Genomic DNA, 288358 nt, shown 5'->3' on the forward strand with positions numbered 1-288358 from the left:
TTGCACTGATTCATTATATTGAGAGTTGCTGGTAGCAAAAGGCCATGGGGTTATATAGCAGGTGACAATTAGTGTTCAAAAGGTCAGCCTATCAGAACCTTTGGTTCTGAAAGAGGACTAAGCCATCATGCATGGCATATCTTGGAGTTATTGCCTTTTGAATGAATTGGCTGTTTCTTGTTGTAAACTTCTTATACAATTACAGATTACATGATATCTCCCCATTATCATGTATCTTCATGTAGTTTATATATGTAATCTCATGATTACATCTTAATATTATGGGCACAAATACCTGTGGGTGGTCAGGAAGGTGCCTTTTTCATTTAGCTGTACAATTTTGATATGTAGAAAATATACTAGGATATGCTTCATATTCAGATCCATTTTCCCATGAGACTGAAGACACTTAAATCCTGCTTTGTTCCTTTTGCTCAGACTAACACAGAATATAATAATCTCTCCTCAGTCTAACACAAACTGCACACATTTAGTTTATTTTTACCTCAGAGCAAGTTCAAACTAGACTAAAGGCCTTTGTATATAGATCATAAGTTTACAACTTTACAGTTATGCATAAGGTCAGAGTCGCAGGTGTCTACCAAGGTTACTAACACAAAACACCCTAAGAAAAACATGCCAATTCTTCACTTGTCAAGTATGCTGATAAAAAGCTATGTCTCAGAGTTTGTCGCACTGGGCACTGTGCTTCCTCCCTCTGGTCCTGAGACCTTGAAACCTTACGTTACCATGGTAATGCTCTGCTCCTTACTGTCTATTCTAGGGATGTGCTATGACCTTGAGGATTTTGAAACTTTTCTCAGGATTGCGAGGACTCTCCTGTTAGAAATTTATGGATAGTCAGGCAAGAGAGGAGCTAAGAATGAGAGCTGAAAAGAACTGCAGATTTAGCAAAGCAGTAGAACAAAGAGAACAACAAAGAGATCAGAAAGCTTACTTAGAACAATCAAGTTATGGAATGAAAGAGCATGGAATGCATAGATTTATTTTTACTCTCAGATAAGTAGTTTTCCTAACTGGTTGTAGTTTCTTCTGTGGACTCTGGGAGAAAGCTCTTTGGGGCAGGCACCCAAAAATCTTTTGTTATTACTACACCATGCTTTTCTCATCCAGATGGACTTAAACTCTCTAAAATGACGTGACAAAACCATCCTTTCTTTGTCAAAGGTGTTTGTCACATGATTTAAAGAACTAATACAGTATCAGAGAACAGACAAAATTTCATAGTAAATTTCCTCATCTCTTTCTATCCTTGCCACCAATGAAAGAAGAATTCTACTGTACAGATATTATTCAAAATAAATAATCATCAGGGTTTGTTCTGAGGCTTACACAATCTTAAAACCAAATATTGGCATGTCACATACACTTTTTCATTTATAGCAGTGTTTCTGAAACAGAAAATTCCTGTGTATATATTTATACCAAATTGTAAATGATGATGTAGAAACATATTCCAATGCAGTGGTTTAACTAAAGCAGTGCTCACTTACATAAAGTAGGTGTGACTGGACCATCAATGACCTTCTTCAAGTGCTGTAGGACTACATTAGTAACTAGAAGAGCTTAAGGGAATTACAGACTCAAGTGGACTCAAAAAACTTTAAATGGATAGCATAATTATATTTATTTAATAACTCTAGACACTCAAAATGATGCTTTTTAAAAAGATGTATATTATAAATCAAATAAACATATACACATAAACAATATTTACATCAATATATAAATATAAAATAAACACTGGAGATTACTAATAATGTAACAGAACAATAAAACATAAACACACAGAAATAAACACTGAAGATAATAGAATAGTATAATTTATAATATAACATAATATAATAAAACACAAAATAAACACATGTTTTTTCTTGAAACAATTAGTAGAGAAGGGCAGATTTCCTCCTCAGCTGTCCTGTTGTGGATTGATGGTCAGAGAAGGTGTCAGGCAATCGTGGCAGGGTTGTCCTAGTTCCAAGATGAGAATAAGCTATTTTAAAATGCACAGTGCTCTCTTATGCTTTACAAAACTATATGGACTACTCTGTAAGGAGCTAGTTGGAGCATTCATAAAATGCCACTATATATAAAATGTAGTGTGTGTAATAAAGATGTTTTATATGATCCATCTTTCATCCATCATGAACATTCTGTTTAATAATTATATATCCCCATAGTGCACCATGATAACAGCTGTGAACCTTAATACTAATACCTAACTCTTACCTTAGATCCACTCTAACTATATATTCTGAAGCTTAATATTTTTTTTCTGGTTTTTTTTGAGACAGGGTTTCTCTGTGTAGCTTTGCGCCTTTCCTGGAACTCACTTGGTAGCCCAGACTGGCCTCGAACTTACAGAGATCCGCCTGCCTCTGCCTCCCGAGTGCTGGGATTAAAGGCGTGCGCCACCACTGCCCGGCTTTTTTTTTCTTTTTTCTTTTCTTATTTTTTTTTTTTTGAAGCCTAATATTAATACTAAACCTAGCCTTAAACTCCAAACTGGATCCTAACTCTAGTTCTTGATAACAATGAGGAAAACATGGATGGAGTTTAGGAATAACTTTCTCCTTATGAATGAAAGCTTTGTACTATAAACTCATTAATATTTTCATTAAATTTACAACACCTTTCTATTCCTTTTCTGAAGAATATATTCTCTCACCTTCCAACATACATGCTGCTCCATTTTCCTTCATTTACTTCCTGTGTTTGAAACTGCTCATATTCTTTATCCCACATCTTTCTCCTGCCTTGTTTCCTAATATTCCTGAACTGTTGCAATGTGACCCAAAACATACACACACATCTATAACCATATATCCATATGTATGTATATGTATATCTATCTGTCTGTCTGTCTATCTTTCTGTCCATCTGTCTATATCTCTCTCTATGACAGTCTTGCTTTAGCCTGTTGACTCGTGAGATAAACATTACATTGATAGTTAACTCTTTTTATCCATCATGGCGTTTATCCATATTTATCCATATTTCTGAGCAAAAAGACTGAGTGCATGTTTTAGATAAACATGCTTTCTAATGTCCTTTAAAATAAAATATAACTCAGCTTCCTTTCTCTATGTTTTCTCTTCTATTTCTTGTCATGGAGGGAAGAGTTATGGTTTATAGTACAACCTGCACAATAACATGCTCTTATAGAAATTGTTATAGAGATTTATACATGCTCTGAAAGAGATTGTATAAAATAAGGAGTTTATAGAATGAAAATCCAAACAATATTATGAAAGATTTAAACCATTCCATCCAACTGAAAAATACAACTATGAGTTATTGTATATTTTAAGTATATTTCCAAGTTTAGGATAAATTACAATATTACTAGAATAGAGGCCCCCAAGGGCCCAGCCTACTAGGACTCCTTCACTAAGTGAGGGACTCTGGCTTCTAGGCTCAGGGTTACCTCTACTGTCCCTGAAACTCTAGAACCACATAAGAGATCCTGACTTCCCCTTGTGGCCACATAAGAACACTGTGAATTTTGTCTTGGGGCCTGACCTGGATGGTCTCCTACACCAACATGAGGCCCAAGGATTTTCCTTCAGGATCCCAGGCAGCATGACCTCCTGCACCAAGTGAGAGGCCCTGCTTTCTAGAGATTAGCCCCACCGATGATACTTGGCAACCTCCAGAACCAGGTGAGACACTCTCATTCCCCTGATTAGACCTGTTTATACTGCTTGAACCATTCCTCCAGGTGGCTAGGTTTCACCTGTGAGGCACCACCTGTATTGATACAGGAACCCTGTTCTCGGCATTAGACAGATGCTGGTGCTCGAGCTTGTGGTCCTCAATATCAGTGACAGAGAGGGAATATCGCATCTCAGCCCTATCAAGTTTTAGTACCTCCAGATCACTTTAGATGCCTCCACTGGAACATAAAAAGTGACTTGAAAGAAAGAAAAAGGGGAAGAAAAATCTGACTAACAAATTAAAACATTTTCTCCAAAAATTACTGATCATGTAATAGAGACCTCCAAAGAGAATGACATGCATGAACTTCAGGACAAAGGATTCAAAAGAATGATTGTAACTATACTGAAGCCATTCTAACTAAGCTCATCAAAATCAGGGATGAAACTAATAAAATAGAATCCAAAAATTTCCAAAAAAATTAATGAAATTAAAAATTGATTCTTTGCAAAGATAAATAAGATTGAAAAAATCCTTATCCAAATGAGAGAGAAAACACAAATTAGTAAAGTAAGAAATGAAGGAGCCATTAAAACAAATTACAATGAAATTCAGAAATCACAAAACACATTCTTTAAAAATCTCCATTCCATGTAATTGTAAAATCTCTAAGAAATGGATGTATTTCTACATTCATTCTATATAACAAAAATTAAGTTAAGATGAAAGAGGTGATTTAAGTATGTCTATAACCACTTTCAAAATTGAAAAAGTAACAAAATGTTTATCAACTACAAAATGCCCAGGACCAGATGAATTAGTTACAGAATGCTACAGAACCCCAAAGAGGAATTTACACCCTTGTTACTCTGATTATTTCATGAAATAGAAAAAGAAAGATCATCTTCTAAATTCTTTTTATGAATCTGGTATTACCTTGATACCCAAACTAGATAAAGACACCACACAAAAAGAAAAGAAAACCACAGATCAATTTCTATGATTAACACTGATGCAAAACTTCTAAATGAGATATTGACAAACTGGGGCTGGAGAAATGACTCAGCATTTATGAGCTCTGACCACTCTTGCAGTGGACTTAGGTTCAATTCCCAGCATCTGCATCACAGTTCATAATTGTCTGTAACTCTATTTCCAGGGAATCTGATGCTCTCTTCTGGCCTCTGAGTATACCAGGCACACATGTGATGCACAAAATACATGCAGACAAAACATACATATAAAAATTAAAATAAAAAAAGATACTGGTAAAGTGGATTTAAGAACACATAAAGATTACTCATCACAAAAAAAAAAAAAAAAAAAAAAAGATTACTCATCATGACCAACTCTACTTCATCCCAGAATGCAGGGAGAAATCAAAGTATGTAAATCAATAGATATTACCTATCACATAAATAGAATGAAAGAAACCACATGATCATCTCAATATGTGCAGGAAAGACACAAAATTTGAACATTTGAACCTTAATAATAAAAGTTGTGGAGAGGTTAGATGTGGATAGAGAATATATCAAAAATTATACAAGCTATATACAACAAGTCTATGACCTACATTTTGGTAAATAGAGGAAAAAATAAAAACATTTGCACTAAGATGAAAAACAAGACAAAGATTGTTCACTCTCTCCATATATATTCAATAAAGAGCTGAAGTCCTGGCTAGAGCATTAAGACAAGAAGAAAATTAAAGGACACAGTCAAAGAACTCAAAATGTCTGAACTTACAGATGGTAGGATTTTAACATCTGTAAAGACTGTGAAGACTCCACACACACACACAAAAAAAAAACTTACAGATGATAAATACTTTAGCAGATTAGCAGCCTACAAAATGAACATTGAAATCAATAATGAATATCTGAATAAAAAAGAAATCAAGCAAAGAATCCCATTCACAAGCCCTAGGATATATAATCAATCTAGATATCCATCAGCAGATGAATAGATAAGGACAATGTGATATATATGAAATGGAATATTACTGAGCTGTAATTAAAAATGAAATAATAAAAATTACAAGTAAATTAATGAAACTAGAAAAAGTTTTACTCACTGAGGCCAGCCAGGATCAGAAAAACAAATTTCATATGTTGTCCTCATGTGCGCATCCTAGACTCTTGTACGTTTAACTTGGATGACATGAGGAAGCCACATAATTAGATGTGGCGTATTATGGATTGATATGGAGATAGTAAAATACAGGTAAAATCAAACCAGAGAAGGGGCATACTGGGTGTTGATAGTTTCAATCATGGAAGGGTGGAGGATGGGGGAGAGGAAATGCTTAATAAAAATGAAGGGCTAAGAAAAAGCTATATAGAAACCACTGACCATGAAAATTAAATAAATATTTAGAAGAGCAGCAGGACACGGCTGACAGGAAGCAACACTGGGAGCCTATGCTGGGCTAAAGGTTCAAGGGTGAGAGAGTAAGTGGGAGCACGGAGTGAGGTGTAACTGAACATAAACCGAGGCTGTAGGAAGCCTTGTGGAAGCTACTAGTTTGCAAACTACTTTAAAATATGTTTAAACAAACTAAAAAGGGTTTGTTGAGAGGTACCTGGAATGTGTTGACCTCCCTCAGGAGTCATGTGTTTTTTTGTTTTTTTGTTTTTTTTTTTTCTGGTGAAATTCCAAGAACCAAGGGCAGGATACCTCCTTATGAGAACACACATTATTGCTACAGATTGTTGTTTTTCATAACTAATGATAAGACTCCCTTGCTGAAGATAGCACACAGTCTGGTTACAGGCCATTCAGAAATCAATCCCTAACTAACAAGAAAACTCTGGCTTTCACAGCAATAGAAGGTGTGCTTCAGACCCTGGGTGGTGAAATGTATCAATGGACTTATCCAGTCCTGGACCTTTCACATAACAACACCGGCTGGCTAGGCAAGCTGTCTACAATGGTTGCATGGCGGTTATGTGAAAAACCAGCCACATTCTGACTGAATGTGAGGCCTGCTGCACAGGATGGCTTTAATGTCTGGTGCTGTAAACCTTGTCAAAAGTTTTTGCCTGGGAAAGTCAGAGGCTGCATGAGGAGAATCTATTAGTATTATTACTTAGGTTTATACCCATAGGTTTGTTCTGTTCTCAACCTTAGTCAGAGGATTCTTTTTGCAGAGGACATGGTTAATGCAGAGACTCTTAACTATTTAACATGATAAGAATAAGCCACTGTGAGTGCTCATCTGCAGAAGGATCATTTATTTTAACCTCTCACTACCGAAAGTTCAGGAAACATTGAGGAAGAATGATCAGAAAAAAATGTAAAAGTCTGAATTTAGAGAGAAGTACTTTGAAATCTTCCTTTGGGGACATGACGTAGCTGATGTGCAGATCAACTCAAAGCAGCTACGTGTCTTACAGTAGACTTGCACAAGATCAAGGCAGTCAAGATTCCAGCATGAATGAGGAAGAGCCTCCGGAGGCCCCAACTGATGGTTGTGAAAGGAGGAGACTAATTTATCTGTGGGCTTGTGGCTGCTGGCAGGTTGCTCGTGTCCCAGCAGGTGTCTTCACACATGCACAGATGCTCAGCCCTAATTGGACTCAGCAGGCTATTAATAATATTTTTTAAAAAGACATTAAGCCCAGAAGAAGATTGATGAGTATCAGGATTATTTGGAGGGAGTCAGTGGTGTATGAAGGTCTCAAAGACTAAATAAAAGTGTTATCTAAAACAACATTTCCTTTTGATGTATTAATTTTAAAAGTGATATTAAATTTAACCTTATTTGGCCTATGGAACATTATTGTGGAAACAGCATAAAGTGTGTAATTTAAATTTAAAGATTTACTCACAAATGACCGCTTAGTTTTTCCACCACTGTGCTGTTTCTGCTCTTCTTCTGAGGTCTGCTTTTGGTCTTCCATGACAGTTTCTGTTGACAGGTGCATAGAGCTTGTCACTAAGCTAACTACAACGAGCTTTTAGATAAAAAGCTGTTCATTGTTATAATGCATAAAAATTTATTCTCGTTTTCCCAAGTAATAATTTGTAAACTATACACTTTGTCGCATACTACATGTCAGAATGTTCTATATGCACCAACATGTGAAAGGTAAAGGGGTGTTGCTTTTCCTGTGGTTGGCCTAGGATAGCCCAGGTAGAGAAAGGGCTCACTATGCAGTGTTGGGAAGGACTCGGGTTATGTAAGTCTAATGTGTAATTTCTACATGCTTGGACCTTCGCGTTTACAATTACAGTGCAAGCAGATCGTTCTACATGTCGCTGAAGACTGAATGTGGCACAGGTAAGTTAGGGAAATGGTTTAAGAGAAGGTAAGACTAGAGAGTGATGTGTTTCAGGACTGAATTAAGGGGCTATTCAGGAATACTGAATATATAAAATGATCGCAGTCCAGAACCCGAAACAGAACGTCAATAACCTACAAATCTGAAGCCGTGCAGAACTGGACTCTCATTATCCCTTGATGTTAGGTGTGAATGGCCCACATGAACTATTTTATGGTGTTTGTGTTACATTGTCTTTTTCTGTTGCACATTTTGCTATGGTGAAAAAACTCGTTAGGTGCTTTGTGATGTGTTGTGTAACTAAAAAAGAAAATCCCTAAACAGAAATATTAACAATAATAAGAAAAATTAACAAAAATAAAACAAAGTATAAACATTTACAAATAAAGAAACGAGAGCATACAAGTTGTATGGATCTGAGAACTTTGCATTTAGAGCTTGCAAGAATTGCTCTAGAGGAGTTTAGGAAAAGGTTCTTAAAATATGTTAATTGTGCACGATAAGGACAAAAGAAAGCATGTATTAATGTTATATTGTGTATTTGTAGCTACAGACCTGAATCAATGACTGATCAACAGCACTGAACTAACTGATATGTACATTGCAACACACACAGATGCAGACAAGCACCAGCCTGAAGCATTTACAAAAAGTGCACCCTAATTTACTCTGATATCATTTTCCTAACAAAACAGAATAAGCTAATTCAAAACAATCCTGTTCTGGAGAGCTGGCCCTGCCTGCCCCTTCGTGTCTGCTATGTGGTAGGTGGCATGTAAGAGGGAAAGATGCCTTCTCCCCTCCCCCATTACCATCCGCAGCAGGTGAAAGAGCTGGCCCTGAGGTCACAAAAGTGGGAGAGCTAGCCCTGACCCTCCATGGCTGTAGCACACAAGAGAGCAGGCTCTGTACCCTGTCTGGGCAGCACACTAGAGCTGACTGACCTGGTGTGGGGATGCAAGTGAGCCAGCCCTGAGAGTGTGAGAGCAACCGAGCTGACCCCGCCCCCACCCCATCATTTCCCATGCATGTGGTCATGGGTGAGGGAAAGAAGCCCTCTCCCTATGTATGCCCTTTGTTACCTGTGGCAGGCAAGGGCTGGCCCCAGAGTCATCAGAGTGAGAAAATGAGCCCTGCACCTCACCAGGACAGCACACTAGAGCTGGCCCTGTTGTCAGGGTCACAGGTGAGCCGGCACTGAGGGCTTGAGGGCAGGAGAGCTGACATACCCCCCACCCGCACCCCTCCCCCCATCCCGCCTCATATGCCCCACTAGAGCAATCGGGAGAGAGGGCCTTGCACCTTGCCTGGGCCAAACAGTAGAGCTGGTTCTGGTGATGTGAGTGAGTGGGACCCGGATCTGAGGGCCCAAGAGCAGGAGAATGATGCCTGCTCCTTGTCATGTGCTGCATTAGGTGAGCCAGCTCACCTAATTAGTCGAGGCAGTGCTGGAGAGCTCATCTGGGCAGTGACGATGAGGGAAAGTTAGCAAGCTGACCAACCAGCTTACCCCAGGCCCACATCCAGGCCCAGAACCAGGGCTATGGGTTGGCCCACCCCAACATCCATCCCATTTATGAACTGTCGGAGCATATGAAGAGGACAAACCTACAGATCCAAAACAGCATGAGCTTCACGACACAGGACCACAGGAGTCCTCTGGCAGGAATCTCAGTGAGAGTCCATTATTGGTGGTATGGCAGAAACCAGAGGCCTTGAGCCAGACCAGTGACTCCTGGCAATGAACATTTGCAAGTAAAGATGAATGGACTAAAGAGTAAACTCTCAACCAGCCACGCTGCAGCTTCCACAAGAGTCTTCTTTTCTTTCCTTTTTTTGTTTTGTTTTTATGTTTATTTTTGTTTTGTTTGGTTTTCAGTATTTCTTTAAATTTTTTTTTTTTTTTTGTGGGGGAGGTTGCAAGGGCAGAGGGTGGATGTGAGGAGACAGGGAGATAAGTGGGATCAGAATGCGTGATGTGAAATCCACAAAGAATCAATAAAAGTAAAAACAAAACAAAACAGCAATCCTGTTCTTATATATTCATATTTATTTCATATATTCCTGAAGATAATGCAAATTGCATATGGACACCTGAGAGGTATGGGAGGGAGGACTCCTTTATTGGCTATCTAAAGTTACCTGTTACTCAGATTTGATAACATGTATTATTACCATTTTATTCGTTCTTTTGCTTACTATATTTAATTGGTAATTTTTTTGTCTACTTATAACAGGTAGGTTTCTGTTCTACACAAACATTCTATATAACAAGTATCTTTTTAAATGTACTACTTACCTGGAAGTATAAGCAAAATAAACCCTTTCCTTTCCAAAAAAAAATGTACTACTTACTTTTCTCTAGATGCCTTACTACATTTTCTTCTGCATCATTGTTCATATTGGATGAATGCGGAGCTTCCATGGAAGTTTCTTGCTGTCCATTAGCACCAGACACACTCTGTCAAATGAGTATTGTTACATGTTTCAGAAAGGTCTTATGTGATTTCTAAGAACATGTCTGAATTCCTAATTTTACAAAAATTGTACTTTAAAATCTATGAAGTACATACTGCAGACAAAGATATTTTAATGGGAAATCTAATATATACACTGAAGCTTAAATCTATCTTTCATTTTTCATGGCACCTCATTATGGAAGAGGAATACAGAAGAAAGGCACCTCATTCACAGAGTAGGACCTGATGCACAATGTAAACAAAAGTAATTACTTTCAGATTAAGAATGCTTAATACTAATTTTTATTCACAAATGAATTTGGAGGATATTTATAAAACAAATAAATGCCTATACTATAAACAGGAGATTTTCTTTAAACAGTATTGATTTCTATTTTCCTATTTGTCTCCCTTTAATTTTCTTCTCTTTACTTATTGCTCCAGCTAATACTTGGAACACAATTATTAAAAAGGAGTGAGCCCTGTTTCATTTATGACTTCAGTGGGATTGCTTCAGTTTTCCTCTATTTAGGATGATGTTGGTTTCTCATATAGAGTTTTTATTGTGTTGAGGTATGTTCCTTCTTGTCCTACTCTATGGGACTATTATCATGAAGGTCTATTGGATTTTGGCAAAGGCCTTATCTGCATCTATTGAGATCATATGATTTTTGTCTCTAAGTCCATTTATGTAATTTATTTCATTTATTGACTTGTGTATTTTGAACCATCTCTGCATCTCTGAGATAAAAAACAACTTGGTCATGGTGGATCATCTTTTTGGGATGTGTCTGTTTTTAGTTTGCCAGTTATTTTTTTTCTTTTATTTTATTTATTTTTTTTTATTTTACAATACTATTCAGTTCTATATAACAGCCACAGATTCCCTTGTTCTCCCCCTTCCTGCCCCCTCCCCTTCCCCCCAGCCCACCCCCCATTCCCACCACCTCCAGATCAAGGCCACCCCCGAGGACTGAGATCGACCTGATAGACTCAGTCCAGGCAGGTCCAGTCCCCTCCTCCCAGACTGAGCCAAGCATCCCTGTATAAGTCCCAGGTTTCAAACAGCTATCTCATGCAGCGAGCCCAGGACCTGGTACCACTGCCTAGATGCCTCCCAAACTGATCAAGCCAATCAACTGTCTCACCTATTCAGAGGGCCTGATCCAGTTGGGGGCCCCTCAGCCTTTGGTTCATAGTTCATGTGTTTCCATTCGTTTGGCTATTTGTCCCTGTGCTTTATCCAACCTTGGTTTCAACAATTCTCGCTCATATAAACCCTCCTCTTTCTCGCTAATTAGACTCCTAGCGCTCCACCTGGGGCCTAGCTGTGGATGTCTGCATCCAGATTCCTCAGTCCTTGGATGGGGTTTCTGGCACAACTATTAGGGTGTTTGGCCATCCCATCACCAGAGTAGGTCAGTCCCGGCTGTCTCTCGACCATTGCCAGCAGTCTTTTGTGGGAGTGTCTTTGTGGATTTCTGTGGGCCTCTTTAGCACTTTGTTTCTTCCTTTTCTCATGTGGTCTTCATTTACCATGGTCTCCTATTCCTTGTTCTCCCTCTCTGTTCTTGATCCAGGTGGGATCTCCCGCTCTCTTTTCCTCGACCCTCGCCGTTCATTGCTCCCACTCATGTCCAGGCTGTTCATGTAGATCTCATCCATTTCTCCGTCATTGGGTGATCCCTGTGTCTTTCTTGGCATCCTGTTTTACAGGTAGCCTCACTGGTGATGTGAGTAGCAGTCCAGTCATCCTTGTTCCACATCTAGTATCCTCCTATGAGTGAGTACATACCATATTTGTCTTTCTGAGTCTGGATTACCTCACTCAGGATGATTTTTTTCTAGATCCATCCATTTGCCTGCAAACCTCATGATGTCATTGTTTTTCTCTGCTGAGTAGTATTCCATTGTGTATATGTGCCACAATTTATTTATCCAATCTTCAGTTGAAGGGCATCTAGGTTGTTTCCAGGTTTTGGCTATTACAAACAATGCTGATATAAACATAGCTGAGCAAGTGCTCTTGTGGTATGATTGAGCATTTCTTGGGTATATGCCCAAGAGTGGTATAGGTGGATCTTGGGGGAGATTGATTCCCAATTTTCTAAGAAAGCACCATATTGATTTTCAAAGTGGTTGTACAAGCTTGCATTCCCACCAGCAGTGGAGGAGAGTTCCCTGAGTTCCACATCATCTTGCAAGTTATTTTATTGAGCATTTTTGAATCTCGGTTCACATGCTATCATGTTGCTATTGGTTGCACTCCACAACCTTATGGGTTGCTCTCCATTGTTGTGGAAATATTTTCTCTAAATTTGCCAGTAAAATGGACTGGATATTATAACCATAATTCTTACTTGACAACTGTTTTTGTTATATATAGTTTTACTATGTTAAAGTTAAAACCTTCATTTTTTAATTAGACAGAAAGGGGGAAATTCCGTGGAACAATCTTTTTGTACACTGTAAATATGTATTACTCTCACTGGTTAATAAAGAGCTGACAGTCCAACAGCTAGGCAGGATTTGGGGGGCAGAGAGAAAGCTGGGAAGAAGAAAGGCAGAGTCTTAAGAGTTGAGAGGAGTTGCCAGCCAGATGGAGAAGCAGCAGCATAGAAAGTACATGGATGAGGTAAATGAGCCTTGGGGCAGCACATAAATTAATAGAAATGTTCTAATTTAAGTTGTAAGAGCTAGTTAGTAACAAGCATAATCTATTGACCAAGCATTTATAATTAATAATAAGTCTCTGTGTGGTTATTTGGGAGCAATGGCCAGGACACAGAAATACTCTGACTATGCTCCACAATGTTATGGTAAGGGCTTGTTGCAGAAGACAACACTTATGTTTTCCAACATGAATAGTTGGGCCAGTGCCTACGTAGAAGCTTCCCCCAACCTGCCTGTAATCATGTAAATGAATGGAACCAGAAAAGATCATATTGAATGAGGTATCCCAGACCCAGAAGGATAAATGTTGCATGTTCTCTCTCATGCAATAACAATTAATGAAAAAACAAGGCTGTGAAGGAGAGCAGGCAGGGGTATATGGGAGGTTATAGATGAAGGAAAGAAAAGGGGGAAATGGAAATAGATAAGATCTCCATGAGTAAACATGGGACAATGGGGGGAAATGGAGGGGAGGGGATGAGGGATGAGAGTATGAGGAAACAGGATAGTCAAGCTGGGTAAGGGATGGAGTAGGAGAGCAATGAAAAGGGAGAAATGTTCTAATTATAATTTCTATTATATTATAATCCCAAAATTTGAAAGACAAATTATGGAGAGTGAAGTAGACATAGTACACATGTATGAAGTTTTCAAAAATTAAAATTTTATTAAAATAAATTAATAAATAAAACTAAATAATGAAATTTGTTTTTCACTGTTTCCTCTGTCCAGTAATGACATCTTATTTGATATTCAATGAGTGAGCACATGCTCATTCCCAGTTCAGTATCTTAAGCCTCAAACTCAGAAAGATCTCTCACCACAAAATATTATTCTCACTCTCGTCCTGTATGCGCTACAACTTTCCCTAAATTTCTCCACACTGACACCTTACAGTTTCTTTTCATCCGATTTGAATGCCTACTTCTTCCTTGATTTATGTTCCATCATTGTAGCATATGCCCTTTCCTATAAATTCAGGGCTTGACATCTCAGCATAGAACAGATATTCACTAAAGGAAATTTATATAGGTTCAAAACATCTTAAAAATGCCTTCACCATGTCCTGAGCACATTACTGTATGTTGTTTTCTCTGAAAAGATTGTGTAAAATGGAAATATATGGTGCTTTGCATCTATGTGAACTCTTTTCATTACTCAATTCCTCAAAATGTACTCACTAAGGACAGTGGATAATCATTGGGAAATAATTCTCATTTAAATGAGCAAAAGAATTTCTTTGTTGTACATTAATGACAAAGCCTCTATTCTAAAAGTGAACATTCTCTTAATAGGCAATTAATTGGACTATATGATCAAATACTTTCTTTAAATAAAGAATTTGAAATCATTCTGTGACCCTGAGGAAAAATATGAACTTTCAACCCCACTGTGACTGACTGCAAATATGGAACCACAGTTTGTTTCTTTTTTTTTCCACTGAGAATTACAACTTTTCTAATGAATCCAACTCAGAGGTTAGCACTTTCACATCATTCATTACAGAAATAGACTCAATGACGCAAAGCACGTGATCATGTCATTAGGTGCAGAAAGAGCCTTTGACAATATCCATCATCACTTCATGATAAAGTCTAAGAGGAAAGGCAGCATATTTTCAGCATAATAAAAGCAATAAACAGAAAACACACAGCCAACATTTCAACAAAGGAAACTCAAAACATTTCTACTAAAATCAGGAACAAGACAAGGATGACCATTCTTCCTCTTCCTGTACAGTATGGTACTTGAATACTTAACTAGAAGAGTAAGACAAGAGGAGATAAAGGTCATACCAAAAGGGAAGGGAGAATTGAAAGTATTCTTTATTTGTAGGTGGTGCGATTCTATAAAAGAAGACTCTAAAAAACTCCACCAGAAAACTCTGACAGCTGATAACATCTTTAGCAAAGTAACAGGATATAAAATCTAAACACAACAATTAGTAGCCTACCTGTATACAGACAACAGACATACTGAGAAAGAAATCAAGAAAACAATGCCATTCAAAACAGCGCCAAAGTATAATAAATTGGAGTAAATCTTACCAAAAAAGTGAAAGACCTGCACAAAGACCTTACACAAAGGTGTAAGACAGTGAAAATAAGAAATTGAAAAAGTTACCAGACATGGAAATACCTCCTATGATCACATAGTCATAAGGTTAAAGTTGGGAAAATGGACATCCTAACAAAAGCAATCTACATACTCAACACAAGCCTCATAAAAATTCCAATGCTCCCACAAATTGTGTCACCATTTTCCCAATACATGTTGCAGGCAGGATAAATTGTAAGCTGAAGCTTTTGTGACTGAGTTGGTGTCCCAGTCCCACCACTGGAAGCCTTGCCTGGTTACAGAAGATGGCTGGTTCAAGATCTGTATTCCCCTTTCCTAGGAGTCTTCACTAGTGTCACCCTTGTAGATTCCAGGGAGTTTCCACTGCACTAGGTTTCCATTTCTCTCCCAAGTGTCCTCCAACTCCAGTCCTCTTTCCCTGTGCCAGGGGTGTTGGGCTGGGGGACCGAGAAAAGTCAAGGGAGGGGAAACTGCAATTGGGATGTAATGTATGAGAGAAGAATGAATTTTAAAAATAAGATGACCTATGGAAAAAAAGTTTCCAGTGCTTGTTCACAGAAAACAAAAAAGAAAAGTTAAATTCCATATAGAAACACAAAAGACCAAGAGTAGTCAAACAACAAAACAAAAAATGAAAGCAAAACTGATGGCGGCATCATCATCATCACAGCTTCAAGTTACAATTCACAGTGATAGCAATAAAAACAGCATGGCAGTGGCCCCCAAACAATGACATTGATCAGTAGAAGATAATTGAAGAGCTACATATAAGCCCACTTGATTTTTGTAAAAGAGGCCAACGATGTGAAAAACAAATGGTGTTGGTCACACTGGATATAGATAGATGAATGAAACCAGATCCCTATCTCTCACCTTACACAAAACTCAATTTCACATGGACCAGGTATCTCAAAATAAGGCTTGATACATCAAATCTGATAGAGGAGGAAGTACAGGATAATCTTTAATTCAAGGGCACAGCAAAAGACTTTCTGAACGGGACACTGGTAGCATAAACGCTAAGACCAACATAATAAATGAGACCACATGAAACTAAAAATCTTCTGTACAGCAAAAAACACCATCATTTTATTGACAAGGTGGCCGGGCTTACAGAGTGATAAAAAGTCTTTACCAGTTGTACACACAACAGAAGGTATCTAGAATATACAAAGAACCCATTCATTACTTCAAACGATGAATCATGGTGCTCACATTTGACCTTATCTTTACCCATGTGAGTAAATATGTCAAAAATGAAGCAATTACAATCACCAGATACTTACTTACTACACATTAAAGGAAACTATTTAGCTATGTAACAGGATTCGAAGACTATTCTGTAATTAGTAATAGATCAAATGCTTTCACTTTAATAGTAAATTATTAATCTGTTGACTGTGTAAAGTAGTTTAAAATGTAGCATGTTGGATATGCCAACATCATTAAAGCAAACAATATTAAATAAGAAGTTTAAATTTAAATTTTTACATACAAATTCTTGATTTTCTGCACTCTTATCAAAATTTCTCTCATTTTCCAGTTTAGATTTTGGTATTTCTTCTTTTAGTTCTTCATACAAATCTATATTTTTTATGTAAAAAATATGAACAATTATACAAAATAATATTCTATAAAAATAGAGTAATTTAAAGTTAGATGTTATTTTTAAAATGTTATTTCAGTTAACCACGTAGTATTTGTGTATATTTATATCCTTAGAAAAATTGTTATGGTAAAAAAAAAAAACACTTTATTTGAATAGATACAACATATTGACTAGTTTTGAGTCATACATGCCTTTATAGGATTTGTCTGGAAATTCATAAATGACATATATACCTGTCTACAGTTTCCATATTTGAAGGCACTGTGGGAGAACACGTTCACTGATTACTTCATCAAAATTATCCTTAGTTTATCACACATTTATCTGTAAACAGGACAACATACTTATGCTCTATACCAATGGTTCTCAACCTTCCTAATGCTGCGACCCTTTAGTTCAGTTCCTCAAGTTGTGGTGACCCCCAATTATAAAATTATTTTGGCTGTGATTTCATAACTGTAATTTTGCTGCTATTATGAATCATGTTGTAAATATCTGTGTTTTCAAATGGTCTTTGGTGACCCTTGTGAAAGGTTCGTTTGACCCCTAAAGGGTCATGATTCACAGGTTGAGAACCATTTTGTTCTGTACTGACAAACTGCCTTTTTATGACTCACTCTGGAGTATACAACTTTTTTCAGAGAAAAATGGGTGTCGCTTTCTTTGTGGCTACCCTAGTCCATTATTACTGTACAAACTTTCCCACTTCAGCTAAAACCCACTTTACAGGTATATCTGTTTCTCTCCTTGACATGTATGAACTATATTTGGGGTCGTCCTTAGATCAGCAGATCTCATTTGTTTTTCTTTTTCTTTTTTTTCTGTAATTATTTTGTGTTTCTGATAGGTGTTAACACTGGATTTTGAAAGTAAGGATGACATTCCAGACAGGGCTTCTCTACTGATAATGCCTGTGCTGACACACATACATCGAGTTTCAGGCAAGAGAGTGCAGAGAAATGAAAAGATGCAAAAGCAAACAAGAGATGTAGATAAGTAAGTAACAGGATTTTCAGTGACTGCTTCACCAAATGATAGTGTATTCTGCTTTATTGAAACAGATTATAGACATGCTTTATAAATAGCACTCATTTTCCTTGTAAATCAAATACAGTGCAACACACATGAAGGGAATCGGTGCACTATAAGTGCTAGAACAACACAAACATGGTTTTTCTTATTCTGAAGATGTGGTGTATTGCTGTTTTTCCAGGACAGAACAGAATCTCTGAGCTCAGATATGTCTTTGCTTTGGTCTTTCAGGCAGCTTTGACTATATGTGTACATTCTGAGACCCAGGACTACATAAATCATGTTCAAACTTTGGAGAAGTCTCATTAGTCTCATGATGGACTTTTGTAAGTTACTAGAAAACAGAAGGATTACACACTGGAAAAGTTAAGGCAATGGAACATGAGTATTAAACATTGAAGTTGAGCTTACATGTATAAAAACTTTATATTGTGCTTGTGAATATATTTTAAAGCATGCACACCACTAATGGGATGGCATTGCTCATGTCAAACCCTACCATCCCTGTCATCAAGAACTAAGTGGCATCACTGGGAACATTTGAAATGTATTAACATGCATGGAACAGAAAAAAATGACTTGGGAAATTTACCTGGTTCAGATTGCTGTGGTTCAGACTTGGGTTTGGAGATTGGATGAGAATAATCCCTAAGCTGAATAGATTTTGAAATGAGATGTTTAATCAGTGTTTTGGACTTCAACCAATATTTAATTATTCAATATAAATATTAAAATGCAGTTACCTCTGGGTGTGGACATTTGTCAGCCCACACTGAAAGAGAAAGGATAAATAAAATCAATTCCATGCACAATGACAACTTCAAAACTACCTTTATGAAGGCTTCGGGTGCAATGACTTCTCGTTCCCTTCTTTCAGCATAAATACTTGTTAATTTACTGGTTAGGACAGCAGCTAACAGAAATATATTGAAATATACCAACGCAATCTACAGACTCATGTAATCCCCATTGAAATTCCAACATAATTTGTTGCAGATACTGAAAAAGAAACTTTCAGCTTCATATAGAAACACAAAAAACTCAAGATAGCTAACACAATCCTGAACAATAAAAAAAGCTGGAGGCATTATCATCCCCGATTTCATGTTTTATTACAGAGCTATAGTAATAAAACAGCATGGTATTAATGTAAGAATAGACATGTGTCCAATTAAATCAAGTTGAAGACTCAAACATAAGTTCACACACCTATGGACACTTGATTTTTGATAAAGAAGCCAGAAATACACACTGTATAAAAGACAATATCTTCCATAAATGGTGCTGACCAAACTCGGTGGCTGCACAAAGAATAATACATATCGACCTGTGTTTATTAACCTGAACAAAACTCAACTCCAAATGGATCCAGGACCTCAACATAAGACCAGATACCCAGGATAAGACAAAAGAGAGCATGAGGAATAGGCTTGAACTCCCCGGGACAGGAAAAGACTTTCTGACGAGACACTGGCAACACAGGTACCAAGACCTACGTTTGATAAATGGGACCTCATGAAGCGGAAAGCTTCCGTATGGCAAAGCATCAATTGGCCAAAGCATCAGGCTACAGAATGGGAAAGGAACTTGAACATTTAAAAATCTAATATGCAGTTAGTATCTAAAATATATAAAGAAGTAAAAACTGGATTCCCAGAAATCAAATAACCCAACTAAAAATGGCGTTCAGAAATAAAAGGAGAATTTTCAAGAAATGAAACACAAACAGCTGAAAAACCCTTCAGCATCCTTATTCACCAGGGAAATGCAAATCAAAACTAATTCGAGATTTATCCCCGTCAGAATGGCTAAGACAAAACAAAAGAGAGCTCATGCTTGCGAGGATATGGTGCAAATGAAACACTTATTCGTTTCTGGTGAGAATGCAAACTTGTACAGCCACCATGGAAAGCAGTGTGGTGTTTTCTCAGGGAGCTGGGAATTGATCCACCTCAAAATCCATCTACACATCTCACTGGCATACACCCAAAGGACTCCATATCCTACTACAGATATACCTGCTCATCCATGTTCATTGTTGTTCTATTTACAATAGCCAGAAATGAGAAACAGACTAAATGTCCTTTAACTAATGAACAGATAATGAAATGTGACACATTTACACAATGGAGTATTTTGCTTCTGTTAAAAATGGAAATTATGAAACTTAGAGGTAAATGCATGGAGCTAGAAGAAATCATCCTGAGTGAGGTAATCCAGATCCAAAAGACAATATTATATGGTTTCCCTTAAATGTGGATGTTAGCTTTTAAGCTGTAGCCATCTATGCTAAAATCCATGTGACCACAGAGATTCTGCATCAAGTAAGGGACTGCTGGAAAGGATCACTCAAGTAAAGGGAAATATAATATAATCTATAGTTATAGAAAGACAGTGGAAAGATGAAATGGGAAGGGCAATGGAAAAGAGGGCAGGGTGGGACTATGGAGAGGGACAATTCACTAAAGACCATTTGAAAAGCCACATGGAAGCCTACCACTGCAGAAGCCTTCTAAAATATATATGTATATGAAATAAATTCAAGTAACAGGGGAGACAATGCCCCAATTAGACACTTTTGCCACCGTGTGACACCTTCAGTTACACCTAGTTGAGTGAATGGCCAAAGTGGCCCCATGAAAACTCAATATTTTAGGTATCAGAGAACTCATAGATCTTTCTGTGACTATCTCCATTTTGCACATTACTCAAATTTGGTAACATATGGGTCTTATTACTGTTTGGTTGTCTTTTATCGTACTAATTTATTCAATTATTTCTTTGGATGGTATAATATATCAGAGTTTGTCTTACATAATATCTCCTCATAATGGCTCTTACCTTGGTTTATTTCATTTTTTTCTGTATCATTTCCAATGCTGGATGAATGGGTAGCTTTTCGGGAAGCTTCCTGCAGTGGATAAGGGTCAAAGACACTCTGTCAAATGGTATTAGTAATATGTATCAGAAAGGTCTTATTTTTCTTTCTATGAATATACCTTGATTTCTGACTTAAGAAAAGTGTACTTGAGAATATATGCAGTATATATTGAAGACCATGATATCTGAATGGGGAATCTTATATATACACTCAAGTTTAAGTTCATCTTTCATTTCTCATGGCAGGCTATTATGTACAAGGAATTTAGAACAGAGGAATCACATTTATAGACAAAGTAATACCTGATGTTCATATATCAATAAAAACAAATATTTTTATATTATAATACTTCAAACTAATATGTACTTCCTAGTAAAGTTGGAGTATGTTTATGAAATAAATGTTCACATTCTTAGTAGGGCCATTTCTTTAATGCAAGATTAAACACGAAGTGTTGTAACAATGACACTATGTGGTTAGTCATAATTGAAGATCTGAATCATGTTAATGTATTTATATTATATCATGTTAAGTGTGAAGGGAACGAGGCAAAAGTTGCTTAATTTCAGTAAAAATGAGCTAACAGAACTGACATATTTTGTTTATTTCTTATAGATTAAAAAAACTGGAACAAAATGATAAGACCAAAATGTTTTTCTATGTTATTCTTTCAACAATATTATTGGAATACTAAGTAGGCATAGTATGCAAATGTTTCTCAGTGAACAGAAATTTCCCCCAAACACATCATTTCCACATTTTTATTCTATATGTTTACAAGAATAACCAAATCTTGCTTTCTCATCATTCAAGAACTTTGCCAGTTATGAGAAGATGTTGTCCACTATTCTATATGTTCAGTAATGCCATCCTAATTGATATTTACTGAGTGGACACACATTCATCTTCTAAGACATCTTGGCTTTCATGCTTAGATCTCTGATGACAAAATACCATTCTCACTCCTATCCTGTACTAACTACAATTTTCCCTAAATCACCCCCATTGTCATATGTTTTCTTTACACCAAAATGCACCCATCTGACCCAAAACAGTTGCTTTTTACTTGTTTTGTGTCTTATCACCTCAACATAGGCTTCTATCTGAGTCAGTTCTTAATTTCTCAGCATATAGTAGATATTCACTATAAAGATTTATGCAAGCTTAAAATGTTAAAAATATCTTCAGAATGTCCTCATACTACACTAAGTATGTTACTGTATGTTGTGTCTCTAAAAAGATCATGGAAAAGGGAAAGCCATAGTGTCTTGAATCTATGTGAATTCTCTACATTAACTCAATTCCTAATATATATATATATATATATATATATATATATATATATATATATAGAGAGAGAGAGAGAGAGAGAGAGAGAGAGAGAGAGAGACTGGACTAGAATTAGGAAATGAGTGATTTTCTTCGTTGAAATGAGCAAAATATTTTTAGTTGTTCCTTCAAAATTAGGGCTCCATTGTGGAAGCAAACATTCTTTTAATAAGCAATTTAATTAATTAATTAATTAATATAATTAGTTGATTATATGACCATATTATCTCCTCAAATGAGGACCCTGAAATAATCCAACGACCATAAAGAAAAAAATTGCTCCTTAATGTGACTGAGTGTAATTATTATACCACAAATTTAGTTTCTGCAGAAAGAATCACCTTTATGAAATGAATTCAATTCTGAAATCATTAATTTTATATCACCTACTATTTCAAATGGACAGACATGAGACTCTTCAGTTATATAAAGAGCTTAGCATGAAACACAGATAATAACCACATATTATTTACTGAACAACAAAAGAAAATGATTAACTCTGTGACTAGATTCTAAGAATACCATGTGATTTGCAATAGATAAGTCTTTCATTTTAATATTAAATTATCATCTATTGACTGCATACAGTAGCCTGGAATGTAGTTTACTTTCGCCTGTGGCAATATCATTAAACCAAATAGTGTTATGCAAAAAATTTTGTTTAAACAGTTACATACCAATTTTTGATAGCCTTCATTCTTATTATAAACATTGTCATTTTCCAGCTCTAAATCCGGTATTGTTTCTAATTCTAGTTCTTCTGACAAATCCACACAGTTTATCAAAAAATATAAAAAAGCAGTTAGATAAATAATGCTCTCTGACAATAGATTGAAATAAATTAGAATTTAGAAATTTTTTTACTGAAATGTTTCAATTAAATATACTCTATAGATGAATATTTAGATCCTTATGTAAATGTTCTAATTATAGAAATATCAGTATATCACTTGTATGGACACTCCATGTTGCCAAGTTCAAGATATAAAAATATTTTACCAATTCATCAGAAATTAATAAACCTCACATAAATGACCAAGCATTCTAAAATCTGCATTTTAAGGTGTCATAGAATTGAACATATTCATTGTGTACTCGCATGTATGCATACACACACACACACACACACACACACACGCGCGCGCGCGCGCGCGCGCGCGCGCGCGCGGCACTGGACAAGAATTGGGTAATAAATAATTGGTTTTCTTTATTGAAATGAGCAAAATATTTTTAGTTATAAGACTGTGTTGCTGAAGATGGCACACACTTCAGACCCAGGATTTAGAGGATTTGATCTGGAACTGACTTGAAAATCTGCTCTCATAGTACTGTGCAAAGTGTCAGGGAAGATAAGCCATCAAAGGTCCCACAAGCAGAAAAAGGTACCCAAGATATTCCCAATGATGTGGTAGCAGTACTTTTATTTTTGGAGTAACCAACAGCTGTCTTATTGGTCTTAAGGCCAATTCAACAAGCAATTCATGCCTGGTACTGTAAACCTAGTTAACTACCCATAACTGGAGAAATCATCAATCCTAGGGGTCATCTACTTACTATCATTTTCATATATCAATATAGTTGCTGTTTTCTAAATATGATTCTTATAGTCACAGTTATATTGACAGATAAATATAGCTCTTATTTCTCATCAAAGAAGCCCCTTTATGCAGCAGATAGAGGTATTACTAAGATCTCCAATTTGTCAAACTGCAAGGAGTGACCATAAGGTGCCCAGCCCCCATTTATACAGCTCTAAATCTAAGGCTCAGAGAAAATAGCTAAAGTAAGTGCTTATAAATTGTCAAATCAGAGGTCCAGTGCTTTTGCTGCTACATGGCATCTTCTATGCATGATTTGGATGTTGCTACCATGAAATTCAAGAGTTTGCTTTCTTAAAGAACACATGCAGGAAATCTCATAAGGCAAAAAGATGAAGAGCTGTAGGCAACCAGGTGCTGACAGAAGACAAATTAGTTGTTTTTTCCAGAGATGAACTCTGTAATAGGTTATGGAATTCCAGTAGTTAGTCCTAAAGACATGTACATATAAGCAGCACTAAACACACACACACACACACACACACACACACACACATACATACACACACACACAAATGTGTCTGTAAAAACAGTATAGACACAGAAGTCAGAAATTTGAGATGTAGTTGAGGCACAGGAAGGTTTGGAGGAATGATGGGAAGGATGAAGATGATCTAAATACAGTACACAGGTATGAAATTCTCAAAAACATACACATACACACACACACAGAGGCAACTCTTTTACTGACATTCCTATTTCAGCTTTTAGTGAAAGTTGTTCTGGTCTAGCATTGCTATTTCACTTCTGTTTTAATTATTATGAATTTCATGAGTTCTTTTATTTGGCTAGGTACCTGTGATCATATTTTAAGCAAACCTCTGTCAAACGATCTCACAAGTTAAGTGTATTACCTTCTTGTGTTTCTAGATTTTCATATTGTTCGGAAGCTATTGGTAAGTCATCTGCATCATTTTCTGGAATATTCTCAGGAATACCATACTAAATTGATAACAATAATAAGATATCATAATGAGAACAAAGCTGAATTTCCTATTTTAAATTCAGTTAAACTTAAAAATAAGAGAATAATTAAACATCAGTGTATTTTCAGTTGGGCATGGTGGCACATGCCTTTAATCCCAGCACTCAGGAGGAAGAGGAAGGCAGATCTTTGTGAGGCCAGCCTGGTCTACATAGTGAGTTCCAGGCCAGCTAAGACTGTTACACAGATAAAAACCTGACCCAAACACCCTCACCCCCCCAAAAAAATAATATATTTTCATAGAAAACCCTTTTCATGCTCTTGAGATCAATTCATCTGTTCTCCTCATGCAGTCACATATTGCTAAAAAACAAGCCTGGAAGTGGAATTAAAAAATGCTCACCTGCAGAATTCACCAAGGAACTAAGCTCATGATACAAAACTTAATTCCTCATCAAAACTGAAATATAGTCTAAAAAGCACATATTGTATGTGATAATCCTATTCTTGCTGTACAAAAGCATTTGATTTTTAAAAAACAATTCTATTGAGAAAATCAGTTTAGTACTAAAATAAGACACTTGGCTTGGCAAGGGAATTCAGACTATGCCATGTGGAGAAAAATTAAAATATTTTAGAATCAGCTTTGTTTAGAAAAAAGGATGTACAAAGCATAAATACTATTGTGAAAAATTTAAAGATAGAGAAAATAGTTTCACAGAGTTAAAAACACAGTAAGTTAATCTTTCATGTTTACATAAAGTATGCAAATATTCAATGAAATATGAAGCACAGTGAAGAAAGGATGTCATTAGAACAGAAAGCATTAATATGAAGGGAAGCATCAGAACATTCGAAGGGAAGCATCAGAACATTCATTTGATGTCTAATGTTCTAGGTACTTACTTATTCTTGGCAATAGTAGAGGAGATGTCCTTGTGCACTTACACACTCAGCATTTTTAATGTACCAGGGTAAAGTAGGAAAAACAATTTAAAATTCACATAGACCCCTACTTTCTAAATAGCATAGCAATAATAGTTGTCACTTCATATTTAAGTCACATGAACTGGGTAGCCTTAATTCAGAAAGCCTCTATGATGTAACAGCAATGTCATTATTCCAGTTGAAGATTTGTAAGTCTTAAACTACTATTGAAATACATGTCAATCTGGCCCCAGCATTCATAAAATATATGAAGAAAAGAGTAAAAGAGTAAAAAAAAAAAAAAGGCTAATTGACTGTATCTTGAATTCCAAGTTTAAAGAATTTATGTATAGATTTTAACAAGAAGACTAGAAGGACTGGGTGCATGGCTGAATGGCAGAGAACTTGCCTTAAGTCTAGAGTTGACTTACTAATTGAAAAACCAAAAAGGAAAACTACAAAACTCTAACCACAAGTGATCTAGGGTGCCAGGAGACAGGAAGCCGAACTTCCTGGATGTCAGAGTAAGGCTGGAGATTTAAATGTACACAGAAATAACCATGTAGACATTCTGGAAAATTTGAAGTGTTATATATGATGCAAAGAATTTGAGTTGACTTGGGGGAGGGTAGAAAAGGAGGTAGGGAAAGGGAACAGGAAGAGAGGAAGGAGGGGAAACTGTGGTTGGTATGTAAAATAAATTTTAAGAATTGAAAAATAAAAAAAATATTTTGAGTGCAAAAATAAGATGAAATCAAAGTTTTGCTGTTGTCATTGGTTTCTAAGGGCCTCAATCTAGAACTGGCTATAATTGGGGCAAAGCATATATTTCTCAATTACATGAAGAGCTTTTTCTTCCCTTTTTTATTTAAAAACTTTACATGAAAAATATCTTTTGATCACGTTTTTCCCTCCCCACTGCCTCCTAGACCTTCTCCATCTCCCTTACCCACCCAAGTTTATAATCTTTCTCTCTCAAATCTCCCCAAACCCATACAAAATGAAGATACAAACAAACAACCAGTAATATAAAAAAGCCCCAACCCAACACACACACACACACACACACACACACGCACGCACGCACGCACGCACGCACACAGGTACGCACACAATCCCACAGAATTTGCTTTACGTTGATCAATTATTCCTGCCATAGGGTCTGCCCTGGGATGTCACTGATATACCCAGTGATACTCCAAGCAGAGAACTGATTTTCCTTTTACCAGCAGGTATCAATTTCAAATAGTATCCTGGTTAGGGATAGCCTGTGTCTGGAGTCAAAGTTTTCTCCAGTCCTGCTTGGCCCCGTGGTCCCACAGCTACTTACAAAATAATCATACAGAGACTTACATTATTTACAAACTATATGGCCTATGGCAGGCTTCTTGCTAGCTAGCTTTTATGTCTTAAATTAACCCATTTCTATTAATCTATGTTTTACCATGTGTTCTGTGGCTTACTGGTCTGCTGGCATGTTGTTCCTTGGGTGGTAGGCTGGCATCTCCCCAGACTCTGCCTTTCTTTTTCCTGTCTCTCTCCTTGGATTTCCTGCCTGCCTCTAAGTTGCCTTGCCATAGGCCAATGCAGCTTTATTTATTAACCAATCAGAGCAACATATATTCACAGCATACTGAAAGACATCCCACAGCACTTTCCCTTTTCTGTCTAATCAAAAAAGGAAGGTTGCAATCTCTTTCTAAAAAAGAAAAGGGGATAGTATGGATATGATAGGATAAAAAGGTAGATTACTGAATCTACTTTTAAAGAGCAACAACTTGTTTAAAATGTTTTACATTGCTATAGATTTTAGCTTGATACAAATTTAAAGTTAATTTTGGTATACTATTTCTACTCTTGTTTAAAGTATTTAATGCAGCTCATTTAAAATTGTAATATATAATTAATAAATACAGATTAATAGTCATCTAGGATAATCAAACTTAGAGTCATGTTAGATAAGTTTTTTTTGATATACAAAAATATATTTCAATTAGGTAGGTAATCTTCAAACACTTCAAAGACTTAACAGAATATGACATTTAAAATGTTTTAAAAACTTAAGACTTTCTGGACAGTGAGACACATCTGCTCCTGGAAGCACCAATTACTTCAAAGAGGATGATGGGCATCAAAGAAACTCATTATAGAATTTGCTTTCTTTATGGCAAAAGTTAGCCACTGGGAAAAAAATGCTCTTGCCTAGACTGTTTGAAAGTATGTAATATAGACTGTACATGCAGAATCCATGGGAAGATGACCACTGAACTTTACAATTTGAGATGATCCTTCAGGTTCCTGCTTCTCAGAAGAAACGGCCAGACATTCAACAGAACACTGGAAGAAGTGATTGATGAACTTCGCCAGAATGGGCGGAACAATTCTTCAAATTTCCTGCTTCATTGAAAAGTCTGCCAGAGATTCTATACCTATGGGCTGAAGATGGATGCCCCAGTATTGCAGAGGAACTTTGGGTGACGTTCTAGGCAGCCAGATGTCTCTGTCATTCTAGACTTTTGGAAGTTGCTTACAATGCACTTCCTGTTTACTTAGGTAATATTATATCCTTCTTGGGTCTTTGATGGAGTTGAAGACTAGATAGTTATAGTTTTCTTTAGTTGTAATAAAAGATAAATTAGATATAGAATTTTAGACTCACCAAGATAAGATAGATAATTATTTTCGCTAATTTTGTCAAATGCAATTGGATTGGCTATACTGTAATTCTTACTTAACTGTTTTTGTTTTACTATATTAAGCTTAAAACCTTCCTTTTTGATTAGACAGAAAGGGGGAAGTGCTGTGGTATGTCTTTCTGTATGCTGTGAATATATGTTGCCCTGATTGGTTGATAAATAAGGCTGCATTGGCCTATGGCAAGGCAGCTTAGAGGCAGGCAGGAAATCCAAGGAGAGAGACAGGAAAAAGAAAGGCAGAGTCTGGGGAGATGCCAGCCTGCCACACAAGGAACAACATGCCAGCAGACCAGTAAGCCACAGAACACATGGTAAAACATAGATCAATAGAATTGGGTCAATTTAAGATATAAAGGCTAGTTAATAAGAAGCCTACCATAGGTATAGGCCATACAGTTTGTAAATAATATAAGCCTCTATGTGTTTATGTGTGTCCGAGTGGCTGCGGAACACTGTTTCCTTGGACTTATCCATAACCACTGGCTCTTAAAATCATTCTGCCTCCTCTTTTACATAGACCTTGAACTTTAGGGGGAAGATTTGATGAAGACATCCCATTTGTGATGGACTGCTCCAAAGTATCTAACTCTCTGCATATTGTCCAGGTGCTGATTCCCATATATTGCAAGAAGAAACTTCTCTGATTGGACAAGGCACTGATCTATGGGTATAGCAATATGTCTTTAGGACTCTTCCCCGCCCCCCCCCCATATTCCTTGAACGGTTTAGTCACATGTTCTTGGACCTTTTAGCAGTGTCAAGTATGTATTCCATCTCATCTAGTGCCTATATCGAATCAAAAGTGGTTGGTTATTTGTGCTACCATGGGACCAATATATGTTGTAGGCAGGTCATTGTTGTAGGTCACCGCACTTGTAGCTGGTGATATTGATCGTCACATTTCTCTTTTGGCAGCATGAAGTATACCACCCATCCAGCACTATGAATATTAGTCAACAGGAGTAAAGCTTCAGGACTGGCACCAGCCCAACTCCTCTATGTTTGATGACATATATAAGTGTTGTCTTCAGCAAGAGGACCTTCCTATTAGGTTGTGGAGTGTGACCAGTAGCCTTGGCCATAGCCTATGGTGTTGAAGAATTCTGTGTCACCACAGTATCCTCAACAAATGGTTCAGATCAAACTAGATGGCTGTGTGTAGAAGAATTAAATAGATCCCTATCTATCATCCTGCAAACATCTCAACTCCAAATGAATCAAGGACCTCAGCTTAAGACCAGGAACCCTGACTCTGATAGAAGAAAAAGTCCAAAATAGTATTGAATTCCTTGTCACAGGCAAGGGATTTTTGAACCAGATATCAATAGTACAGGCATTAAGACCAACAGTTAATAAATGGGACCTCATGAAGTTGAGAAGCCTATGCAAAGCAAAGGACAGCATCATTTAAACCAAGTGGTAGCATGCAGAATGGAGTAGGCTTTTGCCAATTATACATCTGATAGAGGATTAGCATCTAAAACATACAAAGAACTAAAACTGTGTGGTGATATTTTATCTGTGTACCCCAATAAAGTTTATCAGAGGATCAGAGGGAAAAGCCAGCCACTATAGTAAACATAGAAGTCAGGCAATGGTAGCGCATGCCTTTAATCCTATCACTCGGAAGGCAGAGATCTGTCTGGATCTCTGTGAATTCAAGGCCACAGTGGGAACAGAGCCAGGCATGGTGGTATATACCTTTAATCCCAGCATTAACCATAAAGGTCTGGAGGTCTGTACAGACAGAAGTAACAGAACTGGGCAGGAAGAGGAAGTGAAGTAGCTGGGCGGAGAGAAAAAATGAGATGGCAGAACAGAAAGGCATATAGGTGTGAGTATACAGGAAGCAGGTCTGTTTGGAGACTGAGGTATTGGTGAGGTAAGGTCAGCTGTGGCTTTTCCTGTTCCTCTGATCTCTCAATTCTTCACCTCATTATCTGGCCCTCGGGTTTTTATTAATAAGACTGTTTAGCAATTCATCTTACAAAACTGAATGTCAAGAAAACAAATAACCCATTTAAAAAATTGGGTGCAGAACTAAGCAGAGAGTTTTCAAAAGATGAAACAAATGATTGAGAAACACTTCAAGAAATGCTCAATGTGCTGGGCGGTGGTGGCGCACGCCTTTAATCCCAGCACTCGGGAGGCAGAGCCAGGTGGATCTCTGTGAGTTCGAGGTCAGCCTGGACTACCAAGTGAGTTCCAGGAAAGGCGCAAAGCTACACAGAGAAACCCTGTCTCGAAAAAAACAAACAAACAAACAAAAAGAAAAAAAAAGAAAGAAAGAAATGCTCAATATCCTTAGTTATCAGGGAAATGTAAATCAAAGCCACTTTGAATTTTTATTTTACCTAAGTCAAAATGGTCAAGACAATAAAACAAATGAGAGCGCATGCTGGTGAGGATGTGGGGAAAAGGGGACACTTATTCAGGGCTGAAGGAAGTACAAATTTGTACAACTACATGAAGAGCCTTAAAAATATTCATTTTGTATCTCATTATACATTCTTTGCTGGGCAAGATGGAACTCATTATAACCAGGCTGGCCTTGAACTCATGGAGAGTTCCACCTGCCTCTGTTTCCCAAGTTTTGGGATTAAGAGTGTGTGCCATGATGCCTGGCTTCAACATATTATTAGAATAAAGTAATTCAAATCTATTATTATACTAATTTTATGAGAAAGATTTTGAATTTCTAAGTTTTTATGACTTTAAATAATATTTTTCTAAATAGAGTAATAAGACATAAAAAGTTCTTTTAAAAACTTACATCATAAGTAAAAGACTTTTAAAAACTAATTCTAAATTCTATACTCTAGGATACATTGTTTTGAAATGTAAGCTATTGGTTAGATACCTTGATTAACATAAATAATAGGCTAGTCTATATATTTAGAGAAGCATGAAAATTATGAAAGTCATACTATTCGGAATAAAAAAAACATATGAGGTTTACTTATCCAAATAATCCTGAATTTCAAATTTCCTCTGTAGTAAAACTATAACTTCCCTGTGATTACTTATTTTTTTTACCTCATTTTTGGCTTTCATGACATTAAAATAATTACCATGTTTTAGTATTTTCTCAGTAAAGACATTAAAATTGTCATAATTTAATAAAAAAGTTTTTTATCTAGTCAACTGTCTAACTAAAATTATGACATTTTGACAACTGCCATATTTTAACAGTTCAAACACCACAAAGAACAAATTCAGCCCAGGAATTTTCTCAAAAAGGCTCTGATTACCTGAGTTTCAAAATTAGCTTCTCCAGTCCTTGAACACACAGAAATCAACGACTCCGACTTGAAGTCATATCTTTCAAGCAAAGACACACAACAGAACAGGTGAGTAGTAGTCTATAAAATATTCTGAAGGTTTAGTTATTTGAATAGCAAATGGTTTTTCTTTTTATTGTTATTAAATGTTTGGTTTATAAAATTATTTCAGTTGTTACTCTCTGCTTCCACTTTTCCCAATCTCTGCACTTGCTAATTCATACATAGTTCCACATTAAATACTACCAGTCAATAATTTGGTGGAACCTGAAAATCATTTGTCTTGAAAATTGTCTGTCCTGATGATTGCACTCAAATTACTATCAATTGTTCACATAAACTTTCAACATAAATTTAAGTAAAATGATAGACTCAAAGAAGGTAGAAGGATATAGTGTCTCTATTCTATTCTCTATTCATAAAACACCAAACTGTATAAATGGTAGCCTTCATTCTTCAGAATGAAAAAAAAAGACATTGAAAGGAAACCATCACATTCATTCATCCAAATAGCTAATAAAGTAATAAAAAAAAACCTTTTAAAATGCTTGAATACTAAATTTATAAATGAATATATAAATGTGTAATTACTGTTAGGAATGCTCTTCTCAGGGAGGGTCAAACATTACAATGTAAATTACTCAGTTATGCTTCTTAATTGGCTCAGGCTTATTCAACCACCACCAAACACTTAAAAACCTTCATGTGCCCAGTCGATGTCAGAGACTTCTGGAAAAGCAGATCCCTTGTGCTTTTGCCTCTGTTTCCCTCTACATTCTCTAGGTGTCTTCCTTCTATAGGATACCACTCCTTGCTCCCTCTTCTGCAGTCTTCAGTGATGCTCTCCAGTCTTTAAATATCCATCCCAGCAAGGTGAAGATTCCTGAAAGTATGGGCTCAAAGAACCTGAGTAGCAGCTAGCTCCCTGCTTCAGGCAAATAAGGTAAATGGAGGGTGAGCAATACCAGCCCCAAGCCTGTACATGTTACTACTTTCTATGAAGATGTTGTGCATTTGAATCTGAAAAGGATAGATATGACTTGGGAAAAGATACACAAGAAAGGAAGCAGTTGCCCTGGGTCACAGACAAATTTCATTGTTCCTTCCGATTCTTGGTACTGAACATTCACTAGCCTATCCTCTGTGACACATTTCTGTTTTCTATAAAGACTTCACTGTGACTCAAGTAATTTCAACAGAATCCTGGAATTTGTCATTTCTTACAATTAACCACAAAAGGCAACATATTTTACAAATTACTTTCAGCCCTATTTTAACATCTAGTTATAGAAGATCAATATCCTGTGTCCTTACAAATAGCTTTACTGTCTTTCATTGTAAGCCCAAACTCTTAGTCCTGTTGACCATCTTGGTGCTCCTTTAAGATTGCCCTTCCCCTGTTAAAGCCATTCTAATCTTCTACCACTGGGCTCACTTGGTGATGTCTTTCTTGTTCTCTTCCACTTGGGACACTTGACTCACTGCCCTATTCTCCTACTGAAGCACTCAACACTGGTGAGCAGGGAAGATACCCAGTCCTCTAGTTAACGAACATGTGCATGCAAATTGGGCCTTTTATATTTTCATCTCCACAGAACACTGTCTTTTAGCTTTGGGTGTTTCATCAGAACCACCATTACCTAGGATGTTGAATCCAGTTTGCTGTGCCTGGGATATTTTTTTTTTTAAACTCAAAATTTTTAGAATTTGAGATTCATGAGTTAAAAACAAGAAGCGATATTTGGCTAACAAAAATTCTAAACTACATGTAAAGAAACTTGAAGAAAAGTAAACTGTACATTAAAAATTCAAGAAGCCTGATGTCATAGGGAAACAAAAACTTGATAAAAAAAAAAGAAAGAAATCCTTCCTTTACTTGGGAAGTTTGAAGAGAAAACAAAACTGGGAATAAATTAATAATGCTCTTTAAATAGTTGCTAAATATGATACACATATCATGGTGTATGTGCACATGCAGTACAATTCTAATAAAATAAATCCAAGACTTCTCTCATCTTGTTCATTTCAAACCTATGACACTGTGCACACAGTTAAGTGAGGTTTTTCCCTCCCATTTTTTATGGTAGTCTGATGTATCAATGTGCTGAGTAACAGCAACTGCCAAAAGACTCAGATAAACTATTGAGCTATAGCTAGGTTTCTCAGGAAAACTCTAACCTAGAGGTGGCACATAACAAAAACTGGCTTTCTATATGGGACCATCTCAGTGTAGTTAGAGGAGCAAGGAAATGCACAGGCTGACCTTTAATTCATGAATTGGCCACTTGGAATTAATCAAACTCTTTAGGTGACAGTTGCTAAACTAGTAAGACACTTAATTACAATGATATAAATGCTTAAAAACATATGATTATACTAATACATAAAGTACATTAAGTGAATCACATGGAATACAGTCAAGAATACATCCAGTAGACACTAGCTTCTTTCCCCTGGTTCAAATTATAACTTAACATTCATTCTTAAACACTCCAAAATCCTACCCTGATTGAGAGATGTCTCCGAGCTGATTTCCTGTGATTGAAGCAATAGTAAGACATATTTCAGTAGATGATATTACTCTACAAAAAGTATAATACTTATACTTGAAGAAGCTTCTAGGGTAAATAATAACTCTGCTATTGGCAAATGATCAAGAATCTTCACTTTCTTTGAATTTATTGAATAAAAGAATGAAAGAAATTATCAGCATTTGATACCTAAAAGTAAGTGACCATGTACAGTGACCATAATCTCGAATGAATTATCAGACTGATGGAAGAGTACCATTGCCAGAATTGGTACTGACCATAACTAACCAGCAAAGAGAGTAGTTTGTCTTAAATGATGACACTAGGATCTATTTGAAGACAGAATATCACACACACACACACACACACACACACACACACACACACACACACACACACACCCCAAACCTTCTCCAAGTATACAACTGCATTTGTTCAGGTAAGGATGAAACAACCTATTAGAGAGAACCTGAGTCAATAAGCATTGTACCTTTTAATCCCCCATAAGATGATGGAAACCATTCAGGACAATGTTTCTCATAAAGACTTGTAAGGAATCAGGAAAGAGGAAAGGCAAAATCAATGCTCCTCACCTCCCTGATCGCCTCTGGGGTTAGATGGTCATGAGCTCTTTCATATATGGCTGTAATTCTCATTCTTACTTATGATGTAATAAGGTAGAAACTCAATTGCTATTGTTGCTACCTTTGGAAATAACCATGGGTGAGTTCACCTCCTTCAGTACACATCCACTCTGCACGCTGCTCATATGCAAAAGTTTAAAAGTATTCACTTGGAAGACAAGGTTAGAGAAAATTGCTATGGAAGATGGATTGTTATGAAATTATAGGTGCATACCTAGGTATGTGCATACATTTCACTTAATAAATCACTAAAGTTCTTTCTATTGGGTTAGAAAAGTAGTTTTCCTTTTATATAAAACACAAAAGACAATGCACAGTGATATCCTATTGGCATTACTCTTGAGAAAGTATCTTCCCGGTGCTGGCTGATTTTCTGTGCCAACTTGATACAAGCTAGAGTCATTAGAGAGAAAGGAGCCTCAGTTGAGGAAAAGCCTCTATGAGATCCAGCTATAAAGCATTTTCTCACCTAGTGATCAATGGGGAAGGACCCAGCCCATTGTGAGTGTGGCCACTCTTGTACTGGTGGTCCTGTTTTCTTTAACAAAGCAGCCTGAGCAAGCCATGTGAAGCAAGCCAGTAAGCAGCTCCCCTCCATGTCCTCTGCATCAGCTCCAGCTGACGGACTATGATCTGGAAGTGTAAGCCATCAAACCCTTTCCTCCCCAACTTGCTTCTTGGTCATGGTGTTTCATCACAGCAATAGAAACTTTAACTAAGACAGTAACCTTTGTTGGGTAAGTCTCCTCTATTTCCCATCCCACTCCCTGCTTCTTCTATCTCCAAACCCACATGCCTTGTTTTAGATCTGCAGGAGGCATGACATCTATGTTTCCTAGTTATCTTTGCTGGGGAAGTTGCTTCTCAACTTTCTCTGCAAACTCATAAGTCTATTCTAGAACTGAGGCTGTGAACCCTCTGTTTGTGAGTCACCTTTGCTGGGTAAGTCACTTCTTCCCCTTCCCATATCCAACCGTTTCCCATTGGGACCATCTGCATACCCAAAGGTCTAGCTCAAGATCAATGTCTAAAATAAAGATAGAATTTGAAAATTTCAATATCCAATTATAAAGCACAGAGGAAAGCCTTACCAATATAAGAAATCAGACAAAAAGATAGAATATCAGGAAAGGAAGATAAAGGAGACGATCTAGACAAAATGAACAAATAATATGAAAAAATAAAAAGCACAGCAAAGGCCTATACAGGAATCAAATCTTTGAATTATAGGCATAGATGGGGGAGAATAATTCTAGGTCAATAGCATAGACCAGATTTTTAACAAGATCACAGGAGAAAACTTTACTCAAGTAAGGAAAGATGCACACATAAAGATATAAGAAGCAATCAGAACCCCAACTAGACAAGACCTGAAAAGAAACACCACAAAGCACATGGTAGTGATATAGTATACTAAATATGCAGGAAAGGGAAAATATTGAAACTTGCAAGAGAAGGAAACACATAAGTCACTTAGAAATGAAAAATCATCAGAATAACAGCTGATTTCTGAGTGTGGAGCAATACACTTCACATACTAGAAGACTGTGCATGTCAACCAATACTCCTGTGTCCAGCAAATCTGTCTGCATAGTTGAAAGAGAAAGTCTTTACATAAAACAATCTAAAATATGATATCAAGCAAAAACTCTAAGCAGAATACTGAATGAAATACTTTTAACTGAAGAGAAGAATAAATGTAACTAGAGACTTTCAGAATGAAAACAAAGCTATAATTCAATGAAATACAAAAAACAGCTAACAACACAAAATAGCCAAAAAAAAAAAAGACTGCAATCTACACACAACTTTCAATAACAATTCCAAATAGTAGTCACCTCAACACTCCAAGCAAAGGCTACCTATATGGATTAGGAAACAAAATTCAACAATCTATTGCCTAAAAAAAATCATCTTAATATGGTGATATTTTATTTGTACTAAAATGCTACTTGTATGTTAATAAATAAAGTTGCCCGGGGGTCAGAACTATTAGCAAGCCATAGGAAAGCAGGGCAGTGGTGGCATATGCTTGTAATCCCAGCACTTAGTAGGCAGAGCTAGGTAAGTCTCTGTGTGTTCAGGGATACAGCCAGCATTGGAGACACACACCTTTAATCTCAATACCAACCATAGAAGACCTGGAGGTCTATACAGACAGGCCGTGACGAGGCGGTCATGTGGTTGGGTTTACAACCAATGAGAAGGCAGAAAAGAAACTCTATATAAAGACTTTAACACAGGAAGTAGCTCTGGTTTGAGAGGTAGGACCACCGCAGGAGGAAGGGTAAAGTTTTAGCTCTTAGCTCTGACCTCTTGGCTTTCTTCTTTGCATTGGTTCTGTGTTTCCTATTTAATAAGACGGTTGGTTACATCTACATCTTAATTTTAATTTTAGGCACTATCTTACAATGAAAAGATGGAAAAAGTATTCTAAGCAAATAGAATCAGGAAGAAAACAGGTATTGCCATCCTAATATCTGACTAAATAGATTTCAAACTAAAATGAATCAGAAGAGACAAAGAAAGGCACTTCATACTACTCAAAGTATTAATTAATCAAGAAAATATTACACTACTTCACATATATGCACCAAACTCTGGTGCATCTAACTTCATAAGAGTAAACTTGATAGAATTAAAGGCACAGATGAACATAAACCCAATAAAAGGAGGTGATTTCAAAACCACAATGTTCCTAATAGGTAGGTCATATGGCCAAAAAAACAAAAAAGAGCCACAGAATTAAATGTCATTAAATATACCTAACAGATATTTATATTATTCCACCTAAATGCCCAAGAAGATACATTCTACTCAGAAGCACGCAGAAGCTCCCCTAAAGTAGAGTGTATGCTGGTACACAAAGAAAACCTTAAGAAATACAGAAAGTTGAAATAATGCCATGTATCCTATCTGACTATTGTATAATAAAACTTAAAATTGAAGGCAAATAAAACTGTAGTATGCATATAAACTCATGGAGATTAAACAACTCTTTATTGAGTGGATCAAAGAGGAAATCAAGAAAGAAAAACAATCCTCAACTGAATGAAAATAGAAACACAACACAACAAAACTTCTGTGACAGTTCTAAGAGGGCAGTTCATAGACCTAAGTGCCTACATTGAAAAGGCACGATGAAAAATAAATGACTTAATGATGCCATTCAAGAATTTGGAAAAACAGCTACCAAACCTCAAGCAGTAGATGGCAAGAAATAATAAATAAAAGTTAAAGCAGAGATGAATGAACTAGAAATAAAGAAACACTGTAGAGAATCAATGAATACAGAGAATCTAAGAGATGATTTTAAAGACAAACATGATCAACAGATCCTCTCATCTCATCATCTCTTTATAGCAAACAGAGACCATCACCACAATCTACAAGAAGACACAAAGCAGAGATCAACAGAAATCATGGAGTTCCATCCTAATGGATTCATCTACATCACAACTCCAGCATCTATGGCTCAGGGAACATCACAGAAGAGGCAGTTAGAAAGATTAAGAGTCTGGAAGTCTGCTGTGAAACAATCTCTCATAGAAATGGTTGTGTAAACAAGATCTGAACAAAGGCAATCTCAAAAGACATGCTAACAAAGAAGAGGTGAGGGGCTTTCAGAGGATCATTTTCCTGGGTAAGGAACTGTAGGAAACTAATGACTGCTAAGACAGGGAGAGTTAGTATCGCTCAGGGATGAGCCCCCTAATTGGTTGTCCAATGAAACTGTAGTCAGTACTGAAACCATATAAACACAACAATAAAACTGAACTCAGTAGGTTGTAGTTATACATACATACATAAACATGCATGTGCGTGCATGCCAGTTTTTTAACAATAATTATAAGGGGAAAAGAGACTATCAATTTGAGACTGGGGAGGACATGGAAGAAGCTGGAGTGTGGAGATGCTGGAGGGAAGAAAGGGAAAAGGGAAAGCGACCTAATTATACTTTGATTAAAATGTATAAAAATGAAAAAAATCATTTAAATTATATACTTAGGAAAGGAAATCAGAAAATGAGTAAATATTGGGTTTTGTTCTACTGATACAAATCATGCTTTCAGTGACATCTCTAAAAAAGCAATCATGGTCACTTATTGCAATGCGTTCATTATTAATGTGAAGTAAAAGTGCATTTTTCATTATTCATTATTAATATGAAGTAAAAGTGCATTTTTAACAGAAGTATAATATGTAGGGATGGCTGAAAAGAAGTTAAGAGCACTTGTTGCTCTTGGAGAGGACCTGGGTTCAGTTCCCAGAACGTATGTGGTGTTTTACAGTCATCTATAACTCCATCTTCTCATTCCCACAAGCACCAGACGTGCACATGGTATACATACATACATGCAAAGCAAAACACTCACACATAAAACAGAATAAATTAGAAAAATAAGGAATTTTAATACAGTGTAGGGTGATGACTATTAAGGAAATATACAACATGTTAACATTTTCTGAAAGAAAAGCTTATTCAGAACACTAACTGTTCTGGGGGCTAGACAAAGGCAGAAGGCTTGTCATCTCAACATGCTCATTTAAAAATATTTTTAGATCCAAGTATACATTTCTGGTGCAAAACTGATACACTTTAGACAACTTAGTTTTACCTAACTAATTTCTTAAATAATTTTTACTTCAATAGACACTTGGATTTTAAAACTGTTGAGGCGAGGGGCTAGAGAAAGGAAAGGATAGGGGGAAGTGATGTGATTATATTTCAATTAAAATGTATTTAAGAAATTAAAACTCCTCTTTGAGGATGTAGGGTAAGGGGAACCCTCATCCACTGGTGGTGGGAGTGGAAACTTGTACAGCCACTAGGGAACGCAGTGCGGCAGTTCTTCCGGAACCTGAGAATAGATGTACCCTAAAATCCCGCTATACCACTCATGGGCATGTTCCCAAATGATACTCTCTTACAGAAAATCAGAACATTCTTACTCCAATCTTTCTAAGGAAGGACTATGGAGAATGAAACTGAAGAGGACTTACCTACGAAGACACTGTGTTGACTTGAGAATAGTGAGTCCTCATACTCCAAAATTATACTCCTTCTGCCATGTACAGAAATGGTGGTAATAAAGTTATTATTTTAATATTGATAGGAAAACATTGATCAATATATTAAATTCTTGAGTATTAAAAAGTGTCAGAGATTTTGCCAGAACATATTGCTATGCCTTTCAAGTTCATAAGCTCTAAACATTTTCATAGTTTCTCACTGAAGAAGGAAAGGATAAAGGGAAATGTCCAGTCAATGGCAACACAGTTTAAACCATCCAGATTATCTTGACAGGATAGAAGGTACCCTGATAGTAGAAGGATTCCTACATCTCCCTGTTCTGAGACAGTGTTTCTCTTGGGCTCCAAATCTCAGAACTTACTACTTGAGTACACCAGGTTGCTATGAAAATTTCACCACCTAAAAATACGCACAGAGGTAGTAAATCAGTATATAATTTTCTTCTCAATCTTGAACTGGTTAGAATCCCAAATGCAACCCACTGTGCATCTCATCAATGGGCCTATTTTCAAATGCTACAAATCTAAGATATTGTTATTAGTGAAGCAAAGAGTTAGCCTCAGGTAAGAACACTAATGAATGCCAAGACATTGTTTGGTCTATTGCTGTTCTTCCATTACTCAACAATGAAGTACTAAGGTAGCTGAGTTTTGTCATATTGATCCTGAGTCTCTATGCTAATCCTCAACTGACACAGAAGACAGAATCATTTTTCATACATGCATAAGCGTACTAATGAGATGTCATGGGACTTAGCTATTAAATATGGTTAATAGAATTTAGATTCAGAGAATCGTACTCAGTTTCTTCCTTCTGGGGCAAATTTGGAAAATATTCTGATTTCTTGAGGCACAGACTCAAAAGTGTCTTGAGAAATGATCCTCAATATGGAAAAGGCACTTGGTAGACTAATCATGTCCTGTCACCTTCCCTGAGAAAGGTGACAGAGATCTGACACAACCACAGTTTGTGCTACAGAGGATAATGCAAAGGAACCTTTGCATACAGATTACTACAAACATAGAAAAAAAGCATCTCTGGATTATTTCTGCAAATGTTTGGATACATGTAATAACTTAGTATATCCACAAACCCATTTCATGGCAGACAAGAGACTTCTCCAAAGTCTCTTACTGTGATGATCTTCTACGATACTGGAATGCTTCGAATACATGGTCAAATTCAGTTGCCTAGCAATGATTGTAGGGAAATTTTAGAGTCTGGGCTGTCAGAGTACAGTACTATTGTAATGGGAAAATTTTGAATTTACAAACACATGGGCATATGCACTAGCTCTCAAGACTCCATGACCATTATGATAAAGACTCAGATGACAATCAAGAGGTATAGTCTGATAGTCAAAGTTAATCAGCACCAGACTGAAGGACAGGCTTCATCACATCAAATTCCCATGAACAAATGATTGCTAGGTTCATCATGTCTGCCACGTCTATCTGACATCCATAAGAGATTTGACTTCCTAGGACTTAGGGAACTTGTTACATTGCTGGGCACTCAGGGAGTATGATGGACAAAATATTTCCCAGGGGAAAGCAATAGGATTTTCTGTTAAACTACAAACTTTGAGACTCAAAGAAATAATTCAAAAAATAAAACTCTATACCATGCATGACTGTTATACTGGAATGAAATGGAGGATGCTGGGATCTTCAAAGGTAAAGATCTTAAAGCTATAGAAAAAGAGGCTGGGGTGGCACTCAATAGTAGAACATATGCCCAGTACAATCAGGTCCCTGGGTGTGAATCCCACCATCACCATGACATAAATCAGCCCTGAGATAAAAATCTGCTGCACTCATTGCTACTTCTGACTAATCTATCCTTTTGCTTGCTTCATGGCAGATGGACTTGACTAAAATACCTCCATTCCAAAAGTATTTAAATAATGAAGTCTCGCCTGGTGGAAAATACGTTTGTAAATAATTTGTGCCTAAATTCAGGGCTCATTAGTATCTTAATGTGTATACTTACACTTTGCGCTTTCCTGCTGTGGCATACTGCAGTGCGTTCCATCCAAAGATATCCTTTAAGGAGTAATCAATATCTTTCTTCAGTAAAATCTCAACAATATCTTCAGAATCCCATTTAACTGCATACATGAGCGTTGTTCTAGAATGACAGAGACCATTAAATTACTTAAACAGTGAATTTAATATATTTTGCTAATTAAATGTATGGCCTATGTGTGTAGCATTGACCATTTACTAACCATACTTAAGCATCTTGAATGCTCAGAGTTCAGATTTTTAAGTATTATTCAAAGAAAGAAACTTAAAGCAAAGAGTCATCTAACCTATGGTTTAATTTTTATACATTCTAGAAGAAATTAAAATATAAAGCTACTAAGAATTTCATGATGAATCAGTAATTGAATTAATAGTGTTCAATTAGTGTATTTCAAAAACACTAATATGAAATCTATCAGCTAATATAAGATTATATGACAGACAAAATAAGATTCTAAGTAAGAAAAAAACTTTCATTGTCATAGGGAATATGAACCTGACTATATATTGTTCTTTGCTATAATCATTTCATAAAAAGGATGTTTTTATTATAACTGATGTTTTGTTGATATATCTAGTATATTCCCATAATATTTTTTATCTGGGTGATTTTTGCTATTCTAGACCACAAGTAGTGTTTTAAAAAGTTGAACACAGTACCTTCGAAAATCATCACATGCATAAACATTTGCACCATGAGCTATTAAATGTTCTGACATGAGGAGTTTCCTTTCTCGGAGTGCTAGCAGCAGAGGGGTGAATCCATCCTGTAATGATATCAGTGAATGATTCACAATACTGAATATTCCATAACTGGACTGAAAACAATATAGCTAGCCCTTGTGAACATAATGTTTACCATAGACTAGAGACCAGTAGTCTTCTCTCCTCAGCCCACTGTGCCTTCTCATGTTTCCAAAGCTCCAACCCTGCCTACAGCTGTCACAAGGCTTCTAGTCCTCTCCAAAACTCATGAGGAACACTTTTGTCTCATGAACCACTGGTTTCTGTCACAGCATTTATCACAGTATTTTGGAGTCCTGTTACTGTTCCCATCAAATGAACGTTTCCTGAAAGTATCTCAAGAGACTCAAATGAAAACACAGTAGCAAAGGTTTGTCAATCCTTTGTTTACATGGATGAGCTAAATTTTCTTCACTATGCATTTCAAAAGACACGTGGCAGATGCACCATTTCCCAACAGAGGAATTTGATTAAGAAGTATGACACCAATGCAGCCACAAACTCTTTGACTTACAATCTGTCCTGCCTACAAGATGCGCTGGGGCAGTGGTGGCAGAGAACATGTGGGAGTGGCCAACCAATGACAGGTAAAATTTGAGACCCAAGCTATAAGAGGGAGCCCATTTCTGACATGGCCTAGATGACCAGAAACCAGAGGCTGAATAGCTCAGACACCTAGGGTAGACCCAAACACAACTGACCCCCTCTACCCGCCCCCCACACACAATCAATGAAATGATTCCTAATTCTGCGATACTCAGAGATCAGTGCCTAGCCCAGACATCATCAGAGAGGTTATCTTGGCAGCTGATCAGAGAGGATATCAAAACCCACAGCCAAACCTTAGGCAGATAGCCCGTGGTGGAGGTCTCTATTGGGCCCTTCCGCTGGAGCTTGGGGAACCCTACAGAAGAGGGGGAGGAGGAATTATGGGAGACTAGAAGAGTTGAGGATACAGGGAGAGCAAGGCCCAAGGAAATCAATTAAGCAGGGCTCATGGGGGCTCACAGAGACTGAAGCAGCAATCACAGAGCCTGCATGGGTCTGCGCTAGGTCCGGTGCATACATGGTATGGTTGTTGGCTTTGTGTTTTGGGCGGATTTCTGACAGTGGGAGTGGGTGGGTGGGTGTGTGTGACTCTTTTGCATGTTCTTAGAACACTTGCTTCTATTGGGTTGCCTCTCCCAATCTTGATGTGAGGTTTTGTGCCTGGTCTTATTGTATTTTTTGTGCTGTGTTTGGTTGATGTCCTTGAGAGACCTGTTCTTTTCTGGAGACAGACTGGTGGGACAATAGGGTGGTGGCCGGGGTGGCGGCAGTGGTTGGTGGGTGTGGATCTGGTGGAGAGGGCAGGGGAAGGGGGAACTTGGAGGTGTAGAGGGAAAAGAAGTTGTGGTTGGGATGTATTGTATAAAAAGAATAAATAAAAATTAAAAATAAGAATTATGACAAAATTGTGGAATTGTCCAGGATTTGAAAAATGTTTTCTGAAATAATGTTTGGCAAATCTTCTGTGGGGCAAACATTAGCAACAGCAGACATTGTTTAAGAGACACAATCGTCAGAGCCTAGTGATGACATGAAAGTTTCCTGAGGATGCAGGGGAAGCTCTGCCTGATTCTGTGTTGAGGAAACAATGTCATGCTCCTGCTCCAAATAGGTCACTGAGAAAATGGACTCAAAATAAGTGAGAACTCAGAGAAACTTTGATTGCTTACCTTGAAATGGATTCTGTCTTTTTATAAAATGAAAACTGCCTTATAGTTTAGAAAGCCTAAAACATGATTTTTAAAAATGTGTTTAGTTTAAATTGTTTGGTAAGTTCCTACATGAGTACTTACATAATTTCTACCCCATCATTTCTCTAATTCCTCCTGTTTCCCCTCATGCTCTCAAATTCATGACCTTTTCTTTATTACTGTACATATGTGTGTATGTACAACCTACTAATTCCATTTAATGTTGGTAATTTCTCTGTCTCTGTATCTGTCTCTCTCTTTCTCATTCACTGTGTGTGTGTGTTTATGTCTAGACATTGGGGTTATTTTCTCTGAATTTGTCAAATGTTAATGGACTAGACATTGTTGATGTAATCATTGCCTATATATTTGTATATAGTTATTGTACTTATTGTATATAGTTTTCCTATGTTAGTTAAAGCCTCTTTTTATTTTTTTTAAGATTTATTTATTTATTTATTTATTTATTTATTTATTTATTTATTTATTATACATACAGTGTTCTGTCTATATGTGTCCTTGCAGGCCAGAAGAGGGCACCAGATCTCATTATAGATGGTTGTGAGCCACCATGTGTTTGCTGGGAATTGAACTCAGGACCTCTGGAAGAGCAGTCAGTGCTCTTAACCTCTGAGCCATCTCTCCAGCCCGCCTCTTTTTATTTTAGACAAAAAGAGGAAATGCTGTGATATTTGGTTTGTGCTCTAACAAATAAAGCTTGCCTGAAGATCAGAGGGGGGAGCTAGCACTAGTTAACCATAGAGGTCTGGAGGTCTGTACAGACAGGAGACAGGAAGTGATATGGCTAGGAGGAGAGAGGAAGTGATAAGGCAGGGTGGAGACAGAAGCTTGGCCTTTTTTGGTCTAAAGAGTCAGAGAGGTAAGAGGTGGCTGTGACTTCTCCTTTGCTTCTCTGATCTTTCAGCTTTTACCCCCATATCTGACTCCGGGTTTTTATTAATAAGACAATTAAGATCATGCTTCAGTTGTGGCTAGGCTCCCATGGACATTTACTCTCTGAGTTTTGACCAGTAGTGGATTTCTGTTATACTCTCTACCTGCTGAATTCAATCAGCTTTGTGTCTAAGTTCACATTACTGAGTGGCTGTAGTATACTAAAGGTAGTGCATACAGATCCGTGTAACTGAGTGTTTAGTGTAATTCCATCAAGAGAATGAAGGGTGTTGCAGGAGGATCATGGCTTCTAGGTTAGTTTGAGTTAAATATTGAAATCCTGCTTAGTCTGGGCTAAATAGTGAGATTCTACTTAAGAACCTAAATACTCAAAGTCTATCATGGTTTTAGGATTATCATTATCAGTGAGATTAAAACCATATATTGTAGTATATATACAGTTATGCCACAAGGGGAGAAAAGGCTTTCCCCAAACCCATAACTAATGAAATAACCAGTGCCAGGCAAGGGGACCCTTTTCTGGAGTTATTGGGACTCCCAGAGATTTCCCAAACAATATAAGCTATTACCCCTGCTCTTGGTTGCCTCCTATCACTTGAATGTAGATCTTGTTGCTCAAGACACCTCCTATTTTAGACAAAGGACTGAAAGGAGTCAAGCTGGAACTAACCCAAGGATTCTAGATTCTTCTTCAAGGACTAGCTCTCATACAAAGTGAGAGGATGCTATGAGAGCTGACCAGGGAGTAAACTAATCTTCAGACATCCTGAATTTATATCAAAAGCACTAAGAAATAAGAGTAGTAGACTCAAACACTTGTATAGGCAAAGCAGGTGAAGTGAGGAGATGCTGCTGTGGTTTGTGAGTAAATAAAACACACTTGGATGGTAGATGGCGGAAGTGCCCCCTGCAGGAAACTGTTCAGTCTAGTGGCCTCAATGGAGATAGGATTTGATTTCTTTGGTTTTTTTTTTGTTTTGTTTTGTTTTGTTTTTTTGTTTTTTTGGTTTTTTGAGACAGGGTTTCTCTGTGTAGCTTTGCGCCTTTCCTGGAGCTCACTTGGTAGCCCAGGCTGGCCTCGAACTCACAGAGATCCGCCTGGCTCTGCCTCCCGAGTGCTGGGATTAAAGGCGTGCGCCACCAACGCCCGGCTAAGGATTTGATTTCTTAAGATCAGGAGAAAGTCAGGTTTTTTTTTTTTTTTTAATTTTCCTGGAGACTGGGTGTGCACTGGATTTGTGGAGGGTATATATATTTGTGGAGACAGACTTCACTGTCTCCCTAGCCCTTTATTTATTAAAATTTTAACCTTTGCTTCATGCACACATGTCCATCGGTATGTGTGCAACACCAACATTGGTAGTGCAATCTACCATATTGTAACAGACTCTCAAATGTAGTAAAGTCATTGTGGTGGTGATTTTTAACTACCAACAACACCAACTTAGAGTGACCTAGAAAGAGGGTTTTAGTTGAGGGATTGTCTACATCAGTTTGACAAATGGATGTGGCTGTGGGAAATTATCTTGATGGTTAATTGATGAGGTGGACCCAATCCATTGTGCTTGGCACCATAGCCCAGTGTGGGAATAGAACTGTGTAAGATTTTGGAGGGCTAGATAAGTATTAAGCAAACAGGCAGCATGGATTCATTAATTTCTAGCCTTCTTGAGGCTACATAAGACATGAATAGCTGTCTTAAGATCCTGCCTCTGTGATTTTTCCAATAATATACAGTAATCTGAGACTATAAGTCCAATAAACGTCTTTACAAATATTTTCCATGGATGCATAAAACAATATTTCTCTAATATTTCAATAAGTCAACATTTATTTTCTTCCCCACTTAAAATCATTTTTGGAGAGCTCCATACAGTGTATTTTGATCACCTTCACCTGGTTTCCTCAACTACTTCCCAAATCCAACCCACTTCTTTACCCACCCATCTTTCTGTCCTCATTGATATAACCCTCTTCTCAAGTCTCAGAGGTCACTGCAGAAGGTCAGGGGAAAGTCTGCAAGAGCCAGAGGAACTGGATGACCACAAAGAAACAGTGCCTCTTGGCACAACAGAGCAGAGATACATATGAAGTCATAGTCATTGTGAAAACATTCTCAAGAACTGTGCAAGCTCAGGTGACACAAAATTCAGTATAGAGACAGGAATTTGATGAGGACATATTGACAACTGATAGCTGCTTGAAGGGGATAGTCATTTTTATTTAAAGGTGTGGCCCCTGGTAGGCTGATCATGCTCCAGTGGATGGTATTATAGTATATGGGCTGCACAAATGGGACCCAATGGGTTAGAAAACAAACAGTAATAAAGTATCAATATTCAAATGAATACCAGTCAAATTATTTCAAAGTGCCAGTCAAGAAATACTTGAGCTCCTAAACATGGAAAATTGGCCCTACATATGACATTGCTAAAGTACATAGTTTTCAAATACTCAGGAATTCAATCTGCAAAATCTTTCTTTACCTTTGTAGTTTCTTCAATATTTCCCCCAAATTTAAGAAGAATGGTGACAATATCAGGCCTGTCTACATATACTGCATGATGTAATGCTGTTTCTCCCTTGGAATCTTTAATATTGGGATTTGCTTCGTTATCAAGGAGGACAGAAACAATTTTTGTCTCCCAGCTTTGTACAGCCTGTGGATATTGTGAAAAGGAAAACATCATCAATTCAAAGAATTCAACATAAACGTCCCCCTAACTGCCCCCTTCACCATGATTTATATTTAAGTGACATTAATTTTGCTTTCATTCGAACCATTTATATAAAATTCATTCCTGAAATTGAAGACTTTGACCTACCTTCATTAGTGGTGTGGACTTTTGATCATCAAGTTCATTTACGTCGCATTCATTATGTAAGAGGAAATAAACCAGATGCAGGTGACCATAAAAACAGGCGAAGTGGAGTGCGGTTCTATGGACATGAGAGATATTTTTAGTGAAACTGTAGGGCATTATGCCAACATACACAGTCACTCATGTATTTGCAAATATTATATAATATTTAAGATCTCTGATCCATAAGCCAATCTTTAATTGTTTCTAAAATTATATGTTTGCTCTTATTATTTACTATATTAGAAAAATTTACTATACAGAGCTTTTGTGGTAGCATGAATAAAACCCGCAGCTCTTGCAGCTAGGTAGCCAAGAGCAGCCATTTTGAACAGAAAGAACATGACTATTGGATTGAACTGCTAATGAATTTGCATCCTGCCCTAGGCTCCATTACCAACCAACTACTTCTCAGCCTTTCTGTGTTGTGATTTCCTTGTCCATAAAGTGGGTCTTAAAAGGAGTACTACTTTCCTGTCAAATTAGGATGTATCAATAAGAACCTCTGCAATGACTCAGAAAATATTCTTGAACAACAGCTAAATATCTGCTAGACATTTAAATTATTAATGTTAACTCTGTAACAAATACATTCCAAGTCAATGTTAGTTCCATTGTATCTATTTTGCAAATATATTAAAAAACTATATATTTCACAGAGTCTAAGATAATATCTTCAAAACTTGAAACATGGTCTGGTTTAAATTTATGCTCCTGGTGCATCAGCCTCCAGGTAGCTGGGATTGTAAATGTGACTCAATACCCAGATTAAGATGCTGTTTTTCTCACATTTTAACTCATTCAAAATTGGAAAAATCATTTACAATTCATAATGTATAATTGTTGTCAATACTTAAAAGCAATTCTTAATACACCAAGTAGAATGTCATCGTGCAATTCATGGTGTCTTACACTGAGATGTGACATATACTCATGACATTTCTAGTCTTTTTTTTTTTTTTTTTTTTTTTTTGGTTTTTTGAGACAGGGTTTCTCTGTGTAGCTTTGCGCCTTTCCTGGAGCTCACTTGGTAGACCAGGCTGGCCTCGAACTCACAGAGATCCGCCTGCCTCTGCCTCCTGAGTGCTGGGATTAAAGGCGTGCACCACCACCGCCCGGCGACATTTCTAGTCTTTACACTGAAGTTTTTTAAAAAATGCTAGCTATGAAAGTACTATGGATAATTAGTAACAAAATCTAAATGCACAGGAAGCTTTGCTTTGATTTTAAGGAATTTAAGCCAAAGAAAACGTGGGGTTCAAATAAGTAAGAGTGGCTCATTCTTGACAATAGTTAAATTCATAGGATATATGAAAATCAGATTTTTGCTATGCCTAATGTCAATATCTAATAGCAATTTCACAAGTGAGATTTAGGACACCTTGAGTTGGGCCCACATTGGAAAAGCAAGATATTTGCTGCTCTGGAAGTTGTGAAACTCCCAGCAAGCTTTATTTGCCTCTACCAGGAGTAACTAAAGATGTTGAAAGTAACTTGCAGATAACCTGGAGCTTGTCAGAAAACGGTGCTATGGAAACTGTGGCTGATCAAGGCAGCATTGACTAACCTCTCAGAATGATATGAAGTACTGAGTGAAGCTTAAGACAAACAATATAAGAAATCTAAGGAGATGCGAGAATAACATCCCTAGAACACTAGTGAGAAATAACAAGAAAATGGGCACACAGCCATCTTTCAAGTTTAGATTTTTTTTTGTATTATTCATCAGTAAGGACTATAAACATTAGCACACGTTCATATAAAATTCACATTGAATTGTGCTTGCACAATTTTAGGCGAAAGAAAAGGTAAGCATTACAGCTCTATGGAAAGGTATCCTGGTAGTCAGGAGCCAAGAAATACTACAAAGTCGCATCATAAAACAAACCTCTCACAAGAGATTTATTGGGAGGGAAAAAAAACCCAGGAGGGTGGCTGCCTCTGCTTGGGCCAGAAACAGCGAAGAACTGAGCAGAAGGCAAGGCTTGTAGCGAGTTTCCTGGGGAGGGGCGGTGGCACTTTTCAGAGTGAAGCTTTCCAGGGTGGAGAAATGGTGGGCTTTGAAGTCCAGAGGTTGAACTTTTTACTCTAGGGAGGGGGCAGTAAGTGTTCTGTGGGTGGAGCCTGGCATTTGGAGGTCCTTAGGGGAGGTGCCTGGCCCCTCGTGTGTTTCAAGGGGCTTACAGGAGACACATTATGAGGAACATGACCTAAATTCTGCACTTTCTACAATTTATACAGCATTGTGTTTGTGTACATTGAAATTAAATCCCATTTCTTTATATTTTGTTACGTTTTTCTATTGCATATTCAAATGCTCTATAAGTGAGTTATGGGGAGACGGTAAACCTGGAGATTTGGTCTCATGCTTCTCCTGCTCCAGAAGATGACCTGGACACTGGACCTCTCTGTGATCACAGGTGCCACCCCTGTTGTCCTAGGAGCTAGGAAACAGGATTCTCCCATCACCCGATTTCCTCGTGGCCCTTCATCCTTAGTTTCCAAGTGTTCTCACCGTCCCCTTTTATCCTTGTCATTTATGTCAAACTTCTTCTTAGAAAGGAGCTTCAGCACCACTTTGATCCTTCCTTGACACACAGCTTCATGAAATTTATTTTCTGGGTCATAAGGCTGTTGGTACCTATCCTCGGTCCCACAGTCACAACAGCACAAGCTTCCCTTTCCGCTGCTCGGGCCATCACAAAACCCCAAGGGAGTTTTTGGCTCTTTCTTAAAGCAGAAGAACTTCCTCAGGGTGGAGAACATCACCGTGGCCTCCTTTTTGTCAGCTCAACACTAAAGAAGAAATATAAACTTTTAACCACTGGCCGTCTACCAACCAGAGCGTAACTCTGTGAGTCCCAGAAATGATAAGCTCCAGTTTGACCAGGCAAACAGAATCTGACAGTTAGGGAACAGCCGTTGCCAAGCAACACTGATAAACAAAAGCATGCAGGGTCTTCCTCGGGGACAACTGACAGCCCAGGAAGCAAATAGTGCTCACTGCGCATGTGCAATGTAAGCATGGCGGTCTCCTTACGCTTTAATCTATGTTTATCCTGCAAGGCCTTTGTCTCTTCTTTAAAGTTGAAGGATTCCTTTATTTCCAACAGTAACCTTGATTGGCAGTTGTTTTGTTTGGGGGGGGGTTGTAATTCTTCATTCTAAAATATTTTCTTGCCTTTTTTTTTCCACTGAGAGGTCATGGATGGGCTTGCTTTTGTAGGAAAGGGGAGCTTCTCGAAGCTTCTCTCTGGGTGCTTTTGGTTCTGTGGTTTTGGAATTTTCAATGCAGTGAAAAGCTTTAAGTTATACTTTTTGTGAGCCCAGGAGTGGTGGCAGGTGCTTTTAACATGATTAAAACACACTGAGGAGATGTTATGGCTGTTGTGGTTCTAAATGTCTTCTCTACAGTAGGGCCCATATATTTGCCTTGATATGGGGACCTTCTGCTCTTATTTCATAGAACATGTTTTCTGTGCCCTGAGTAGCTCCACAATATCTTCGATGTCAGATCTTTATATTTGGTCTCTGCAGTGCTTTTAGTGAGAATGTTCCACACAGGTTCAGGTATTTGAACACTTGGTCCCAGGTAGTAGTCCTGTGTGAGGTGGTTGCAGTAAGTTTGGGAGCTGGAGCCTTGATAGAGGACATCTATCCCTGGAGGTAGGCCTTGACTGTTGACCGTCTCTGCCCACTATGTTGGCTTTCTGATTCCTGCCTGTGGCTGAGATAGATTCTTCTTTTCTTACTCCTGTGTCTGTCACTAGCGAGTTAACTCTCCCCACCATGATAGACACTTCTGCCTTTGGAACTGGAAGTTCAAATACACTCTTCCTTCTGTAAGATGCTTCTGGCCATGGTGTTTTATCACAGAAACAGGAAGTTAACAAGCACAATATCTGAATAGCAGCATCCCAGAGATATTGAAAGATGCAGTTATTACTTTTAATTTGTTAGTGTCTAACTGTAATAACACACCCACTTTGATTTCAAACTCCGATGTTCCTCTGATGGATGTTCTGCTGCTGATGTTCTCTACAGAATTACTGTGCTTGGTGTATGGGGATTTCCATCTAAACTAATGCAATAGTTTTCACATTCTTTCTCCTGACTTTCACATGCAAATTGTATGTTCATTTTGTCATATATTTCGATGTTTATTCATGTCCCCATTGAAGTAATAGATATTTTATTTCTAATTACTTTAAATTTCCGTGCAGGTGCTTGAGGTGGCTTAAATAAGATGTCAGTTTCCCTGGAGCTGGAATAATAGGCAGTTGTGACCACTTGATGTGGGCTCTAGGAAGTGAACTTTTAATTCTAATGAAGAGCAAGAAACACTTTAACCACTACACACTCTCCCCAGTTCTGAAGTTACATATTTTTTAAACTGCATGTTATATGTTGATTAAAATAATAAACTATATCACTTCACCCTTCCCTTCCCTTCCTTGGTCCCCTCTAATGATTTCACCTTCCTAAGTATCCCAGTCCTCTCCATTACCTCTCAAACTGATAGCCTCTTTTTAAAATTATTATTGTTCTGTGCGCGTGTGCGCGCGCGCGCGCGCGCACACACACACACACACACACGCACACACACACACACACACACACACACATAAATAGATAAATGCAACCTGCTGAGTGATGTCATGTTGCATGTGTGTATGTGCTACATTTTCATTATCCATTCATCAGTTTAAGGACATTAAAATTGTTTCCATTCCTAGCTGTTGTGAATAGAGTAGCAGTGAACATGACTGAGAAAGCATGGATGAGAAAAAGGTCTGAATGGGGAAGTCATGAGAAATTCACTGTAGAGCCTAGAGAAGGAAATGGAATGTCTCCCTGTATAGAGTATGTGATTATTTTGTGTTGCAGAATCAGGGTGTTTGTCCATGGAAGAGACTAATTCTCCTTTCAGGAGTCGTTAGCCAACTATTGTTCTTTTTTTTAGAATTATATTTTACATCTTTAAAAAATTTATTCTTGGGGCTGGAGAGATGGCTCAGAGGTTAAGAGCACCGACTGCTCTTCCAGAGGTCCTGAGTTCAATTCCCAGCACCCACATGGTGGCTTACAACCATCTGTGATGAGATCTGGTGCCCTCTTCTGCATACATAATAAATAAATAAATCTTCAAAAAAAAAGAAAAAGCACTGACTGCTCTTCTGGAGGACCTGGGTTCAATTTCCATCACCCACATGGTAGCTCACAGCTGACACTCATGGCAAAACACAAATAAACATAAATTAAAAATAAATTTAATTAAAAAATTATTCTTAAGAATCATACTATTTTTGTTAACATTTACAACATTATTGGGTTTTTTTTTAATTTCATTTGATCCTTCTTTTTTCTTCCCCAAACTCATCATGGATCCTTCTCTCTACCTGACCTATCCAAGTTTATGTTTTTCCTTCTTGTTCTGTCTTTAAAAACATACCACAAAACTAATATCTAAACAACCAAAAAATAAGACAAAAATGCAAAATACAAAGTCCTCTTAACACACATACAAAAAACCCTGGGATTTATTTTGTGTTGGCCAACTACACTTGGACATGAGACTCAGATATACCCACTGCCACTCCATTAGAGAAAACAGGTTTTCCCTTTGATTTGGGGTATAAATTACTGCTAGCTTCTAGGTTAGGCATGGGAACCTGTGTCTACTTGCTTATGTAGCTTGAACCTGTGCATATTTTGTGTGTTCTGTCACAGTCTCTGTGAATTCATTTGTGCATCAGTCCTGTTGTGACTGGAAGACACCGTTTCTATGTTTTTCAATTCATGAAAGAATCTTTTGTATGTTAAAATTTTGTCATGAATGAATATATTCTTTTATATGCCAATATCATCTATTCTCATTGTATGATATTTAACATATGAATATGTTATATAGGAAGATTTTTTTCACTCTGTGGATGAGTAGTTACCACATTGGTCATATGCTGTTACATGATGGGTGAGGATATGAAACTGTTGTTTTCCTTGACTGAAGTTTGTGTATGATGCATTCTGCACCTATAATGAAGAGATTGTAGTGGAAAAGGCACACTTACCATTGCATTTCTAAATCTTATGGCATTATGGACAAGAAGCTAAATGAAGTGTAGGGAATCATGGAAGCCTTGTCTAGTTGCCTTGAGAGGCATAGGTCATTGGGATTTTTTTGTATTTTTTTTTTTTTTTAGTTTATAGTTTATGGTTCCTGGGCCACTGTGTGCATTTCAGTTCCTGAGAAACTGATGCACTCTCTCAGGCAGTGAAGCATTCAGGCTGCCTATGTTTCTCTGTGTTCCCTAGAAGTCATCAAAGCATATAGAACCTGTGCTGGACAACTAGTCTTAAACGTTATTCTTATGTATAGCTTGAATATATCATTGTATCCCGACAACTACCATTGTATTGATCCTGGCTACCACTATTGTATTATGATTCTGTAAGGGTATTAAAAGTCTGATTGCTTGCAATAAACTTGTCACAACCTCAGTCTTGTTGTGATCCCGTCAACATAACCTGGTTAAGCTGTATTTCTCATCAGCTATATCAGGTAATCCTGGCTCAGTAAGTAAGTGCTGGCACTTACAGTGAGGTACATAAGAAATTGAAAGAAACTTCCATTCAGTAGTTGAAGTGTTGTCTATGAGGCAGGGTTCATACAGTATATGTAGTTTCTATTTTTAAACACATACTCATTACTGTACAATATTAACCTACTTGCAATTCTATGCAAGATACATATCAGAGCATTTAAATTATGTTGCTGGGTGAGAATGTGGCTAATTCCTCCAATCCACACTGAAAGCATCAATATTTTTTCTACTCCAACAAGTTTATTTTATGAGCCCATATTTCCTTTTGCTCATTATGGACAAGTCCTTTGGTGCATTTCTGTAATTCCATTATACAGAAGTAAGAAAGTAAGAAATGTCCATTTAATTTGAGAAAATTGTATCTGAGGATCTTTTACAGGGAATAAAGATACCTATTTTTCAAGCTCATACTCCATATGTGATTATCAGCCAGATGCACTGTTACAAGAAGTCTTGGAGATGATTACGTAACAGAAGTTGTAAAGATGTGGCATTCTTTAGGTCCATGAGAGATTCTATGATGAATACTTCATCCAGAATCTATTTCGTAGGTAGATGTTTCCTATTTCTCATTATAGGTCTACATGCATTTTATTGTAAATTAGAGAATTTGTAAAATGCAGTTTTTAGAAAGGTGGATAAGAATGTGCATTTTGTCCCATTTCATTAGACAAGATTTTGTACGATGCATCAGCAACCTAGGAGAAACAGATTCCTCTTATGAATGCACATCCTTTTTTAGCCAATACAGCTCATTTTTGACCACTTGAGTTGGGGAGGAAAAGAATATGTTTCTGAAATGCAGTAACAGAGATGAAGGAAACTAGAGAAGAACTTTCTATTTCACAGGAGAAATGTTATGATTAATCTTTCACCTAGAAGAAGAAAAGTCCATCTTAAATACACATATAATTGATAGCTCTTCATAGGTCTGTACACACTGTGGTTTAAGGAGCTAGATAGAGCATTTATAAATGCAGCTGTAAATATTTACACCTTTACAAGACATCTACAACACAATTTCTACACCTACAGCTCAGGGAATGTCACCAGAAAAGAGGTGGAAAAGTTATGAATTAGAGTATGAAGAAGTCAACTAAAAGATTGTGTCTTCTATGTATGACAGATGCTACACCCATGAAATATCAACATTGTGACTGCTTCAAGAAGACCTGAACAATGAAACCATCAGTTGACATGCTAATGTGAATGGGAAAAATCTCATAGGGTTGCTCATTTCTAGATTAAAAGCTATAAGAAATTAATGACTACTAAAAGAATTCATCTCTCCCAGAGATGAGTGTCTTGACAGTTTATCTAGTACCATATATTTAGACCTAAAAACATATACATATAAGTAACACAAAACAGACTCAGCACATTGCATATATATATGTATGTATATATATATATAAATATAACAATCAATAAATAAAAGGAGGCCATGAATTTGAGAGAGTGCACCAAGGAGAGGGTTATTAGAGGGAGAAGTGTGAGGAAAATGATGTATTTATATTTCATTTAAGATATACATACATGTTAATATGTGGAGTTCTCCAAAAAGCCCTTGAGTGATCCATCTTTGATCTACCACAGACAGATCCTGTCTAATAACTAGGTTGTTTATTACTTGCTATTGGTGTATGTGCAGCCTTACAGCAAGCTTGAGCCTTAATCCTAACCTTTAAGTCTAACTCTGAAATGACTCTAATTTTAACTATCTAAACTTAGTCCTAAGCATAATACAAAACATAGCCTTAAATTCTAAACTGGGACTGTAATGCTTCACAAGAGTAAGAAAACCATAGAGATGAACCACACAAACATTTCAAGAGACTCAGAAAAAGCCTTTGACATAATCCAATATACCTTCATGATATAAGTCCTGGAGAAACCAGGGCTAGAAGGGACATAGTTAAATATAACAAAGGCTATTTATCGCAAGCTCACAGCCAACACCAAACTAAACAGAAACTTCAAAACATTTACACTAAACTCAGGAATAAGACAAGGATGTCCATTCTCTACATATTTATTCAATATAGTACTTAAAATCTTAGATAAAGTAATGTGAAAAATGAAGGAGATCCAAGGGGGTAGAAATGGGAAAGGAAGAAGTCCAAGTACCTTTGTTTGCAGATATGGTTATGCATTGATGACCCTAAAAACTCTACCAGGAAACTTCTACAGCTGATAAATACTTTCAGCAGAATAATAGAATATAAAATTAACACCTAAAACCAGTAGCCTGTCTAGATACAAATTAAAAAATGGACTGAGAAAGAAATCAGGGAAAGAATGCCTTTCCCAATAGCCCTGAAAATTTTCTTAGGGTAACTCTAGTCAAGCAAGGGAAAGACCTATATAATAAAATCCTTAAGACAGTGAGGAAATAAACTGAAGAAGGTATCAGAAGATAGAAAATATCCCATGCTCATGGATTAGTAGGATCAATATAGTGAAATTTGGCCATCTTAGCAAAAGTGATGTACAGATTCAATGTAATCGCCATCAAAATTCCAACACAATTCTTCATAATAATTGATAGGACAACTTTCAGCTTCAGATGAAAACATAAAACACCCAGGATGGCTATTACATTCTAAATGAAAAAAAGAAGTATGTGAGATAGCGTTATTCTTTATTTCAAGCTGTACTACAGAGCTATAGTAATAAAAACTGCATGGTATTGGCATAAAAGCAGACACATTGATCAATGGAATTAAATTGAAGACCCAAACATTAGTCCATACACCTATAGATACCTGATTTTTGATAAAGCAACCAGAAATACACACTGTAAAAGAGACCACATCTTCAACAAATGGTGCTGATGCTGATCAAATTGAATGGCCTCATGTAAAAGAATACAAAAGAACTAAATTTATAACCCTACAAAAAACTCAACTCCAAATTGATCAAGGACCTCTTGATTGTATAATCAAATGACTCTAGCTCCTACTGGAAGTATACTTGTTCATCCATGTTCATTGTGCTCTATTCATAATGGCCAGAAATCAGAAATGGCCTACTTGTCTGTCAATGGATGAATGGACAAAAAATATGTGATACATTTACATTAAGGAATATTACTCAGCTAGAAAAAAATAACAAAATTCATGGGTAGATGGATGGATCTAGGAAAAAAAATCACTGAGTAAGGTAACCCAGACCCTAAAAGATAAATATGATATGTATTTTCTTATCTGTGGATGTTAGCTTTTAAGCCCTCCAGAGGGATGCTACAATCCATATAACTACAGAGGTTAGGTATAGAAAAAGGGTAGAGTGTGGATGGAAGACACTCCTAAGGTAGAGGAAATAGAATATATGATTATGGAGATACAGACAGAGAAATTGGAATGGAATAATCAAAAAGAGAGGGGGTGGGGAGAGGGGTGTAATTTAAGGAATACTTGGAGGGACAGCTAACACTACTAAGTGCCATTTAATAGGTCATATGGAAAAGTACTACAATAGAAGCTTCTTAAAATTTATACATGTGTATGTAAGAAATCTAAAGGGAATTACCAAATAACAAGGAAGACAATGCCCAACTAGACTTTTCTCTCCACTAAATGTAGCCTCCAGTGACAAAAATAGTTTATAATTAATTGAATTGTTGTCTAAAGGGATCCATTATCAGGTTTAGTTTTGATTATTACATACCAAAGGGACTGTTTTTCTGATCTATTCTTGTATCTTCATAGGCATGTACTTATTTGGTGAGGGGAATTTTTTCCTCTGATTTTGTTGAAAATATTTTGTGTGCCTTTGATCAACATTTCTTCTCCATCCTCTATTCCTATTATTCATAGATTTGTTCTTTTCACAGTTTCCAAGATTTTCTGAATGTTTTATGCCAGGATTTTCTTTTATTTAACATTTACTTTGACTGTGATATCCATTTCTTCTTTTGTGCCTTCAGTTAATGGGATTCTCTTTTTCCATCTCTTGTATTATGTTGGTGAGGCTTGCCTCTGGGGTTCATGTTCAAGTCGCTAAATGTTTTGTTACCAGATTTCCCAGTTTGGATTTTCTGTATTGATTCTATTTGCACTTTCATGTCTTGAGCTATTTATTTATTTCCTTCCACTCCGTGATTTCATAAATTAAAGGGATTCATTCATCTCCTCCTTAAAGATCTCTATCACATTTATAAAGGTTATTTTAATGTCTTTTTCTTCTGCTTTATGTATGGCAGAACACTCAGGGCCTGTTGTGGTAGGGTTACTGGGCTCTACTAGAGACATAGTGTTTTGGTTGTTATTGATTGTGCTTTCACACTGTCTTCCAGGCATCTGGGATTGCAAAGATTGTAATTCTCAGTATGGATATCTGGTCTTGACTTTGTTAGTTGGGTGTTTTGTGCCATGGTTTTGGTTGTCCTCTCTGGTTCTCAGGGAAGAGTAATGACTGTGTGTTGTCTGGAAGGAGATTCTTCTGGAATCCTGATAGGTGTGACTCCTGGGGATTCCAGCTAATCTGTGTTTCTGGGTATTGGAAGCTGACACTTACAATGGGGATTGTCTGGAGGTCAGGGGAAGTCAGGAGGGAGGAGAGCAGGGTGTTCCACTAGGATTTGCTTAGTCTCTTGGGAATGAGGGAAAAGAGAAGAGAGACCATAGCAGAAGGTCTACTACAGGTCTGGTGTTGGGACTGTGATATTGAACTTGGAGGAATGGAGGGAGTGATAATGATCTGCAGTTAGTTTACTTGCTTCCCTAGTCATATTTCCTATGGGTTCCCAGGGAGTGCTTTCTGAAGTTAGGGCCTGGGACGATGCAATGAGTGTAGGGAAAGAAGACCGGGGGTCGAGGGGGGGGGGGAGGGGAGGAGATCTGTGTGATTCACTGGAAATGGGGCCAGCAGGGAAGGGTGCTCTGCTTCAGGTCTGGGGATGAGACTAGAAGATTAGATTTAGAGGAGCAGAGGGAGAGTTGCAGATCTACATGTAGCCTACCTACTTCCCTGGCCAGAGTGGCCTGTAGATTCTTGGAGTTGTGGGCTGGGTTAAACCAAGTAGGTTGAGGAAAGATTGGAAGGGAGGATCTTTGTGATCCACTGGAGATGAGGACAGCGGAGGGAGGTATCTGCAGCTGGTGCTTTGATGCAGAGCTTGGGATGAGAATGGAGGACTGGAGTTAGAGGAGCAGAGGTAGAGTTGAAACTCTGCAGTCAGCTTCCCTGCTTCCCTGGCCTGAGTGCTTTTATTTACATTTACACCTATAGGTTTGTCTGCTCATAACTTTGGTCAGAGATGTTTCTTTTGCCATAGGCAGTAGTTAATGTAGAGATTCATAACTACTTAAAATTATCAGAATAAGTTACTGCGATGCTCATCCGAAGATGGGTCATTTGTATCGATCTTCCACTACCAAAAGTTCAATAAACATTGAGGGAAAATGTTTAGGAGAAAAAAGTAAGAGTATGAATATGGAGAGAAGTACTGTGAAATGCCCTATTCAGGACAGAACACAGCTGATGCACAGATCAACTCACACAGCAACTGTGTGTCATACACTAGACTTGCACAAGATCAAACCAGTAAAAATTCCAACATGAATGAGGAGCAATTGGCAACTGATGGAGGGGATGAATTTGTCTTGGATTTATGGCTGCTGATAAGTTGGTTGACTATGTCCCGGTAGATGGCTTCACAAACATTCACACTTGGTCAATACTAATGGAACTCACTCTTGGTGGTAACAAACAGCTGTCTCATCAGATTAAGTCCCATTAAATAGGAGGAAAATCAAGCCTAGTACAGTAAATCCAGTCAACATTCATGGCTGGAAAGGTCCTAGATCCTGGAGCAAACCTACTACAGCCATTTTTCTAAGCCCATATAGTTTCTAACTATATTCTAAGTACTTATCCTTAGACACACAGTTATCCCCTCAGATAAGGGTAACTCTCATCAGAGAAGCTTCTTTCTGCAGTAGACACATCATAGAGATCCACAACTGTTCCAAATGAAAGGATAAGTAACTATTGGGTGTCCACCCCCAAGTGAGTCAGCCCTTACACCAAGACTTAGGAAAAATGGCAGGTGTGGGGGCCTAAAGATTGTAAGGCTCACAGTACCAGAATGCTTGCTGCTATAAAGTGTCTCCTAGACATGACAGAAATGTAGCACCCTTAAAATCTCAACAATATGGTTGTTTAAACAAGACCTATATAAAGACAACAGCAACTGAGATGTGTTGTGTATTTGTACACTCTGTGCAGATGTGTTGCTGTGATGGATATAACACAAAGATGAGTGGCCAATAGCTAGGCAGGAGAGGATAGGCAGGATTTCCAGAAAAAGAAAGGAAGAGGAGAAGGAATCTAGGCATGCAAGGGACATCAGGGAGACAACAATGAAGATGTCAGACTTACATCACAGAGTAGAAGTTATAGGAGGAGTGCAGCCAGTTAGCCTGATAAAACCACAGGTGCCCTGTTGTGGGTAGTGTGCTTAGGCATGTGTGCTAGCTACTTCACATTGAGCCAACTTGGGGTCTGCCACTGCACCTGGTGATTGGTGATGCTCAACCATCAGAATGCTGAGCCAATTAGAAAGAGACAAGACAGCTAAGAGAATCTCTGGCTGCCAATAGGAAATCTGGAGGGGATATATAGGTTCACCCATATCCGCAACAAATGAGTCCACTGCTTGCTGCTCACCTGACTCCCAGTGTCTGCATTGTTGACACAACACCTTCTCACTTCCTCCAAGGGGTGTCCAGATAGGGTGACCCACAACAAAAGGTAACCAAGCCACGTGACAGAATGTAGATTAATAAAAGCAGGTTAATTTAAGTTATAAGAACTAGTAGGACAAGGCTAAGCTAATGGACAAACTTCCATATTTAACAATAAGCCTCTGTATCATTATTTGTGAGCTGATCGTCCAAGAAAGTTGATGAGAAAGCTTGCTACAAGCATGGATGGTGGAAATCTCACAGGGCACAACCTCTAGATCAGTGGTTCTCAACATGTGGGCTGCGATCCCTTTAAAGGTTGCATATCAGATATTTACATTACAATTCATAACAGTAGCAAAATTACAGTTATATAGAAGCAGTGAAATAATTTTGTGGTGGTGGTGGGGTCCCCACAACCACAAGATGAGGAATTGTATTAAAAGGTTGCAGCATTAGGAAGGTTGAGAATCACTTCTCTAGAGAAAGAGCTACAACCAATTTATGGTTGTTGAGGGAGGGAGGATGAATCAGTGTTTACCAGGGATGAACTCCCTAAAAGGTTATCCAACCCCTTTGGCCAGCCCTAAATACATGTAGTGTACATATAAGCAACAGTAAATGGACTTCGTGTATCTGTGTAAATATAATAAGAGGTCATGAATTTGAGAGTGAGTAGGGGACATGGGGAGTCAGAAATGGGAAAAGGAGAGTCAAATAGCATAAATATAGTACTCATAAAGGAGTCTCCAAATATATATATATATATGTATATACACACACACACACACACACACACACACACACACACACACACACACATATATACATATATTTGGATGAAAGTTGTTCTGCTTGTTCCCCATTGCTGCTTGACTTCTTTTTTAGTTATTGTGCACTTAGCAGGCAATTTTATTTTGGCTGATGTATCTGTGACATGTTTTAATCAAATCTGTCTTGTAATGATATTGCAAATAAAGCATTCATATTACCCTCTTTTGTTCTATTTTCAACCGTATGTTTTGAGGCTGCAGGTAAATTAAAAGCACAATTTATCAAATATTCTCAGGAGCATCCTGCTACAATTTCTGGGAGGATTCTAGCTAACTGTATCAGGTATATCTATTATAGTATGAGATTTATGAAAGTTGTGTTAATAAAAATTTAAACACATACACACTAAGGTTCACTTATCCAAATAATCTTTCACCACGTTATATTTCTTCTATTGTGGGAAAACTATAAATACTGTAATTTCTTTAGCATTATATATTTGCATGTCATTTTTTAGCTCCTAGTAATTCAAACTTTTTGCTACTCTTTTGGTATTTTTCATGGTAAAGATATTGCAACTACACAAAATTTTATAATAATTTTTTTTCCTGCCAGCTGACCACATAAATGATGACAACCTGGAATAAAGAGTCTCCAAAACAAATCTAGCAGAAGAAATGTGTCTCAAAAGGTTCTGTTTACTTGAATGTGAGCTTAAAAATTAGAGTCCTGGAACTCACTTGGTAGTCCAGGATGGCCTCGAACTCACAGAGATCTGCCTGGCTCTGCCTCCCGAGTGCTGGGATTAAAGGCATGTGCCAATTTAAACAAAAGTGATAGCCCCAAATAAAGCGGATGATACAACTGAACACAGCAAAATCAGTGATGTGAATTTAATGGGATGTCTTTTTGTTGTTGTTGCTTGAATTTGTTTTTTTTTTTTTAATTTAAAAGTTTTACAGTATATTCTGATCATGGTTTTCTCTCTCTCAAAACTCCTCTCCAACTTCCCACTCCTCCAACATTAAATCTTATGTTGCTTTTTATAAAACAAATAGGCAAATAAAAAACAAATTAAAAAAAGAACAAATAAAAAGCAAAGAAAAACACAACAAAATAAAAAGACAAAAACGGAAAACATAATACGTAAACAAAGGATCAGTAAGATACACACACACACACACACACACACACACACACACACACACACACACACACACACACACACACCACAAAGCCCAAACACAGAAATATGAGACAAAAAAATCTACAAAAATACCATTGCATTTATTTTCTGTTGGCCATCTCCTGATAGGCATTGGGCATACACTTGAATGTAGTTTATTTATCCAGTGAGACTAAATTAGATCGAAACCATTTTCCTTTCCAATCCATTGTTGGAGATTCCTTCTTGGTTAGGTATGGAAGCTCATGTCCATTTCCCCTTTCAGAGCTGCTGACTCATCTTGTTTAGACTTGTGCAGACCCTGTATGTACTGCCATAGTTTCTGTGAGTTCATACGTGCTTCAGCAACAGGATGCCTTTTAAGAAAACAAAACACAAGAATAAAGGTGAGAGGTAACTACTAAAAATGTACACAGTGCTTGGTGTTTGAATAGTAAATGATATTTCTTTACATAGTTTTTGCTCTTGGGTTTATAAACATCTTTCAGTGGCTATTATCTGCCTCCACTTCTAATCACTACACTACTCATTGAAAATTCACACATAATTCCATATCAAAGAGTGTTAGCCAACTTATAGGAGGAGCCTGAGAATCACTGATCTTGGAAAATTATGTGTCCTGACGATTGTACCAAAATTACAGTTGATCTATTACATAACTTTTCAACACACTTTTTTTTGTTGTTGTTGTTTTGAGACAGGGTTTCTCTGTGTAGCTTTGAGCCTTTCCTGGAACTCACTTGGTAGTCCAGGCTGGCCTCGAACTCACAGAGGTCCGCCTGGCTCTGCCTCCCGAGTGCTGGGATTAAAGGCATTGTGCCAATTTAAACAAATGTGATAGCCGCAAATAAAGCAGATGATACAATGTCCCACTCTACTGTATATTCATGGAAAAACCAAACAGTAATTTATAAGTGGTAGCCCTCATTCTTCATCATGGAAAACAACTGTTGAAAGGAAAACATCATATAAGCAAATGAAGTCACAGAAAACCTTTTAAACCCTTGAAAGCTATATTTACAAGTCAGCATACAAATGTGTACACTGTGTCAGGAGTGCTCTTCTAGAGGGGTTCAAAGATTACAACCCAAGTAACTCACTTATGCTGTCTAATTGGTTCAGGCTTATTCAGAAACTACCAAGGACTTTAAAACCATGTATGCTCAGTCAATGGTAGAGACTTCTGGAACAGCAGATCCCTTCTACTTTGCCTCCATTTCCTTCTGTATTCTCTAGGTGTCTTCCTTCTATAGGATACCACTCCCTGCTCCCTCTCCTGCAGTGTTCAATGACTTTCTCCATCTTTACATATTCGTCCCAGGAAGGTGCAGTTTCCTGAAAGCATAGGTTCAAAGGACCCGACTAGCAAGCTAATTTCCTGCTTAAGGCAAGGTAAATGGAGGGTCAACAACACACACCCCGAGTCTAGACTTGTTACTGTTTTCTGTGAATGTGCTGTCCCATCTTTCACTCCAGAAAGGATTTATACAACTTGGGTAAAGGTGCACAGGAAAGGGGACGGCTGCCCCAAACCACAGGTATATTTCATTTGGTTCCTTCCAGTCCTTGGTACTGAACACTCTCTAGCCCACCCTCTGTGATACCACATTTCTGTGTGCTATTGAGAGTTCTCTGTGGCTCAAGGAAGTTCCAACAGAAACTGTCAGTTCTTATAATTAGCACAAAAGGCAATGCATTTTACAGCTTACTCTGAACTCTATTTTAACCTCCAGTTCTAGATGATTTCACTACCAGTGTGCTTTACTGTCTTTATAAAACTTGTCAGAAGGCCAATCCCTTAGTTTCCCAGAACCCCACATTGTCCCTGTTTGAAAATGCTCTTCTGAAAACTGGACTCTGGTCCTCCACCACTGGGCTCACTTTTTAATGTCATTCTTAGCCTCTTCCACTTGGAACAAGACATACTTCCTTTTTCTTTTATTAAATCACCTCTCTACACATGGTCAGCAACAGTGATAACTACTCCTCTATTTAAGACACACATTCGATGAACTAACTTGAATGATTTATATCTCCCTTTCTACCCTCTTGATACCCTCCCACCATAAATAAAAAGAACCTGCTGTGTCCATTTTCCTTGTGTGTATATGGCTTTTAGAATGACCATTTTGCACTGGACAACTGATAAGGGGGTTCAACCCTGGAAGAGGCAAATTCTCATCCTCCCAGCAATCAGCACTTGCCTGTAAATTCCTTGTCTAGGGATGAAGCACCATGAAAGTTTTCCATTTCTACATTAACAATTCCACTGATATGACTATATTCCAGTTGTTTATGCAGCCATTTCTAGGAGAGACTGATTCACAGATGACTTCCTGATCATTATGATTATTACAATCTTTCCATGTCCTCTTTCTCATTGTTTTATGAACCACAGAAGCAAGAGCTGTGATGTATATGTATAAGCTGAAAGTTTCTTGAGATCTTATCTCAAAGGAAGAAACCCCAAATACAGATACCAAAGGCTGTCAGTATTTTGTTGAATGGATGTGCTAAATTTTTTTTTCTGTAGGTCAGAATTTTTGCCTGCATTCTAAAAGATATTTTGGTGCCAGATGTACTATTTCCCTACCAATGTGAAATGGCTTTAAAAAAGAAATATGACAAAATTGTGAAATTATTTGGTTTCAAAAAACCAACATTGGTTCATTTGGTAAATTCCTGTTTGGCTCACCATGTATGGAGCAGACACTTCTGCAGAACTTGCTTCAGGGCACCCGAGACAGCAATGTCAGTATCTTGCTCCAAATAGGTAACAAAAGAAATAAACTGAAAGTGACCGAGCCCTCATATAAACTTGGTTCAGTATCATGTTAAATGGTAAAAATTGTCTTAGCCTGAGAAAGTTCTATAGCACGAATCTTAAAAGGTCTTATTAATAAAAACAAACCTGGAGCCAGGTATTGGGGTGAATGCTGAAAGATCAGAGAGACAGAACCAGCCACAGCTAACCTCACCTTGCCAATTCTTCAGCTGATCCTGTTTCCTCAGACTGGAAGCCTCTGAGTTCTCATCCAGAAAGATCTCAGCTGAACTGCTGCTCAAAAGCCTAAAAGCTTAACCAGGCTCTCGTTCTTGGTCCTCACACCTTATATACCTTTCTGCTTCCTGCCATCACTTCCTGGGATTAAAGGCTCTTGTTACCACGCCTAGCTGTTTCCAGGGTGTCTTTGAACTCACAGAGATCCAGACTGATCTCTGCCTCTGGAATGCTAGGATTAAAGGTGTGTGTGCTATCATTTTCTGGTCTCTATATTTAGTGGCTGTTCTGTTCTCTGACCGCAGATAAGTTTATTAGGGTGCACAATATTTTGGGGAACACAGTATCACGACAAGGTTCAATACATGCTTCTTTTTTTAATTTATTCAATTTAGTTTTTGATAATTTTATGTATCAGCATGATATTTACATCATTTCAACCTCTCCTATCTCTCTTTCTCAACTCCTCTCATGTCTTCCCTACTTCCTCTCAATTTGATGACCTCTTCTTTAACCATTATTCTTATATGCACAAAGATATCTATGTATATATGTATACCCTACAGAATCCATTTAGTTTTGTCATATTGCATGAGTATTAGGTACTGATCATTTGGGATTAGCTAATCTATCAGAGTTTATCTCTGGAGAAAACAGATTCTTCTCTCATCATCCATTTCCTTCTAGTGATGAGACCTTACAGGTTCCCAATCAATGTTGTTAAATCACCTGCTGTTCTCATTATGAGGGCCTTATATATGCAAAACCACTACTGACCATTATTAACACACTTAAGTGTAACTAATTGACTTTGGCCAATCAAATGAAAATGAGACAAGGTTTCCTCTTGAAGTAATAAAATAGCATATAGTTTGTTGTCTCTCATGCAATTAGTGGTCAGGGAACATGGAGGAGTGAGTGATACACGTGGGCATGAAAAAACTTTTAAATAAAGACATAAGAGGAAAAATAGTGTGCATGTGAACTAGATCCTAGAAATAGACCGTTTTTGGTTTTGTATTGTTTACCGTATTTGTGTGTATAGAGATTTTGCTCCAAAAATGGAACTGTTAATTGTTTCGACCCGTTTTCATTGTTGCTGTTCAATACTATTCTAAGGATCTGCTTCTATGTTATTTATGATTCTACATCTGTTAAATGATTGCCTGTACCATTCTGTTTCAGTATACCATTTTAAGCCTTCTGCTGTCTGAATATTGGGTGGTTTTCAGCCATTTCAAATGCTATAATTCATAAATGCCCCTTAACTGAAACTATATCCCTATATACAAATAATAGTCAATAGCTTTGTGGATGGAGTCATGGATGTATATAATTTTTGTTTTCTTATATTAAAGTTTTAAATAATGGTTGAGAAAGAACTTTTATACTAAATTTTATTTTCCTTTACAGTTTTTCCACTAAGTTATTTGTGTTGCTATAGTAATAAAATCAGTATCCCATTTAATCATTTGACATTGTGCAAAAACTATTGGAAGTTTATTTGCTTTGGCTAGAATAATGCTTAGAGTGTGTTCCTTTCAAGAAATGAAAGGAATGGGAAGATTCTTACATATAAAGAGAGGGTGGAAATGTTTTTACAATCTGATATTCAAAATTGTATGGATATAATTTTTCTTTTGATATTAACTACTTCTTTCTGTACTTAATAGTATGATTCCTCTGAATTTAGAGAAACTTCAACTGGGATTTCTTATAGCACTAGTGACTTTTTTTGTTTTGGATCAAGCCATTCTTTGTTGTCCTGTATTGTAAGTTTTATTATACCTGCTAGATTAGCTAGTCACAAACCTCCCACCATGGCATTCAGACAAGTCTGGGGAGCCGTGGTACAGATAGAGGCACTTCTGTTAATGCCTTCTGTCTGGTAATGGTAGGAAGCATTTGCAGCTCCATCTTCCCCAGTTCCTATAATTTGCTGTCTTTTTAACTTAACAGGTATTTGAAGTATCATTTTAAATTTTCATCTGAACCTTTTGGTTTTCCTTATAGCCATATAACACAAAAGGGGAATTTTCTAGGTTAGGAAATAAAAGTTGTTGGTAATTAAGTGGCAGGTCTAGGAATGGTGTTATTACTGATGTATCTGTATTTGAAGGTTTGTTATAGTTGTATCTTGTTTGTATGAAGAAACTAGAATAAGATTCTAATAGTTTTATGTTCCTACAAAAGAGTAATTTATTGTGTCTGTGTAGGATTTTATATACCCCTGTCATAGTCCAATCTACTTCTGTTATTGAACATTGTGGAACATACTGACTCTATATATTAGATAAATGGGGAGTTTCTTTTGATAGAATTCAGGATTTTTTGGTGGTCAGTCCCTGTCTTAAGGGTGCTGTGGTAGCTGTATAGTGACAACTTGAAAACTGACTTGTAGTTTGAGAAGTCTGCTCTTTGTACATTCATGATTTTAGAGTTAGGAGAGCTGTGGATTAGGAAAAAAAACCATATTCAACAGTGAGCATTCTTTATAAAACTGTAAAGAGTTGCCACATCCTTTCATTCTTGGGATACTTGTAATTTTGTAAAATATTTATAAAATATTACTTTGGAATATTACAGATAATTTGTTTTTAAAACTAATGACCTTTAGTACAGGAGGCTAAAAAATTTCCTCCTTTTGTATTACTTAGTAAAATCACAGACCAGAATTTAAATTGCTGGTAGAGTTTCAACTGTTTCCTATACTTAGGTTCTGAATTTAGATGCTTCTGATGTAATTGCTAGGGAAAAGTACATTTTTCTAATTAGGTCTACATATGTCTACATCTTTTCAGAATAACATGTGAAATATGATTATATTGCTCTTGTCAGTGTTATTTAAAATATTTTATTGGATTATGTTTTTAATGCACAGTTCATTATTTGATAAACCATCTTACATCATTGAGAGCTCTAGAATAAACCACTTTATAGAGCTCACATTAGCTAGCTGCTTCAGTATTTTAAAAACTGAGGTTAATAAAGCCAATGCTTATTTGAAGTTGAACCACTGTGGGTTGTTCTGTTAATTATTTGAACCTGAGAACCATATTAAAAAAATTAAAACATTTGCCTTTTTATTTTTGAAAACATTTATTTTTTGAGTAAAATGTTATTACTACTGTCAGAAGTTTGTTTCTGAAATATAATTGATTTCCAAAGAAGCTTTAAAAATATGTTGACCCCACCTCTCAGGCGGGAGTCGATCCAAGATGGCGGAGACAAGCAGACGCAGGTAGGCCTGTGGCAGCGGCCCGCGGAGGTGGATGGGCCCGGCGGCAACAGCCGACAGGGACATTTAGACCCGGTGGCAGCTGGCGGAGACATTCAGGCCCAGCAGCGGCCCACAGAGGTGGACAGGCCCTGTGGCAGAGATAATAGACGGAGGTCAACAGCCCGGCGCCGGCGGCCGACAGAGACATTCAGGCCCGGCGGCGCCGGCGGCCCACAGAAATAGACGGGCCGCGCGGGGGAGACGGGCGGACGCAGGTCGGCGGCCCGCGGAGGTGGACAGGCCCGGTGGCAGCGGCCGACAGGGACATACAGGCCCAGCAGCGACCGGTGGAGACATACAAACCCAGTGGCGGCCCGCAGAGGTGGATGGGCCCAGCAGCAGTGACAAGCAGAGGTGGGTAGGCCTGCAGCGGCAGCCGGCAGAGATATACAGGCCCGTTGGTGGCCCACAGAGGTGGACGGAGCCAGCGGCAGCTGACAGGGACATACAGGCCCAGCGGTGGAGACGGGCAGAGGCAGGTGGGCCTGTGGCGGCAGGCCACAGGGGTGGACAGGCCCGGGGACAGAGAGGGGCGGACGCAGCTTGGAACGGGGACGCCCCTAGCCCCAACACCTGGGGAAGAGGCTATCTCCGTGGGTCGGAACCAGGGCGAGTCTGGACACTCCGTCTGGGGACAACCCAGGGCCCAACTGCTGATCCTGTGAAACCCAACAACTTGGAGGTGTTGGTGAGACTACCCTGCTCAGCTGAAACCCATCTGGGAGAGGATTCAGATGCCTACAGTTTGAAGTCTGAAGAAACAAGATCAGCTGAGGAGTTGACAAATGAACAAAACTTGATCTGGGAACACAGAAGAAGGCGCTACCCAGCCACTAAACCAGATCACCAGAATCATAAGTATATACTTCACCGACTGAAATCAGCTGTCCCTGAAGAAACAGCCCAATAGCACCAATTTAACCAAGAACCCCTACTAAACCAAGACTAAAAATTAGAACAAGAGAGGCACTCTCAGACACAGACACCACCTGCACCGCACAGAGGAAAAGATGAGTAGACGCCAGTGCAAAAATACAGGCAACAACATAAAGACCTATATGGCAACATCAGAACCTAGTGATTCTATACCTGCAAGACCTAAACATACCATGACAGAAGAAACAGAAGAAATCAACCCTAAAAATGACTTTAAGAAGATGATAGAGGCCCTTAAAGAAGAAATAAAACATTCCCTCAATGAGGAAATAAAAACTTTCCTTAAAGAGGAAATGAAAAACTGCCTTAAAGAGGAAATAAAAACTTTCCTTAAAGAGGAAATGAAAAACTCTCTTAAAGAGGAAATAAAAACTTCCCTTAAAGAGGAAATGAAAAACTCTCTTAAAGAGGAAATAAAAAACTCCCTTAAAGAAATGGAAGAAAAAACGAACAAAAAATGGGAAGAAATCAAATCAAGCCAAGAAAAAGCAATTAAACGGATGAAAGAAACATTCCAAGACCTGAAAAATGAATTTGAGACAATAAAGAAAACACATGCTGAGGGAATGCTGGAAATAGAAATCCTGACTAAACGAACAGGAACTACAGAAACAAGCATAACCAACCGATTGCAAGAGATGGAACAGAGAATCTCTGACACTGAAGACATGATAGAGAAAATAGATTCGTCAGTCAAAGAAAATACTAAAGACAAAAAAGTCGTAACACAAAATGTCCAGGAAATTTGGGACACCATGAAAAGACCAAACCTAAGAATAATAGGGATAGAAGAAGGAGAAGAATGCCAACTCAAAGGCACAGAAAATATATTCAACACAATCATAGAAGAAAACTTTCCTAACCTAAAGAAAGAAATACCTATGAAGATACAAGAAGCTTATAGAACACCGAATAGGCGGGATCCAAAAAAAACGTCCCCTCGCCACATAATAATCAAAACACTAAACACACAGAACAAAGAAAAAATATTAAGAGCCGCAAAGGAAAAAGACCAAGTAACATATAAAGGTAAACCCATCAGAATAACACCAGACTACTCAATAGAGACTATGAAAGCTAGAAGATCATGGACAAATCTCATGCAGACACTAAGAGACCACGGATGCCAACCCAGACTATTATACCCAGCAAAACTCTTAATCATCATAGGTGGAATAAACAAAATATTCCAGGATAAAACCAAATTTAATCAATACCTCTCTACAAACCCAGCCCTACAGAAAGCACTAGAAGGGAAAATTCAACCCAAAGAAGCTCAACACATCCATGAAAAATCAAGCAATAGATAATCCCACACCAACATACACCACAGAAGGACAACACAACACAACCACAAAAAATAACAGGAATTAACAATCACTGGTCATTAATATCCATCAATATCAATAGTCTCAACTCACCTATACCTGGAGATCTCTGAGCAGGCTTCAGATTTTGACAGTTGATGAAAGATACGACAAGCATTAATGTGTGGGTGAAAAGCTTGGTGAAATTCTGAGTGAAGTTTTAGTTCAAGTTGGTTGAACTTGGGATTGACTGGGAGGCCAAAGATTTAAAAAGCAGAAGATTCTCTCAAGACACAAGTTGTGTGATAATAGTGTGTTTTGTGTGTGTGAATGACAATTTGTAAATGTTGAATTCTAGGCTTCGACAATCATTGTCAGTGCAGATCAAGCTGATGTTGAGAAAGATGCATCACAAGCACAGGCTGGAGGCTGGGGGCTAGATGGTTTTGAGGAAGAGGTCTTGGTGGACTCTTTCATGGAGCAAAGGGAAGCAATGCCTTCTGGGAAATGAGCTAAGTTTTAATCTAGTCTTTTTTTTTTTTTTTTTTTTGGTTTTTTGAGACAGGGTTTCTCTGTGTAGCTTTGCGCCTTTCCTGGAACTCACTTGGTAGCCCAGGCTGGCCTCGAACTCACAAAGATCCGCCTGCCTCTGCCTCCCGAGTGCTGGGATTAAAGGCGTGCGCCACCACCGCCCGGCTTTAATCTAGTCTTTAAGATTAGAAGTCGAAAACAAAAATATTAAGGAAAGGAAAACCTAATTGATCTTTGAAGTATTGTTATGTGGAATTGAGTGGGACTTTTGAGGCTTTTCTTCCAGAGAACAGGGACTTGGTTGTCAGGCCTATGTTAGGCCTAAACCTTGGTGCCATGTAGTTGTACTTAAATCATTTCAATGGAAAGTGTCTTAGTGATTGGAACTTCTAGTGCAGTTTGGAGTTCTTCCATTTGAAAAATGTGATATTTGCATGGGATTGTTTGAATTTTGTTTTCTAGTCCCTCCCCATCACCACCCTCATAGTCTGAAGGTAGATTTTTCTTTCGATAAAGGAACAAAAAAAGTGAACATCTTGTTTGTAAATGGGTATCTAGCAGCTAGTGGTAAACTTGAAATGGTAGAATTCTTTAAAGCCTAATTCTAGGTAGTCTTAAGAAAATGTATCTTAATTATTTTTGAACCTGTATTTACCTTGTTTTTTTCAAATATCTTAAGTTATATTTTCTTTTTCAGAGCTGCTTCTTATTTGGGGCTATTTTTTTTTAATTGAGGCGTAATCCATAAAAGGGTATATTGTTTTGATGAGATTCTCTACAACTGTGACTGGATGTCTTTCTTTAGTCTTCCAAGAAGGACCATTTTACTTTTTTAGAGTTACTTTTTAAAGTCATGAGATCAACAACTTGGACTACTATGCATGTAAGTGCTAATGCAAATTAAAGCCCAAGTTGACCTCCAGCAGCAGTTCATTCTATGTTGACAGTGAGAAAACACTTTGCCTGTTAGGATACTGTTACTCGTGGACTGAAATGCTGAAGAAACCCCTCCCCTTATTTTGTTTTTTGCAAAAATCAAGGTATATTCTAGGGTTTCCTGGTTGACCTCAACAGATAAACTGAGATGATAGTTTTAGTTCAGAATTGATCTGAATGTAGATTTACAGTCTACGTGTACAGCTGGCTAAGTGAGATCGCTTTCACAGTTCTGCATGTATCCCATCGGCTCCCCATTAGTCACTGAACTCTTAAAACTGGTATTGTAACATTACCACAATGTTTTGCGCCAATTTTATAAACTTTACAGTGCAATATGTGTTCCTTTTCTGAGGCAAACCAAAGGTATATTTCTCAAGGTTCTGCTTCTATCAGCAGCGTTGATGGAGGATTTTTTATACATTTGTAATAGATAGAAATAAACCAGAAAAAAAAAGAAGAAAAAAAAAAAGTGGTGGAGGAAAAGGTGAACACTGCAAGAATACTCAAAAGGGCTGAGAGTTGCAAACGCCAAGAATGGCTTTGCATAGTAAATGGAATAGAACAGCTCTGAACTATAGCTTACTTTTCCTGGTTTGGTCTGACAGAATGATTGAATGCTTTTTTACAAAAATCAGAGCCTTAAAAACAAGGCTTTGGTGAGATTGTAAAATGGTGTGCCACTTTGGCAAAACAGTTTGGTGGTTGGTCAAAATGCAAAACATTGTTACTCTGTTACTCAACAATTCTACCTTTAGGAATATATCCTCAAACTACTGAAAATGTGCACCTATGAAACATGTACATGAAGGTTTACAGCAGTGTGTTGCTAATAGTAAAAAAGTTAAAACAACTCAAATAGCTATCAAATACTGGAGAGAAATAAAATGTGGCTTATTCATACAATAGAATATTATTAAGACATAAAAATGAATGAGAAACTGACAGATTAAATGACTTTGGTGAACCTTCATAATTTCATTTGTAGATCTTTCCATTTCTAATTTATAAATACATTTGGGGTTATAAATTATAAATGTACTGCCTCCTGTCAACATTGTATACTTCTGTTTGATGATTTCTGTGTCAAACATTATATGGAAATGTTTCCAAGTATTTTCTGTATTAACTGTGAATGAATAGAACAAAATAAATTGCCTGTGATGGAAAAAAAAAATATGTTGACCTATTGATTCTAAGTATAGATTCATATTTATAGTTGTTAAAACTCTTGCCGTATTGACATCTATATGCCAGTGTTAAAACTGCAGCTACTAACTGGGCTTGCAGTTGTATGAAAAGGAACATAATTACAGTTACGTTGCTCGATTAGCTGATGTTCACGACACCGGATTCTAACAGCATCTGTTTTTCTCCCCTTCTGCCATTCCAACACCTCTCTTGCGAACTGTGAACTACAGTGGAAGACAAGCATTCCGGCGATGCCAGTAGTTTGCTCCCACAGAACATTTTGTCTCAGACAAGCAGACACAATGACAAAGACTACAGACTGCCAAGAGCAGAGACTCACAGTAGCTCTGTGGCAGTACAGCACCCCATCAAACCAGTGGTTCATCCAACCGCTACCCCCAGCACTGTTCCTTCTAGTCCATTTACGCTTCAATCTGATCACCAGCCAAAGAAATCATTTGATGCTAATGGAGCATCTGCTTTATCCAAACTGCCTACACCCACAGCTTCTGTCCCTGCACAGAAAACAGAGAGAAACGGTATGCCATAACTACTGGAACTGTAGGTTATATAATATTTGTTCCTTTGGCATAATAAGACCCTTAATAATAAATTCTTAGTCAGTCTCTTAGAGTGTCATTATACATAGGTCTAAAATTAATTGTTTAGAGTCTTCTTTTAATTTATAATTCTGAGGACTCAACATTTTGTTTTCGGTCTTTGACACTAAAACCAAGTATTTAGTTGGTAGCACTTAGCAGTCAATGGTTTTAATAACATGTCAAATTCAGATGACACAGTGTATTACTGTTTGGACAGAATATTTTTCAGGTTTTGTGGATATTGTCTAGACATATTGGGAAATGATCTCCATTTTCTCTTAAAGACATTTTAAAGGATGATTTTCCACTTCAGGCAGTTACTGGCCTCAGCTGGTATACTAGAAAACTAAGGCATGAGGCAGAAAATAAACAGAATCAGACCTCACTTCTATTAGACCTCAGATCTGAGAACTGTGGGTACACATTGCAACCCATACAACTTACTGTAATATCCATAGCATGCTCAAAAAGTTAAAGTTGTGGCAAGAGCTGCTTGGGGGTGGTAGACACCATAAGCAACATAATAGGTGCCCTTGCACAAGGCATTCATAATTCAAGCTTGCAGCTCAGGATATGGTTTTCAATCTCAGGGCAGCAGAAGGGAATCCAAACAATCCCACTTACATCTATACTACAAATTGCTGATTCACATGAGGATGAAGTGTTGGTCTGTGGTGGTGTGCTGTATTAAATGATGGATGAGCAGCATCTCTGGTTTTCTGTCCCTCAGTGATGCTCCGTCCCTGGGCTTTGACAGACAGTAAGACATTTGTGGTTGTTGTACAAGGTGGGAGGGGACACCGGAAATAGTAATAAAAAATGTGTTAGAGTGAGAGAAACACCTGCACTGGCTGATGTTTTAAAATATACTTGGAATAAGAGAAGACTGTATGTGTTGTGCATCTAAATAAAGGATCTCACAATAGGTATAATTAATGGAGAGACAGAAGTTTGTGTCTGCTTCACTGACAGAAGTGGGAGAAACATGAACGTTGTCACTTTTGCAGGAAATAATGTAGGTGTTATGGTGAAACAAAGGGGTCAACGTGATGTCCTATTTTTTTTTTTAATTTCGCCTGTTTAGGTTACATTGAACATTTCTTGTTTAGACAAAAAAGAAATATGAAAGCCATAGAGAAAGGTTAAATATACCAGAAATACAAAAGTTATTTTTTATTAAGTAGTATCCAATGACCTTTCTTAACTGCTCTAATGTCCCTTTTAGTTGTAAAGTCCTTTCTAAAGCTGTGAAATCACAAAACAAGCAATAGATGTGAGTCCTTGTACTTTACTCTGGTCAAGAAAGCCCATGTTAGAAGAATTTAGTAAATTTAAATTAGCATGTTTTTCATTTAGCAAATTAAAGGCATGTCTTTAAGCTACTTTGCTAACACAAACTGCTATGGAAGCAGATGTGCTCAAAGATCTCATGTCAGCTCTAAGCACATCTAAGTCATACAGCTAACAGTCTGGTTGAGAAATGGAGCAGGTAGTCATTCATTACTATGCTGGGTGATTCAGTTACTTCATCTAAAATTCCTTATTCTGTTTTAGGTGTCTCGGGACTATATAAAATATGACTGAACCGAGACTTACTATGTGTTTAGGTAGTAATGACCTTTTTTTTGCTGACATAAAAAGGACTGGCTAAGTTGGACCAACATCAGTATTCTGTTCCTTGTTTTAAAATACCTATAACGGTACTAAATATCCCCATAAAAATGAGAGATTGGTTTAGAAAGAGAGACAGATAATTGTTGAATATATACTAGTCAATGTGGTAAAGTAAACATGTTATTTGTAATCAGTTTTTGGTCAACTTTAAAAAAGATGTTTGCAAAGTTTCAAAAAATGCTTAACTTCTCCTACATTTTTGGTAGTATTTTGAAAAGTATAACATAGCCAACCTTGTGAAAGAATATTAGAAAATAACTGATCATAACTTGAGCAAGGAATTATTTCCTGAAGTCCAAAAATGTCTGTTTACCTTTTTAAAAATTGCTAAATTTCACCATGTAAGACATTTAAAATGACTGTGTTATAGATTAAAAAAAATAAACAAGTTTGAGAGATAAATATCAAATTAGGGCTGGGCAGTGGTGGCACATGCCTTTAATCCCAGCACTCGGGAGGTAGAGGCAGGTGGATCTCTGTGAGTTCGAGGCCAGCCTGGTCTACAGAGCGAGAGCCAGGACAGGCACCAAACTACACAAAGAAACCCTGTCTCGGAAAACAAAACAAAACAAAACAAAACAAAACAAAACAAAACAAAACAAAACAAAAATCAAATTAGATGAAAGTATTTGAGGAGACAAAGTTGTGCTAGTTTAAGGAAATCTTAGCAAAGTTTCAAAATATGTATAACTCTGTTAATCTCAAAAATGCAAGGAGAAAGACCACTGACCCAAATCATCATGGCCAAATAAATTGATGCAAGCAATTTATTGATGTAAGCCTTTTTATTTGTGTACATGGGCTACTTCCCTCTGAGGGGAGGGGGACTCAGGTGGTCAGCTCTCAATATGAGAAAGACAAAGTTTTTTTTTTTTGTTTTTTTTTTTTTTTTTAAAACAATACAAATGCTTTATTTAATAGTTGCAGGTCATCATGGGCCAAGTGTTGGATATCCAGGACCCAGCAGCAAGGTCAGCGCAACCTCCGAGCCTCTCTTTCTGATTCCAATAGGGTGAGCACATCACCCTCTCGAACAGGGCCTTTGACGTTTCGGATGATAGAGCGGCTGGTGTCATCCATAAATTCCACGCGCACCTGCGTGCACTGTCCCTGCGAGCCGGTCCTGCCCAGCACTTTGGTTACCCTAGCCAGCTTGATGGGTTGCACGCGACTCGTGTCCATGATGGCGGCGATCTGGCGGAGAGAAGACAAAGTTTTTATAGCTCAGAGGTAGGGGCTTTCCAAATGGAGGATTCGGGAGGCAAAACAGGTGGGGTTACAGGAGCAGAACTGAAGCATAATAAATTAGTCACAATGACCTCCTAAAACAAAGACATGATTGCAAGGTGGTCATAACAAGGTCACCACAGCAACAGGTAGTCATAACAAGGTAGTTATAACAACCTTTTGAAACAAAGGTAGAGTTGCGAGATGATTATAATAACTTTTTGAAACATAGAAATGGTTGTGATTTCCTGGAATTGATAGTACAGAACCATGTGTAGTTAAGGTTACAGGTGAGGCATAGAAACAGAGGTTTAATCATAAACAGGATTGAGCCTAGTTATTCTTTACTAGAAGATAGTTTTTAAGTCTAAGATTTTTCTTTTTTTTTTTTGTGATAGGAATTGAATGGAGGACCTTACACATCATAAGCACTGTTGCTATCATTGAGCTACATGCACAGCCTGTGCTTAACTTGCATGTATAGTAACATGCAGATTTTCTTAGTTGAATGAAAGTAACAATTGTAAACGATTCATGTACATTTGTACATGTCTAGAAAAAGCTCTCTCTCTCTCTCTCTCTCTCTCTCTCTCTCTCTCTCTCTCTCTGTGTGTTTCCATCAGGTGCTATCACCTTACAATATTTTATTCTTCTATATTTTGATCATGTAACAAACACTTATGCAAAGGAAGAAAACCATTCTGCCCTGGATATAGCAGTGCTCTGAGTTTAGTGCGATTTCTTGCTTGTTGTCAGAATACCACAGGTAATTGATTAGAACTGTTATTATCTGATTCATAAATTCTTACTATATGACAGAAAGGAGTTGTTTGGCGGACCAGAAAAGTGCAGATCAGAAATGCATTTTGACCAATTTTTTTCCTTATAGGGTATTTTGGAAGACAGACTGGAACAGATTTCTTTGAAGTTTAGATGTAGGTAAGTTCCTCCCCCTTCTGGCAAAAGTCAGAAGTACAAGTCAACAATTGATAAGTAAATGCATAAAGGGAAATTATTCGTTTTCTCTTTTATGGGCACACAGTTTAAAAGCGGAGCATGCTCTGCTTTGTATTTCAGTGTATATTGCATAATTAAGGAGATTCTAATAATCAGTCTATGACGAGCTAGCACTCGGAAGAGACTTTCATATTTCTTTGCAGCCACTCTTGCTGCCACCCCGCCTGGCCTGGAATTTGTTGTACAAACCAGGCTGCCCTCAAACTCCGAGACCGACCTGCCTCCTGTATCCTGGGATTAAAAGTTCATGTGACCAACCTACTACCAAATTAGGATAGAGAATTCAATGCTTCAGAGATGTCACTTGCCCTGGGGTCCCATAAATTGTAAGTGGGACCAACTGATCTCCAACTCTGTTTTACAAAATGGCATAAACCTATTAAAATTAGGAGTTAAGTCCTTCATAATGGTAAGCATGTTCTCTATTGATGAATTACACTCCAACCCAAGCTTTATTTCTTTACGATGACAAATATTAATGTCACTAGTGTCATTTTTTGCTGACTTTTATTTGCTGAGTAAAGGATAATGTGGCTGCATTCCTGCTGAGTTGCACGTGGCCTGGCTCCAGACAGTAGCACCTAGCCCTAATCCATCCTTTGTTTAAAATATACCTTTTGTTTCTCTAGCCTATGTGGATCTTGTCTGAGATTCTCCTAAGGATATAAAGCCTATGCAAAGCTTGGTTCAGAAAACCGTGGTACCTGAGAAATCGAGAAATTTGCACTTGGCATAGTATCTTTGGGAGCTCCTTTCAGGTTGTTTTGAGCACATGGAAACTAACTGGCTAAACTGTAAATAGAGAGAAAATAAAAATGCCCTAGGTGAAGGAAAAGTGCTTCAGTCCTTAGAGGCTGGACCCCCCTGTAATCGTAAAAGGCTTAATTCATTCTTAAGGTGCCTCTGAATCTTCTTTCCATGGGTCCACGTGAACCCACACACTCGTGCCAGGACAATCCATGACAATTGGCGCCCAATGTGGGTCTTGGAAAAGGAAAAGGATCAACCGAAGAAGGATAGAGGAGCTGGCCATCTTAAGAACTGGAAGGAAGTGCTCACAGAGTAAGAGGACTCCAGGATTGGCAGGGTCATGGGAAATTTAAACTTCCCATCTCAGGAACAACAAAATATACAGTTGCTAAAATGTTTGTCAAAAGAAAAATTGGTAACTGTACAATATTTAAAGAGAAATAAAATGGCTCCTGAGACAGGAAATAAATCATATAAAAAGACCTTTCTCAATAGAAAAAAGGGAAAGAAAGAAAAATTTAAAAAAATGTTCCCAATAGAGAAGAGGGAAGGAAAGGAAATAAAAGGAAATTTCCTGATAGAAAAGGGAGAATTTTTTAATCAAGAAAAAAGGATTTTCCCAGTAAAAAGGGAAAAAAATATTGAAACTAGGCCTAAAGATTAAAAGGCCCATAAAAGGAAAATAAAGGAAAGAAAGAAGCCTCTTCCTAATAGAAACAGAGGAAGAGAAAGCTCTTTCCGATACAAAAATTTCAGGATAACTAATACTCTGAGCTCTTTCTGCCTGCCAGCACAGAGTGGCGGTATCTGAATTACACAGAATCAACAGGTGGGCTTCATGGCTGCAGCCTAAACACAGCAAGCCCAGAGCTTAGAGTATTGTTGTCTGTTTGCTTAACTTTGGTTTAAATTTTTTTTTCCCCTCAGAGCAGGAATAACTCAATATTAAAGATCCCTTCGTGGGAAATGTTTTCTGTTTTTCCCTCATGGTGGGAATAACTCATTATTAGTAGTCCCTTCATGGGAGAAAGAGGAAGTTCAAATGGGCCCAAGTTCTGGTGAAGAACAGTTGCAGTCAGAACATGGAATGCTAAGTTGATGCTGTTTGAATTTCCAGAGATATTAATCATTCATTGTATAGAGGATGTTGTCTTCTTTTGATTGTCTAATAAATGTTTGGATACATGTTTGATTTTCATGGTAGATAAACTAAAGGACCAGGATTCATAATTTTAAACTATATATTGGGTATGCTCTTGTCTGTTGATCATTACTGAGATTTTGGCTGTTCTTTAACATGCTTTCTAGAAATTCTTGGTTCAATTCTATAGAAATATAACACCTGAAACAGATTGGGTTATTAGCTTATTAAATAATGTGGTTGCAAGATAAAAACCCACAGAAAATAATCTCTTACTGATAAAGAGGTTACAAAATTATTTTTCCACTAAACAAAACACAGGTAATTTGTTTGATCCACACTGTTAATTATTGGCAAGTTGCATTAACATGTCACTTGAGATCTATAAAAAAGGATCCTCTTTTTAAGATTTTATAAAAAACACTCCAGAGTATTATCTAAAGTTACCTCTTAAAATCCTATAGAGATTGTATTTGATTCTTTTATAGATGGCATATGTAAAAAGGACCATGGAAATAAAACTGGTGATAGAATTGCTCAATTATTATTGCTTCCATATCTTAAAGGCAAATGATGCCTATATATAGAACTGGAAGCTTTGGAAATACAGGAAAAATGATGTTTTGGCAAACAATTATCAATGATGAACAGCCTAAATTAAAAGCAAAATTGAGATTAAAGGATTATTGGATTCTGGTGCTGGATATATCTATAATTTCACAAGAATCCTAGAATCCCAATTGACCTTTACAAGAGGTCTCCACTCAATCTGTAGGCATTAGAACCTTATCTGTAATAAAACAGAATGTAGTATGAATTAAATATATAGGGCCTGAAGGACAGGTAGGAATATTATAGCCTTATATGGCTGATATAGCCATGAATTTATGGGGAAGGATTTGATACAACAATGGGGAGCTCAAATTAATATTCCTACAATTTCAGAAACAGCTTGTAAATTGATGCTTAAATTGGGATATATTCCTATCTTGTATAATATTGGAGGAACCAGCCTTAATATTATACATCCCAGGGGCTCAGGAGAGAGAACTACTAACGGCGAGAACTATTTTCAGGAAATATAATCTCAGCACACCGAGTTCTATAGTCCACTTGCTTTAATTCCTCTGGCATAACATCCTTTATATACAGCTTTAGTTTTGTTCTCATGTCTAGCTCCTTTCTTGCCTGATTTCTCTATATTTATCTACTGTCCCCTCTATGTTCTATCTTAATTCCTTCATCTAGTTCTGTCCCTTCTAGGTTCTCATCTATCTAGTGCTTTCCCCTATCAGCTCCTCTCCCGTCTCCTTCTCTCTCATCTGGCTCTTCCACCTCTTTCATCTCATTCCTCTAGTACTCTCCTGTAGCCCTTCAATCTACTTCTTCCCCATCTCAGTTTGTTCCTCTCAAGTTCTTACCCATCTAGTTCTTCCATTCTCTTCTCTCTTCTCCCCGTGCCCTGGAAGTCTCGGTATATAAAGGGAGGGTCCGAGCTAAATTGTGTAAAGCTATTACTTAACGTCCACCTCTCCTAGGCGGTGTCTCCTTGTGGAATTTACTGTAAGTCAGGAGACTTGCATGTGGGCTGTTATCATTGTTAGTCCACCTGGGACTAACAATGGGCGCCCACCTGGGTAGTGTTTCCTGTAGTCCTTGAAAGTGGCCAAGGGAGATAATCTGATTCCAGAGAAAGCCTTTCCTGAGGCTGTTCTCCAAATACCTGGAATGTGTATGTCCAGAGAGTGATCAGTCTACACTGTTAGTCCTTCTTAGGGAAAAGTCAATTGGGAAAACTATGAAGGCACACATGATTTTCATAACAGAATACAGCTGATAATAACAAGCCAAGTAACACCAAAAACTCCTTGGGATTTGGCTTCCTCTGGAGGAATTTCCTGATCCCTCCAGGTAGTGACTTTGCCATAACCAGCTGAGTTCTTATGATATATTCCTGCGGCCCGCAGCATTCCTAGAAGAGGCCTTGGGAAAAAAAATTATAAGGATAGGTCACAGGCTATACAGGTTGTACAAATGCAAGGCAAGACAGGAATTGGCTATTCAAATTTAGAGTAGGGACCACTGCCAGTAGCCCAACTTTGTGTCAATATTTTGTAAATCAACCGCTGGAAATGACTCATAAACAATTTTTTAAAATCTATTTAGTCTATTATTTATCATTATATGGATGACATTTTATTGGCTGCTTCTGATACAGTTACCTTAGAAAGAATGTTTAATGCAGTACAGAAAAATTTACCCTGTTGGGGATTACAAATTTTTCCCGAAAAAAAAAATGCAAAGAGGAGATTCTCTTAGGTATTTAGGCTATAAATTAGGTAAACTGAGAATTCAGCCATGAAAGGTACAGATTAGGAGAGATAGACTGCATACTCTTAATAATTTTTCAAAAATTATTGGATGATATTAACTGGTTGTGGTCTACAAATGGATTGTCTATTCAAAAATTAACTAATTTGTTTCAAATTCTGCAAGGTGAGCCAGATTTAAACAGTCCAAGACAGTTAATAGCTGAGGCTAAAAAAGAACCCTGGTGGAATGAAAATTACAAAATGCCTATGTGGATAGGTTAGACCTTACAAAGAGGTGTATTTTAGTAATTTTACCTTCAAATCATTCCCGTACTTGACTCACTATGTGGACAGAGGATTATATTTTGGATTTTTTTTTTTTTTAGCTCACATAGTAAAAAATTAAAAATCTATATAGAGAAAGTTTCTAAACTAATCATAAAGGGAAGATTAAGACTTTGTCAATTGTCATGTATGGATCCAGCTGAGATTATGGTACCCCATACCAATGCTGAAATTAGGCAATTTGTGAGAGATCTAACCTCACGCTAAAAGAGATGCTTATTAAATAGAAGGGGGATATGAGGACCCCCAGAGATAGACTACATAATACCCTACTAACTTAAAAATTTTTTAAATGCTAATGAAACAGGAACAAAATTGAGTTATGGAAAGAATTGCTGAATCGAGTCAGCCCATGTATTATAAATGTTTTAACATCTAAATAGTCCAGGGAAAGTGTTAAGTTAGGGCTGAGGCAATGCTTATGTTTCCTCAGGAGATAATAAATTGTAGATTCCATTGAAATCCAGCATGCACAAGAGAAATCTCCTGGATGCTGGGGCTGTAGAGATGCCTCTGTGAAAGACAAGACACTGGAGACTCTTGCAACAAACAACTAATCCTCCCACCTAGGGACAGCTTAAGAGTCTGTGTGACAAAGGAGAGAAGATTCTTCACATGACTCACAAGCCTCTAAATGCTACACTTATTTTTTTGCCATGCTTTCCTTGGTAATGGTGCAGGTAAAAGGGATGGATCATAATTATTGGGCTTTTATCCCCAACCCTCCAATTAACTTAGCAGTAAGTTGGGGAGATATGAATATTCCTGTAAAGGTTAATGAATCTTCTTGGTTACCTGGTCTTTATGACAACTGAGGTCCTGCTCAGCCAATGGAGGAGGGTAAAGTGATTGACAATTACATGGTTGGAGTACAAGGAATTCCTATTTGCATGGGAAATGGAATTCAATGCCTAAATATAACCTCTCAAGTATGGCTATCCATAGTCAACACTACCCAAGATTATCATTAAGTTTTATATGCTTCATGCATCCAGTTTTAAAGGACAGGCAATTAATGCTACTAGTTCCATAAATCTACCATTCTGTGAGATGAGGGTTATCAACAAGGAATCTGATTGGATACACTGGCAACAGTGTAAGAGTGAGAAACCATGAGTGCTAATTAATATCTCCAAAGGAGATGTCATTGATTGGAGCCCTTATGGATCCCCTCAAGGGAAATATTCTCACTCAGAGTTAAGACGGAAATGGTACAATTTAAATGGAACTGTGGAAATCAGTGTTTCTACAAATGAAACTATTCGGTGGCATGGAGTTGGAATGGCAAGTCCTCTCCTGTAATTTGGCAATTCAATTCAGATTAATTTGTGGAAATTGGCAAGTGCCTTCCACCCTCTTAAGGTGTGGGAATAAAAATTGAACATTAAGGATGATAAGTTCACTCTGTCTTTTAGACTAAATTAAAGCCATCCTCTTATGGCATGTGTATCATATCTTTACTTGCTATTAAAGGGGCCTGTACAAATGGTACCCAAATAATTATAGCATCATTTGTGAATGGTATACCCTTCATACCTGTGTTAATTCTAGTATGTTTTTAAATCTGACCTTTGAATGTTTATATATTCTTAGAGCAAGGCCAGCAATCTGGATACCGGTGAAGTTGTCGAGGCCATGGCAAGACTCTCCTGTGATGATCCTGGTATAGAAGCTCGTTGAAAGAATATTAAAAAGAACATGTCAAGTGGCTGGACTGGTGGTTGCAGTTATTATAGTAATCATTGCATTGACAGCTACAGCAGCAACAGCTGGATTGGCGCTTCATAAAGAAATCCAAACCGCTGAATTCATTAGAGACTGGCATAAACGGAAGAACTTTGGACTGAACAAAGTAAGACTGATAATGAAATAGTAAATGAATTAGCTGAGTTAAGGCAAGCTGTTGTATTGTTAGGGGATCAGTTAGAAATTCTGAAGGAGCAGATAAAATTAAAATGTGATTGGAATGTTTCTTCTTATTGTATCACACTCTTAAGATGTAATGAAAATATGATTGGGAAAAGGTTAAGATGCATTTGATGAGTCTCCCTAATTCTTCCCAAATGATTTATGATTTACAGAAGAAATTAAAGAAGCTATTGCAAAAAAGTTACCCAATATGGCAGGAATGGACATTATGGAAAGTCTAGCAGATACCATAGCCTCATTCAACCTCACAAATCACTTTAATAGATTTCTTATCCTGGTAGGTGTTGCTCTTGTTCTAGCAATAGTAACTTCATTGGCTTTAAAATGTGTTTTGGTCTACTTGTGTAAAATTGAAAGACAAATAGATGGAAAGAAGGCTATATTTACTGTGAGGCTGCATAACCTTCAAGAGAATTGATTTTTGTATAAAGAAAGGGGGATCTGTGGTTGCATTCCTGCTGAGCTACTCCCGGACTGGCTCCAGAGAGTAGCATCTAGTCTCAATCCATCTTTTGTTTAACCAATACCTTTTGTTTCTCTTGTTGCCCTATGTGAGTCTTGTCTGAGTCTCCCAAGGATACAAAGGCCTATGCAAAACTTGGTTCAGGAAACCTGGAAAACTGTGGTACCTTTTAAATAAATAGAGGAATTTGCCCTTAGCATTGTATTTTTGGGAACTCCTTTCAGGTTGTTTTGAGCATATGGAAATCAATTTTCCAAATTGTAAATATTGAGAAAATTAAATATGCCCTGGGTGAAGAGAAATTGCTTCAGTCTGTAGAGGCTGGGTGCCCCCTGCAGTCAAGAGAGGCTAGATTCATTCTTAAGGTGCCTCCGAGTCTTCTTTCCACAGATCCGTGTGAACCCACATACCCGTGCCTTGACACTTCGAGACACTTGTGTCTCAATTAACACTTTGCAAGAAAAGATAGTACATTCTATTTACATTTCACACTGGGAAGGTCAGTGCAGCCTTAATGAAGAACACTATTTTGTCTTGATGCTCTCTACCCACCCTTCCTGGGGCTGCAATTCTCTAGAACTTCCTTTTAATATTTCCTTTCTCATCTGGTCAGTACCACTACTCTTCAGCCATTCATTTCCCTAGGCATTCTGCCACTCATCCCAACTAATGGCATTATTACAGCTCAGAGCATGGAGTCTCCCCACCCCTTGTAGAGCAACAAGGTATGAACACTCCCGAGGTGGATGGACTGCACAAGCTTTAAAAAAGAGTAGGTGTGAACGAAATAAAGCCTTTAACAAGACGGGCACAGATTGCTAATGCTAGGTAAGCATCGGTTTCCTCATTTCTCCTGTTAATACCTGATGACCATGCATATCCCTCCCTCCATTGACTCCTTCCCTAAGATCTTGAACTCCTGATCATCCAGTCTTCTCCGCCCTACCGAGATTACAGGTGTGGACCACACGCCTGGTTTATGTGGGGCAGGGGATGTTAGAAGAGCCCCAGCCCCCCTTTCACTATTTGGAAAGGATCGAGAAGATGGTTTTCCTCACCTGAAGTTCTTTCCAACATTTATCTTGGTTCCTACCCAAGCACAAAATCCAGGGCATTTGAAACACAAAACAAGTGTAATCCAAAACTTGGAACACTGCTGCTAACTCGTCCTGACTTCGTCAGCCCCCGTCCCCAGGGTCATTCTCAAGTCCTCGGTAGAGCTTGCCGGAACAGGGTGCGCTCAACCCGGAGCTTCTTCCAACACTAGCGACGCTCAGAAATCACCCGCCTGCCTCAGACCCTAGGAGGCTGCGCTGAGGCTCCCTCCAGCGCGCGCCCCCTCGCGGCTCGGGGGCCACGATCTACTTCCTGCCCCTGCGACTTGGAAGCGGAAGAGCGGAGAGCCGCACTCAGCGACGACTTTTCCGCCGGGTGCCCGCAACTGCACACAACCTTCCTGCGACGAGAATCTGCTTCCAGAGCAGAGTGGGAGGGGCCGGGCCCTGGGCAGGGGGCGGGGCCTCGCGGAAGGGGGCGGGGCGGGACGGACGCGGGCAGGCGTGGGGCGGGGCTGCGCGAGCAACAGCCTGTGCGCCCGCCTTTCGCCGCGCCCCGCCGGGGGACGCTCCCGCTCCCGCGGCCCACTTGGCTGTTCCGCGCGTGCTCGCCGTGTCCCCGGCGTGAACCGGAACCGCTTGCCGAAGTCGAGGCTGCGAGCCGGGCGCCGAACGGGAGCGCGGTGGGAGGCGGCCTGCGCGGCGCCGCCCGCCATGGCCGCGGCGGGGTGAGCTCTGCGCGGGGCCGCAGTCGCGGACTCAGGCTCCTCCTCCGCCGCGCACCAGGGGCTGAGGCCGTAGTAACCGGGGCCGCTGCCTGCCGGCCGCCGTCGCCACCCGCTTGTCGCCGCCGTCCATGGCGAGGCCCCGCCGCCGCCGCCGCCTCTGCTGACCCGGGGCCGGCGCGGCTTCCGCCCTCCGCGGGGCGCGGGCGGCCTGCCTTTGCGCCCGAGCCCGCGCCCGCGCCCCGGGGCTACCAGGCGGGCGGTTGACGATGGGGAACACAACCTCGTGCTGCGTGTCGTCCAGCCCCAAGCTCCGGAGGAATGCGCACTCGCGGCTGGAGTCCTACCGGCCCGACACGGACCTCAGCCGCGAGGACACAGGCTGCAACCTGCAGCACATCAGCGACCGGGAAAACATCGACGGTGAGCGGCGTCGCTCCCTCTCCCTCTCCCTCTCCTCTCCAGCGGGGCTTGGAGCCTTGCGGGTTCGCTGCCTCCGGGCTAGGCCCGCAGGGAGTGGTGGAAACTTTGCTAGCCACAGACCTCCGGGCGTGGGGCAGGCGTGCAGGGGTGCTACAGTGTGCATGTGTCTGTGCTGTCCGGAGGTGACAGGGAAGGCCTCGGGCAGGGTGCTTTTGGGATATTGCCAGAGCCGTTATGTTTTGGGTGGCAGTGTTATTTGTCCTTTCCTAAAGGAGGGGAATTGTCATAACGATGAGTTCTGTACCTGGAGGTCTTTACCTGGAGTTGGCCTGCGTTCCCCCCAGACAACTCTGTTCCAACACTATTCCCCCCCCCCAAAAAAAAAAAACCTAAACCAAGCCCAAGGGAGTAAGTATGCTTGTGACTATATACCGCAAATGTGTACATATGTATGATATATGTACATAGACTCCCGCACACGCACATAAATACTTTATGGGGATGGTTGCTGGGTTGAAGTAAAATGTTCACCTGAGAATGTTGTTAAAAACAGTTATTACCAGGCGGCTGTGGGTTAGTTTTTGCATGGGCTAGAATTACAGTCTTAGGAATTTCAGGTTCATCTGGGTGACTTGGTTGGTATATTTGAAAAAAGTTAAAGGAGTCATTACACCTAGTAAGTAATGTTTTATCTTACTGATTGTGCAGTAGCCGTCTCAGTACAGCTTTATCATCAAACTCTAAAAGTAGTTTGTGCATTGCACATAAAATACAGTTATGTGATTCCCTACTCCCCAAAGATTAGAAGTTGGAAATTATATCCCTATGCCTTGTTTTTTGTTTTTGTTGTTTTTAACTAAAATCCTCATACAGTTTATCTAGATAAACTCATCTGAAACTTTTCTTATGAGAATGAATTGACAAGTGGTATTGATTTATTCTCGTCTTTGGAATGGAGCGTGCCTTGTAATGTGAAAAGCTACATTTAAATGCTAAAGGGAAGAATTTTGTCATTGTTTCAGGTTAGGACGGAAGCTTTATTAAATGAGTATCATAAGGATACTCACACAGTTTATAGTAAAGTCTGGTACTACATGATTTTCCTAGTGATGTTTAAGATTTATTTCATTTATGTGTATGTGTGTGTCTGTGAATGTGTTACTTCTGAGTGTCAATTGAGGTCAGAGGAAGATGTTGTATCCCCTTGATCTGGAGTTACAGGTGGTTGTGAACCATGGGGTGCTGGGAACCTATCTCAGGTTTTCTGGAAGAACAAGAAGCATTCTTAGTCACTGGGCCATCTCTCCAGCTGCAATAGTGTTACTTTCTGTGTCCATTTGCTTGATCTTCTCTTTACATGACTTTGACCATAGCCATGCATCTACACATTTTACATCACGTAGAAGAAAACGTTAGAATTCCTCCTAAACACCATAATAAAACTGTATTTTAAAGGAATGAGTGAAGAAATGAATGTTTATTGTAGAAGGCTGATACTAGTCCTGCACATGATTGACAAGCAGGAACACATTGACTCCTTTATTAATTAATTGTATTGTACAGGTTTCTGTTAGGCCCTTTTCATGCAAATCTGTACTGAACTTTGGGTGTACCCCTCCATCCCTCGCACTCCTCACACCTCCCTTTCTCCATTCACCTCCTTTGTTCCCAGGTTTGCTTCTACTTTCCTACCATTCCACACACAGCATTTTATGAGTGATAGAAAACATGCAGTATTTGCCCTTCTGAGATTGACTTAAGTTAATTTGCTTATTATTATTATCTCCAGTTGTACCCACTTTACGTAGAAGGAAATAATTTCATCTTCATAGTAGAAATGAATTCCATTGTATATAACTCATTTTCTTTTTCTATTCCTCAGTTGATGGCGGTGGTGCAGTAAACATTGATGCACAATTATTTCTGTGATTTTTTTTTTTTCAACTTTTGGACAGAGACCCAGGAGTGGTGTAGCTGAGTCATAAGGTTGATTTATTTTTAGCTTTTTCAGGGATCTGCATACCGACTAACACATTCTGGACTAGTTTACATTCTCACCAGCAGCGTGTAAGGGTGACCCTTTTGTCTGAATTCTCACCAGCCTTTGTTGCTTGTTTTCTTTTAAACGCCATTCTTAATGAAGTGAGATAAAAATCATTGTAGTTTTTAATTTGCATTTCTTAATGGCTAGTGATGTTAAATATTCTTTTTTATTTAAAAAAAAATTTTTTTTTGAGACAAGATCTCCCTATGTGGAAGTTGATGTGTAGACCAACTGGCCTTGATCTCATAGAGATCCACCTGTTTCTGCTCAGATGTTGGGATTAAAGTTGTGCTCTAACATTCTTGAGTTCATATATTTGTTGCCAGTTTGTACTTCATCTTTTCAGAACTGTCTGATTCATTAGACTAGTTTTGATTAGGTAGTTTAGTTTTTTGATCCCTGGTGAGGTTTTTGAGTTCTTTGTATAGTATAGATTTGAACCTTCTGTCAGATGTATAGCGGCAAAGATTTCTCCCATCCTGTAAGCTGTCTGTCCATGCAGGTATTGAGTGTGCTTAGATTTTCTTTACATTCATAAAAACCTACTTATCACTGTTGGCACTAATTCTTGAGAGACTTGTGTTTAGAAGTATTTACCTATGTTGATATCTTAAATGTTTCTTCTACTTGTCCTTATTAGTGTTAGGGTTTCAGGTCTTACCTTAAAGTCTTCTATCTGTTTAGAGTTGTTTTTTGTATGTGGTGAGAGAACAGATCTAGTTTTATTCTTCCATGTGTAGATAGTATTGCCAGCAATATTCATTGAGGAGGCTGTTTTCTCGAATCGGATTTTGTAAAAAAAATGCTGTGGCTGTCTGGGTTTATAGCTGGGTCTCCTATGCTGTCATTGATATGTCTCTGCTTTTATACTGGTGTTATGCTTTTTGTTTTCTTTTTGAGACAGGTTCTTTGTAGCTCTGGCTGGTCTGAAATTCATTAAGTAGACCAGGCTGGCTTCAAACTCACAGAGATCTTACCTGCCTCTGTCTCTTGAGTGCTGGGATTAAAAGTGTGTGCCAGTGATGTGTTTATTACCATGTCTACAGAGTACAGCTTGCAGTCAGGCATGGTGATAAACTCCAGCATTGTTCTGTTGCTCAGGATTGCTTTACTAACTGGTTTTTGGTGTTCTCTCTGATTTTTTTCAGGCCCCCCTTCCCCACCCATTTGTAAAGAAGAATGATGTCAGAATTTTGATGGGAATTGCATCCACTTTGTAGATTGTCTTTGATTGTCTAGCTATTTTCCTGATATTTATTGTTCACTTTATGAGCATGGGACAATTTTCTGTCTTATAGTATCTTTGATTAATTTCTTTAGTGTTTTAAAATTTTCACAGTAGAAGTTTTTTTACTTCCTTGGCTAGCTTTAATTACAAGGCTTTTGTTTGTTTGTTTTTGAGGTAATTGTGAATAGGATTATTTTTCTGATATCTTCCTCAATATGTTCATTATTGGTGTTTAGGAAAGCTACTAATTTTTGTATATTGATTTTGTATCTTGTTCTTTGCCGAAAGTGTTTTTTATTAGCTCTAATAGTTTTCTGGTCATCTTAGGGTCTCTTCTGTATAGATTATATTATCTGCAAATAAGGTTACTCTGACTTCTTCCTTTCCCCTCTTGTATCTCTGTTATTTCCCTTTCATTATGTTGTCCTACATAAAACTAAAGGCATAATATTGAGTAAGAGTGGAGATGGGACACCTTTGCCTTATTCCTTATTTTATTGGAAATGCTTTCAATCACCCCCAATTAATATAATGTTGGGTATAGATTTGTTATCTATGGCTTTTATTATGTTGATATTATGTTCTTTGCATTCCTAGTTTCTCCAGAACTTTAATTAGGAAGGGTATTTTGTTGAAAGCCTTTTCTGCACCTATTAAGGTAATCATGTGATTTCTGTCCATGAACCAATTTATGTGATACATTGCACAAACCATTTTTTAGAATCATGAATGATCTTTCTGATATGTTCTTAAATTTTGTTTGAAGAAATGTTTTTCCTTTATGGTGTACACCATATTTGGTGGAGGTTTTGTGTTTCAAATGAGAGAGCAGAAACAACCCCAAAAAGAGAAAAATAAAAACAAAAAAGAAGATTAACATTTCAGAGAACCAAGTTGAATATTATTATGGGCTGTAGTAAAGAAATGGAAATAAAGTGATTACAATCAGCTTGTTGGCACTAGGCTTTGTCTTAGCTGGGGTTGTATTGCTGTGATGAAACACCATGACCCAAAACAGCTTAGGAAGGAAAGGGTTTGTTTGCCTTCCGTATCCTCAGTCATGGTCCATTGAGGGAAGCCAAGGCAGAAACTCAACTGTGTGGAACCTGGTGCTTCCTGGCTTATTCCTCATGGCCTGCATAGCCTCCTTCCTAATAGAACCCAGGCCCGCCAGTGCAGAGGTGGCCCCACCAACCATGGACTGGACCGTCCCACATCAGTTCGCCAATTAAATGCCAACAAGATTGACTTACGGAGGCATTTTCTCAATTGAAGTTCTGTCCTCTTGGATGACTCCAGCTTGTATCAAGTTGACATAAAAAACAACCAGCACAGCATGGGCTTACAGAAGGATTTTGCCAATCAAGAATGAGGTGTTATGGTGTGCTCTTTCATTTGAAAGATATCTAAGTTTCATTTGTTAGGCTTTTTTTTTTTTTTGAGAAAAATCTTTGGAAGACCACAAACTTGTTCTGTAGACTTAGGGTAATTTAGAGTATAAAGCTGTTAGTAAGGTTGCTGATGGAGGCTGTAGTGTCCTCAGTCCATTTTCTATGACCATGCTAATTTCAACCTGTAAATACTAATTTGTCATTTAAACAGTGTTCTTTCTGCCTCCCAGATTCCACAGATGCATCTAGGATTTATCTAACCAGAAGTCTTCATCATTGGTTTCATTTAAAGCAGAAATCTAGGCCTATTCATTAGTATGAATAGGTTTATTTAAAGGTTTCCAATTCACTCTAAGATGCAGATGGCCTGACTGACAGTGCAACCTGCTGTTTTAGGGTTATTTTGATATGGAATCATATAAGAGCAACAAATTTAAGGCAAAGTGTGTATCGATACACTGTGTGTCTTTACATACGTATGTTTGAATATCTCAATTTCTGTGCTACAGTTGGTCTTTGGTGTCCTTGGGTTCCATATATGGATTTATTTAACTGCTGACCACAAATGCTTTTAAACATTTGTGTATATACTGAATATATGTAAACTTGTTTTGTAATCTGTTCTCTCTCCACACATGCTAATAATTATTTAAAGAGCAGTTATGCTTAGTATCGTAAATAATCTAGAGAGGATCTGTGTGTACAGAAGCATGTGCGTGAGCTGTGCTCAAATAGTTGGCCATTTTCTAGGAGAGACTTGACTCACTCTGGTATCTAACAGGATCCTGGAATAGGCACCTGCAGCTACTGAGGGACAGCTGTATATTGTTAAATTATTAGGAAATTTAAAAAATTGCATCTCGAGTTCTTCAGTGTTACATCACTGTTATCACTGTCTGTCTTATATCATAAAAACCATCCCAGACATCTAGTATTGAAGATCGATAGTTCATGACTCTTCCAGAATATCTGAAGTTTCTTTAGATGGCAGATATATGCATTTTTCTACCCCACTCCTGTAACATGAATTGCTAAACAGTCTTGTTAATAAAAAACCCGGAGCCAGATATTGGGGTGAATGCTGAAAGATCAAAGAAACAGAACAATCCACAGCTAACATCACCTTACCAACTCCTCAGCCTCTAGAGCATGAGTTCCTGTTTCCTCATGTCTTACATACCTTTCTGTTTCCTGCCACCACTTCCTGGGATTAAAGGCGTGTGTCCTTCCCAAGCAAAGATATGAGATCTCAAGTGTTGGGATTAAAGGTATGGGCCATCAAACCTGGCTCTGTTCCCAGTGTGGCCTTGAACTCACAGAGATCTCTGGCTCCTGAGTGATAGGATTAAAGGTGTGTGCCACCACGCCTGACCTCCATGTCTAATTTGGTGACTGGCTCTGTTTTCTGATCTCCAGATAAGTTTTATTGGGGTGCACAAATATCACCACACATCTCAGACATACACAGGAGCAGGCAGCATTTGTTCCTGGTATGTCAGTGACGTGCATTAAGGTAGGTAAGCAAGTACCTTGCTTAGGAGAGAGGTACCAGCATCCTGAAATGTGGGATTACACAGCCAGCTCCTGGTATCCAGGGAAATACAGCTGGGTTACACTGAAGATAATTGTTAGCTACATTTACATCCATGTCAGTTTGCTTTGTAAGCCTTACAGCAGTCTTTGGTGAGTGGTGAAATGCAAATCACTTCTGTTTTATGCTCTCCTAATACAGACCTTACTGAAGGATGACTAGGACATGCTCTACATGGGAGTTCGTATGCTTGCAGACATTTGCATGGCTCAATGCTGAAGACATGTCTTAAGCAAGTGTTTTATTGTAGATGGGTGCTTCTACTCTTCACAGACAAAAAGGGACAAATAGTTAAAGATGTGAGTAAACTCCTACAGACTTATTTGTGGGTTGGTTGGTTGGTTGGTTTTAGAAAGGGATCTGTCCGTATAACCCAGACGGTTTTGAACTTTTTTCCATTTTAAAAAATAAAATATTTTTTATTAATTCTTTGAGAATTTCTTAAAATGTATTTTGAGAGGGCAGTGGTAGTATATGCCTTTAATCCCAGCTCTCAGGAGGCAGAGACAGGTGGTTCTTTGAGTTTGAGGCCAGCCTGGTCTACAGAATGAGTTCCAGGACAGCTGGGGCTACGTAGAGAAACCCTGTCTCAAAAACAAACAAACAAGAAAAAATGCATTTTGGTCCTATTCACCTTCTTCCCTGTCCTCCTCGGTCCACTGTACTATCCACCCATCCTCATGTTCTCCCTCCGCCCCGCTTTCTCAACCCCTTTAGTCCAATTTCTGCACCCAAATACTCTTAAGCGTGGGGATTTCCCTGGAGCATCTATCTGCTAGAGGTTACATACTTAAAGAAAACGGACTCTCCTTTTCCCAGCAGTGTCAAATACTAATAGCTTCTCAGCTCTGATGGGAGTTCATGCCCACCTTCCATCCTCCATGCTGGAATTTTGTCTGAAATGAGCTTGAACATGTCTTATGCTGCTGGCTGTCACAAACAGTGAGAATTCATATTGCTCAAATGTGCTATTGCCCTGTTGTACCTGGTAAACAAACACTCTCTAGTTATCTACAGTCATCTGCCACCTCTGGCTTGGACTGCGATCTTTCTGCCCCCTCTTGTGCAAAGATGCTGGAGTCATAGGAGGAGGGAGTGTGATCTGATGTCCCATTTAGGCTTGAGTGACAAGGCAGGCTCATACTCTTTGTACATTGACCACCTGTGGGTCTCTGTGTTAATCACCACTTACTGCAAAAAAAAAGCTCTTGATGGGAGTTGAGCGGTATACTAATCTATTGGTATAACAATAATTACTATGGAGATGGTTTAACACTATGTCCATTTAGCAGAATAATAGTAGACGATTCTTCCCTAGGGCCTGTGACCTCACTAGCCACAGGCTGGCTCTGAAAACGATACCAAGTATGGGTTTCATCTTGCAGGATACGCCTTAAATCCAATCAGAAACTCCTGTAACATTTGTAGTACTTTGAACCAGTAGACATAATTTACCAGGCCAGTCATTATTGTAGCTCAGAGAGTTGACAGCTGGGTAAGACCAGTGAATACTTTTTCCTCCAGTAGTGTGCTTGCTACTTTGCAGCACTCTGAAAGCTAGCCACTTATGTGAGGCTACAAGGTCAGCACCATCTTGGTTTCATCATGTTCTACACTCCAAGGTCTTATAGTCAAGTTTTGGAGGGTAGCTAAGAGCGAGGTCAATAGCCTGTAGTGCTGGGAAGTCCATGGGACCACTCTGGTCAGCAGTTCAAGTACGTTTCCTGGTACTTGACTTTTTATTTGCTAATATGAGGTGTCTAGTTGAAGTATTGCTGCCTCTGTTATAGGGTAACTCCATTTAAACTCATTGTTGTGTGTGTGTGTTTACAGTAGTAGGTTTCCATATTCCTTGCCATTTCATCCCTTACCCCATTGTTTCCAGTTTCATGATTTCCCTTGGTATCATTATATTCTATATTCCCTCCTTTGAAAGAGTTCCTCATCCCCCATAGCCTCTTACTATGTATTCCTAACTATGTATTCCAAATGAAACATACATACATACATACCTGTGTTCATCAGAGTTCTAGAGGAAAGAAGCTGTAGGACATATGTATTAAAAGAGGATGTATTGGATTGGCTTATGTGATCCAATCTGGTAATTTAACAGTTGTTATCTTTAAAATACCATTCCATTATTCTAACAGCCAAGGCAACTTAGAGAAGAGTTTATTTGAGATTCCAAATCCAAAGGGCAGCAGGAGCAGGAAGTTCAAGGCTCACATCTGGAATCCCAAAACAGCAGAGAACTGGGAGCAGGGAGAGACCTTAAGCTTTCAAAGCCTACCCCTAGTGACATACTTCTTTCAGCAAGGCCACACCTCCTGTGGTGGTTTGAATGAAAATGGCCCCCATAGGCTGCTCATAGGGTGTAGCACTATTAGGAGATGTGGCCTTGTTGGAGGAAGTGTGTGACTGGGGTGGGCTTTGAGGTTTCAGAAGCTCAAGCCCTACTGGTCCATTCTTTCTTCCCGCTGCCTGCTGATCCAGATGTAGAACTCTTGGGCTACCTCTCCAACACCATGTCTGCCTGAGTGCTGCCATGCTTTCTGCCCTGATAATAATGGACTAAACCTCTGAACTGTAAGCCAGCCCCAATGAAATGTTTCCCTATATGAATTATGGTCATGGTGTCTCTTCATAGAAATAGAAACTCTAAATAAGACACCCCCTAAACTTCCCTAAACAGCACATGTAGGTATGTGTTGTGGAGAAACTATACCAGAACCTTTGATAGCTATACTTAGGGCCATAGCCACTGTGGTAGCTCACAGAGGTGCTCTCACTGAGAAGTATTAAGAGCTTGGTGTCTCTGTGGGATTTGTAGGTTCTGTTTTCTGTGGGTCCACAAACAGTAGTCATTTAAATTCTAAATTCCAGGCTTTCTGCTGGAGGTTAGGAACACACTGATCAGTATCACCAGGGCTTGTCTTTAAGGACCTAGTGATCTGCTGGGTATCCACATGGGCATTTACTGTTCTGTATACAAAGGAAGGAGGCCAGTTGAGGGGGTATGATGAAGGAAAGTTTGCAAGACAGTAAGATGAGTGGCAGGCAGGAGACAAGTCAGTGTGCCTCAGAAGGGGAGACTATATCTCTGAAAGACATAGCCAGGTTAGGGCACAGGGTCATTTTTGTAGTTGGGTAGGTTAGACTTGGTAGTGACTCAGTCTCCAAATGTCTTGCAAAATGAATTTGGCTCATTCAGAGGATGTTTGGTAGAGATTTCATATGACTGGTGTACATTGGAAACTTGTGTTTTTGTGTATTTTTCATGTATTTTAGATTTTGAAAATAATCAAAGTGTCTCATGGAACATAGTATAGTTCTCTTTAGAACTGCCAATGACTATGGTATATTTTGTGGAGCATGAGAAAGTAGCCTTCATGGAATGAGAGCACTCCTAACTGCAGGATCCTAGAGACCCTATTTACCTAGAAGAGAACAGAGCTCTTAGGAGTTGCCCCTCAGCACATCACACAGCAGTGTCAGCTGTGTGCCAGGACTCCAGAGAGTAAGATTCCTGTCAGAAACTGTTATTGGACCCTGTTGCTCCTCTTCTGTCCAGTTTGGGCAGCGTGGCTGTAGATCACCAAGAAGAAAGTGACCCATCTCAGAGCTTTAAAAACAAAACGAAAAACATGCTAGTCTGAATAAGAATTACTACCAAGAGAATTGTGTTATCTTTCAATCTGTGTAGCATCACCAGATCCTTATTAATCTGTCAGGTTTTATAGTTTAGGACCTTGCACTGAATATTTTGAACATGAAAGAATTAGGTCTGCTGTCACCTGGACTTGTCCTCGCCCCACTTCCTGCCACATTGGCCTCTGCAGATAGTGATAAAGTATCTTTCCAGTCCAAGTTATCTGAGGTTTGAAAGCAAGAGAGATCACCAAGAAGGAAGCCATAATCCTGTTTGATGAACTAAGCTCGCAAGTGACCAAAGTCCACTGACACTCAGGAAATGATACCATAGAAGAGTCTGAACACCAGAAGATATATTGTCAGCCTTGGAGGCTGCCTATGACAAACATTAATTAAGATTCTGTCAGTTATATTTATGAAAAGTCAATTAAAGTTGACTTGGGTAACTCAGTTGGCAGAGTGCCTTGCCCAGCATTTACTGGGTTTCAGTCTCCAACCAATATAAACCAGGTGTAGTGGTACAAGCCTGTAATTCCAATCCCAGGCATGGAGGCAAGGGGATTAGAAGAAGTTCAAGGTCATCTTCAGCTGGGTAAATTTGAGGCTAGCCTGGGCTACCTTGTCTTAAAGAACAACTACTAAAAAATGATGAGTACTTGAGTTGAGGAATTGGGAAGAGAAAAATTACTATATATGAAGACTTTCTATGGAGTCCAAGGGCAAAAAGCTGTACAGAGTTTCACAAGGAACTAGAATTAGGAGTTGGGAGCCTGTACAAACTGAGACAATTATCTCCTTCATTAGTCTTTCTCTGTGTCACAAATTTGTTTCTCAGAAATTCTTTATAAACTGGTTCTCTTTCTTTGTTTATATATCCTAGAAATTTGCCATCCCTAAATCCTTCCTTTTAGGACTACAAGAAGACTAAGGAGTCTTTGTTTCCCAGTAGAGTAGGGAGTTGACTCAGTCCATTCAGTGGTGGCTCCTCTGGAGTAAAGGATCAAATGAACAGAGGTGCTGAGCTCCTTGGCTTGTATTTCTTGACCCTGGCCCTTTAAGGAATGTGAGACACTAACTTGTTTTAGCTTTCAGTTTGGATCTGTCTGATGTTTCTTCTGGATTGAGTTTAGGTCATGCATTTTGTCATTAATATGGCAGGAGTTGCTTATCACAAGAGACTGTGCTCCCTGTTGGTTTTAGCCTTTGTCTTGTGGACTTGGATCCCTGGCCAGACTGAGGATCTGTCGTATCTGTCTTCCTAGTATGTAGGAGGTAAGCTAGACTTGACCTCCTAGAAGATTCTGGCCTCTGGTGTTCCAGAAGGATCAACTAGTGTCTTCCTACACTTACAGTTGGAACTTGTGATTCTCATAGTATTTTAATTACTTCAGGGGATGCAGGTCAGTGGTGGAGCAATTCCTCAGCCTTCTACTCTGCCAGCTCTGATTGCCAGCCATCTGGCTATTCTGCCTCTACTGTCCTGTCTTCCTGGTGCAGATCAGTCCTGCAACTGACTGGTAGAATCTGGTTATTATTGGAGAGTTTTCTTGATCTCCCCCTGCTCCCCCCCCCTCCCCGGTATGTGTACATGTATGGATACCATTTGTAGTCTAAAGGGCAATTTCAGATGTTCCTCAGATGTCTCTCACTGGCCTAGAGCTCACCAACTAAGCTTGCTAGCCAGAGAGCACCAGATGTATGCAGGTCTTCTCTAACCCAGTGCTAGTATTACAAACCACCATTCCTGTTTCATCTGCTCCCCCCCACCCCTCGCCCCCTCAGGTCTTTGTGTTGGTGTGCCAGTACTTTAATGACTGAACAGTCTCCCCAGGCCTCTCCACCCTCTTTGTAGATGGCTATTTTTGTTTGTTGCTTGCTTGCATTTTAGTGATAAAGTAACCACCTAAGTGTGCAGTTCAGTGGTAGTGAGTACCTTCATACGTTTGGTACCAGTTACTGCCAGCCATGTCTAGAGCATTTCATTGATTCTTGCTCAGTTAGGAAGCACTGTCTTCATTCCTCCATTCCGCAGCCCCTCTTTGAGTTTACACTCCTAATAAGTGGGGCCTGACGTATTTGTCCTCTTAGAACAGACTTGGGTGTGATGTCTGCATTCATCAATTTTGCAGTGTGGTCAGGATAACTTCCCTTTTCAAGGCTGATAGACCTCATGGTCGGTGCCACATTTGGTTAATCATTAGCTTCTCATTACATCCAGATTGCTTCTACCATTCAGCTATTCAGATAGGTGTTGCCGTGAACAAGATACATAGATGTGTTTGAGCCTTGTTTTTGATTCTTTGGGGTTTACACTCAGAAGTGAAATTTTGCTAGGACTGCTGTACTTAGAAACCTTGATTCTTTGGCAAATTTGTGTTCTCATGTAATATTAAATATGACAAAAATAAAATTGATCAAGAAATTGGATTGCTGTACCCTGTACTTCATAAAGACCAAAACAGATGACAAAAATTTCTAAAGTCATTCTTTTTTTAAAATAATGCTTCCCATCTTGTTTATAGAGCTGTATATTGAATGAAAAATTGAGAAAAGAATGTAGAAAGGGATCATTTATATTCCTATCTTACAGAATAGTGCTTATTTTTAGGTATTTTAAAGTAGTATTTTATGTTGACTATGAATATCCTAGTGAAATATCTACATATGATTACGTACAATTTATAGCTTGAAATATGTTTGTATCAGAAAGCAAATTTATTTATTCACTGATTGATTTTTTTTCCTCAAATATATAAAAGTTTTTACATTCATATATGTGGCTATAAATGGGACAATACTGACTATATAATTCCCCTTTTTTCTTTTTTTAAGAGGAAGACATCTTTTGATATATTGTATACCCTAATAAACTTATCTTTAGGTCAGAGGATAGAGCCAGCCACTAGATTAGACATAGAGGCCTGACAGTGGTGGCATACACTTTTTTTTTTTTTTTTTTTTTTTTGAGACAGGGTTTCTCTTTGTAGCTTTGCGCCTTTACTGGAACTCGATTTGGAGATCAGGCTGGCCTCGAACTCACAGAGATCCTCCTGCCTCTGCCTCCCGAGTTCTGGGATTAAAGGCGAGTGCCACCACCGCCCAGCTGGCATACACTCTTAATCCTATAGGGAGGCAGAGATCCATATGGATCTCTGTGAGTTCAAGGCCACACTGGAAACAGAGCCAGGCAGTGGTGGCACACACTTTTAATCCCAGAACTGGGAAGCACACACACTTTTAATCCCAGGAAGTGATGGGCAGAGAAAGGCATATAAGGCCTGAGGAAACAGCAACTAAAGCAGTTCAGTTGAGACCTTTTCCGGTGAGGACTCAGAGGCTTTCAGTCAGAGAATCCATGAAGTTGGCTGTAGCTTGTTCTGCTTCTCTGATATTTCAGCTTTCACCCCAATATCTGGCTCTTTTTCTTTAAATTTATTAAAAAGACCATCTAAGATTCGAACAACCTCTAAGTGATTTTATAAAGCATTATTATTAAATATTGTTAATAAAATGTAATTATTTTATTTTTGTGATTTTATTTTATTTAGATAGGGTCTCTTGAAGGCCAGGCTAGTCGTTAATTTTGTTGTGTAGTTGAGGGTGGCCTTGAACTTCTGTTATTCTGGCTTCTGCCTCCCAAGTGCTAGAATCATAGGTTTGCGCCACCACAGCTGGCTTTTGCAGTTCTGCCGATCCAGCTCAGGCCATTGTATACGCTGGACAGACACTATGGACTGATGAGCTATAGCCACGGTACCCATAATTATGAGAGGACTCATTCTACTAGACTTGAGTCATTTGACTTAAATTTAGGGTAAGTGCTTTGAAAAAAAATTCTTGTAAGTAGCAAACAAGTAACATAGTATCTTGTTTGCATGTTTTTGAGAGTCTTTCCTTAGGATATGTTCCTAAAAGTAAGTTTGCTTTCAGGGCTAACCATTTGGTATTGGACAACCAATTGATGTGTTCTTCCTTGAGAAAACTGTTTCTCCTGCTCTCGGCATTCCTTAGTATCCTCATTTCTTTATGTAGGGTTCAAGCCCTGAGGCCTTTCTCCTGTGCACACATGTCTCTTGTTGTTGTCCATGTTCAGCTCTTGTTTAGGCAGTCATGTTGGTGAGACTAGGGTGTAACTTCTGACATTCCTGGGAAACACAGAGTCACAGCAAACTCTGACACTGTGGCTCTTACAGTCTTTCCACCCCCTCTTCAGCAGTGTTCCCTGAGCATTACGGGTGGGAGTGTTCTGTAGATGTATCCATTGGTACTGTCCTCCCCTGCTCTGCATTTTGATTGGTTGTGGTTTTCTGTAATGGTCTCTGTTGCAAAGAGAAGTCTGCTTAATGAGAGGTAAGGACCACTCTTATCTGTAGATATAAGAACAGATATTTGGAATATAGTTAGATTTTGTGCTGGTTTAGTAAAGTGATGGTTGTACGCTCTCCTCCACGATCTGTGACTTTACCACTCTGAATAGTTGGCTAGTTTTGGTTTCCCTCTTGTTGATTGGATCTCAAATCCAGTAAGAGAGCTTTTGGTTACTGCCAAGGTCTGGGTACCAATGTCGACTCTTAGGATTATCATGCCAGATTATATTTAGGGATGTATGTCGCTCAAAATCTAAATGGTCTTATAATAAAAAATCCAGTACCAGATATTGGGGTAAATGCTGAAAGATCAGAGAGACAAAGGAACAAGCCACTCCCATTTCTTACCTCGAGGACTCTTCAGCCTGAAAAGCCTTAGTTCCTGTCTCTTCATGCCTTATATACTTTTCTCCGCCCAGCCATCTTGGTGCTTGGGATTAAAGGCATGTGACTCCCAAGTATTGAGATTAGAGGTGTGTGCCACCACTGCCTGGCATCTATGTTTAATCTAGTGGCTTGTTCTCTTCTGATCTTCAGGCAAATTTTATTAGGGTGACATAATATATCACCACAGGGTGTGTGTTGCTAGTAAGAACAGTTAATGAAGGGTACCATGAATTTGAAAGAAAGCAGGGAGGGGTACATGGGGGTTTTTGGAGGAAAGAAGAGAAGGAGGAAATGATGTAATTATAATCTCAAATTAAAGAAATAATTTTTCCCTTTTATTAATAATTTCTTTTCATTTATTTTACATCCGACCGCAGTTTTCCCTCCCTCCTCTCCTTCTGTTCCCTCTCCCCACCATCCACCCGCTTCTCCTTTGCCCCCTCCCCCCATCCACTCCTTTATTTCTGTTCAGAAAGGGCAGACCTCCCATGGGTGTCAACAAAGCATGGCATCTCAAGTTGAGGTCGGACTAAGCTCCACCCTTTGTATTGAGGCTGGGCAAGGCAGTGGGTTCCCAAAAGCCAGCCTAGGTGTTAGGGACAGGCCCTGATCCCACTGCTAGGAGTTCCATAAATAGACCAAACTACACAACTGTCACACGTATGTAAAGGGACTAGGTTGGTCCCATGCAGGCTCTCTAGCTGTTGGTCCAGAGTCTATGAACTTCTATGAGCTCAGGTTAATTGTTTCTGTGGGTTTCCTTGTGATGACCCTGATCCCCTGGCTCGTAAAATCCTTCCTCCCTCTGTTCAATAGGATTCCCGGAGCTCAGCCCCGTGCTTGACTGTGGATCTCTGCATCTGTTTCCATCAGTTACTGGATGAAGTCTCTCTGATGACAATTAGGGTGGTCACCAATCTGATTACAGGAGAAGGACAGTTCAGGCACCTTCTCTACTATTTCTAGGAGTCTTAGCTGGGATCATCCTTGTGGATTCCTGGGAGATTCCCTGGCATCAGTTTCTCCCTGATCCCGAAATGTGTCCCCATCAAGACATCTCTTTCATTACTCTCCCCTTTCATCCCGCCCCCAACCCTCCCAGCCTGACCCCTCATGTTCCCATCTTCCTACCCCACCCTAGTCTACCCAGGAGATCTCTTCTATTTCCCTTTCCCAGGGAAATCCATGCATCCCACTTTGTGCCCTCCTTGTTACCTAGCCTCTCTGGGCTGTGAATTGTAGCCTAGTTATCCTTTATTTTTCAGCTAATATTCTTTTATGAGTGTTTGTCTTTCTAAAGTTTGTCTTTCTGGGTCTGGATTACCTCAATCAAGTTGATTTTTTTCCCCCTAGTTCTATCCATTTGCCTGCAAATTTCATGATGTTGTGTTTTTTTTTGTTGTTGTTGTTTTGTTTTTTGTTTTTTAACCTTTGAGTAATACTACATTGTGTAAATGTACCACATTTTCTTTATTCATTCTTCCATGGAGGGGCATCTAGGTTCTGGCTATTACAAATAAAGTTGCTATGAACAAGTGTCCTTGTGGTAGGATTGAGCATCCTTTGGATATATGCCCAAGATTGGTATCGCTGGGTCCTGAGGTAGATTGGTTCCCAATTTTCTGAGAAACTGCCATACTGTTTGCCAAAGTGGCTGTACAAGTTTGCACTCCCACCAAGAGTGGAGGTCTGTTTTCCTTGCTCCACATCCTCTCCAACATAAGCTGTCATTTGATCTTCGCCATTCTAACAGGTGTAAGATAGTATCCCAGAGTCGTTTAGATTTGCATTTCCCTGATGGCTAAGGATGTTGAACATTTAAGTGTATCTTAGTCATTTGAGATTCTTCTGCTTAGATGTGTACCCCATTTTAAAATTGGATTACTTGGTATTTTGATGTCTAGTTTCTTGAATTCTTTATATATTTTGTAGATCAGCCCTCTGTCAGATGTGGAGTTGGTGAAGATCTTTTCCCATTCTGTAGGCTGCTGTTTTGTCCTATTGACAGTGTCCTTTGCCTTACAGAAGCTTTTCAGTTTCAGGAGGTCCCATTTATTAATTGTCGATCTCAGTGTCTGTGCTACTGGTGTTCTATTCAGGAAATTGTCTCCTGTGCCAGTGTGTTCAAGGCTACTTCCCATTTAAAGGAACAGTTTTTAAGAAAGCAAGCTTGTTCCCCTTGACCTTTGTGTATCCCAGGCTGACCAGATTTAGTCCTTCCTCAGACTCTGATGTGCAAGGATTACAAGTGTGCATCACCAAGGCTAATGTGGAAAGGTTTTGGAGATTGATGAAATTTTTTTTAAATAGACAAGAGTATAAAATACACAACTATAGGGATGTTGAAATAATCTTAGAACTTGGGCATTTGAGGTTAAAATCCTGAATCAAGGACTAGTTGGATTATATATCAAATTTAAAAAAAAAAATTGAAAACTGAACTCTGGGCATAGGCTTACATTGTTAATGCCAGCATTGTTTATGCTGAGATAGGATGGTTTCCTGGAATCTGAGGCTAGCCTAGGCTACTAAATGTTATTTTTCAGGTGTTTAGTGTTTGATAGGCATTGGAGAACGGTCATTGCACTCAGTAGATTCTTCCTTTATTCTCTACAGCATGTTCTAAACATCTGTGAGGACCATGACATTACATTATGTACATCAGTATTAAATGTTGCCAATTTCTGAAACCAGAGTTGTCCGGTTTACCTTTTAGAATTGTGCAACCAATAACAAGACCAAGCAACAAGACCTGAGCAGGGAAGGAGGCTTTTGGCTAAGAATAGAAGTGGGCAATGAGATACAAAATCAAAGTCTTAACTCCTTGGTGCATGGGAGGTAATAGTTACAGGATCAAAGAAATGGGAGGAATATTCCTGTGACTTTGAAATGCTCAGAGATTTTCTTGAGATAACCCTTTTTACTCCTTTTATGGTTCTTCCATATTGTCATGGCAAGTGGAAAACAGCTGTATTGTTGGAATGTTATTTGGCTTACAGGTGAAATTATAAAGTTAGAGGTCGTCTGGCTGACACTGTGGGCAGCCTTCTTAGATCCAACCAGTTTTGGCCAACTCACTTAAAGAGCAACTTCTAGCCTTAAATCCTGTCCTTAAGATAAACAGGAATAGGGATGGAGTAGGTGGAGATTACTGAAATATGCAAGACATATGCAAGACATGACTTCTGCTTCTAGTCTCTGCATTTTAGGCTGCATGTGTTATACACTTCGTTAGTTGAGCAAAAGCTGGTGCTGAGATCAATCCCAAAAAGAGAATAGGTGATAAAATGCCAGAGGAACAAGGTGAGACTTACAGTCCAAGTGTGTAGTGGGTAGCCATTCCAGCTTTGATCTGGAAGTTCCAACCCCCATTGATGCTTCGGTAACTGTCATGCCTACAAGGCGGGGCCCAAGAGAGGACCCTGATCCAGATGCACCAGCTCTCTTGGTTCCTGGACCCTGGATGCTGGAGGTAGACCGAGGAGAGTTCTCCAGAGAACACCACTGGACTGCACTACGTCTTTCCCAGACCCTGTTACCTATCCCTTCACTTGTAAGTTACCCCACAAAATAAACCTCCCTTTCATCTACATGGAGTGGCCTTAATAATTTCACCAATACCTGGTGCCCAACGTGATCTGGGACAATTGCATGGGAAAGACAGAACAGCATAGAGGACATTTCTGGCTGGGGAAGGCAGTGGGAAGGATCTAGATGTAGAAAGGTGTAAGGTTATGCAGGTCATGGTTAGGAGGGGTCAGGTTACTCAAGAAGACTGGGATAGTAGTCCCAGTAACTCTTGGGTTTCTGTCAGGCAATGAGTCTTTATGGTACAGAGTCCTTAATGACAGGCAGGAACTGCAGCTGTGGGTAGTAGGCTTCTCTGATTAAAGTGGTTCCAGGAAGATTATTATACTAGATAAAGGCAAGAGCCAATAAGACCTGTTTCCTGGTTCCATGAAGAAGTCTGAAGGTTTAAGCACAGGTTGGTGGGTGGTAAAAGAAAGTACAGCAAGCAACTTTGTTCTTGTCCACACAGACATAGACTGGGCCAGCCTGTCAGTAAAGCTAGGCTTTATTTGACTGGCACTGAGCAGATGGGAAATCACCATTAAAACCAAGTGGAGCAGTAGTATAAATTTGTGCATGAAGTTGTTAGAAAGGGGGGAATCTAGACCTCAAAGTCTTAGGAATGTTAGTTATTTAGCTGCATTGTGTTCTTACCCTGCAAGGAAGTGTCATGAAACACAACAGAATCCGCTTATAAGAGTTTATTAGAGATAAAGGGATAGAGAGTGCGCAGGCCTGTGGGAGAGACACGTTCGTGGAGAAGAGAGAGAGAGAAGAAAGAACCGGGAACATGGCGCTCTGCTTTAAAACCGGCTGGGGGCGTGGCCAGGTCACGTCACTACTCCACGCATGTGCGTAGATCACATGGTCACGTTGTGCGCTTACGTGGCCATGAAACGTCACGGATCCTGGTTACGCGAGACGCCTTGACCCGGAAATGGCTATCTTGACCTGGAACTGGCTAGGCGGAGATGTCCAGGTCCGCCGGGTATCCTGGTTACGAGAGACGCCCTGACCCGGAAATGCCTATCCTGACTTGGAATTGGCTAGGTGGAAGTGTCTGCCTGGTATATGCGACCGTGGGGGCCTGTTGTGAACCCTTCAAGGAAGCCTGGTGATTGGTCATAAGGAAGCCGGTTCAGTGGATTGGAACTGGTGAAGGGTAGAGTGAGGGGCAGGCTTTGAGGAGGGAGAGAGGGTGAAAATTGAGTTTGGGCAGTTCACATCATTGTTCTCAAGGGATAGTGTTTTTAAAATTGATTTTAATACATTTCTGTTCTGGAGGTAATTTTCTCCTTTAATTCTAGGGATACAAAAAGAACTGTATCTTCTGATTGATCATCCCAAATCAGTGTCAAAGAGATAGTAGAATTTATGCTGTATATACTTAATGAGAATGTGAATTGACAGGAGCTTGAACTGCTTTAGGGGCCCTTTGATTTTGATATGATTCATAATTCACCATCCATATGAAATGAAGAGGCAAGCAGGAGTGGAACCCAGGTGTTGTGATGATCTGAAATTTCTTTTTTGTTTTCCTGTCTTGAAGTGAACTGAGTGCTCATATAGTCTATCACACAGGTCATTACATACATCAGTTTGCTCTTTTCTAACCTTGAGCCATGTTTTTGAAGTAGTTGAAAATAATGTTATGACCAGGCGTGGTAGCACACACCCTTAATCAAGGCATTCCGGAGACAGAGGCAGGTAAGTCTGTGTGAGCTCATTGCCAGCCTCATCTGCACAGTGAGTTCCAGAGCAGTCAGGGCTGCATAGAGAGATCTTGTCTCAAAAACAAACAAACAAATAATGTTATGCTTAATTTAAAACTACTGCAATGTAGAGTGCAGGTATAATACCATTACGATACTCAGAGTTCAGGCAACAATGTAAAATACTAAGAAATGACACATTTACAAAGTATTCTGAATCCTTATATCAGAGCATCGCCCTATCTCTTTGGAACAAAGTACTGACCTCAAAATTGTCATCTTCCTACCTGTAACTTGCACATGCTGGAATCACAGATGTTTGCCCCCAGCTATGGTGCCAGACTGATAAGTTAGCTTTAATAACATAATGTACACTGTTAGGGCTTTCTTGCATCTCACTCCTGTGAAATGTGTTCTCTGGGATATTTTCGTTGTTTTGTGAGAAGGGGGGAGAGAGAGAGAGAGAAACATGTAATTTTATTCTGAACTTCAAAGACTGACCCTAAAATGTGATTTAGTGTTTTATTTTTTCCAGCAATTGTTTCAGTGTTTTCTCAAAAGTTTTGAGTTCTTACTAAGTTAGTCTTGTAACTATAATTATTGCAATTTAAAGAAACCATCCTCTTTTAAAAACTGAGGTTTGAGGCCAGAGAGTGGCTAAGAGCACTTGTTGCTCATGCAGAGATCTGGGATCAGTTCCCAGCATCCACACCACATGGTGACTCGCAACCATTCATAACTACAGTTTCAGGGGATCCAATACCTTCTTCTTATGACCTCTTCTGGTATAGTCACACACATGGTGTACATACATAGTGCAGGTAAAACAGACCTACACATTAAAAATAAATAAGTTAATCTAAACAAACAAACTTAGATTTGGGCCTGTGAAATGGCTCAGCAGGTAAAGGAACTTTGCAGCTAAGCTCGTGTTCTAAATTGAAGATGCACATGGTGGAAGAAGAGAACCAGCATGCTCACACACACATACACATACACAGAGCTGAGGTTTTTGTTATAGTAAAAGTCGTGTCAGTCCACTCTGGGAAGTGTTCCTGAGTGAGAACTTGAAATGTGACTGCCTAGATCCAGCGCTTGTTTAAGTTGAAGGCCTCCTTGTGGGTGCTTTCTTAGCTACTCAGTAAGTTGGAGGGGGTTTATTAGCAGTAAGCTTAAGCAAAGGACTTTGGAAGGTGGAAAATCCCAAGTGAGAGATTGCTGTCTTTGGGCTTTCTTCCTGTCAGCACTGTCTCAAGTGTACCTGTAGGAGGTAATTCCACTGAGCAGGTAAAGTTTATGAGTATAAATAGATAATCACTGCTGGAGGACATTTGAAGTTGAGAACCTAGGAGGGTAAGGAACTTCACTGGCAGCTAGAGGAGAGTGTTTGCACAGGTTTGCGTTTAAAGGTTCACAGCAAGAAGACTTTCTTTTTCCTTTTCCTTTCCCCTTTTTTTGTTTTGAAAGAGTTTGACTGTGGTTCAGGATGACCTGGAAATTACTATGTATTTCAAGCTTCCTTTAGTCTTCTAACTGTTGGGATTCTGGGTATGAACCATCATGTCCAGAGAGACTTTTTTGCTTTTCATATTTAAAAAAAGCACTGCCTTATTTTATATGAAGCTTCAACATTTGTCTTATGGTCAAACATAGCTAATGTTCATAGGTTCTGTGTTTTGTCAATTTAACCAAATGAAAGCAATGCTGATCATTAACAATAAAAACTACAATAAAACAATAAAAGCTAAAAAGACTCTTTTTTTGTCTATGTCGCTACTAGGATTACTTACTGCAAGTGGAGGTGGTTTTGGTTAAACACTGGTACCGCAGCCACTCAGACCCAAATGAACACACAGAGGCTTATATTATTTATAACTGCTTGGCCATTAGCTCAGGCTTATTATTGACTATCTCTTACACTTAAATTAACCCATAATTCTTATATATGTTTAGCCACATGGCTTGGTACCTTTTCTCAGTTCTGCCTTCACATCTTGCTTCCTCTGTGGCTGGCTGGCAACTCCTGTCTCAGCCTTCCTCTTCCCAGAATTCTCCTTGTCTGCTTATCCCGCCTATACTTCCTGCCTGGCTACTGGCCAATCAGTTATAAATAATATAAGCTTCTGTGTGTTCATTTGGGTCTGAGCAGCTGCAAGACCAGGAAAACTTCAGCTACACCCACACACTTAGCAAAACCTTTGTTTAGATAAAGGTTTTGCTGCATTTCAAAAATTTGATGTCCTGGAGCAGTGACCCTCTTCATCTTGGAGTAGTGGCCCATTTCCCCTTTCTCCTTGGTTTTTGTGTGCCAATTCTTTTATGGCTTGTCCTCATCCCAAACACACAGCTGAAGGGCTTTGAGTTTAGGAGCAGGGGGCGCTCCTTAATATGTTTTCTTCTGTGGGCTTGAGGCTATGCCTTATGTCCAGAGACCTATCTCCACACCCACGTTCTCAGGAAGTTTTTGGCTTTGACCAGATGACTGCCTTTCAGGCACAACTTCTCAGTTAAGAGCAGTCTCCTCTAAGAACTCACATGTACACAGTTCTGTTGCATGACCGAGAGCAGCTGTGTGACACAGTTGTCCTACTCAGAATTGAAGGGTGCTAATCTGGTTATTTATGTCTTCCATTATTAGAAATAGGTAATATTTGTGTATATGGGCATGTGTGTTTGAGATGAGACTGTGTGGAAGACAGAGATCAACATAGGGTATTGTTCCTCAGGCACTGTGTGAATCCTACCGGGTAAGAATAAGACCACTACCACATTTTTTGAGTCACTTTTGTAGGAAGCTTTATTAAGTACTGGCCAGGACAATGGACACTGTCCAAGTCCCTTCCCGGGATTCTCAGAGTATGACCAGTCAGAGACTTATAAAACCCACAAGGCTATGGACTTCCTTCTTGCCTGTGTAACTCCTGCCTATGTTTGATCAAGCACATCCTGTTCATTTGGGGCAACCAAGCTTGTTTACAGAAATGAGAACATATGGCTTGTTGTCTTACATGAACAATGGTCGCCAGCAATCCAGGAAGTTCTCTGTCTTTGGGCAAATGGACCTTATAGATTTTTTGTTTTATAGATCTCTTAAACACAGTTAAACGTAAAAACACCAACTTTAGCCATTACAGCGGTCAACCTGTTTGTTTGTTTGTTTGTTTGTTTGTTTGTTTGTTTGTTTGTTTTTGAGACAGCCTCCCAGGCCTGGAGCTCACTAAGGTTAGGTTGCTGACCAGCAAGCCCCAGGGATTCTCCTGTCTCCCCCTCACTAGCCCTGGCATTATAGATGGGCCACCACACCAGCTTTTGTCTTTAGGTTGGGGATTGAATTCAGGCTCTCATGCTTGCACAATGAACACTTTACCTACTGAGCATCTCCTTTGTCCCTAGTTGGGTAGTATTTAATCTGAAGTGCACACATACCTGAATTTCAATACTGGAATGCTAAGGATGAAGGCTGTACTTTATTTCTTTTATTTACTATAAAATACTCAGTTGGTTTCTACACTTTAGCCATTCTCCTTTTTCCTATTTCCCATTCATCACGATCATTTTACAAACTATCTCTAGGCATATGCTTGCTTAAGAGAACAAGGATAGGTATCTAGGAAGTATTGGGTCAAAAGGAAATAAATGTAGCACACACTTGCTTACAATTTAACGCTAATGGTGGGTTGCCACAAGGCATGGGATTCTAACATTTTCAGAACTACAACATGATTAACTATGGCTACAGTCCTGCTGTGTGTGCATTGTCTTCCTGGCTGTGATTTTGTTCCTTTCCTCACATCTCCTTCTGCTGCCTTTAGCCCCCAACTTCCCAGTCACAGGGAACTACCATCCTGCTTTTTACTGTCAGGAGATGAACTTCTTTAGATTCCATGTCTGAGATGGATTATGTAGTATTTATCTCACTGGGAGTGTCTGATTTCACTCATTAATGTCTTTAAGATTTATTCATGTTAGAAGATGTGTCAGAATGTTGTTCCTTTTAAGACTGAATAGTGGTATGTTGTGTATGTATACTTCACATTTTAAAACCCACTCATCCATTAATAAACAGCTAGGTGGAGTCCACGTCCTGGCTATTGTGAATAATACCTCAATAACTTGGAGGTGCAGACTTATTTCTGATACACTGAAGCCTCACAAGAAAGCATTAGTGTCAGGATGGATGGTGTGCGGACAGGAGAGAACAGAAATGCACAGGAGGCCCAGATGCATCAGGACTCTGTTCCTTATTCTGTATGGTCCAGATGTGGTAGGGACAGAATGACAACAGAATGGCTTTTCACAGTGTATTGTCAAGTGATAATTTCAAGCTGGAATGAATACAGAAAGAAATAAAGAAATGTCTGTCTGTCTCGGAGCAGGTAAATGTTTGCATGTTCCTAAAAATAGTTCTGTACATACATTTGCCCATTGCTTAAAACATCGTGGTTAAAAAGTAAGACCAAACAGAATTCTATGTTCTGAATGTACTGGCTTCTGGGATCCCCAAAGTAATAATTAAAGCCATAGATGAGTGATAGCATTTGGATGCAGCCGTAGAATTCCATGCCCAAGTAGAGCTTTCTGAAAACCAACCAAATCATATGTGACTCTTCCTTCCCGTGTCCTCAGTCCTGCCTAAGTTGTATTGTGTACCTGAGTCATCTTAAGCCAGTAAACCAGACCTGGCTGGTGTCCAGAGCCACACATGCCATGTGCTTTTTAATGATCCTCTGAGGTTTTGGAATGTAGCCTGACTGGCAGCTGTGAGTTCCTCATACTTCCCGAGCCAGCAGTTGTGTAGAGCCTGGGCTGCGGCTTTTCTCACTGTCCCCAGTCCACCTAATGTGGGACATTAAGTCGGGGCATGTGTGTATCTGCATCAGCTGTTTGATGGCCTTGATCTCCTGCTGGGAGGATGCTTGATGTAAATGATGGCTTTGGCTACGCAAAGGGCTGCAAGCTGATTTTATATTACTGCATTCTTAGTAGGCCAACACAAGACAAATGTATTATCTCAAACCTCTGCAGTTTAGAAGTATGACCTGGGTGTCACCAGACTAAAAAGGTGCGTGTGCACGTGCATGTGTGTTGCTGGGAAGAGTCTGTTTCCTTGCCTTTTCCAGCTTCTGTAGTCTGCCTGTGTCCTTGGCTCATGATTTCCTCTTGTCCTCACAGCCCCAAACCTCCAACTTTTGAGTGCATGTTTTCCATCACACCTTTATCCCCCTGCTTTCTCTTCCCAATATTAAGTGGGTTATATTGTACTCTCAGATAATCGAGTCATCTGTTTCAAACTTTGTTCACCTTCCACTATGTCTGCCCTTCTTGTTGGGACATCTACCTTATGCACAAGTTGTTTCTCATGAGTTTGTGGAAAAGATAATGTTCTCAAAGCCTCATGTAATTGTTTTCACTCTAATGTTTCCACATCTGTTCTCTGGTTCCCATCCATCCTCCATGAAGGGCCAACTCTGTAAGTTATAGCCTTGGCACTTTTACATTTGTTGAACATCAATCTTTTTCTCTAGCTTTCGAGTAGTAGTAAAAGTTTCTCTTGGTAATTACCATTACCGTCGGGAGGCCAGAGTGCCAGGGGGCATGTCTACTGACCTTTAAGAAAGCAGTTGGTATGGAGGCAGGTTTATGACTGGGTGGCAGGAGTGAGTGAGTTTTCCTCTGTGATTCTTTAGTTCAGTGCCTGGTCTTTGCTCCGGGGCTCTCTGTACCTTGTATGCCATCTGCTTTACTTAGCTGGGCCAGTGGACCCTCACAGCACAGTGTTCTTGACTTCTGGAGAGGCCCGCATCACCTGCTGCTGGATAGATGCTGCTGTTCTTCCTCCTGGAGACTTCCTGGATTGCCTTCTGCGTTTCTACTGCTGAGGTCTTAGTTCATTAATACCTGCACTGTGAGAAGCTTGAAGGGCAGGCAACTCAGGAATAGGAATAAATTCAGTCCCCAACTGCTTTGTTAACATTTGCAATTTTCCAGTCGCTGAAAATATTTTAATTGTGAAAAAATGTGATAATTATAATCTAAACAGTCTAATAAAAGCACTCATTTGAAGATTTAGGCAATTCATGTTTGTTTAAAAAAATACAGCATTGAGAAGATAGGCTGATTTGTTTTAAAAAATGAATCTTTTGTAAGCAAATTGAAAGAATCTCACATTTAGTGTTTGTGTGTGGCTTGCACATGCAGTGGCGTACAGGTCAGAGAACAACGTGGGGAGGGAATGCTCTCCTTTCTCCACATGCATGCCTGAGCTCAAACCCGGGCCTTCAGACTTGGCGTTAAGCACCTGTACCCACTTTCTGGCCCTTGACTGTGGTGTTTTCCCACATAATCCAGTGCAGTGTGTTTACTTCAGGGTTGTAGGGGTGCAGCTGTGTGATATGCACATGACCACTGGTCCTGGGGCAGATTGTTTTTTTGTTTTTTGTTTTTGTTTGTTTGTTTGTTTGTTTGGATTGCTCATCCTTACTAATATTAAGGCGTTTATGGTCATTATATCTGTTAGACAGACTTAGATTTGAAGGGGCTTTGTGACCTGACAGTCTGGATAAAATGGCAGGGCCAGAATGCACCATTGAATAGCTATAGAAGAAAGATATAAATAAATAAAATAAAATTGCTTTGCTGGGAGCAAGATCAACTTTATCCCAAAGTAGGGTTTTCCTCTCAGGGGTGGGGTGGGGGGATGGGAGTGGTGATTTTTAGCAAAGGCATCTTCTTTGTTCTTCTGAATACCTCTTGACAAGAGTGTGAAGCATATTGGTGTGTGTGTCAGTGCCAAACCACACCTCAAAAGGGATAAGAACTAGTTTATGCTGGAGTCAAATATGAGTGACCATGGCCTGCTAACACAGAATTACCCAGATTACCCCAGATTCCATGTGCCAATGTGATTTGATGAGGGTTTGCAGTAACAGAACAAAGTCATAAAGTCAAGGGTCCTTTAAAATATATTGATGGTAACAGGCAGGTAAGGTCAAGCAAAGTCTGGACCATCTGTTGCAGTCTCAGATGTTATCTGACTACATTTGTATTCTTTTGATTGGTAGGGGCTAATGGGCTGTAAAGTTAATGCATTCCGGAATGTTTACCTCTTTGTAACAAGCAGGGTGTGGGTCAGGCCCAGAGGAACGCATTCAAGGAAAGGCTATTTGGTGACTAAACTTAACGCAAGAGAAATTGTAATTAGGCTCTGCCACTGCCCTGTTGTAACCTCTCCACAATCATTGAAGTGCTGCTCAGTTAATCAGCTCTCTGGATGCTTCAGTGGAAGGTGTGATCACCCCCTCCAGGAATTTTTCTTCACACATACCAGTAAACTCAGCACTTGGGAGGGAGGCTGAGGCAGAAGGGTGGCCATGAATTTGAGGCCAGTCTGAGCTACATAGCAGGATCTGTCTTTAAAAAAAAAAAGGTAGAAGGTCTCTGGTAATGAGAATGGCCCCATAGCTCACATATTTAAATGCGTGGCCCTGTTGTTGGCTGTATATACTCTCTTTTGGGGCCTGCCACCCAGCTCCCAAATAAATCACCCATGGAGGCTTATTGTTACTTATGAATGTTCCCCCTTAGCTTGGCTTTTTTTCTTCTTAGCTTTTCTTCTCTTAAATCATCTGGTCTACCTTTTGCTTCTGGGCGTTCCCCATTCTCTTTCTTCTGTAAATCTTACTCTTACTCTGTGCCTTGCTGTGTAGCTGGGTGGCTGGTCCCCTGGAGTCCTCCTCCGTCTCTGGCTACTTCTCTCCTCCCAGATTTCTTCTTATTAGACCATCAGGTGTTTTAGACAGGCACAGTAACACAGCTTCGCAGAGTTAAACAAATGCAACATAAACAAAAGTAACACACCTTAAACGACTGTGGCCCCTAGGTGGTGGGATCTGTTTTGTGAAGGATTAGGAGAGGAGACCTTGTTGGAGGAGGTCTTTCACTGGGAATGGGCTTTGCGGATCTGATGGGAGCTTTCAGCTATGGCCACAGTGCCATGCCTGTCTGCCTCCTGCTGTCCTCCCTGCCATGGTGGTCAGAGACTCACCCTGGGACACTGGGAACAAGACCCTGTTAAATGCTTTCTTTTATATGGTGTCTCTTCACAGCAGTAGAAGAGTAACTGAGACAAAGTTGAGGGAAATCTGTTCTCTTGGAGAGAGAATTAGAACCCTTGTAGCTTTACTGAAGATGATGATGGAATAAGCAGACGCTTAATTCTTGTCCCTTTCCTCCATAGTTTTCGAAAGGTCTCACTGTGTAGCCCTGACTATCCTGCAACTCATTATTAGACCAGGATAGCTTCTAACTAACTCTGCCTGTCTCTGCTTCCCAAGTGCTAGGGTTAAAGGCATGCACAACCTCCCTGGCCTCTTGTTCCCCACTTTTCAAGTAAATCACAAGTAATTAGCCTTTTACCTTGACCCAGACTCAGGTGAGTACAGAAACCAAATTTGCCAAGTGTAAAGCTTCTTACTAAGTAAAGGAACACACTTCTTGAAGAAGGCTGTGTGCTGCAAGCAGCTCTCATGTCTCCAACACTCATTGGGCACTGGTCAGCAGCTTGACAAGGCCTGGGCAGTGGCTGCTGAGGCTCCCATTCGAGTTCTGGGGCACTTGACTCCTTGCCGGCTTTATGCCTGGTCCTCAATCTGAAGTTGGTAGCCATGCTCCCAGAGGTAGGTGTGAAGGCATTCACTGTGTTTTCTGACTCCTTGGTTGCCAGCCTGGTGCTACCACAGCCTATGAGGAAGCAGCCACACATGGGGTTTCAAGCCACAAGATAGGTAGTCTGAGTCAGTGTAAGGGGCTGCAGGAAGCTGGACAACAACTGTAAACGGGAGGCGGGGGGGGGGGGGGGGGGGGGGGGGGGGGGGGGGGGCTTCAGCAGAATAACAGGAAGTGAGGACCAGAGCTGGGAACAGAAAAATGTAAACTAAATTTTTTTTAATTCTGAAATTTTAAATGATTTTTCATACTATTCTTAAGTTTAAAAAAGAGACAGTATAGGAAAAGGGTTGAAGAAACCACATTAAAACAGAAGTTAAAAGAATGTAATTGTACTACCTTACCCAGGTGTAGAAAGGGAATCTGTGACTTAAATATTGTAAATAGTACAGAACAGCAAAGGAAGGAGTCTGCTCTCTGCCCTGTCCTTTAGGAGGAGGGAGCTGGAGAAGTGTATGAGAGCCACTGGCTAGAGAACAGATCGGGCTGTGCACAGGTGGCCGGCCACTCAGCCATTTGTCAGCTACTTCTGCATCTTCCATGGTTGGCAGACGAGCTGGAACCCAGATGGGGGAAGCCGCTCTTAAAATTCCTTCTGCCCTAGATGCTACGAGAAAGAACACGTGATCACAGAAACACTACAGACAAAATGAGAACTTGTCAGTGGTGCTGTATTTGTTACTTTGATCCCTGTTGTTGGTAAAGAATAATGGTGTTGCACAAAGAAACACAGACAAAGCCCAAATAACACAGCAAGGCAATTTCCTTTTTAGTAAGGGTAGTGGGCTAATGAGCACACATGATCCCTAGCACAACTGGTGACTGTGTCTCACTCCACCAGTGCGTACCTGATTTCACAGTCCTTTGCTACTGGCCCATAGGTGTGAAGTAGAAAGAAGGGTGTGGTAGAGTTCAAGAATAGACGTCTAGGGATTGGGTAGACAGGCATGTTACAAGATGAAGGAGGTTCAGGGAATAGGGGCCCTTGTTGGGCTAACTACCATTTCTCCTACTGAGCAAGTCCCTGAAAGAAGCAATTTAAGGGAGGAATAGTTTATTTTAGCTAAGTTTGAGAGGGTGCAGAGCAGTGTGGTGGGAAAGAAATGGTTGTCAGAATGCCCAGTGTCAGGAGCTGTTGGCGGCTATGGCTGCAGGAGTTTGAGGTAGCTAATTACTTCGGTTTGCCAGGCAGGACACAGTCCAGTCCACAACCACATGCTCGTGACCTAGAGCTCTGCTCTCTAAGTCCCAATGTCAGCCAGCTAGGTGTCTTGTCTAAATAGTTTCTAAATCAGTGCTGCTAGCAGGAGACAATGACCTCAAACGCATGAGCCTGTGGGGATCAGTTTATTTTCAAACCGTTACAAATGGGGAAGAAATGTCACAAGATAAGGCAAGAAGAGGACAGACAGCTAGGAGCCTTGTAGACTGCCTCTGTGTCAGCAGTCTGCTCATGAAGGTTCAGGAGACGTGGACTTCCTGAAAGCTGGTGTCATTTCTGTAGAAGAAATTGTAAGGGACAAATAATACCCAGTTTTGAGAGAATTGCCAGAAAAGATAAATGCAAAATGTTCTAGAACTCTGCCTCTCCATCTGGGGCTCTGTCAGAATGGCTGGATTCTGTTTCCGAGGGATATGATAACAAGTTTACATTTTTTTCTGAACTCCAGGTGACAGCCTTGCTGATCTGAATAGTCTGCTGGTGTCTAACAGTATTGGACTTGGGGATGATAGAGCTTTAGAAAAAAGTATGAAGTTGGTTGGAAATATTAATGGCGTTGGGCATCTTCTAACTAATGAAAGTATAGCTACTATGCTGCCACCCTTTTAACCGGGCAGATTGTCCTTGATGTTTTGCGTGAATATTCTGACCTTTACTTACTTGTGAAATGATTCCTTGAGGGACTAAGATAGAAAATGTGCCTCTCGAATCTGTAGCTGCACAAAATTAAGAACCAGAGTTCATACTGTTCAGTGTAAAAATACATGGAACACATCTATAGGCCGTGCATAGAAGAGGCAAGACAAAACTCCTAAGGGCTCAGGATTGTTTGAAGGAACTTATGATAATGTTGAGGAAACAAGCAGTTCTCACTGCAAAGGAATAAAAGATGATGATGATGTTTATTCTGCAGGAAAACAAAAACCACAGGATGGATAGACTTAGGTGCTAGCTGACAACACGTAGCCTTTTGATTAGGAGAAAGTAGGCTTTGGGGATGCCAGTTCTGTCTCTGCCTGTTAGTCCAGGGTATTAGGTTTGGCAGGGGTGAATCGTGAGGTGGGGTGTGGGGTGAGTAATAGCTATTTAGGGGGGTTAAAAATAGCCCAAGATAAATGACTATGGACCTGCAATATTCTAATCTCTCCACATCAATGATACTATTAGTCAGTCAATCTGCCTTTGCAAACATAGCTTCCTTCCAGGACTTCTCATTCGCAGTAGACTATCTTTCTCCTCTCTGATAACCTAATATATTGTTATATTTCTTACCATGGTTAGGCCATGTCTTAATATTTTGTGAAAATATAGTTCCACGTTTTATTATTTTGACAGAATGGAAAATATACTGCTTGAAGAGTCCACGATCTTTAAAAGGAGGCTAGCAAACTTTAGGTTTCCTAGAACGTCTTAGCCCTGAGACTGTTAAAGACAGAGAATACCTATGTTAGTTGCTGAAGTTAGGACATTAGATGTGCTTTGTATAATACCTCTGGGTAAAAAGTAGTCCATATCTGAGAAATAGTGGGGTGTAAGTCTTGCATCAATTTGAAGAAATATTTTATAATGATGTAACATAATTTCTTAAAAAGCTGTGAATGGTACTAATATTTCATATTCCACCTGAAACATTGATTCCTGTCTGTCTGGAATGATCTGAAAAATCTTAAATGGCTTTGCCTGGTTGCAACACTAAAGGTATCTCACCAGCTTATAGGAACAAACCTTTATTTCTTGCTCATGGTTACATGATGACAGCATTTGGGCTATGGCTCCAGATGTCTTCTTTTAAAGCCCAGAAAATTAGGGCCCTGCTGAGTTAAGTCTCCCTATGACAAGGATAGAGTGTAGGAGAGCCAGAACCAAGCCTCACAGCAGGGATGAGAAAACATTCTTTATTTGGTCTGCTGGCCAAGTGTGCACAATGAGTGTGGCTGCTGTGGCTGTGATGGGATGTGAGTTAGAAGCCCATTGTACAAGAGTGCAGATACTGGAAACAGCAATTTGGTAATCACAATTCAGTTAACCTTAAGCATCTATTGATTGCCAACAAGTAAGGCATAGACGATTGACGTCAATGAAATAGTCCCTTAAGAAGCTCAATCTAAAAGGGCAGGTCAAATAAATTACAAGTAAAGTACAACTTGATAATGTAGGTATAAAACACAGTTCTTAAAAAAAAAAAAAAGGAGAAAGCTTATTCTGAAGCCCAATATGAGTGGCTGTGTCCTAGGAATACAGATTCATGTTGCACCAAATACTGTGTTCCAATGAAAAAGCGATGCCATGAAGGTTTTATAGATGCAGAATAAAAGAAAGCCATAAATCACGGCCCTTAATTTTTTTTCTTTAAAAATTTTGTATGTGCATACAGCTTGAATGGAATGTGCTTGGTTGGGTGTGTACCAGAGGTTACCTTTGCTTTTTGAGGCAGATCTCTCATTAGACTCACTAATTATGCTAGGATAACTGGCCAGGAACCTGCCAGTCTGCATCTTCCCAGCACTAGCTTTTTACAGGCTTTTTACAGGGGTTCAGACAATCAAATTCAGGTTGGCATAGTTGCCCAGCAGCCACCTCAAGGAACTTTTCAAATACATTGGAAACTCCAGCAAAGTGGAAAAATCTCTGCTGTGTGGTGACATTCTTAGCTTCTTGGTTGGTGGAAACTAGTGGTCTCTTAATATCTCACAAAGCTTGAGGTCAGAAGGATCTAGTTCTTGCATGGTATTGAGGGGCTGTGGTTGCTGCTGCTTTTGACTGCCTTTGGTGCCTTGCTTGTTTCTTCTAACTAAGCCCTTGAGAGAGTGCGTCGGCAAGATGGAACTCATTATCAGTACAGTGGCACACATGCCTTCTTCTGTTGATTAGAAACAAGTCACAAGTTGACATGTGGCCAGAAGAGGTGGTTACCTGCAGCCATAAATGCCAGGAGGGAGGAAAGTAGCCTGGGCCTGCCTCAGAATATACCACCTTGGTGTATTTGTAGTCCTGAGAGTTGGCAGCCTGCCTTCTGCTCCATTGGTAGGAAGGAGTGGCTCAGTTCTCTGTCAGAGGAGAAGGGGTGATGTGACCTGAACTCTGAATGTGTAGCTCCACACTATCCATACGCTAAGGGACTAGGAGAGCAGAAGAGCTCCAGACTGCTGCTGCTGCATAGGCTACACCAAGAAGTGGGGGACCAGGATGAAGCTGAGCATTCTTGCCAGGGAGGAAGGAACAGAAACAGAGACCCTGGAATTGGGCAAAGCATGTTGTTTTACAGGGAGGGAGAGGGTAGCAGTTTCAGGAGGCATCAGGGTCAGGAGGGAGAGGTGAAGTTGGAATGTTAGATTATATGCCTGTAAAGGAAAGGGGGCGCTTTTAGCCAGAAAGACATGGTTAGAATTGCTTCCGATGGAGTTTTCTAGGATTGAAGAGGGTGAAACAGCTGAGGGGCTAAGAGCATCCATCATTTTTGTCTGGACCTACCTCATTTGCTGTTGACCTAGACAGGGAAGGAAGTAGTGCCCAGGTGGCAAATCTACTGATTTGTCTTTACACCTCTCACCTCCTCAGGTGGGAACGTAGTGGGAAAGGGGGATAGGACACGAGGTGTTTTTACAGAACTCGGTGCAGGAACAGGTACTCTCACTTCTAGTTAGCATTGTAGGCCAGCTCCCTCTTTCATCCCTCTGAAATGGTGGGCTCCAGCCTTCCTGTGAGCCAGCTGGGCATAGTGCTCCCTTCAAATAGCTTACATTAGCTTTAAACATGGCAGGTTTGAGCAGGTGAGCTGGAGTGGGTGGGGCATAGGTGGAATGAAGGCTCTGAGCCATCTGCCTCAGTGACCCTGTTGCCCTAGAGATCACTGGGAGCTAAATAAGCATCACATGGGTAGCAGGAGGACAAACTCTAGGAAACTGAGAGAAAAGGCACACAGCCTGTGCCGTCCATCCATCAGAAAGTCACTCCTGGCTCAGCACCATGAGTTAGCCAGTCACCAGTGCTGAAAGGCTTGGGTTTGGAGTTAACAAGAGTTTATTTCTTGCTTAAAAGTCCAGTGCAGGTTCTGTGGCCCTCTTCATCTAGTACCTTCCTTTCACAGGGCCACCTCTGCAAGAGAGTGATGGCAGAAGCACACTGAACTGCCTTCCTGAGAGAAGTGAGTCAGTTGCTTCTGTTTCCCAGTGATCTGAGCACCTTTAGGCCCCTAGAAAGGGGACAAGCAACTGCAGGGAAGCCCATGAGGGACCGCGGGTAGTCCTATCCTGTATGGTCACTCCTGCAGCATTCCTGGCATGATGCATCCTCGAGTCATCTAGGATTGGAATAGGGAGGTGGTCTAGTCAGGCAGAGCCTCTGGGAGTGAGAGGATACTGAGACTCCATAGGCCCTGGGGCTCAGGACATGGCTGTAGCCCTTGCCAAGTCATCCGGGAAAATAAAAGTTACTATCAGTGTTCGTGACACTGGATGGTTCATGGTGCTTTTTGATCGTGTTCTAACAGTTTGGTGTTGGCCTCCTGGGGCTCCTCCAGCACATTGGAGGAATCAGATTGTGTTATTATTTTAAAACTCTCATGTTCCAGTAGTAATGGAGCAGCCAGCTATCGTGGCTGACCGCTGTGCACCGCGCAAGAATTGTCCTTTTCGCTCCATGCTGCGTGAGGCGCTTATCACATCTGTGGGTCAGTGAAGAGGAAGCTACCAGGAATAGTTCATTTCTCCAGCAATCTGTTCTCTTTGCTCAGCAGCTGTTTGTAGAAGGCTTTCAGCAAGCTGCTGTATGACATTCAGCTAATATCATTTCCAGTCAGCCTAAAAGGCTCAAAGCCCATGGCCTTTGGTGAACGCCTGCCTCCTTTAGAAGCTCTAGGCTGTGTCTCTTACAAGATAAAATGTGATTTGTGCTGCAAAGAAGAGCTATAACCATTGAGCTTCAGTGTCTTCTCATGCTGAGTTGACGCCAGAGCCACGGGTGCTCTCTTGTGTATCAGGACTTGGGAGCCTTTGTAGCAGGAAGCAAGAAAAAGGGAAACCCTTTGTGGCTAGGTAGGTGTCCTACCAGTCTCACCCATCCAGAATGTTCCTGTACCAGCTTTGCAGTTGGGGAAGGAGCAGTGCAGAAGCCGACGAGTCCTTCTGGCTTGCTTACTATATCAGCCAAGGAAAGCTTGTTGTTCCACAGAGCTCTCTGACCAGGAGAAACAGAAGTGTCCAAGATGGAGTGAGTGTATCATCACTTGAGGCCGGGAAATTGTCAGCCAGTTTTCATGTCAAGCTCTGAGAACCAAGTGCCAAGAGTGGAATTAAACTTAAGATACCTCTCATGGATTTTGCCTAAACTCTATTTGGCTATGATCAGTCTGTGACTATTAAGTCTGAATTTTTAATAATTGGTGAGTGTGTTTGTTTCAAAACTCAGAGAAAATAGGTAACTTTGTAAAGTGTTCACTGTGCATTCAGGCTAGTGGCCATGGTCCCATATAAACCCATATAAATAAATGATACTAGCCTGCCACCGTAGCCCGGAGGGCAAGTGCAATGGAGGGGAGGCCACTGGAATCTGGAGCCCTTGCTTGCTTACTGAACGCAGACAGGTGATAGTGTTGTTTCTTCCTCTACACAAGAGAGATGCTGAGAGTGCTTCTTGCTACATGCTTAGTTAGGGTTACTGTCATACTCCATATGCTATGCTGTGGAGTTCTTGGTGGACAAGTGGGTGGGTGGAAAACCAGCAAAATGTCTAATGTGATCATTATGCTGAGTAATTCAGACCTTACCCTGTGAACAGAAGTATGACGAGAACGTCATATGACTAGTAGATCCGTCAGGAGGGACTTGAGGGAGCAGGAGAGTCCTGGCAGGAAAGAAGGCTGCTGAGGAAATCATTGAGAGAGCACAGTGTGACTGTGGTGCACACTAGTGCATTTGGGGTTTCAGACAAGGAGTGTATGACAAGGATATTTAGATATCCCTAAATTGAAAGCTACCTGGAATCTTGAATTTTTTAAATTAGTTTTAACTAAAATATCCAGTATCAGATAAGGGATATTCAACTTTGTATGTAAATTGCAAAAGGTTTCACTTAAGCAATTTCATTTCCTGTAGAAGTCTGCATCACATTTCTCATCTTGTTTTTTCCCTAAGAGCATGCAGTAATGCTGAACAATTCTTTCTCTGCTGTGTGGCAAGCCGAGTGTTTATAAAGTCCCAGTGCCTTAGCACACACAGGGGTGCTGGGCTTTAGAAACAGTGCTCCTGGGCCCTCTCCATCCCTTCCTCTGCTTCCCTTTGTTTCTTGAAGCCCTGGAGGCTGCTGTGAACTTTTTGTACCTCTGACTTGGTGTAGATAGCATTTTGGTGACTACCCGTCTTCCTGCATATCTTTAATATGAGGACTAAACTATGGCTGGGGTATGATTTTGATAAGCCCCAGTTGTGATGCAGATAATTGGCAGAGTGTGGAGCCGAGGATCAGCTTCTCCTTTCCTGAGGGGCTCTCAGGAAAATCCCCCCATTTTACCCCAGTCTCATTTGAAAATGACAAGCCCTTCTGAAAAATCAGAGAAGGGAATGTTTCTACTTTTGTTTTTCTTGTGTTTAAGGCTTTTATACTACATACACAGATGCTTTATTTAGCAGTTTTGTTTGTCAAACCTAAGTGAAATGTGAATGAAGACTCATTTTCAACTACAAACTCAAAGACTTAATGGAAACGAGTCTGAATTCTTCTTCCAAAATTTTACTTGAACTGTTTGGCTGGCCGAGGTGAAAATGCCTTTTGTAGCATTTTTAAGCCAAGTCTGATAGAGTCATGTTTGGAATGTAAATTTGCATATTTCCATTTATTTCTTAATAACAAACCCTTTCTGATTGAAGGCAGCGCTACTCTTCTGAGGCTCACTCTTAAGGTCCAGGATGAGGAACCACCTAAGGCCTTCGGATTACAGCCTCACAAGGATAACCACTGCCATTTCATGGCTCCTGTTTCATGGCCTCTTTCATACCTTCTCTTCTCCATATTGTCAGGCTGGGCAAAGGCAGGGTTATACTTAACAAATCATGCATGTTTTGCACCAGCTCAGCAAACCCCAGATTCTGTGGTATACATGATTCAGGCCTAACTGCTCCTGACTGCTCAGCACTGTATTGCTCAAAACTTGCAGAGCACCACTGGTCAGCCATTAGCTCTCCATTCAGAGCCCAGTGAGTTCTTGGCATCCATTTATCTTTAGAAGAGGTGGGTGATTTCTGTTGGGGTCCATTGGTATTTTTTACAAAATGTCCTGATCATCTTGTCGTACATTCTCTTACCTAGACTCTGTGAACCAGGAGCCTTCGAGTGACTACTTTTCCCCCAAGCTGTCCACTGCTCTCCTTTGGGATGCACATTCTGACAGCCCATCCTGTTTGTTTTCCATTCCGTCCTGGTACATGGAACCAGGCCTTTTGAGCCTGAATTACAGCACAGCATTCTCTCCTGATGCACAGTCCACACAGAGACAGTTACTTCTGTAGGCTAGCACTGTTCTCAGTCTCCAGTGAGGTGGGTTTTTTGTTTTATTTTTATTTTGCAGGTGCTGTGAATAAACTCCCAAGGTCTCCTGAATGATAGGAAAGTGCTTTTGCCCCAGCTCCAGTGAATTTTTACTCAGCTCATATATGTGGCTTTTATGTGAGATGGACATCCATTTTGTCCCTGTTTTGCAGATAGAGAGCCAAAATATGGAGAAGATAAGTAACTGCCTTGGGTTATCAGGTTGCAGAGTAAGGAAGTGGTGGTGGGGTCTCTGGGTGGCAACTCAGAAAACCTGCCTAGGCAGTGGGAATGTAGCTCAGAAGATAACATTCAGGATTCCATCTGGGTTCCATCCCCAGCAACATGTAAACTGACATGGTGGCTCATGCCTATAGTTATAGGTTGAGGCAGGAGGGTTGGAAGTTTGAGGCCAGTGTGGGCTATGTGAGACCTGTCTCCAAAATCAACAATTGTTCTTGCCTTAGAACCTATTCTTTGAAGCAATTTTGTACTTTTACTGACCTGGGGTACCTGCTCTCTGTTGTAGTCTAGTTGATCCAGGGTGAGTTAGCCCTTTGTAGGACATTTAGCCACTATTTTATTGTGCATATTGGGGGTACCGCTACCTGGGGGACCAGCCTCCAGCATCGCAGGGCTCAAAGGGAACCCACCAAGTTGGTGTGTACTGCTTCTTTATGAGGGGGTAGGGGAAAAGACAACTCACACACTCTTGATGAGTTTCTTCTTTATTCTTATGTATTCTCTGTTCTTATTCTGTGTTCTATATTGTCTTTTTCTTATCTCTGTACAGAAATGTCCCTTTGTCTCTCTTGATGTTTTCCTCCTACTCTCTCATTCTTGATGTTTTCCTTCTCCTTATTCTGTATTCTCTTTCTTTATTTTTCCTCTATAGCTTATATATCCCAACAAAATCTTTCAGGCAATCTAGAAATTAGAATGTGGTTACATTCTGTTTTTCAAGTGAATGATTACAAGGAATACAAGTAAGAAACAGCATGCTTTTCATATCCCTTACATGATTAAACATTTTATGTATTGAAGGTGAAAAATAAATTATCCCCAAGAATACACGTACATTCATATCCAAGCAACTTGTTCTAGATTAATAGTGTAAACAAGTGAGGTATTTTTTTTTTTTTACTTGCAGGCTGAGTTTTGCAGTTAGAAAGAAAGGGCTAATCACTTTATTACTTACCTTGAAAGGTAATCTTAGAAGGAATCTTGAAGGAATCATAAACCGAAACTTTTATACATGAAAAACAGTCAGCTCTACTTTAAATCTTTAGGGTGCATACCCACTCATCAGTAGTTCTTATATCAGGAGATTGAGGGCAGAAATGGGTACAAGGAATTAATCATCACCTTTGGTCATCAACCAATCCTAGCAAGAAAGGCATGTCAGCTAATGATAATTGAGCTGCTTGTTCCTTGACCTTAATGAGTTTCTCATTCAACTATGTGCCTTTCTAAAACTTTAGATTGTCTTAGGTTTTTCACTTCAAAGCTATCTGACAAAAACATTTTAGTCTAACTTTAAGTTATTTTCAAAGCTTTGTTTCAGCTGTGATGCACTCCGAAACATGTGAACATACCTCCTAACATTAAGATTAAAAGATTTTAAACTAGCTGGGCTACTAGAACTCAATTTTTTTCTTAATCATTAACCTGAAGTGAGATCTATGCAGCTCCTCAGTGAAACTCATAGGTCCTAGCTGTGTAACATTTCCTTGTATTTATTTTTAATTATAAAAACTCTATTTAAACTAACATTATTATCAGTTAGACAGTACAGCTTAGGAAGAAATCATCTTCATAATAATCCACAGGTAAAAATGCCCAGTATGGTGGGATATTTCCATGAGGTAAATACACTACCTTATGGGCAGTGGGGATCTCCCCACACCCATTCACACCATGCCAGATAACAGTGGCAAACATGTAAAGGCACAGCAGAAACAAAAGACATTCTGGAGTCTGTGGTCTGGGGCCTTGTTTATCTGCGATTCTTCCATCAGACAATTTGAACTTCAATTGCCACCTGCTGCTCCTCTGACATGTCCACCAGAACGGTGGGGGGGGGGGATGATGATTGTACATGCCATGGATCTTGTGCATGCGTGCGTGCGTGCCTGTCTATGTGTATGTATGTATTAGAGGACTGCAGTCAGTTCTCTCCTCCATGTAGGTTCCATGGATATTAAACTCAGGTGTCAGGCTTGGTGGTTAGTTCCCTTACCCACTGAGCTATCCAAACAGCCCTCAGCTTCAATTTTATCTACACATTGTGGTGTTTGAGGCAATATTGGACTTGCAGTTAGATGTTGGGTACTGGCTTGATCACACTTGACTACAAGCTCTGTAACCTCTGACCTTAGGGTCCTTGTCTTGTGATGCTTCTTCAGTCATAGGCATTTGACAGAGTTAAGTAGAAGTAGCATGATACATGACACATAAAACAAATCAAAAAATGGTAGAAGTAAGTTAAGAACTGAGATCTCTTATTAACTTTTTAAAAAGTACCTGTGTATATTATTATTCAGTTATGGTGCATAATTGATGGGGTCAAGAAGAGAAGATTCTCTTAAGCATCATTCTTTGAGGGAGAAAGCCAGAATTTGTTTATTTTATTATTTTTCTTTTCCCCTTAAGAGCTAAGTGATAGGAGAGAACTTTGCCATTCAAAAGAAAATGGTTTGGATGTGGAGGTTTAGCTCTGGGTAGATATGTGCTTAGTGCCCTGGAGGCCATTGGCTGGACCCCTACAGCCAAACCAAAACAGCAGAAAGTGATCTGTGTAAAGTGATGACATCTCTCTCACCTATACACGTTTCCTGCTTACTCTTCCTTTAAAATATAAGCTGTGGTATTGTTTGCCTTTAATCCCAGCACTCAGAAGGCAGAGGCTAGGGGATCTCTGTGAGTTCATGGCCAGCCTGGTCTATATTGGGAGTTCCAGGTCATCCACGAAGTGATATGCTGCCTTAAAAATAAATGAAGAAACAAATATTGTTTAGGTAGAATAAGGACCCTTCTAAGACACTTTAAATAGAGTTACTTTCATTTAGTTTTTTAAAATTATGAATCAGTTTAATTATGCTTGAGAGTGTTTTGTATGCCTTCCTCCACCAGCTCTCCTTGGATGGCTCAGCTCCTGTTTGTAGCCATTCTCATAGTGATTTTATTCTGGAAGAAACTGTGTGGGGAGATGTACACTGAAATACTGTTATAAGCAGCAGGTTATTTTAGTGTGCTGTAATTAACACTTTATTTGAACACACACACACACACACACACACACACACACACACACACCTGTGTTGTTGAATGGGGTGGCACATGACGTTTGGTTTGTTTAACTGCGTATCTTTCAGGGGACTTGAGAGCAATAAGAACTTTGCTCTACCTTATTGCTGCTTAGGTAAATGATTAAAAACAACAGAATTCTTCCATAGCCACAGTTTGAATCTTGCTTTTTCTGAACTCCAGTAAGGCTACAGGGAGCCAAAGTTCACATATTCTCCACTTAGTGGAAACCACACAATAGAACATTTAATTAGGGCTTGTTTACAGTTTGAGAGGTTTAGTCCATTGTCACTGTGTCAGATAGCATCTGGCTTGGTCCCTTCATGATGGAAATGAAACAGTCTCCGTATGTTCAGATAATTCCCATGCCTGTAATAAGGGCAGAAGATCAGAGACTGCCTCTGTTGTCACAGGGCTGGGCTGCTCCTGTCTGCCCAAAGGGTTGCTTTGCAGCTTCATACAGAAACTGTTCCCAGATCACCATGGGTACTCTGATGTTCTAGAGCTTTGCACAGTAGCCTATGGCTCATGGAATGCTTTCTTTCTCTTTTCACATTGCTACTTATAGAATCATCTCAGGGAGATGTGTGTGACATTACTGAGTATTTGCTCAGGTTCACCCTGAGCAGGTGCCTAGACTTGCTACTCTTACAGGCATCTAGCTGAGAACTATACAGTATGTATCCTAAAATGTGCCAAGGCAGGCCTAAGAAAGCATACAGCATTCAGGCTTCACACTCATGTATGCTTTTAAACTTTACTGAGAGTCCATTTGTTTTCAGGTGTGAGTTTAGGTGACCTCTAACTCACATTATTTTGTGTCTTTGCCAGCTAGGGAAATAAACATATAAAACATGACTTACAGGAGCACAATAGAAACCATGCGTATCTGGGGGCTCATTCAGCCTCTGGTGTGTTCTTTAGCACTGAAGAGGATCCGCTGATAAGCTAACCGTGGAACTGCTGTTCTGAACAGTGGCACCCATGGTGTGTGCATGAGGCCAGTGCTGTGCCGCTGCAGAGCTAACAGCCGCACTGCTGACAAGGCTGCTCCTTTGACTAACCCTCAATCTTGGATAGGCCCGAGGTTCTTGCATTGGAACTGTGTGAGATAGCAAAGTTGAACCGCAGAATTTTTTCTATCTCCTAAATTGGTCCAACTGATTGGAAGGCAGATGGATGTTTAAATTTCTTCATAGTCTTTGACCTAGGGATTCCATTCTAAGCAAGTAATCCTGGGAATACTCCTACATGTGTAAGATTATGGATTTAATCATGCCATTTGTAACAACAACTCCTCACTAGGAGATTGGTGAAATTATGCTATTAATATAGCCATTGAAATAGATATTAAACGTGCTTTTAAGATGAATTATAAGTCAATTTATATAAGATGCTTGTCTTAGTGTTCTTTGCTATGATGAGAACTCTTGTAAAAGACAGCATTTAATTAGGGCTTGTTTACAGTTTGAGAGGTTTAGTCCATTGTCACTGTGTCAGGGAGCAGGGGGGCAAGCAGGCAGACAATTGCTGGAGAAGCAGCTGAGAATTCTACATTTTGGTCCCCAGGCAGCAGGAAGAGAGAGCCAATGGGCCTGGTTTGGGCTTTTGAAAACCTCAAAGCCTACCTCCAGAGACACACTTCCTCCAACAAGGCTTCACACTTCCTAATCCTTTCAAACAGTGCCATTCCCTGGTGACCAGACATTCAACTCTATGAGCCTATCTGGACCATTCTCCTTCAAACCACCATAGCACCCAGTGAGAAAGTGCTAATGAAGAAGCAATAAGGTTTGAGTGACCAGTGCTTATTTATAGCAGTGTGAAGAGGATGAGCACTCAGAGGAAAAGTAACAGGAGATGGAATGCCTGCTGTAAGCTACAGAGCACAGTGCTCCTGGGTAGATGCAGTCTAGCATTATTATGGAGGGATTTTCTACTTTATAACTTCCTTTTGTAGGGAAGGCACAGTTCTGGCTATGTAATCTCACTAACTGTGAATTCTTTCTTGATCCTCCTCCCTAAATCTCCATGATGCTGGGATTTGAGGTATGCACACTGTACTTGATTGCTTTGTAACTGTGTGTGTGTGTGTGTGTGTGTGTGTGTGTGTGTGTGTGTAAGGGTGTAGTGTGCATGCACAGATGTATGTGTGTGTGTAGGCATGTGGAGAGTGTATTTGAATGTGTGGAGTGGATAGGAGTCTTCTTCAATCACTTCCCACCTTAATCACTGAAGTAGAGTTTCCATTGATCCCACAGATTCACACATATAGCTAGCTCTCATACTTTGGGAGGGGGTCATCAAGAACCAGAAAAATCCTGTTTGAAATGTTCTGTTGAGGAATTGCTTTAAAATGCAGTGCTAACTTTAGGCCCAGATTCTTCTGTGAGCCCTTCCTTTCTGGTACAGTGTTCTGAGTGCACCTGTGCTCAGAGGCAAATGCTGATGTGGAGGAGGGACCCACCTTCTTACACATCAAATGCTGATGTGGAGGAGGGACCCACCTTCTTACATATCGTAAGAGGAGCTCTTTCAGTATCAGATTGCACGTTAATGAAGAGAAGCCCCAAGCATCTGTGGTTTCCTGTCTTGGTCTCTACAAGTGGGACTAGTCATAGAAGCCATTTGTAACACACACAGGTGTGCACTTCAAAACTATATTTCTGTCTTGACCAAATAGAAGTAAGAGAATTCTACTATTTGGTGAATGAAACAGGTCCTCCCATGAAATGATCGAATTCATGTGTTGCACTGGTTGCCCCAGGCTCTGATTGGAATGCCTCTGACAAGTAGGACACAAGTAGACTGAGGCGCAGAGTATTTCTGTAAAGAACGAGGCATGTGAGAAAGAAGTTGGCATGTTGGTTTCTCATAATAGTATGACAAGCAAGGTATTTATTGTGTCTCCCCAGCAGACAGCTGCTCTGTGTATCTCCCCAATGGCTTTAGAATCTGTCATAACTGAGCCCTTCTAGTTATGTCGGTGCTTAAGCTTTTAGGGTACCCAGTGGAAAAATTTCAAGACTTATATGACTTAGTGTTTATCAAGTTTGAGTTTTAACACTGCCACTTTGAGCAGGTTACAGATTTGTGGTAGCCCTCAGTAGCCCAGTTGAAACATGTGGAATCTGGGGAAATGGCTCAGTGTGTGAGAGCTTACTATGTAAGACTTCAATTCAAATCCCCAGCATTCACATCGAAAAGCACTGGGGAATAGAGGCAGGAGGCTTCTAATGGATAGCCAGCTTCTGATTCAGTGAGAGACTCCTATCTCAAATCAGTACGGCATGTGAAGTGATAAAGGAAGAAATCAGGCATCCCACTCTAGCCTCTCTACCTGTATTGCATGGGTGATAATGTCTGCATACACAGGTGTGTGTGTGTACCACACACAAATACAGGTGTATGATAGTAGAATTTCCTTAAAAACACATAGTAGGCATGAAGCAAAATAATGTGTGTAAAACCTTTAGTAGTATACTAGGCACAAAGTGTGCCCACAAATGTTAATGGAGATGTGTGTGTGTGTGTGTGTGTGTGTGTGTGTGTGTGTGTGTGTGGAGAGAGAGAGAGAGAGAGAGAGAGAGAGAGAGAGAGAGAGAGAGAGAGAGAGACTAGGTAGGTAGATAAATGTGATAGTATATATTAGAATCATATATTAGGTTTATATTACATACAGATAAAAGGAAGATTAGTTGTGGTATGGAGACATCCATGTAATATTAATATTTGCCAAAAAATAAAGTATGATGTGACAGGTGCCTCTCAGAAATCTTGTTAGAACAGGCTGAATCAAGCCTCAGAATAATCCCTCTTTGAGATTTAACTGCTGCCAACTGTGGGGAGGAACTCAGCCCTATAAACTCTGTTCTGGATTGCAATCTCTAGAAGGGCTTGACCGCAGTTCTTGGTGGGAGCCTCGTAGCAAGCATGTGATAATGGGAATAAGCGAAGTGAACGTGTTTCCGAGAGATTCCAGGGGCAGTGTTGTCTTCGAGCTGTGTTGTGTGCAATGAGAGTGGCAGAGAGGTAGTTCTGGGTACTTTAGTGAATGGCAGAGGAGGTAGCATTGGGTGAGCAGAGTCTCACCCTTTTGAGTGAGATACCCAAATAGACATGAGTTAGCTGAGTTCCTAATCTTTAGCCTAGAAGATCGTTCTGGGATGATGGCACAGTTCCCGGTTAGTGGCAGTCTGGGGCTCAGCTCAAAGCTGTCAGCTATGCAGCATGACAGATTTTTTTAGAGACCCCAGTTGAAGCCTGAGGATCTTGATCTAGGCTGCAGAAGAGAATTGTGGGATGTGTGAATATTAAGTGAAGTTAGAGCTTATTATTATTTAGTGATTATTAAAAATATTCTAGGCATTAAGAGGAGAGATGTGTACACACCTGTGTGGGTCTCTCAAGCATTGCATTTAAGTGTCTTAATAATAATTATGTACATAATTTTGGTGACTTTTGAAGTTACATTGTTCAGAGGAATCAGAAGATTACAGAAAAATGTTTTGGCTTATTTATTATAGCTTTGAAAGAATATTTATGAGGGGTGCGCACATGTTACAGCATGCACATGGAAATCAGAGGACTGCTTGTGTGGCTCTATTTCCTCCATTTGAGTTCAGGGCTGTAACTCATATGCCCTTCCCTACGGACACATCTTAGGCATGGATCCCATTGAAGGATTTGTTTGTTTGAGACAGACTTATGCTGTAGCCTAGGCTGGCCTTCAACTCATGGTATCCTCAGCTTTTAGAGTTGGGATTACAAGTATTATCTACCATGCCTGGCTTGGTATACATATTTTATCATAAGAACTTTTTTAATGACTGAGTTTATAAGGTAGTTTATGGGGTACTTCAAATGGTTTTACAGACTGATAAGATAAAAACATGGGTCAGGAAAGGTCAATGTTATTCTCTATACATATGCCAAGACAGATGACTGTAGATACAGCTCCTCAGGAAAGTGCTGGAGGTGGAAAAGGAGAAAGGGTAAACTTGAAGGTCACACAGTTTGGCCCTTCAGGTGTGGCCCATTAGTAGTTTAAGCATTCTGGTTTGAAATATCTCTTTCTTAGAAAAAACAGAAAACAAAGCCCTTGCAGGTGAAGTGGTCAGTTCTTTGAAAACAGATTCTGAGTGTGAGGATCTGTCCTTCCCCTTGTCCTCTTCATGCTCCATCTTCCTATGTTGTCTTGGAGGGAAAGAGGCAAGAGTAAGCCAGGAATATGCTGTGGGGATGCCTCAGATTTACCTGCCAGCAAAGTTGAAGAGAATTGAAGGGAAACTGAAGGAGTATGCTGGCCATGGCCAGAGTCCAGCTGAGATACAGGCTGCCAACAAGTCAGGAGACCTCAGCAGTCACAAGTGCGGCTGCTGTTCACTCATGACCTGCTGGCCAGTGGATCTGCAAGAGAGAAGGCTGTCACCCAGTGTTGATCCTTGACCCTATACCCCCAGAGCCATGAGCTAAAATCAACATTCTTTCTTTATAGCAGGGGAGCTCAGCAAATCTCTGCCTGGCTGTAAGAGAGACAGGGCAACTGCCAAAAAGTATAGAGAGGAAGGCAGTGGAATGAAGTATAAGTGAAGAGGAGGCAGGAAAATGGAGAGGGCTGCATGCAGACTTGTGCAGAGCTTTGGGATGAAGTGTAGTTGGGAGCTGTAGCTGGGGTTGGGTGGGAGCTGTAGCTGGAGGTGGATAAGAGCTGCATCGAAAAACAAAAACAGAAACTTCTCCCTTTACAAAGCAAGAGACCTGAACATATTTCCATAGTGGAGAGGCGACATTGTCAGTGCAGGAGAGAGATTAAATTTTTCAGATTTCCAAGGCTGCAAGAGGAGCATGTATGTGGGGAAGGGCTGGCAGGATGATTAAACAAGTGGTGCAATCTCGGTGTGCTTGGGACGTGATGCAGCTGAATCTTCCCATTCCTGGAGACCTGTTTCAAGGGCAGGATTGTGCTCGTCCTCTTCTAGCCCTCAGAGATGTCTCTGTCCTTCAGAATTTACACTAATGCTGAACTCGTCAAATGATTGGGACAGGGTGCCAAGCAAGTTGCACAGTATTTTGTCCCCCTTTAATTAAAGTAGAAGAGCAACAGTTAAGGTAGTGGTGATTTCATCACTGAGCTAGTTAATTTTTTAGTGTTGTTTAATTTATGTAGAAAGATTTCATTGTTTCTGAACAGCATTCATTTATTTATTTATTTATTTATCTATTTATTTATTTATTTGTTTATTTATTTACTTTTTTTTTGTCAAGACAGCGTTTCTCTGTATAGCTTTTGGAGCCTGTCCTGGAACTCACTTTGTAGACCAGGTTGGCCTCGAACTCACAGAGATCCGTCTGCCTCTGCCTACTGAGTGGTGGGATTAAAGGTGTGTGCCACCACCGCCGAGCATATTTATTTTTCCAAGAAATCCTTCATCCTGCCTTCTACTCACACTTACAGGGAAAAGCTCAGTAGTAAGTGTACTTAACTTTTTTTTTTTAAACCAATTTTTGGCCTTCAGTTTCTCTCTGTTAAGTAGCCAAGGAAAAATATTTTAGTATTCAGATCTCTCAATCTTTCTACTTGATTACTTGAGCTCAGGATGATCCTCTTTTCTGCCTACATTTGTGTAACTTTTCTTGCTGTAACAAATACATGAGAAAAAGCAAATTCAGAGGAAGAGTTTGTTTTGGCTGACAGTTTGAGGGGATACTCCATCCTGGCAGGAAAGCATAGTGGGAGGAGCCTCAGGGCCTAGTCATAGGGCATCCTCTCAGGAAGCAGGGTGACTGCTGCTGCTCTGCTCACGCTCTCCTTTAATTTAGTCCAAGATCCCAGCCTGCGGGAGAGGAGGCGGACAGGTGAGGCCTGCAGTCTTCAGGGCTCTAAAGCTGCCCTTCATCTTACCCTGCATTTGCCGCACAGAGCCCAGCAACACAGAACAGCTGTGGCCCACACTCTAGGTTGTTAGTTCCTGAATAAGCCACGGTCACTGGACAGTTCTAGCTCCCTTGTTAAACAGAAGTCCAGGTGAATATAATCTTATGGAGTAAGATATTTCTAAAATGTGGGCATGATTCTTGGAAATCTAATGCTTAAACTAATTTTGGCCATTTGATTGAACCTTGATGGGGAATACTTATAAATTTTGTCTCCTAATTGTACAGGGTTTAATTTGAATTCTTTAAAAAGCTGTAACTTACTTATCCTGAGCACTCTGACCAATTACGAATCCCCACTTTAACCATTGCTCATTGCTGAAAGAGACTTCTCTGGCCAGGACTGGGAGCTGTCCTGGTTTATAGCTACGTGTCCATTTGGCAAAATGTCAGTTGTAGATTCCTCCAAAGACCTGTGCCGTCCTTAGCCATAGGCTTTTGACCAGTTCTAAAGTGCAAGACTTGTATTCACTCCCATGGAGCGGCCTCAGATCTAATCAGAAGGTGACTGTGCCCCCCTCCCACAACATTGGCACCACTATTGTCCCCGGGGACATACAGTGCTAGGCACTCTCAGTCCTCGCATGCAGGATCTGTAGTTGAATATGCTCATAGATGACTTCTCTCTCCACTAACAGCCTTCCGATTACCTCTGGCACACTTGCCAGCAGGTCAGAGTTCTGGGAATGAGTTACTGCTGAGTGCTTGGCCCCAAAGACTTCTCTGTCATTTCTCCAAGGCCCAGGAGACATCACAGAACAGAAGGATGGGGAGAAGTGGAGAGGGGGGTTGTCTTAAAGGTACCATTTGTCTGTTGCAATCATGGGCACACAGCAGCTATGACTATGCATGGGAGTTAGAGAAGGGAGGAGGAAGGATGAGAGACAAGAGGGTAGGAGGGGGACTAGTTGGGAAGAATGTGGTTAGCAGCAATTAGAGATGAATGGAAGAGGTTAGGGGGATGTAATTACAGTGATTGCATACAGATATTGTCTTGTAAGTTTTCTAATTAGTTAGATATGGGCTGGAGAGATGACTCGAAATTAAGAGCACTTGCTCTTACAGAGGTGTTTATTAAACATAGGAGAGATGGCTCAGCAGTTAAGAGCACTTTTTGCTCTTATAGAGGACTTGAGCTTGATTCCTAGCACCCACATAGTGACTCACAACCATCTGTAACTCTAGTTAAGAGGGACCAGGCATATGTGTGGCACAAAGACAAACATGTCAACAAAACACCCATACACATAAAGTAAATCAATAGCCCCCTAAATAAATAAATAAATAAATAAATAAATAAATAAACAAACAAATAAATAAATAAAAAGGAAGGGCCCTCAGGGAAAAGATAAGGCACATCTCAGAGCCTGAGTGTGGCTTCCCAAAGGAGAGTCACACTTGAGTGATCTAGTGAGGACTATAGATAGGATTTGGAAACATTTTGAATTTTGTTGTTCAGAAGATTTCTGAGAGACTCTCTGTCAGTCTGCTTCCTTTTTTGATATTGGAGACTGTAGGGTAGCTTTGTAGGTGTCTTGGATATGGTTATATTCTGATTATAGGGTGACTTTGCAAGTGTCTTGGATATGGTTATATTCTGATGAAATCAAGAGCTACTGTGTTTGCCTGAGGCATCTAGGGCATGTCCTTAGTGATCTCTAGTCAGACCTTAGGAAGCTGCAGATTTTTAACTGATGAGGGAGAAAATCCTTAAGTAAATGCTGTTTGGTTTAGAATTCTTTTTATTTTTAAAAAAAATAATTTTATGTATATGAATGTTTTACTTGCATGCATGTATGTATGTATGTCACATGAGTGTCTAGTTCTCGTAGAAGTAAAAAGAGGGTGTTAAATTCCCCTGGAACTAGACTACAGAGGGTTGTGAGCTACCCTGTGTGTGCTAGGGATCAAATTGGTCCTCTGCAAGAGTAATTCGTGATCTTGACCACTGAGCCATCTCCCCAACCCCTGTGTTGGAATTCTTAACTCTCAACTGGCAAGAGGCTTCAACAAGACCATGGGAGTACTCCTTTCTCTTCCCATGTCCTATCCTGCCTTGCTTCAGTGAGACTTAAGGATCACTAGACGAAATTTTCTTTAATGTAAACACTGAAACAAGTCCACACTTGGAGTTTCATAAATTTAACTATGTTGAAATTTAAAATGTTTTCTGAGAAGTAATTCACTAGGGAGAAAGTCCAATATTAAAATGTGAAAAAGCAAGTTTTTTAACTGTAAAGGGTAAGAAATGGCATGAACTCTGATATATTTTCTTTCACCTTAGTATCTTCTTTAGCAGCTCCACCAGGTGTAATTTGAAAATAGGAATAAATATTACCTTAAAAGAACTTACATTTTTAAATCTAATTTTACAGCCAAGAGAAGCAGTGTTCTAAGAGGGTCACAGCTGAGATGTGACCTGGCCTCTGCAGATTCCTCTGGAATGCTGGACAGACAGAGTTGTTGTAGGGTGATGTGTTCATTTGCTTTCTTTTGAGATAATATTTCATGTTGTGGTCTTGAATTATTGGACTTACACAACCTACTACTACTGAGTAGCAGATTTCAAGTGTATAAACATACTGGTCACTTGGTGGTTCTTGTCAGTGGTTTTATCTGATCCTTAATTTATCTGAACTATGGTTAAATACTGTTAATGGTTTGACTGAGACTGCTGTGTGAGTCGTGTGCATGCATTACCACTCACGTCTGCAGCCCTGTGAGTCTTCAGTCTGGCAGGTGCGTTAATGCCTATTCTAGGTAACTTTCTGTTGCTGTGATAAAAGCACCTTGGGGAAGGAAGGGTTTTTATTTCTTAAAGCTTTCAGGTCACACTCTGTCGCTGAGGGAAAGTCAAAACAGGAATTCACAGTAGGAACTGAAGCGGAGGCCATGAATGAATTCTGGTCACTGGCTTGCTCCTCATGGCCTGCTCAGTGTGCTTTATACTCTTCAGGACCACCGTGCCCAGTGATGACACTGCCTCCAATGAGCTGGGCCCTCCCCATCAATCATTAATCAAGAACGTGCTCTAGAGACTTGCCTGCAGGCAGCTGGAGGGAGGCATTTTCTCAACTGAGTCCTCTTCCCAGATAACTCTAGCTTGTGTCCAGTTTTCAAAATCCAAACAAGAAGGATAGTCTTGAACTTGGGATCTTCCTGCCTCAGTACTTCCCAAGTGCTGGAATTACAGGTATGCACCATCATGCATCATTCACGTCTTGTTTTTCTGTGAAGACTTTTTCCTAAAAGGCCCAGTTTCTTGCTAACTCAGCAGTTTCTTAACAGTGCTGAAATACAGACTAATTGGTGTCTTGTTTGAGCTGTTTTGAGCCATTTGTTTTGACGTTTGTTTGCCAGACAGGTTATTCTTCTAAAAAACATTGCCTGTAAATATTGTATTTGCTTCCGTTGATAGCAGTGACAGGTGTTTACCAAAGGAATTTAGAAAATGGCTTATAAACACAAAGAAGAAACAAGGATCCACTTGGAACCTTACCCCTCAGATAATTTTAGCAATTTGTGTATCTCCTTCCAGCATAGGCCTTGTTCATAGAGATAACTGAAATTTTCTTATATTTATGGATTTTGTATTTCTTCACTTGATGCCTTCTTCAAACCATTACACAATCACATTAGATTTTTTTCCTTTGGAACCCAGTAGATGTGTGTTCACATTTGGCTTCTCATACCATTGTGGCTGGTGACATTGCATACTATTCCTTGTCTCCACTTTCATCTGTAACAGTTACAAAAATACTTTCTTTCTTTGTTTGTTTTTTCGTCATTAAGTTTTTATTACCTTCTAAGGAACCCCAAATAGATCTACACATATCTTGCTGTTAGAATTTTTTGCAAAGGAATGTTTAAGTGATAGTTAAGTGGAGTTCTTAGAAAAACAAAGTGCCTTTCTGTCTGTCTGTGTGTCTGTCTTTGTTTCTTTCCTTCTTTCTTTCAAACAGGAATTTGGATTTATAAAATACCAATTTTTACTTTTGAATGTTTAGAATTTTAGGATTATTTAATAATTGCCAATAAGAGACTCTTAAATAAATAACGTGCTCTTCATGGAATAAAAGGAATGGAATTCTATTGTGTTCTCTTAAACCAGTTTTGAGAAACCCAAATGAAGTTGCTTCCTGTTTGCCATGGTGTCTCTTACCGCCATTAGAAGAGCTGATAGTTAACTTAGCTGCTGAGGAAGGGCAGTCCATTCTGAAATCAGCTTGGTCTGGTGTCAGCATCCCCTTTCCTGTACACTGCTTAAACATTAATTTACTACAGACGTTCCTGGGGAATGGTGCTCCGCGTATCCCAGGAGTTCTTGTACATACATATACAGTCTTGACTTTGTCCTTACCTCTAGACCCGAGCTCAGACTTTCTGGAAAGTTCCACCTGGTCTGTTCCAGCTGCTCAGCTCTGATTGAGAAGCGATCATGGAGAGAGGGACAGGAGGAGGGGCTGCCTGCTGCTCAAGTGTCATTCACAGAACCAATGGGGTCGAGATTCATCTCCTGCTCCAGACCTCCTACCTCACTTTACCTATTGATGACTTGCTCCTAGGACCTCACCACTAGGTTTGAAATTTCTGCAACACAGGTCACACCTGTGACAACAGAGCCTTTTAAATGCAGAGGTGTTAGAACAATTGAAGAACAGTCATTGTCTCTGAATAGGTGGATGTGAGACTTCACACAACCACAGCACAAATAATGGAGCCTGGAGTAGATTCCAGGGATGCAGAAACAACCTAGGTACTGTAGTCCCTACACGTCTTCACTCCTATTCACGTTGCCACCCTTTGTGACTGATGCTCTTTAATTATGCCGTTAGTGCTTCCTCATGTGGATCACCTTAGATGAAACGCAGATGTGGAGTCCATGTGGCAGTGCTATTTCAAGTCCTCTCTTTCCCCACATCTCTGTGTTAGCAGTGCTCCGATGCAGCGTGTCAGTTTCAGGGTGGGTGCCCTTATTCCTATTGTGTTTCAAAGGTACTGAGGCCTTCACAGTCCATGTGATTTATTTTTTCAGCAGAATACTGCAATTGCAGATGGGGAGTTCATTCTGCATACGAGCATTTCTGATCATGCAGGCTCCTTTAAGGAGCTAGAATGGTTCCAGGGAGTCTCTGCGGTGTTGACAGGTGTCTGGGTTGCTTGTTGTGAATATAGCCTTGTTTTACCACGTTGTAGAATGAAGCTATTGTAAGCCAGGAACAAGTTGGCTTTTACACTGTTGTTAGCCAAGCAGAAGCAGCCTTCTTTGGAAATACTTTCAATGTGGAAGAAACAGTGACAAGACTGACAAGAGCTTTCCCAGATGTTGGGTGTTTGGCATCACGGGGTGACACAGAGTGTCTTCTGTATGTCTGTCAACACTGAGTGCACTTCTTGTTTTCTTCATTGCAGTACTGTTTGAATTTGGCCTTAGTGTAGCATTAGACTTCCAGTGAAAAGGCCAGAGTGTCTTAGTTGGCCAAACTGTTTACCTTTTTTCCCCCTCCAGAATAAAATGTGTTTCTCTGGAAAGAAAGCCTTGTGATTAAAGATGGTAATCCTTAAGAGAACACCAGTACAGTAAAAACATTTCCATTTACAGGTTACTTAAGGTGAGGAAGTGTTAAAGAGTTGGACCTACTGTTAAGTAATAGTTTCGAAGTTTGGAGAAAGCATATTGGAGTACTACTAGTATACTAGTTATACTAGGGTATAACTCAGGGATATGAAGGTCAGGAGGACAGCACTACCTGGCCCTGTACGGATCGCCAGCCGGGCTTGGGCTGGGCCGGCGCGGATCTCTAAGGCAAACACTTCTGAGGAAGGTGGTGCAGAAGCTACATGTCAACTGAGCTGGCCAGGCAAGGTAATGCTGAGCCACCAGGGGCTTTAGACTCTGCACTTTATAGCAAAGGTGTTGGAAGAGAGCAGGAGTAGCAGAAAGGAACTCAGGAAGCACGGTGTGGAAAGCAGAAGCCCTTTTTCCATAGACCCAGCTAGTGTGGACAAACCTAGGGGCCTTAGTATAGAGCATGGTAAGTGGTAGTGCTGCAAGGCTGCTTTATGAATGAAATTTTATTAGAACAAATCCACACTTGTTCGTTTATATGTTACTTTTGTTCTGAAGTGCATTTTGAAGAGTCGCAATGAAGGTTATGTTCCACAAGGCCAAATGCAGATAATGTTAGTATACATAAAGTTCTTAGAATAGTGCCTGGCATATAACCACTGTGCCTTGGGTATTATTATTGATAGTGTTGATAGAACAAACACAGTCTCATCTTAAAGGGAATAGCTTATCCTGACCCAATAGGACTTACCATAACCAGGGAACATAGATTGAGGTTCCCTCCAATTATGTATCCCAACATAGCAATAGTCTGTTGAAGTTTTTATAGTAACAGAAGAAAGAAAGTCATAAGTTAAGACACTTTCCAGATACATTGGTGGAACCATTAAGTGGTATGGTTAAAAATAAATTAGGACATTTCAGCTATTGGGCTAAAATGCTATCTGCTGGTATTTTTAGCTTTTGGTTTCTGGAAATGAGGGTTTTGTTTGATTGTTGTTTTTTTTTTTTTTGTCTAGTTTGTTTTTGTTGTTTTTTCACTTTTTGTCTGTTTTGTTTCATTTTGTTTTTTCAATACAGGATTTCCCTATGTAGCCCTGGTTGTCCTGGAACTTGCTCTGTGGACCAGTCTGGCCTCAAATTTAGAGAGATCTGCCTCCCCAGTGCTGCGATTAAAGGAATGTGCCACCACCACCAGGCTGAAACTAGGCTTTTTAATTAATACTTTCAAATGTTTTATTTGTTAGTCATAGGATATTTGATCAGATATAGAGGTGGGCAAGGAATGGCTATTTGGGAGGCTAACATAGCCCAAGATAAACTGTGACTGGGCTCTGACCTGGAGCCCTTCAGTCTCTGGAGTCACTCCAGTGTAATCAGTGATCAGCCTTCCAGATAGTTCAGCAGAAAATGCTGAACTTTGTTACAGTTCCCTCGGCTACCCAGACATCATGTTTTGTGCATTTGGAGAGCATATATTATTTATTAAATATTATTTATGTTCTACTTAATTCTTAGGATCTGACGTTGATGAGGCTGAACACTAAGTAGAAGAGCAGTCTTCAGGGGGAAGTGGGTAACAACGCCATTAAAACAGTCGTTCTCAATCTGTGGGTTTGAACAACCCTTTCACAGGGGGCACCTAAGACCATTGGAAAACACAGATATTTACATTACAGTTCCTTACAGTAGCAAAATTATAGTTATGAAGTAGCAATGAAATAATTTTATGGTTGGGGGTCACCACAACATGAGGAACTGTATTAAAGTGTCATAGCATTAGGCAGGTTGAGAACCTCTGCATTAAAATCTACTAGCCATATGATCCAGATCTGATTTCCTTTTATATTATTTCATCCTCTGTATTTGATATAACATGTAGCACATATGTAGAATTAATTACCTGTACAGGCTTAAAGGAGTAGGTATTGAACTATTGATCTGCATGCATGTGTGCTGTGTGGGTAGGCCTGAAGTCAATATTGGAGTGCTTTCCTCTATCTCTCTCCTTATTTTTTTCAAGATGGGATCTCTCATTGAACCTGGAATTCTTGGATTGGGTTAGGCTGGCTGGCCTGTGAATGCCTAGGGTCTGCCTATCTGTATATTCTCAGTGCTAGAATGACATACACGCTTTCATCCCTAGCTTTTACATGGGCATTGGGAATCTGAACTGGGGTCCTCGTGCTTGCCCAGCTAGCACTTTTATCTCTTGTGCCATCCACCCAGACCCATGAGACTATTTATTGATTTTGAGATTTTTGATGTCTTTGCCAGGTAATTGGGGAAGCTGAGAAACAGTGTGAGAGCTCAGGAGAGTTTGATACTGGCCCAGACTTTGAGGAGGTTGTTGGTATACTAGGACTGTCAAGAGTCCTAGGTAAGGTCACCAAGCAAACAAGAAGGGTGGGGTAAGAGGGACTTGTAGTCTGAGAGAAGTCCCGAGTGCTGAGTGAGGAGACAGAAAGCCTCCAGGTGTGTGTGCAGGTGGATCAGTGTTTTCCTCTAACTATGCACAGCTGCTTGGGGCAGATGTAGCAGAGTTCTCAGACACAAGAACTTGGACTCTGTGGAGGTAGCTATGAATGTGTTAGTGAGGTTTAAGGAGATACACTAGATATAGAAAGCATCACACTGAGAGGTGGGTGAAGAGTATCCATACAAATCCAAAACAAATTAGATTTAACCTTCTCTGAGGTTTGCCAGAAAGCTCATGGGAGATGTGTGGAGCATGGGGGTGAATGGGTACCTCAAAAGGCTGTTCTAATGAGCTATCAGCTCTGAATTGGTGAAGAGGTAGGCAAGGACATAACAAAATGAGATATGGCAGCAAAGTAGTAGGATCCGTGTTCTGGTGGTCCTTCTCTGAGGTTCACCAGAACCTCTGAGAACACCAGAAGGGTTCAGCTGTGGAATGACTGGGGAGGGAGTGCTTAATATTTGCCCGTTGTGTGTTAGCGACCTCAAAGTGTGAAATCACAGTGCCCTACTATGTGTTTAAGCCATGCCTCACACCTAATGCGAAGAGTGTTTTCTCAAGAGGATTATATAGGGTAAACATTTCTTAGTGTCAGAGAGATTATTGATAAAGACTTGGCCACTGCAAATTGAATTGGCATGTGTTTATATAAATTGCAAAATTATCTTCTGTCCTTTCCATTTTTAGACAGAAGTGAAGTCGAAATGGGGTGGGAGAGAAACAAGATTTGATTAAATGTCTGCATGTAGTTCTTCTGTTTGGCAGGGCCTTAGAGCTCTACATGGTGTGTGTGTGTGTGTGTGTGTGTGTGTGTGTGTGTGTGTGTGTGTGCGCGCGCGCGCGCGCGCTTAGCAGAAAGTTACAAACCTCACTATATTTCTCAGGTCAGAATGAATGATTAATTTTCCATTTTCTTAAAATGACCACTGACCAGTATGGTGTCTTTGAAACCAGAGTATAGATAGACTAAAACCTGGGCTGAAAGCATGAAGTCAGGACTTCTAGTGTTCACCCTCCTGTGAGGTTGAGCTGTGTGGCACTCAGTAGGTAGTTGGAGAAATCAAATCTCCCCCTGTGGGTTGAGAGTAGGTACTACCTCACCTGGAGCTTCTAAGGCCAGCACAAGCAAGGCTAGGCCTGGTATCTGGAGCAAGCAGGGACTCTTGGCTTTCACCCCTAATACAGTGCAGCGGTTAATGACTTCATGACCCGAGAAACTAGGTAAGCAGAAGTGGTCCAGGTGCTCCTTCTTACCAGCCAGCCCTTGGTGTGGCTTGTGGCAGTACTTGGCATATATTGCTTTAAGGCAGTGTGGGGACTAGTAGTATCCTTTCTTTACCTCCTTCATGATTTATTTCAGCTTTACATCCTCAGGAGGTTTTTGAAGACAGTCTTCCATTCTTTAATAGTTTGAATACTAACATATGGTAACATGGTCTTATTTCTAGTGCGCTGAGTTTCTTCTTTCTCCATGAATGAAGGTTGGAGCTGCAGCTCTGGGCTGCAGGTTGAAAATGTCCTGCTTGACATTTGCTGCCTTCCTGCTCAGGCCCAGAACAATGGTGCAGTTCTGCAGCTAGTTTGCTCTACAGCTGAGACTTTGTTGGCCTGTAGGTAAAGTTGTAGATCATTGACTAGGCTGTAGAAATAAGAAATGGAGACTTTTTCCTACCACTCACATGTCGGGCCACCTTTCCTATTCCTCCTAGGTCAGTGGTAATACCGGTTTGGTGTTTATAAACCAACATAATCCTGCTTATCGGATAGAATTGTTCTTGCAGAGGTAAATGTAACCTTCAGTTGCTTAGTTTGTAGTGTTCTGACTAGTGCTCCCCCCTCTCTCATTCCTGCTAAGTCGGTGGTGCTCAGCCTTCCTAATGCTGTGACCCTTTAATACAGTTCCTCATGGTGTGGTGATTCCCTAATGAAATTATTTCTGTTGCTACTTCATAGCTGTACATTTGCTAATGTTATTGTAAATATCTGTGTTTTCCAATGGTCTTATTCGAGCCCTGGGAAAGGGTCTTTATCCTTGCCAGCAGAGAAACCATTCCAGATGACTTTGTCCCAGAGAACATCCAAGGAAAGAGTCGTTGTCATCAAACGCTGAGCCCTTATAAGTGTAGGTTTGTCAAAAGCTGGATGGACTTCCACTTGACTGAACTGTGAACACCCCTGAGGCACTGTGACACAAGCGGGGACCAGAGTAGGTGGGGTATTATAAAGAGATAAGATATCTCTTCTTGGCTTGTGTCTCTGTGCCTGGACCAGAGCCTGATGTGAGCACACTTATATGTTTGGCTGGAACAAAAATAATTAAAATGATGCTTCTGTGATGCTGGGCTAATTGTCTTATCATTGGTTCAGCCGTGCAAATGAGATGGAGTGTTTAAACACCACCGTGTTTAGGTTAGTTCAGGTCATGCTTTAAATTTTTGATAGTAGGATGCTAACACACACATTTCTTTGGTCTTCAGGGAAACTATTCTAAATGCAAATCTTCCCCATCTGGCTGCCCAGCCCCCTTTCCTGTAGACTGTGACAGACTTGATTGAATTCTGAACCGTCCTGCCTTATACTCATTTCAACATTAGTTGTACTTCTCACTTCCTGTTGTCTAAGGTGTCCCTCAGAAGTTGCATTTTTCTTTATTGCCACTTTCTCCAGAACCAGAATGTGTGTGGGGTGGCTTTGCAGTTAGAGAATGAGATAGGAAGTTAAAATTTTAGAGAGAGAAATTCAAATCTAGAATTAAAGTGTTTATCTTGTCTGAAAGTGAGTGAAATTCTGGTAGTTGATTACCTCACTTGCTTGCATGACTAGATTTGGTTGTCAGAAACCCTAGAAACGATCTAAATGACATTTCTGGTTGCAAATAATCTTAAGGTTGTGGAGTTTAAAATAGCTATAGGAACAGAATATGTTCTGTCTGCCTTGTCACGTATTAACATTGTGCCTCTGATTCAGAGAGATATCATTTCGTGGTCCTCTGAAAATCCTGGGGGAAGTGCGTCAGTGTCCTGGTCAGAGTTCCTGTTAGCTGTCCTGCCAAGGTTGCTTGCACTGGCTCCACTGTTTGTCCTGAATTGTGTGTTTTCCTGGTGTTTGATGTGATGGCTGTTGATAATCTTGAGTTTCTGTAGGTGTTTCCTCTTGCATTCTCAGAGATAACTTCCTGTTCCATAGCTGTGACTTCAGTTCTCTGCCCCTCCCATCTCCCTGTGCTTTGATCCTAGAGTCCTTAACATCTCTGGTGACATGTCTCCTTTCTGTCCAGTGTGTCTTTGTCCCTTGACCTGGATGCTCCTGGTCATTTGTTGACATGCCTTGGCTGCACATCTTCCCTGTGTCCTGCAGCTCTGGATGCTGCAGTTCAACTCAAGGCCTTTCTTGCTTGCAATTCTTTCTAATGTGCCAGGAAATTGCTTATAGCTAGGTTGTAAAATACCTTATTTCATTCGTATATTGACTCCTACACGTTTATTATTCATACAAACTTGGACTTTTAATTTTCATTATTATATTTATTCTTACCTTCCCTCCCTCTCCTCCGCTGCCGTGTGTGTGTGTGTGTGTGTGTGTGTGTGTGTGTGTGTGTGTGTGTGTGTTGCTCATGTAGAAAACTGAAGAACTTCAAGGATTGCTTCTCTCCCTTCACCCACTGAGCCATTTCACTGTCCCCTGCCCAGTCTTTTTAAACTCCTTTGTAAGAGGCTCAGTTATATGAGATGCATGCTATCCTAGTTAGGGTTTTTGTTTTGTTTTGTTTTTTTCTTTGCTGTGATGAAACACCATGACCAAAAGCAACTTGGGGACAAAGGGTTTATTTGGTTTACACTTCCACATCACTGTTAATATCAAAGGAAGTCAGGATAAGAATTCAAACAGGGCAGGAACTTGATGGCAGGATGTGATACAGAGGCCATGGAGGGATGCTGCTTACTGGCTTGCTCCTCTTGGCTTGCCCAGGTTACTTTCTTATAGAACCCAGGACCAGTCCAGGGATGGCATCACTGACAATGGGCTGGGCCTTCCCCCCATCAATTACTAATTAAGAAAATGTCCTAGTCTTCCTACAGCAGATCTTACGAAGACATTTTTTAAATTGAGGTTTTCTCCTCTCATATGACTTTAGCTCTTGTCAAGTTGACATAAAACTATCCAGCACAATGCAAACATTATAAATTAAACAAAAAATGTTGTCATGGGCTGGAGAGATGGCTCAGAGGTTAAGAGCACTGGCTGTTCTTCCAAAGGTCCTGAGTTCAATTCCCAGCAACCACATGATGGCTTATAACCGTCTGTAATGTAATCTGGTGCCCTCTTCTGGCCTGCAGGGATGCAGGCAGAACACTGTATGCATAATAAATAAATAAATAAATATTTTTTAAAAAAAATGTTGTCAGACTGCTCCCAAATCAAAACTCCCAAGAAAATCCTAAATGTAGAAATGGAAGTTAGATTTTTTTTTTGAATTTTTTACCCCTGTTAATTTAACTATTTAAGTTTTTAGTTTCCTTTTCTCTTCTAGTTTGAGGACAATCCAATGAGCAGGAGGTGTTTCCTATGAGTTCTTTGTTTAAGGGAAATTTGCCAGTAGTAACACCTTCTTCCCTTAGAAAGGAAAAGTGGCACTAGGTGTTTTCCTAGGGGTAGTTCTTGTGTGCTTGTCCCTGACCACTGTAGAGTATAGTAGTCTGGGACAGGGAGAGATGGTGGTGGACCTAGTCAGTGCCCATCCTTGCCCATTGCTGGGTTCCTGAAGACAGTTGGAGTAAACAGGCATCACTAAAAGGGAGGTGATCAGATGTGGGGACATGTCTTAAAGCTGACTTCCAAGCTCTGTTATCATTGAATTTTACAAAGTGGTCTACAAATGGGCCTACAAGGATGTTCAGAAGCAGAGAAGTTTGGCTGCTTGCTAGCTGACACAGTACCTTTTATTAAGAGTCATCCCTCAGTATCTTAGGGATCCTTTAGGGAGCATTCAGAACCACTGGCACCTTCCCTGCCCTCTCTCTGGTGTATGTTTATGAAAGAATGGACTTTCTAGGTTTTCAAATAGAAACTTACTGTTTGTATTCAGACATCCCTGCTTAGCCACTATACTTGTTCCTGGTGTAGTTAGTTGTCTGACTATGTAAGTACATGAGAAAACCTTTCTGTAGACTCCTCCCTTCCTCCTCCTGCTCCTCTGCTCCACAATATAGCCACAGTCCATAATTCATTCATTCTCCCTCTCCCTCTCCCTCTCCCTCTCCCTCTCCCTCTCCCTCTCCCTCTCCCTCTCCCTCTCCCTCTCCCTCTCCCTCTCCCTCTCCCTCTCCCTCTCCCTCCCCCCTCCCTCCCTCCCTCTCTCTCTCTCTCTCACACACACACACACACACACACACACACACACACACACACACACACACACACATGACACCTTCACTTTATTCCACAATTCCCTTGAAGCCTTTGCCCAACAGGTGTCCAGACTCTAAGAACTCAGTACAGAGGTTTCATCATACTCCTGGAAGTCATGAGTAGTCTCAGTAGTAAGTGCCAGTGATTGATAGGCTTATAATGTAGTAAGATGGTGGGGTTCTCTTCCAGTAAAAAAGTAACATCGTGATGCCTTTATATCCACAGACACAACGTTTTTTTCTGAATAGTCTTCTTTGTGGGGCTGTTTTGAATGCTTCTGTATAGGGGCTATTCTTTCTGGTTCATTTGTTAACATGGTTTCACTGAGGTTTCCCCAACATGTTGTCTCCTTTCCCAGTAAAACCCTTTGTATCACATTATGATCTGAAACACACACACACACACACACACACACACACACACACACACACACACACACACACACACACACGCCCCCACACACCTGTCAGGATGTTTTATGAGAAGCCCTGGAAGCCATGAAACTGGGGATCAGGGCTGTGTTGAGGCCAGAACCAAGATGAGCCCTGTTTTGACTGAGGAAGCAGCATTTGGAAATGCCAGTCAGGCCTGAGTTACGTGATGCAGTAGTTCTTTTGCTTGCTGTACGTGGTTTGGTGACATGAGCTACAGTTGGTCTCTGACAGCTTCTTCAGGATAGGGCAAAGGGGTCCTTCCAGAACAGAAGGGTGATGGACTGAGGGCCTGCCCTCCACTCTAAAGTGTAGTAACACCAGCTTTGTGCCCCCCCCCCACTTCCTCCTTTCACCTGTGGGAGTCACAGCTGAGGTACAGTGTAGCTTCTGGGCTCCTGTTTATCAGGTGCACCCTGTGGCCACTTATGTAGTCCAGGGTCACTGTCAGGAAAGGATTGGGCAGGTCTTCCTACCTCAGCTTCAGTTATGACAGGCCCTATCTCCTAGGGATTTGTAGATTTTCTTAATGTTAGCCATTAAGCAGGCATCTGTAGGCGAATTTCTAAACGGTCTTATTAAATAAAAAACATGGAGCCAGTTACAGGGGTGAAAACCTGAGAGATCAGGCAAAGTCGGGACAGCCACCAGCCAACCTCACCTTACCAATGCCACAGCTTCCAAAGATAGCTTCTTCCTATATACTCATGTTTATATGCCTTTTCTGTTCTGTTCTCTCATTGGCTCTCTCAGGCCAGCTACATCACCTCCTCTTCCTGCCCAGCTCTGTCACTTCCTGTCTGTCTGTACAGACCTCCAGACCTCTATGGTTGGTACTGGGAAAGGCATGTGTCATCACGCTTGTCTCTATTCCCTAGTGTGGCCTAGAATTCACAGAGATCCAGACAGATCCCTGCCTGCCAGGTGATAGGATTAAAGGCATGTGCTAACATTACGTGACTTTTGTTTACTATAGTGGCTGGCTATTTCCTCTGACCCTCAAGTAAAATTTTATTGGGGGACACAATACATCACCACATTTCTCCTTTTTTTGTCTAAAAAAATTAAAAGTTATAACTAATATAAGAAAAACTATATACAATTAGTATAATAACTATATATAATATATACAAACAATAAATACATCAACTATGTCTAGTCCATTTGTATTTGACAAATTCAGAGAAAATACTTCATTATCTATCCTATTTTGGTGAGTCTAAAATGTGACTAATGTTTGTATCCTAACATATTACTAACAGAAAACTATCTTATGAAGTCTTTCAAATTTATACACTTTACATCACTTAGTGAGTTTCTTTTCTGAAATTTCTTAACAAGGAAAACTGTAACTACAACTATCTAACCTTTAACTCCCTCAGAGACCTGAGAAGGAAATAATATTACCTAGAAAAACAGGAAGTGCAAACAAGCAACTTCCAGAAAATGAGTTATGACAGAAACAGCCAGCTGCCTGGACATTCACCCGAGGTTTCTCCACAGTGTTGGGGCATCATCTTCAGCCCACAGGCTTTGCGTATCTGACAGACTCATTTGTGAAGTAGGTTGTACGCAAGGCCTACAGCTCGACCCCATATTCGGTGCGTGTATTCCATGTACCAGATTAACTTGAATTCCACCAATGTCCTGTCATGACTCAGGATTTTAAATTCTGGAAATTGTTGGTGTATTTGGATTTCGGCTTCCTATTCTTCTCGGCCTGTGGGTGACTTCATCTCCTTTATTAAATGCCAGTCTACCGTTGAAAGGCCAGACTCTGTCAGCCTAGTTACTCCTCCAAGAACAACTGCTCCAGCTACTGTCCCACTGCACACCAGGAGCCATCGGCCCACTGCCTGTTCAGCTGCCTTTGAAGGAAGAGGCACTGTACCTTTTCCATATTGCAAAGCCACTCAGTGATGGTGCCATATTGTCCTGGTCTCAAAGGACACCTTTTGCCAAAGCTGCAACCACATTTGTCTTGGCAAGGATTGGCATTCTCCCCGCCCCCCTCCTTTTGTGTATGTGTATGTATTTGTGTGTGTGTAACTACTAACTCTCATTTCTCTATATCCTAATAGTTGGTAGTAATAACTTTCAAGGGTTAGCAAGTTGCATTACATTGTTAAATCAACTGTATAGGTACAATATCTTGAACAAGATTAGAAAGATACATACAGTATTTTCTAACAAAATCAATCTCAAATTTGTATATCTATAGATAATTTGTATACAATATACAAAAATCCAATTCATGTAAAATATCTAAAACTAGTAGTTGTCTTTTAAAAGTAGATTTAATAATCTACCTTTTTATCTGTATCATATCTATCTATTACAACTTTATATATAATAACTTCTGATCTCAGCCATGTGTGATTAGTGCACTTTAATAGGAGGAAAATGAGACACACAGCAATATCACTTTGCCTCCGGCTATGGAGTTGGCAGAAGTGAAGTCAGATTAGGTATTTTATAATATGAAATATGCTATTTCTATCTACTTTGGGGGCTTCTCTGGGAAACCACTGATTCTTCAGGATAATCTACTTTCAACTTCCTGAATATGGGTTATAGAGCATATGAATGACTCTCAGTGGAGCTTTTTTCTTCTCCATGATACTGTACTGCTATAGCATGGACAATGGTTGTTAGCAACTGATTTAGTAAACAAATAAGTCGAGACCATGCACATTGGTTTTTACCCTGTATTCACTATTGATTAGTTTGTCTTCTATCATGGAAAACTGAGCCAGGCTACTGTCTAAAGAAGAGGTTAACTGGCTCACAGCTGTGGTCCCTAGTTAAAGGCTCCCCTCAGGTGACAGCCTTGTGGTAGAGACCAGGCGTGTATTCTCTTCCCTGATCTGGACTTCTGCTTACAAAGCCACCTAGATTTCATCAGGAGGGCTCCCCTTAATTGCTCTATTAGTACTAATCTCCTTTAACTTCTGGACTAGATTGAGTTTTCAGCTACCTGTACCTTATAGTAAATGTTAAAGCTCAACAAAAACAACTGTTTTTTGAGTGGGTTATATTTTGTTTGTTTGTTTTTTAAGAGGGACGGCACAGACACTGCAAAAGTGGCACCTACCTTACATTGTGAACACCAGGCACTACTACTTCACATTCATCAGTGCCACAGCAGACTGTTGTTTGCACTCAGCTTTGACTTTAGTATGAAGTTTTTGTATTTAGAGACTACTGCTGTGGGATAGGACTCAAGAAGATGTAAACTTGTGGAAATGCTTTAGAAATAGTCATGCACCAACACTTGGGAAGGTTCCCTGCCATGTCTGCTAGTGCTGCCTCACTAGCAGGGTGGTGTACTCTGTTCACAAGCAGAGGAAGATGTCCTCTTAGAATCTATACCTTAATATGCAAATTTGGGGAGGTCTGTGGATTTGACCTTTAGGCACTGACTGGCTCCAGGCCTTCTAGGGTAGCCATGGTTTAAGTGTAGGTACGATTTAGCAGAGGCCATGGAGGAAGCTCATCGAGAGGTTGGAGTTCCAGTCCAGCTCATCATGATCTGTGTCTCATCCCCACTCCTTCGTTGTAACTGTCACATCATACCCCACCTTAGCCTTTCTTGAGTCTCCTCTTAACACCAAGTGGATTACAGCTTCTTCACTGAACTAGGCAGAGGTGATTCCTGGCCGGTTACCTGCAACACAGTGTGTACTATGGCCAGACCTAGAATTATGACATATCTTGAAAGGTGACATGTGACAGCCTTGTTCTTTATCATCCTTGCTTTTCACCTTTCATAGGAAAGTTCTAAAACAAAATTCCTTAAGTAAAAGCAGAGTTCCAGTACGCCCTTGGGACTCTGGGGAAAGCATAATGACAATACACAGGGCCAGCTGCTTGTGGTGATCCGGTGTCTTTGGAGTAACCCTGAGTTCATAGTGTGTCAGATGTTCCTACTGCACATGGAACTTGCTGGTGGGGAGACTCATTTTGGTGGTTGCATGCTAGCCTCCCTAGAGAAAAGGTCAGTGCCACATGGAGGAGAGCCCCTGCATCTCTTAAGAACCAGCAATCCTGGAGAGCAGCTGGGGGACAAGACCCAGATCAGGTCCTCCCCCAACCCCAGGCCACTATAAAATAAAATTTTACGGTGTACTCCTTCAGGATAGCAAAAATTGCTCATTTGCATTATTTAGAGGGAACCAGATAATCCTATGTATTAGGTGTTTTCTATTCCCATGCATATTCTCCAGTGTGTCATACTGCTTACTGGCTGATGACATAGGTATGTCTATTTCTGTGTCAATATGGTATTCTTAATGGATTTTAGTGGTAGGTAGACATATGCATTGTCTAGGTTGACTGAAATTTAGTGTGCATGTGCTCTTCTTGGAAGTTCTTTGGATCGGTGGTGGCACCATTCTTAGATCTAAGGCAAAGAATCCTGACTTCCAGGTTGTCAGCCTTGCCCTCAAGGACACTGTCTAGGATGCAGAAACAATTTCTCCATTTGAAAGGACCTGGCAGCCCTGTAGTTCTGGCTACCAGTGGAGAAGTATTAGCTGTTTGCATTTTCTAGCAACCCCTTCTTCTGTGTTTTAATGGTAAAGGAGAGTTAAAGTGGTCTGACAGATGAGTTAGGAGGAGTGTTACGGGTCTGCATAGATGAGGTTTTGACAGTGTCCAAGGCAGCTCTTTCTGTAGCACCTGTCTGCAAGCAGCACACGCACCTTCTAGTTGACACCTTTCCTGGTGACTTGGTGTGAAGCTTTCTTGAAATTACTTGTTGTGGTTAGGAGTACGTATTTGCTGTCATCCTTGTTTTATAGAAGTCCTCATAAACTTTAAGTAACACACATTTGTTACCACCCCTTCCTTTTTTTTAAAGTAGCAAGATCCTAACTTGAATAGGAAACCTCACAGACTATCTTCCATCAGGTCTCTATTTAGATCAAGTTAAAGCAAGTTTGAGAGATTGTGTCTTCCTTTCCTGTCTTCCATCAAGCCTCCCTTCAAGGCATTTACTTGTGAAACTACAGTGTACCGAACCAGAAGTATCTGAAAGTATCAGAGTATCTGAAAGGCAGACCGTGTTGCTTAAGAATCTGTCAGTGATTTTTTTTCTTTTTTTTGTTTTCATTTGTGTGTATGGTATGTATATGTGTGTTCACATGTATGTGAGCACTGATGTATGTGCAGGTGTGCATATGCATGGGTGTATTGTCTGGGCAGGTGCAAATGTGTGTGCATGCACATGGTGCCCTGTTCCTTGATCTGTTACACCTTGTTCTTGGAGACAGGCTCTGTCAGTCAAACCTGTAGCTCACTGATAAACCCCGTCTCCTCCTCCAGAGACTGAAATTACAGGTGAGTCACCATGCCTACTCAGCATTTAGGTGGGTTCTGAGGCTTCAAACTATAGCCCTTTTGATTGCCAAGCAAGCACTTTAACTACAGAGACATCTGTCTCCTCAGACTGTTTTTTTTAAACAAATCGGGTGAGCAGTTAGAAACTGTGCGTGTGTAAGAACTTGTCCCCATTCCTGTTTGCCCAGAACACGTCAGCTCCTGTGTGAATAAGCTTTAGTGTCATCTCCATCATCTTTTTGACCATCCTGGTTTGCTCTCCTTTCATCTTATGCTCCACAGTAGCTGAAAATAAGGATGCCTCTGTGTGTGTGTGTGTGTGTGTGTGTGTGTGTGTGTGTGTGTGTGTGTGTGTGTGTGTCTGTGTGTGCACGTGTGTGTGTGCTTGAGCAATCTTATGAGTGCTATATGTTGACCTAAGTTTTCTTTCAAGTATGGATCAGATAGTACACCTGCCATGCCCGCCTGCATCAGAGTCCCATGTGACCTATACACAGTTTGTCTTTTGAACACTACCAATGAGCCCTGACATAGGTATAGACCTTACACAGAATTGTGTGTAGTAGTCTACCCCACCCTTTGGTGGCCTGCCTCTCTTGGTGCAGAGCAGATTTTTCAAAGGATGGAGTTTTGGGCTGCTAGATCTCTTGTGGAGCATCTCAGATATGCCACCCTGTGGGGGTTCAAGAGGCTCCCTAAGGCCTTCCTCAAGGTCAGAATGTCTGAGTTTGCTTTGCCCAGCAGGGTTGTATAATGGGATGATTTGGCCAAGGGCGTGGTTACTAGGTGTTTTGAAGGGTCTACACTTGTTGGTACTTTATACCTCGACCTCAAAGGGGGCAGGTCTTTTGCTCCTCCCCTTGCTGGTGTATAAAAATCCCATCATGATTAAACTTGGGGCAGCTGGGTATTGACCCAGGGCCCTACATCTATATTTCTATCTAATACTTCCTCAATCCTCTCTCCTCCCTCCAAGAACCCTTTGACAGGTCTCCTACACCCTGCACCCATGTTTTCAACAGCAATGTTCTTAATGGACCCAAAAGATCTACTAACACAGAAACTGGTTTCTTCGGTCATTGGATGTACTAACATTAAGATTGAAAAATTGAAAACTAATTGTGGTTCTATCGTTATTGACTTGTGATTTATTTTATTTATTTAGTTTCTCTTTTTTTCTTTAAAGATTTGAATATGGAATTCAATCCTTCCGACCATCCTCGGGCCAGCACAATATTCCTCAGCAAATCTCAGACAGACGGTAGGTTACTAATTCATTTGCTTTTAAAAATATGATTAGCCTAAATGTGGACACTGCTAGGATTGATTTTTTTTTTTCAGTGTATGGTAGAGTTCCCTTTAGTGACCATGGAGTACTGTCTGTAATGGTGATTCCCATTGTTTATTCCTGGGTAATGAGTTTCATTTTCTGAATTTCTCATTTGACTCACCTGTCTCCATTTTGCCAGTTAGCTGGGTTACCTCTGTATGTATTCCATAGTGGAAGTTAATTGGGTCAGAAATTTCCCTTTAGGTCCTAAAGTTTAAGACATGATCTTGATGTAAATTCTCAAAGATCAGATGTGTTCACTAGTCAGACAGTAAGAAAAACAAAACAAAAATCTAAACAATTGAAAGCCAATTAACTCTGTATTTTTCACTCAGGAGCTCAATTGAACCTATACATGAGATGTAGATATATTTATTTATCTGTTCATCTACTTACTTATTTATTCAAGCCAAACTTTGAGTAACTAGCTCATCCTAAAGATGTTAGAACCCTGAGCTGGGCGGTGGTGGCACACGCCTTTAATCCCAGCACTCAGGAGGCAGAGGCAGGCGGATCTCTGTGAGTTCGAGGCCAGCCTGGTCTACAAAGTGAGTTCCAGCAAAGGCGCAAAACTACACAGAGAAACCCTGTCTCGAAAAACCAAAAAAAAAAAAATTAAAAAAAAAAAACAAAAAACCTTGCAGTCTAATCCAGGTATATGTAGAATTTCTCCTACAGCGTGGCATTATCTCTTCTTAGCCTCAGTTTACCTAACTGTTCTCTGGCCGTTAGCTTCAAAGGAGAGGGAGGATAAATAATGGAAACCCAGTTTTCATAAATCTTCCCTTGACACCATAGAGTAAGGCATAATGACACGGTGACTAGGATTATGTCTGAGAAAGAGGAAAGCCTGAGAAAGATTCCACCCTTGACTCTGGACAGATTGATGGCTCTAATTTAGATCCTAAAGAGACTACAAAGAAGATAAACATGTCTATGACCATAGTTCATGTGTAAGAATTGAAAATGCCTCAGTAATGGTTGGTGCCAGCTTTGGCAGGCTACAGTATTGATGCAGTATGAATGGTTTTCAAGTAGGCCACTTGAAGTCTTTGGCACAGTTTAAAAAAAAGGGGGGGGGGTCCTCCAAGAGTAAGAAAAGAAAAATCAGTGAGTACCAAATACTTGTGAAGGAAACTTTGAATATATTAGGTTAATAAAATCCACCCAAAACTTTTTCTGTGATAAATGGGAAGCTGCTGAGAGAGGGTATGAAATTACAAGCAAAAGAAAAAAATGGAGATGGGGTGGGACTTGGGTGAAAATGAGGATAAAAATTGGTTTTCCCCAGATACTTGGGAACAGTGAGATGTAAAATAATCTGAAGCTGCCTGGCGCAGATAGGGTATTTCTGCTGAGCTTAGCTGTCTTCTGAACAGGTTCCTGGGATTGTCAGAGCCTCTGGGTCGGGGACACACCTTGATTGTCCTGGCAAAAGGAAATGACCTAACAGAGGAAGGATTATTCCAGAAATAGCTTAAGGTCAATCTCCTTTCTTCTAGAGTCCATCTTCCTTCCTTTTTTCTAGAATTTCAGGTCTTTGTATACTGCTTCAGTCTCTCCTGACTACTAGGGCTTTCCAGTCCACATGCCGACCTAATTGAGTTTCATATTACAAACAAAAGGAAAGTTACCTCTTCCAGTAAGTGGTCTCTGCTCTTTCCGTTTCGACTGTTGCCTGGGCCTGGGATTCAGGGGGATGTTTCACTCCTTACTGCCACAGCTTCTTCCTTTCTTCAGACAGAGCCCTTTGCTGAAGACAGTTCTGTGTAATGAACAGTCAGTTTATCACTGATTGTATCAAGTAGGGTTTTTGTACACATAGTAATCTCGCCAACTTTACTAACTTATTTTTGAGTGAAGTAGTTGTAAGATAATTGGTTATATATTTTATGAACTGACTTTGAACAACATGTACAGAAAACTTAAGGCTACCATTGATCTTCTGTTCTTCATAAATGGATACTTAGGACAATTGCCTCATCTGCTGCCAGACTGTGTTGTTAACTGTTCCCTCCTTAGCTCCATGTCATCTTCTCCTGGATTTTTCCCTTGGAGTCTTTCTCTCTCTTGGGATTTCTTGGTGACAGAGAGTATGGTCCTGATTGGAGTCTTTGTGGGTCAAGGTTCTTCTCATACCTCTAGAGCAAAGGTTCTCAACCTGTGGGTCACAATCAGATATTTACAATTTATCATAGTAGCAAAGTTACAGTTATGAAGTAGCCATGAAATAATTTTATGGTTGGGGTCAGTACAACATGAGGAACTGTACTAAAGTGTCGAAACATAAGGAAGGTTAAGAACCACTAACACGGCCCGCAGATTGTGCAGCCTGTGTTCAAAGTGGCTACCTCTCCTCTGCTCTTAGTCATCCCACAAATCTATAGCCATTTTAGCTCTCTGAACACCCAATCTGAAGAAGACCTTTACTCTCTTCTAGCTCTGAGTTATTGTGTGGCAAAATACAGTTTTTCTAATTTATTTTATTCCTTAGCAATTATGTATACATACGCTCAGTGCACTTAAGTTATATTCCTTACCCCACACTTTCATATTTTGAGATCTCTGTAGTGTTGTTCAGGCTGGTCTCTAAATCTTGGGCTCAGGTGAATCTCCCTTTTGCCTACTAAACAGCTAGAATTATAGGCAAATGCCACTGGTCCTGGCTTTTTTTTTTTTTTTTTACTTTAATTTCATGTTTAATTAAAACTCCTAAAAGTTTTGTTGGCATCCAATAGTATACATCGTTTGGGGGAACAGCATGATATTTGCCTCTATACTATGTACTGGTCAACTCAGGAGCTGTAGCTTGCTCGACATCATCTTATCCCTTTTTCTTTCTCTTTTTTTTCCTTTTCGGCCCCAAGAACCCTGGCAGTCCTCTCTCCTGGCTGTTTTTAACTGGCCTCTCTCCGTCCCGCCCCCCGTTCCCCCAGCCTGCAGCTGCTGTTGTGTGCCCTCCTTTCAGGACAGCCCTTTGAGATCCCGTGTGTCAAGAGGTCACCTGTGTCTGTCTTTCTGTGATGACTTTTTTACTTCACATTTGATTTCAGATCATTCAGGGTAAACTTTTTGGTTTAGGTTTTTGAGATAAGGTCTCCTTTTGTATCCCAGACTGGCCTGGATGGAACTCAGCTGTCCTCCTGCCTCAGTCTCAGTACTGAGAGTACAGATATGTGCCACCAAGCCAAAAACTACTTTATAGATAAAAGACTGTCTGTTTATTCACTATATTACCTGAAGCTTAAGAACAGAGATTGTCTTCCTTCCTCAGTTTGCTCTAAGTATACTGCTACGGGGTGAAGGAAGTTTATAAAGAACGGGGAATAAAAGGATGAAGGCAGGAGTCTTACTTCATCCTTAGGAGCCAAGCATTTTGTGTAGCAATTTCACTTTCTCCCTCATCCTCTAGCTTTATTTAAAGGGATATAACCATTCTTTAGAGCAGTGGTTCTCAACCTGTGGGCTTGAGGGGAGTATACTGACCCTTTCACAGGACTCTGTTGTTGTTTGTTTTTGCTCTTCCACTATTTTGTAGGGGGGCTGCCACCGAGGTCCCAAATAAATCACACACGGAGGCTTATTATTACTTATGAATGCTCAGCTTTAGCTTGGCTTGTTTTTTGTCAGCTTTCCTTATCTTAAATTATCCCCCCTACCTCTTGCCTCTGGACTTTTCTCGTTCTCTTACTTCTGTAAATCTTACTCTTACTCCATCACTTGCTGTGTAGATGGGTGGCTGGTCCCTAATGTCTTTCTCCTTCTCTGGCTGCTTCTTCCTTTGTCAGCTCCACCTATCCTTTCTCCTGCCTCACTATTGGCCATTCAGATCTTTATAAGACCATCAGATGTTTTAGACAGGCACAGTAACAGGATTTCACAGAGTTAAACAAATGCAACATAAACAAAAGTAACACACCTTAAAATAATATTCTACAACAGGGGTCGCATATCAGATATCCTACTTTTCAGCTATTTACATCACAGTTCACAACAGTAGCAAAATTACAGTTATAAAGTAGCAACAAAAATAATTTTATGGTTGGGGATCACTACAACATAAGCAACTGTATTAAAGGGTCTCAGCATTATGAAGGTTGAGAACCACTACATTAGAGGCAGGAGGACATAGGTGTTTTTTTGTTTTGTTTTTTTTTTCCCAGCTAGTAAATTTGCAGTTCTCTCTTCCCACTCTAAATTCAGTGTGAGTGATGGAGCTGCCCTTGGGCCAGCTATTTCTCCGCAATTATCCCTTAAGCTGTAGGGGGGAAGGGGTGTTTATGGGGTGGAAGGCCAGGTCTGTGAGGGGATGCTTTCTTTAGGTGCTGTGGTCTGCTCTTCTCTCGAACATTGCCTTGTTTTGAACACTTGGGCCTTTCAATCTGGACAGAGTGTTTGCATAGTCCAAACTCAGATGTGATCAGTTAGAACCAGAGTGAGTTTTCTTACTCTGCTTTTACCTTGGCCTAATGCTGTCCCCAGGTGCAGTGGTGAGAAACTTGCACAGGAAGCACAGACAGAACAGAGAGGGGTAATGGTGCTTTGCCCAACAGGCCAGTGTTCTCTGCCTTTGCCATCACAGACCCACTCTGCTGTTGGTAGACAGCCCTTTGGTCTGGTGGTCAGAAGTGATATCTAGTTATTTTTCATCTCTGAACACCTTCAGCTCCCCCTCTATTATTGTCAACCAACCCTCTCAGTGTGTTTCATAGCTTAGTAGCCTACCTTACATTAAATATGCATTTGATCACCGAACCCTTGACATTCAGGAAGCTGCTGAAATAGTCGATATGGGACAGACATCATGAAAGAACAGCTAGAAGCCAGTCATAGTGGTGCATACCTTTAATCCCAACACTTGGGAGGCAGAAGCAGGTAGATCTCTCTGAGTTTGAGGCCAGCCTGGTCTACACAGTTCCAGGATAGCCAGAGCTGTGTAGTGAGACTTTTGTCTTGGGGGTGGTGGTGGGGAAACAGCTAGAAAATTTAGGAGAATTTCCTAAAGTCTACAGTGACCGGAAGCTCACTAGCGCTCGCGTTCTCTCTCTCTCTCTCTCTCTATATATATATATATATATATATATATATATATATATATTTTGCACTGAGTTTCTTCCTTTGGCTAGGGCTCCGGCATTCTCTCAACTGGTCTTGGTTTTAGAGTCATGCTGCCCATAGAATACCAGAACACAGGCTTGAAGAGGAGAAGGGCTAGACTTGAGCTGAGAGGAGGAGGTGGTGTCTTGGCTCAACTGCTCCTCCCATCTTTCCATCTCCGGTTTTTCTTAGTACAGATAGGTTGGTTTTGGACCATCCATTAAGAGTTACTTCTGAACATCTTGGAGGCAAACAAGAGTTCAGGTCAGATGGCTGCAGTGCTCTTCAGTAATGTACCCAACTGATACCTCGACTCCGCCTTGATGCATCAAAATATTGCAACGCCTCCCTCCACCATGTGTAGAATGCTGTTCTGGTGACTTGACTAGGTCAGATGTTCCAGTGTATGTGTCAAGTTAGGGGCATCCCAGTGCAGTACAAGTGAGCATGTGAGCATATGAAAGCAGTGGAGAGGCTGGGCATGGTGATACATGCCTGTTATTCCTGTACTCAAGGGGCTAAGGCAGGAGGATTGAGAGTCAGGGTCAGCCCAGGCTGCATAGTGAGACCCGGTTTGAAAAAAGAAAATAGTGGAGAAAATTACCTAAAAATGGAATAAGTAGGAAAAACATAATACATATGACAAAGTACATTTATATTTTAAAAAATTGAAAATGCTGATACCAGAACAAAAATGGACATGTTCCTATTGGTATGTTTATATGTAAGTGCATGTATATTTGCATTCGTGGAGAAAAACACCCATTTTCAAAAGTAAACTTATCTGTAAATACACATAAAAAAGAGACTTAAAAATACACACTAAAATATTATGTTGGGGTTGCTGTGGTATGTTTTTTCTTTGTGTATTTCCCAAGCTTTATTTTTTATTTATACCATTTTTAACTTTCTTCCACGTAGTGCTTTACATTTTCCAAATTTTCTACATAAATGTATCTTTTATTGGAAGAAATAGCTTCTGATTATAGTTAGTTGACATTTCTGTGCTTCTGAAGTCTTCTGGCCCTAGTTATTCTCAATGGAAATAAGCTGATGGGTCACTTTCTGCTGCGTCCTGCTCACCTCATACTCTCTGGCCTGTAGTTGTCTTCTCTGATTGTACACGTCTGTGACACTGTCCTGCTTGCCCTTGTCTCCTGACTGTACACATCTGTGACACTGTCCTGCTTGCCCTTGTCTCTGACTGTACACGTTTGTGACACTGTCCTGCTTGCCCTTGTCTCCTGACTGTACACGTCTGTGACACTGTCCTGCTTGCCCTGGTCTCTGACTGTACACGTCTGTGACACTGTCCTGCTTGCCCTTGTCTCCTGACTGTACACATCTGTGACACTGTCCTGCTTGCCCTTGTCTCTGACTGTACACATCTGTGACACTGTCCTGCTTGCCCTTGTCTCTGACTGTACACGTCTGTGACACTGTCCTGCTTGCCCTTGTCTCTGTACACGTCTGTGACACTGTCCTGCTTGCCCTTGTCTCTGTACACCTGTGACACTGTCCTGCTGCCTGTTGTCCTGCTTGCCCTTGTCCCCTCCTCATTTTTATTTCCTCTTGAGTGTACAGAATGTCCCAGGCCTCAGGATCTGGGTTTAGAAATAAACGAAGATCTGCTTCCGGTCCAGGCTACCTTCCTGCAGCCCTGGGAATGACCTCACCAGGATGCCTTGCCCAGGGCTAGGAAGTGTGGGCTGACATCCTCCTTCAGTAGTACACTTTGTGTCCTGGTCATTGTGTCATTGTGTTCTTGACCCTTGGTCAGGTTTCTAGCTCAACAAGGAGGAAGTTTGGCATGCACTCCAAACTAGGGCTCACTAGTTATATTTTTTTTTTTTTTTTTTTTTTGGTTTTTTCGAGACAGGGTTTCTCTGTGTAGCTTTGCGCCTTTCCTGGGACTCACTTGGTAGCCCAGGCTGGCCTCGAACTCACAGAGATCCACCTGCCTCTGCCTCCCGAGTGCTGGGATTAAAGGCGTGCGCCACCACCGCCCGGCTCCACTAGTTATATTTTGATGTGAGTTTTTTTGGTTGGTTGGTTGTTTCTTGTTTGTTTGTTTGTTTGTTTGTTTGTTTGTTTGTTTGTTTGTTTTCGTGTGTGTGTGTGTGTGTGTGTGTGTGTGTGTGTGTGTGTTTGCTGTCTGGTGTCTCTTTATGTCTACCTACTTCTGCCTCCCTCCTCCAGTGCTAAGATGAATAGCATGGAGTACCACTCCCGGCAATACTAGTTGTATTTTGCCTTAAGTAAAAGATTGACTCCTCTACTTTTTGTGCTGGTCTCATTTATTCTATGAAAAAGTACCCAGAACTTTTAATTAGCTTATTTAAAGCCTGATCTATGCCATCCTTGGGAAACAAAACTTTGATTTTGTTTTTGAGACAGGGTCTTTCCCTCTAGCACCAGCTGTCTTGAAACTTGCTGTGTGGTCCAGGCTGGCCTCAAACTCACAGGGATAGAGTGCTGGGATTGAAAGTATGCACTATGTCTCTTGGCTTGTTTCTGGTTTTTGTTTTGGGTTTGTTTGTTTATTAGAAACGGTCTCAGTATGTAGCACTGGCTGTCTAGAAATTACTATGTAGACCAGGCTAGCTTCCAACTCAGATCTACCTGCCTCTGCCATATTTTTATAATCTTCATTATCTATATTATCTCCACAATCAGGTCTACTTCTCTAAAAAAAAAAAAAAAAAAAAAGCAAAACAACAACAACAACAACAAAATTGTAGTTGTGTGCAGAGTCAAAGGCTTCCACTAGTAGCCCGGCCATCGTTCTGCTCCAGTGAACCTCTCTCTCTTTTACCCAAGTTCCATAGTAACCATTGCTGGTGCTGCTCCTGTAAACCATCCTCCCCTCACCTCTCCCACTCCTCACCTCATATCACTCTGCCTGGGCTTCTTTTAGAATTCCAAAGAAGATTGCTGAATGGGGGAGTGTCTGAGACCTCTCTAGTCTCAATATCCTGTGGTTGAGTAGTGGCTAGCACTTGCCATTAAAAGGTCTCTCAAATAAAATGGAAAGAGGAAACTACAGTTTTCATGTCTGCCAAGGGAAAAAAGTTAGCTGAAGTTGTATTATTACAAGAGGGAGCAGGGCAGGTGCAAGATACCACGTACCCCTTGGCATGCTGTTGTTGTTTGTTCTTTTTGAGGGGGGCACCACCCAACTCCCAAATAAATTATACATGGAGGCTTATTCTTAATTATAAATGCCTGGTCTTAGCTTGGCTTGTTGCTGGACAGCTTTTCTTAACTTTAAATTATCCCATCTGCCTTTTGTCTCTGGCCTTTTCCTTTTCTTACTCCTGTAATCTTACTTTCACTCTTAGTCCGTGACTGGGTGTGTAATTGAGTGGCTGACCCCTTGCGTCCTCTCCCCTTCTCTCTTGCTTTTTTTTCTTTCCTCCCAGGTTTCTTCTATATATTCTTTCTGCCTGCCTGCCAGCCAGCCCTGCCTGTCTTCTTTCCTCCTGTCTCACTATTGGCCATTCAGCTCTTTATTAGCTCATCAGGTGTTTTAGACAGGCAAAGTAACACAGCTTCACAGAGTTAAACTGCAGCATAAACGAAAGGAACGCCTTAAGATTATATCCCCCCAACAGGGATACCTCTAGCAGTGTTTTCATAGATTAAGTTCCTTTGTGTTTCCATATTTATTTTAAAGTTCCTTTTTCAATTTCTGTGAAGAGTTAAATTGGGTTTGTTTGTTTTGAGGCAAGGTTTCACAATTTAGCTCTGGTTGGCCTCTAACTCAAGAGATCCACATGCCTCTGGCTTTGGAGTTCTTTGATTAAAGGCATGTGCCACCATGCCTGACCCTTCATTGGAATTTTGGTGGGGATTGTATTGGTTATGTAAATTGCTTTTAGTAGGACTGTCGTTTTCATAATATTGATTCCTGTCAGTCCATGAACATGAGAAGTCTTCCTGTCTTCTGTTTTCTTCAGTTTCTTTCTTTAAAATTTTCATTCACAAGTATTTAAGAATGAGGTCTCTTTGCTTGCTAGGCCGGGGCTAGCTACATGTGAGGCACCGAAGATATATTTCTAGGGAAAACAAGTGTTTCCTTAGGAATCAGAGCGGTAGTGAGGGTGGAAAACTCCAAGACTCTCGGACTTTTTAGCTCAATGGCTTTGGGGGTACAGACCACAGGAGGGATGCCTGCGCTGCTCGGGGTACAGAGTGCAGGAGGGATGCCTGCTCTGCTCGGGGTACAGAGCGCAGGAGGGATGCCTGCTCTGCTCGGGGTACAGACTGCAGGAGGGATGCCTGCTCTGCTCGGGGTACAGACTGCAGGAGGGATGCCTGCTCTGCTCGGGGTACAGACCGCAGGAGGGATGCCTGCTCGGACGATAAGCTGAAATGGCACACCTTGAGTTAGTGCCTTCCCCTAGCAGAAGCCTGTCCTTCATATCCTCTACAAGGAACTAATTGGGGAGTTGATGGACTAATGTGTGCCCAGAAGAGCTAGTCTTTAGAACAACAAGGACAACACAGGATTTGGTGACAGTTTATCACCAGTTTCTCTGTCTTCTCTGGCCCCCTTCTGGTTTCTGAGGCCGAAGGATGCCTGTTCTGTCAAAAACTGAGGTGAAAGCCCTACAGTGCAGGCCAGAATGTGCAGGCAACAAGGCTGGGCACAAGAGCATTTCATATGGGGAGGCTCGCCTGCCTGCCTGCCTGAGGGGGGGAAGCTGCAAGTGCCCCTTGGAGCCTCCACAAACAAGCTCAGGCTTGTTCCATCACCTCCAGGAAGCAAATGTCTTCCACTACAGAACACTTCTGTTCACATCACTAGGTCTCCTGTTGGGGATGTCATTGTGGTTACTAATCATTCATTCATATAATGTGGATCCATAAAGATCCACTTGGGTTAGAAGTAAGTAATTCTCTTAATTCTCTTGAACTATTGGGTGCATATAATTTTCATGAGATTTACTAATACTTCGTTCAGGTAATGAAATCTCTCACTCTTCTATTGACTTCAGCTACAGTTGTTATGGTATTGTTTAAGTAGCTGTGTACTGACCTTGTCAGTCAAGTTTAGATCTGCATTTGTGTAGCTTCTTTACACTTAAACTTGGTAAATGAGTAACTGGGAACCTTGGTTGATGGAATGATAGAGCCATGGCAAAGAGGCCCATTCCTCATCAACCTGCAAGGGTTGATATGCAAGCATGTAACATTTTTGTCCCATCTTTTGTCTTCACAGTCAGAGAAAAACGCAAGAGTCTCTTCATTAACCATGTAAGTAAAACTGCCTCCCCATGTTTTTCTTAACGATTCTATACTAGATTGGTAGGTGAGGATGCCCTGTGTGTTGTGCGGTACATAGAAGACGGTGAGGAATGATGAAATGCTGATTTGCCAGGCATTGTTTGGGATTCACTCCCATTGCCATGTCTCCAGATTCCCTGACTGCTCTGGAAGGGTGTATGCCTGTGGGTAAGACCACAGTGCTACCGCAACATAACATGACGTGGGTCCAAACAAAGCAAAGGGTTTTCAGTTTGAACCTTTTGTTTCTGCTCATACCAAATTCCCGTTTTTTGGTTTGGGTTTTTTGTTTTGTTTTGTTTTGTTTTGTTTTGTTTTTTGTAGTGCACTTGCCTTTGAATAAATACATAATTATTTTTCCAGAACAGCTGTCTGCTTCCTCTCTCTCTCCTACACAATTACTGTTTGTGGGACAAGGCCTCACATGTTTGTGTGTTTACTCAAAAACAGTTTATATGTGTGAAGAGGCTAAACTTGACCATTTAATTTTCAAAGCAGTTCCCTCTAGTACCTTGGCCATTCCAAGCAGTATCTCCCCACGGTGGCTACACAGGTTAGTAATAGGTACACCTGCCTTCTCCAGCCTCTCCCCACCGCTCCCTGGCAGACTCTGGAACAGACAAGGGATAACCACACCTCTTGTTTAAGTATGTCTTGTTCTTTAAGAAAGAAGACTGCTCCTACAAGGTAAGGAGTGATGTAGTATGTGAACTGCCAGAGTAAGTGTGCTGTACACTCTCACTGAAAACTGCAGTGATGAACCTGACCTTACGAAGGCTTGCCTCAGGGTTGTTAGACTGCATTTCAGAACTTGTAGATTCTGACATGCTTAGTGATAAAGCTGTGTATTTAAGACCCTTAAGGCCATCAAAAGACACGTGCTGGACCCATAGGGAACTGGTGATTCCTCTGCATCAGTGACATCTAATGTGTACATGTCATTTCCTAGAGGTCATAAGGTCTCTAGTTCCTATCGGGTATTTTATCTATCTATCTGAATTTGCTTGTGTTATGTGAGGGTGCGTAAGCTGACTCACCAGCCCTCTGTCAGATTTCTAAAGCACTTCCCTGGCCCTCTAGGTCGGTTTTGTTGTTTTTTATTTGTTTTATTTTTTCATTTAACAGCCACAATAGTTTGTTTACAGTTGAAGTCTGTAAGATAGTTATAAGACAGCCAGTTTTACACATCACAATAGGAATTACACCACAGACAACAACATGGAACTAGTGTAAAACAAAAACTGAGGTAGAAAGACAAGCAATTTGTTAAGGCTAGATTAAATTTTGTTAAAGAAATAAGGAACTATATTTTAGGAGAACTGCAGGGTGTTTCTGTTAGAATGAATTTCACAATTTTCTGTCCCTTGTAGGGAAAACTAAGACTAATTTATCCACTCACAATTTTAACACACTGTAATTTCACTCGTGGAATTTTACATCAACCTTCTCAACAAACCTCAACATACCCAAAGCAATGGAAATCTAGAAGAAGAGACAATAAAATGAGAGGTCCTCAGGGAAGGAGAGAACCCAAGCAGTAGAATCTCCTTTGGTCTGACCAGGTAGCACTTCCTTGGCTCTCTAGGTTGTAGCCTAGAATTAAACTGTAGACTGTCTGGGGTCAGAGTCTGTAGCCCGAGAAGCGGTGATGAAAATGGCGGTGCCTTCCGTCTGACTGTAGGAAGTGGTGCGTTCCTGACTCTAGGAGGGTGAGGGTTGGCGCTCCGCCCTCCCCTCCAGTTAGTTACCTGTGGGTGGACTTGACTGCTTCCCCACTCCAACACTTAGGTGCTGAAGAGCTGAAATGGCACCCAGACCCCTAACCCAATCTGAGGGTGTGCGAGGAAAGAAGAGGTTGATTGTCCAGGCTGCTCTTGTGTCAGTGACTATGGGGGTCTAGCCCCTCGATAGTCCCCTCCCAGGGTCCGGGAAGAATCTACAGCCAGTTGATAATTAATCTTTGATGAAAAGAAATGAATCGTTGTACATGAAACTCCTAAGTCCATACACTTTATTATTTTGTGATGGTTCTACACAGCCTCTATTCTATTCTCATGCCTAGCTCCTTTCTTGCCTGATTTTTCTCTCTATTCATCCACTGCTCCCTCTAAGTTCTGTCTTAATTGTCTCGTCTTAATTCTGCCTCATCTAGGTCTTTTTCATCTTGTTCTTACCCAGCTAGTACTTCCCCATCTGACTCTTCCTCATCTTCCATCTCATCCACGCGTACTCTCTGGTCAAAATCCTCCTTATCCCTCCCTGTTCTTGTCTCTCTGTCCTCTCCCAAGCAATAGCAAGCCCCTGGTGGAGCAAGGTCACCAGGCTTGAATTCTACAGGGTCATAAAGTTAGGTAAGAATTTTCCTCAGGCAGTGACCACCAGACTTCCAGGGTCAAACGGAGGGGTGATAAGAATCACATAGAGGGGCAGTAATTGTTAATTATCATTTGCAACCCAAAAGGGAAGTGACTAATGAATTAACTAAAGGCTAATAAATTCAGGTAGTATCTAAGAAGAGGGATCTTATGTGCTCAAGTATAGTCTTAAATGTGATTGGTAGAAAATGTTAAGAATCTATAAGTTGCTAGGTCAATGGGAGAAAATAAAACTGTCTTCTTTTTTCTTGTGGCTCCTATCTGTCCAAGCTATCTGCCATTTTTCTGCAGGGTGGGGGAAAGTGTGTTCGGTCGCTAGGCAACCTGTGTACAGCTAGATGCCTCTGGTGATAGTTAAAGGGAGATCTGGAACTAAAGGTAAGATTTGGGAAAGGAGGATGTTAAGCTTAACAGGCCTTCTCAAACAGGTAGCCTGAATGCTTAAGTCTGTTCTTAGAGAGTACAGAGTTATCTCTGGTAAGGTACTTTCCTCCATCTGGGGATGGACCTGGTCGGATGCTGCCAATGATGATAATTACAGGGAGGCTTGAACTGGTGTTCAGGCTGAGCATAGCTGTCAGTGCAGAAGGTTATCTAAATATTCCTAGAAGGATTAGGTAAGGAGTTAGAGGTCTGTAAAGTTAGTAAGGCTGTAAGAAAGGAGCATCTGAGCTAAATTGTATGAGCTATTACTTAACGTCCACCTGATCTAGGCGGTGTCTCCGTGTGGAATTTATCTTAAATCAGGAGACTAGCATGTGGATTGTTATTACTGTTAGTCCTTGAAAGTGGCTAAGGGAGATATCTGATTCCAGAGGAAGCCTTTCCTGAGGCTGTTCTCCAATACCTTAAATGTGTATTTATATCCAGAGAGTGATCCACACTGTTAGCCCTTCGTAGGGAAAATCAACTGGGAAAACTATGAAGGCACACATGATTTTCATAACAGAAGACAGCTGATATAACAAGCCAAGTAACACCAGTGGCTCTGTGGAATTTGGCTTCTTCTGAAGGAATTCCTTGATCCCTCCAGGTAGTGACTTTTCCATAACCAGCTGAGTTCTTATGATATATTCCTGCGGCCCTCTTCACTCTTGATAATGTCTAATGGGACAGGTGTGATCTCACAGCTCCAGTCTCCATGTTTGTTTTCATATGCTCTCCACTGTGACCTTCCTTGTATCCATTGTGCTCCTGGCATGTGTCTCCTACCTATCAGCAGCCATGGGCCAGCATGTGGATATAGGTGCTAGGTTGTGCACCTTAACTCATGCTTTTCTATATGATATGCTGAGCAGTAGGACAGTGAAGTCAAACAGATGTTCATCTCTCACTTGTACTTGTTCGTGAATAAAGATAGTTGTGTGCCGAGTTTCTTTGTAACAGACGACTCTGGAATGTGTGATGTTCCACACTGTTCACAGACTTGCCTGCAAATGAGCACATGAGTTCTGCTTCTGGTGGGAAAAACTGAGTGCTGTTCAGCCACATAAAATAGTGTAGCTGAATTTTTTTTGTGTCTCACCTGGCCTCTGGTCAGGACAAATCTCTCTCACCCGCCAGTCTATCAAAAGCAGTGTGTAGCCCAGAAACCTCTTTTTTTTTTTTTTTTTTTTAAACTAGCAAAAACTATATCCACCACGCAGCATAGTGCGAAGCTTGGAGAAACCTGTGTAACTTGGCATAGGTCAAGCCTGCGTGCCATGTATCTGCCATAGGGTAGCTCAAGCCCACATACTGCCGTGTCTCACTGCCCACATGAGACATGAAGCAGGAACTTAGGTGGAAACTCGAACTGTTGGGTGCCATTTGTAGCTGAAGTTTTCTTGTGTCTCACCTGGCCTGTGGTCAGGACAGATCTCTCTCACCCACCAGTCCTGTAGTCACTTGAACCCAAGTAAACACACAGAGGCTTATATTAATTAAACTGTATGGCCTGATGGCTCAGGCTTCTTGGTAGCTAGATCTTACATCTTAAATTAACCCATTTCTATAAATCTATACCTTGCCACGTGGTTCATGGCTCACTCGTACCTTTACATGGCACCAGCTGGCAGTGTCTCCTGACTCAGCCTTCCACTTCCCAGAATTCTCCCTGCTTATCCTGCCTATACTATACTTCCTGCCTGGCTACTGGCCAGTCAGCATTTTATTTAATCAATCAATCAGAGCAACACATTCACAGCATACACATCCCCATCAAAGTAGTCTTTTTGCATAAAGTGAGACTATCTGCAAACTGGATTAGGTCAGTACACCAGTTGTGGTTGTCTTGGGGTTTCTGTTTTTGTGGAGAGACACCATGACCACAGGAACACTTATAAAGGAAAACCTTTAATTGGGGCTGGCTTACAGTTCAGAGGTTTAGTCCATTATTGTTATAGTAGGAAGCTTGGTGACATGCTGGCAGACATGGTGCTGGAGAGGTAGCTGGCAGTTCTACATCTGGATCCACAGAGAACAGGAAGAAACAGTGAGCCACTATCCTGGCTTAATTAAGCATCTGACTGAAACCTCAAAGCCTGTCCCCAGTGACATACTTCCTTCAACAAGACCATGACTTGTAATAGTGACTGTCGCTCCCTGTGAGCCTATGAGGGCCATTTTCTTTCAAACCACCAGAGTGAGTTTCACAGCTTGTAACTTAAGTTAGGAAAGTAGAAGAGGTGTTGGAAAAACTACTCAGAGGTCGGGGTCACTGGCTGTTCCTTCAGAGGTCCTGAGTTCAGTTCCTGGAGCCCATGTAGGGAGGCTTACAACTTCCTGTAACTCTAGGGGATCTGACACCCTTTTGTAGCCTCTTTAGACACACACACACACACACACACACACACACACATGAAAAATAATAAGAGATCTTTAAAAAGAAAGGAAAAGCAGTAGGAGGATGGTGGGAAACACTATAAAAATTGGAATCTTCTGCCAAGAGTGGAGCATACTGACTTGGACAGTCTTCACCCCAGCTCAGTGCTCAATCACCACTCTCCTTCTACTGATGAAAAACTGAGCCATAAAGAAACAAGTAGACAGTAGAGCCAGGGTTGGAACTTGTCTCTGTGCTTCTTAGTTGGATTCACTTGAAGTTAGAGATAACAATTACAGTTATGCTTTTACAGGACAGTCTATAGGATTCAGTTTGAAATATGGTTCTTGAAGTAAAAATTTCAATTTGTTCTTGAATTCTAGAACAACTGGTATCCTTTGTCTTTTTTTATATAACGTTTTTGTTGCTTGATTTCACCTTTGAGTTTCTGAAGAACCTGTGTGGTGTATATTACTCAGGCAGTCTGCAAGGAGGATGTTGTTATTCAAGAAACGTGAAAGCAGTGTTATAGATGAGCCCATGAAGAGAAATGGGCAAGGTTCCCTCTGCCCCTAGCTTACTAATAGCACCTGCAGATGCATTGGTCACTCTTCTTACTGCTGTGATCAAATACTTGACAAAAACACCTGGGGGGAAGGATAGTCTTGTTTGACAGTATGAGGGCGCAGTCTGTGATGGAAAGGCATGGCGCAGGAGCTTGAGGGAGCTGATTACACTGTATGTGCAGGCAGGAAGCAGAGAGATGAGGGCTGGTGTTGAGCTCCCTTTCTTCTTTCTGTAGCCTGGCTCTGTCCCATCAAATGGTGCCACCCACAGTTAAATTTATCTTCCCACTTCATTACCTCAGTCTTGAGAACCTCACAGACACACCCATGGGCTTGTCTCCTAGGAGCTCTTAGATCCAGTCAAGTTGACCATCTCTGTTGACCACACAGCAGGGAATGTGACCTCCAGACGGAAAGGTTCCTCTGGCTCCCACCTGGAGTGCCTCCTGTGAGAATGGAGCCATAGGCTGGAGAAGAACCAAGAGGGGATCAAAGGGTTAAATATCACTACTTCTAAAGATTTACTACATGAGAATTGAATAGCAGCAATGAAACCACCTGACTTAGAAAGATTAATATTCTAATCAGCATCTTTGTTTTAGATGTCATTAGAATGATCAGTTAGAGGGAAAATGGGGTAAGTTATAAAAAATTTTAAAGCTTTGTGTAAAGGTCTTTATTTAAAATGTCTTTTTATAAATTTGCTGAAGTTTTGGTTTTGCTTTTCTTGAAAGTCAACTACTTCTGTACATTTTTTTAACCAAAATGTGAAAATCTCTGATTATAAATTATAGCATTATAGATAATTGCAGTTGGGAATCTTCCTAAAATACAGGGAAAACACATACCATTTGTGTTGGCCTCATTTTTCTATGACATCCTCTAGCATATGTAATGTGAATTAATTATTTTAAGACTTTTTTATGAAGTTTGGGGGAGGCAGAAAGAAGACATTCCAAGACAGAATCAGGAGTGGAATGGCTGGCCTTTCTCATGTCCTTTTCACTGCAAATGTGTTTTGAAGCCAGGAAGATAAACAGGGAGTATTTTATAGTGTCATTTATTCTCTTGCAAAAACTTCAGAGAATGTGCCTCAGCATTAAGATAGATGATTATTCTGAAAACTTCATAAGGAAGTAATGTCAGTAGAAATTCATGTGTCAGTTAAGCAAGAGTCTTCTTACTATTTGGACCCAGGGCCAGAAGAACTTTGAAGTCCTAGTTCTGGCAGTCTTGAAAATGTTTTGAAGTTTTAATCTTTTCTCAAATGAGTCATGGTGGCTGTCCTGTTTGACTCAGTGGGAAGCAGTGAAGGGAAGCGGGTGCTCTGCACACTGCTTACAGCACATGTAGGCAAGCTAGGACGACTCACAGGAGGCTAGGGAAGTGTGTATTTTTCCACGTTCTGTATTAATGACGTTTTTCTAGTCTTGGAGGGAGGCAAAGTAACCTAGCAGTCAGTCAGGCAGTTAGTTACCTGGGGGCAGACTTAGACTGTGTTATAGCTTCAGTGTCCCTCTGCTGTCTCACTTTTTAGAAATTTATTTTATTACCATTTTTGAGGTTGGTACACATGGTTACGGATTTACATCAATCCCACCTCACACTCTTCCCCCTCCAACTATTCCCTCTCAATTTCACGATTTTTTAAAATTATTTTTCTCTCTTTCCCTTCTCTCTCTCTCTCTCTCTCTCTCTCTCTCTCTCTCTCTCTCTCTCTCTCTCTCTCTCTCTCTCACACACACACACACAGAGAGAGAGAGAGAGAGAGAGAGAGAGAGACTTACATGTAAATACAACCTGCTGAGTCCATTTAGTGTTGCTCATATGCATATGTGTTTAGGGCTGAGCACTTGGGATTGGATAACCTCTCATGGAACTCATCCTGGAGAAGACTGACCCTCCCTCACTGATCAGCCATTAATGCCTTTCATTCTTCACCTGCCTTGGCATATCAGCGAGTTATATCATGTTCAGGTCTTGGTCAGGTGGCCGTATTGTGAAGACCTCATGGCTGCGACTCTGTCATATATAGAGACACTTTCTCAGCAGACATTCTGGGCCTCTGGCTTCTGTAGTCTTTCTGCCCAGAACATCTTCCATGATGTTCCCGAGCCTTAGGTCTCAAGGTTGTGTTGCAGATGCATCAACTAGGGGTGTGTGTCCCACATTTAGTAGTTCTCTGTACTTTGACCAGGTATAAATTGCTTTGATGGTCCCTATCTGCTGCATTGATGATCGATGAGAGTTACACTTGTCTGTGGATATAAGGATAAATATTTAGACTGGAGCCAGGAATTATACTGGTTTAGGAAAGCGTCAGTAGTGGGTTCTCCTCTAGGGTTCATGGCCTCACCAGCCATGGGTGGTTGGTTAGGTTACAGTACCAGGCATCAATTTCCTCCTTTTGAATGGGCCTCAGGTCCAATTAGGTGGCTGTTGGTTACTCTCACAGTAGAAATGCCATCACTGTATCCTTGGGTTTGGCTTGCTGTTCTGGTCCTTGTTGTGGTTTGTAGTCAGTGTCTGCTGTGCCTCTTCCTGCCATCTTTTTATCAGCAGATTGGAACCTTGCAGCGAGAGTGTATACATACATGTATAAGCATACTATTTTGTTTTGTTTTTTCAGTATCATAGGGCAATAATTTAATAAAACGTTTGGCTGAAGCTGAGAACCATCTAGCATACTGAATAGACTTAAAATGTTGATGAAGCCTGAGTGAGTGTCCTGTGACTGACTCTTGGGAAGACAAGCAGTGCTTTGGGGCCGTCAGAGGCCGTGTTGCAGCACTGTAGTTTGCTGTTGGTGCTTGGTATTCCCACCCTCCTGCTGTGCTCTTAGAGGAACAGCTCAGTACACAAGCCCAAACAAGGCAGTAGCCCTGGCACAGGCGCTTCTGGTAGGTTTCTGCTTTCAGCATCTTAGTGACATGCGGTTTAAGGTCAAAGGCAGCTTGCATTCTGAGAATTTCAACCAATGGCTTGATGCCTCTGGCACCTATGGTGATGAGGTACTCTGAAGCTGGAATTTGGGGATGAGAGGATTAGTCATAGAAATTATTGGTTTGGGAGTGGTATTGTCACCTTAGAAGGGATGTCAGCCATAAGTTCTGGGATGCTGTGACTAAAAGCTGGGCCACCCCAGGCAAGTACTGATGCCTTGGTGAGAGACTAAGCTGACCCTTGCCCACTGACTCAGTGTCAGATGAGGGTTCAGGCTGTATTCCTTGCTGCAGTGTAGTACTGCCCCACAGCTTCAGTTCTTGGCAGTTCGCATCACACTTTTGCCATCAGGGAATCGATCTGAGGAAAGAGTTGAAACCCCACAAGATCTAGAAGTAAAGTACTATTGTCTCTTTGCTTTGTTTGAATTACTAACATTATAACATGTCTCTAAAATATTTATCAGCATGGTAACTGGTTGCTGAATTTTTGTGTCAGAATCTGTTGGTGCAGTGGGGGCAGTAGATGTTGCTCCTGCAGCATGGAAATGTCATAATTATGGCTTTTTTCATTTCTTATATTTCTTTTTTTTTGGTTTTTTCGAGACAGGGTTTCTCTGTGTAGCTTTGCGCCTTTCCTGGAGCTCACTTGGTAGCCCAGGCTGGCCTCGAACTCACAGAGATCCGCCTGGCTCTGCCTCCCGAGTGCTGGGATTAAAGGCGTGCGCCACCACCGCCCGGCTCATTTCTTATATTTCTTAATATATTATTTCAGTGTTATTGCTGCAGGAGAATTGCTTTTAGTAGCATCCCAAAATACCTTAAGGAGAATGTTGATTACTAAATTGACCCGAAATACCATGATAAATTTAATGTTGAAATTCTAACTTGAACTTTACAAGCTTTCTAAATGCCCTTTCCACACACAAGCACCTAGTAGTGAACTTGAGCTGGAGGCTGGAGCATGCCTAATGGCCTGAAGCTGGTGCCTCTGATCTGTCCGCTGCTAACAAAGCACTCAGCAGCACCACCACTAACAGTGCCCTCTAGTGCTCTTTTAAAGAACCAGCCACCTAAAATACTAAGCAGGAATTTCCCAAGAGAAAAGTGTGGTTTTAGCCTTTTTATGTAGTTCTCAGGTTACTGCAGATCTTTTTAGTTTTATTGCTGAAAAAACCTACATAGGAAGCAGATGTGAACATACTGAGCAGAAATCTGGGCCTTAGTTCAGATAATCTGTATTCCAGGGTTTTGCTGAAAGTAGACAGGTCAGGCAGGTGATTCTGTGATGTAGGAGGGATTTGGTTTGGTTGCTGAAAGTGACACCTGCCTGTCAAAATAGTGTTAGGCAAAAGGAACCTTGTTTGCATCGTTTGATTCTTCTTCTCCCCCTTCCCCTTTCCCTTCTCCTTCTTCCTTCTCCTTCCCCTTCCTCTCCCCTTCCTCCTCCTCCTTTTCCCCTCCTATTTCTCCTCCTCCTCCTTTGTCCTCCTCGCCTCAACCCCCGCCTCCAGAATTGACCAGGTGAAAGTCTACTAACCCTGTTTCCCAAACATCTGACAAATGTCTGCTTAGCATTCCGTTAGCAGTCATGGCTGTAAAGTTCATGTTGCCTCTCAGAAGCTGGCTCCTTGCAAAGTTCTCCACAGAACTCGAATTTGTGCAATCACTAAGAAACCGCAAATGTAAGAGCACCTGTTACCTAAAGGTCATCTGTTTTAAAGTCCAATCTTCCACTTCACTATACAGTGTCCCTAACAAAGGAACACTTTTATTTATAAATTTGTGTGAATTTAAGCATATTAGCCAAGAGATTTTTTTTAATTGATCTGGGTGGGCTGAATTATTTGTGGCTCTAAAATCAACTATGCACCTGGAGAAATGGGTGCAGTGGATTCTCAACCTTATCTTACTGCGTGAGACTCAGATGCCACCTTCCCTGTGTGTATCCCCCTAATGTCCACTGCATGCTGCAGGTTTCCTGTGGTCCCATAAGGAAGATGGCAACTGGGAGTGGTGGTGACTTACATGGAGACACCTCCCAGTGTGGCCCAGAACTTCTGCCCTGTTAGCAGTTATGGTGGAGCTCTTGCTAAAGCATGTTTCCTTTGTGGTCTGGTCTCAGAGAAAGGGGCAATGTTGTGTCTTAGTTAGTGTTTCTGTTGCTGTAATGAAATACCATGACCAAAAGCAACTTGGAGAAGAAAGGATTTGTTTCAGCTTAAATGTCCCAATCATAGTCCATCACCTAGTGAATTCAAGGCAGGAACCAGAGGCCATGGAGGAACACTACTTATGGACTTGCTCCTCATGGCAGGCTCAGCATGCTTTCTTATAGCACCCAGGACCACCAGCCCCAGGGTAGCACCGCCCACAATTTTCTGGGCCCTCCCACATAGATCATTAATCAAGAAAATGCCCCACAGACTTTCCCACAGACCAGTCTGGTGGAGGCCCTTCCTCAACCAAGTTCCTTCCCTATAAATGACTCCAGCTTGTGTCAAGTTGACAGAAACCAGCTGGCACATGCTGCTTGGCAGAATCTTAAGTGTTGTGTAACTGGTGTCATCTTGTTTTCTAGCATCCTCCAGGCCAGACATCAAGGAAGTACAGCTCCTGCTCCACCATCTTCCTAGATGACAGCACAGTCAGTCAGCCAAACCTCAAGTACACCATCAAATGGTGGGTGTGCAGACTTCCTTTTTGTTTATTTGTTTTGTGGTTTGTTTGTTTGTTTGTTTGTTGTTTTGAGACAGGGTCTTTCTAGTCTTGGCTGTCCTAGAACTCCCTATGTAGACCAGGCTAGCCCCTAACTCAGAGATCTTCCTTCCTCTACCTCCCAAGTTCTGGCCCATTAAAAGCACGGGCCACTTACCTTTTTGGAGCAGGGAATGGGGGGCTATATTTGGGAGGGCGGTGGAAGGCTGGGAGAGGAGGATCTGTGGTTGGTATGTAAATGAATAAAAAATTTCTTAAAGAAGAAAACTAAATAAAAATAAGAGCATGGGCCACTATGCCTGGCAAGATTTTTTTTTAAAGTTACTTTTGTTTTATGTGTATGGGTATTTTGTATGTCTGTGCACCATGTGAATTCAGTGCCCTTGGAGGCTAGAAGAGGGCATCAGAGCCCCTGGGATTAGAGTTATAGAATGTTGTGAACTGCCACGTGGGTACTGGGCATTGAACCCTGGCTCCTCTGGGAAGAGCAGGCGGTGCTTTTAACCTCTGAGCTGTCTCTCCATTCCAAAGGTTTTGCAGACTTCTTTACTTCACCAAAAAGCTGTTTATAGGACCTGGGAGAGTTAATAACAGACTTGGAGATTCTTTTTTTTTTTTTTTTTTTAAAGTGGCTGTGGTAGCTAAGATGTGATTCAGATTCAGAATATTTGTGCATGTTTCTACTTATGTAAAGAAATTAACATTTTACCTTCTTTCAAATATTGATGTCCTAAAATGTGTTCATTGTTTCCTGTGTATGGATGTACAATTTTGCCCTTTCAGTTTTGACCAAAGCCATCCCAGCACAGAACCAATAGTATTTTGACATTTAAATGAAATGAGATCTTCCCCCTCCAAGTCCCAGATGGGGACTGAAGCTATGCTGAGAGTGAGGAGGTCTAACTGTGATCCTCCCGGCCGCTGAGGGGCATTTAGGCAGTACTCTTCTACGTTTGGCCTCAGATCCTTATCTTAAAATGGGCTTAAAAGGGAAGAGGGGGGAGTCTTTGGGTCATACCCTTTTTTTGGGGGGTTCACTTTCCTCATTTAAAGAGGCAAAGAGCTGGTCTCCCCTGTGCTGTACTGCCCCCATCAGCACAGTGACAGCAGCAGCCACCCCTGCTAGGGCTCAGAGAACTTCTATAGAAGGGCCTGGATTCAACAGCCTGACTGAAATCGGGGAGATTTTATCTCCGCTTGTTGAAGAAAGTACACATCTAATTACAATGCATATTCGCACATGAAGTGCTGAAGTTACTACCTGTAAAATGCTCTGTTTTCATGGGCCAAGTTTTCTGAGTTGGAGGCATCGTTTATGATTGTATGTGACAGTCACTGCCTCAGTCCAGGTATTGAGGACTGTAACTACTTTCCATGGACAGTGTCTTAGTCCTGTAAAGGGGAAACAAAGGCTCTTCAGTATATATGCTTGATCACGTAGGTTCCTTTCCCTCAATGCCCCAGCCCTTAGGAATGGGGTCATGGCCAGTGAGCATAAACACAGGTGGCCACCATGGGACCTGGGAAGAGATACATCATAGCACACAGTGTAATATTTGAGTGACCTCACCTAGCCACTCCCTCCTTAGGATGGAGCTCACTGCTGGGAAATGGACAGTATAGAACCTTTGGAAATATGAGGGCTTGTGGGGAAAAGTGAAAAGACCTGAAGATCTTTGTGCCCTGTGGTTTTTTGGCAGCTACTCAAGCTGAGAAGTCTGGAGTGAAATCTGCCAGTTCCCATTGAACCCTAGATCAGATGAGAGAGGAGGATGGAGTCTATCCAGGGTAGCGGGAGCTCTTCAAGTTCACAGAGAGATCTGACCAAGCTCTCCACCTTCCACCCTTAGGTGACTTAATATCACCACTGGTTATGGCACAAACACTAGGAACCTGGTGGGAAAACCAGATGACATGCTGAGAGGTGCAAGTACCTGGTTATGGTTGTGGATTCACATAAATCACTGGGAGTCACCTGGAAGTTTAATGTTGTCATACATGCATTCTGGATGCATCTGCCTGGGGGTGTGGCTTAGAAAACGGAGTTTTGAAGCTACTTCTGGGAGGGTCTTGTAGGCAGCCAAGGGTGAGGATTCGATATTTAAGGGACAGCTGTCTTCTTTCTGTCTCCTGCACCACCTTAACTTAGACATTTTTCTGTACCACCTAAACTTGAAATTCTTCTGTTCAATTGCTCTAGAAGGTATCTTCTTTTGAAATGGGTGCTGGGAACTAGGTTGGGCCATTGGAGTCCCCTGCAGGTACCAGCTCCTCTCACTCGTTTATGATCAAGGAGATGAAGTACTCAAAAACTAGAGGTAGTAGCTGACCTAATAAGTTCTCCAGACAGTGGCTCTGTACCATAAGAGAGACTCTTGGAAGGAAGAGAAGAAGCAGAGGGTAGACACAGCAGCCACATTTCAGCCCCGTCTACCACTTCATCCAACCTTACCCTCACAGGAAAGCAACATCCCATTCCCTTTCCAATCCTCTGTCTCTCTTAAGTCCAAGACCCTCTTACCCTTATCTTTGTCATTGAATGGATCAGCCATTAAGATGAGCTGAGCTTCATTGTGGATAATCTGAATCTCTGGGGCAGAACATGTATTTCCTAAACTAGCTACTGTTCCCTTGAGAGAATACTCTGAGTTCTAAACCATTGATTCATAAACTAATTTGGTGTGACATCTCCATAAATTGGGGATTTTTCAAGTGGACAAGAGAGTTTGCAAATTTTGCTGGGTCCAGGATGGCTGGAGGTTTGGGGGATGCGTCTAACAGCGGGGGAAAGGAAGTGGAAAAGTGGACTACTGGAGGAGAGACTGGTGAGGCCAGCAGTTGGGGTACTGAAAAGATGACCTTGTTCTTCCAGTGAATATAGTCCTTCCTTTGAAAACTTGGATTCCCTGTCACTGCTTTAAATGCTAGATCTGTGGTATGGAGCTAGACTTACCAATCTCCATACCTCAGCTAAATCCCAGAACAGCCCCCCCCCACCCCACCCCCACACACACAGCAGAGGAAACCTGGGGAGTCCATGTGTCCCACTGTTCATGCCTCACCCCCTTGGTCATCTAGGACAGCTGCTGCTTGATTGACCCCCAGAGGTCTTAGGATTGCCATATTTTCGGCTCATACAGCTCTGGCTAAGGAGAAGGCAGATGTGTTGCCAGCAGTTACAAATGTGTTTTATTTGGTCTGTGTCTCTAACTCCATTGCCCTCATGGGAAGCATAGGGACCAAGCTATGAACTAGATTCTACTAAACCATTCATTAGGTTTGAGGTGACTGTCACCGCATTGTAACTGCTGGATAACCAAACAGTAGTGTCCTTCTCTCTGAAGATGAGTTAGTGGAAGAAAAGGGCACAACTCCGTTCCCCACCCCTGGAGCTGAGGACCGAACCCAACCCAGGGCCTTGCACTTGCTAGGCAAACTGAGCTAAATCCCTAACCCCAAGGGCACAACTGTTGTACAGGTCACAAATCCCGATCTGCTGTTTGAACCTGATACATCTCATTTAGAATATAGGGTCTGTTGTAGGTCTATGAATGTATGGGAAGATACTCTGCAGTCATTATTACTACCTTAGCTCTGAAGCCTTTTCACCTTAGTCAGAAACCTTCCTTATCAGCTCAGATGCCTTTAGGGATTTTAGGAAGAACGGCCTATTACCCCTTGGTCCTGAGTCTCCTCACACCTAGCTGAGGTCATGGAAGTACCTGGGTCTGGGAAGAGATGTGAGTCATAAGCCTGTGCCAGGGGCTGTCTGATTCAGTCTTAGTAAATCCAGCACACCTGAGCCTCTTGGAGACTCAGAGCTGGCTTAGGTCTCTGTTGTCACCCTCCCATCAGCTTTACCTCTGGTGGTTTCTTGAATAGCCATTTCTAATCTCTGAGAACCAGAGCACATTGCAGTCCTGCAAATGATCTGGGTTTTTAGAGGCTAAGAAAATAACGTGGAGGCATTTTTCTACATTTTAAAGGAAGACAACCGGAGTAGAAAGAATTTTAGACAATTTTTTTAGGGTGGCCAGTCAACTTGATCATGATCAAAACTATGCCATTTTCTATTCAGAAAGAAAAGGGTTTTTATCAAAGTATTCAAGGTGTTAGTGAATCTGAAGTGAAAAGACACTAGTGAGTACATTGATCATGCTCCAGCATGATACTTAACAGTATATATTAGGAGGTCTAGCTACCAAGCGATTCCATTATAGGATGCTTTCCTATAGAAATAATATAGCCATAGATGACACAGATATTTGTGAGCCTGTTTAATATGGTGTGAATTAATTACTGAACATTACATACAGTTTAAATATTCAGTCACAGAATGATTAACTATTCAACAATCAAATTATGAAATATAATTAGAGCTTTTAAAATGATATTCATTAGGAATCATTTCTAAGGTAAGAAAAACACTAACATGGCTACCTAAGCATAGGATGCCAACCTCTTTGTTCACACATATAGGTAGAAATAATAACTGTATATCTCAAATTGATAGTAGTTATTTGGGGGCAAAGAGATTGTTTTTCTTTTGTTTTGAGACATAGTCTTTCTTTGTACCCATGCTTGCCTAAAACTCTCCATTCTCCTGCTTCCCAAGTGAGATTACATCACCTTTTCCGCTAAAAGACAATTTTGTTTTCAAGTTGTTTCCCCCATAGTACTGCCAATCAAACACAGGGCCACACATGCTAGGCAAGCACTCTGCCACTGAACTACATCTCAACTCAGATTTTTCTTTAAGCTTTTTCCGAAATTTCTGTGTTGAATGTATTGTATTTTACATTAGAAATGAAAAATTGAGGAAAACGAATGTTTATTATATTCGGATATTTGAGAAGTTTAGACAGTTGTAAGACAATGCCCTGGGTAAGTTCCACCACCGTTTCAGGAAGTGAGTGGCTGTGCTGCACAGCTTGCCAAGATGGTGTGTGAAAGGAAGAGCAGCCACTCTTCTTGCTGCTCATTGTTCTTTCTGGAAGTTACAAAAAAAACTAATAATTTGCTAACCCAGTAGGCAGTGAATTGGAGATTTCTAAATATGTTTAATTTGTAGCACTTTAATGTATCTGCATTTTAAAAGTGAGGAAAGCTAAAAATCTGATAGAAAAGCTATAACTTCCCATTGTTATTCTATTGTTTCCAAAATAGTCTCACAATTTCTGGGAGTGATCACCAGAGTGACTTAATGTGGAGTATGTTCTGATCAACACTGAATGAAATGGAGCTTTACAGATGGACTGTGTAGCTTTTAATTAGATTTAGTGGTCTATGATTTATAGTGCTAGTATATGAAATGGTGAGTGTGTTTACGAAACATTGAATTCCTGTGTTTTATTTTACAGTGTAGCTCTTGCGATATATTACCACATCAAAAACAGGTATGTGGACACTTAATTCTGTGCTAAAAGTATCACACGTTGTCTTGTTATGTTCTTCCTGTTCTTTAGCCTTGAATTGATATTCTTAACTCGTGTTTTGATAGACCTTGTAAAGGTTAATGCACCAGAGTGCCATGGAAGAAGGAAGCTACTTCTGGACCAGGAGCACCACATAGGGTGATTTGTGGTGGGATGAGACTTCTTGAGAAGGCTCAGATTCCTCCCTCTTCACTGGTTATTTTCTGTATAACTAACTAAGCATTCTGTGTTTTAGAATCTGTTAGGGTTAGTTTAAATTCAGTTGGAAATTCTGATAAAACATGGTAGAAGCTCTCCCTGATGAAAGTGTATCTTGCAGTGGTTTTATTAATTTGAAAACTCAGATAAAATTGGATTTTTTAAATCTTTAAAGTATTTAAGGTGCATCTGAAAAGGTGAGTTAGCAATTGAAGAGTTCTTCTTGCTGCTTAGTCATGAAGACCAGAGTTTGGCTTCTAGCACCTATATTGTGCAGCTCAAAAATGCCAATAATTGTAGCTCCAAGGGATGCGATGACCTCTTCTGGCCTTCATGGGGCACCTCCACATGTTGGCATACTCTCACACACAGATAACACTCACTCACACATTTGTAAAAAGAGGAGGAAACCGGCTGGAGAGAAAACTCAGTAGTCAAAAGTGTTCACTGCTCTTGCAGAGGACCTGAGTTTGGTTCCCAGGACCCACATTGGGCAACTCAACAACCTCATAGCTCCAGCTCCAAGTGCATGTGACGCCTCTGACCTCTTCATAGTCACCTACACTCACATGCCACATACACAGACACACAGACATATAATTAAAAATAATAAAAATAAATTTAAAAGAAAGAAAATTATAATAATTCATTTGAAAACTCAGATAAATAAGAGACTCAGGTGCTCTTTAATTTAGCACCCAGGACTTCTGCTTCAGGTCTGGGACATTAAGCCATAACTGTAATTCATCCTTCCCAAACATATTTTCCCCAATAGTGAGGAATTTAAAAGGCATCTGCAGAGCCATGAGTATATATTATTTCAAGTTTTTATCATAAAATGTACCAAACTTCTTTTCAATGATTTCCTTTTATTGGACCTTTTCAAAGCACCCTCTTAATTTTCATAGACACAAAGGCCACTTAACCACAGTCTCATTTCAGTACTTCACGTGACGTGTGCAGACATAATATTAAGTGCAAATTGAGAACAGGAAGGGCCACCAAACAGCAAGACAGACCCCATAACTACTCAGGCTGTTTACACATGAGAGAGTTGTGAGATGGCAGCTTCTGGGGAGAGTATTAGGGAAGCATAGCTATGTAAAGCAGGCACCTGGGAGGTGTTCGCTGTAGTGGGTTGTTCCTGTGCTATAACTGGGATTGCTGTCTGTTGTGGCTCTAAGAGTTTTCGATGTAAGGCAAGGAGAGCAGCTTCAGCCTCTGAGCTAGGATAACAGTAGCAATGCTGATTTTGTCCTGTCATTTCTGGGACAAGTTCAAACTTTGAAAACCCTGAGGCTGAAGTTATGCGTAAGACCAGTAGTGAGACTCAGGTGCTCTTTGAAACCACCTTTCCATTAGCATCTTTAAGAGATTTCTTGGTTCTTGTTTTGGGGCTGAGAATTGAGCCAAGAGTTTCATGGACGTTAAGCATGCCCTCTGCTGGTGAAGTACATCCCAAAGTTGGTTTAGCTATAGATGTTAATGACAAGCAGCTTTATTAAGTGCTTACTCAGACTTCCATTGTCAGTCTTCGCATGAATTTATAGTTTTAATAACAGATCTGAGAAGTGTTACTTTTATTATTTACACTTTACAGATAATGAAATTGAGGCACAGAGTGTCTTAGTCAGTGTTCTGTTGACTGTGAAGAGGCACCATGATCACGACAACTCTTATAAAAGAAAGCATTTAATTGGGGCTGACATATTCAGAGGTTTAGTCCATTGTCGTCATGGTGGGAAACATGGTGGCATGAAGGCAGACATGGTGCCGGAGGGGTAGCTGAGAGTTCTACATCTGGATTGGCAGAGAACAGGAAGAAAAAGAGATACTGGGCCTGCCTTGAGCATTTGAAGCCCCAGAGCCCACCCCTCACCCCCACCCCAGTGACACACTTTTTCCAACAAGGCCACACCTGCTCCACCAAGGTCATGCTTCTAATCCCTGCTAGTAGTGCCACTCCCTAATGACCAAGCATTCAGATCTGTGAGCCTGTAGGGACCATTCCTATTCAAACCTCCTCAGAGAGATTCAATAATGCCTTAAAACTATACAACTAGTCAATTGGGAAATTAGGAATTGAGCTCAGTCTACCACCCGTGTCTTTTAATCCCTGTTCTTATTGTTGAATGTTGATAAACTGAGCCAAAGGTGAGTTGCAAGTGGAGAAAGAATAAGGTTAATTTGGTTAGTCTGGAGGTGGAATCCTGAACCTCTCTGAGGGTGGGACACATGTCTTGTCTGCAGACTTTGTAATGGACAGCTTACAAACAGCCTTGTGGGGTTACTCATACATCTGCCAGCTGGCTGGATGTAGTACTGTTCACCTGAGATACATAGTTTGGTATGGATAGGGAAGGAAACAGTTCATCTCTCAAAGGATACATTACATTTTTTCAGTCATTTTAGCTTAAATTCATAATCTTTTTTCCTTCCTTTTTTCTATTCTCTTCTCCACTTCCCCTTTTTTGAGATAGATCTCATATACCCAGGCTGGCCTCAAGCTTATTATGTAATCAAGGGTGATTTTGAATTTAGGACTGTTCTCAAGTGCTGGGATTACAGGGGTACACCCCCACACCCCACTTGACTTATGTTCATGTTGTGGCTCAAGTCTCAAGCTTCATTCATACTAGGCAGAAGCTACCAACTAAGCTACATTTGCCACCCCTTCCTTCGTATTCTTAATTTAGTTTCCTAAATTACTTGTGGCAAATGTTTCTCTGGCATATGACATGGTTTTTAGGGGGTTTCCATTCTTTTTTTTTTTTTTTTTTTGGGTTTTTCGAGACAGGGTTTCTCTGTGTAGCTTTGCGCCTTTCATGGGACTCACTTGGTAGCCCAGGCTGGCCTCGAACTCACAGAGATCCGCCTGGCTCTGCCTCCCGAGTGCTGGGATTAAAGGCGTGCGCCACCACCGCCCGGCCTGGGGGGTTTCCATTCTTGAGGAAAAATTGAATATAACTCCTGGTGATCTAAGGAAGTTCAGTGCTGGCCAGGCTTTTGAATGTCTTGCCATAGGGAGGTGAAGGGGTCTGCTGATTCTTAGTGGCTGGGGACATGGTCAGAAGCCCTGTAGCCAAGTGCACACAGGAAGAACTGTCTGCTTCTAAGTTCCATGGTAAGACTGAGCCTTTCTTCTCACTTGGGTTTATCTATACTGCCAGGCTCTTGTGAACAGTCACAGGACAAAGATAGATGCTCAGAACTTTTGATCAGTTTCTATGCCTGATGCTAGAATGGACACTGGGCCTTTTGATAGAGATGTTAAATTTACAAAGCAGAAATTGGAGTGTTTAACACAGTGGATATATTGAGGGGTAGGCCGGTAAGCCTGGTGTTCTCAAGCTGAGCCTAAACTTTATACACAGATTAGAAGTTACATGGTATTACCCAAAAATCACTCTGAGATTATTCATTTGTTTGCTTTGTCAAGCAAGCACTAGCTTGACATAAGCTAGAGTCACCTGATAAGACAATTGAAAAAATTATCTCAATTAAAAAAAAATGCCGCTGTCAGATCAGCCTATAGGCCCGTCTATAGGGACGTTTTCTTGATTGAGGGTTAATGTGGGAGAGCCCGTCTGGCTGTAGGCATTTCTACCCCTGGACAGGTAGTCCTAGGTTGTATAAAAAATCAAAATGGGCAAGCCATTAGGAGCATGCCTCCATGGTCTCTGCTTTAGCTCCTGCCTCCATGATCCTGCCTTGAATTTCTGTCTCAACTTCTCTCAGTGATCAACTGTGATCAGGACATGTAAGCCAAAGGTCCCTTTTCTCTTCAAAGTGCTTTTAGTGTGTTATCACTGCAGTAAAAAAGCAAAATAGGACTTGATCACAATTATGGCTTTTAAATTAAATTTTTGGACAAAATTCAAATTACATTAAACAATAGATCTGTCACTGATGGGATGAGATGCGCTTTGTAAAATCTAAAACTCCAAGGCTCTGAGTTGGCCAGAGGCCAACAGCCCAAAGTACCAAATTGACTAGAGTCCAACATCTCAAAGCACTCTGTAGGTCAGAGGCCCGAAGCCCAAAATGTTGTGCAAACCATAGGCTAGTATCCAATAGTGCTCTGTGGACTAGAAGCTAGCACAAGGCAGTGTGTAGACCAGAGGTCAGCACCCTAAAGCACTGTACAGATGAAAAGCCAGCAGCTCAAAGTGCTGTGTATACAGCAACCAGCACCTCAAAGCACTGTGTACACCAGAAAACAACAGTTCAAAGCCCTGTACATCTGAAGCCATCACCTCAAGGTTCTGTATAGACAGCAGTGATCCAAAGTGCTGTATAGACCACAGGTCAGTAGCTCAAGGCACTGTAAGATCAGAAACCAGCCCAAAGTACTATACATTTGAGGTCAGCATCCTAAGGCACTGTGTGTGGGGGCCAGAGACCACAACCCTGTTTGCTACATGTAGACCAGTGGCTGGCCGCCTTGTCTACTGTAAGGCCCAGTTCTTCTAAACATTGCCCCATTCACAGCCCTTCTATATTGGTTATAAAGTAGATATCCAAACCATATATACACTGATATTAGAAATTTACTATAGTGTAAAACATAATTTTGTCATTTATTAAAAGGAAAACAAATTTGTAGACTTGTGAGATTGATATGCTTGTTTATTTTTACATGAAGAAATCTTAGCTGAGTATTTATTGCAGGGTACAGGGACTTCTGAGTGTTTTTCTGCATTTATTGTTGCTTCCATAATTTTTAATGCTGAGGATGCTGCTTTACATATATACCCAATACAAAATGGCAGAAGTATGTTTAGGGCCATTTCAGAAATGGCTGGATATTCTGTTCCTTCCCATGCCAGATATACTTAGTGATAGTTTATGAAACTCAAGTTATTTATTCAAACTGCATTTTTTAAGATCTAATATTCTAACACACTATAATCCAGAAATGTTAATTTTGATGCCTCCATGCTGAGAAATGACAGTAGGAAAATACTAAAATTCTTTATTTTTCATAATTAAACCATTATGCTTCTATAAGGTCAGTAAAAGCACTGTAGTTCATAATATCCAGTAGTCTCAAGTCCCAGCGCAGGTGTTTCGGGCAGTCCTTGGCATTGTGTGGCTGCAAGACTGATCTTCCTTGCCTACTGCATGCCCCTTTCCCCCCAGACGGCTTCAAATCAACCACCATATGGTTACCAACAGTCAGAAAAAAGATGTGAAAATGAAATCATTTAAGATTTGGTTCATTTGAAAAGCTGTAGGGGATCATGAGGGGGAGGTGGAACACAGTGAAATCTGTGGAATACATGAGATTAAAAAAGAAACAGGTAGAAGGGGACTGACTGACTAGGGGAGGAAGGACAGCAGCCAGAGCTGGGGAGGAAACAGAGGAAGGGGAATGTGGAAGAGGAATGGACAAGAACAGAATAAAGGACATATGTATGTCTGTATGGCGATGTCCAGGTGAAACCCATCATTACTCTGTATGTTAACCTAAGAAATTAAGAGGGGAAAGTTGAAAAGTTAAGATTCAACAACAATAACAACAAAAAGATTAAATACTGTGCCTGAGAAGAATGACTCATTATTGAGCATTAAGTTTAGCAGTTTCTGTGTGTTGAACTTCAGGTGAACTGAAACATGTTTTGTTTCATTTTGAGTGGCATTTATTCTGCAGAAAGCAAACTGATTTTCTATTGCTTTTCCTCACCAGGGACCCAGATGGAAGGATGCTCTTAGATATTTTTGATGAAAACCTCCACCCTCTTTCGGTAATCGCCTCCTTGTGTTTCATGAGATGGTTTAGTTAGCTGTCTCTTGCTCCTGTCAGCTGGCAGTCATCTGAAAACTCTTTTTTCTAGAAATCCGAAGTGCCACCAGATTATGACAAACACAACCCAGAGCAGAAGCAGATCTACCGGTTCGTTCGGACACTGTTCAGTGCTGCTCAGCTGACAGCTGAATGTGCCATTGTCACCCTGGTGAGTGTGAGCAGCAGAGACTCTTACCAGGTGACCCTGGGTAAACTTGTGGAAGCTTCTGTGTCTTCTGTGAGACTAGAGGATGAATGTCTTGAGAGAGTGGAGTGTTTCAGAGTCCCCTCCTAAAGTCATGTGTGAGATCCCACTCAGAGCCAGTCAGTGCTATCAGTCCTGAAGTTTTCCATGCAGATGAGTCCAGCAAGGCTGACACAAGGTCGTATGGACCAAGAACATCCTCTACCGGTGTCTGGTTTCTTTTTTTTCACTCCCCATTATGATCTTAAGGACAATAGAATGTAGTCAGTTATTATTCCAGGATGCATTGAAATGTCAGTGAATTGTGTGCATCCATGGCCTAGACAGAGGAAGGGTAGCTTCTGATTTGTTTTGTATAAATGTGTCAGTAGGCCATGAAGATAGTATGGAAACCCACATTTTAAGACTCAAGTTAGGAAAAAAATTGTCGTTAGGATGTTAAAACTTCATGGACTGTCTAGATCAATGTTGTTTGGGAAGTGGGTTTAAAAGTGGACCCTCAAGCCGGGCGTTGGTGGCGCACACCTTTAATCCCAGCACTCGGGAGGCAGAGGCAGGCGGATCTCTGTGAGTTCGAGGCCAGCCTGGGCTACCAAGTGAGCTTCAGGAAAGGCGCAAAGCTACACAGAGAAACCCTGTCTCAAAAAACCAAAAAAAAAAAAAAAAAAAGTGGACCCTCATCATCTTTACACTTCATGTCTCTCAGATTAGAAGTGAGCTTTGCCCATGACCGAGCATGCCTGGAGAACAGACTGGCTCCCTCGTTTCTGGGGAGATTGTTGTCTAACAGAAGGCTTGGCTCTGTATCTCTTCACACTAAGGTTTTATGACTTGGGCTAACTCAACAGTAAGCCATTTGCTCATTCATGTGTTGGTTCATGATTCTAACTGCCTGGCTGGCTACAGGGTGAGACCTGTTCAGGTGATACTTACTGATCCAGAATGACCATAGATTCTGAGATCAAACTGGGGAGTTGCATGTAGTTTCCTAACAAGAATTTATCTTATAAAACAGGAATTCAGCAGCAGGGTTTCCAGAAAGGAAAGGCTGAAAAATCAGGAGACCATTGATGAGATTTAGGATAAAATTTATGCTGTGAGGAAACTTTGAGTTATTATAAATAAGATATTATACAGATTAGTGGGTTTCACTGTGACATTTCTGTTCATGACATAAAAATATCAACATTGTGAGTTGGTCATCTTAACCCTTCTCGTCTTTCTCCTGTCCTCTCTCTGTTCCTTGTCCCCTCCTGCCAACTAAGGGCCAGCCTTGGAAGCAGGCCCCTTATAAGGACAAACCTTGAGCCTGCTTGTGTTCACTATTGTCTACACTATTCTGTTGTTTCTGTTTTTCCTGATACCTCGTAGATGATTCGGGCATTCTCCAGGGCTGCAAAGGTCTACTCTTAAAAAGGCAAAAGATGGAGTGTTGTTCTGATTACAAATACTAAGAAGTTTGTATGTGTGCCCATACCATCATCATGTTTGAGGTTTTCTTAGTAGCCATTCTTCGCTACATAGAAATAGTGTTGAAAGAACAGATGGAACCAAACTTCCAAGTGGGAATCTTAGTTTAATGTGTGCTCTTTCAGTTTTCAGTAGAAGCTCCAAGGCAAATAAAGCTAGTGTTTCCATCTTCACTGTAGGGAACCCTTGTAGCATGAATCTTAAAGGTTCTTACTAATAAAATCAAACCTGAGGCCAGTTATTGGGGTGAACACTGGAAGATCAGAGAGACAGAACAAGCCACAGCTATCTCACCTCACCAGTTCCTCATCTGGTCCTGTTTCCTCAGACTGGAAGCCTCTGAGTCCTCATCCAGAATGAATCCCAGCTGAACTGTGTTGCTTCAAAGCCTGAAAGCTTAACCAGCCAAAGGCTTAACCAGCCAAATGCTTAACCAGCCAAATGCTTCTAGTTTCTGGTCCTCATGCCTTATATACCTTTCTGCTTTCTACCATCACTCCCTGGGATTAAAGGCTTGCTTCCTGGGATTAAAGGCGTGATGAATCACCATGCCTGTTTGTATCCTTGAACAACACATGGATTTCTGCCTCTGGAATGCTAGGATTAAAGGCGTGTGCTATCACTGCCTAACTAGTGGCTTTTCTGTTCTCTGACCCCAGATAAGTTTATTAAGGTACACAATATTTTGGTGAACACAATACCAGCACATTTCCTCTTTTTGTCTAAAATTAAAGAAAGCTTATAACTAATACAAGAAAAACTATCCAATAAGTATATACAATAGATACAGCCAAAAATTACATTAATGATATCTAGTCCATTAACATTTGACAGATTCAGATAAAAACTCCATTATATATTATTAACAATGTCCAGTCCAGTAACATCTGATAAACTCAGACCAAAAAATTTTCATTACTTATTTTATTTAAAACAAGTAGTTCCTTTTTAAAAGTAGGTTCCATAATCTCCCTTTTTATCTTATCATATCCATATTTTTTTTTAAAGGAGAAAGCTGAGAGGTCAGAGCTCAGAGCTAAAATCTTACCACCTGCAGTGCTCCTAGCTTCCCCGAAAGAAAGCTACTTCCTGTGTGTCTGTCTTTAAATAGTCTTTCTGTTCTGCCTTCTCATTGGTTGTAAACCCAAACACATAACTGCCTCGTCACTGCCTGTAAGTACCGCCCTCCAGGTCTTAAAGGCGTATGTCTCCAATGCTGGCTGTATCCCTGAACACACAGAAATCTACCTAGTTCTTCTAACCACCTCGCTCTTGCTATGGCTCTAATAGCTCTGACCCCAGGGCAACTTTATTAACATACAATTAAAATCACATTTCAGTACAAATAAAATACCACCATATTTCCCCTTTTCTATTTTAATAAAAAGAAAAAAGGCAAAAGGTTATAACTAACAAAAGAAAAACTATATACAAAAGTACAATAACTATATACAATATATACAAGTAACAAGTACCTAAACAGTGTCTAGTCCATTTGTATTTGACAAATCAGAGAAAATAATTCCCTTATCTATCCTATTTTAGTAAGTCCAAAATATCTAATTCACTTTCTATCTTAATTAATCTTCAACTAACTAACCTTCAACTATAACTAACTAATCTTCAACTCCCTCAGAGACCCAAGAAGGAAATAATATAAGCTAGCAAAAATAAAAACAGGAAGTGCATGCAAACAACTTCCAAAAAATTTGTGAGCTGACAGAAACAGCCAGCTGCCTGGACAGTCACCTGAGGTTTCCGCAGTGTTGGGGCATCATCAAAGACTTTCAGATTTGTTGTATAATAAAGTACCATGAACTAAGTGCCTTTAAAAAAAATTTATCTGGATATAGTGGCATGCACCTAGAGTCCTAAATACTTGGGAGGCTGAGGCAGGAGGATCATTTGTGTCCTGGAGTTCAAGGCCAGCCTGTGCAACACAAAAATCCTAGGAAGTAAAAAGGGTGGGGAGGAAAGAGGCAGGAAGGGGCGATGATACGGCGATGGGGATCAATTCTAAGGCTTATTCATGATAGCACAATAGCTCTATTGCTGAACTGCAACCCTGAGTGTCTCCTGAAAAGTCTCTAGTATCAAGGACTAAAAATCCAAGTGGAAAAGTTAGAGAAATTTTATAAACAGGAAGCTGTAATTACTCCCTTACAATAATTTTTTTTTTGCTCAGAAATTAGAATCTGTAAAGCATTATTCAGTGCTGAGAGAATAGATATTAATTCTCATGTCCTAAAATAGGCATGATAGCATCCGAAGTAGGATATAATTGGGAGTGGAATGGAGCTGTCAACTCTTGTTGCTGGCTTGATCTTGTACTCTTGACCTAGACCTTATTGGAGCCATCTCTGATTGGCTAAACCAAATACTTGTAAGATCATAGGATTAATACCAAAGAGAAATTGTGTCATGTTTGAATTCAGACTGTACACTTGACGTCACATAAGTTTCTAAATTCAGATGGGAGGGCTGGGGAGAGATGGTTCAGCGGTTAAGAACTTTGGCTGCCCTTCCAGAGGACCCAGGTTCAATTTCCAGCACCCGCATGGCAGCTCACACCTGTCTATAACTCAAGTTTCAGATGATCTGACACCCTCACACCAATGCACATAAAAATAAAATTTTTTTTAAAATTCAGGTTGGAATAATTTCATCATTGTTGGAATTTTTTTGATGTATGTCCTTGATTTTGTGAGTTTGCATTTAATCTCCCAGTCCAAAATGCCTTTGAAAACTTTGTCTACAGTCAACAGAGTCCTCTGAAACTCCACAGTTGGCACTAACCTGTGTTGTCTAGAGATTCGTTAGGACAGTCTTTCATGTGACTGTAATGTGAGGTGGAGCTGAACAGTAGCCTGTTAGCACTGTTTGGAGATACTGATCGTGAAAATCAGATGGATGTCACTTGGCATAGAATTAAACTATACTAATGGGAACTCCCCCAAAATACGGTGTTACTGACAAGTTCTGCTGAGTCACATGCTAGTAAGAGGCGCTCACTGTAATTATCTTCTGTGGTGTGACAGCTGCTTTCTTCACATGTAACATGTTATGATGATGTCTCCCTCCTTCAGTAAGCCCTCAAAGGATATCAATAGTATGTCATAAAACATGTTGGCTCTTTTCAGGCAATATCTAGTGTGCTATTAGTATCCATCAATTAAGGTAAATTTAACTCAAAATAAAATGTCATCGCCACTTTTCTGCCTGAGCCAGTGGAAATTATTTTATTGCAGAGGTTAGCCCTTGGTATGCACAGAAGCTGTGACCCTGATGTGGGAGGATGTTGCATCCTGCCTGCAGTTTCTGTGAACTAAGAGACTTAGGTAATCCCAGTTTCTGTTTTCTGCCTTCAGTATAAATTTACATGACTTCTGGTCCTGAAGAGAATTCGAAGAGTCTGTTGTCAAGCTTTGGGAAAGACAGCCTGAGGTTCCCTAGGATGCCCCGCTGAAAGTGAGCCTGGCCCCACCCAGTTTTCTATTTGATGCAAATACAAATCCTGGTCTGAAATACTACCTCATTGCTGATGCTTTAGGATGACAAACGCCATTTTAAACTGGGATATCCAGAAGTTGTTTCTGAACTTTTGAGTAACTTGCATCTGTATAGTCAGCAGCAGGCTCTCATCCTGCAGCAACTCCTCAGAGCCAGCACAGAGATTTTTGAGAGCAGTCTGTGCTCGGCCTCCTGATTTCCTGGTCTTCCCTGGATGGCCTCTGATTCTCCTGGGTAACTCAGGAGAATGAATTGGTTACTTTGCGCTGCCCCTCGAAACCTCGTTGTTCTCGCTCCGTCCACCTGTGCCAGTTCTTTCCTGAATGCCACGGCCTGTGGTCATTTTCTCCATTTTCTCCTGCTGAATCTTCTTGCACTAAAGTCCCTATATTATTCCCATCCCACGGAGGTTGCTCACAGTTCTAAGTGGATGCCATCCATGGTTGTCTCCTGTGAGGATGAGAGTGTGTTAAAGACAGATTCTTTGGGAGCATCACTCTGTCCCAGCCTTGTGCAGGGTGCTGCACTGTGGCGCTGAGACAGACCCTCTGTCCTCAGGACCTTGTCATCAGGAGCTTAGGATTTGCTGTAGGAAGAGAGGGAAAAGACAAACTATACTGAGATATGTCCAGATTTTTGCTACTTCAGTGAGTCTGGAGTCTCGTACCACAATTTGCTAACTCTTTGGAATCTGAAATGTTATTTCCTGCCAGTTGTGGTGGCACACAGGTGTACCTGAGGTCCCAGCACTGGGGAAGTGGCAACATGAGGATTAGAAGTTTGACCTGGGCTATGTGGAATATTCCAGGTCACCATGGGCCACACAGTAAAACCCTGTCTCAAAGAAGCAGAAAGATGTTCTTTTCTTAACAGTTTTTCCTTTGTATTCAGTATGTGTCCCAGTCCATCCTGTATAACGTGGTATCAGAGAGCAGTCATAAAAAATCTACATCTTCAAGATCTTAAGAATTGGTATCTATTAGTGAATCACTGAAGACAGAACAGTGCTCCTTGGGAACAGGGCAGATGTTACTGTCTTACTCTGCACATACCTGGCAAAGCTTACTTCAGTAGGAGAGGCAATGGGAGCCCTTGATTTCTCAACACCTTTGCATGGAAGAAGAAGGTGGATGCTGTTAGAGGAGCTGGCTCAGGAGCCTGCCTCTCACTGCCTCTTGATTTCCTCAAACAACCAAGGTTTCACTTCCAGAAGGAAGTTTCTCTTTTGCCCTTCTCCACTCATCCCCCACCCCCGCCTTCACACTTACTGCTTCCCTGTCACTCATGGTGAGCTTTTATTCTTATTTTGTTGGTCACTATGAGAGACAGAAATTCCGTTTTCTTCCTGGTACTTAGAAGTGTCTGGAGTAGCCTTGCATTCTCCATACAGAAATGAACCTAGCGAAGAGATGGAGCCTCTACTCCCTCCTTCCCCTCCCACCCTGCCACCCTACCATCCTGTCTCCAGCTTCAAACCAGCGAGGAGCTTCCCCGCCTCTGCTGCTCTTCACCTCAGGCCTTTGGCCTCTTCTGCCTGTACAGACTTGAGTTTAAAGTTCAGTCCTGTCTCCTTTGCTCAGCTTGCTCACAACTTAGGGACATCTTTTGATATATCTTAGAGACAGAGCATCCAGTCAGATCTGCAGTCACCTTACATAGCCTCTTTCCTCTGGTACCTCCTGTTTCTAATGAGTATACATAGCCAACTGCACATTTCAGAAACCTTGGGTACTTCCAAGGTGGCTTCCTTTAGTGGCTTTGAGGTCTGGACTATATCGAGATGGTCCCCACTTCAAACACTGCTTCTCTCTGTTCAGCCTGATTCATAATTTTCCTTTCAATGGCTACTTCCAGTCAGTGTTGCCCAGGCCCCTCTCTGACCCTGACAGTCAGTACTGCCACCTGGAGGCCTAGGGATAGCCTAGTGCCTCCAGAGGATCTGTACTTAGGATTGGTGGGTGAGCGCCCTTATGTCCCCTTGCTGTGCTCTGGTGTCACTCAGACTGTCTGATGCTGCCTGATGTCTTGTCTTTTCACTTTATTTAGTTCATCTGCCAGCCCATGCTACTGGCCCGATTCTCAACTTGCCAAAATTGAGCCTCTCCCGAAGGCCCCCAGTGCCATATCTGGTGTGTGTTTTCCTTTCTTTTGTTTTTTTCCAGACAGGGTTTCTCTGTGTAGCTTTGTGCCTTTCCTGGCTCTCACTCTGTAGACCAGACTGGCCTCGAACTCACAAAGATCCTCCTGCCTTTACCTCCCGAGTGCTGGGATTAAAGGCGTGCGTTACCACCGCTCAGCTTCCTTTCTTAAAGAAATCTCTGTCCTACTTAGGAGGCTTGTTGTTTAAACAGAATGTAATCTGCACTTTGTGTGCTTAACGTTTTCTTTTCCACATGTGGCTTTTTATATTTGTAAATATTTAAGACTGTACAGATATGGAGCTGGAGAGATGGCTCAGAGGTTAAGAGCACTGACTGCTCTTTCAGAGGTCCTGAGTTCAATTCCCAGCAACCACGTGGTGGCTCACAACCATCTGTAATGAGATCTGGTGCTCTCTTCTGGCCTACAGGCAGAACACTGTATACATAATAAATAAATAAATCTTTAAAAAAAAAAGACTGTACAAATACTATATGCGAGCTTAATATGTATAACACTAGCAGACTCCACCATTCTAGATTTTAGAAAGCAAGTTCTTAAATGAGTATTGAGTATCTGAGTTTCATTTCTTTCTCATACAGAGTTCCATTTTGTAAATGAGTATCATAAAAACTGCAGACATAAGAGAAATTTTAAATAGTCTAATTTAGCTAAGGGAAACTAAAAGGCAGCTGACTTAGGACATGTTTTTTTCAAGAGAGAGAAAGAGACAGGAGAGTGTGTGTGTGTGTGTGTGTGTGTGAGAGAGAGAGAGAGAGAGAGAGAGAGAGAGAGAGAGAGAGAGAGAGAGAGAGATGGGGATTGGATGGGTGTGTGTATGAGAGAGGGAGAGAGAGAGGGTGTCAGGGTCAGTCAGTGTGTTAGTGCTCGTCTCATGAAGGCCACAGACATTAGATCCTCTGGAGCTGGAGTCACGGGAAGTTATAAGCAGCAACCTGTTGTGAGTATTGGAACAGAGCTTGAATTCTCTGAGCCCTCTCTCCAACCCCATGACAGCTTAAACAAGGGGCTTTCTGTTTTGGGGTGTATTTTTGTTGTTGTTTTTAATGGTTGTGTTAAACTAAATACTGTTGGTTAAAAAAATCCTGTGTTGTTTGGTTTCATTTTCAAAATCTAGCTGAAATTTCATTTAAACAATTTAAATGTCATTTCATCAAATCAGAATTACAGTGAAGTACTACCTCATACCCATCAAGATGGCCATTCTCACCTTAAATACATAAGATAGATAACAAATGATGAAAGATCGAAAAGAAGAGGAATCCCACCTAAGCACTACTGAACTGCATGCTGCAGCCACAGTGGAGAAAAGTATAGTGGCTTTCTTCTTACAGTTAAATGGAATGACGGGAAGGCCCAGCAGTTCCACTCAATTACACCCCAAAAGATCAAAACATGACTTACCAGTGTTGGCAGCATTATTCACCTTATCTTACAGAAGCAGCAGCCTAAGTGGCCACTAATAGGTCAGTAAACAGAGTGGGACTTGTGCATACAATGAGGTATTTCTCATCCTGGTAGTGCCAAAGACTAATGAAACATGAAGGGGGTATGCTGAATGAAATAAACCAGGCATAAGAAAATAAATATTGTAAGATCCACTGGTATAAAATAGAGACAAAAAAGTACAGTAGTACTTGTAGGGGTTGGCAAAAGGAGGACTTGGGGACATGCAGGGGCTGGGATAGAGAAGGATTGCGTAAAGATATATGGGTTTCATTTGGGACACATGTCAGTGGTGAAGATGGTCAGAGAACACTGAGCATACCTAGTACTGCAGATAAAATTAGAAGTGAATGAACAGTGTTGTGCTATGTGTATTTTGTTTGTTTGTTTTGAGACAGAGTTTCTCTGTGTAACTACTCTGGCTGTCCTGGAACTCATTATGTAGACCAGACTGGCTTGAACTCACAAAGATATGCCTGTCTCTGCCTCTGGAGTGCTGGAATTAACAGCATGTGCCACCACCATCCAGCCATGTTGTGTGGATTCTACCACTGTAATAACAATATAGGTTTATCAGCAGCCAAATGTGAATTGCAATTACAATGAAGCTCAGTTTTTAAAAACTATAGGGAAGCAGGAGCAGTAAGTAAGACCTTGTTGCCAGGGGCTGGACCCAGTGGTTGACAGGTCACAGAGAGGAGATAAGTCATCGAGGGAAGAATGGGCCAAGTATGATGGTTGGGAAAATCTTGAAGCCTGACTGGCCAGAGTGTTTATTTATTTATACAGAATTCAGTAAGTAGGGCTAGATTCAGGTTGTTTCAAAATACAAATCATACCATTTTTGTTTTTAGACTTGTGTTTCACTTCCTCTTGAATATTTTTTAGTCATCATTGATAAACTGTGACAGAATAGAGTCATCTTTTACAATCATTTTCCCTCAAGTTTAATCATCATTGATAAACAGTTATCTTTTATAATCATTTTTTACTCATTAACCCCATAATCCAATTTTTAAGAATCTAGAGTTATATGACAGCCTGTTCTCGGGCTCGTAGCTTTTGTGGCTACAAGGACACTAGACCAAAACAAAATCTCCAAACCATCCTGGGCAGACTGCCATGTCCCAAGCAGTGTATTAACTCTCAATGCTCAGAGTGCCCAAGAAAAAGTCTCAAGCCAAAACTGCTGTACTTATTATTTTAATTCTGACATAATACAATGTTTGCATTTTATATCTTTATAGAATTTATTTATTTGTCTAATCATGGCATTCTGTTGTTCCTTGGTCATATGACATCATTTGGCTCTGCATGTGCTAACTTTTCTAACAAAGAGAGGTCCTGACATCTCATTCTTTTTTTTTTTTTTTTGGTTTTTCGAGACAGGGTTTCTCTGTGTAGCTTTGCGCCTTTTCCTGGGACTCACTTGGTAGTCCAGGCTGGCCTCGAACTCACAGAGATCCGCCTGGCTCTGCCTCCCAAGTGCTGGGATTAGAGGCGTGCGCCACCACCGCCCGGCTCATTCTTTTATCATCTTTATACATCATTCTTTGTTCATCAATATAAGTCTCTGGGAAGGGCAGCGGCAATTTCAGCTAATCTGATTTTGTTGCTTAGATATCACGTAATCGCCTGAGCCTATAGTAGGAAGAGGCTTTTTGTCTGATCTGTGGGCCAACTCCTCTAGCCTACCAAATCTTGTTCACCTTTTTTTTTTTTTTTGGTTTTTCGAGACAGGGTTTCTCTGTGTAGCTTTGCGCCTTTCCTGGAATTCACTTGGTAGCCCAGGCTGGCCTCGAACTCACAAAGATCCGCCTGCCTCTGCCTCCCGAGTGCTGGGATTAAAGGCGTGCGCCACCACCGCCCGGCTCTTGTTCACCTTTTTAAGTTTACTTTGTTTTGATTCTCTTGTTCCTTCGTAAGTGCAGGGACAGATGTTTTAAGAATATTTCATAGCCTCATAAAGAGACCTCCAGCTTCTAAATATAGTCACAACCTCCAAGGCATAAGGAAAACCTTCAAGTAGATAAGGACATCTCCCTAAAAACAGGAGGGGTAGTATGTTCAGGACTTTCCTGGGGAAGCTTAGAAGCAGTACTCCTGGGAGAAGGCATAAATGGTTCATAAGAAATTTTCTATCAACCCAGTATACCCAAATTGTATAAATATTAAAAGTCCACCAAGTATGAAACAGAAGGAGATGAGAACCAAAAGTGGCATGGCAGCTATTATGCTGCTCAGCTTGGCTGGGTCTTTGTCAAGAAGCTGTGCAGCTCATGACTTCTGCCATCCCCATCAGATATGGCTGTGCTACCCTGTCTTGACAGAACAAACAAAGCTCTATAACGGCCGGCAAGGTGGCTCAGCTGCACAAGCCTGGAGACCCGAGTTCCATTCCCAGAGCCCACAGAAAAGTAAAGGGAGAGAGCCTACTCCACAAAGCCTACTCCTCTGACCTCCACCTGTGCTGCATGACACATCCAACACATTATACATACACAGAAATGATTTTTAAAAATGAATTACTCTATAGGTCAGTGACTTCTTAGAAATTAGCTAAGATCAAGTGTAAAATACCTTTTAAAAATTGTGTAGGTTTATAGCCTTTACATTCTTTGTGTCAATATAATTTGACCTGTAGCTTTTGAGATTTTTGCCAGCCTCAATATTTATAAGATCAGCTACATTTTCACTATTACAGCGTGTGACCTCCAGCCTATTTCTAATAAAACTCACAGGGCCTTTCAGCCTTTTAAAAATAAGTATGTCCTGGGGCAGTTATGGCTTTCAGTTTAGTGTTTTTATGGGATTCCTGATTGTGTGAATGAGGGGTTCTCTGTTTTTTATGCCTTTTCTTGGGCTCTTTTCCTTCTTATTGTTTTGTCCAATTCCAATGTGTTAGCTTTTGTTTTACTTACATTTTTTATAGTATTATTTTATTATCTTACTTAATATTTTATATTATTAGCCCTTAGAAGCCTGTTTGTTTTCTAATGAGAGACAGAAAGTGGGGGGGGGGGATCTGGATGGAAGGGGAGGTAGAGAGAAACTGGAAGAGTAGAGGGAACAAAGACTAACCAGAATATAATTTGTGAGAAAAAAATATTTTCAATGAAAAAACATAGGTTAAAAAATAATAGATTATATATTTTTAAGTATGTTCAACAAATTTTTTATGTATATTTGATGTATTTTTTTTGTCATTGCCCTTGAGTTTGGTTGCACTTATAAATGACATCATTTTCAAGACTTTCTTTCATTGATTATAGGAGATATTCATGTAAAGAAATAAGTATATCCAGGTAACCCCTGCTTACAGGACTATTGAAGTGGGATTTGTGCTCAGTTTCCTTGAGTGGAGGAGACAACTGAACGCATTTAGCACTGGCTTCCTCATGTCTCCTCAGGTATACCTTGAAAGGCTCTTGACGTATGCAGAGATTGACATCTGTCCAGCCAACTGGAAGCGCATTGTTCTCGGGGCAATCCTGCTGGCCTCTAAGGTGTGGGATGACCAGGCTGTGTGGAATGTAGATTACTGCCAGATCCTGAAAGACATCACGGTGGAGGACATGTAAGTGTGGCCATCACTCTGTTTCAGGGCTGAGTTAGAGGGAGACCATGCTTCTTTTTGGTTATCTGTACAGTATAGAGCTGCCAGGGTCCAGCCTTGGCTCGGGTTCAGGTCCAAAGATGGGGAAGGGGCATTGGCACAAGGAGAAATTCTGACCACCAAGTGGACTGCACTCAAGTGGCCCTGAATAGCTCAGGCCATCTTTATTTATTCTTAAATAGAGTTTTTCTTACCAGGGTTACATGAACAGTTTTATCATTGGCTGTTTTTTACTTTTGAGAAACATATTTTACATTATGAAAGCCCCCATTGTTCTCCTTTATGCTTCACCAAATACACTTCCCACCCCTACCTAACCTTCAGCAGTTTTGCAGCTTAGCTAAATATCGAGCCACACACATCCTGCCCTTGAAGCACTTATGTCTGCTGGCAGCTACCTGAGGTTACAAAGTTAAAAAGCAATAAACATGGGTCCAGTGCTTTACGGACAGCAGTATTCATACCCAGACAGTTTTTTCATGTCTCCAAGATATGCTTTTCTACAGTTCCCCTTTCTACAAGAGGGTCCCGTCTCTCAATCTCTCTGTAAAAGGCAGACTTTGATCAGGCACTCTTTCCCCATCTCTCTCTATCATACTTCTCCCACCAATATAAGCTCCTGTGTATGGTAAAGATGGATTTCTCCATTCCATATTTTACATTGCGTTTTTTCCCATTGGCTCATACTAGATTCTATCATTGATTTTGTATGCTGGTGTCCAGGGACACCGTTACCACTATGTGTATTCCTGAGACTTTTTCCCTATTCTGTAAATACATGCCTTACTCCTCTTGCCAGAGAATGGTGAGACATGCTGAATGTTCCAAGTGTTTTCTCATATGTACCTAACTGTCTTTATTGAGTCAGAAAAGTTCCCAGGATTAGGAGTTGTAGTTTGCAATTCCAGATAAGAAATTTGAGAAGAATTAGCCCCCTGCTGAAACTTAGGAGGAAATATTTGAGAAAGAGCAGAATTTCCAAGGAAAATTAAAGCTGTTGCATGTGTGACTGACAAAGTAAAACTAAGAACTTCCCAAAGAATCAACAACATAATGAGAGAGAAAAGAGCCTGCAAGCTGCATGAACTTTGCAAATTCCTACACTGTCCCATAGACTACTTGTCCTTGCCAAGTGAGAGTTGGTTTCCACAGGTGCCTTGCCCTGAGGAAACCCAGTGGACAGGCAGTCAGTCATGTGCTGATCCAAGACCAGGCTGCATGGTCTTGGTGAGTTTGGCGGAATGTCGTCAGGCCCCGCAGGGAACCTGCCTGTGGAAATACAGTGAGCTGTATTTCTCGTCTTTGTGATCATGAACGGGTTACCAGCAATACTTTCTGGTTTTGTGAAAATATTGCTGAAACTGTTATGATAAATATTCCTTGGGGGTTTGTATTTGGGCTCCTGTGTCACCTCAGCCCAGTAACAAAGCCCATGTTCCTCTGTGAGCAACAAGCCTAACCTAAGAAGCTCGGGAGCTGAATTAAAGTGTTTCCATTTGGCTTCAGAAAGCACACCCCATGCTTTGGTATATTTGGCAAGTTCAGATACAAAAAAAAAAAAAGCCATGTATTTCTGGGGCTTGATGTACACCAGCATCACCCTGCCCTTCTCTCGCCAAGCTCAGTAGAGGAGCCTCCATATGGGGAGAGATGTCCACCCGGCTCAGACCTCAGATTCGATGAGAATTATTAGCTGAGGACCTGCACACAGTAGTCACAGAAGCATTCAACTCTCTCAGCCACCTGGAGTCGTGTGGCTTATTATCGCTTCTGACATTCTTTGCTTGGCATAGCTCTTTAGCTAAGCTCCATGAGGAACTTTCTGACAGGAGGTTACCAGCTTTATCCCAGTCATGCCACATTCTTGGGCCCAGTAGCCCTGGAGTGAGAATCGTCATGCAGCCTGTGTGGGAGAGTAACCAGGCTATAGGCATATTGGCATGCTGGCCGCAGATCCTCACCAGTCGCCCCGACTACTGCCTCCTGCTTCAGAGGTACCTTATGCTGTGATACCCCTCGAAAGCCCTGTGTCCTCAGAGCTCTGCTTCTGGGTCTGTGAGCGCTTCCTGTGTCTGCTGCTTCATCACAGTAAGAAAAACGGGAAGTTTTTTATTAGATGATCGATCTCACAAGAGTACAGAGTTCTTTACCATATTTCAGGGTGAGGGAAGTTTCTAAAGCACGGTCATTCTGACCAACAGGAAACATTCTTAGTGCATGCAATTCTAGCCCATGCTTCTTATTAGGGATTATTCTTGCATTAGTTCCCTGATATCCTTCAACTCTTTATTGCATGCCAAGGAATCGTCTGCTTGACCCTTCCTGTTTGTATGGATGGATAATGACTTGGGACTTTAAGGTAGAGGTGCCCGAGGTCTCTCTGTAGTTATATCCACTTAGAAGAAAACAGCTGCTGAACTGAGACTAGCTTCTGCATACAGTTACTACTATAACCCAGATGCTTACAAAAGAAAAGGAGATGATGTAGATTAACAAAACAGTAGCTGACAGTTACGGGGAGGCGGGGGGCTGCTCTGTGTTAGTCTCTAGGCTATGAAGAAGGCCAAAATAGTGGGTTTGGTTTTTTGGGTTTTGTTGTTGTTGTTGTTGTTTTGTTTTGTTTTTGGTTTTCCAAGACATGGTTTATCTGTGTAATAGTCCTGGCTGTCCTGGAACTCACTTTGTAGCTGTATAGACTAGGCTGGCCTTGAACTCACTGAGATCCACCTGCCTCTGCCTCCCGAGTGCTGGGATTAAAGGTGTGCTCCACCACCAACGGCTTGAATATTCATTTCTTAATTCATTCTCTCCCTGTCTAAAAGAGAGGAGAGTAAAAATTCCACTTTAGAATTCCAGGTATAAAGAAGGTTAAAATAACCATGATATGAAAAGCTGCCTGGATTGTATGATATAGCAGCAGCAACAGTAATATTCCTGCTCATTTACTGAATACATCCTACCCCCAAAGGAATAGCTTTTATATGTTAATTGATGTCTTGTGGTTACCCATAAGTGCTCATATTATCCCCATCAAGACAAATTCGGGGCACCAAGAAATTAAATAGGATGCCCAAAGTCCCTTGATTAGTAAGTAAGAGGGCCAGAATTTATATTTTTTTTTTCTCTTGGGAGCAGATGAAGCCAAAATTCTTTCATCTATCTATAATGTATTTCAAATGACTTTTTTTTTTTTTCTTGGAATTCAAGTCCCTTTCCACACACAAAAAAAAAAAATCTAGAAAATTTGATCAAGGTTCATTCAGCTGAAATTCAATGTCAAGAATTGTTTGGGGGGCTGGAGATAAAGCTCATAGGCTTGCCTGACACATCTAAGATCCTGGGTTGGGCCCCCAGTAGCTTCAAAAGAAAGAGATTATTTTGATGGCCAAATATGTCCTTTTGTTGAACCTTCAGTATCTTAAGCAATTATATATTATAATGAGGTTGAAATTTTTTTCAAGTAAGGATTTTCCTGAAGACAACTGCTTCGTGATTTGAAAGCATTATGGTACATGTTATAATAGTACTCATGCCAAAGTTCTATGTGTTTCATATTTTGTCAAAAGAAAAATAACTTTTTACACTGGTTTCTGTCCTTTCTTTGAACCCTACTGGTGACCAAGTTGACTCATTGACAGGCGAGCCCTATGCTCACTCTCAGCAGATCCTATAGCATTGGCTGGATGGCTTCTTGTTAGTGACTCAGCAGGGAAAGCACATGGTGAGCACTTGCTTCTAACGTGAAGACGGCAACCAGGTTTGGTGATGCAAGCTTGCAATCCCTAACACTTGGAAGTGGAGACAGGAAGATCCAGAGTTCAAGGCCAGAGTGTCACTAGTCCTCTTCAAGAAAATGGAAGGTGACCTCGTCCATGAACTTCTTGTGCCCCTCACCTGCCTCTGGAGACTACAGACCTCCCTGAGGCCTGCTCTTGTCTCTCCTGACTAAGTAGTAGCCCACTGAGATGCTTGTGTGATGATCCCTCCATTTGTACTGAGAGCCAGAGTTCTTGTTTTGAATGGGCTGTTAATCTGTGCTGTGTATATATGTACTGAAAAGCCTATGTATTCTCCAGAGGGAAACTGGTAACATGCATGGAGATCTGTGGATATACAAGTCTGTCCTGTCCCACCTCCCCTGTCCCTACCCCCATCCACAGCAAAAGAAAGAAGGCCACAAAATTCTTCCTAGTAGCATCAGTGAAAAGAATACTTTGTATGGTGGTCCACCATGACCACAGAGGTCTTCATATATTCTAGCTTGGCTTGTCCATCCCTAAAACATTTTTGGAAAATTTTGTCTTTCCACTACATATATAAGTTAATACTAAAACTTTTTCAATAAGTATGATGACACACACCTTTAATCTCAGAACACAGGAGGCTGATACAGGAGGATCCATGAGTTCCAGGACAGCCAGATACCAAGACTTGCCTCAGAATTATCAAGGGAACAGGTTTCTCTTATAATATGTGATTAAAACCATTTGCAAATTGTAAGTGTGAACTAGAGCCTGAGTGCCACCATTACCCATGTTCTCAGAGTCGGAGGTTTTAGATTGCCCCTTTTCTCATTGAACTCTATTTCCTTTTGAGTTTCCTCCCTCAATGGTCTTTTCCTTAAAATGTCTGTAATAGAAAGCATGCACATAGGCTGAAACTCTAGTGCTACTTTCTGGACTGCAATAATCTCACTTTAAAAACTTCATCTCATTAGTGCTCTCAGTTGATCAGGACAGTATGGAGAGTCAGGTGTGGTAGCTCACACCTGCAATCCCAGCACTCAGAGATAGTGTGGGAGGATGAATTCCAAACCAGCCTAGACACTATCTCAAAAAACAAAAAATATGCATCCATTAAAGGTTATGAGGCCGGGCGGTGGTGGCGCACGCCTTTAATCCTAGCACTTGGGAGGCAGAGCCAGGCGGATCTCTGTGAGTTCGAGGCCAGCCTGGGCTACCAAGTGAGCTCCAGGAAAGGCGCAAAGCTACACAGAGAAACCCTGTCTCGAAAAACCAAAAAAAAAAAAAAAAAAAAAAAAGGTTATGAGATAAACTAAATCTTCTGGGAAGTAGATCTATTAATGAGATTGGTATAGCTGGTTTTTCTTTCACCATTTCATATTTTCATGTGTGATTATTACCTAGTAACGTAAGTTGTTCCTATTGTTCTCTTACCTTCTCTAATATAATAGCTGAGAGACTGTGACATTACAAGGGATTTTGGTATATTAGTACCACTGAATTATTTCAATGTTTTCTGAATTACATGCTAAAATTATAGTCATCTGTTAATACAAATTACCTAAGTCCACCAGGTACTCCTTTATTTTGCTATTAGCTAGTCATTGAAATTATTTGTTTGTTCAATACTGACACTCCAGGAATTACACCTGGGGTGGTGAACCTGCATAAGGCTGGATGCATAGCCTGCCTCCCTCCCCAGATAGAAGAAAGGTCATGAAAAGAGGCCAAAGCAATAGTGTGCTCCTTCTTCAAGGCTATTGCTGGCCAGTCAGCTTAGCAGACAGAAGTGATGGTTGCAGATGAAGAAGTCTTTCCCCCATGCTGCTGTCTTTCTCAGCATGCTTGAAGTATTCTTTTTACTGCAGGTAAATGCATATCCCAGCATGAAGAAAGAGTAGGACCCACACAGAGCCCTGTAACAGGTTCTGGCTATTAGCAGCCAGATTAGATTTTCTCAGAGGTCATACATTCAAGTCCTGACCCATAAAACTGAGGATGTAGACATAATTGGACATAGAGTTTTTAAAGAAGACATCACACTAAAATGGGGTCATTAGAATGGGTCCTAGTCAAATATGCCCGATGTCCTCTTGCAGACACACAGAGAGATGGGGCAAAAAAAAAGGTAGCAATCTGTAGCCATGGAGAAAGACCTCAGAAGATACCTTTGTCTTGGCTATCCATCCTCCAGAACCATAGGAAAACATTTGTTGCTTAATACACCCAGTCTCCCTGGTATTTTGTCCCGGCTGGCTGAGCACACTTGCAGATTTCAATGTTGCAAAGTATGTTCTCACTTTAAAAAATGCTTGAAAATGGGGAAGTAACTTTGGAACTCAGTTCCAAAGGCTAGAAGAGTTCAGAGACTTGTTTTCAAAAAGAAAGCTAACCCTGGATTCTTGATTGTTGATAGAAGTGGGGGCATTGATGGTACTTTGGTTGAGGGCTCAGAAAGAAAAGAGCAGTGAGGAAGGTTATTCATCTCAGGTCTAAGTGCAGATAGAATCATGAACAGACCGTCTTACGAATGAGACAGAGGGGTCTCTGGTGAAGTCTCAGGCAGACATGAGGAGCATTTGTGGGAATTGAGGAAAGGTGAGCTTTGACCATTATTTTGTAGAAAGCAGAATATAGAATTCAGCTAAGGGGATTTTTGAGTGAAGTGCTGAAGATGGGCTTGATTCTTACTTTGTTGTTGGAGTAAAATATAAAATATAAAAGGGGAGAAGTAAGCTGAAGAAGGAGTTGTTAACGAAGAATCAGATGTTCAGGTTGAACATCTGGAACCTTTACAATCTTCTGATCCTAGCTTTTCATACTATACAAGGTGAACCACTGCTCCAGAGAGAATGCTGCAGTGTGAATGGACAGGAGGTGGACTCAGTTGAGTCAGTCATGTCATAGTTTGAATTAAAAAGCACAGGCATGGGACAAAACAAAGTAAGATTGTCAGACTTTAGGGAGTATGCAGGACGTCCTTTAGAGGCATCTGGTGGACACGTGGATTCTTGTCCTTAACCCTAGGGAGGTGTGTATTCCCAAGGTAGGGCTGTGACCCAGTGACAGAAAGTCACCCAAGAGATTCATCTCATCTCATCTGGAATGTGACTAGAGTTTGTCTTCCTGGGTTTAGGGCTTACATGAGATTCATAACCCCTTTCTTTCTAGATAAAAGATTTCTGCCTTTTCCAGAGGGAATGTCCATCCTATGCCTGCCCACCCTTGTATTTTGGTAGCAGATAACTTTAGATTTCCAGGTTCATAGCCAGGAAGGAATTTTATCTCAGAAAGCACCCATGGAATGTCGTCACCCATTGCTGATTTCGATCGTATTTAGATGCTATTGTAGGCTTAGAGGCAATACTGAAGTGGGTCATGGGTGGGAGGAAGTGAATGTGTTCTGCATATAAGGAGGGCCAGATGACAGTGCTGTGAGGCTGCACATGAGAGATCACATGAGAGGTTCTGACCATGTAAAGAGGAGGTCTTTGAAGTGGTGAGTAAGTGTATGGCCAGTAGGGTAAACCCTGGTGTAGTATGCTCGGTGTTCTATAAGCAGAGAACCTGAGAACATAGGCAGCATGGTTGAGACCATGGGAGACCCAGGAGAAAGGCTACCTGTAAGACAAGGAGGAAAACCTCAGAGACCACAGGTGCCAACCTCCTACAGAAGTGAGAATGTGTTGCCTGTGGCATTTGTCACAATAGTCTTGGCAGACCTGATAGGCTGTAGACCATTGAAAGGTGGAGTTACCCAGGAGTCTGTGGCCTGCAACCACATTTGTGGAGAGAGGGGCTTCCCACTATCATCTTGCTTTGTTTTCTTTTGGGTAATGAAGTAGAGCCCATAAGCCTTAGATTTTTTTTTTTTCTTTTCTTTTTTGTAATGAATCCTTGATCCAGTCTTTTGCACTAAAGCTCTGTTAGTCCTCCAAAATAAAATGGAACACACCATTGAAGTGACTGAACAAGAAGAAAATGCCTCTCAGGAGTGGGGTAGGACGAGGTCTCCTTGGAAGCAAGGAGCCTGAGCCAAGAGAAGGATTACTCCTCAACAGTAGGCTGTGTCCCTAGGATCCCCAAGCCAGACATCTCTGTGGAGTCTGTGCCTGCTGACCCACTTTGTTCAGAGGGTAGTAGCATGGGGTTTCAGAGCCACCAGACCTGCACTCCTGTCTGCAACCCTCTGGAAGGGTAGTTGGTTCCATTTATAAACTTGTGTGGCCAGTCAGTCACTGCTCCAACACCAGCCCAATCCTATGCAGGTAAGCATAGATCACAGGCTAGCTATTAAGTTGCCACACCATCATAGGACGTCTTTGAACACCAAAGGATCAAATGATGATTGCTGTGGCTTGGAAAGCAGATGCTGAGGCCTGCTTGTGTTGAGTTCATGGACATGTATAGCTTGTGTGCATGTGTATGGGGGTACATGTGTAGAGGTCTGACAACTTTGGGTGTCAGCCCTCTCTTTCTACCTTGAGACAGGGTCTCTGTCCCTAGCTACTGTATACAACAGGCTGGCTGGCCAGTGAACTTCTGAGGATCCTCCATTTTCCAACTCCATTTGGAGCACTGGAATTACAGATGTGCACTGCTAAGCCCAGCTTTTACTCGGGTTCTGAGGATCCTAAGTCAGGTCATCACAAGATCAGGACAAGCACTGTACACACTGAGCCTTCTTTCTAGACTCTACTCAATCATTTCTAAAAATTTTACTTGGCAATGTGTATGCTTTGCTTTTGTTTACAGTAGTCCTGTAAGGGCCATTTTCGTATGTATTCTAGGGAATCCCAAATGACCAGAAGCCAAGCTACTTTTCTGTGTGTCACATGGCAGATGAGAACCTAGAGAACCACAGTCCCTCTGTAGGAGACTGGTGTCTGTCTGTTTTGTTATTCAGTTTGTGGTTAAAATATGCATAGCATGAAACTTTGACTTTGAGCATGCAGTGAGTGCATTCTCACTGTTGTGAAACTTTGACTTGAGCATGCAGTGAGTGCATTCTCACTGTTGTGCAGCCGTCACCTCCTTCCCTCCCTCCAGCCTAGCCACCATCTTTTTGTGGGTCTGTGTGTTGCTCACGGTACCTCACATGAGGTCAGTCACATAAGGTTTATGTTCTTGTGGCTAACTGTCCCTTGCATAATGTCCTGGGAGCTCATCTATTTTATGGCCTGTCATCATTCTCTTTGAGACTGAATATTCTTTTATTTTGTATACAGTGCTGCATTTTGTTTACCCACTCACCTACCAGTGGTCACTTCCGGGTGCTTCCAGGTTGAGTTAGTGTGAATCAAAGTGCCATGAACATGACTGCAGAGATGCCTTCTTGGGATTATCTCAGTTGTGTGGGACTCTCTCAGGTGTGCACTCCCCAAGGGCTGTTGCGACATTCAAAGGCTTTTGAAGTGAGCTCAGTGTTCTAGAAAGACTGAATAACTTTCTACTCTACTTCTGAGTCCACTTTTCAGCTGCACTAAATCTCACCAGTGCAGTTACATTTCTGTACTGTGTTAACTAGTGGAGCAATCACTTCTAAAAGGCGCTTTTGTTGATTGAATGTGTTTCTTATAAATGTTGACCCCAGAACTGTTTGCTCAGGATGACCCAGATGAAGGCAGGAAACCCACCGAGCCTGTTCCTTTTGTACCACTGTTCGTTTCCTGTTACTTACTACACAGGAAGCGTTCAGATCTACCCTTAAATTTATTCTGTGGATCGAAAAATCAAAATTGGAAATGACTTTTATTTTATAAATCTTGTTTGAATTTGCTAGGCTGACCACAAACTCATGATCCTCCTCTATCAAGTTCCAGAATGTTGGAAATATAGAAGTGTGCCGACATAGGGGCTCACTTGAAGTCTAGTCTCATTTCTTGAAGACTAACTCTGCAGTGAAGCCTGTTCATCACCAGGAGGCAGGCTGTATCCATAAGCTACTGCCTCACACTCAACTGGGATTACTTTATTAAACCTCACTTAAATAAAGCATAGTTACTAAAGTTTAAAAACAAAACTCCTAAATAACACTAATATAAATTCCTTAAAAGTATAAAATTCAGCACAATCTGTGCATTTGGTACATGTGAGCTCCTTTTACAGGGACATACAGAAACAAGCAAGATTGTTCGTTCTATTTGTCCAGATAAAGACCCAAGAGCAGTGTCACTCAGAACTCCATCAGCAGCTTGCTTAACTCACTGGTTTACTTCCTTACTTTCATCTATCTGTATTTGTGTGCTTGCTGGATTTCATTTCTTCTCTGCCCGGTAGCTGTGGCTCAGATCTTAGTCCCTCTACCTCAGCTACTGTGAAATGTGGGTCTCGGAGATTGTCGCAGCTTCTGACACCATAATGAGCTGGTTCTTAGGCACAAGTTGAGAGGGACTCAGTTTAGCCTGGGAGCAAGATAGTGCTGTGCTGGCTGATGTCTGAAGAGTGGTGTGTAGGAGGGGCAGGACCCGCCCAAGTTCAGCTTCACAACTGGGGGTTAGAGGCCAGGCTTCTAGCAAGTTCCTCTGATGACAGTTCACCATTCTCTGGCTGTCCCTTCCCACCAGAGCTCTACCCTCCCTCCTCACATCTGCCTTCACTTGTCTGGAGAATCAGCTGCTGTGAAATCTAGGTGTCCTGGCTGAGACAAGTAGAAGCCAAGTACACCAGACAGTTTTAGTGTGCTGTGACAAAGGTCAGAGTCAGGCGCCCCAGGGTGTTGGCCCAACATACAGAAGTGCTTACTTCCTGGAGAAATAAGCAGGACCAGCTCCCACAATAGTAACAAATGTGCCTACTTTGAAAGATGAATGAGATCTTCTCAACATTGAAATTTGAAAGTTCACCCTGTCTGTTGCCATTCTTTTTCATCAAAATAAAAGTGAGCTGTCTGGATGGACCTGGACATTTCTCTTCTCACTGTGGAGACCCGTCCAGCAGCCAACTCTTGGGAACTGTTGAAAGTCCAGTCTGCAGATCAGCTAAGCTAAGGTTGGAGTAGGAGTAGGCTGTCAGCTTCTTTAGCATCCCCCTCTCCCAGCTCAATGCCCAGGCCTCTGGAATTCTTTAAGGACTGGAGCTGGAATTGAACCCTTCCCATAGGAAGCCCCTAAACACTGCACGGGTGTGCGTGCATGTGTGCGTGCACACACCCATTGAAGAGGTATAGAGCTCAGCTACAGAGGCCAGCTTTTCTAGGTATCTCCTGAGACTCTGACCTGTCCTTGATAGGATTGATTACAGGTGAGGGATAAGCATCGACTGGGTCAGGCCTTAGAGACACGCGTCTCCTTGAAGCAGTTCCTGTTGGTCATCTCAGTGGAGCTTCATCTTTCTGGGCTCCAGCTCATGGGATTTGCCTTTCATACCTGTTTGGTGGAAATACTGCATAGCTGGTGTTCACCCAAACAGTTAATTAGATGAATTTTCTTCCTGGAGGATACAATTTTCTGGAGTCTGGTCTTCAGTGGGTTGGCAGCCATGCCTGCTAGTAGGCAGCTAAGTGTGGCTGTTGTTGCTTTTGTTTGCAGGAATGAACTGGAGCGACAGTTCCTAGAATTGCTACAGTTCAACATCAATGTTCCTTCCAGTGTGTATGCCAAGTATTATTTTGATCTTCGTTCTCTGGCAGAAGCAAACAACCTGAGCTTTCCCCTGGAGCCCCTAAGCAGGGAGCGTGCCCACAAGCTTGAGGTGAGTGGTAGATTCACACACCACTGCAGTGCACTGTCCCATTACCGTCTCTGTGTTCCACACTTTGTGTCTCTCAGTATGGCTGTGAAATGAAGGCAGGACCCTAGACGGATTGCTGGCCAGGTCATTAACTGAATATATATGTATAGTTCATTTTAACAACGATACGGCAGCTTTTGCTTAATGTACACCAAGTCTATATTTAAATCGAAGATTCTTTTAAGCATCTTTGTGTTTATGGATTTGCTTTCTTTTGTTTTTATGATTATAAGCCCACAAAATTAAGTATTTCCCAGCATGATTTTTTTAAAGTGGGAAGAAGCTGCCAAGTAACCTTAGCAATTGAGAATCCAGAAAAGCTTTTATTATTATGCTTTCCCCTATTTTTTATTATTATTATTATTATTATTATTATTATTATTATTTTGGGTTTTGTTTTTTCCCCTAAAGATTCTTTCTTAGCTGAAGCTGAGGCCTGCCTCACTGGTCATGGTCTGGGTTGAAGGCTGTTGTTCTAACCTGTGACTATTTATCACAACAAATGGGTGTTTTCACCAGCGCCTCACATCTGATTTATAGCAGATAGCAGGAAAGGCAAAGTGGTGAGAAGGAACACTGGAACACTAGTGAGAGCCCACCCCTGCCCCCCACCCCTGCCCCCTTCTTCATTGTGTGCTAACCCTGATCTCATCCCTCTGGACTTCAGCCCCTGGGCAATGTAATCTCAGCCATAGAGCCTGTTCTGGTTTGGTTTCTGTGCTGTGATAAAACACTGGCCAATGGCATGTTTTTAATGGATTTTTCTATTTATTTTACATATCAACCACAGATTCCTGTCCTCCCTCCTCCCCCCTCCCAGAGCCCCCCCCCCAACCCACCTCCCATTCACACCATCTTGAGGAGGAAAGAATTAAACTTCTGCATCATAGTCCATCATTGAGAGGGAAGATAGGAACCGAAACGGAGGCCCTGGAGGAATGTCTCATAATTTGCTCTCATGGTTTGCTCAGTGTGCTTTGTTATACATCCCAGGACCACCTGCCCAGAGATGGCACTGCCCATAGGCCAGTCTGATGGAGGCATTTTCTCAGCTGAGGTTTTCTCTTCTCTGATGACTAAGCTTATGTTGAATTGTCCAAAACTAACCAGCACAAAGCCGGAGACTGCAGTGGAGCATGAAGACCTTTTCCCAACTCCTAAGGCTTCTACTCTGCTGAGCATTTCCCTCTCTGGAATGGAATGGCACTCTGACAAGGCAGAGGTGGAAGTAGTTTTGTAGTGGTGGTTTTCGGTGTGGGTTTCTGTGGAAGTTTTATTTAGTGAGAATTTCCTCCACATTCATTCTGTTGAAGACTGTTGTTCTAGCTTCCTTGCTGTTGCTGTGATAAAATACCCTGACATCAGCACGGGGGTGAAAGGCTTAGCCTTAAAATTACCATGTTATAGTCCATTTTCAAAGAAAGTGAAAGCAGCTAGGGACATCGCCTCTGAGAACTGAGGGAAAATAAAGACATTCATGCTTAGTGGTCTGCTAGCTTACTCTACTCTTACATTATCGAGGACACAAACCAGAGAATAGGGCTACCCACAGTGGAGAGATCTTCCTGCATCTATTAAGGCAGTCAGGACAGTCCTCTGTAGACATGTCCAGAGGCCACTCTGCTCTAGATAATTCCACATTGAAATTCTCTCAATCGACAGAATATCTTCCCTGTTCCTGCTCATTATACTTGAACTTGTCATTTTGGGCACAGAGGTTCTAATATTTTCTTGAGACTTGTTAAAAGAGCAAACAATTAAAAGAGTTTTGTTTTGGTTTTTTTGTTTTGTTTTGTTTTAATGTTGGAGACAGGGTCTCTACGTACCAGGTTGGCCTTGAACTCACAGACATCTTCCTGCCTCTGCCTCCCAAGTTCTGGGATTAAAGGCGTGCCCCACTATACCCCCAGCAGTCCATTAATCTTAAGAAAGAAACTTAGTAAAGCAAGGGAAGAGGCTGGGTGCCTAGCACTAGGATTACAACAGAGCTGCAGGGAGGTTTCAGTGCCATCCAGCTGTTAGATTTGCACCACATGCCTCTTGAACATGCTAGTGTGCAGTACAGGACAAGAGCAGCGTAAGCAGCATACCTTTACAGGCTGAGTATTTGTCTCTTAAGAAATGACTCTCAGGCCGGGTGGTGGTGGCGCACGCCTTTAATCCCAGCACTCGGGAGGCAGAGCCAGGTGGATCTCTGTGAGTTCGAGGCCAGCCTGGGCTACCAAGTGAGTCCCAGGAAAGGCGCAAAGCTACACAGAGAAACCCTGTCTCGAAAAACCAAAAAAAAAAAAAAAAAAAAGAAATGACTCTCAGGCAGGCTCAGAGGGGTTTTACACTGTCTACATGTCAGAGAAAGCTGTTGTTACCACATACATCTGGTTAAGAGGAAATACTGCTATCTGTTGCTATTATAAAGTCAGACATGCACTGTTGACGAGAAATAGCACTTGCTAATCTTAGAAAATTTAAGTAAAAGAACTTGATCCCAGAATTCTGATGGCCCTGAAGAGTCTTGACTCGTGTGTTTATTGTGCCCCACCTGCACACTGTGCACCATGATAGGATGAGGCTTCTCAGCCTACTAGTTTTCTGCTCTCCCACTTGACACTTGGCTTGCACATGGATGCCTGTCTTGTTTCTCTCCTCCAGTCCTTCTTCTCTACTGCTACTGAAATTGTTTTTCTAAAATGCTTTTTGAATTTTAACATGTGCTCTTAAGAAGTACTGGCAGATTTATGCTGGCTGCAGACTACAAAGTCTTTCCATCCTGGCCCTGTGTGGCCTCTCCATCCCTCAGAGCCCACGAGTCCGCTCCCACCAACACCTACCATGTCAGTTGGCTCCTAGAGAAAACCCTGAACGCCTTATCTGCTTCCATCGTTATTACGGTTGTCTCTCACCAGTGCATCCTCAGTGTGGGTGTCTCTCAGAGTAGAATCCGGCGTTCCTTCCCTCACACCACCACCAGTTTCCAAACAGTCGAATTGTGCTGGGCAGCAAGGCCTGGTGAGCCAGCAGAGGCAGCAGCCATGCAGAGCGCCTGGCTGAGGGGTCCCCATGGGACCTGGTGTGTGCTCTGACCTCCACTGTCTTTCTCCCTGTCAGGCCATCTCTCGTCTCTGTGAAGACAAGTACAAGGACCTGAGAAAACCCACGAGGAAGCGTTCGGCAAGTGCTGACAACCTGATTCTGCCTCGGTGGTCCCCAGCCATCATCTCCTAACTGGGGCACCCTCCTGAGGTCATGCCATCCCTCAGTTTCTCCTCTTGTTTGAGAAAAGATGAACTTGGGGTGGTTTGTTTTGGTTTTCTCTTTTTCTTCTGTTTTTAAGCCCCGTCAAGGCTGCCTTCACGCCTGCCTCCACACTGCGTTCTGCACGCAAAAGAGGCTTTAAGGGACGTGAAATCAGTGTTCTGGAACCCGGTGTCAAGCCTTCCTGGCCGTCATGAACAGCACTTCTTTCATGGAGGAAAAAGACTCTAATCCTGGAGGAGGAAATGAAGGAAAGGGAAGTTGTGTTAAGGTGGAGAGTGCTTGGTAGCTTGGCTGTTTCTGGGTCCCTGTCTGGTCGTAAGTACCACATGGAGCCAGAGATAGATGGCAGAGTTGAATGCACAGCCAAGTCAGGAGTGCCACTCTGTGTCCTTGGAATCGGTGTGCTCTGTAAGACTTCCTGCATTCCTTCTTGCTGCTTTCTTGGGATTGGGGAGGGGGTTGGTTGTTCATTTTTATTCTGGTTTGGTTTTGATCCCACAGAGAGAAATATAGTTTGTACCCACCATGGCACAGACATCCAAATAAATAGTCCTGATTGTTTATCTCTGCTCCATCTTCTCTAGCTGTCTTCTGAGCTTTCTTCCTCACAAGTAAGATGTGCTTCTTGTGTTTTACACACCTCTTTTATATGACTCTTTCACAAGAGCAGGATTCACTTGACTGTAGTGCCGAACCAAAAGTCTCCCTCTCCTGCCTCACTCCGAGAACGCTCTATCTAGATTCCATGGGTGCTTGTGCCTTCCAGTTTTCTTGCAATTGGTTGTTCTTGGTTTCCTGTTGTCGCCCCTCTCCCTCCCAGGTTCTATTTTTCTGCTAACATGAAGGTGTAATTACAAAACTCAATCAGACTTTGTGGCTGAAGGCAAAGGTCCTCAGCATAGGCGTCCTGGATAGAGAAGCATCCAGGGAGCCAGGTTTGCCTGACCTCATTGTGAGGAGCCGTTTCCATGTGCTCCCTGCCTGGTCATTCTTCTACTTCCATGTCCATTGTTGCAAGCAATATTCTTCTTGACTTTTATATGTTTACTTTAAATCAAATTTAGTCTATTTGTATACAATTTTTTTAAAAATCTAAAATTAAAAAAAGGGGGTGGGTGGGTGGGAGGGTATTCCAGCGGGAAGATCACTAAAGGGAAAAAAAAATGTTACTATTTCCTGAGGTATTTTTCACAGAATGATTGAATAAAAAAAAAAAACTCAACTTGCATTTTCATTGTGGGTGCTTGGAGAAGCCGCACAAGCGGGAAGGCTCGTGCCTCCTTAGTTACAACCATCCTTGGGTTTTCTGACTGTTCTGATTTACTGTGGGGCTAGATCAGAATCTTCATTGAGTAAAACCAAAGGCTTAAAGGTCCCCTGTCACCGAGAAACTGACCTAAAACTCTGAGAGTCCGAGTCACTCCGCACAAGGCTTTGCTTCTGCTCAGCTCTTAGATTGCAGTGACCTAGCTTTGTGAGCTCTTCTTCATTGTTTGAGACACTTGAGACAAATGCTAGCATTTGGTTTGTTACACCCTCTGCTGTGTGAGCTAGGAAAAGTTTAGAATTGTTTGTTAGTTAGTGTTGAATACCCTAAAATCATATGCCTGACCCCAACAGGCCCCTCCCCATGGAACACACTTTGGAAACGGAAGGAACAAATGTCAAAATCCCAAGAGCATAGAGCCAGAAGTGTTAGTCAGGGGTCAGTGGAATGTGTGTTGTGCAGTCATGTTTCCAGTCAGAAATCCGAGCAAGTTCCGGCCTAAACTTCCAAGCAGGAAGTGAAAAATTAACTGTCCTCCGGCGTTGCACCTTTGATGGCCTGTTCTGAGTGGGAAACAAAGCATCCCTCTTCCAGAACCTTAAACAGGTCTGAAAATGTAGAAAGTGTCATTTCGTATTCTCTCATCTCTAACACTCTAAAAGGGACCTATTTTTCTTAGCCAAATATGAATACCTCTTAGACAAATTCCTTCCTCTTGTGTACAATACCTTCTTTTACCAGCCCATTTCAGGAAAGAACTGCTGACTTGATAGCAGAAATCTTATTTTTATTCCTTTTATTTGAATGGGAGATTTGGAAATTGACTTAATGTAAATATTTCAATGCACCTGATACTATTTTGTGGAGTTTATTAAACTACTTTAAAAGATTGTACAGTCTATTTATTGTATGTGTGTACACACAGTCTGATATCTGACATCAACTGCGACTCCTTACAGCCTGGCTCAGTTTTATTCAGACTGTCAGCTATTGTGTTCAAGCCTTGTGCACTGGACTCTACCTCTGAATAGGAAACTTTTCCCTACGCATCAGTGAGTGTTAATCTGTATTAATTGGTTGTGTTTCTTGCACTAAGGATTTCAGTTGTACCTTTTGGCCTGAATCACTAGGCATGTAGGTAGAGACCCATTTCATTTTCCTATACAATGATACAGACTTACTTTTTGATCTCTGGGTTGTTCTGAGTTTGCCAAAAGAGAAAGGAGAAAAAACAAATCTAATAGTATATGTTGATAAATCATAGTGACTGTAACTTTTTGCAAAGTAGTTCAGTGTTCAGCAGCTAACACTGGATGCTGTTCTGGAATGCTGTCTCAATGCAGCCTGTAGCGGAGAGCTCATTGTCATTGAAGGGTGAAGAAAGCCACAGTTTGTTAGCTTTAGACTTGATTTAAACAGCAAATACAATTTGTTGGAGAATAAACACATCCTGGTAAATTTTGTTTTACTCTTTCAACTGGGAGAGGAAAGGAGTTGAGTTGAAATGAAGTTAAAAAGTAATGAGATCCCGAAGGCCCTAGAGGTGCTCTCATGCCTTAATGCTCAGGTGAGACCAGCTACGGCCTCACGCCTCCAGCTGTTGGGGCTAGCGCTCCTGTGTTCCTTCTTCATGGTCTTTGCCTGGGACATCTCCATCTTGGGGTTTCCCTTGGTTCAGGGGATTTTTTGCTGCTTAGCTGAGCTTCAAGGCAGAATTTAGTGAGTCATGATTTTGTATATTCCTGCTGCTTTAGGGACTGCAATCTGGGGCCATATTTTAAGCTTTGAGTATATATATATAATTTTTTTTGATTTTATATATATATTCCTAGTTCATTATAGGTATTTAATAAGTTAAATATGTATGTACATAGAACAAATAGTGTCTGCCTTCCTGCTGTATTTTTTTTTTTAAGTTGAGATAAAATTGGACAGGTTTTCCAGGGTGGTAGCACTGGCCTGTAATCCCAGTGGACATGGCTGAAGCAGGAGGATCATGGTTTTTAGGGTAGCCCAGGCTGTGTAGTAAGACGCTGCCTCAAAAAAATAAAATTGGACAGGTTTTATGGGTGGTGAGTAAACTAATTCTAAGAGAGTGTGAGAAAGTGTATGAGCCTTCGGAGATTAAAAGACTATGAGACCCACTTGGGACTTCAAGCAGGTGAGGAGCTAAGTTACCCAGGAGGACTCCAGTAGAACAGCTGCTGTCCATCATTAACTACTGTTTCTTACAAAACCACTGCCTCTTGGCCTTCGCTGGAGTGAGTATCTCAAGACTGCGGCTGGGTAGTTCTTTAAAATATGGATAGTCTTCTAAGTCTTCTAACAGACAGTGCCTAGTCTTGTTGACGGCAGAGGAAACAGGAAGCATGGCCTTCAGCGGAGCTAGGGGAGGAGTGCTTCGGGTTAGGGTTTGACTCCTGAGCCTTGTGAGCAAAGAAGACCCTAGGCCCCATGGAAATCACAGCTCACTGTTACTGAGTCCAGAGCAGCACTAGAGTAGCCCCTTCAGAAGCAAGCTGTGTTAGAGATGAGGGAGTCAGTGAAGAGTGTGTGTGTGTGTGTGTGCCCACAGTGCTGGTGACTTGACCAAACCATACTCCCGTGTTACTTGTTAGAGCTTCTTACTGAGTATGTACATGTTAAGGCCACCAGTCCTCTGGCGCCACTTGTACTAGAAATTCCTTCAGTAAGCAATACCAGAAGGATTCCCTTTATTGACAGTATAAGAGTCACTGGAAGCTGCTATGTGTATGTACTGATCTAGGGTGAACTATGCCCAAGCCAAAATTTGGTACCAAACTGCATAGAGAATTCTGTAAGAAATGCCCTCCAACATGTTGTCTGACCGGATGGCGTTTGGGTTTTACAGGTCCCAGTAAACCATCTTGTACCTTTTTGTGATTTGTTTGGCGGCAGGGGACTTTATTCCTTTTTGTTTATATAAATAAGTTATTTCAAATGTGCAATCAAAGAATGTCATCTCAAAATAAATGCAGTTTTGACAAAAATGTTAACCATGACTTGAGCTTATATGTAATGTTTTGTTGTCATTGCTGTTGATCTGTGTTGTAATACAACCTGGAGTTCTAGTCCAAGTCCAAACTTAGACAAACTGCCTTCACTTCTGTCCTCAGTGAAGGTGGCTGTCAGAGACACTTCCTGATACTCCATGAAAACACATACTAAGTGGTTCTTGTGAGATGCACCTCCGAATTCTGGTAGGAAAGGCGGACATAATGTAAAGAGAAGCATGAGCCCCCTGAGTTCCCCTGGGGATGCTAGTCACCTTTTGCAAGGCCCACTTCAAGAGAGGGTGGCCATCGGTAGATGCAGTTCTCACATGAAGAGAGGGTGGCCATCGGTAAATGCAGTTCTCACATGAAGGCCTTGCTTGCCCCAAGTCAGCTGTGTCCTATCATTTTAATGTAGGCTTTAGATGATCCTTATGTTGTATTTAGCATCTTCGGTCTTGACCGTGTAGAGTGCTAGATACTGCTAGTGTTGGGCTCAGTGCAGTGCACACGGACAAGGTCTTTGCAGGAGGGCTCATCAGCAAACAACCCTACAACTGTCTACTTTGAAATGTGGTGCCTTGAAATTGGATGGCGTGGTAGTAGGAGGGGGAAACAGGATGGAAGTAACCTTTTGAGTTAAGGTATCTGTGAAAGAGATGTGAGGACGAGGGTTACTATGGAGGGCTACTGAAGTGTTTTCACTGTGTGATGCTGGACTCCACTGCCAAGTGTGGTTCTGGTGCTTGGAGAGGACTGATAGGAAGCCCAGCCAGTCCTGCCTTTGTACATAGAGGCCAACAGTGGAGAGAGCTCTGCCCTCTCACGCATGAGACACTGGCAACAAACAAGCCAATTCATGAAATACTTTGTTGGTACAACTTCTGGAAGAGTTAGCCCTTCTATGTCTATCTTGTTGCTGTAGATTGTGACAGAACCTTCAGTCAAGATGCTGGGCCTTGCCTGGAGAACTGCAGTAATTGAGTGCTGGATCAATAGTTTGCATGTGACAGTAACAGAAAGTGGATCCACTTCCTTCCTGTGGGCATGAAAAGAATATCTGAACCTGTCTTGGTCACAGATGCATATAAGCCGCTTCCTGGACATTATTTCTTCCTACAGATAATCTTTGTTCTACTATCTTTGTTGGGTGTCATATGTGACCATAATTTGAGAACCTTAGAAGTAGTGTGGTTACCACCAAGAAAATCTAAGAAACAACTAGAAAGACATTAGTTACACTTTCAGTAAGGTAGCAGTTTAAAGATTAAATACAAAACTTGAAAACTTTATAATTCAGTAGCAATAACCAGTGAGTGACTAGATATGATGGAGAAAAGATGCCATTCAAAATTATAGCATAATTTAAGAACCAAAAAAAAAAAGCATGAAAGTGTTTACAGGTGTTTACAGTGTGCCCAGCACAGTAAACCTTGAGTCCCAGAACACTCTCGGTCTCAGGAGGTAGCTGCTGTTGGAATGTATGAGGACGCTTGGGTTCAAGCAGGTTAAAACCTGATGTATGGTAAAGCCTAGAAAACTGACCACAGCATTGTGGTCCCTCTCTCATACAGTATTTCACTTTCACTGGTGAGAAGAAAAACTATCACAAAACATGAACAGGAAATTGAACAACATTCGCTTAGCTTTTATGCCAAGCCAAAACCTACAAATCCAACCTTTTTTAGAAATGAGGTCTTTGTGGATATAGTCCAAATGAAGCCATATTGAACAAACATCAGCCCTAAATCCATCATGCAATCTCTTTAAGAAGGAGGTGGGAATAAGTAAGAATGTTGAGTCAACAAATCAAGGAACTCCAGCATCACTGTGCCACTCCAGCATCCGTGTGCCACCAGAAACTACCAGGAGATGGAAGACCTTCCCCCTCCAGCTCTCAGAGAGTTGGCTCTGCTGATACCTTGACATGAGACATCACCTCAAAACAGAATGAACGTATGTTGGGAGCCATCCAGTGTGAAGATGCTTGTTATTGCAGCCCTGGAAAGCTAGCATATGTACAATTTCTAAATAAGGTAAATGGGTGTCATCAAATGCTCCTAAATGGGAAGGTATGGAGGCACAAAAATGCCCCCCCCCCCCCCCCCCCCGACTAGCCTTTGTTGTACTCTCAGTCCACCAAGCTGTTGTTTAGGATCTGTTTCCTCTCCTTCAGGCCTTACGCAGCTCTCATCCCCAGCTGCTGTTTCTCTGGTCTGTTTGTTTATAGTCTTCTAGTCTCTGGGATGCATAAGGTGGAGTCTTCTACTGCATTCCCTGGTATACAGGGCTTAAGCCATCTGTACCTGTATGGTGAGCAAAGACTACATATTGTGTTGCACACTTCCGAGAGCTAGAGAAGTGGAGCCACAGCCAAAGTAGATGAGCAAAGCCAAGCCAAAGGCATCACACAAGATACCCAAATAGCCAATAGGTAGATGTGTGTGTGTGTGAGAGTGATCAAGGAAATTAAGTCACTATATAAGGACATGAGGTTCCACTTCACAAACCTGTCACAGTTACAAAAGATAAACAAGTGTTGGTGAAGATGTGGGAAAAGAGAAGCTTTGCATTGTTGGAATATAAATTGATAAAGTCACTGTGGAAAACTGGACAGGTTCCTCAGAACACAGTAGGTTATATAACTGAGTAGTTTGTCTTCTAGGTATATAGTTGAAGAAATAGAAAACTGTGATCAAGCCAGGCGGTGGTGGCGCACACCTTTAATCCCAGCACTCGGGAGGCAGAGGCAAGTGGGTCTCTGTGAGTTCGAGGCCAGCCTGGGCTACAGAGTGAGTTCCAGGAAAGACACAAAGCTACACAGAAAAACCCTGTCTCGGGGAAAAAAAAAAGAAAAAAAAAAAAGGTCAAGAAAAGAATATATATAGAGATGTCACCATTGGATGAATACCTAAAGCATGGGGACTAGGGGTAGCTCAGTGTAGAGTGCTTGCCTAGTATACACAGAACTCTGGTTCTCAGCACCATAAAAGTTTACATACACAGAGAGAGAGAGAGAGAGAGAGAGAGAGAGAGAGAGAGAGAGAGAGAGAGAGAGAGAATACTATTGAACCTTGAACCTTTAGAAGAGAAAATTATCATTTGTGATTAATATCAACTTGAGATCTGGAATCGCCTGGGAAATGAGCCTCGGGATGCCACTGGATGATTATCTTGATTCAGTTAATTGAAGTGGTAAGACCTGCCCTCTGCACATGGCATCATTGTCTGTGCTGTATGAAGAAGAAGAAAAAAAAAAAGATGTGAACATGAGCAGTCATCATTCTCTGCTTCTTGGCTACAGACGTGACCAACTCAAGCCCCTGTTGCAATGACTTCTGCATCATGAGGGAATGTACCCTGGAACTGTGAGCCAAAGTAAAACTCCTTTATGTTTCTTTTGCCAGCATTTCATCACAGCAAGGGAAAAGACAATTGATGAACCTGGAGAATATGCTATATGTAATAAACTGGACACAAAAATAAATGCACTAGACCTGGTATGCATGGAAGACTGGTACCAGGAAAACACACCATAAATGCCAAAGCCCTATGACTGCTCAAGTTCCTTATATGGGATGAGATAATAGTGTTTGTATGTAACCTCGTGTATAATTTCAGAAATGTAAGTGCTATGCACATACTGTGTTGCTTAGGAAATAAGAAAGGGGCTGTGCGCATTTAGAACTGGATGTCATTCTTTCCGTTTTCACCTGTGACTGATAGACCCCACTGGCGCAGACCTCTGCACAGGACAGCCCACTGCACAGGGCAGACTCCCTGGTGGGCAGGCGTGAATCATCATAAGGACTCTGGAGCATCCATCTCGCAAGTGGTGACTGCAGGAAGCAGAGGAAGATGGGGTGGAAAGATGGTAAGCAAAAAATGGAGCATTTCAGTCAGGAAGGGTGTCTTAGTGATCTGTTGGAAAGGCTATAATACAGTCTATTTCAAATTTCCTGAAAAGTCTGTCACAAACCATGAATTGATGTGTCTTGAATATTATTATGGACCAGCCTTAATAATCTTCCCAGGGGCCCGGAAGAGAAACTACAAACGGAGCAAATTGTTTTCAGGAAAAGAATCAAAGTACACCGAGCTCTTAGTCCGTGTACTTTATTCCTCTGGCATAACATCCTATCTACACAGCTTCAGATCTGTTCTCATGCCTGGCTCCTTTCTTGCCTGATTTCTCTCTACATTTATCTGCTGTCCCCTCTAAGTTCTATCCTAATTCTCTCATCTTAGTTCTGTCCCATCTTGGTCTTTCTCATCTCGTTCTTCCCCACCTGGCTCTTCCTCATCTTCCCTCTCATTCTTCTAGTTGTCCCGTCAAAATCCTCTCTCAGTCTCTGAGGTTTACAGTTATATACCCATGCAATAGCAGTGCTCTAGCTAAAGCAAGGTCACCAGGCTTGAATTCTTACAGGGTCATAAAGGCAGACAAGAGTTTTCCTCAGGCAGTGCCCGTCAGGCTTGCTTTTATAACCCAAAGGGGGCGTGGTAAAGGAGGAGGTCAACAGAGAGCTAAAATCGGTTAATATATCAGAAAAAGGGAATTTATGTGCTCAAACTACATTCCTAGAGGTGGTTAGGAAAATGCTAGGAGTCCATAATGTTAGTATAAATACCACTAAAGCTGTATAAGAAAGGAGGGTCTGAGCTTAATTTACCTTAATTCAGGAGATCGTTTGGCCTTGTATGTTTGATAGGTATTTCAGATAAAATACACTGTTATGAGTTCTTGGACGCGTACATAGCATACAAGGAAGTCATTGCAGGGTCGGCTAAGATATATACAAAAGCTAAAAATATCACCAAGACTTCGTAAACCATGGCTTGACCTTCGGAAAGGTTCTCGACTTCTCCAAGTAGTAACTTTTGTGATAGTAGCTGAATTCCATTACATTTTCCTGCGGCTTGCAGCAGATATATGTGTTAATTTGCTTAATTTAACCACCTTTGATCATGTATCCCATAAATATATACTTTTATTATTTATTATGTGATAGTTTAAAACAGAATTAAGCAAGGCATGATGTTGCACTCTGTGATACCAAATGAGGAATGGAGGCAGGTAGTAGTTCAAGGCCAGCCTGGGCCTGTCTCAAACCATCCACTCCACTCATAAATAATAAATAAATAAATAAATAAATAAATAAATAAATAAATAAATAAATAAGAGTTGAGCCATGAGGGAGTGTAAATAAACAGGTTATCTGGGTGTCTAGAATGTGAATAGATGGAGAGCAAAGGAGTACCAGGTGAGAGATGTATGAATCCAAGTCACAGGTTCTCCCCATGTACTGTCTTCCTTGCTGAGGAGCAGCATTAGGGGTAACTGGTCTCACTAGACACGTGGTCACAAATATGGAAGACTCTGGAAGTCAACCCATAGGTACCTTCATGCATACACTTTTTTTTTTCCAGAAATACGATATTGATCTCTAGTTTGAGACACTGCCAACAAGCAAGATTTCTTTGTCCCTTTGCAGCTTCTTGATGAAGGGGGAAGGCGGATGTGCCCTATTGTATTTGATATGTTGCTGAAGCTAGAGAGGCTGTATGACTTGGGAAAGGTCATGTCATCAGCTATCCACAGGTCATCAATTTTGCAGCTGTCCTTCAAGCCATGGTAAAACAAGCTACACCTGTCACCCAGGGCCCACTAAGTGTGTCCTTCTGTAGAAGAGACAGCTGCAACCTTCTAACTTTAAAAAGACTTAGCAAACAATGTACTTATAAATGCATGATTGCTGTTGGGTGCTCCTGTTATTTTTATAGTTGCTAAATGCAGAAAGCAAACAGATGGTGGGGCCGGCCTGCGGATGGCATTTTATAGAAGCAGTGGCTGTTATTCGACTTTCTGCAAGTCTTAGTGGAAGAGCTTTGGAGAATCTGGGAATTTGGCTAGTTTAAGCTAGCACTAAAGGTTATTTGTTACTACAGTCAAGTAACAACCAGTCTTGTAAGAGGAAGAAATCTCCTGTGTTCAAGTTACAGAGATCCATGAAAGTAATGGCCCTCCATTTTGTTCTTTGTACCAGAACTTAGAAAGGTGCCCACACCAGACACTCACATGAACATGTAGGATCGATGAGTGATACAAGGATGCAATGAAGCAAGTCAGCAGTAAATGTTTACAACAGTGTGGGGAGCAAGAGTGTTAGTCACCACTGCTGGAGACTGGTGGAGTCTGTGTGGAGGTTTCTCAAACAACTAAAAGCAGAGCTACCGTAGAACCAGTTATGCCACTCCTGGGAGTATATCCAAAGGACCCTAAGCATCCCACAGACATGCTTACATATCATTATTTACAGCGCTACTCACAGTAGCTGAGGTTTGAAGTCCCTCTCAGTGCTGATCCGCAGATGAATGGATAAAGAAATATGGTATGCCTACACAACAGAAGTTCATTCATCATAAAAAAGAATGAAAGTTGCCGGGCAGTGGTGGCGCATGCCTTTAATCCCAGCACTCTCGAGGCAGAGCCAGGCGGATCTCTGTTAGTTTGAGGCCAGCCTGGGCTACCAAGTGAGTCCCAGGAAAAAAAAAAGAATGAAAGTATGTTTTTCAGGATAATCAATGGAATTGGAGATCATCCTGTTAAATGAAATAAGCCAGACTCAGAAAAGCATGCCATGTGTCCACTCCCACACATGGAATCTAGGTTATCTATGACCAGAAAGTAGAAGGGAACCATTTGAGGGGAGGAAGAAGAGTAGTATGAGAAAGGGGATCGAAGAAAGGTAATATGAATATGAATATAAGCAAAGAAGGTGACATGTATGAGAATGTCAAGGTAACATGCTTAAAAAAATCTTTAAGTAAGAAATAAATCTTTAATGATAAAAAGGATAGCCTGCTGGAGAACTGACCTTACTTTTTTGTGTGGTGGATAGATCTGTAAAATCTGATCATTGGTGAAAATGAAAAATGAAGCAGACATTGCTATGTCAGCCTTTGGTCACTGCAACAAAGAGCTGAGATAACTAGTTTATAGAGACAACAGGTTTAGATTTGGCTCATGGTTTTAAACATTTTGGTGCAAGATCTGTGGTTCATGGCTTTTTGGACCTGTGAGTGAGGCAGTTCCTCATCATAAGAGCATGTGGTGAATCAAAGCCATTCACCTTGTGGCCAGGATGAAAAAATTTTTAAAGGGAGGAGAACTGGGGAACCCCACATTCCTAACCCCCTTCAAGGGTACACTTTAAAGTCCTCAATGACCTAAGACCTCACAGAAGGGCCCACCTCTTAAAGTTTTCATCTCTTTCCAATTGTTCATTGCCTTTACCAAACCTTTACCACACAGGCCTTTGAAGAGCATTCCAGAAATAAACTATAGCATTCAGTAAGTGTTATCAAGGCTCTCTTACATTTTGCAGACATCACTGAATTGGTAATCACCAAAATGAAGTTCAGTCCTTTATGACGTCTGACCAAAGCAAGAACCACAAACGGTATTTCAATGCACCATCTCACATTTGGAGGAAGATCATGTCTTCCCGTCTCTCCAAAGAGCTAAGTCAGAAGTATAATTCGATCTATGCCCATTTGAAAAGATGCTGAAGTTCAGGTTATCTGAGAAAACTACAGAGGCCAGCAGATTGGCAAAGAGGTCCAGGTCTACAGGGAGATACTGGTCATCTACCTTGAACAGGCACAATGAGAAAAGGCTAACGGCACAACTGTCCATGTGGGCATCCATACCATCAAGGTGAATATCACAAGGCTAGCGGTGGGCAAAGACCACAAACTAGATATCCTGGAAAGGAAATCACCAAGTCAGGAAGGAGAAGGACAGATACAAGGAAGAAATGATTGAGAAGATACAGGAGTAGAGGAAGTTAATGCATAATTTTTATTAAAGATTGCTTAAGTGAAAGAAAAAAGAAATTACCAAGGGGTGGATTTCTTCTCAATGTAAGGAATATCCTTAAGAGTTCTAGTTGCCTTGGGGTGCCATAGCAGGGTGGGTACAGCATTAACAAGACTGGTGTTGGCAAGCAGCTACCAGTGCCTACTTCAAACAGTACAGCCCGTCCATGCTTACCAGCTAGAGAGAGACAGTGACACAGAGGTCTGCTTAAGTAGAAGTCGTATGAAATCTACCCAGTTATCAGTCCCTGAAAGACCATTGGCAAGTCCTAAGAATTTATGAAATGAGAATAAAAACCACTTCTTAAATTAATTTTAAATTTATGGTAAATGAATTCTCAGCACTCCAGAGACCAAGAAGGATTATAAGTTTAAGGACATCCTATAGACTACATAGTGAGTCCCTTCTTGGAAAAACAAACAAACAAACCACAACAAAACACACACACATACACACAGGACAGAAAAGATCAGGCTCACGATCCTACCCTACCTCCTCTCAGGGGAGGCGGTTTTAAGAGACTGGGGATAGGGCTGGAGAGATGGCTCAGCCGTTAAAGGCTAGGCTCACAACCAAAAATATAATAGACTGGGGATAAACCAACACCCTGAAATTACTTGGCTTTTTAGTTCTGTCCATTCTGCCTCTAGAAATCCTATCTAGAAATACATCAATGAAAGAGTTGCATCAAGAAAATTTCTTACAAAAATCTAGTGAATGTGAATGCAAATTTGGTGCTTATTGAACACGCTCATTAGAAAGCCCACTCTAAATACCGATGGACACATTGAAACTAACATGGTGATGGAGAAATGTCTCTGTGGTTAAAAGTGTACTTTGCTCTTCCAGAAGACCCCAGGTTGATTCCCAGCACCTACATGATTTCCAGTCTACAACTGTCTATAACTCCAGTTCCAAGGATCCAATACCCTCTTTTGGCCTCTTTGTGTAGGAGGCATGAATGTGGTACACAGACATACATGCAGGCAAAACAGCCATACACATAAAATAAAACTTTAAAATTAAAAAACAGCTAACCAGTACAGCATCCTTTTCTAACACCATAGTAAAGCTTCATAGATTGCAGTTACAACTGCAGGTTCAAAGGACTCTCCTGCAACAGAATAAAGTTGGCATAATAAATCAGTGTCACCTCCATATCCTTCCCTTCTCCTTCCCTCTTCTTCCTGAGAACTTGATTGGTTTCACAAGAAATGTGTGTTCATAGCACCCAGCTAGCCTAACTCAGTGCAGGTCATACTTACACACCATTTTCCCTGGCCAGGGCCCATAGCTTTTATGCAACTTCCCCTGAGTCTCAATGCTCAAATCTCCTACCACCAAATACTGGGGAAATTTGAGTGCCTCTAATGGTTGAAATTTCTTTTGCATTTTGTGGCAAGTAGGAACAGGACGTTAGCAGAAAAATGTTCCCCATATAACTAGAGCAACAGAATTTTCCAGCATCATGGTGCATTTGTTTAGGACCCATACGCAAGGCTGAATTCTCAGGGCCAACAATCATTGTAGAAAGACGATTCTAAAATGGCACAGATAAGTGGTCTAGGGTTCAAGCAATGAGCCTTGTAGGAGCTGCCCCATTTGCAAGAACCATCTCAGGGAACATCAAAGGCTTCAAAGAGAGCTGAGTCATTTGTGAGAACCACCTCAGGTTAAATCTAGGGTCTTTAGACCTCCCATTCTGCCTAGGCTGTGGTCCATCCAAGGTAAGATGCCTACTGCTTCCAAGCATTCTGAAACTACTAGGGATCAGGAGGCTCTAAAAGAGGCATAAAAAAGGGAGACTGCACCGGATGAGAATCAGGGTCAAATGGAGAATCATCCTTCCTAGAAATCCAAGGGAGGGTGTTCAGAATTTCTACATCTTTGTTTCCTGGCTAGGATGTTCTCATGCCCACCTGCCATAGACATTTCTACTGGACATGAAGCCACACCTCCTCCCTCTCAAGCCTCTGCCTCCCCCCGCCACACACACACACACACACACACACACACACACACGCACGCACGCACGCACGCACGCACATAATACATCCCCAATACATCCATCACAGTGAAGGGTGGCTCCCACTGTCAATACCCATGAGATGCCCTCTTCTCAGAAATGCTCCCCACCCAAGGTATCCCTTCACTCATCTTCCACTGATCCCTTTCAGCCCCCTTTGCTTCTGTGTCTCTCTTACTAGCCACATTCTGACCTCCATTCCTCTCCACAGGGTCTCCCTGGCAGCCTAGAGGAACTTCCCTCCAGTTTTGCCTTTCTGATTCTCTCTCTTCACCGCAGCTCAGGGCCATCGACCCAAGATGCAAACCTGATTGTGTCACCTGCACTGTAAATATGCAATGGCCTTTCTTGTCTGCAGCAAAACATCCACATTCTGTCAAACCCTTTAAAAACCCTGAAGGCTGTGCCCTGCTTGCAGCCTGGGGTGCTTCCCTCCTGCTTGCAATGTGCGCTACGGTCATTTTAAGCTGTGCACTGTGCCCTCAGACCTCCAGGATCACCTCTAGATGTAAGCCTTTGTCCAGGCTCTGCTCTTCAGTTATACCAGCTCCCCTTCTCCCTGTGTTAGCCTACCAACTGGCAAATGTCCCCCAGGCCAGCCAAGACTCTGCTTTGAAGACCGCTCCTAAGCCCACTACTGTTCCTCTCCCAGCTAAATCAGCAAGTAGCCTTACTCCTTCCCATTCTACATGGGGACTCCTCAGGCAGAGACATGTCCTCCATGGTGTTCCTGGTGCCAAGCTATGCCTGTCACGTGCGTCTCGGAAGGAGCCTGGAAAGCAAGAGTGTGGAAGTGGCTGTGATGGTCCATTGTGTGGGTGAATGTGACTGTATTGAAGGACACTCAGAGAACTGTGAACTTTGCAAAGTCTGTCTGATCCCTAGTACGGGAAGCATTTGGGGGTGAGGGAGACAAGGATATCGGCAGAAACCAGAGTGTGGTCAGTGAATTGAGTGAGAGCAACCCATCTTGAGTGTGGGCTGTGTTGTCCAGCAAGCCAGTGTGGGTGGGGTGCAAAGGGGGGGGGCACTTACTCCCTCCTCATTTCTCTCCCAGTTTCCCTTGCTGAGGTAAGGCTGCCACGGTAGACTTTGGGGTTCGGGTTCTAAAGTCATTGAATGAGGACATGCACTACAGCTCTTCTCTTTTTCTTTTCAAGATTTATTTATTTTTATTTTATGTGCATTTCTATTTTGCCTGAATGTATGTCTGTTACAGACAGACAGTTGTGAGCTGCCATATGGGTGCTGGGAATTGAACTTGAGTCCTCTGGAAAAGCAGCTAATGCTCTTAACTCCTGAACCATCTCTCCAGCCCCCTGCACTACCAGTCTTAAGTGAGCTTTAGGTTTCAGGCTGGGTGGTGCCACACACTGGGCTTTCCTTTTGAGGCGCTGGATTCTTCAGCTGGATAGCTGATGATTGTGATTACCCAGCCCAATGATGGCCATTGTGGGATTCTTCAATTCTTCAATCTCTGACCCCACAGACCCAATCTAATGCATTCCCTCAGAAATACACACACACACACACACACACACACACACACACACACACACACACACACACACACACACACAGCAGATTTAGAATGTGCTACTTGGCCTGGAGAGATAGTTTGGCTGTTACAGGCTGGGCTCACAACCAAAACTACAAAATGTGTTACTCAACTTTTTCTGCTTTGGTTCCCACTAATGGGCTTCCGGAGCATATGGTATTGGTTGGATTACACCCCACCCCCACTCCCTGTTAAGGGAGTAGATGGCTGCACAGGAAAGAACTTTGGAAAGGCTTTGCTGTCTGCGTGTGCACCTGTGAGTGTGTGTGGACAGCTCCCTGGTTAAATGCAGATATCCCAGTCCCAGAAGAGATAGAGGAACCCAAATTTGTGTTAGCTGGGCTAATTCCTCCGAAGGCTGTCCTCCTTGACTTGTAGATGGTTTTCTTCTGCCTAGGTCTATCCTGGGTTTTTTCTTTGTACATGCCCCCTGATGTGTGCATGCATGCAGGTGTGCCTGCATGCATTCGTGGGTGTCTGTATGCACGTGTGGGTGTACATGCTCCTGTGCGCATATGCATACAGAGTCCACAGGGTAACATCAGCTGTCCTCAGTCATTCTCCCATATTATTTTTAAGGCACACTATTGCTCACTAAACCTGGGGCTTCTCACTTCAGCTAGACCAACTTGTCTGCAAGCCCCGAGGATCCTCCAGTCTTTGACTCCACTTCTCTCTGCTTTTCATGTGGGGCTAGGGATCTGAACTCAGGTTCTCAGGCCTGCACAGTGAACATTCTATGGACTGAGCCATCTCTCCCCTTTGAACTCTTTCATTAAAATATTTTCACTATTGCAGTATGTTGTTCTTTGATTATAATCTACAAGGGAGGGATGGGTATTCTTTGTGAAGGGATAAAGAATGTGTCCACATCCTCACAGAGGACTTATCCTCTGTGGGTAGTGACAGTCCTCATTAGAGGAACCACAGAGTGTGAGAGGACTCTGAGGGGTGGGAGAAAAATGAGCTATTGAGGTGCCAGAATGTCTCCTAGGAAGTAAAGCTTTAGACATGGGACTTTATTGTTATAGAATGTTATTTATCGGAAATAGGAGGTAATAAACAGAGCAGTGTTTATGTGAGATTAAAATATAACTAGTCAGTCATGGTGTGCCCACCTGTGATCCCCAAGACTCAGGAAGTGGAGACAGGAGATTCACGAGCTTGAAGTTACCTGGGTATCTAGAAACCTTGCCTCAGTGCAAAAACAGAAAGAAAATGACCCAAAAAGGAGACAAAAATAAATCAAGTTGCTGGAAAATATATATTTTGCTATCAATTCCAACGGTCTTGAAAGGATCACTGTGGGAGCCCGTTCTGGGGTTCCTCGTGGCTTTACCCAGCAGGTCCAAATAGAGGATGATCAGGACCACGGGCCTGAGTGCAGGTGTCTGAGATGGTCTGCACTTGGCTGTGCTGGGGGAGGAGGTGTTTTGCTCCACCCCTTGGCGTCTCTATAAAAACCCTGGACCAGAGACAGTCGGGGCCCGTTGGAATAGGTTCCAGGCCCTCTCGAGGCTATCCTTTATTTTTCTATCTGTTTATCTCCGCAAGACTCTCCGCTATAAATCCTTCTATCTAATATTTCCTGCTGCTCGCACTCAAGAAAACTCTGGGAAGCTGTGGGGGTGATGGGTAAACGCCCCACAGAATGGCGCCGTGAACAGGGACTAAAGAAAAAAAGGGACTAAAGAAGAAGAAAAAAAAGGGGACTAAAGAAAGGGGGAAAAAGGGACTAAAGAAAAAAAGGGACAAAAAAAGGGGGGACTAAAGACAAATGAACAGGGACTTAAGACAAAGTAATAGGGACTAAAGATAAAGGAAAATAATAGTTTTATTACAGAGTTTTTGGTGAAAGTGCTGAGTCAGCCCTGCCAGTGGAAAGGCATGCCGGTGTTATGGAATATATATATATTTTTATATATATTTTTTGGGAAGGCAGGCGTTTTATCCTCGAGAGAAAAGGAAAGCGGACTGGAAGGATGTCCGATGCTGCAGCGAAATTCTCTTCTGTCAAAATTTTCTATCTTCTATCCCTTTCTCAATTTCTATCTGTGATAAGTGTAAGATATAGGGTAGTAATATAGTTAGGAAAAACTTAGAAGTATAAGATTGTGTAGGAAAAAATAAGTAAGGCAACTAGACAGAAAAACTCAATTTTCTAACTTTGGGGGCTTTGAAAGCAAACTGGGGAAAAAAATCTTTCTTTGGGCTTTTCGGGTAGTAAAAAAGCTCTTCTTTGAGCTTATGGGGAAGAAAAAGTTTCCTATGGAAGCTTTTGACCTGGGGACAGCTGAAATGCTAAGTCCAAGCGGCAGGAGAAAGTAATTTCTCCCTGAGGCAAAAATGGGGGTGTAAGAAGTCAAAGTTTAAAGTTGGGAAGTTCTGGGAAAAGTTGGTCTTTATCCTTGGGGGAAAATCTTTCTCTTAAACTAAAAGCTCTTCTTGGAAAATTTTGGGGGAAAAAATCTCTGTAAAAAGCCTTAAGCTTTCTCAAAAGCTCTCAAACTTAAAAACTAAAGCCTTTCAAAACTCTCTCTCAGAAGGACAAAAATTAGAATCACCTGAAGATGTTAGTATGGGGACCACCTGTGATTAGCTCTAAGGGAAAACAACAAACTTAAGACAGCAAAACCTAAGTTCTTTCAAGCTTTAACAATCCTCCCTGCAATGCAGGAGGCAGGGACAAGTTTCTAAAAACCTCTTCTAAGCTCTCTCTTCAAGCTAGTAAAAGACAGTGGGTCAGAGTACCCTGAGGGAAACACTTGGGGAGAGTGTGGGTGAAGAGCTACAGAGAGCCCAAAAGGGCAGAAAACTTTGCCTGAGAAAAGCAGAAAAACCAAGCTTTTCCGTTACAGCTGAGCTGAGGCAGCAAAGGTTTTGAGTGAGCATTTCAGAATGAAAAGGTGCTCCTAATCTTCCTAATGCGAAGATCCCCTGAAGCAATGCAAACTGTTAGCATTGTATCCTCGCTTGTGACCAAAAACCCAGAGGCGACTGGCCAGCGTCTCTGAGTTGGAGCGCATTTCACGGATACTAGGGTTCCTGCGTTGTAAACTTCCTGGAGCACAGAGCTGAGGCAGGAAGGTGCAGGACCCAGGGGAAGATTGCTAATGAACAAACAAAGCTAAAGCCGGTGGGAACGGCACAGTTGTCCACTTTCCTACAAGTCCCGGGTTGATAGGTCCACAACTACAAAAAGAAACCTGAGAAAAAGCTTTCCTATCAGAGAAAGGACTTTTCTGGGAAAAGAGTAAAGCTGAACTGGGTCTGAAGCAGTCGTGCTGCAGAGTCAGAACGCTGTCTGGGGAAAGAGCCCAGCCAGGGCAAGACCGGACTATCCAGGAGTAAAGCTTTCTTTTCTGTCAGAAAAAGCACCTCTTTGAGAAAGCTTTGTTTCAACTGACTCCCTGAGATGAGGGAGTGTAGCCCTAAGGGGTGATTGCCTCTGGCACAAGCTCTGTCCTGAGCACCCAGACAAGCAAACACAACCCACTGAGGGACTGGGCCAGGTGAAGGCCTGATGAGGCAAAGCACCTGTCCTAATGGGAGTTTAGAAATGGCAAAAAACCTCCCTTGTTAAATTTTTCAGTCTGTACGCAAACCACACAGACCCCAAAAACAGAAACGGACAAAAAGCCCTACCTTCAGTAACAGGGAAAGCCACCGCTCTAGTGTCGGAAACTGTTTCTGGGGTAGAGGGGATAAACTGAGACCAAACTGGGAACTGTTTGGGAGAAAGACTCTGAAGAAACAGAAGGGACAGATTCCTCCCCAGAAAATGCAGGACCTGACAAAGCTGCTAGAATTGGAGGCGGCAGATTCAGGGGGAGAGAAAAAGCCCCTACCTCCAAAGGCAGCTAGCAGAGGTACAGAGCCGCAGACAGATAGCTGAAGCTCTGCATCTGGGTGGGGAAGGAACAAGCAAAATGAGAATAAGATCAGTGGGAGAAAATTTCTCTGAAAGAGCTATGGAAAAGCTGTTGTAAATGATCTTGTTTTTCACTGACTGGCTAAAACAAACACAAGCCCCGAGGAAAGTTGCTATCAGAAATGCCAGCCTCAATGCGTGCTAACGAGGCAGGTGCGGTTCTGATTCGGGGGCCAGTGTCTGATGAAGGAAAGACACCTGTTGAAGCCAGCTGAGGAGAACAGAAACCTCCCAATGTGCCATAGCTGAAAATGTAAAATGCTTGTTCAAATCTCCCGTTGCAAAAGCCAAAAAACTTTGTTCAAACCTCCCGGGCAAGAATTTGTAAGCAAGTCTGGTAAAAGAGAACCAGTTGACTCTCAGACCCAAAAAGAACTATGGGAAATGATATAAGGGACTGATATAAGGGACTGATATTATGGACTGATATAAGGGAAATGCATTCTGGGAAAGGTAGTTTTTCCGCTAAAGATGGCGACAATTGCCCTGAAACACTTTTGTCAGCTTGAAAATACGTTCATGGTAAAATACAGCTTTTAAAAATAAGGAGGAAAATCATCTAAGGGTTTAAGTATCAGTTCCAATGAAAGATTGAAAGGATACGGAACTAGGAGCTTCACGGTTTGAGGCTCCATTGGTAAAATGCCTTATTTACCCTAATAGCTGTGAAAAGTTTTTACGGTAGTTGGTTGACAAAAAGCTACCTATAAGAGCAAATAAGCCACTTTAAAATCCTTAAAATAAGGGAAAGCAGTTTATACACTGAACGTTGTCTTAGATATGAAGAAACTTATGTTAAAATTAAAAGTTCTTTGCCTTTTAAACAAACTGCCTGCAATGAGTAATTCCTTTGCAAATCTAATAAGGAGACAAGGAAACAGGCATTCAAAAAGAAATGACTGCTTTCTAGATGGGAAACAAACTTCAGAAAATCTAGCTGTCTTACAAAAGAGTTGCTTTACCTGAAAGTTCCTTATAAGAAATCAATGCTAAATATCACCGCTGCTGATAACATCAGGAGTTAAAGCTAATGAAGTGAAAATACTAAATCCTGAAACTCAAGTGAAATGGAAAGATCCCTGCTCGGGATTATGGAAGGGTCCCAATCCTGCGTTAATAGGGGTTTGAGGACATGTTTGTGTTTTTTCACAAGAGGAGAATGAAGCTCGGTGGTTACTGGAGCGTCTGGTAAGGAGCGTGGAACTAAGAAAAGTCAGCTCCCATGATGTTCCTATAAAGGAAGCGAAATGAAAGTGGCTCGATTAGTGTTTCTGAGGTTTTGTCACTGGTTTAATGCAAACAGTGAGGAATAAGAGTTCGGAGCTGTGCCACTTTTGGCTTTACTAGCTTCTTTAGAAAAATACCTTATATCACCTAATAGCTGTGCAGTATTGGCGAAGAGCTTTACAGCAACTAAATAAGATAATTTCACCCTCAGCGTGAAGTGAAGTTTTCAGAAGAGCATACCAAAAGTACTGCTGTAATAGAAACTTTTGTCTGAATTGAGGCATTTAGGGGAGCTATTATGAATTTGGGTGAAGGGACAACCTCTAGTTAAAAACCGTTTACCGCTGACAGTGCATCTCTACCGGTTCGAAAAGGCCGACTCGCAACTTTGGGGTGTGGCTTCGTCCTGAGAATGTTACAATCCCCTAGCAACAAGTATCACAACTCTATAATGACAACACTCACTAAATCCCAGTGCTTTATAACAAAGCTGACTATAAACTCTAAACTTTAGAAATGATGTACGTACTTCCTGTCTAGTTAAGAGAATCTTTCTAATAGAGATGGTGATAATAATTAAGAGTAAGAAATAGAAAAATGAAAATAAGATACGTGAGTTTATAGAAATTATTCTGTCTTGTTAGATCTGTGTTAAGAAATCTTTAGGTGTTTGCTAAATTAGATATATGCTAATGGTAGCCTATATAAGTTTGTAAAATAGATCTATAGAGTTCCTTTAGGAATATAAGCTTGTAAGAAGTATCTAAGGTAGTCTTAAGACATGTAGTAATAAGCTTGTAAGATGCTAGTTGTAAATGTAAGTTTAAATAAGAAATAAGATGGAATGAATATAAGTATATAAGAATAAGAAATATATTTGCTAAAGTAGTTCTATAGTTTCCTTAAAGTATAAATAAGTAGATGTTAATATGTGAGTTTGTAAAAATGTGTAAATGTTGAGTGAGTTTATGCTTAAGCACATGTTATGTGGGTTTGTAAAGTGTAAATGTTAAGTGTGAGTCTATTAATGTATATGGTGAAAACACCTGAGACACAGGAGATAGTGTCCTAGTAGACTGCAAAGCAGGCAGTCTGAATGGTTTCAAAAGCTCCAGAAGCCGCTAAGAAGCTAAGAATGGCAAACGCTAGAACCAGCACAAGGCATCCGCGGCTGAGATCCATGGAATATCAACGCAGCACAGAAAAACCTGAGCTAACAGCAAAAACGGTGCGGTTTAAAATCTTACTATAACTAAAAAGGTCTGTCTGTGAGAACAAAAGTTGCAGAGACGCTTGTTTGAACAAAAATTATTAACTGCAAAAAGTTTTGGTTAAAAAAGTCTCTTCATATTTGGAAGTAAAAGCCTGATACCAGAATTTATTTCTTATTTAAACTTTTGAACTTAAAATGAGATAAAATTACAAAAACATTTTGGTTATGGATTTCTTCAAATTTGGAAGACTAGTACCAATATTTATCATTTGAATTTTGGTACTTAAATGAAATGAACAATAGAGATTTCATTGCAATGGGACAATTTTGAGCTTACTTATAGTAAGCTAGGAACGGTTTTCTGGAATTGGGTTAAAAATGGAACTGTTTAAATGAAGAAATGTATTTCTACTTAGAATCAAGATGCAATTTTGTGTATGCATATATGCTTTATTAATTGGAGATTTATGAATTGTTTTGTGGAACTGTTTATGTAAAAATGGAATTACTTATGGAACTGGTTTTGTGTTACAAATGGAACTGTTCAAACAGATAAGTTTGGGTTCCTCTAACTAGGTTTGAGACTTTGTTTAAAAAATTATAAAGAAAAGGAGGAGTTATGAGATTGAATTATGTTCGCAGAAACCTATTGATATTAATGCACCCTGGTTTTGTGGAGTTAAGAAAATGTTTAAGTTTGATGTGAATACATCGAAGTTTTTCCTATGTTCTGTTAACAAGAAAATTCAAATGAGTGAGTTAAAGTTGTAAGACGGAGAAAATTGTTAACTATATATAGCACCATATATGCTAATTCTAATGGTTCTGTTAAGAGTTTGCTTTGAGGTGTAAGATTGAGAGAATTGTGACTATGTATAGCAATATTTATGTTAACCTGTTAATGGTAATGATGAAGCTAAGGGATTCTTTAAGTTTGTAGTTGCCTTAAGAGTTTTGGTTTAGAAAGGGCTTGAGGCAGCTAAGACTGCTGTGGTCACCTTGGACCTAATTCAAAAGAGAAATGCCATCTATATCATCCTCTACTCCCATACTGGGAGGTGTAACAGCTATGGAGATTGCTGTAAGCCATTAATAGTTATTTTTTTATATATTAAGAAGGGGGGACCTGTGGGAGCCCGTTCTGGGGTTCCTCGTGGCTTTACCCAGCAGGTCCAAATAGAGGATGATCAGGACCACGGGCCTGAGTGCAGGTGTCTGAGATGGTCTGCACTTGGCTGTGCTGGGGGAGGAGGTGTTTTGCTCCACCCCTTGGTGTCTCTATAAAAACCCTGGACCAGAGACAGTCGGGGCCCGTTGGAATAGGTTCCAGGCCCTCTCGAGGCTATCCTTTATTTTTCTATCTGTTTATCTCCGCAAGACTCTCCGCTATAAATCCTTCTATCTGATATTTCCTGCTGCTCGCACTCAAGAAAACTCTGGGAAGCTGTGGGGGTGATGGGTAAACGCCCCACAGATCACTTATCCCAAACACACTTTCCCTTGCAAATAGGAGAAAATGCAAACAGATGCTAAAGTAAAAATATTTGGGTCTCTCTTTCTAACCACAAGTTCTTAATATTCAAGCCGAGCTACATAAAGAACTAAAATTTTAGTTCCTGTTCTTACCAATTCTCAATTCACTGGGGTGGCTATAATAAGATAATATGAATTGGCTTGCCAACAACAGGTTTATTGTTCACAGTTCTCAAGGTTGGGAAGCCTATGGTCAAGATGCCAGCAGATCCGGTATCTGGAAAAGGTTCATTTTCTGGTCATACACAGCATCTTCTTACTGTGTCTTCACATGATGGAAGAAGGGAGCCAGCTCTTGTCCTTCATTATTTTTTTTAATTAATTTATTTATTTATTTTGTTTTTTTGAGACAGGGTTTCCCTGTGTAGCTTTGTGCCTTTCCTGGAACTCACTTGGTAGCCCAGGCTGGCCTTGAACTCACGGAGATCCCCCTGGCTCTGCCTTCCAAGTGCTGGGATTAAAGGTGTGCGCCACCATCGCCTGGCAAATTTTTGTTTGTTTGTTTTTTAGATTTAGTAATTTTATGTTGCATGTACGAGTGTTTTGCCTGCATGTATATATGTACACTATGCACATGCCTGGTGCCCACAGAATTAAGAAGGAGCACCAGACTCCCTGGTACTGAAGTTACAGATAGTTTGAGCCAACATGTGGGTGCTGGGAACCGAACTCCAGGCCACATGCTCTTAGCCACTGAGCCATCTCTCCAACTGCTGGGGTATGCTTTATAAGGGGACCATTTTCAATCATGAAGTCCCCACTCTCAAGACATAACTATCTCCTGGAGGCCCCATTTCCTGGTACCATCACTTTGGAGGTTATGATTTGGGGGAGACACTAACATTCATACCACAGATTCTCCTCAGGGAATGTTTCCTCTTTCCTTTTCTTCTGTCTTCTTGCTTTTGTTGTTGTTGGCAGTGGTGGTGGTGGTAGTTTGTTGGTTTGGCGGCAGAACTCTTCTGGGATAGGGTCTTGCTATGGCCCTGATCCTCTTGTCTCTGCCTCCGGCAGACACCACCACACCTGGCTGCTTTTCTCTTTTCTCTTTCATAAAAGTAAGCACTTACTATGCATGTTATCATACCCACGTTTGACTTTATAATTTCAGGGGGGTGCGTGTTGTTTTGGGTTTGTTTTGAGACAGGGTCTGATATACCTCAAGTTGGCCTCAAACTTTTTATGTAGCTAAGACTGGCCTTGAACTCCTGATATTTTTTTTCCTTAAGCGTTTTACAATAAATTGCAGAACTTTGACTTTCAAATTTTGAATGAAACCCTTGTTGGCTGCTTTCCATCCTGGGATATTACTGACATTAGTGCTTGTTCTTGTACATGTGATGGCAAGTCTGTTATGTATCCGTGCCGTGGGTACTGTAGTCCTTCATAGGGCATTAGAACTCAGTGTTGGGGTGTAGTGGAGACTATTATAAGAGTTTATTAAGTAGGGCTGTCTTTCAAGGCCCCCTTGCAGGCATGAGTGAGCAGTTACAGGTACTCACAGTTTACTCCTTCTCCAAGCTGGCAAGGAGCTATCCCTGCACTCACATTGTGAGAATGCTTTTTATATGCAATTTAGTTAGGACTCAGGCTGATTCACAGAAATCCTGATTAGCCTAACTAGTTAAGCCTCAGGTGAGATTACAAAGTGGCCATTCCTCAGGGAAAATCATTCTAAAATACCCACTTTTCTGATTCTTTCAAAATTCACTATTCCCCAAGGATACAGCCTGAGGTAGTATCAAGATTAGAATGAGTTGATCCACTCCTACCTTACCAGCAAAGGCTCTCTTGCCTGCCTGTCTGACTGCCACAAAGTGTTGAATTGATTCATGCCATTTCTTTCTGAGAGAGAGTCACATAGCTCTCTCATTGGCCTTATGTGGACCACGGCTGGTTCCAAAAAGGAAAAGCAGCTTCCAGACACACAGCTTCCCCATGATGAGAACTTCATGGCTCTACCTGGTGCCCAGTGACTTCTTGTATGTACAATAGAATAGATATGCTAAAGAAAACAGGTTAGGATGGAGTCCCTGGCTCACAAGCTCCTACCTGTGTGCTCTTCTGGGACTTATTATCAAGCCTCATGGAGCCCACTCAGTTGAGTGTGTGGGCCATGAACGTTCATTCTCCCCTCAACACTTGCCTTATGCCTCTACCATAGGCTTCACAGCTTGTTCTTGTAGCTGGCCATGTCTTAGTTCTTCTGGGACATGGAAAGTTGTCCAGTGTTCTGCCTGTTAGGAACACCTACACTCTTCACCTCTGTCCCTCATTCTGGCATGCTGCCTACCACAGAACAGACAATGAGCACACTGCTGTGGAGTGACATCCTCGTGCTCTCTCAGAATAGAGCTATTGCCTTCATCAAGGAGGGGCGCAATAAAAAGCAAAACCAAACCAAACCTCTCACTTGCTCTTGTAGCTCTTGCACAGAACTGGTTTTGTTTGAAGTGATGTGGGTCAGCTTCCCAGCACTACAACAAAGGAGACGGTCAGCTTACAGAGAGAAGAAAGTGGGTTGAAGAGATGGCTCGGAGGCTGTGCGGACATGAGAATCTGAGTTTTGGCCTCTGTGACCCATGTCAATCTGGACACTGCGGGTCTGCAATCCCATCACTCCTTCAATGGGATGGGTCGCCCGCTGCCCTGGCACATGCAGCAGCAAACAATGGAAGACCTTTTCTTAAGCAAGATGGAAAGTGAAGATCAACACCCAAGGTTGTCCTCCAGCATCCACAAGTTTATGCCGTGGCACATGCACCCTTGCTTGCTTGCTCTCTCTCACTGTCTCTCTATGTATGTGTCTCTGTCTCTCTGTCTCTCTCTCACACACACAGGCACACACACAAGGGAGGTATTTACAAGTGAAAAGGGTTATTTTGTATTTTGGCTCACTGTTTTGGAGGTTCTACCTATGAGGCTTTGGGCATGTGGAGAGACAGCATATCATGATGGGTAGAGCATATGATGAAGTAGAACCACTCACAAGGTGGGCAGGAACAAAATGTAAAAGAGAAGGAAGAGGAGGTTGTTGTTGGGTTTTTCTTTTACTCTACCCCATGATGGAATGCCAAAATATAATTGGTTGTTTTTGCTCTTTTGGGGGGCCCACCACCCAGCTACCAAACAAATCACACACAGAGGCTTATTCTTCATTATAAATACTTGGCCTTAGCTTGGCTTGTTTCTTGTCAGCTTTTCTTAACTTTAAATTATCCCATCTACCTTTTGCCTCTGGGCTTTCTCCTTCTCTTATTTCTGTACATCTTACTTTTGCTTTTACTCTGTGACTTGCTGGGTTGCTGGCCCCTGAAGTACTCCTCCCTTTGTTCTTGCTCCTTCTTCTCCTACCAGATTTCTCCTTCTATTTATTCTCTCTGCCTGCCAGCCTCGACTATCCTTTCTCTTGCCTCACTATTAGCTATTCAGCTCTTTATTAGACCATCAGGTGTTTTAGACAGGCACAGTAACAAAGCTTCACAGAGTTAAACAAATGCAACATTAAGGAATGCAACACATCTTTGCATGATTAAACCAATGTTCCACAGCATAAACAAATGCAACACATCTTAAAATAATATTCCACAACAGGAGGTGGTGATGGCAACAGTGGCAGCACTGGCCAGATCCCGTGGAGGCATGTTCCCACTAAAATGACTTCAATTCACTGGGTCCCACCTGTGGACCAGACCTTTACCATATAGACCTTTGGGAATATCCAGAGCACAAACTTTAGCAGAAGCTGAGCCCATAGCTTTCCCGTGTTCAGGTCCCCAATTCTTCCGTTAAGTTGGTGATGCAGATCTACATCACTCTCCAGGTCTTTGAGAACAGCAGCCATATGGGCATAACTGAGTACAGGACACTCACTGGTCACCTAAAGTCAGCCAGAGATAGTGACTCTTTGACTTTGGTAGATGCATAAGAGCAAGCAGAGCATCAGCAAGCTATATTTAGAAAAATTAAGGCAAAGTGGAAGAAAGCCCAGGGACTGAGAGGGTTTTTCATAGGATTTACAACAGGAGCTAGACAAAGACTGAAGTCATTTCTAGTGAATGTCAAAAACTGAACCAATAAGGGGTCATATACTCTGTACAAGCTTTTCTGGTCTGGCTAAGGAAATGGCCACAAGTGGTTCATATGCTGCTGCTATCATTAGGTGTGGTTAAACCCACTCTGTTCGCCTCTGACTCCTGCTTTGTTAGCTGATGAATTTGACTGTCTGCTGGCTATTAACCCTGAGCAGCATCGCCCCTTGCTGACTTTGCCTGTGTTGCTGGACTTAGAGCTTGGTGGGGTCTGCTAACCATTAATTGGATTAAGCTTTCTTGCCTCTCATATTTATATGACCAGCTTGAAGTTTGCCATGTGGGGGAGCAAGTCTTTCTTGGTTACTTCATGTCCAGCTCCTTGCCCACGTGGTGGTCTCCTTTCTGAGACAGATGGAGGCTTTTTAGAAGCTATTCTTACAATCTAGTCTGTTACAATGAGCTGTTTTAGAAGCAAGGTGATCAGAAAGGGCAGCAGTGCTGGGCATACATTCTTTAGGGAAGGGGCCTTTCTGGAGTGAGAGCCTGCCATTCCTGGCTGATTGGCCCAGAGCTCTGTCCTTCCTCTTATCTGGCCTGTGTGGCTATCTCATAACCAGCTACATGCCCCTTTATCTCTTATTCCTAATGTTCCTAGATTCATCATTTTAACCTAACACCCCATTTTTTAAAGAAAAAAAATGAGACCTATTTATTTTTATCTTATGTGTATAAGTGTTTTGCCAGCAAGTATGTATGTGCACTACATGTGTATCTGATGCTCAGGGAAGCCAGAAGAAAGCATCAAATCCCCTGGAACTAGACTTATAGACAGTTGTTAGCCTCTGTGTGGGTGCTGGGAATCAAACCTGGGTGTCCTCTGGAAGAGTAGCTAGCCAGTGCTCTTAACCACTGAGCTATCTTTCCAGCCCCCTTTTACCATCCCATTCAGACTTATCATTTCTTCCATAATGAAATGCTAAGCTCTGTGAAGGGAATAGACATTTTTGTCTGTGTCCTGTCCCCTACACCTACCAAGATCATTGTCTTCCATGTGCTGCTCAGTTTTTTGCCAATTTGATACCAGCTACAGTCATCTGGGAAGAAGAAAACTCAATTGAGAAATGTTTCTATAAGACTGCCTGTAGGTGGCTGGGTGGTGGTGGTACTCGCCTTTAATCCCAGCCCTCAGGAGTCAAAGGCAGGCAGATCTCTGAGTTCAAGGCCAGCCTGGTCTACAGAGTTAGTAGATGAGGACAGCTGGTACTACACAGAGAGACCCTGTCTCAAAAAAATAAATAAAAAATAAATAATAAAAAGTCTGCCTGTAGGCAAATCTGTAGGGCACTGTAGGGCATTTTCTTGATTGATGATTGGTGTGTGAGGGCCCAGCCCACTGTGAGCAGCCCCCTCACCCCCAGGCAGGAAGTCCTGGGTTGTATAGAGAAGCTAGCTGAACAAACCTTGGGAAGAAAGCCAGTAAGCATCACTCTGCCTCAGTTCCTGTCTCCAGGTTCCTGCTTGGTCTTTATTACAGCAACAGACAGCTGACTAGGACACATGTCAAGGGGATCCTGTTAGGCAAGGGTGCTGTTCAGTGCTAGAGGGCTTGCCTACTCTGTTTGGGATCCTGCGTGTAATTCTTAGCACCATGATGAAACACCAATAATGGCATTATTAGTAACAAGCAACCCTTCAGAGAGAGAGAGAGAGGAGGAGTGGTACCCCCATCTGGTTCTTATCTACCTACCTTACCCTCATTCTTTCGTTTTCCTGGCTCTGGGGAAGGGAACCCAGGGCCTTCGTGTACCTAACACATCACCACTGAACTCCACAGTCCCACTCATTCTATGGTAAATGCTTGCCTAGTTTTCTCATACTTGCTGTTTTTGCTTTGTCGTCTTTCTGTTTTGATGAGAAAACAGAGCATGGTGGCCATACTGTGGGGTCCGTGGAAGCCCAGGCTAGACCAACTGCCCTGGATAAGTGCAGTGACTCCTTCCATTTTTGTTGCTAAAGAGAAAAAAAAATGTGACTTGATAAGACCTCCTGAGGAGGTTTCAAATTGCCAGTAGTCCAGAGTCAGACACTGTCTCAGGGATGAATTCACTGTTGCTCTCACCCCCCAGACACCACTGCCCTGTGCTCTGAATAATTCAATGGTGGTGACACACAGACTAACCACTTGTCCCAAATCAAAGTGTCTATTAATATTTGGAGGATTGTGTTTAACAGCTGTGAGTTTTAAAATAGATCCAATTCCATCCCTTACCTTCTAGCCTTTCATGGAAGAGAGCAGACAGAATCACACAGATGGAGAACATGAAGTCACTTGTGCAATGTGGTGTATGATGCATCCAGCTCAGGGTCATAGCAACCTAGGAAAACGCTGACCACTGAACCATCTTCATCTTTTTTCCCCAACTCTGGGTCTCATTATGTTGCATAGTGTTTTCTCATGCTCCTGGGCTCAAGTGATCATCCTCCTTTACCTCTAGATGACAGGCATGCTCCGCCATACTTGGCTTGGCTTGGCCACTTAACAAGAATTATTCATGTAACGCTGCAGTAACTACGATCACATCTAACAATCCCTGTCTGCCTGCCTTTGATTCTTCTCTCCTTCTTCTCTGGTCAGTCTCTGCCTCTGTCTCTCTGTATGTGTGTCTCACTCTGTCTCCTTCTCCTGGTCCCCCTTCCTGTTAGGACAAGAACATACAAGTATGTAAACATGAAGAATGACAGGCTGAATCTTGCTCTTGGACCTTGTTAGAGGGCTAGCATTTACAAAACGGGAAGGTTTTCTTCGTTGTTGTTGTTAGTTTCCTGTTTATGTTTATTTTAAGTACTATTTTGATTCTTTGAGAATTTCATACAATGTATTTTGATCATGTTCACTCCCACCCCCAACTCCTGGATCCTCCTCCACCTCCCTACACACCCAACTTTGTGTCCTTAATGAAAACAAAACAAAACTCTACAGTTCAATTTGTGCTGCTCAAATACTCTTTGGTGTAGGGCATACGCTGGAGCATCTGTCTACCAGAGGTCACAACCTTGAAGAAAACTGATGCTTTATGTCCCAGAAGCTACCAGTTACCAATAGCACCTCGGATAGGGGTGGGACTTTGTACCCACCTCTCCACTCCACGTTGAGATTTGGCCTGGCTTCAGCTTGTGCATGGCTGTCGCAACCACTGAGAACACACGTGCCGCTGCCCTGTTGCGTCCCGGAAACTGATTTTTTTGAGTCATCTACTGCCTCTGCCTCTTACACCCTTTCTACCCCTCCTCTGTGCTGACTCCTGAGCCTTGGAGAGTTTGTGAGATAGACGTCCCCTTTAGGGCTGAGTCTTATTCCTGGCGCATTGCCCAGTGTGGGTCTCTATGTGGATCACCATCTATCACAAAAAGAAGTTTCTCTAACAAGGGTTAAGGGATGCACCAAGATATGGCTATAACAATAAGTAACAAGGATGTGGTTTAACACTATATGCATTCAGCAGAGTAAACAGTAGGCTCTCTTAGAGGCCCTATGACCAATCCAGCCACTCAGGTTCCTGGCCTCTATAACTGTCCCATGTTTGGGTTCCATTTTGAGGAGTGGACCTTAAGTCCAATTAGAAAGTGGTTGACTACTCCATGATGTTTGTGCTGCTATTACACCAGTGGTGTATCTGGCCACGCCAATCATTATTTTAGAGGGTTCACAGTTGAATAAAAGATTGATGATCACTTTTCTGCTCTAGTAGTGTGGGTAGCACCTGCCAACTCTATGAAAGCTAGCCATTAGGGAAGAGTCTAAATGAGTACTAGCTTGATCTCTCCATGAACTGTGGCTCAAGAACATGGTCTCTTCAGCAATAGAGTCCTATTGGAAAGCTATAAAGGGTAACCAATGCAATGATAGTAGCCTGTAATGTTTAGAGACCTATGGGCCTCTAAAGGTCAACTACTCACCAGGAGGTCACCCATTCCTAGTCCTGGGGTTTTTATTTGGTAGCCTGTCATCATAGATAGTAGGGATATTGTTCCTCATTATTAGATAGCTTCATTTGAACTCTTTATATATGTGTGTGTGTGTGTGTGTGTGTGTGTGTGTGTGTGTGTGTGTTAGAATGTTTCTACAGTAGTTGGTTCCCATGTGGCTTTTAAAAAGAACCTTTTATGTTAGTTATTCTTCCATTTTCCTCCTCCACCGCCCTGCCCTCCCATCCCCCACCCCACTTAACACTTCCTCTTCCCTTTACTCTTCCCTCTATACCACTGCATCCTATTTTCCTTCCCTTGGGAGCCCCAACCCCTGCCATGGCCCCTTACTAGCTTCCTGACCGGTATGAGTAATCCAAATGAGACACGCATATCTGCTTTCACTCATGAGGGCAAACATGTAGTGTATGTTTTTCTGAGTCTAGGTTACCTCACTCAGCATGATTGTATCCGGCTTCATCCATTTGCCTGAAAATTTCATACTTTCATTTTTCTTAACAGTTGAATATCCCATTGTGTAAAGATACAACATTCTCATTATCAGTTCATCAGTTAATAAACATCTAGGTTGCTTCAATTTCCTGGCTATGAATAAAGCAACAACGGACGAGCAAGTATCTCTGTAGATGAATATAAAGTCCTTTATGTATAGGTCCAAGAGTGGTATAGCTGGGTCTCATGGTAGATGTATTTCTAGTTTGTTGAGGAACCCTCAGAACGATTGTCATAGTGACTGTACCAGTTTGCATTCCAGCCAGCCACAAATAACTGTTTTCTTTTCACCACATCTATGCCAGCATTTTTTTAAATCTTAACCATTCTGACTGGGGTAAGAGGAAATCTCAAAATCATTTTGATTTGCATTTCCCTCATTCCTAAACATTTAGGAAAATATTTCTTACCATTTCTCTTTTATCTTTTGAGAGCTTCCTGTTTAGTTTTTTGCTGCATTTTTAATAGTTTATATTTTCTGCCCTTGACGCTTCTTTTTCTTTTTTGAGTTCTTTGTGTATTCCAAATGCTAGTCCTCTGTCTCTTGTATAGCTGATAAAGGCTTACCCCCCAATTCTGTAAAGCATCTCTTCACTCACATGATGGTGTCCTTTGCTGTACAGAAGCTGTGTACATTTCCATGGTCCCATTTGTCAGTTGTTATTAATGACTGCACTGCCAGAGTCCTGTTCAGAAAGTCCTTTTCTGTGCCTGCATGTTGAAACCTGTCTCATACTTTCTACTCTTAAAAAGATTCAGGGTACCAAGTGTTATGTTGAAGGCCTTGATCCAATTGATGATGAGTTGTACAAGGTGAGAGATAAGGATCTAATTGTATCCTTCTACATATAGCTACATGACTAGCACCATTTGTTAAAGATGCTGATCTCCAGTGTGTACTTTTGGCCTCTTTGTCAAAACCAGTTGCCTGTAGGAGAGCGTGCTCATATCTGGGTCCTGAATTAGATTCCATTGGTCAAGTGCCTGTTTGTATGGCAGTGTGCTGTTCTCATTGCTACAGCTCTGAAGTACAACTTGAAATCAGTGATAGTGATGTCTCCAGCAGTTCTTTCATTGTTCAGGACCGCTTTGGCTTGTGTGTGTGTGTGTGTGTGTGTGTGTGTGTGTGTGTGTGTGTGTGTGTGTGTCTGTCTGTCTGTCTGTCTGTCTGTCTGTCTGTGTGCACTTCCACTTAAAATTTAAGATTTTTTTCAATTCTGTGAAGAGTTGCTTTGAAAATTTGATGGAAATTGTGTTGAATATGTAGATTGATTTCAGTAGGATGGCAATTTTCACAATATTATGCCTACCATGAGCATGGGAGGCCTTTCCACCTTTGGATATCTTTTTCAAGTTCTCTCTTCAGTGTCTTAAAGTTATTATACAAGCATTTCACTTCTTTAGTTAAGTTTACTACAAGATTTTTTGAAACTATTGTAAATGAGATTGTTTCCCAGGGTTTTTTTTTTTTTTTTGATTTGGTGTTTGTTGGTATATAAGCTGGTTATTGGCTTTTGTGTATTATTTTTTTTACTGCTATTTTACAGAATGTATTTATTAGTTGTAGGAGTTTTCTGGTGGAGGCTTTAAGGTATTTTATATAGAGAATCATATCATCTGCAAATAATAATACCTTTACTTCTCCCTTTCCTATTTGTATCCCCTATGTCTCCTTCACATGTTTTCCTATTCTAGGTAACGTTTCATGCCCTGTCAGCACAGGAATGGAGAGAGTTGATATACCATCTTTCCCCTCATTTTTCCTCTTCCAGTTTTTCATCATTTGATAAGATGTTGGTTATAGTCTTGTTATATATTGCCTTTATTGTGATGAATTATATCTCCCATATTCCTAAATTCTCCTGGAATTTTATCATGAAAGGATGCTGGATTTTAACAAAGGCTGTTTTCTGCATCTACAGATGATCATGTAGTTTCTGGGCTTGAGTCTGTTAATGAGGTGGAATATATTTATTGATCTACATAAGTTGTAGATCATTTTTATTTCTCTGGGATGAAACTAATGTGAACATGGTGGATAATTTTTTTGATATGCTCTTGAATTCAATTTGCATGTGTTTTATTGAGAATTTCTGCATCTGTGTTCAGCAGAGAGTGGCCTATAATATAATTTTTATTGGGTCTTTATCTAGTTTCAGCATCAGGATAATACTAGTGCCATAAAAAGAATTTTGGAAGAGTTCCTTCCTTTTCCATTTTATGGAATAATTTGAGGAGTATTGTTATTACTTCTTGGAAGGTATGATAGAATTCTACTCCGCATCCATCTGGCCCAGGGCTTTTTTTTTTTTAATTTGGGAGATTTCTAATTACTGCTTGTTGTAGGATATTCGTGCACTGCGTGAAGATGTGTGTCACTGTGATTGGTTTGATAAAGAACTGAATGGCCAATAGCTAGGCAGGAGAGATAGGTGGGATTTCCAGGGAGAGAGAGGAAGAGGAGGGGGAGGAGGATGTGGATTACATCAGGGAGATGCCAGGAGACTCTGGAGAAGTTGGACACATGGACCAGAGCAGAGGTAACCACGCCACTTGACAGAACGTAGATTAATAGAGACAGGCTAATTTAAGTTATAAGAGCTAGTAAGTAGGACAAGCCTACGCTAATGGCCAAGCTTTCATAATTAATAATAAGTCTCTGTGTCATCATTTGTGAGCTGGTGGTCCCAGTGAGAAAGTCCCACTACATATGGCACCCATGGCGGGGCTCAAATATGCAAACACAGGGCCTGAGAAAGCTAAGACAAGTTCTGGACAGGGAGTCAGATGTGCCCTCCTAGTCCTGCAATCTCTCAGGTGGGCTGGTGCTAAGCGGTGTACAGAGGCATGGCTGCTGGCCGCTGCCTGTGGGCTGGAGCCAGCTGCCAGAGGGATGCGCCGGCACCGTGCACTAAGCTGAGCAAGTGTGGGCGGCGGCTGACGTGGTAGTTTAGGGTTTGTCTCACGTGGTCGGAGAACGCTGCAGGCACTTAGTAAAGCCAGGTTCAGACACAGAAAACCTCTAAAAAGGTGCAGTATGTCTAAAAATGTGCTTAGATACTAAAGAAAGAAAAGAAAACGGGTATAGACAGCCCTAGAAAAAATAGTTTAAACATAATAAAGTATTTAAAGAAAGAATAAAGTAATATAAAAAGAATAAGCTATGAAAAGTTAGGAAATACAGGGTGTCTGGGTTCTGTATGGTGTTTTGTTGACTTTGAATTTTTAAAATGCTGATGTAAAAAAAAAACAGGTACTTAAAGGCATTGGATTATGGAAACTGCTAAATTAAACCAACCTATATATTTTAAGAATGTCTTAACTTCAAAATGGAAGTCAAAAATACGTTGCGTTTTGGGAGAGGTTATGCCATTGTTTCCACAGAAAACAAAAGGTTATGGTTCTCTTCAAAATTAATGAAGATCAGATTTGATTGGGAGAGACTTCCTGAAAACCTTGGCTACAGACATAAAAAAGGAAACCAAGAAAGACCACAGGACAGGTGATGTATACTCTGCATCTCATAGTTTTCTGAGCTTCCTCAGTCATGGGCGCCTTCTTCCTTCCTCCAGGAAGGAGTGTTTCAGTGCAGAGGAAATTGCTTCGCAATGGGGAGGTGGGGGGTTGAGGGTGGTGTGTGTAGTGGGGTGTCTGCTGCCATAGACATTAGAGGAGCTGCTTCTTTTGGAAGTAAGCTACTTCCTTAACCCTAAGTTACCTGGGTGGAGGCTCCTCCCTAGTTACCATGAAGCTGTGCCCTGGGAGCCGCACGCTGTCGCTGCTCTTGCACTGAAATGGCTCCTTCACTTCCGTGCTAGACCAGCTTACTGCCCAGCAGAAAGCTGCGCTCTCTCTCTCTCTCTCTCTCTCTCTCTCTCTCTCTCTCTCTCTCTCTCTCTCTCTCTCTCTCTCTCTCCTTCCCTCCCTCCCTCTCTTTTTCTTTCTTTCTCTCTCCCTCCTCCTCCTTTCCTTCTGCCCCCACCCCCCCCAAAAAAAAAGAAAAAAAAAAAGAAGCAGGTCACAGCAATAATCCTTCTGCCTCTTTCTGAGTACTGTGTTACTGTGTTTACAGGAATGTACCATCATGCCCATCTCAGAAACCTACCCATTTCTTCTTGTTTGTATTACCAAGACAGGCCAAGATTTTCGCAGGGGCTCAATACACTGCGAATGAATGGTTTTTTTTTTTTTTTTTTTTTTTTTTTTAAATAGAGAATATGGTGCCTGCTCCATAAAGTTGTGAAGATGTGGGGGTAAACTCAGGTGTGCGGTGTTTCCTTGAGGTGAAACCCCAGCAAGCAGTCGGAACTCAGTCCTCCTCACCTTGAAGCCCTGCCAGTTTCACCCTGTTATTCATCCTACTATTCTGATGGTCAGCCACTGCCTTGGCTACTGCCTTTTAATGTCTTTGGTTCTGCCTTTTAAAACCTCACCGTTAAAGCTGGAGCTGGAGCTCAGTCAGTAAAGTGGTTTTTGAGAATTTGGCCACTGGTGGGTTTCCCATGGTCCAGTGGATGATCCCACACCGGTGAGTGGGAAGCACTACTGGACTTAAGTACATTCTCAAAAAAAAAAAAAAAAAAAAAAAAAAAAAAAAAAAAAAAAAGACGTGAAGTTGGGAGGGGGTATGTTGAGGGGATATGAGGGAAGTTGGAGGCCCTAGGTTGAATACTCTGTAACTCACATATGCACAGAGAGAGAGAGAGAGAGAGAGAGAGAGAGAGAGAGAGAGAGAGAGAGAGAAAGAGAGATGCTGATTGAATTTAAGGCCCACTCCATGATATGGAACCCTTACCTGACACTGCTAAAGTGGCCAGAACCTGGGGCTAGACAGATTCTGGGCCTGGGGAAAAACCTACTGTTTTTCTAAAGGAGCATAGCAACAAATGACTCCAGAGGATGTACTGCTATATCCACACACCAGAGCGTCACTCAGCTGTTGTCAGAGAAGATTCTTCTCAAAGTAGATGATAATTTACAAAGAGATTCACAACTGGACAGGGTGCAGATACTTAGAGACTTTGGATCTCTCAGCCTTAAATGGAATGTTTAATCGATGAACTTCTTTAATAAAGTGTCACCAGGTCAATCAACTGCATCCTACGATAAGCCTCATGCCAGGAGCAGTTGGTCAACACAAAACAGTTTTCATACTTTTTTGGGTATGTTTTGTCTTGTTGATTTTCTTTTTTAGAGTTTGTCTGTTTTGGTTTTTTTTTTGTCTTTTGCTTTTCGTTCTCTGTCTTTCTCTTTCTAAGAGAGAAAGACAGAGAACAAAGTTGGATGGTTAGGGTGGTGGAAAGGCTCTGGCAGGAGTGGGGGGGATATGATCACAATACATTGTATGAAATCTTTTTAAGATTTATTTATTTTTATTTTGTGTGTATGACTATTTCTGCATGTATGTATGTGCGCCATGTGTATGTCTATGCCCACAAAGGCCAAAAAGTGGCATTGGATCTCTGGATCCCTGAAACTGGAATTAACAACTGATTGTGAACGAGGATGTGGGTGCTGAGAACTAATTCAGGTTCTCCGAAAGGGGCTCTTAACTGATGAACCAGCCCCAGATGAGCAGATCTTTGGTGATTGTGAGTGTCTTGTGTCTTGGGTTCTCAGGTCATACACAACCAGGCTGTGAAATGTTCTGTCACTAGAGAAACCCTGCATCATTCAGGACATGATGATGAGAAGCATGTGATGAGCCTCCCAGGGTAGGAATAGGTGTCAGCTCATCTTCATTCATGGAGTAGTATGGGTACAATGGGCCATGAGTTTATGTAAGTGAACTAACAATATCTATTAAACATATAAAAGATGTGTGTGTGTGTGTGTGTGTGTGTGTGTGTGTGTGTGTGTGCCAATAAAACACACACAAAACATTTTGGTGGAAGAAATGTTACAACCAGGGGTTAACAGGAACCAGCTTTAGTTTAACCTGGAATTCCCTCAAAGACTCACCCAAGTGCAATTGGCTTGATTACTTGTCTATGGTGCTATTGGCAGATAATAGAACTTTTAGGAGATGGGGTCTAGTGGGAGGAAGTTAGGTCATTGAGGGTATGCTTGGGGTGATAGTGAAGTCTTGGGCTCTGGTTTCCCTCTTTCTCTGCTTCTTGGCTACTACAAGATGAGCAGTCTCCCCCACCACATGCTCCCGCTGTGAAATCTTATGCTACCACTGGCCCCAAGCAAGAGGACCAGGTGACCATGGATGGAGACCATGTGTTAGAAACCTTTCCTTCAATGTTATGTTGGGTATCTGTTACTGTAAATGGAAGCTGGCTAATCCAGAGCCCCGCATTTCCCTCAGGCAGTCCCCATTCATAAAGTCAATGTTTGTGGCAACTGTAGAGGCCATAACTACTATAAATTTGTCCATTTTTAAATTTCACTCCCCATTTATTCAGTAACCCACTGGTGATTCAAAAGTGAATTGTTCAGTTTCTTTGTGTTTGGATATTTTTCTGTAGTTTTTTTCTGGCTGTTGATGTTTGGTTTTATTCCATTATGATCTAATGACTGCATTTATTTTTTAAGAGCCTCCTATAGGCCAAATAATATTCTAGAAACTTATTTATATTATCTCTTATTCTTCGCCCTTAATTGAGATTCATTATCCTCAAATCACAGATGTGAAAAATGTATCATCTTCTCAAAGCAGCTATCCTGTGAAAATGTGATTGGGGGCGTGAAAAACGTAGTTAAACTGTCAAGCATCACGAGGTCTTGATGGAAGGCCCCTCTCAGGCTGCTTCCTGGCTTCTCAGCTGTTTCTTGTTGTTCGTTGTTTTTTTTTTTTCTTTTTTGGGGGGGTGCCACCCAGCTCCCCAGTAAATCACTCACGGAGATGTATTCATACTTATGAATGCCCGGCCTTATTTTGGCTTAGTTTCTAGCCAGCTTTCCTTAACTTAATTTATCCCATCTACCTTTTGCCTCTGGGCTTTTCCGTTCTCTTTCTGTTATAAATCTCACTCTTACTCCTCCTTCCATGGCTGGCTGTGTAGCTGGGTGGCTGGCCCCTGATGTCCTCCTCCTTCTCTGGCTCCTAGCTTTCCTCTCCTCCCAGATTTCTCCCTCTATACATTCTCTCTGCCTGCCAGTGCCTCCAGTCCTTTCTCCTGCCTTGCTATTGGCCAGTTCTCTATTAGACCATCAGGTGTTTTAGACAGACACAGTAGCACAGCTACTGTGAAGCTTCACAGAGTTAAACAAATGCAGCATAAACAAAAGTAACACACCTGAAAACACTCTGCTACAGTTTCTCCTTCTGCACTGCCTTCTAAGCAGCCAGCCTGCCTCTCATCCACCCTTGACCCTTCTGCTTTTTTCTCCTCCAAGTCCATGTCTGTCCTCACTGTCTTTTTTTTTTTTTTCCTCTCCACAACTATAGGCATTTTTGCTCTCTGGGGAGCTGGAACCTCAGCTCTGTCCCACAGAAAATCTCAATAATTATTTTGAGGTTTTTCTATTTTAAAAACACCATCAAGAGCAGCCTGTGTGGACAAAAAGACATTCTTGTTTCCTTGATACTTGCACTGTGGGAATATATATATATATAAAACATATGATGTATATCATATAAAACATATTATATATAATATATATAAACTGAGTCTTCTCATTTCAGGATGAGGCTGTGGGGAGAGAAACAGTGACTTCTCTGGCAGGTAGGGGACAGCTGGAGTTCTATCAGTGAAGACTTCCCAAGTCATAGTCTAGACCTGGCATCCACACTGAGGTGCAGATCTGTGCTTACCTCAGTGATGCAGGAATTAGCAATAAGGTCAAGATCTTTGTGGGCTGTGGGGTAGTAGTAGCGATGGTTATGCTATATAGAAAGGGCAAAATGAACATTTTAGGACTTCCTTCACAAGTGGCTGTGGACATGTTTTGAAGGAGGAAATGGTTTTGTGTGTTCATGTGTACATAAGTGCCATGAATGTACAAATGCGTGCACATGTGTGTATGCATATGGATGTCAGACATTGTCTTTCCTATTGTCACGATGAAACACTATGACTAAGGAAACTTATAAAAGAAGGTATTTAATTGGGGGCTCACAGTTCCAGAGGGTTAGAGTCTATGGCCATCATGTCAAGAAGCATGGCGGCAGGCAGGCAGGCAAGGTGCTGGAGTCATAGCTGAGAGCTTACATTCTGATGCACAAGCAGGAGGCAGAGACACAGAACTAATGGGGGATGGAAAAGACTTTGGAAACCTCAAAGCCTACCCGCAGTGACACACCTCCTCCAACAAGACCACACTGCCTAGTCCTTCCCAAACAGTTCCACCAACCAGGGACCAAATATTTAAAACCTACGAGCCTATGGGGGTTAGTACCAGCCAAACTACCACAGACATCAACCTTGGGTGTCGTACTCAGGGGCTGTTCACCTTGATTTTTGAGGCAGCATCTCTCATTAGGACGTGGGGTTCACCAATTCCATGAGTCGTGTCAGCCAGTGAGTTTTTAATCTTGTGCCTGCACACTTAGATTAAAAGCATGCACCACCATGCTTGGCATTTTATGTGGGTGCTGGGGTTTGTGCTCAGGTCCTCATGCTCATACAGGAAATGTTTTACCAACTGAGCCATCTTCCCAGCTCCCATATAGAAACAGTTCATTGGCTAATTAATTGAAGTTTTCTTTCTCGGGTTAAAAGTAGCTGTTTCCATTGCATCCCAAAGTGCCTAGCTCTCCTGATGGAGACATGTAAGCACAGCCAGCAGCCTGGAATGTCCTGGGAGGGTAAGAATAGCCACACAGAGAGACGACTCCTGCTCCCGAGCCCCACAGTTGTCTGGGGTGGTGTCTCATTGGCAAGCAGCTTAGGGCTGCCTCAGTGTGGAGACGGGAGACCTGACCTGCCAGGCCTGGGAGCACATCTTTATTTCCACAGCTTGGCACTCACCTTGAAGTCTGATGTAGAAAAAAAATGTATTGATTTTTTTTTTTAAACATCCTTGGGGTACACAGACCTCTCAACCCTCCAGCAGCCCAGGCCTGTGGCTTTCTGCAAGCATGGAGAACTTGGACTTGTTGGGGTTTCTCATTATCACCTTAAACTGCAACATGACCATTGTGGGTGAGTCTTGGGGGGGAAAACCCCAAATCTCGTTCTGGTTGTATTGCCATATTCAAATTGAGTCCTTTTCAAAAGTTTATCCCAATTCAGTGTGTCTGACCCACTCCCAAAAGAAAGGCCAGTGTATCGTGGTGGTGTGGGAACCCTGGCAAACTTCACTGGGGTCATACCTTGCGCCCATCAACATGGGAGGATGTGTATGTGGGGGGGTGGAGGAGGGCAGACCTGTTCTCTCAGCATCTGGGTTCTGAATTTGAAGGCAGAATCGGGAGGAATAAATGAGAAAGTAATGCTTCTGTTGTGTCTCCTCATCTACCTTTTAGGTTTTTATCTCTGAAGATTATGTTATCACTATGATGATAAGGACCCTATAGGCTGGGGTCATAAATAAAGGAGACAGTGAAATTACCCACTTTCGTTTGCTCAGCACGATGAAGGCAATATGCTAAGGTCCTTTAAAAAGCTTAGTCCCTAAGAACGGTGAGATTGAATCATATCATAGATTTGCTCAGACAAAATGCTCTCTGGATCTTTCAGTCCAGGCCATGCAAAGGCATCATTAGCACGTGATGCACTTTACAGATCTGCTCACTGGAAATATCTTACTAATAATTTCAGGGCTGTTCCTGGTATAGCAAAGGCTTAGGAAGTAATCACCCTAAAGGGGTGGTGAGCTCAGTGGTAGAGTACTTTCCTAGCATAGCATACATGCAACAGTTTCTGGTTTTGATCCCTGCTGCTGCAGGGGTGTGTGTGTGTGTGTGTGTGTGTGTGTGTGTGTGTGTGTGTGTGTGTGTGAGAGAGAGAGAGAGAGAGAGAGAGAGAGAGAGAGAGAGAGAGAGAGAGAGAGAGAGAGAGAGAGAGATGCCCCTATTGCTCTGAGTGCTACTGACTTCCCAGGGCGTAGTAGTTAAGCTGCTGTGTGGAGGCAGCCTTCTGCACCTTGGACACTGATCCTTGGACACTTGTTCTCGCCTAGGCATGCTCTGGCTGGTCGTGGCGGTCCTGCTGAGGATGCTGGTAGTGGTCTTGGCAGGGTCCCCTATCTACCAAGACGAACAGGAGAGGTTTGTTTGCAACACCCTGCAGCCAGGATGTGCCAACGTCTGCTACGACCTCTTCTCTCCAGTGTCGCCGCTGCGGTTCTGGCTGGTGCAGAGCCTGGTGCTGCTCCTGCCTTCCGCAGTCTTTGGTGCCTACGCCCTGCACCGCGGCGCGAAGCTGGCTGCGGAGGGAGCCTGCAGGCCCCGGGTCCCAGACCTGTCTGCCGCCTACCTGGTGCACCTGCTGCTGCGCACGCTGCTCGAGGCTGGCCTGGCTTCCCTGCATTACTTGCTCTTCGGCTTCTTTGTGCCCAACCGAGTTTCTTGCTCGCGCGTGCCCTGCTCAGGGGCTGTGGACTGCTATGTGTCGCGGCCCACGGAGAAGTCCCTCCTGATGCTGTTCGTGTGGGCCGTGAGCGCGCTGTCCTTCCTACTCAGTTTGGCCGACCTGCTTTGCAGCCTGAGGAGGACACGGAGGACCACACAGGGGGTGAAGGGCGAGGCCAGACCGGTCTGCGAAGTCCCCACACTTCCCCCTGGTCTCTTACAGGACCCCCAGGGCTGCCAGAGCCATGGTCAAGTGGACCGTGGGGGCGGGCAGGAGGAGCAGGGTGTGCCTGAGTTCCCCAGTGTGTGGACAGCAGGGCAGGACGGCGACATCCACGTTGGTCAGGCCAGTGTGTCAGGGCGGGCGGGGCATTCAGACCAAGATGATAGTGAGGCCACTTCCTCAGCTGGCGACAGGTTAGCTGTGGCTCACACAGAGCATGAGTTCAGATCCCAGAGAGAGCCTTCTCTGGACCTAGGGGGCAAAAACACTCAGTCAGGTGAGCTCCCCTTGGTCACCCAGAGCCACCTGGCCAGGCACTGTTTGGGCCAGCCTCTGGCTCCTGGTAGGCTGGCTACCTCCGGCAGCGCCCCTCACCTGAGAACCAAAAAGTCTGAGTGGGTGTGAAGACAGCCACGCAGAGCCCACTTACCCTTTCCTCAGTACGGTGCAGAGGTCCCTTCATCTTGTGTTCTTGCTGAGACCATTTTAGGTTTAACTAGAAATGTGATCTCCTTGATGTAGAATGTCATAGAAAATTACCTAACACTATTCTAGGAACCTGAGGTCAAGATGCTCCAGCAAACTTAACTTCTGTTAAACTGCCTGCGTGTGCAGACCTCCCCCTATACCCACCCACTTAGCTTAGCTTTTATTAAACTGCTTGTTTAAGCAAAACCTCCTCCTGCAATTGCAGACCAAAATACCAAGATGTGAGTTTTGCCTTTAAAAACCCCTTACCCTAAAAAGTCAGGGCTACACTTGGGTCACAAATACCTGGGTATAGTCTCAGCCAGCTGTAATAAAGACTTTCAGTTGGCTATAAATTGTGTCTGAGTGGTCATCTCTGGTAGGCTCCCCAGAATGGGAGCAGGCTGTGCCTATGAAGCTAAAATCCTACAGTGAGGGATCAGAACCTGAGATTTGCTCCACAAAGACAGCATGCACTTCAGCCACTGGGTGGGTGCCACAGGAGGAGGCAACATTCTCAGCAAGGGATCAAAGCTCCCTTCACTCATCTGGACTTCAGTTTTCTCCTTTGAGTGATGAGGGACCTAGACTAGGGTGTTCTTTGTTGCTCTTCCAATTGAAGACTCTGCCAGAGTATGGCCATTGGTTATGCTAACATTCTAAGGATTGCAAGTAGTCTTTCCAGCTTGCTGAATGCCCAGCATAGCTTTTGATAGGCTGAGCTTTAATAGCAAAAAAAAGTCTGTGTTGCTATAATAAAATACCAGAGACTAAATTATAAAGAAAAATGTATTTTTTTTATAGCAACAGAGATTGGGGATTCCAAGATTGGACTAGAGAAGTCCTTTTAGCTGTTTCATAGCACAACAGGGAATTCCATGGAGAGGTAGAACAGCATGCCAACTTATGTCTCTCTCCTTCTTCTTCTTGTTGTAAAATATTCTTACTTATTATTATGTCCATGGTGTGTGTGTGTGTGTGTGTGTGTGTGTGTGTGTGTGTATGCATACGTATACACACATGCACCGTAATGTGCTTGTAGAGGTTAGAGGATGACTTTGAGGAGTCAGCTCTCTTTTTTACTGTGTATTTCAGGAATTGAACTCAACTTGTCAGTTTAGCATGACATGAACTGTGACCTGCTAAGTCATTTCAGGCCTTCTCTTCTTAAAAAGTCATTAATACCATCATGGGGCCTCACCCTCAGAATATCACCTAATCCTAACCACCTCCCCAAGGCCCGTCATCAGATACCATTAACAGGAATTTTGTGATTAACTTCCCAGTACATGATGATTGTGGTTGTTTTGCTGTGTCAGCATGACTGTGAAGGTCACCCTGAAGCTCACAGGTGGAGGCATCCCTCCCCTCTGAGCACACTGCAGCTCTCAGTGGCTGTAAGGTTTTCAAGCCTTGAAAGATCTTACAGTGGTTGTCAAAGCATGCACGAGACCTGTGCCACCATACACTAGACGACCAAAGCCCAGGATGAAGATGAGAGTCGGGTACTAGGTCCCACTCCTGGCCATAGCGCTCTGGTCAATTGTTAGCTTCTGGGAGAGGGAGAATCAGATTTCTGCAAGGGTCTAGCCCCTGGTCCACCAGCCATGCTCCAGTGGGAGGCTGCACATCCAAGAACGTTTGGACGGCACAAATGCGTCTTGTTGTGGCTGGGGGACAGAAAGTTGGGTGACTGTGGGGATAAGTCTGATCAAAACACCTGTATGAAATTCTAAAAGAACTAATACCATTTTAAGACTTTTTAGAAATTATGTAAGATGAAAATGGGGAAACAGTCTTAGACTTTATCCAACAGAGCCCCAGGTGGTACTTTAGGGATCACTTTGCCCAGAGTCCCATCTATCTGCTCACATGGAAGGGGCAAGAGGGGCCCATAGGCCCGACCTGGAGTGGGCACTGTCACATCTAGTTACACGCTCTCTCCAGAACTTAGAAAGGTGGTGGGGAAGTCAGAGGGACCGTTAGCTGGTGTGTGTGTCTCGGGCAGGGTTGTTTCTGGACACCTGCTTCCTAGGAAACATTCAACAGATCCCTGCGCTCAGCATAATGGGCTCCAGTCACTGGTGGGTTCCTTGAGTCACATATTTGACTTGAAAAAGGTTTCAGGTGGTACTCAAGTTTACACTGGGGGAATCCAGTGTCCTTTCCTTCAGAAATGAAAAGCTGGGCATGGTAGTACATGCCTTTAATGCCAGCACACAGGAGGCAGGTGGCAGGATCTCTATTAGCTCAAGGCCGGATTGATCTACATGGTGAATTCCAGGCTAGTCAGGGCTACACAGTGATATCATGTCTCAAAACAAACAAGCAAACATAAACAAAAACAAACCCACAAATGAACGAACTGAAAAATCAGAAATGGCAAGTTTGAGGAAAGAGAAAAGATTAAGAATTTTCTTAATTTGTGACCTAGAACCCAAATCTCTGGTACTTTGGAGCGCGCACACACACACACACACACACACACACACACACACACGGCTGGCGGGGGGAGCATTAGTGTTGTTCAGTTGTCTAGGTTTTACACAGCAAAAGCCTCATTAGATACTGCCTGATTTCCCATGGACATCAGCTCAGCAAGTTTTCCCAGCTGGTGTGGAGGTGCCTCCTGAGACAGTTCAGTGAAGACGCGAACCCGCCAGTGGATCCAGTCTCTGAACAGACAAGTAAGTAGTGCTGGGTGCCCATGGAGACGAACGTGAAAGCAGGCTCTGGGTAGCCCAGGAAAGTGTTACTTATGCATTTACTAAGTACCTCGCTGGCACATGCAGCAATCTATGCTGAGAACTTCTTTCCAGTTTTCTGGTGTAAATTCAGCTCCAGGAATAACTAGCAGCATGGCACATTAAGGAAAGGAAAGGGAGGCCTGCAGGACTGTAGTGTAAATCCTGTGGCTCTCACTCCATGCCAACTCCGGGGCTGGCTTCAAAGGGCTCTGGTGAATTTTGCTGGCTATGTAGGGGATAAGGTTGTTTCCCCAGGAATGAAGAGGATGACAGACACCCTTCTTGAATTTCGTGTGTGTGTGTGTGTGTGTGTGTGTGTGTGTGTGTGTGTGTGTGTCTTTATTAGCATATATGACTGTGTACTTGTGTGCATATATCTCCGTGTATGTGTGCGTGCATGCGTATGTATGCAAGTGTGGTTTTCTTGCTCCCAACATGTATACAACAATCCCTTCCTTGAGGAACTTTAAACTTGACCTCCAGCTCTATAGTTGGTCCCAGAGAGAGGTGAGATGTTAAGATTACACAGCCTTATAAGATGAACCTGGGCGAACTTCATTTCATAGAGAACTGAGGAAATAAAAGTCATATGCCAATTGAGTATACCTCTGTGTAAAGCATTTGTTTAGTGAGCAGGACATATGTTTGATCCCAAGCACTGAATAAAACCTAGATTTTAGTAGGAAGGGTTTCCTTCTTCCCCAGACTGAGGGTCTGAGTGTGCCCCCATCACATCTCTGGTTACCATCTGCCTCTTTGGCTGAAAGATCACCCATGTGTCGCTGGGCAGCTCTTCTTCCCCCAGTCTCTCAGGCAGAGCTGCTTGTCCTCCAGACAGACCCACACACAGTCATCAGTAGGCTAACAAACAAGACTTTTAAACCTGTGGAGGAAGTTAATAAAGCAGCATTTATGGAACATTGGTTCTGCATATAAATCTACTTCGGTTCCTTTCTGAGAAGCTTTAAAGCTCTGCATATGCTGCAAGCAGTCAGAAAACTGAGGTGGCGTGAGCCCCAGTGCACACACACACACACAGAGCCTCTCAAGTCCTCCAACCCCAGCAAACCGCTCCCTCTTCACAGGGCTCACAGAACAGCAGCAGGTGACACCTGCTTTACTGAGTGAGCATGGGAAGCCCACCTGGTTAACCATGGAAACCTCAGGGCAAGGATTTAGTCATGTGCTCCCAAAAGACGGCTCTAGGGCTGAGATCACAGATGTCCGACAGACCATTGTGAACGAGCCTTCAGGAACTGATGACATTTGGCAGGGGAGAATGTTAGCTGGACCCGGTAAGGCTTCCTGGATTTCGGTTGCTCCCAGTCTCACCAGCAGGGGCCTCTCTTGGACCACAGTTAAGTTCCAATAGTTAAAGGCACCAAAACAAAACATCAATTTGTTCTCTCCACATGGATACATTGCTGCCCATACATTTCATTTTCATCTTTATCTTCTCTGCTCAGAGAAATCAGGATTTAAGAATTCTCTGCAGTCCATCTGGGAATTTTATTAGATTGATTTTAGGCAACAGTATGATAGGGGCTTGGGAGTGAGAAATTAGGGGATAATGGGAAACTGTGAACAATCTAGTCTCATAGCACAAGCTCATTGCACAAGACAAGAGATCACCTTTGTGAGTCTGAGATGCAGCTCCTAGTTTTGACTTTCTTCCTTTGACTTTGCTCACATGCATCTGATCCCCCTTCCCCCCCTCCCCCAGCTTTCCACAAAAACTGAAAAGATTTCACTTGAAAGCTGGACCTGTAATGTAAATGACCACCAAGGCAGATGGTAGGGAGGCGGCTAGATGCTGTAGCCCTGGAGTGTGGCTACTCAGAGCTGTTGACCAAATGTAACAATGGGACACTTCTTCTCCATTCCATCTGTTCACTAAGCAGCTACAAGAACCCTTGTGGCTGTAACCTGTTGGAAAGGCTATCTGAAAAGACGTATAATGTTCTCCCCGCTGGCTTATGAAACAACATGTTGTTTTATAGTTAAGAATCCCTCGATTGCAGGGAGGTTCCTAGTCTTACTGCAACTTGATATGCTATGTTTGCTTGATAACCATGGGAGACCCGACTTTTTCCTAAATATAAATATTTATTCTCTCTCTCTCTCTCTCTCTCTCTCTCTCTCTCTCTCTATATATATATATATATATATATATATATATCATAGCTTAACCAGTGAGTCACCGGCCAGTGAGAGACCATGTCTCCAAAAACAAGGTGGATGGTGCATGAAGAAAGGCCTTGGAGGTTGAGTTCTGACCTCTCTATTAAAAAAAAAAATCAAATATCGTGGTCTAGACTTGAACATTTCAGCATAGACTTTGGATATTCTGTAAATAGGCCGTAGTGAATTGAATAGTAACACCTCCTGCATAAAAGAGCCATGCTGCCTCCCTCACTCCGCTGGGGAGCAGGTCTTATGAATAAAGGGGCTGTGCTGTTTCCCTTTCTTACGTGGGAACTAACAAGGAACCAGGCCTTCGGTGTTATCCATATCACTTGTAACCCCGTTCCCTCTGCATGCCCCCTTTACAACAAATTTCTCTGTGTTGTAACCATGGTCCGGCTGAGGTTTCACTGAGCCTCCCCACAGTCTGTCAAGGCTGTAATGGCTTGGCCCCCATGGAGGTGGTATCAGGGGGTAGACATTTAAGAGGTGGGACCTTATGGGAAAGCCCTAAATTATTGAGGACACGCTCTCAGGAGGGGTTATAGGGCATCGACCTTCTGCTCCCCCTGTTTACTGGTTTCTGGGACTCAGTGCTCATGCTGAGGTCACTCCCATGACTACTGTGGAAATTCTCGTGTGAAGCCCTTGCACTAAAGCCTCCAGAACTGTGAGCCGAATGAGCCTCTCTTTCCTTCATCAGCAGGCTGAGTCAGGTATTTTGCTACAGGGATAGGGAGATGATTACAACTATACCCTTCAGGAGGCCCCCCGACAACATTCCGGTAGTACCAGAAGTGAAGACCATGGAATCTGCCAGGAACTTAGTTAACTTGACTCTGATCAGTTCTCTGTACCCCTGTGGAAACAAAAGTTCAGGGAGGTGATGCAATATTATTAAAATAACCCTGCTGATGTGCATCCGTGGTTCCTCTCTCCAGCTACATTCACCCCTTTCTACCAGAACATCACTTAAACAAATGAGACACCGGAAAGCACTAAAAAATCCTCAAAGTAACGAGAGTCAGTAATCACCTTTCAACAATAACTCTGAATATTAACCGTCAAAATTCCATGATTATAGATGCAGGCTAAGGCAGCAATTCTCAACCTGTGGGTCGCGACCCCTTTGGGGTTGCATTTTTGATACCCTGCATACTAGATATTTACATTACAATACATAACAATAAGCAACATTATAGTTATGAGGCAGCGACAAAAAATATTTTTATGGTTGTGGGTCACAACATGAGATATTAAAGAGCTTAAGGGCCTGGACTCAGGGACTGTGGCAGAAAAAGCAACAGGTGGGATATGGTGTGGGGTGCCGTCAGATTTGGGCACCAGGGGTAGCAGGTGAGGGAATGGCTTTCCTCATGTGTCTGTGGCTCACAGAAACTCAAGAGAATAAATTGAGATGCTGGTAGCATTGCATCTGCTGATGGGGCCATCAAAGTTCAACAAGATAAAGTATCACGGGGCATCTGATGCAGAGAATGATGGGCGGGGCATCAGGGACCTCTGCGGAGGTTCATCTCCCCATGACCTTGCTGATAACCCTGGGAGTTTTTCTAACACCATTTGCTAGGAACTTGTATTCATTAGGCACTGTTGGGTTAGAAAGTGCATTGTCTCCTCCATCTCTACACCTCAAATTCCTCCTCTTGAGGACAGGGCATATGCTTTGCTCCATATTCCTGAGTCTTTATGGGTTTGCTGAGTAAACAGTCACAAGGATCTTCTTTCTACTAAATGGATGAACTCCTGGGGATGTGGCTGAACCGGGAAAATGCTTGCCTAGCACACAGAAAGCCCCAAGTTCAGTCCCCAGCACTGTAGACCAGGCATATGGGCCCATTCTGTAATCCTAGCATGTGGGAGGTAGAGGAAAGATCCAAAGGTCACAGTCAGTAATACGCTTGCTGCCCAAGCGTGAGGACAGACAGACAGACAAATGCGTGGAAATACCTTTGCAGTAAGTGGGGGGTTTTGTTACTGTTCACTGGCTTGTTTTGAGACAGTGTCTCCTGAAACCCAGACTAGTCTCATGATAGAGCTAAGAATAGCTTGATCTCTCCATCCTCCATTCCCAGCTTCCTACACTCAGGACCATCACAGCTCCTAGCTTGCCTCTCAGGCCACCCCAGGATAACGGGAACTTATTAACTACCCAAACTGGCCTACGACTCCCAATCCTTCTGCCCCTACCTCCTGGGGCACTACAATTACACCACATCTCCCACTCGGGGGCGAAGAAGAGCTCTTTTAATTTAATTTTGTTGTTGTTTTTGGGGGGACCGAACCGAAGGCCTTCAACACACTGGGAAGCTCTGGATTGTGGCAATTTATCAGCAGGCAGAGGGTTCTTTAAGATGGCCGTTAGGAGTTCCAAGAAGACACTGCTCTGTGGGTTTCCATTGCTCTAGGATTCAGTCCCTGCAGCTGCCCTGCACAGCAAGAACTGCTTTATCCTTCTTTTATAGAGGAGGAAATGGGGGAGACAGACTAGACAACAGACAGAGGGGCTCAGCATCTACACCCCAGCATCCCCATTTCCTGGCTTTTCTACAGTTTACTCAAGATTATTAAAATCAATCCAGCGAAAGTGATATTTGTGAAGAATTTTCCAGAAAGATTGTTGAGTGACAGACTTTCCCTGGAGAGAAGTAACAGGTAGGTTCTACTGACCCAGAAAAGGAACCCAGGGCAGATCAAAGTTTAATTCTCTAAATGCTGAATTTTTATTGGGGTTATTAAAAGGATCATGGGCTGTGATGTCCGTGGCCCATGGTGCACTCAAAGGCCACATGGATGCCCAGGGTCTAGGCTGCATCCTGTGGCTGTGTTGGTGTCCGAGGGCAGCATCCTGAGGGCTATGCTGCTGCTGGGACTATGGTGTCCTCTGGGCCAGGGCTGCTGCTAATGGCCATGCTTAGGTCCATGATCCTACTATAACCAAGGTCTGCATTGATGTCCGTGTCTCCTGATATTATTGAAGTCAATGCCAATGCCAGAGGTCTGGGCTGCCACCTGTGGCCGTATTGGTGTCCAAGGGCCTTAATGCCACAGGGACCATGCTGATTCAAGTGGCCTGCACAGCCACACAGGGCCAGGCCTGGGCTGCTGCTGTGGGCCATGTCTGAGTCTGTGGCCCATCAGCAGCTAATGTCTATGGCTCATGTTATGAGAGTGTGTGTGTGTGTGTGTGTGTGTGTGTGTGTGTGTGTGTGTGTGTGTGTGATAGGAACCATATGTGTTGAAATCTGATGGCTGGCTCACAGCTCTGTCCCTCGCTGGCCCTAGGATAGCTGGCTCTGCCCCTGGCTGGACAGTCCAGCAGGAGAGCTGTCAACACCCCATGCACATGGGACAGCTGACCCCAGCACTCAGGAGAGATGGCTCTACCCCTCACTGGCCCCAATGGCTTGGGCCTAGGAGAGCTGGCTCCGCCCCTCACCGGGGGTGGAGGGGTGGGAGTGGGGGGTGGAGGGATGGGGGGGTGGGGAGGTGGGGGGGATCCAGATCCATCCTGGGCCTTGGGTTGGCCCACCCTAACAGCTGCCCCATCTATGACCTGCTGGAGTGCTCGTAGGGACTGTTCCTATGGAATGATACCCTCAGGACCTCTGTGACTCTGGGCAACAACAGGATATCTGAGAAGAGTTTCATTGAGGGCCCAGTGATGGTGGTGTACCAGAAACCAGAGGCCGTGAACCAGACCAACAACTCACTGCAATGAACAGTTTCCGGTGAGGCTGATTGCACAAAAGGGGTGTTACTGTGTGTCACACAGCAGCTCCTGATCTAACTGGGATGAATGAAGAGGCGTTGGAAAGATGAAGGATTGAGGTAGGTATTTTGTTGGTTTGTTTTGTTTTGTCTTTAACTTATTTTTTTGTGGGGGGATACTGCAGGGGTGAGGAGTAGATATGGAGGGATTGGGAAGTGAGTAGGATTGGGTGCATGAGGTGAAATTTCCAAAGAATCAATAAAGAATTGTTATTATTTTTTTTAAAGGATGATGGCATCACAGAAGCGCCACCGTGGGTTTTCTGCACAGCCTGCAGGCAGCTCCAGAACCTCAGAGTCTCCCCTGCAGTCCAGCTGGACCTCAGAGTCTCTCCCCTGCAGTCCAGCAGAACCTCAGAGCCTCCCCTGCAGTCCAGCAGAACCTCAGAGTCTCCCCTGCAGTCCAGCAGAACCTCAGAGTCTCTCCCCTGCAGTCCAGCAGAACCTCAGAGCCTCTCCTCTGCAGTCCAGCAGAACCTCAGAGCCTCCCCTGCAGTCCAGCAGAACCTCAGAGCCTCCCCTGCAGTCCAGCAGAACCTCAGAGTCTCCCCTGCAGTCCAGCAGAACCTCAGAGCCTCTCCCCTGCAGTCCAGCTGGACCTCAGAGTCTCTCCCCTGCAGTCCAGCAGAACCTCAGAGTCTCTCCCCTGCAGTCCAGCAGAACCTCAGAGTCTCTCCCCTGCAGTCCAGCAGAACCTCAGAGTCTCTCCCCTGCAGTCCAGCTGGACCTCAGAGCCTCTCCCCTGCAGTCCAGCAGAACCTCAGAGCCTCTCCCCTGCAGTCCAGCTGGTCAGCATCCCTCCCAGCAGCTCTTTACTCTTTTTTTTTTTAAGGGCCTCAAATGTGTGAGAGTTCCTCTTCCCTCCTGGAAGTTTTTATTCAGATGAAAGTGCTGTTCAACAATTAGAATGTTGATTAGAATGTTATTTCAACAACAAACAGCAACAAAAACCATGCTCTTCTAATTCCAGTGCTGGGAAGGTGGGCACAGGGGCTCAGATCCCCTGGGTTTGCTGTACAGACAGATTAACCTACTTGAAGAATTCCAGGCTAGTGAGAGACCCTGTTTCCAAAAAGAAAAAAAAAAAATCCCTAAAGGCCCATGCCCGAGAGCCCCTGAGGCTCTCCACACCCGAATGCACAGACAAGACAAATGGACCAAGGTGTTTATTTTTATTAAAACATTCTTCTTTGACACATAGTAATAACATATTTAGGGAGTACAGTGTGATATCCAATATGTAATGACCAGGTCAGGGTTATTGCTGTACCTATGGCGGTCTGAGTCTGATTTCTGTTACTATAATGGGCACCCCATACAAACCAGTGTATAGGAAGAAAGGTTTGTTCTGTTCCCAGGTTTGGAGATGTCAACCTGTCATCAGTTGTCCCCGTTGCATTGGGGCTGTGGTGAGGCAGTGGGTCATGGTGGAGACTTGGGGCTGAGCAGAGTGGGGAGGCAAAAGAGAAGTGCATGCTGTGTCCTGTGGTCCCCTAAGGGGCACCCCTATGGTCCCCTGAAGGGGCACCCCGAGACCTCAAGCCCTCTTAGTATTTTGTCACTTCCAGTAGTATTTTAGTGGAGACCTGTTGCTGGAGAATTTCTCTCCAGTTCCCGCCACCAAGTCCCGCCAGTCCCAGAGCCCACTTATAAAATAAACACACAGACTCTTACATTATTTAAACTGCTTGGCCATTAGCTCAGGCCTATCGTTGTCTAGCTCTTACTCTTATATTCAGCCCATTTCTATTAATCTTACTTTGCCATGTGGCTCGTGGCTTACCGGTACCTTACATCTTCCTTGTCCTGGCAGCGGCTCCAGGCAGTCTCCCCCTTTCCTTCCTCCTTCCTCAATTCTCCTCTCTCTTTGTCCCGCCTATACTTCCTGCCTGGTCACTGGCCAATCAGTGTTTTATTTATATAGAGCGATATCCACAGCAGAGACCAGAGTTTTAACACACGGACCTTTGGGGACTACTTAAAGTCTAAGCTATTACAGTCAGTTTAAGCAGTCAGCATCTCTTGTTGGAGGTTTCTGAGAGCCTCTCCTTAGCGACTTGAAATGCTCAGTTAATTGCTGTTGGACATCAGCAGATAGCAGCGTCTCAAAAAGCCTGCACCCCGCTGGTGGGTTTCTGCAGCTAGGCTTTCTCCCACAGACTTAGAGAGAAGTGTAGCAGGTAAGAGCTGAAAGCAAGCATGCTATGCAGTTAGCAAAACGCCATGGTTTGGTTGCAAAAGCAAACCTCACTTTCTGGGCCTTTGGTGAGGAACTCAGAGGAAGAAGAGATTTCTGCACGTCACAAAGCGTTTTCCTGTAGTTGCAGAGCTGTGGTGACATTTCAGCGTTAGAGGAGACAGAGAGGTGGTGACCCCCACCTCACTGCTGGTTTTGTCCCTGGCACTGGAGAGTCATGTCCCTCCCAGGGCACAGTGCTGGTTGTCACCTCTAGCTGATCTGGTTTCAGTGAACACACATTTACTAAACAAAAAGGGATACTTCTTAATTTCACTAATTAACATATTAAGATTGCATGTTACTCACAGGCTCATATGTTTAACAGATCGTGTGACCTGTGTACATAATTCTTTGTTTTATTACAGGTGAGAAATACTGTAATACACGCTTGCTCTGCCTGTAGTCAACACTAACAACAAAGCCTGAAGTTCCACCTTTGTACCAGATGGGGGCACTCTTGCTTTCTTCCAAAATCTACCTCTCAGAAGTAGGAGACAAAAAGGGCTAAGGAAGGTGTGTGTATGAGAAATATGATCAAAATATATTATTTACATGTATGAAGATATAATAATGAAACGAATTATTACTAGTATGTACTAATAAAAATTACTTCTCAGTGACAGGAAAAATATCACCATTCTAAGTACCAATAATTTATTTTTTTTTCTTTTTTCTTTCTTGAGATTGATTCTCACTGTACAGTGTTAGCTGGCCTGGAACTCACTATGTAGACCAGGCTGGCCTTGAACCCACAGAAACCCACCTATCTCTACCTCTTGAGTGCTGAGACTGAAGGCACGCACCACCACACCCAGCTGATAATCTCTGTTTGTGAATATTTATTTTATTTGGGATGATGACATATGCAATCATATCTACTGATTTTCATCAGAGTTGCCAGCAGTAGTTTAAAAAAATGTTTAATTCTCAGATGGAGTCTCTAAAATCAATCTCTAAATCTATTGGTCTGGGATGCAGCTTGGATAGCAGTAGGGTATTTTTTTTTTTCCGGTTGTTCATTTGTTTTGAGAAAGGATGTCCTTTGACTTCTGATCCCCATAACTCTGCCTCCTGAGTGGTAGGGTTGTACACATACGCTGGTGTCGAACCCAGATCTTTGTGTATGCTAGGCATGCACTCTACAAACTGAGCTACTTCCCCAGGCATGCTTTTTTAGTTTTTTTGAGCATCCTGGGCTCTGACTCGGTCTTCTGACTGTGGGGACTATAGGCATGTGCCACCACCATGGACTTTCGCTTCAGCGGTTTTAAAAAAAATCACTCCAAGGGCTTCTGACAAGTGAGCAGAACTAGGAACTGCCGCTGAGGCCTGGCGTAATTAGGAACAGGTTTTATGGGAGCAGAACAGCAGACACGGGTTTTCTAGTTTAGTGTATAATTCCCTAGAGGATTAAATAAAGCAATGTAAATAATGGCTGTCCCCGAGGCTTGCAAAGCCACGCACAGTTAGCTATTAGTTCACACTCATTCCAGCTGTGCTGGGCCTTGGCATTTTATATTCACTCTCTTTCTCTCCATCTTTCTCTGGTTAGTGTCTGTCCTTTCCAGGTACCGCCTTCCGCTCAGAACACTTCCACGGCTACAGCCTGTGGAAAACGGCTGTGTGGTCCCCTGCTCCAGCTGTTTCCTGTGTGTTAGTTCCTTGGCGCTTCAGAGGCCCTTCCGCCCCATCCCCCAACCCCCTAGCACCAAGGAGGAAGGGCTGGTCATCACTGCCTTCCCTAGCCCACTGAGGCACTTTCTGAAAGGCCGGTGCCTTTTCCACATCTGGCCTTTCTCTCCAGTGAAGTCTCCATTGGGAACAAGAGTTGTGAGGACTCAGTACACTCCTCAGTCTGCCGAGGGCCCAAGAGTCAAGCCTTTCACAGAAGATCTTGTCGACCAGGGGCAAAGTGTGGGACTCTGATGAGATACTCGGGGACCCCGAGGGGCTGACTCTTTAGATATGAGCGCCCACAGGGGTGGACTTTAGATGGAAGAGCGGGTGTGGGAACAGGCCTACAGAAACAGGATGGACAAGCAGTCCTGGTGAGTTCTAGGCTCGGCTCTGCTCTGGGTGGAGTGATCTTGCACAAGCGCAGCAATTACTTTCTGCCAACCCTGAGGCAAGGACTGTGTCTGACCTGTGGCGCTTTGAACAAGAATGGCCCTCATCGGCCCCTGTCTTTGAATGCTTGGTCCCCAAGCATTGGTCCCCAAGGCAGAACAGTCACCCTTCTGCTGCCCTCGGGGAGGCACTGCAATCGGGAAATCATGGTATGCGGGTTTGGTGAGGCAGGCCTCACCTAGTCCTCCACAGGCCTGGTCGCCCATTACATCCTCCTTCCGGGAGAGCTAGAGCAAGCCAAAGCACTTGCTCACCCCACCCCCACGTCAGCCTCCTCCTTCAGTGTAGTGCTCCCTCCTTGGTGTGTTCCCCAGCACCTGGGTAGATGACAGCGGAGTGCATCCTTGTGTGGTTCTGAAGGACATCCCATGGACCAGCAGATCTGCCTCTCTCCAAGGAAAGTGTGAACCAATACATCAGGAAGCAAGAAAACTGTTTTGCTATGGATGTGGGGCATTACCTATTTGACCTGTCGTCATTCAGTGAATAAAAATAATTTAAAAAAAAATATGTTTTAGAGCTTACTGCTTTGGACTTCAACACGGGAGAAAATTGAATTCAATCGAGGTTAATAAAATTATGACTGTGTGGCAGGGATGTCTTGTGGCACCTTGCACTGAGGCAAGTCAAGGGGGTTTTCTTAAGAAAATGGCTATATAGAGAGTCAAGAACGCAAATGTGTGCAGGTCCACTGAGAAACACAGCCAACACTCTCAAGATTGTATTTTTTCAGAGTCTCTAGTCCAAGGTTGATTTCAAACTTTATTTCTGGCTGATGATGACTTTGAACTCCTGATGCCTCCTTTTCCTGAGTGATGGGGTCACAGACATGTGTCACTACACTTAGATTATGCAGGGCTGGGGATCGAACCCAGGGCTTTGCGCATCTTGTGCAAGCTCTGGAAAAACTGAGCACTTCCCCAGCTCCATCTTGGTTTTTCAATCAAGAAACCCACGAAGGAACTTCTCTCTCCTGCAGGCCATGGAACCGGTTGGACCACAAGATGGCAGTATAGTATCGACCTTTTGAAACAGATAACGAATTCCTTGCCCTTGTTTTGAACCTCAGCAAAATGTTTGCAGGGCCCTTTAAATTGATCCTGTTCTGCAATGGGCTCTGTGTGATTTCCTTTTAATAAGACAATCTGATTTCCTCTCCTCAAACTTTGAAGTGTTACAGGTGCCCGCAGCACAGCCAGTGAGGAGGGTAAGAAATGAGGAGGCGACACAGTCTGCTTTTCTATTAACTTTCCCACCTTCTGTTTATGGTACTTCCAGGTTGCCTTTATTACAGAGCAAAAAAGCAAACAAACAAACAAAAAAAACCAAACCAAACCAAACCAAAAAAACAAAACACAAAGTATTCAGCAAGGTTCCTCCCGCAAGTGACTTCAACAAAGCTTTGGTTTCCTGGTGGTGTTAATCACATTAGATTTTATTTACTTCGATCTGGGCACACAGCAACCACATTGTCTACCCTCAAATATTCGATAAGTCTTAACACGTTTTAGATGTAGTAGTTAAGGACAGGCTACCTAGCTTGAAGCGGTATCTGAGCAATCACCCTGCCATTTGTCTAAGGCACACGGGCCCAGGAGGGTCCTTCTTTCCTTTCCCCACCCCACCATCAACTTTAAGTATCCTTTGGGTGCTGGCAACTTTTGACTCATGTTTCAGCTTTCAGAGCCAAGAACTAGCCTTGTGGTTCGGCGCGGGCCCCGAACCCAGTCAGTCTGCCGATTGCAGCAGCAGGCCTTTCCACTGAAGGCCCTCAGAGTGGAAACAGTGCTTTCCCTTGATTCCTACGTTTGTGAAGTTGCACATACTTCCGGCCATCTTGTAAAAGCTATCACATATGGCATTTTCTAAGGAAATATGGAAAACAAATGAGTTAAAAGCTTCAAAGGTGTGGCAGCTCCCCAAAGTCATAGTTGAGTTGTCACCAAGAATACCATTATGTCAGAGAAATCAGCAAGTTAGCCGGTAGCTTTTAGCGTCTTTCTTTTCTGCACATGATAAAGCCCTGTCCCCAACTTTGACCTTTTACTGAAGATGCAGAGTTCACGGCCAGTTTACACACACACAGCATCCCAGTCCGTGTGTAGGTTAGATGGGTGCATGTAGGTACCCAGGTCACAAAGCAGCAATTATTTCATGAATAAAACTGCTGGCAAGGGGCCCAACTTTTCAAGGTAAGATGGGCATGACAGCTGAAGCATGTATCTATGTTACAGAACTAATTTTAAGAATACAGTTTACACAAACAATGACCCTGGAAGGGAATAGAAAATTAAAACAAAAAACAAAAAACAAAAAAATCAATGCTTCTTCAATAAAGAAGATCAATGAAAGAAGTAGTTTTCTTCTTATTAGTACAGAATTTTAGTCACTAAAGGAAAACCAAACATCTAAGAAGGGCGCCCAGGGCCCCTCCTTATCCACAATGCTGGACCCCAGTTATTAGCAGGGTAGCTGCCAGTTTCTTATCTTGATTGACAGGTTAATAAGGGACCTGGGGCTATCTTTTCAGTATGAACATACAACCTTACCAATTACTTTTAAATTATTGCTAATTTTCCAGAAATTAAAAAGCCTAAGGAAGAAAAATTTCTGAAAAATATCTAGTGAAGAAGCATTTCCTGCAAGTGGTTTGAAAGGTCCAGTTCAGAAAATTTGCCAGCATTTAGTCAATAGAATTTCGGCGCTGAGGATTTTTTTTTTTTTTTTTTTAAGGAAAACTTGTAGTTTATAATAGTTCATTGGTTCAATTAGGAGTGAAAAAGAAGGGAGTTTTGTAATGCAATTGTCCAGCAAAGGAAACCGCTTTAAATTGGGGGATTATGTGCACGGACCACCTGTGGGGCATTCAGAGCCTTTTCTATAATGCACAGCCCAGGCCTAGCTGCCTGCGGGCTGGCTAACAAAGCCGTGGAAAGCTGTTGAAAAGGCTGAGCGCACTTGCGCCTCTGGTCTTCACTAACTGTTACAAGTCTTCGTCTCCCTCTCTCCCTCTCCTTTTTAAAGTAAAAGTCCCACATCCCTTTAATGGAAGAGCGTTAAGGCTCTGCGGTGGCCAATTGGTCTGCACCAAGAGGAGCCAGGCAGCAGGGAAAGAAACTTCAGACTACACAGCACATTCGGAGAGGAGAAAAGATCAAAGTTTTTCCAACTCAAAAGACCAAGTTCCCTACAGATTAACCCTATTCATTTAGCTCCTCTTAAAGGAATGATGTGCGGAGCCACTGGGCAGACAGGTAAAAAGTTCAACAATTGCCAGCGCATTCTTCTGCTGATTCAACAGCCTTCTGTTCAAATAAATTAGCTTAGTCTTGACAGAGGAACAATAGCTTTTTTCTCCAGGAAAAGCAGCACACTTGGAATACACAAGCACGGAGCGCCATTAAGAAGTTAACCCATTCGTTTAATCTGCTAGCCAGCACCTGCCCTGGTACCCCAGATTGTCAAGTGACTTCCAGGGTAGAGGTGACCCGTGGCTTCAAATACTAACCTCCACATTTCAGAGTGTGGCCAGGTCTGTAAAAGGTCAGGGCTTAAAAAAAAAAAATCACAGACAGGAGATACTCACATAGGGCTGCTGTTTCAACCTAAGTGACATTCTACCAGCCAAATAAACAGGCTGAGTGGAATGGCCGCCTTTGCAATCTGTCCATACACACACACACACACACACACACACACACACACACACACACCACACCACTCCAAGATGAGCTGTCACTCAGAGGTCAGCAAGGAGAGACCATGGAAAAACAACATCTTTGGGGAAAGTGCAAAAACCGCAATTTTGATTTCAATTCAACAATGACATTTACTTGGCTAACAGTTTAAGAACTAGAGGTTAACAGGTAATTGTCTCCATGCCTAAAGTCAGTGTACAGAATGGCAAGCCAGAAAATGTCCATTTCCCCACATGTCCTCAGCAAGCACAAGGGGAACAGTTCAGAAGAGTCGGGGGACAGGGTAGTATTTAAATCATTTATCAAAAGTCATTTTATTGACAAAATAGAATACTTATATTTGTTCTTACAGGGGTAGCCTCTAAACTTTTTACAAATAATGTACACGTTGTATATCTTTGGATATATACATATTTTACACTTTTTCTTTTTTTTTTCTTTTTTACAATTTAACAAATAATTATATAAATACATCCTCTAATGTAAGAAACCCGTATTTACTTGGGGTGTATAATTAAGACATTTCTTGTTTATTTAAGGCATTTGCCTGGTCATTAAGAATACCCAAACCGTGCAATCCCACAAGGTAGCAGTCGTCCCTCCTCTAGGGGGTATGAGGAGTGAATTTATGCAGGCGGGGTCGAGGGTGAAGCGGTCCCTCGGGAGAAGTCTGTAGCTTGACCTCAAGGCTCAACCAGGGTTCCCAGGAGGGTTCCAACTCTCCTAGCCGGCTGAAACCATTGCCTGGGGGAGGCGCTCCGGAGCGTCGGAGGGGAGGGGTTGGGTCTGGGAGGCTTCAATGCCAGGTACTTTGTTCTAAGGGAGTCCTTTAAGTCCCAGCGGCTAATGGATACCATTAAGAGTTCATTATCATGCTAATAGCAATCAACACGGTGAAGGGGTGGGAACCCCGGCCGGTCTGGGGTCCCTTCGCCGCCCTCGAGCTCCCCATCCCCCACCCCTCTCCGCCCCTTCTGGGCGTCTGCTCAGGGTTCAGACCTGGGACAATGGCATCTGCTTAGGGTAAGACACGGAGCTGGCCGTGCCAGACCGCCACGTCAGGCCGGTGCTGACGTCGCTGTAGAGGGATCCCCCGCCTCCGCCAGGTCCCCCACCCCCGCCGGGCCCGGGCCCGCCGCCCCCCGGGCCGCCGCCCCCAGCTCCCGCGCCTACTGCTGCGCCCTTGCTGGCCCAGCAGCAGCGAGTACACAGCGCTCGCCAAGACTCCAGAGTCTTGCCCGACCAGACCCATACACCCGACGTGATGCCCACCACCAGGCACATGAAGTACTTTAGCATGAAGACCGCGTAATCGGGCCTGCGCGCCTGGTCGGGCTGCAGGTCCCGAAGACATGGGCAGTTGTGAGTGGCCTCCCAGCGCGGACGGTTGTGCTGCTCATAGAAAAGGCAGGCGACAACGACGGCGGCGGGCACCGTGTAGAGCACGGTGAAGAGGCCCAGGCGGATCATGAGCTTCTCTAGCTTGTGCGTCTTGGTTGGGCCTCCTTGCTGCTTGATGACCGAGCGGATTCGGAAGAGCGACACGAAACCAGCCAACAGAAACATGGTGCCAATGAAGAGGTAGATGACCAGTGGCGCCAGCACGAAGCCGCGCAGGTTGTCGAGGCTCTGGTTGCCCACGTAGCAGATGCCCGCCACCGGGTCACCGTCCACGGAGCTGAGCGCCAGCACCGCGATGGACTTGACGCTGGGCACCAGCCACGCGGCCAGGTGGAAGTACTGCGAGTAGCCTGCGATGGCCTCGTTGCCCCACTTCATGCCAGCCGCCAGGAACCACGTGAGCGACAGGATCACCCACCAGATGGAGCTGGCCATGCCAAAGAAGTAGACGAGGAGGAAGACCACCGTGCACAGCGCGGGGCCGGTGGTCTCATAGCGCACGTGCTGCTCCACTGCTCCCAGCTCCTCGTACTCGCCGCGCGCGCCCGGGCCGCTCGCCCCCGCTCCCGCCGCCCCCGCGCCCGCCGCCGCCGCGCCGCCAGCACCCCCAGCTCCTCCCGCACCCGGAGCGCCACCGCTGCAGGCCACTTTCTCGTGTCCTGCCACCAGGCGCACCAGGTACCCGACCGACACGAAGAGGTAGCAGGCGGAGAGGAAGATGATGGGCCGTTCCGGGTACTTGAAGCGCTCCATATCGATGAGGAAGGTGGAGACGGTGGCGAAGGTGGAGACGAAGCAGAGCACCGACCACAGGCCGATCCAGAAGACGGTGAAGGCGCGCTCATCCTGGCTGAAGAAGGGGTTGTGGCAGGGCAGCGCGCAGTTGGCGATCTGGCCGGTCTTGACGCGGTTGTAGAGGGGGTGGCGTTCGCTGGACACGCTCACCATCGGCGCGCGGCACTGGCACCCGGGCTCGCAGGGAGCCGCGCCACCACTAGGGGGCCTCGCTTTCCCGCCGCGCGAGGGGGGCGCAGCCGCCGTGTCCCCGCCGCCCCTGCTGCCGCCGCCACGGTGTGGGGGCCTGGCCCCTGGCGGGCGGCCGTGGCCGCTGCCGGAGGGCGGCTGCTCGCCGGGCGGCGGCGGCGGCAGGCGGCGCGGTGGGCTGGGCGCGGCCGTGGTGAGGTCGGTGCGGTTGTAGTCCATGCACAGCGTGTCGGGGTTGCCCTGCTCCGGCAGCCGATCGCAGCGCATGCGGTCAGGCCAGGCGAAGCCGTACTGGCGCATGAGCGGCGCGCAGCCGGCCTTGGCGCGTTCGCACACCGAGCGGCAAGGCGGCAGAGGCTTCTTGTAGTCTTCCAGGCAGATGGGCGTGTACATGCTGCACAGAAAGAACTTGAGGTCGGGGGAGCACTGGATCTCCACCAGCGGCCAGAATTGGTGCACTTCCAGGCCCGCCTCGTCTTGGGTGTCGTGGTTGAACTGGTTGGGCATGTAGGTGTAGTTGTAACCGATGCCCTTGCACAGCGGCACCGTGATCTCTTGGCACGCCAGCTCCTTGGCCGAAGCGGCGGCGGCGCCGCTCGAGCGCTGCAGCAGCGCCAAGGCGGCTAGCAGCGAGGTCACTTCCAACAGGTAACCCCACTCCATGCTGCGCGCCGCGGCCCCACGTCCTCCTCCTCTAGGCGGCGCGCAGAAGGGCCCTAGGGGACCCAGCGAGGAATCGGAGGAAAGGGAAAGCAGGCGACCAGCGGGTCTTGTGTGGCTTCTCCCAGAGGAGCGGAGAATCTGCCAACGATCTAGCCCTTTCTTGGGCAGCGTCTGTGGCAGCAGGGTCGGAAGCTTAGGCAGAAGTCGTCCGGCCCTCCCCCCGACCCCGTGCCTCTCCTGGGGCGAGGGTGACCGCAGGCGCGCCACAGTTCCACAGGGTCTGCCCTACGCCCTCTGGGTCGCACTCAGTCCTCCCGGAGCCGAGTGGTGGCCCCTGGGCACATCGTCCAGAGCTCGCGCCGGTCCTCCTGCACGCCCAGCCACTTCGCTTGGCGCCCAGCAGCGAAGGCTCAGAGGGCGGCGCGCAGCAAGTTTCCTTTCGGGCCGCAGTCAAGATGGCTGTGCCTGGCCGCTCGCCTCTGGGGTCAGACCTAGCGGCCCCTCTTCGGGGCCCGAGGGTTCATGTCCGTCCCAGGCCGCGCGGCCGCTGCCAGAGTTCCGGGCCCTCCGCTGGGCAGGCCGCTGCCTTCTCACTCCCGCGTCGGTCTCGGTCAGTCCTCTTGCATCTGCCGCCGCCGAAAGTCCGCGTTGCGTTCTGGCCACGGTCGGGCAGGGTGCAGGCTGTGCCTTCTTGCGAGACCGACAAACAAATACAGAGCAAAAGGCGGAGGGGGACACCTGAGGGCCGTGGTCCGCGCCAGCAGCCGCCACCTCCTCCTCCTCCTCCTACTCGGCAGGAGCTGCGCCCTTGGCCCAACTTCCCGGCTCCAGTCGCCTAGCGCCTCCAGGCCGGCTCATGAATATTTATACAGCCTGCACTCGGTCTCCGCCCCCTTCTGGGATCACCAATCACTGGGCGACAGGGCGGAGTCTATGCGCTCTCAAGGCTCAGCCTTCCTTAAGGAAGTCCGTAGTTTCGCGACTGCTTTCCTGCCTGGCTTTGGGCGGATGGAGAGTTTGGTCACCTTGGGATTGACCGCACGAACTGAGCATTTACCTAGACTGTCCCCACAGAGCTCAGCGCTTCAGAGATCTTGGTCTCATTTTTCTTAGTCTGCACTTGGGGACTGGGACAGTGTTTTGGTAGTGAGTGCAACCTCCCATGGATCTCTGAACCTGTCAAGATCCAGCTAGTCTCAGTCCACGGGTAATACCTGCTGGTTCTGGAGGGCCTCAGAAGCTCAATGAGGGCTCCAAGGCTGGTCCAGATGTGAGCTGGGGTATTTAGGGAGGGATGTCCTCTTGGGATTCTCATAACGGGAGGGCTTTTCAGACTTGGAGACTTGGGGAATATTGTGCGACTTCTGTTGCATCTAGATGATCAGGTTTGGTTAAGGGCAGCCCACTGAGTACTTGGGAGCTCTGCCAGCGTGCAAGGGGCGCGGTACGTAAGTGTCCACTGCTGTGTGATCTGGGGCACCTCAATTCCTTACCTAGCAAGCGGGGAGTGATCGAAACAGATGTCAGTGGGGAGGTTGATCTTTGGATGAGACAAAATATATAAATATATGAAGCACGTGGACCCAGTTCCTCCTTTCAAAGACAAACACAAACTTACTGAGACACACTGACAACTACCACTGCATTCCCAATTCGCTTGCTACTTTTAAGACATACACTGGTCTACCTAAAAACTTACATGTGTTTGTAAGCGCCTCCTTTTCTTCTGTGAGAGGCGGGGCTGCGCCCTAGAGGGAACGCGGGACCCGTACCGCGCTCCACACACAAGAATTGGAGGAGCCTCCAGCAGCCGCCAGCGCTTTCAGCGTCCACCTTAAGAAGGGAGGGGGTGTGAGGGGCCAGGGCTTGGCAGGTTCATTTACGCTTGTTAGGACGTCCCAGGGGGTTGTCTTTCTCCTAGAATGGAGTGTTTATTTTTTAATTGATGTGCTGTTTCATTTAGCGCTTGTATGGAACTCATGCTGCGGCTGTAATTACTGTAATCTCGGGAATAAGCATTTCAGATATAGCCAGGAGGGTGGCAGGCGCGCGGTCTCTCTCTCTCTCTCTCTCTCTCTCTCTCTCTCTCTCTCTCTCTCTCTCTCTCTCTCTCTCTCTCTCTCCCTCCCTCCCTTTTCCTCCCCTCCCTCCCTTCCTCCCCCTCTCTCTTCTCCTCCCTCTCCTCCTCTTCCCCCTCCCTCCTTTCCTTCCTTTCTTTTTGTTTCAGGATTTTTGCTCTTTGTCCGATTTCATACCAGGACCAAGTGGAAGTAGCGAACAAAAGTTGCGCAGGGATAGAGGCAGACTGCAGGTCCATTCCAGGCCCTGCAAGCTCTTCGAGGGTGGAGTGGTGGTAGTGGTAATGGGGGAAGATAGCAGTTATCTACAGAAAAACAACCTTGTGGCAAAACAAAATGAGCGACCTTGGTGTCTGGTGAGTTATAGTACTCCGTGTCTTCCTCCGGCTCTCGGCGCCTCAGTACAGCAGCCTCTTAGGAATTGCGCCTTCTGCAGGCCCGCAGAAACACCGCCCCTGCAGTTTCCAGCAGGCTCTCGCCCTTCCGAGCAAGACTGCTGGGTTAATAGGTACACCTCACCAGCTTTTTTTTTTTTTTTTTAATTTATTTATCATCTTAAAGTTAAAATCTACTTAGTACCTTCTCATAGTGAAAGCACATTTCCTACTCTTGGAAACCAGAGCTAAACTCTTCTAGAATCCAGAATTCAAAGCTTCTGTGAAGTTAGCTGATTCAGCACAACACGGGCCAGGAGAAAAAAAACGCCAAGTCGGTCTTTACTTTGTTGTTGTTTACTTTTCAGTCGATAACTCCCTCCGTCCGAGTTCCAGGGCGTGAGTTCGAATGTGGAAACTCACCTATGTCTGCACTGTCAGGGTGCCCACAGGACTGGCCCCCATTGTACCGGGCGCAAGCACTACACCAATCCGGGACCCAGGCGATCAGGCAGAGGCAGCGCCTCCAGACGACTGCGCAGGCGCGGGACCCCCCCCCCCCTCCGCAAGACCGCAGGTGGGAGGAGCCAACTTTCCAAGAGCCACACAGCTGGCGAAGTTTCTACTGTTTTTCTTCAGTAGAGAAATGTCAAATACTGAAGTTTAGAATTACAGTATATAAATTGAATAGAGTTAGGTAAAACAAACTGACATTTGAAAACTGAGGCTGAAAATAGTTGATTTTGGCTTTTAATTGGCATTAAAAAATTTTTAGAGACAAAATGAAGCTTGAGGATGTGGAATGTGGAAAGTTTGGGTAAGAATATTAACTTCACATGAAATAACAAGCAGACGAAGGTTCAGACTTTCCGAAACCATGGGCTATTTGAAGACGACTGATTTGAGACATCAAGCCACACGTAAAAATGAACGAAAATTGACTTTTAATTGAGAAAAATACAACAATAGCATTTAACACTATTATTAAAGGGCTACTTAGTATTTCAGAGGAAGAGTGGTGTCAGGAGCCAGTGAGCATATAAAATGGCAGGCACGATAAGTGAAACCAAATCATTACATGTGTATGTGTAAGAAAACAGTGATTAAAAAAATGTAACACAGCTATATTTTAGGGGTAGGAGATAGTTTTAGGAATGATAGATAACAGAAAGTTCAAGTTACTTGTCCTCCAGCACAGTAACAAATGCATTAGCTTCCCATCACTATTGCTGTGGTTGCAGTTTGGAGACAGGATTCTTAAGTTCCTGGGGTCAATTTCAAAACAAGGCAAAAAAAAAAAAATGTTTCCATTTAATACCTATTAGAGACTGGAGACAACCTGCTTAGAGAAGAAAGTGTTCTCTTGTCCCGTGGTTTTGTAGGTTTCTGTTTGTGGCTGGCCCCAATAATCTTGTGGTGAATCCACACAGCCATTGCAGGGAGTGTGTGGCACAACCTATCTCATAGCTGGAATACAAAAGACAGAAAAGAAGGAGTGCTGTGGGATGTTCTGTATGGCAAATGTGTTGCTCTGATTGGTTAGTAAATAAAACACTGATTGGCCAGTAGTCAGGCAGGAGAAAGTATAGGCGGGACAAGGAGGAGAATAATTCTGGGAAGTGAAAGGCTGAGTCAGAGACATTGCCAGCTGCCACCATGACAAACAGCATGTGAAGATGCCAATAAGCCACAAGCCATGTGGCAAGGTATAGATTTATAGAAATGGATTAATTTAAGATATAAGAACAGTTAGCAAGAAGCCTGGTACGGCCATACAGTTTGTAAGCAATATAAGTCTCTGTTTGGTTGGATCTGAGCGGCCGTGGGACTGGCGGGTGAGAGAGATTTGTCCTGACTGTGGGCCAGGCAGGAAAACTCTAGCTACAAAGGAGCCCTTAACAATTCCCTTTAACCACATGTCCACATTGGCCTGAAAATGTTTAAGGATGCCCATTTGGGGCACATTCTATATGCCAATGATAGCCAAGTTAAAAGGTACACATCTACATCTGGGGAAGAAAGGCTTGGAGAATATGGAACACTCTGTAGACTCCCGGTAGTGTCCTACTGATATCTAAGCCTTTCTGGGGAAATGATATGAGCACCCACCTAACATCTCAACATGCTGGGTTCAATCCCTAATGCTGTAAAAACGGGACTGGATGCATATAATTTGCTCAGCACACACGTGATCTATACCCACCAGTGCACAATACTAGACATGCTCGTGCCGGTAATCTTAGCATGGGGGAGGAGGCGACAGAGAATCAGAAATTCAAAGTCATTCTTAACTATGTAACAGATTGGAGGCCAGGCTTGGCTACAAGTGTCCCCATCTTAAAAATAAAAAATAAAACAAAAGACAAGCAAATCTTGACATAAGAGAGAGCCTAAAATATACCAATAAAACGATATGTTCCAAAAAGTATATGGAGAATTATTTTATAGCTAATGAAATTTCTCAGGTTGTACCTAACACCAATTGTTTCTTTCAAGAGCTTGTTTTCCTTCAGAAAAGTGATCAAGCATTATATTGCTAGAGGATATGAATAGTCATGAATCTTGACATGTTTAAATTCTGTGTTTCCAAGGACACTGTTCTTCAGTTCTCCATAAACAGAAGAAAAACTAGGACGAACTGGCCTTACATCAATCTATGGTTAAATGGACAGGGGGGCTGTTGTTTGGTCTCCAGTGTGCCCAGACACCTGCACATTAAAGGTTTGCACACTACCATGATGTTACTGACATGCAGTGGAAGCTTTAGGAGACTGGACCTACCTGATAAAAGGAAGTTAGGTCATTGGGGTTGTGGCCTTGGAGGGGGATCTTGAGTCCCCGGTATCTTCTCTCTTCTTCTGTACCACTGTGAGGCACTCTGTTCCAGCACATACTCCATGCTGTCCTGTGCAACCTTGCCATGTAGGACCAAGCAGTTATGGGGGGGGGGGGACGACTAGAATCTCTGACTCTTAAATCAAAGTAAATGTCTCCTCGTTTTAAACTGATTGATCTCAGAGGCGTGTTCCTGCAACAGGAAGTGGAACAGTATATATATATTTTAATTCTTCTGTTTTCATAAGCTCTATTAAGGCTTCTTCCCCTCTAGAGAAAGTCCTGTCAGAGAAAGGACTTTCACTGTGTCTGGTGTGACAAAGTCCATGTGAAGAGGGTGTCAGTTTCTGGGTGGCACATACAGAGCTCCCGATTTGGTGCTCACTTTACATGTACCTGCCATTTTAGAAATGGAGATGACACCATCACTGAGTAACCGTATAATCGCTCTACGATGTGTCTTAAGAGACAATAAATGATTTTTTTGTCACTCATATTAGATTGGTCAGATGCATCTTAGGAGAGATTCATCATGCATTAGTTTGGGAGATTTGAAATGCCATAAAGACCTAAGAAACACTGGCTTGGCCAAGAGAGACAGTTCAGAGTTCAGTCCACCCAGAAGGAAGACTCTCAGTATTGGTTCCTTAAGTCATTCATAGATGTCAGGCCTGCTTTCCGGCTTGTTGACTTCCCATGGAGCTTCTTGACAAACTTCCAATGATAGCAGCCAGAGCAGGAGGTGTAGCAAGTGCTTGCACTCGGAGCCCCCACCTCCTTAGAAGGAAACGTGTGCTCTGAAAGCAGAACAGCTTCCTCTTAGAGTGCCCTGCTCTGAGTGTGCCAGTGCCAGCCTTAGCTGCAAGGGAGGGCTGAAGCGATGCTGGGATCTGGTGACAGCAGAGGGGAAGGGAAAAGCTAATAGCATAAGCTATGAGTTTACCGTATGAAACAGGAGTTTAGGAGGATGGGAAGATGGCTCAGTTGGTAAAGTGTCTCCTGTACAAACACAAGAAGCTGAGGACGTATCCCCAAGCCACCCGGAAAAAAGCTAGGCAGAAGCAGCCGAGAGCAGAGATGGGTGGATCCCTGAAGCTCATTGGCCAACCGACCCAGCTAAGCCGATGAACTCCAGGTGCAGTGGGAGATGCTCTCTCAAAATGTAAGGATGGAGACACATTGAGGGGATAATATTGACCTCCACACATGTATGCATGCATGGGAGCATGTACATGCAGACAGACAGACAGACAGACAGACGACAGACACACACACACACACACACACACACACACACACACACACACACACACACACACAAGCATGTATATTCACTCTCTGTCTCTCCTCCAATACACCAAGAAATGAACTTTTAAGCATTTTCACCGCTCAGTTCCAGCATATTTTCCTCAGGGTTGTGAATTAATAATGGCATAAGTTGCTGGGTGCTGGTGGCACACACCTTTAATCCCAGTATGCAGGAGGCAGAAGTAGGAGGATATCTGAGTTCAAGGCCATCCTGGTCTACAGAGGGAGTTTCAGAATAGCCAGTGTTACACAGAGAAACCCTGTCTTGAAAAAACAAAATGAAAAGTTGAAGAAAACTTTGATACCAACATGCTTCTATTTTTGAGGTTTACTTAAAATAGATGATTGGTAAGTTGCGGACTCTGTATTAACTGCCATCTACTGCCAACAGTGGCACCTCACGATGCGGGGAATAAGACACTGTGAAGTATTCATCTCTAGATAGAACATGCATTTAATACCTGGTCTGTCCAAGGCTCAGGGAATATCCCAGAAGAGTGGGCAGAGAGATCACAAGAGTCAGCCAAGAACAGCCGTGAAACAGTGTTTTCTGGTTACGGCAGGCATGCTGCACACATGAATTCATAGTGACTGTGTACACAAGACTTGCACAAGAGTAAGCCAGCCAAAATCCCACCACACGTGAGAGGTGGGGATGAAATCTTACCTATAGCTGAGGAGCTATGAGCTAACTCCTAGGGAAGGGAGAGAGTCAGATTTCTTTAGGAATGTGACCCCTGACAGGCTGCTGCCCGTGTTCCTGTGGATGGCCCTCCAGCCATGCGTGTACTGACAGCACTAAGTTTCAAAAAGAGTATGTGGTGATGGGTGGAGGATTCAGACAAAGTAGAGGGGAGAGGATGGGAAGCAGATTTGAGCAAAACACACCAGATTCATATATGAAGTTCTCAAACAACACATTTTGAAAGTTGAAAAAAAAATAATCTAAATTTTATACTTGGAAAAGTTACCTTATGCAGGTTATTGCCACAGGCCTCTAACCCCAGTGATTAGAAACAGAGACAAGTAGATCTTAGGGGCTCATTGGCCAGCCAGTCTAGCCAAAATACTGAGTTCTGGTTCAGTGAAAAGACCCTAGCTCATCAAAAGGAAAAGAAAAAGGCATCCTGCCATCAACCTCTGGCCTTCGACCATGTGTGCAATGGTTTATGCTGTGGAATATTTGTTTAATGATGCAAAGATGTGTTGCATTCTTTTATGTTGCATTTGTTTAACTTTGTAAAGCTGTGTTACTTTGCCTGTCTAAAACACCTGATTGGTTTAATAAAGAGCTGAATGGCCAATAACAAAGCAGGAGAGGGATGGGCAGGGCAGGCATGCAGAAAGAATTAAGAGAAGGAGAAATCTAGGCTCAAGAGAAGGGAGAGAGAAAAGCTAGGATCAAGGAAAGGAGGAGAGGAAGATGCCAGGGGCCAGCCACTGAGCCACACAAACTGCCACAGAGTAGGAGTAAGGAGGGAAAAAGACACATAGAATAAAAAAAAAGATAAAAAGTCCAGAGGTAAAACATAGAAAAAAATGAGTTAAGTTAGAAAAGCTGGCTAGAAACAAGCCAAGCTAAGGCTGGGCATTCATAAGTAAGAATAAGTCTCCATGTATTTATTTGGGAGCTGGGTGGCTGGCCTCCAGAATAAAAAAACAACTACATACACACACACACACACACACACACACACACACACACACACACACACGGAAAAATTACCTTGTACTAACATCTAATATGTGTTATTTTGTATGTTTTTATTTTCTCATTGAGAAAAAGAAATTGCCAAAGGGCAGATTATGGCTTAGCTATCTTCCCCTTCATGTGTGATCAGAGATTATTCAGGTATTGTGGCTGCTCTCCGGACTGGTTTATGTCTTTCCCTTTGATTGGACTGCCCAAACCCACTGCCCCAGAGTGTCCTTCTGATAGAGCACCTGTGGTTTTTGCCAAAAAACAAGGGCTAGGAAAGGAGGATGAGGGAGGCCTTAAAACTGAACTGAC

At 41.9% G+C, this 288358-nt stretch overlaps 5 protein-coding genes, 3 long non-coding RNA genes and 1 pseudogene across 14 annotated transcripts; 5 read left to right on the forward strand and 4 right to left on the reverse strand.

Annotated features, from left to right (window-relative positions):
• Positions 1-1822: 1822 nt before the first annotated feature.
• Positions 1823-50860, reverse strand: LOC107400425 (uncharacterized). Of its 7 annotated transcripts, none has more exons than XM_076572388.1 (17): positions 50465-50860; positions 47914-48028; positions 47575-47748; positions 42351-42457; positions 41656-41793; positions 39633-39694; positions 33958-33988; positions 31424-31493; positions 24479-24566; positions 22704-22783; positions 20658-20727; positions 18560-18588; positions 18409-18469; positions 16671-16759; positions 10320-10425; positions 7512-7591; positions 1823-1992 (listed from the first exon to the last, which is right to left on the reverse strand). In XM_076572388.1, exons 1-17 carry the CDS (start codon positions 50713-50715, stop codon positions 1969-1971), a joined length of 1575 nt encoding a protein of 524 aa, XP_076428503.1. In that variant the 5' UTR covers positions 50716-50860; the 3' UTR covers positions 1823-1968. The 7 variants fall into 7 exon arrangements, 6 of the variants coding, with proteins under 6 accessions (XP_076428503.1, XP_076428502.1, XP_076428506.1 ...); XM_076572387.1 differs by having other exon boundaries at positions 22704-22786; positions 50465-50859; XM_076572391.1 differs by lacking the exon at positions 50465-50860 and adding an exon at positions 50299-50458 and having other exon boundaries at positions 22704-22786.
• On the forward strand, positions 37398-39750 carry LOC143273359 (uncharacterized). Its single transcript, XR_013051419.1, has 2 exons — positions 37398-38240; positions 39563-39750. It is a non-coding gene; the product is annotated as an uncharacterized LOC143273359 (long non-coding RNA).
• A 21-nt stretch (positions 50861-50881) lies between the features above and the next one.
• Positions 50882-85660, forward strand: LOC121829475 (uncharacterized). Its single transcript, XR_006072345.2, has 3 exons — positions 50882-50967; positions 78778-78827; positions 85047-85660. It is a non-coding gene; the product is annotated as an uncharacterized LOC121829475 (long non-coding RNA).
• LOC121829474 (uncharacterized) lies at positions 63286-87475 on the reverse strand. The gene is made up of 2 exons (XR_006072344.2): positions 86904-87475; positions 63286-63559 (listed from the first exon to the last, which is right to left on the reverse strand). It is a non-coding gene; the product is annotated as an uncharacterized LOC121829474 (long non-coding RNA).
• LOC143273358 (small ribosomal subunit protein eS28) lies at positions 77538-77865 on the reverse strand. The gene has a single exon (XM_076572392.1). The coding sequence runs from the start codon at positions 77841-77843 to the stop codon at positions 77634-77636; it is 210 nt and encodes a 69-aa protein (XP_076428507.1). The 5' UTR covers positions 77844-77865; the 3' UTR covers positions 77538-77633.
• A 70-nt stretch (positions 87476-87545) lies between the features above and the next one.
• Ccny (cyclin Y) lies at positions 87546-218760 on the forward strand. Its single transcript, XM_042277917.2, has 10 exons — positions 87546-88048; positions 156113-156187; positions 166578-166612; positions 177910-178010; positions 183407-183442; positions 189369-189426; positions 189517-189636; positions 201669-201835; positions 213147-213309; positions 216454-218760. The coding sequence occupies exons 1-10, from the start codon at positions 87895-87897 to the stop codon at positions 216568-216570; spliced, it is 1026 nt and encodes a 341-aa protein (XP_042133851.1). The 5' UTR covers positions 87546-87894; the 3' UTR covers positions 216571-218760.
• Positions 218761-227439: 8679 nt separating this feature from the next.
• Positions 227440-232253, forward strand: LOC143273360 (ribosomal protein uL24-like pseudogene; annotated as a pseudogene).
• Positions 232254-256395: 24142 nt separating this feature from the next.
• Positions 256396-260784, forward strand: Gjd4 (gap junction protein delta 4). The gene is made up of 2 exons (XM_006973900.4): positions 256396-257859; positions 258839-260784. The coding sequence occupies exons 1-2, from the start codon at positions 257796-257798 to the stop codon at positions 259855-259857; spliced, it is 1083 nt and encodes a 360-aa protein (XP_006973962.1). The 5' UTR covers positions 256396-257795; the 3' UTR covers positions 259858-260784.
• A 16025-nt stretch (positions 260785-276809) lies between these two features.
• On the reverse strand, positions 276810-279752 carry Fzd8 (frizzled class receptor 8). The gene has a single exon (XM_076572394.1). The coding sequence runs from the start codon at positions 279750-279752 to the stop codon at positions 277698-277700; it is 2055 nt and encodes a 684-aa protein (XP_076428509.1). The 3' UTR covers positions 276810-277697.
• Between the last annotated feature and the right edge of the window lie 8606 nt (positions 279753-288358).

This window comes from Peromyscus maniculatus, chromosome 5 (assembly GCF_049852395.1).
Source record: "Peromyscus maniculatus bairdii isolate BWxNUB_F1_BW_parent chromosome 5, HU_Pman_BW_mat_3.1, whole genome shotgun sequence".
Taxonomy (NCBI): domain Eukaryota; kingdom Metazoa; phylum Chordata; class Mammalia; order Rodentia; family Cricetidae; genus Peromyscus; species Peromyscus maniculatus.

What these genes read in the sequence shown, in the direction of transcription:
- Fzd8 (XM_076572394.1), bottom strand. Translation starts at nt 279,752, where the DNA reads ATGGAGTGGGGTTACCTGTTGGAAGTGACCTCGCTGCTAGCCGCCTTG.
- Gjd4 (XM_006973900.4), top strand. Translation starts at nt 257,796, where the DNA reads ATGGAGAACTTGGACTTGTTGGGGTTTCTCATTATCACCTTAAACTGC. An exon ending in CTGCAACATGACCATTGTGG is followed by an intron (nt 257,860 to 258,838) that starts GTGAGTCTTGGG and finishes GTTCTCGCCTAG; the next exon opens with GCATGCTCTGGCTGGTCGTG.
- LOC143273358 (XM_076572392.1), bottom strand. Translation starts at nt 77,843, where the DNA reads ATGGACACGAGTCGCGTGCAACCCATCAAGCTGGCTAGGGTAACCAAA.
- LOC107400425 (XM_076572387.1), bottom strand. Translation starts at nt 50,715, where the DNA reads ATGTTCTCCACCCTGAGGAAGTTCTTCTGCTTTAAGAAAGAGCCAAAA. An exon ending in GGAGACATCTCTCAATCAGG is followed by an intron (nt 31,494 to 33,957) that starts GTAGGATTTTGG and finishes TTTGCTTGAAAG; the next exon opens with ATATGACTTCAAGTCGGAGT. An exon ending in ACAAATGTCCACACCCAGAG is followed by an intron (nt 18,470 to 18,559) that starts GTAACTGCATTT and finishes AAATCTATTCAG; the next exon opens with CTTAGGGATTATTCTCATCC.
- Ccny (XM_042277917.2), top strand. Translation starts at nt 87,895, where the DNA reads ATGGGGAACACAACCTCGTGCTGCGTGTCGTCCAGCCCCAAGCTCCGG. An exon ending in CGACCGGGAAAACATCGACG is followed by an intron (nt 88,049 to 156,112) that starts GTGAGCGGCGTC and finishes TTTTCTTTAAAG; the next exon opens with ATTTGAATATGGAATTCAAT. An exon ending in CTCAAGTACACCATCAAATG is followed by an intron (nt 178,011 to 183,406) that starts GTGGGTGTGCAG and finishes TTTATTTTACAG; the next exon opens with TGTAGCTCTTGCGATATATT.